Source organism: Eleutherodactylus coqui, chromosome 11 (genome assembly GCF_035609145.1).
Source record: "Eleutherodactylus coqui strain aEleCoq1 chromosome 11, aEleCoq1.hap1, whole genome shotgun sequence".
NCBI classification, from domain to species: Eukaryota; Metazoa; Chordata; class Amphibia; order Anura; family Eleutherodactylidae; genus Eleutherodactylus; species Eleutherodactylus coqui.
Window position 1 is genome coordinate 84322886 of NC_089847.1, and position 288358 is coordinate 84611243.

The 288358-nt window shown below is 44.1% G+C and overlaps 2 protein-coding genes across 9 annotated transcripts; both read left to right on the top strand.

Moving 5' to 3' along the window:
• Positions 1-15149: 15149 nt before the first annotated feature.
• On the top strand, positions 15150-44407 carry LOC136581734 (solute carrier family 22 member 6-B-like). The gene is made up of 10 exons (XM_066582358.1): positions 15150-15524; positions 25347-25450; positions 27387-27541; positions 29649-29817; positions 31408-31531; positions 35560-35678; positions 36125-36339; positions 38953-39061; positions 40135-40335; positions 44344-44407. Exons 1-10 carry the CDS (start codon positions 15150-15152, stop codon positions 44405-44407), a joined length of 1635 nt encoding a protein of 544 aa, XP_066438455.1.
• Positions 44408-83303: 38896 nt separating this feature from the next.
• CHRM1 (cholinergic receptor muscarinic 1) lies at positions 83304-234760 on the top strand. Of its 8 annotated transcripts, XM_066582866.1 has the most exons (5): positions 83331-83442; positions 105755-105811; positions 176323-176432; positions 231250-232890; positions 234302-234760. In XM_066582866.1, exon 4 carries the CDS (start codon positions 231321-231323, stop codon positions 232884-232886), a length of 1566 nt encoding a protein of 521 aa, XP_066438963.1. In that variant the 5' UTR covers positions 83331-83442; positions 105755-105811; positions 176323-176432; positions 231250-231320; the 3' UTR covers positions 232887-232890; positions 234302-234760. The 8 variants fall into 8 exon arrangements, with proteins under 8 accessions (XP_066438965.1, XP_066438963.1, XP_066438970.1 ...); XM_066582868.1 differs by lacking the exon at positions 105755-105811 and having other exon boundaries at positions 83304-83442; XM_066582870.1 differs by lacking the exons at positions 83331-83442; positions 105755-105811 and adding an exon at positions 118977-119027.
• Positions 234761-288358: the final 53598 nt, after the last annotated feature.

Sequence of the window (288358 nt, forward strand, 5' to 3'; positions counted from 1 at the left end):
CTTCAATCAAAATGTCTGTTCTGAAAGCCACCAGCTGCTCCTTTCCGTTTGGGCCCAGTTGTGCATACAGACATAAGATCAGGGCAAAAACGGGTATGTTTCTAAACACGGGACAAGCAGGGCCATACATTTTGGGGTGTAAGTTCTCATTTTCATGTGCATTATAGAAAAAATCCTGTCTTGAAAATGACTAGAGATGAGCGAACGTACTCGTCCGAGCTTGATACTCGTTCGAGTATTAGCGTGTTCGAGATGCTCGTTACTCGAGACGAGTACCACGCGATGTTCGAGTTACCCTCACTTTCATCTCTGAGACGTTAGCGCGCTTTTCTGGCCAATAGAAAGACAGGGAAGGCATTACAACTTCCCCCTGCGACGTTCAAGCCCTATACCACCCCCCTGCAGTGAGTGGCTGGCGAGATCAGGTGTCACCCGAGTATATAAATCGACCCCTCCCGCCGCTCGCCACAGATGCATTCTGACATAGTTCAGGGAAAGTGCTGTCTTGCTGGAGTTGCTATAGGGAGAGTGTTAGGAGTTATTTTAGGCTTCAAGAACCCCAACGGTCCTTCTTAGGGCCACATCTAACCGTGTGCAGTAGTGTGGAGGCTGCTTTTTGCAGTGTTGCACGTTTTTTTTTTTTTGTATATCGGCCGTGCAGAGCATTGCGTCTTGCAGTAATTTTACATTGTCCAGGGCCAGTAGTGGTGAGGCAGGGACAGAAGACATATTTAGTGTATATAGGCAGTGGGCCTTTCCAAAAACATTTGGGGAAAAAAATCTATTTGGGCTGCCTGTGACCGTCCTCAGTGTACTGGGTCTCTGCTGGGGGTAGTTGTCCTAATTCATACGCACCCAGCTAAGTGTTACAGCAGGCTTGCGCAAAATTCTTTCCTGGCTCTGCGTTGCCTGTTACATCACCGCTGTATTCCTGTTCACAGTGAAACAGTCTGCAGTAATTTTACATACTCCAGGGCCAGTAGTGGTGAGGCAGGGACAGAAGACATATTTAGTGTATATAGGCAGTGGGCCTTTCCAAAAACATTTGGGGAAAAAAATCTATTTGGGCTGCCTGTGACTGTCCTCAGTGTACTGGGTCTCTGCTGGGGGTAGTTGTCCTAATTCATACGCAGCCAGCTAAGTATTACAGCAGGCTTGCGCAAAATTCTTTCCTGGCTCTGCTGTGCGTTCCGTAATCGAAGTCAGCCTCCAACCACAGGCCAATAAGCGGCACATTTAATTACAGCGTTCTGTTTCTGCACTACTGGTAATACATCATGCTGAGGGGTAGGGGTAGGCCTAGAGGACGTGGACGCGGCCGAGGACGCGGAGGCCCAAGTCAGGGTGTGGGCACAGGCCGAGCTCCTGATCCAGGTGTATCGCAGCCGACTGCTGCGGTATTAGGAGAGAGGCACGTTTCTGGCGTCCCCACATTCATCTCACAAATAATGGGTCCACGCGGTAGACCTTTATTAGAAAATGAGCAGTGTGAGCAGGTCCTGTCGTGGATGGCAAAAAGTGCATCCAGCAATCTATCGACCACCCAGACTTCTGCGCCGTCCACTGCTGCAACTCTGAATCCTCTGGCTGCTGCTCCTCCTTCCTCCCAGCCTCCTCACTCCATTACAATGACACATTCTGAGGAGCAGGCAGACTCCCAGGAACAGTTCTCGGGCCCCTGCCCAGAATGGGCAGCAATGGTTCCGAATCCTCTCCCACTGGAGGAGTTTGTCGTGACCGATGCCCAACCTTTGGAAAGTTCCCGGGGTCCGGGGGATGAGGCTGGGGACTTCCGGCAACTGTCTCAAAAGCTTTCAGTGGGTGAGGAGGACGATGACGATGAGACACAATTGTCTATCAGTGAGGTAGTAGTAAGGGCAGTAAGTCCGAGGGAGGAGCGCACAGAGGATTCGGAGGAAGAGCAGCAGGACGATGAGGTGACTGACCCCACCTGGTTTGCTACGCCTACTGAGGACAGGTCTTCAGAGGGGGAGGCAAGGGCAGCAGCAGGGCAGGTTGGAAGAGGCAGTGCGGTGGCCAGGGGTAGAGGCAGGGCCAGACCGAAAAATCCACCAACTGTTTCCCAAAGCGCCCCCTCGCGCCATGCCACCCTGCAGAGGCCGAGGTGCTCAAAGGTCTGGCAGTTTTTCACTGAGAGTGCAGACGACCGACAAACAGTGGTGTGCAACCTGTGTCGTGCCAAGATCAGCCGGGGAGCCACCACCACCAGCCTCACCACCACCAGCATGCGCAGACATATGATGGCCAAGCACCCCACAACGTGGGACGAAGGCCGTTCACCGCCTCCGGTTTGCACCGCTGCCTCTCCCCCTGTGCCCCAACCTGCCACTGAGATCCAACCCCCCTCTCAGGACACAGGCACTACCGTCTGCTGGGCTGCACCCACACCCTCACCTCCGCTGTCCTCGGCCCCATCCACCAATGTCTGTCAGCGCACCGTCCAGCCGTCGCTAGCGCAAGTGTTGGAGCGCAAGCGCAAGTACGCCGCCACGCACCCACACGCTCAAGCGTTAAACGTGCACATAGCCAAATTTATCAGCCTGGAGATGCTGCCGTATAGGCTTGTGGAAACGGAGGCTTTCAAAGGTATGATGGCGGCGGCGGCCCCGCGCTACTCAGTTCCCAGTCGCCACTACTTTTCCCCATGTGCCGTCCCAGCCCTGCACGACCACGTCTCCCGCAACATTGTACGCGCCCTCACCAACGCGGTTACTGCCAAGGTCCACTTAACAACGGACACGTGGACAAGCACAGGCGGGCAGGGCCACTATATCTCCCTGACGGCACATTGGGTGAATTTAGTGGAGGCTGGGACAGAGTCAGACCCTGGGACCGCTCACGTCCTACCCACCCCCAGAATTGCGGGCCCCAGCTCGGTGGTGGTATCTGCGGCGGTGTATGCTTCCTCCACTAAACCACCCTCCTCCTCCGCAACCACTGTCTCGCAATCAAGATGTGTCAGCAGCACCACGTCGGCAGCAGTCGGTGTCGCGCGGCGTGGCAGCACAGCGGTGGGCAAGCATCAGCAGGCTGTGCTGAAACTACTCAGCTTAGGAGATAAGAGGCACAAGGGCCCAAGAACTGCTGCAGGGTCTGACAGAGCAGACCGACTGCTGGCTTGCGCCGCTGAGCCTCCAACCGGGCATGGTCGTGTGTGACAAAGGCCGTAACCCGGTGGCGGCTCTGCAGCTCGGCAGCCTCACGCACGTGCCATGCCTGGCCCACGTCTTTAATTTGGTGGTTCAGCGCTTTCTGAAAAGCTACCCACGCTTGTCATACCTGCTCGGAAAGGTGCGCCGGCTCTGCGCACATTTCCGCAAGTCCCACACGGACGCTGCCACCCTGCAACATCGGTTTAATCTGCCAGTGCACCGACTGCTGTGCGACGTGCCCACACGGTGGAACTCTACGCTCCACATGTTGGCCAGGCTCTATGAGCAGCGTAGAGCTATAGTGGAATACCAACTGCAACATGGGCGGCGCAGTGGGAGTCAGCCTCCTCAATTCTTTACAGAAGAGTGGGCCTGGTTGGCAGACATCTGCCAGGTCCTTGGAAACTTTGAGGAGTCTACCTAGATGGTGAGCGGGGATGCTGCAATCATTAGCGTCACCATTCCTCTGCTATGCCTCTTGAGAAGTTCCCTGCAAAGCATAAAGGCAGACGCTTTGCGCTCGGAAACAGAGTCGGGGGAAGACAGTATGTCGCTGGATAGTCAGAGCACCCTCCTGTCTATATCTCAGCGCGTTGAGGAGGAGTAGCATGAGGAGGATGAGGAGGAGGGGGAAGAGACAGCTTGGCCCACTGCTGAGGGTACCCATGCTGCTTGCCTGTCATCCTTTCAGCGTGTATGGCCTGAGGAGGAGGAGGATCCTGAAAGTGATCTTCCTAGTGAGGACAGCCATGTGTTGCGTACAGGTACCCTGGCACACATGGCGGACTTCATGTTAGGATGCCTTTCTTGTGACCCTCGCGTTACATGCATTCTGGCCACTACGGATTACTGGGTGTACACACTGCTCAACCCACGGTATAAGGAGAACCTTTCCACTCTCATACCCGAAGAGGAAAGGGGTTCGAGAGTGATGCTATACCACAGGACCCTGGTGGACAAGCTGATGGTAAAATTCCCATCCGACAGCGCTAGTGGCAGGAGGCACAGTTCCGAGGGCCAGGTAGCAGGGGAGGCGCGGAGATCAGGCAGCATGTACAGCACAGGCAGGGAAACACTCTCTAAGGCCTTTGACAGCTTTATGGCTCCCCAGCAAGACTGTGTCACCGCTCCCCAGTCAAGGCTGAGTCGGCGGGAGCACTGTAAAAGGATGGTGAGGGAGTACGTAGCCGATCGCACGACCGTCCTCCGTGACGCCTCTGCCCCCTACAACTACTGGGTGTCAAAGCTGGACACGTGGCCTGAACTTGCACTGTATGCCCTGGAGGTGCTTGCTTGTCCTGCGGCAAGCGTCTTGTCAGAGAGGGTGTTTAGTGCGGCTGGGGGAATCATCACAGATAAGCGTACCCGCCTGTCAACCGACAGTGCCGACAGGCTTACACTCATCAAGATGAACAAAGCCTGGATTTCCCCAGACTTCTCTTCTCCACCAGCGTACAGCAGCGATACCTAAGCAATACGTAGGCTGCACCCGCGGATGGAAGCATCGTTCTCTATCACCATCAAAAACGGGGACATTTTTGCTTCATCAATCTGCGTATAATATTCATCCTCCTCCTCCTGCTCCTCCTCCTGAAACCTGACGTAATCACGCCGAACGGGCAATTTTTCTTAGGCCCACAAGGCTCAGTCATATCATTTTTGTAAACAATTTTTATACGTTTCAATGCTCATTAAAGCGTTGAAACTTGCACCTGAACCAATTTTTATTTTAACTGGGCTGCCTCCAAGCCTAGTTACAAATTAAAGGGGTTGTCCCGCGGCGAAAGTGAAAAATTTTTTTTTTCACTTACCCCCGCATTCTGCCCTGTTAAAAAGAAAGCATGGGTTAGTTTTTAAAAAGCACATTGCGCTTACCTGCATCAGCGTTCTGCAGCTTCTTCTTTTCTTCTTGTGAAGATGGCACCGCTGGTCTTCTCCCACGGTGGACCGCAGGTCTTCTCCCACAGTGCACCATGGATTTTCTTCTCCTTCCTTGTGTTCCATTGCCGATTCCAGCCTCCTGATTGGCTGGAATCGGCACACGTGACGGGGCGGAGCTACGATGACGACGCGGTGACCAGCTCTCCGGCACGAGCGGCCCCATTCACCAGCCAGAAGACCGGACTGCGCAAGCGCGTCTAATCGGGTCGATTAGACGCTGAAATTAGGCGGCACCATGGCGACGGGGACGCTAGCAACGGAGCAGGCAAGTGAATAACTTCTGTATGGCTCATAATTAATGCACGATGTATATTACAAAGTGCATTAATATGGCCATACAGAAGTGTATAACCCCACTTGCTTTCGCGGGACAACCCCTTTAAGCCACAATAACCAAAGCGATTAATGGGTTTCACCTGCCCTCTTGGTTGGGCATGGGCAATTTTTCTGAGGTACATTAGTACTGTTGGTACACCAATTTTTTGGGGCCCTCGCCTACAGTGTAATCCAATTAATTTTTGGCCCACCTGCATTAAAGCTGACGTTACCTCAGCTGTGCTGGGCACTGCAATGGGATATATTTATGTACCGCCGGTGGGTTCCAGGGAGTCACCCATGCTGTGGGTGCACGCGGAATTCCCATTGTACCTGCCTGTGACTATTTATAAAAAAACGCGGTCTGACTGGGGCATGCAGACACCTTGACAGAATGAATAGTGTGTGGCACATAGGTTCCCCATTGCTATGCCCACGTGCGCAGCTCCTGATGGAGGTGGCACAGGATTATATTTCTCATTGCTTCTGTACAGCATTGTGGGCTATCGCCCCGCCCCTTTTAAAGAGGGTCGCTGCCTAGCCGTGCCAACCCTCTGCAGTGTGTGCCTGCGGTTCCTCCTCATGGCAGACGCACTCATAAATAGACATGAGGGTGGTGTGGCATGAGGGCAGCTGAAGGCTGCGCAGGGACACTTTGGTGTGCGCTGTGGACACTGCGTCGTGCGGGGGTGGGGGGTTAGGCAGCATGTAACCCAGGAGAAGTGGCAGCGGAGTGTCATGCAGGCAGTGATTGTGCTTTGTTGGAGGTAGTGTGGTGCTTAGCTAAGGTATGCATTGCTAATGAGGGCTTTTCAGAAGTAAAAGTTGTTGGGGGGGGGGCCCACTCTTGCCGCTATTGTGGCTTAATAGTGGGACCTGGGAACTTGAGATGCAGCCCAACATGTAGCCCCTTGCCTGCCCTATCCGTTGCTGTGTCGTTCCCATCGCTTTCTTGAATTGCCCAGATTTTCACAAATGGAAACCTTAGCGAGCATCGGCGATATACAAAAATGCTCGAGTCGCCCATTGACTTCAATTGGGTTCGTTACTCGAAACGAACCCTCGAGCATCGCGATAATTTCGTCCCGAGTAACGAGCACCCGAGCATTTTGGTGCTCGCTCATCTCTAAAAATGACATGTGAAATTTTATTTTTTGTCCTCTAAATTGCATTAACTCCTGAAAAAAAAACCTGTGGGGTGAAAATACTCCTGACCCCCCCCAGTGAAAACATTAAGGGGTGTGATTTTTAAAATGGGGTTGTTTGTGGGGATATCTATCATCATTCTGACACCTATGAGACTTTGCAATCTTGGCTTGGTGCAGGAAAACAAAGTGTTCCTCAAAATGTTAATAATAACCAATGTTAAATTTGTACGTCTCCTAAATAGTTAAAAAAAAACGAAAACTTTTCAAATGTGCGTCCAAAATAAAGTAAATATATATCTTATCAAAAATGTGTACAGTGTGTTTGCACATATTAGATATATTACAATTGAAAATGTGAAAAAATGACAATTTTTAAAAAATGTTCCCAATTTTGGCCTTTTTAATAATTATATACAAATTCTATTGGTCTATTTTTACCACCTAAATGAAGTACAACATGTGGCGAAAAAACAATGTCAGAATCACTGGGATATGCAAAACCTTTACAGAGTTATTCTATGTTAAAGTGACACTTGTCAGATTTGCAAAATTTGGCTTGGTCATTAAGGTGCAAACAAGCTTGGTCACTAAGGGGTTAATATAGCATTACTCCGTATAGGTATATATTTATGCATACGTCCCGATTAGAGATGAGCGAGCACCAAAATGCTCGGGTGCTCGTTACTCGAGACAAACTTTTCGTGATGCTCGAGGGTTCGTTTCGAGTAACGAACCCCATTGAAGTCAATGGGCGACCCGAGCATTTTTGTATATCGCCGATGCTCGCTAAGGTTTTCGTTTGTGAAAATCTGGGCAAATCAAGAAAGTGATGGGAACGACACAGAAACGGATAGGGCAGGCGAGGGGCTACATGTTGGGCTGCATCTCAAGTTCCCAGGTCCCACTATTAAGCCACCATACCGGCAAGAGTGGGCCCCCCCCCTCCCCCCAACAACTTTTACTTCTGAAAAGCCCTCATTAGCAATGCATACCTTAGCTAAGCACCACACTACCTCCAACAAAGCACAATCACTGCCTGCATGACACTCCTCTGCCACTTCTCCTGGGTTACATGCTGCCCAACACCCCCCCGCACGACCCAGTGTCCACAGCGCACACCAAAGTGTCCCTGCGCAGCCTTCAGCTGCCCTCATGCCACGCCACCCTCATGTCTATTTATAAGTGCGTCTGCCAGAGGAAAAGCAGGCACACACTGCAGAGGGTTGGCACGGCTAGGCAGCGACCCTCTTTAAAAGGGGCGGGGCGATAGTCCAAAATGCTGTACAGAAGCAATGAGAAATCCAATCCTGTGCCACCTCCATCTGGAGCTGGACACGTGGGCATAGCAATGGGGAACCTATCTGCCACACACTATTCATTCTGTCAAGGTGTCTGCATGCCCCAGTCAGACCGTGGTTTTTTATAAATAGTCACAGCAAGGTACAACTCCGCAATGGGAATTCCGTGTGCACCCACAGCATGGGTGGCTCCCTGGAACCCACCGGCTGTACATAAATGTATCCCATTGCAGTGCCCTGGACAGCAGAGCTAACGTCAGATGAAATGCAGGTGGGCTTCGGCCCACACTTCATGCCCCAGTCAGACTGGGGTTCTTTAGAAGTGGACACATGTAGTTACAACTCCGTGTGGACCCACAGCATGGGTGGCTCCCTGGAACCCACCGGCGGTACATAAAAATATCCCATTGCATTGCCCATCACAGCTGAGGTAATAATGTCATGTTTAATGCAGGTGGGCTTCGGCCCACACTGCATACCCCAGTCAGACTTGGGTTCTTTAGAAGTGGACACAGGTGCATTTACAACTCCCTGTGGACCCACAGCATGGGTGGGTGCCAGGAAGCCACTGGCGGTACATAAATATATCCCATTGCATTGCCCATCACAGCTGAGGTAATAATGTCATGTTTAATGCAGGTGGGCTTCGGCCCACACTACATGCCCCAGTCAGACTGGGGTTCTTTAGAAGTGGACACATGTAGTTACAACTCCGTGTGGACCCACAGCATGGGTGGCTCCCTGGAACCCACCGGCGGTACATAAAAATATCCCATTGCATTGCCCATCACAGCTGATGTAATAATGTCATGTTTAATGCAGGTGGGCTTCGGCCCACACTGCATGCCCCAGTCAGACTTGGGTTCTTTAGAAGTGGACACAGGTGCATTTACAACTCCCTGTGGACCCACAGCATGGGTGGTTGCCAGGAAGCCACCGGCGGTACATAAATATATCCCATTGCATTGCCCATCACAGCTGAGGTAATAATGTCATGTTTAATGCAGGTGGGCTTCGGCCCACACTACATGCCCCAGTCAGACTGGGGTTCTTTAGAAGTGGACACATGTAGTTACAACTCCGTGTGGACCCACAGCATGGGTGGCTCCCTGGAACCCACCGGCGGTACATAAAAATATCCCATTGCATTGCCCATCACAGCTGAGGTAATAATGTCATGTTTAATGCAGGTGGGCTTCGGCCCACACTGCATGCCCCAGTCAGACTGGGGTTCTTTAGAAGTGGACACAGGTGCATTTACAACTCCCTGTGGACCCACAGCATGGGTGGGTGCCAGGAAGCCACCGGCGGTACATAAATATATCCCATTGCATTGCCCATCACAGCTGAGGTAATAATGTCATGTTTAATGCAGGTGGGCTTCGGCCCACACTGCATGCCCCAGTCAGACTGGGGTTCTTTAGAAGTGGACACAGATGCATTTACAACTCCTTGTGGACCCACAGCATGGGTGGGTGCCAGGAAGCCACCGGCGGTACATAAATATATCCCATTGCATTGCCCATCACAGCTGAGGTAATAATGTCATGTTTAATGCAGGTGGGCTTCGGCCCACACTGCATGCCCCAGTCAGACTGGGGTTCTTTAGAAGTGGACACAGATGCATTTACAACTCCCTGTGGACCCACAGCATGGGTGGGTGCCAGGAAGCCACCGGCGGTACATAAATATATCTCATTGCATTGCCCATCACAGCTGAGGTAATAATGTCATGTTTAATGCAGGTGGGCTTCGGCCCACACGGCATGCCCCAGTCACACTGGGGTTCTTTAGAAGTGGACACAGATGCATTTACAACTCCCTGTGGACCCGCAGCATGGGTGGGTGCCAGGAAGCCACCGGCGGTACATAAATATATCCCATTGCATTGCCCATCACAGCTGAGGTAATAATGTCATGTTTAATGCAGGTGGGCTTCGGCCCACACTGCATGCCCCTGTCAGACTGGGGTTCTTTAGAAGTGGACACAGATGCATTTACAACTCCCTGTGGACCCACAGCATGGGTGGGTGCCAGGAAGCCACCGGCGGTACATAAATATATCCCATTGCATTGCCCATCACAGCTGAGGTAATAATGTCATGTTTAATGCAGGTGGGCTTCGGCCCACACTGCATGCCCCAGTCAGACAGGGATTCTTTAGAAGTGGACACAGATGCATTTACAACTCCCTGTGGACCCACAGCATGGGTGGGTGCCAGGAAGCCACCGACGGTACATAAAAATATCCCATTGCATTGCCCATCACAGCTAAGGTAATAATGTCAAGTTTAATGCAGGTGGGCTTCGGCCCACACTGCATGCCCCAGTCACACTGGGGTTCTTTAGAAGTGGACACAGATGCATTTACAACTCCCTGTGGACCCACAGCATGGGTGGGTGCCAGGAAGCCACTGGCGGTACATAAATATATCCCATTGCATTGCCCATCACAGCTGAGGTAATAATGTCATGTTTAATGCAGGTGGGCTTCGGCCCACACTGCATGCCCCAGTCAGACTGGGGTTCTTTAGAAGTGGACACAGATGCATTTACAACTCCCTGTGGACCCACAGCATGGGTGGCTCCCTGGAACCCACCGGCGGTACATAAAAATTTCCCATTGCATTGCCCATCACAGCTGATGTTACGTCAGCTGTAATGCAGGTGGGCAAACAATTCATTGGATTACACTGTAGGCGAGGGCCCACAAAAATTGATGTACCAACAGTACTAATGTACCTGAGAAAAATTGCCCATGCCCAACCGAGAGGGCAGGTGAAACCCATTAATCGCTTTGGTTAATGTGGCTTAATTGGTAACTAGGCCTGGAGGCAGCCCAGTTAAAATAAAAATTGGTTAAAGTGAAAGTTTCAACGCTTTAATGAGCATTGAAACGTATAAAAATTGTTTAGAAAAATTATATGACTGAGCCTTGTGGGCCTAAGAAAAATTGCCCGTTCGGCGTGATTACGTCAGGTTTCAGGAGGAGGAGCAGGAGGAGGAGGATGAATATTATACACAGATTGATGAAGCAAAAATGTCCCCGTTTTTGATGGTGATAGAGAACGATGCTTCCATCCGCGGGTGCAGCCTACGTATTGCTTAGGTATCGCTGCTGTACGCTGGTGGAGAAGAGAAGTCTGGGGAAATCCAGGCTTTGTTCATCTTGATGAGTGTAAGCCTGTCGGCACTGTCGGTTGACAGGTGGGTACGCTTATCCGTGATGATTCCCCCGGCCACACTAAACACCCTCTCTGACAAGACGCTAGCCGCAGGACAAGCAAGCACCTCCAGGGCATACAGCGCGAGTTCAGGCCACGTGTCCAGCTTCAACACCCAGTAGTTGTAGGGGGCAGAGGCGTCACCAAGGACGGTCGTGCGATCGGCTACGTACTCCCTCACCATCCTTTTACAGTGCTCCCGCCAACTCAGCCTTGACTGGGGACTGGTGACACACTCTTGCTGGGGAGCCATAAAGCTGTCAAAGGCCTTAGAGAGTGTTCCCCTGCCTGTGCTGTACATGCTGCCTGATCTCTGCGCCTCCTCTGCTACCTGGGCTGTGGAAATGCGCCTTCGGCCACTAGTGCTGTCGGATGGGAAGTTTAACATCAGTTTGTCCGCCAGCGCCCTGTGGTATAGCATCATTCTCGAACCCCTTTCCTCTTCGGGAATGAGAGTGGAAAGGCTCTCCTTATACCGTGGGTCGAGCAGTGTGTACACCCAGTAATCCGTAGTGGCCAGAATGCGGGTAACGCGAGGGTCACGAGAAAGGCATCCTAACATGAAGTCAGCCATGTGTGCCAGGGTACCTGTACGCAACACATGGCTGTCCTCACTAGGAAGATCACTTTCAGGATCCTCCTCCTTCTCCTCCTCTGGCCATACACGCTGAAAGGATGACAGGCAAGCAGCATGGGTACCCTCAGCAGTGGGCCAAGCTGTCTCTTCCCCCTCCTCCTCATGCTCCTCCTCCTCCTCTGGCCATACACACTGAAAGGATGACAGGCAAGCAGCATCTGTCCCCTCAGCAGTAGGCCAAGCTGTCTCTTCCCCCTCCTTCTCATGCTCCTCCCCCTCCTCCTCAACGCGCTGAGATATAGACATGAGGTTGCTCTGACTATCCAGCGACATACTGTCTTCCCCCGCCTCCGTTTCTGATTCCAAAGCGTCTGCCTTTATGCTTTGCAGGGAACTTCTCAAGAGGCATAGCAGAGGAATGGTGATGCTAATGATTGCAGCATCGCCGCTCACCATCTGGGTAGACTCCTCAAAGTTTCCAAGGACCTGACAGATGGCTGCCAACCAGGCCCACTCTTCTGTAAATAATTGAGGAGGCTGACTCCCAGTGCGCCGCCCATGTTGGAGTTGGTATTCCACTATAGCTCTATGCTGCTTATAGAGTCTGGCCAACATGCGGAGCGTAGAGTTCCACTGTGTGGGCACGTCGCACAGCAGTCGGTGCACTGGCAGATTAAACCGATATTGCAGTGTCCGCAGGGTGGCAGCGTGCGGGATTTGCGGAAATGTGCGCAGAGCTGGCGCACCTTTCCGAGCAGGTATGACAAGTGGGGGTAGCTTTTCAGAAAGCGCTGAACCACCAAATTAAAGACATGGGCCAGGCATGGCACGTGCGTGAGGCTGCCGAGCTGCAGAGCCGCCACCAGGTTACGGCCGTTGTCACACACGACCATGCCCGGTTGGAGGCTCAGCGGCACAAGCCAGCAGTCGGTCTGCTGTGTCACACCCTGCAGCAGTTCGTGGGCCGTGTGCCTCTTCTCTCCTAAGCTGAGTAGTTTCAGCACGGCCTGCTGATGCTTGCGCACCGCTGTGCTGCCACGCCGCGCGACACCGACTGCTGCCGACGTGGTGCTGCTGACACATCTTGATTGCGAGACATTGGTTGCGGAGGAGGAGGGTGGTTTAGTGGAGGAAGCATACACCGCCGCAGATACCACCACCGAGCTGGGGCCCGCAATTCTGGGGGTGGGTAGGACGTGAGCGGTTCCAGGGTCTGACTCTGTCCCAGCCTCCACTAAATTCACCCAATGTGCCGTCAGGGAGATATAGTGGCCCTGCCCGCCTGTGCTTGTCCACGTGTCTGTTGTTAAGTGGACCTTGGCAGTAACCGCGTTGGTGAGGGCGCGTACAATGTTGCGGGAGACGTGGTCGTGCAGGGCTGGGACAGCACATCGGGAAAAGTAGTGGCGACTGGGAACCGAGTAGCGCGGGGCCACCGCCGCCATCATGTTTTTGAAAACCTCCGTTTCCACAAGCCTATACGGCAGCATCTCTAGGCTGATCAATTTTGCAATGTGCACGTTTAACGCTTGAGCGTGCGGGTGCGTGGCGTCGTACTTGCGCTCAAACAGTGGCGCTAGTGATGTCTGGGCGCTATGCTGAGAGACATTGCTGGATGGGGCCGAGGACAGCGGAGGTGAGGGTGTGGGTGCAGGCCAGGAGACGGTACTGCCTGTGTCCTCAGAGGGGGGTTGGATCTCAGTGGCAGGTTGGGGCACAGGGGGAGAGGCAGTGGTGCAAACCGGAGGCGGTGAACGGGCATCGTCCCACCTTGTGGGGTACTTGGCCATCATATGCCTGCGCATGCTGGTGGTGGTGCCTCCCCAGCTGATCTTGGCGCGACAAAGGTTGCACACCACTGTTCGTCGGTCGTCAGGCGTCTCTGTGAAAAACTGCCACACCGTAGAGCACCTTGACCTCTGCAGGGTGGCATGGCGCAAGGGGGCGCTTTGGGAACCAGTTGGTGGATTATTCGGTCTGGCCCTGCCTCTACCCCTGGCCACCGCACTGGCTCGGCCTGTGCCCACACCCTGACTTGGGCCTCCGTGTCCTCGCCCGCGTCCACGTCCTATAGGCCTACCCCTACCCCTCAGCATGGTGTATTACCAGTAATGCAGAAACAGAACGCTGTAATTAAATGTGCCGCTTATTGGCCTGTGGTTGGAGGCTGAGTTCGCTTACGGAATGCCAGGAAATAATTTGGCGCAAGCCTGCTGTAACACTTAGCTGGCTGCGTAGGATTTTGTAGAACTACTACACCCAGCACACACGGACCCAGAACACTGAGCACAGTGACAGGCAGGCCAAATAGATTTTTTGCCCAATATTTTTTAGAAAAGCCCCACTGCGTATATTCAATCAATAATATATGTCTTCTGTCCCTGCCTCCACACTTCTGTCCCTGGAGTATTACTGCAGGGCGCAATGCTCTGCACGGCCGATATACCAAAGAAAAAAAAAATGTGCAACACTGCAAAAAGCAGCCTCCACACTACTGCACACGGTTAGATGTGGCCCTAAGAAGGACCGTTGGGGTTCTTGAAGCCTACAATAACTCCTAACGCTCTCCCTGCCTAAGCACTTCTGTCCCTGGAGTATTACTGCCGGGCGCAATGCTCTGCACGGCCGATATACCAAAAAAAAAAAAAAGTGCAACACTGCAAAAAGCAGACTCCACAGTACTGCACACGGTTAGATGTGGCCCTAAGAAGGACCATTGGGGTTCTTGAAGCCTACAATAACTCCTAACACTCTCCCTACAGCAGCTCCAACACGATAGCACTGTCCCTCAGCTATGTCACAACGCATCTGAGGCGAGCCGCGGGAGGGGACGATTTTTATACTCGGGTGACACCTGATCTCGCCAGCCACTCACTGCAGGGGGGTGGTATAGGGCTTGAATGTCGCAGGGGGAAGTTGTAATGCCTTCCCTGTCTTTCAATTGGCCAGAAAAGCGCGCTAACGTCTCAGAGATGAAAGTGAAAGTAACCCGAACATCGCGTGGTACTCGTTACGAGTAACGAGCATCTCGAACACGCTAATATTCGAACGAGTATCAAGCTCGGACGAGTACGTTCGCTCATCTCTAGTCCCGATATCATCTTTTCTTACTTAAAGTGTCACGTTTTGTACTGCACGCGTTCTGTATAAGGTACTCAGGCTAGTAAGTTAATAGTTTATTTGCATGGTTTTTAATGGAACTTGCCCTATTATAACTAGTGATCATTGCCCTTTATCCTTAATTCAGAGGAAATTTCTAATTTTCTCCACAAGTTAATGTCTCTATATATCAGTAAATGTTTAACACACAGTTAGTAGGTCAGGATTCTTCACGCCTACATTACGCTCTTATATAGTGCCGCAGTCTAGTTTCTCTGTGCCATCCACTAACATTGTAAATGGTCATGCTGTTTGCATCAAAGCTTCAATGTTCTTAGCTGCTTATGTGGAGATTAGAAACTGTGTGATCCATCATGGCATTTCAAGACATTTTGGAGAGAATAGGTGGCATGGGACGATTTCAAATCATACATGTCATTCTGCTGAATCTGCCAGTTTTCATGTTGGCTAGTCACAATCTGATGCAGAACTTCACCGCCGCTATTCCAAAGTATCGATGTAAACTTAATGAATCTCGGGAGGAAGGTAATTTTACCGGACTTTGGCTACATGCTCATATTCCATTGGAGCCTAATGGGAAACTCTCTAGCTGCCTAAGATATACGAGGCCTCATCTCAATTCACTTAATTATAGTGTTGCAAGCAATACTAGCGACTTAGAGACTGAGATGTGTGCTGATGGCTACATGTATGATGACAGCGAATTTTCTTCAACGATTATAAACCAGGTGAGAATTCTTTGTCATTGATCCTCTATATTTCAGCCTGCATCAATTCTTTACATTTTCCCTCCTAACCTTTGTTCAACGTTTTATCTTACAACAAGACCTACTTGTGATTTACCCTGTTTAGTGGCAGAAGGGGTGGAATAAGAGTAACCTGGCCCCCTCAGGTAATAATGTCTTGCTCAGTAGCCATGAAAGTAAGAGTGACTTATCACATTTGAGGTGCACGTATCACATTAAGAAGTGCTAGAAATGACTGGCTCAGCTGAGCATGCATGCTTTATCAATAGGGAGAGGGAAACAACCTGATGCTAAACACCTCTGGCGATGGCTTGTCTCCTGTGAAAACTAATGCTGAAATCCTACATGCTTGATGTCTCCTACCCCCACCCCCACCCCCACAACTACTAACAGGGAAGAGTAAGGAGGACCCCATACCCCATTAGATTGCTGACATGATTAGGCATGTATTAAGTGTATTTGGACACTTTAACCACTTAAGTGAGCTATTTTTTAGTTATTTATGGGTTAAAAAATGTCATTTTTTTTAGTAATTTAAAATCTATGACTCTTTCTGAACTTGGGAGTGTAATGTTTTTAAAAATATTTAGTATAGTTTAGGAGATATGATTGAATGGGATACAGGACGCGCTAGCAGTGATTTTTGGGGAAGGGCTTGAAATATAAGCCCTTCCCTGAAAATCATCCCTAGCTTTTGTAAAAAATGAAAAAAAAAATATGCTCACCTCTCCGTCACTGTCGGGGTCCGGCAGGTCTTGCTGCGTGTCATCCTGGCTCTGTACTGAAGATCTTTCAGCCGGCGGGGATTGGTAGAAACGTGCGAATGCACAAAAGCATACTCTCGCGTGAAAGAGCCCTAAATGAGTGATGGAATATTCCACCATAGAGTCACCTATCAGAAGGTAGGTACCTTACGAGTGAATATCTAACCTTTTAACAGGCCTTGCAACATGACTAGGGAAGTAAGCCAAAGCAGAATATGGATATTCTAGTTTGTTGCAAGGCCTGTTAAAGAGTTGGATATTTATCATCAGGTACCTACCTTCCAATAGGTGACTCTGTGGTGAAATATTCCTTCACTCATTTGCATGGCTTTTTACAGGGCAATGGCAATCCCTAAATCAATCATTCTCCTGTATATATCTCTTCATCTTTGTTTTCCATGCCAGTATCCATCCACAGTAGTACTTTGTAAGTTCACTGGATAAACTGATAATGGCACAGGACTGTTGAAAAACTACCCACACAGGTCAGATATAAAGCATTCAGGAGGTATGATGGTTAAAATGGAAGCAGGCTGCTACGTAAAGAACATTCTGGACATTTACATCTTCCAGAGTGCACTAGAATTATGATGACAGGCTAATGGCATTTTCCGGTACTTTAATATTAATGACCTATCCGTCAAATGTACAGAATGATGGAGCTGTGTCTGGTACACCATGAAGAGAGTGCAGCACTGGTCCGAGTGACATGGCTTCTTCAAACAGCTGATCCGTGGAGGTGCTGGGAGTCAGACCCTCCACTGATCTCATATTAATGGCCTATTTTAAGAAACAACTTATCATTGTACTTATGCATGCAATGCTGGATAAACTTTTGGCCAGGCCTTTTGGCAAAACAATTTGACAGACCTTTCCTTATTTTTAAAGGCTAAGAACAGGCTGCAAGTTATAGTTTAAAATAATGCAGATACAATATATTTCATAGTTATAAATGTAGCAAAAACACAGTACTAGACATAAACAACCATAAAAACCTACAAATAACACTGCAATGTAAAGTCTGATTAACCCCCTAGTGACGAAGCCTGTTTGAGCCTTAGTGACGGAGCCAAATTTTGGAAATCTGACATGCGTCGTTCAACGTAGCATAACTCCATAAAGGCTTACATATCCAAGTGATTCTGACATTGTTTTTTCACCACATGTTGTACTTCAATTAGGTAGTAAAAAAAAACCGATATAGTTTGTGTATATTTATTAAAAGTACCAATATTGGAAAAATTTTGAAAAAATTGTCATTTTTTCACATTTTCAACCGTAATATCTCAAATATGTTCAAACATACTGTACAAATTTTTTGATAAGATATATATTTCCATCTGTTTACTTTATTCTGAATGCACACTTGAAAAACTTTTTTTGTTTTTTTAACCATTTAGATGACGTACAAATTTAACATTACTTTTCAGCATTTTGAGGAGCACTTTGTTTTCCTGCACCAAGCCAAGTTTGCAAAGGCTCATGAGTGTCAGAATAATAGATACCCCCACAAATGACCCCATTTTAAAAACTACACCCCTTAATGTATTCACTGAGAGGGGGTCATGAGTATTTTGACCCCACCAGTTTTTTTCATTAATTTATTTTATTTTAGAGGAGAAAAAATAAAATGTCATATTTTTGCAAATATGTCATTTTAAAGACATATTTTTTTCCTATAGTGCCCATGAAAATGAGGATTTACGCCCCAAAATGGATACCCCTGTTTCTCCCGTGTTCAGAAACATACCCATTGTGGCAATAATCTTATGTCTGGATGCACAAAGGGGCTCAAAATGAAAGGAGTAGTCGGTGTCTTTCAGAACATAAATTTAGCTTGAAGGCGTTTTAGGCCCCATAGCACTTTTGTAGAGCTCTTGAGCGGCCAAAACCAAAGAGAACCCCCACAAATGACCCCATTTTTAAAACTAGACCCCTTAACGAATTTATCTAGGGGTGGACTGCCCATTTTGACCCCACAGTTTTTGAATGAATTTAAGCAAAGCAAAAGGAAAAAATTGTGATTTTCGTTTTTTTGTCAATTTTGTCATTTTAAAAACAGCTTTTTTTGTACAGCACACACATGAATAAAGCCTTGCACCCCAAAATGGATACCCCTGTTTCTCCCGTGTTCAGAGACATACCCATTGTGGCCCTAATCTTATGTCTGCATGCACAACGGGGCCCAAAATGAAAGGAGTAGTCGGTGGCTTTCAGAACAGAAATTTAGCATGAAGGTGATTTAGGCCCCATTGCCCACTTGTAGAGCCCTTGAACGGCGAAAACGACAGAGAACCCCCACAAATGACCCCATTTTGAAAACTAGACCCCCTAACGAATTTATCTAGGGGTGTACTGTGTATTTTTACACTACAATTTTTGAATAAATCTAAGCAAAGCAGTAGGAAAAAAATTACAATTTTGATTTTTTTGGCAGTTGTATCAATTTAAAACCTGTTTTTTTTGTACAGCACACATAGGAATGAAGATTTCACCCCAAAATGGATACCCCTGTTTTCCCGTGTTCAGAACCATACCCTTAGTGGCCCTAATCTACTTAAAGGACACATGGCTAGGCCTATAATGGAAGGAACACTCGTTGGATTTCAGGGTACAACGGAATAAATTCCAGGCCCCATTGCCCACTTATAGAGCCATTGAGCGTCCAAAATGATAAAAAACACCCACAAATGACCCCTTTTTAAAAACTAGACCCCTTAACAAATTCATCTAGGGGTGTACTGCTTATTTTGATCCCCCAGTATTTAAATAAACCTAAGCAAAGCAGAAGGAAAAAATTAAGATTTTCATTTTTTTGGCAATTTTGTCAATTTAAAAACAGTTTTTTTTGTACAGTGTACATAGGAATGAAGACGTTCACCCCAAAATGGATCTCCCCGTTTGTCCCGTGTTCAAAGACATACCCATTGTGGCCCTAATCTACTTACAGGACACATGGCAAGGCCTATAATGGAGGGAACACCAGTTGGATTGCAGGGTACAACTAAATAAATTCCAGGCCCCATTGCCCACTTGTACGTAATAAAAATTGACACCTTAAAAAATTTCCCCCCCCCCTGCCCCACGCGCCCTTTTTGGCGTTCCCCAAATCTTAGATAAAAGTAATAATGTGAACTGTGTGGTATTTCCGAAGACAGGGGTAATTACGGAGGCTGGTTGGGATGGGTACATGGGGCAATAAAACCGGGTATCCCCCCTCCTCTCATGCTTTTTGGGGGGTATTTCGTGACCTCAGTGGCGGGTATGGGGTGTAAAAAGTGGCGCTCTGTGAGTCTTCGTAAGCTTGCTGAGGTGCGGCGGTCTCACCCAGAATGCGCTCAACAAGCTGCTCCTGGAACTGCATGAAGGCGAACGTTCCCGGGGCTTCTTGTAAATTACAGATTACAGGTAGTGGTCTGAATAACGCCGGGCTCATGCAGCCGTAGGCGGAATCCGCTTGCGGAGGCCTGCAGCGGATCCCAGCTGTGAGCCCGGCTGTGACCCTGCGTACGGCCGCGTAATGTACTGCGCATAACTGCCTACTCACACAGGCGGTCATGCGCAGTATATTTTTTTTTGTTGTTTGTATTTCCCGCACTGTCGCTTAGCGATGACGCGGGTACCCGCAGCCCATATACAAGGTAGTTGCATATGGACTGCGGGTATATCCACGACCATGGAGCACAATGGGCTCTATGTTGCGGATATCCACGGTAAAATAGAACCTGCTGCGTTCTCTTTTCTGCGACTGGATTACGCAATTCCGACACGCTAATGTGAGCAGAATTGTGTAATCCAATGCGATTGATTTGCGTATTAGCGCGGATCAGATGCATGCGGAATCCGTAATTCCTGTCCGGTCATGTGAGACCGGCCAAAGGTAGATCGCTACCTTTTTATCACGTGACCGGTGATCGCTCAACAAGGTCACTGCTCCAGGCTCTCGGTGACCGTTGGTCGCTGGGAGTAGGGAGATTTTAAATTACCTGGGCTCCCCAACTTCTGCGCATGTATCCGGTGTTTTGCCAGCGGTCACATGTGCAGAATCAGGGAAAGTTCACGGAGGAGGATCGCGTCGGTGTGCAAATACGGAGGCCTCCAGTAAAAAGTTTCATCTCCTCTCACCGATCGCATTGGTGAGATGAACCTTCACCTTTTTTTACTTTTACGGGATCGCCATTATCCGTTGGATAACGGCGAACACGTGATCAGGAACCGCTCACCGCGGCCCCCCGTGAAATCTCCAGGCTCTCGGCTAAGTTTTGTAGCCAGGAGCAGGGAGATTTTAAATTACCACAGCTTTTGCGCATGCGCCTGCCATTTTGGATAAATCCGCGGGCCTTAGGTACATCATTTCATCCTCCCTCACAGATATGATCCGTGGGGGGAAATGCAACGCAAGCTTTTTAAACTTTTTTAAACTTTTTTTTTTACTTTTTACACTTTTTTTTTACTTTACATGATCACTGTCATCCATTGGATGACAGTGATCATGTCGCCAGTGACATCCCTCTGCTCCTGGCTACACATGGCAGCCAGGAGCAGAGGGATTTTAAGTTTCCAGGGGCTCGAGCCCCTCTGTGCACGCGCCTGATGATTGACATCGGGCATCCATGCGCAGACGGGTACTTCGAGTCCCGGGACATCGGGGAGGACAGAGGTGAGTATTTTCACCTCCCCTCATGGATCCGATCGACATATCAGGCCGTCCAGTTCCCCTGTCAGGGCAGGTCTCTTCTCTGTAGAGAAGAAGGATGGGACATTGAGGCCTTGTATGGATTATCGGCTTTGAATAAAATTACAGTGAAGAACCAGTGCTCCTTGCCCCTGATTCCTGATTTATTGAATCAGGTGGTAGGGGCCCACTGGTTTTCCAAATCTGACTTAATGGGGGCTTACAATTTAATTTGCATCCAAAAGGGAGATAAGTGGAAGACTGCATTTAACACCTTGTTCGGACATTTTGAATGTCTAGTCATGCCCTTTGGACTTTGTAATGTCCCCGCTGTGTTCCAGGGATTTATGAACGCGGTCTTCCACGACTTCCTGGGGGTATTTTTGGTCATATATCTCGATGACATTCTGGTGTACTCCCCAGACTGGGATTCACATGTGCGGCACCTGAGGCTGGTTCTGACCCATTTGCGTGAGTACCAACTTTTTGTCAAGTTGGAGAAATGCATTTTGGGTACTAAACAAGTGTCTTTCCTTGGCTATGTGATTTCATCCACAGAGATTCAAATGGAGTCTGATAAAGTGGCAGCAATCTCCCAATGGGTCAGACCAGTTAACCTGAAAGCTCTCCAGCGGTTTTAAGGTTTCGCAAATTTCTACCGTAAATTCATTAAGAATTATTCTGTTATTGCTCAACCCCTGACTGATCTTACCAAGAAGGGTGCCGACTTGGTAAGATGGTCGCCAGAGGCCCTAGAGGATTTTAGTCATCTCAAAAGGGCGTTTACTGCTGCCCCGTTGCTAGTACAGCCTGACGCACGGCGACCGTTCTTCATTGAGGTCGATGCGTCTGAGGTGGGGGCGGGAGCTGTATTGTCTCAGGAAGTCAGCGGGAGACCTGGGTATAGTCCGTGTGCATTCTTCGCGCGGAAGTTCAGTTCGGCGGAACGTAACTACGACGTGGATAATCGTGAGTTACTGGCGATTAAATGGTCTCTAGAAGAGTGGCGTCACCATCTTGAGGGGGTAAGGCATCCCATTACCATGTATACTGATCATAAAAAACTGGTATATCTCACCAATGCTAAGAGACTCACAGCTCATCAGGCCAGGTGGGCATTGTTTTTTTTCCAGGTTTAACCTCGTTATTACATAGATTCCAGGGGAAAAGAACGTGAAGGCAAACGCTCTCTCACGGAGTTTCAGTTCGCCGGAAAGTGAGACAGTCGCTCCCAAGAATATCTTGGCACCTGGGGTGGTGGTGGCAGCTGTAGAATCTGATCTCGTTCCTCATCTACAAAATTGTCAGCAGGACGCTCCCTCGGGGGTACCGGAGGGCAGATGGTTTGTGTCAGAGAAGAGTCTCACTCATCTGTTCTCGCAGGCCATCCAGGGGTTCAGGGGACTCTGGATCTTTGTACTAGACACTACTGGTGGCCAGTCATGTCTCGGGAGATCCGCAACTTTGTAAAGGGATGCTCTGTCTGTGCACGCAGTAAAAGTCGGCGTCCGGAGGGGCCTCTCGGACCGTTACCGGTGCCTTTTCGTCCGTGATTGCATTTATTGGTAGATTTATTACCGATCTACCTGAGTCTCAGAAGTTCACCACTATACTAGTTGTTGTAGACTGTTTCTCAAAAATGGCACATTTTGTGGCGTTAACGAAGCTACCTTCTGCGATAGAATTTTCCAAGATTTTTGTAAAAGAAATCATTCGTCTACATGGGGTTACCGAGAACATTGTATCTGATCGCGGTGTTCAGTTTATTGCGCAATTTTGGCGAGCCTTCTGTAGAAACCTGGGAACGTCGCTTTCCTTCTCGTCAGCATTCCACCCGCAGTCTAATGATCAGACTAAGCGGAAGAACCAGGATTTAGTGCAATATTTATGGTTGTTTGCTAGAGAAAAGGCTCATCAGTGGGCAGAATTCCTGCCGTTGGCAGAGTTTGCGCTAAACAACCGTACTTGTTCTTCCACTGGGGTATCTCCATTCCTTTGCGTATAAGGTCAGCATCCTCACTTCCTTACAGCTATTTCTACTCTGTCTGCCTGCCCAGCAGCTGATGTCACCACAGATGCGCTGCAGGGGGTATGGAAAGAAGTACAGAAGAACCTGAAAGCAACGGGGGCTCGTATGTAGTTGCGTATTGGGAGGAGTCTGTCAGTATCTGAACCTTACAGGATGCGACAGAAGGTATATTTGTCTTCTAGAAATCTCGAATTGAAGGTTCCGTCTTTAAAACTGGCGCCGCGTTACGTGGGTCCCTTTGTCATCACGCGTGTAGTAAATCCGCTTGCTTATGAACTTGATTTGCCAGGTTTTTCCATCTGCCTCAGTTCTGCTTAGTATTGTTCATGTTGGTTTTTACATTTGCCTTTTCTGTCGGTATTCTACCCTTTCCATTGGTCCCTAGTGAGAGTAGGGACCGCCACCCAGTTGTTCGCCTGGGGTTAGCCAGGAGTGGAGGCAAGTAGGCAGAGACAGGGGTTGTGGGTGAGATCTAGGGCACCCGGGCTGGCGTGTCAAGGGTAGAATACCGTAACAGATACCTCATAGTACCTTAAACTGCATGACGCAAACCAGTTGGGTAAATTAAGAATAGACTAAGAGAGGAGAGAAGAAAATATACGAACATGGAGAGAGGGCTTAATGGAGGTTGTAATAATAATAATAATCTTTATTTGTATAGCGCCAACTTATTCCACAGCGCAATATATTTATGTGCAATATCGAGTGCAGAGAGTGGTAGAGTGGCCTTAGTGCCCATAAGGTTAGTTAGTTGGTTTATGTTTATGAATATTTCATGGCGGCATGGGACAGTAACGGGAGTGACATGATATAAACTACGTCCACCTACCAGTCTGTATAGTCTAATGCAATGCACTTGTCCTAGTTGGCTTGATACAGTGATGGAGAATTGTATGACTATACAAGAAAGTGGAGATACTAAACAACAGGAAAAAAGACCTCCTGGCACTCCAGCAATATGGAAAAAGATAAATGATGACTTACTTCGTAGGGGTGCCTGATCCACGGCACCCCTTAATCCCAGAAGGTGTGTAGTAAATCAGATTGGGGAGATGTTTTCAAAATTTCCAGTAGATTTATTAAAATGTATACAACGCGTTTCGGCCTTCTACGAAGCCTTTATCAAGCCTTTATACAAGAAAGTGATACGGATTGTCACATGCCTTTCTTCGATATGCTGTGAAATGTCTATGGTTTTTGGTTATTGTAATTTGTACTTTGTACTATTAAAAAAACCTAATAAAAAGAGTTATAAAAAATAAAAAGAGGTCTAGGGGCACATGACAAAAGCATTGTTCTCAGGTACTCAGGAAGGACATATCAGAGCTTGAGCAGGTACAAAGGCGGGCAACTAAAGTAATAAATGGAATGGGCGAACTACAATACCCAGAGAGGCTATCAAAACTGGGATTATTTAGTTTAGAAAAAATACGGCTAATGGGTGATGTAATAACTATGCATAAATATATCAGGAGTCAATACAGAGATCTCTGCAATCATCTATTTATACCCAGGACTGTGACTAACAAGGAGACATTCTCTACATCTAGAGGAAAGAAGATTTCTACACCAACATAGAAGTGGGTTCTTTACTGTAAGGGCAGTGAGACTTTGCAACTCTCTGTCTGAGGATGTTGTCATGGCGAACTCACTAGAAGAGTACAAGAGGGGCCTGGATACCTTTCTTGAGCGATACAATATTATGTTATAATTGTGAATAACTTTAAGAGGGTTGTTGATCCGGGAATTATGCCGATTGCCAGATTGGAGTCAGAAAGGAATTCTTTGCCTCAAATGGGGAAAATTGGCTTCTACCTCATTGGTTTTTTTTTGCCTTCCTCTGGATCAACATTGGGGGGGGGGGGATAATAGGCTGAACTGGATGGACATATGTCTTTTTTCGGTCTTACATACTCTGTTACTATGTTAAAGTGTATTTTTAATTATCAAATTAATTACGTTTTCTTTTCATGGGCAGGCCAGGTCTCCCAGGGGCAATTCTTAAAAGCTACTTCAGACTTATAAAGGGTGTTCTGAGCAAAGACCCTAATAAGGCATATGGATGGATAGAGGTTGACTTTATGAATTAGAATGCATTTTGTAAATTCATGTGATTGGAAGTTATCAAAGTGAGTTATGCAAATCAGACATACCAAATTAGTTATCTCTGCTTATAATTTAGCCTATTAATAGCTCTGTAGAATACTGCTTTTGAGAAATACCATTCCTTACCAGTGAATAAAAGGAGAAACTGAAAGTGATGAGGGTCTTTCTAGGGAGAAAGGACAGAGCTGGAAGCAAAATTTCATGCCTTTACATCCTTCTATTTCTTACAGTGGGATTTGGTCTGTAGTCGGAAGAGACTGAGGCAGCTTGCTCAATCCATTTACATGGCAGGAGTGCTGGTTGGATCCATTATATTTGGGGGACTATCAGACAAGTAAGATTTACTTCACTAAAAGTTAATCCTTTGCTTTCCACTCGTTTGGTGCTACATGTCGCTTCAGCAATATATTTTAAAATAAATATTACTTTCTCTAAAATGGAAGATATTGCAGAAAATGAACTTTTAATGTGCAGTAGAAATAAGCTTTTTACATTTTTATATTACACATATTTTTTTTAAATTATTTTAATATGGCCCTTCTATGGGACTTTACTTCCGCCCTTGGATGATTGTAAGACTGGAGAGACAGTGTAGTTTCACACTGGAGCCGTTCTCAACATTATGATTATTTATTCATAAAATGCCCACATAATCAACCGAGCTATCAGGAAATACAAAAGTTCAAACCACATAAAAGATACTTTAGATAATATTTGTCTAGTAATCTGCAGCACAGAAAGCAGACAACTTGGAACTGGAAAATAGATGAAATAGTGACGTTTTCAATGTACACCAGTGGAACGTGAAATGTTAAAATTGTACTAGAAAAAAAAAAGATTTGTTTGGCTTTTAATCAGTTAGTTTTGGCATAAGGAAACAGGCTATTATGTGAGCCCTTATTTATGAATTACACCATTTGTAATAAGCATTTCCATCGGTGGTCAAGGTAGTGAAAATGCTTCCCTTCTGAGATTGTGGTCCTTCTGGCCTTCTTCTTTCTATGTATCTATAATCATGACTTTTTCCTCTGCTGAGACAAAATCAACAAGCAAATCTATTATAATAATGGCAATAAGCAGTGAGCAAGGGCCTCAATAGCAGTTACTCCTATTTTTTTTATCTTGTGTAAAAATATTTGTTGCGGAATTCAGTCCATTTTTAAGCGCTTAGTGATATAACTAATTTTAGCCTTAAGAACCAGTAAATCGTTTTCCCCTTTCTGTTTCGGCAGACAAAACATTTTAATTTTTTCGTCAATATAGCTGTATGACACCTTGTATTTTGCGGAGCATGTTTTATTATTCTTTAAGGGAACCAATTTCAGGCGCATATAATGTACTGAATAACTTTTTTGTTGCAGAACAACGGGAAAAATCAATTTAACCTTTTATTTAGCATTGATTTTAAGTCATTCACAATATGATAGGAATATTATGTTAACTCTATTTCACAGGTCATTACAATTACTACAAAACCAAATTTATATTAGTTTTATTACTACTTTTGCACAATATCAACATTTTTTGTTTTATAAGAATATTTTTTGTATGTCACAAATTCCAGGACCAGAGCATTTTTCCTTTTCTGTTGTGCAAAATGTGCGTGACCAACGTTCCATGCTACTGGAGCAGCTCCACGAAGGTCACTTCATCACCGAACACTGTGACAGCCCTGTCACAGTGTTCAGTGATGGTGGGACTCCCTGAGGGGACGAAAGAATTCCCTGCCATAGCTATGGCAGAGGATCGCAATGTTCTCCCATTGCTTTCAACGGGGATGGTGCTGCTGCCACCCCATTGAAAACAATGGGATGCAGGCAATCCCCGCAGTGGTTTTTAGGGAAGGGCTTGAAATATAAGCCCTTCCCTAAAAATAAGTTCTAGCTAAATGAAAAAAATAAGAATACATCACCTAGCATCGCTGTTGGGGCCCCTGCGCTTCTTCTCTCTGGCTCCCCAGAAGTGTTCTTCAGCATTTTCTTTTGGCTGGGGATTTAAAAATCCCCGCTTCCTGGAAACGCTGCCTCTGATTGGCTGAGTGCTGCTACCAATCAGAGGCAGCGCTCAGCCATTCATTGCTGTGATACCACATATAACAGGTGGACAGGTGTGGCACTGTTTTTGGAAGCAAGAAGCCATGTTTTTTCTAATCCTGGACAAACACTGTAATCCTAATTGACTGCTATGTGTGCAGCTGATCTTCTATATGATTCAAAATCTTGCAGCCTCAGAAACAACATAATTATTGCTATCCTCATTTGTTATCCAAGGTTTGGGCGCAGACCGTTGCATATTTGGTCACAGTTTCAGATGTTTGTGACTGGAATATGTGCATCTTTTGCTCCTAACTACATTGTGTACTGTGTCTTTCGTTTCCTGACCGGGACAGCTCTCTCTGGGATTATTCTGAATTCCTACTCTCTGAGCAAGTATAAAATCCAACATGCCAAGATTCAATAAATGGAAAAATAAATGAATTAATAATTCAATGAATTATGAATGGATGAAAAAAATGCTTATCAATTATAGCGTGCATGCCTTCAATTTCTAGCAAATGTTAAAAAAAATAAAATAAAAAAAAATATATATATATATGTATTGTGGCAAGGAGGTTTCTTGCCTGTGCTTCGCTGGCCTCTCCATCCAGGAAATGGCGCAACTCACGTGTAAGCAGGCTCCTGTAGACTTGACTTTCTTTGAAAAACTAGCACCTACCAGCATTTATTCCACAGCAAACAGCAACAAAACTTGTACAGCATACAACATAGTCCCTATATAATACTGGGTTCACAACCCACTAGGTCACGTCACCAACCCCACCTGGGGCATCTGGAGGGCGTCCTCCTCTGTCAGACTGGGTGACAGGCCCAAACAGATCCACACAGGATCTCGGGCTAGCAACCCTTTCAGCTCCAGTGAGCTATCACTTCTTCCCTTGGAGTGTGACAGATACTGGCTTTTATCTAATTCCTGCTAACCCCCCCACTCCCACAGTATGTGTAATATATATATATATATATATATATATATATATATATATATATATATATATATACACACACACTTCAGCTATACAACCCTGCTATTACATTCAAAGAGTTCATATAGGGAAGCATTTTATGAAATGGAGATTAGGAGGGGCGATAATCTTTGATATGATGTAGATGCTGTGTGGAATGTGCTGTTCGGAAGCATTAGGCTATGCTGCAAATTTTCTGCCTGAATGTACAAATGGAGAATCTACTACATTTAGGGCATGTTCACAGATAGTGGATTTGCTGTCAATTTTCCACAGTGGAAAATCCACACTAAATCCACACCAATTGGTGTGAATTTTAGGGTGGTTTCATACAGCCACATGCACAACTACGCTCGCCGATACGTAGCATAGTTGCATAAGAACTAGTTTTTTTATCCTTTTTGGGCTATTAAAACTCTGCACCATAGTGTAATATACTAGCATTAAAAATGTTGTTGCTTTACCACTGTAAATCATGTTTAAAGTGGCTGCCACTAGGGGTCTCCCTTTGAGCTTCTTTGCAATCCACTCTCTGTCGTTAGGTACAGAGCTTCCTTAGTAACAAGGAGACAAGGATGTTTTCATAGTAACAGGGGGAAGGGCTACATGAAAACAATGGGGTCTTCTTGCGTTTTTTTGTGGATATTAAAAACAATTAATATGTGTGCAAAGAAACGCAATACGCAGGGAATACACATAGTATTGCTCCGTATTTCTTGGACTGAAACTGAATACGCCTGTGTGAATGAGCCTTTAGGAGACCCTGGTCCAAAATATAGAAGGAATGCAAATCTTTCCATTATACTTCTGTATGGGCCACTTCTGGTTTTGGCCCACAAAATATGAAAAATACTCCAGTGTGAAGGAGCCCCTTGTCAGACTGTTCCTATCTGTAGACACTATGATTCCAATAATTCCTGATAATTCTATTATGTAATAGAGCTTCATTTTAGAGGAAGTTTATCAGTTGATTGTAATCCTTCTAAATCTTGATTGATGCCTGCACTGAAGACACCGTGCATTTCAAACACCCTGTGCCTGTATTGCAAAGAAAACGGCGCATGCACATGACATTATGTATGATAGGTATGGCCGCAGGAGAGTCACTATACATGAACCAAATCTACTGCAAAGTAGGCACAAAGCGAAATGCATGACGTTTCCAGTGTAGGCAGCTGGAGACCATCAATTAGGACTCAGAGGGGCATTTTTACACCAAAGAAGGGGAAGAAAGTCCGGACCATTGTTGAACATGAACTGCCCATTGGACGGTTATAGCTGACACTTGCATACCCTGTGGGAAATGGGGCAACTGAGATATTTACCTTAGGAGCATCTGATGATAAAAAAAAAACTAAAGGTACCATCAAGCTCATCTACATTTCACTCCTGCTACTACTTAAACCAACTGATAGACTTCCTTTAATGATATCATAGGAATTTCAGTATGTAATTGGCTTTGATCAATATCATTGTACATGATCCCAATGTTAACTGCATGCTCTCTCTATAGTTGTGGAATGGATTCCCACAGAGAATCGGGCTTTCACCAGTACAGCAAGTGGGTACTGTTACACAGTTGGTCAACTGGTGTTGGTGGGCTTGGCATTTCTAATTGATGACTGGCGTATGCTGCAGATGGCTGCTTCCCTTCCCTTCTTCATTTTCTTTCTATATTCATGGTAATGTATACATTTTCCAAATTTACACTTTTTCAAGTTTATGTTCACTGTGACAGCTCCAACAGGACTTATCAGCTTCACTGGAGTCCTGAATGCCAAGAATACTTAAAGGCCATACTTGCCAACAGTCTCAGTTTTGGCAGAACAATCCCACAAACCAAACGACAAAACAAGTGGGATTTATGCAAATTACAGCTAAAAGTAGGAGTTCTTGGAACATCCCAAAACATTCATAATCTTGTCATCTTTTCTGTTTTCAGTATTAGAAGGTATTTCTAGGAAGTGCAATTTCACTTGATAACACCCTTAATAATATGTCAGGCATTCCTCTCAGTTTGGTTAAGTTCACAGACTTAATTCCTTTTAGGGCCATTCTGTAGGTGTCTATTGATGATCTGGGGGACAATACAGAAAACAAGTCTAACACTAGGTGGCTTAGGTTTGGCCAGTCAGCTCTAGGCTTGATTTGCTCCATCAGCCAAGGAATGTGTAAATCATCCAGCCCAAATGTCAGCTCACTGGCTTTCGGTCACAGGGAGAAATTATGAAGCTGGCGCCAGGTCCCATCAAAGTATTCTCAGGTGGGTCAGTTGTGTTCTGATAGACACTCTGAGCAGCAATGGCCAATGGATCCTTTGCGAGCCTCAGGTCTTGAGCGTCCTCCCAAAATGCCGAAATTGAAATACACTACTGGTACCACTGTTACTATTGCTGTTAACCTGAACAATAACTTTATGAAAGAGACAATACCTCTTTTTAACAAAGACTTAAATTAGAACTAAATTAGCCATCTAGTGGCTAGATACCACACTCTTGTATGCGCAGAGGATTGCGCAACAGGCATGCTAGACATGGACACCCTCAAAAGGTAGTAGTGTTGTAGCCGTAGGTACTCATGGAATCATAAATCAGCATCCATGATCCAGTGACTGTTGCATCCCTTTGAGTAACATATAGGCGAGGCAGGCTGTGGCAGGAGTAGCCAACCAAACCCCCCTCAAGAGCACAACGGGATGGGCAAAAGCTGACAGCCACTTTGGTGCAAACAATCTGTGGTAGAACCTCAGGCATATTATTAGATGCCGCTCAGAATTGTCATGTCAATACTAGCAATAAAAGGAACTATTTGTTCAAGCACAAAAGTTTGTGTTATTTAAGCAGGAAGCCCCCTTACAGATCTATATACTTTGAGCATTTATGATCTTGATATGATTTGCCTACAGTAGGGCAATAACATTTGCAAACTATTTGCTAATCTGATTTAATACTACTAGTGAATAACTATACTTCTGAGGGTAATCCATGTTTTTTTTATTTCAGTTTGTTGCCACAGCCCAATATATATAGAGTTTGCAAGATATTTTTGTTGCATAACATAATTATGAATGACCTATTATAAGGATTGCATAGATTCTTTTCTACTTATTTAGGTATTTTAATTAAAGATATGCAATTTTACCATTAATATATTAGACACTAGGGTTTTCTCTATGTACTCATGTGATTTGTGTACAGAACTACTAGATAGTAACTTTTCATAATGCTGTTTAAGAGATTCTAATTGATTTTACTGATGTTTGTGGACCACAGGTGGCTCCCTGAGTCTAGCCGATGGCTTGTCCTAGGTGGGAGATATGAACAAGCAATCAAAGACCTGAAGAAAGTGGCGAGAATTAATAGGAAAATCGAAGAGGGGGACAAATTTACAGTGGAGGTAAACTGTCCGCATCAACTTGACATCCGTAGAAAAAATCTGCTTTTATAGTTTGAACATTTATAGAGTTTTGGAGATACAGATTTCCAGTACCAATTTAAGTGATACTATACTATTGCCTAGACTGAAACATTTTAAAACCAATATTTGAGATGCTGAACCTGTGTGCAGAACTGAGCAAAAGTCATAGATAACCCCAGGAGGAATAAAAAGAAGGAAATATTTATGAGATAATTAGACAAAAGCTGCTTGTAGAGCAGCTCTCTGTTCTGGTATATAGAGGGGTCCAAGGCATGGGACACCCTTCATGGCCTACATATTTCCCTAATAGAAGGTAAAGTTAGGAGAAAATGAAGCTCCATTCTTGTTTCAGACCTGAAATAATTCAGCTCAGAAGCACAGTAAGAAGACAACGTAGTGCTATAGGTCTAAAAGGATGAGCAGCTGTTAACATGCCATTAATGAGAAAATAATAATAATCTTTATCTGTATAGTGCAAACATATTCTCCAGTGCTTACAAAAACAGGGGGATACAGAAAGACAAAAGTAAAAAACTACAAAAACTACAGTTACGTGTAGTAATCAGTTGATGGAGACAGTAGGGGTGAGGGTCCTGCTCCAACGAGCCTACATACTACAAATAATGGGGTGATGCAGAAGGTAAAGGGGCTGGAGATGTGCCACGGTATGGTGAGGTGGACAGTGGGGGATGCTATACATATGGACAATGTTCAGACTTTAGCCTTGTGGTGGCTGAATTGGTATGACTGCAGGGGGCGGTTGATGGCGGCTAGCTGGGATTGCAGTCAATAGGACAGGAAGCATGTTATCAGGTGGAGTACAGAGGGGTTTGGTTTAGGAGATGTGGTAGGCCTCCCTGAAGAGGTGCGTTTTTAGGGCACACCTGAAGTTTTGTGAGTCATAGATTGCCAAGATATTTTGGGGTAGTGCATTCCAAAGGCCTGGTGCTGCTCTGGAGTAGTTTTGGAGGCGGGAAATGAGAGGTTTGAATTAAAGGGGCACTCTGTCTGATTTTATTTGCGGAGTGGAGGTCGCGGGCTGGGTGGTGGATTGAGATGAGGGAAGCAATGTAGGGTGGCATGGTGCTATGGAGAGCTTTATGGATGAGGGTGGTGAGGTTAAATTGAATTCTATATTTGACGGGCAGCCAGTGCAGTGACCGGAACAGGGCAGAGGTGTCCGAGTAGCGGCTGGACAGGAAAATGAGCCATCCGCATTCAGGATGGATAGAAGAGGGTAGAGTCTGGTGCGGGGGAGGCCAATCAGCAGTGAGTTGCAATAATCGAGCTGAGAGTGGATGAGGGCAACAGTGAGCGTTTTTAGCGTGTCCATGGTGAGAATAGGGCGGATTCATGCAATGTTCTTGAGGTGAAGTTGACATGTTTGGGCCAGAGATTGGAAAGGCAAATAGACAAAAAAATTGGCACTAGAATATCAAAATTAGGCATGTTGGATACAACGATGACAATGAAGACATATATATCAAAGAAGCTGCCAACCATTCTCAGAACAATGGACTGGCCTGCCAAACATTAACATCATTAAATGTTTGGGATTACTTAGATCCTGAAAACGCAGAAATATATCCAACTTCTAAGATGGAACTTTGCAAGAAACATGGAAAATGTCCCTTCAGATTTATGTGAAAAGCTAAAAGCCAAACTCCTAAAAAGGAGAGGAAGCTGAAAAAGACAAATGGAATTTGAATAATTAAAACAATTTGTTATATATTTAGAGGTTGAGACTTCTAGATAATTGCCTGTTAAAAAAATGTTTTTTTCTTCATGGGGCCCTATGTGTACAGCTTATATTGAGGTTTTTCTTCACCATGGCTGCCAACTTCAGTATAGTTCAGGATATGCAGAGTTCTGCATCTTTATCTCTGTCTTATTTCCCAACGTTGTGTTGTAAAAAGAGATTGCTTGTTTTTTAATGTGCTAAGATCACTTCCTGCACCGTGCTATCACAGTGAAGCTTTAAAGCTTATACACCAACATAGAAGGGGGTTCTTTACTGTAAGAGCAGTGAGACTATAGAACTCTCTACCTGAGTACGTGGTGATGGCAAATTCAATAAAATAGTTCAAGAGGGGCCTGGATTTCTCTCTTGAGTGATACAATATTATATGACTTCAGAAGAATCAGTGATCTAGGTATTATTTTGATTGCTAGATTGCGGTCAGGAAGAAATTTTTTCCCTTAAATGGAGAAAATTAGCTTCTACAGCATTGTTTTTTTTTTGCCTTTCTCTGGATCAACATTGGGGGTAATAGGCTGCACTGGATGGACTTATGTCTTTTTTCAGACTTACATACCATTTTACTAAGCTAAAATTTGCTGCATATATAATTAATTGTTATATATATATATATATATATATATATATATATATACACACTCACACGTACATATAGATAGATGGATAAATGTAGCAAACTTAACTTGACAATTACAGTGACCCTCTAATCCTGAACAAACAATGGCTGCATTGCTTCCTTGACTGCCTGATGCACATGGTGCATTAGAGTGGATTATTAGTCTAGGACACTGCATGCTACTTTGATTAAGATACCTCTGCGTGGCATAACTTTATGGTGTATAAGCGCCCAACATTGGTACGAGCTACTAATACTCCACTAGTTCAAGGGAATGGAGGTGGAGTGGGCTGGGGATCGTTCCGGCCTGCCTGACCCTATTTACATTAAACAGGATTTGCTTGTAGATTGGGCGACTCCTGTTTACACGGAGCAAGAAGACACTCAGCAGTCGTTCTGTTTTAGTGAGCTAAAACAGAACGATTAGTGACAACTGAGCGACTTCCCACTCTGTGCCCTGTCAGGGGCCGTGTGCATACAGGCCAACAGTCGCTCACTCATTATTTAGTCAACTATCAGTCTGTGTAGATGTACCTTTAGACTACCAATGCATACTATACTTATGGATAGTGCGCATCAGATAGTCAGTCCAGGACTGGAGGATCGCTTTAACGCAATAACAAAAAGTTCTGTGCCCCAATATTTTTGCCATTTCAATAGCTTTGCAATGGTTTTATTGCGTTACTATAACATAACTTATTGCAGCAAGTTATCACAGTCAAGTTTACCTTTGCTACATGTATATATGTATGTGTTCATTAGTTTTGCAGATAGGCAGATAGTTATAAAACTAATAAGCACATCTCTTTAGGACTTGAAGATCAGTAAACCGGTCAAGTAAACTTTATTTCAAAGTGCCCTTGGAGATGAGATATTGAGTCCGCTTGTTTGTTTATTTGCTGTTAGTTTTTTGCTTTTTAATAAAGAAGTCATATAAAAGTAGCTCAGTCCAATAAAGCTACTTCAGATTTAAAAATACACCTTAAGGCAGCATCTTTCTCACATTTTCACTTTCATTGCACACTATATCTAAAATTAACTTTTGTTTCCAGAAAACTTTAATCCTATTTTCAAGAGCTGGATGATAGAAAGAACCTCATACATTTTCTGTACCTTTCTTTTGTGTTGCTTTGTTGTACGGCCCTATTATTCCTAATTACACAGGACCACATTGCCTCTCAAGCTCCGAGCAGCGAATATTGCTTTTCTGCGCTGCATGATGATGTTCATGTGCGTAGCAGCTTTTTCATCTTAACCCTTTGCAATCCAATTTTGGATTCAGGGTTTCCTAGGGGGCTTTTTCTTTCTGCCATTATACAATGGCACCATCTGCTGGCTTGAGCCAGTACTGCGCTATGGGACATGCTGGAAAGGTCCCTCGACAACAGAGCGACTGGCAACATACAGTAAGAATACCCTGCTGGATGTCTTCCAACATCGGAGCTGTACAGCCTTTAATCAGAATGTTTTCAGACGTCAGACAGTGGATTGGAAAGGGCTAAACTTACCTTGCCATGAATGTGATATTAGAAACTGCCCTTCTGCTACTTTACCCAGACATGTCTTATGCCCTCCCTACTTAAAGTGATATTTAATCTATGATTTACTCCATGGACTCTTTGTTCCTTCTAGAAAATCAAATATGACATGAAAAGAGAAATAAACGCTACCAGCGGAAGTAATTATTCTGTGTTGGATCTGATAAAGACACCTGTGGTGCGTCGGATATCTTTTTGTTTATCATGTACCTGGTAAGTATGGAAATTAATTGTATCCTTAATAAGACGTATTATAATAGAAACTACTGCAAGGTTACTCATATACATAATATAGCTGCCATCCATTCGCTTGCTCAGCAGCGGTCTCACCCTTCACCTCCATACATATGCACACTCAGTCAAACATACATGTTGTCTCAATGGTAAAAGGGAAGAAAGCAGCAGACAGTGTGGCTTATCTCCCTGAGAACAAAAGAATTGGACAGTTGAAATCCAACTGTCCGATCCTTATCCCCCCTAAATTTGCAATTCTGGGTGTGAAGGGAAGCTATCACATGCGTCCGAATATCTGCTGGACTTACCAAATTGTCAAGTTCAGACTAACAAAATCTAGTGTATATGGCCAGCCTTGCATTGTGATATTTAAGATCCATCAGTCTTTCACATGTAATGGACATTTTCTTTGCTCTTACCTATAGGTTCTCTACCAGCTTTGCTTATTATGGTTTAGCCATGGACCTTCAGAAATTTGGGCTGAGCATCTATATTATTCAGGTTATCTTTGGAGTCGTTGATATCCCAGCAAAATTTATCTCTTACTTTGTGATGACATACATAGGACGTCGTGCTCTACAAGCTGGTAGTTCGATCCTAGCTGGGATTGCAATTTTAGTAAATATCTTTGTTCCTCAAGGTAATCTATTTTCATTTTCTTGATATTTCAGTTTATTAAATTACCTGTAGGGAGGAAGGCGTCTCACTGAGCCATCCACCGTCATCGGATCCCAGAGTGGAGAAAGTCATCCTTTTTCTATAAGTGGAAAGGGTTTTCGTCATTGCATGTATATTTTTCAACATTTACATATTGCGATATTGAGTGATTCTATTTGTTGGAAGGGCTTGTTATCTCCGCATTAAACATGAGTCTACATTATTATAACCTGCATGGCCACTTTATTAGAGGTATCCATCCAGTAACATGTTGGACCTAATTTGGCCACAGCGATTAGCAATGGTGTCCATCTACAGGTAATAGAGGACCCAATATGTCAAACCTTGCTACATCGATACTGACCCTGGTAAGCCTAGCACCGATGACCATGCCTCATTGAAAGTTATTTAGATTGCTTGATTTTCCCATCTTAATGTGAATAGCAACAGTAAGAACAGACCATGGAACAACAGATTGGTTTAAGATTGGGAAAGGAGTATGGAAGCGTTGTATACTCTCACCCTACCTATTCAACTTGTATGCAGAATACATCATGCGATGAGCGAGGCTTGATGAATCCAAGGCTGGAGGTAAAATCGCTGGAAGAATCATTAACAATCTTAGATATACAGATGATACAACTTTGATGGCAAGGAGGAGCTAAGGAGACTTATTACCAAGGTGAAAGAAGAAAGCGCAAAAGCTGGGTTGCAGTTAAACATTAAAAAAACCAAGATAGTGGCAACCAGATTGATTGACAACTGGCAAGTAGAGGGAAAAAACGTGGAGGCAGTGACGGACTTCATATTTATAGGCACAAAGATTACTGCAGACGCAGACTGCAGCCAGAAAATCAGAAGACGTTTACTTCTTGGAAGGAGAGCAATGACCAATCTCAATAAAATAGTCAAGAGCAGAGACATCACACTGACAACGAAGGTCCGCATAGTTAAAGCAATGGTATTCCCCATAGTAACCTATGGATGTCAGAGGTGCACCATAAGGAAGGCTAAGCAAAGGAAAATATACGCTTTTGAATTGTGGTGTTGGAGGAAAATTCTGAGAGTGCCTTGGACGGCAAGAAGATCAAACCAGTCCATACTCCAGGAAATAAAGCCAGACTGCTCACTAGAGGGAAGGATAGTAAAAGCAAAACTGAAGTACTTTGGCCACATAATGAGAAGACAGGATACCTTGGGGAAGATGCTGATATTGGGGAAAGTTGAAGGCAAAAAGAAGAGGAGCCGACTAAGGGCAAGATGGATGGATGATATCCTCCGGGTGATGGACTGGACCTTGGTGGAGTTGGAGGTGACAGAAGCCGACAGGAAGCTCTGGCATGGGCCGGTCCACGAGGTCACGAAGAGTTGGAAGCGACTGAATGAATAAACAACAACTATGTGAATTGCTGGTCAAGCTGATCAATGGAAATCTCACTCAAATGATTTTATGCTGCACTGCGTAGTCATGTGTCTAATTTTCATACAGGCAAGCCCAAAATACGAAAGGGGGTGTATCTCGAAGGCTTTGTTCACACTAGGCACATGAAAAGATTGCATCTAAATAGAACCAATGGTTTCCTATAGAACCGTTCAGATGACTGAATTTTCGTCGTGAGAATTCTTTGCACCAATCAATGATAGGACATGCGACTGTAAAGCTCGCTTCTAAGCTCCGTGGTGCAAGAAAAGCTAGGACCTGACCTACCTTTGGTGCGTGCTTTCCATTGACTCCTAGGGGAGCTGGATTACACGCACCTTGCTCGTGTGAACGGGCTAATTAAAATAGCCAGAATTCGCTGATTCACGCGATCTTTAGTGCAGTATAAGGCCTTACTCAGACGGGCGTTTTTTGCCGCGATTTGCGCATGCGTCCGGCGATTTTATAAAACCATTGCTTTGCAATGGTATCGGACACATGAGCGCTGAGCCAATCAGGAGGCAGGTCTGACTCACACCCCCTTCACACCCACTGCAGGCCGGCCGCTCTGAACTCCGGCTGCCGGGAGCAGGTAAGTATATATATATTTTTTATTTTAACACTTTTCTGGATGAATTGCAGGGAAGGGCTTATATATTTAAGCCCTTCCCGACAATTCATCCCACACTCGCCCGCAGCGCATTGCTTTCAATGGAGCGGGCTGTATTGCCGGCTCCATTGAATGCAATGCGCTGGACAGCTCCGGCCCGTTTCTAATGAAACGTGGCTAGGAGCAGATTTTCGGGCGATTTTCGGGCACCGGTCACGCGATTTGCGGATGGGCATCCGTCATGCGATCCGCAAATCGCGCGAAAAAACGCCCGTCTGACTAAGGCCTAACTGTGACCTTTTCACGTGCCTATAATTCGCGAAAACAGCTCTCGTGAACGAGGCCTAATAAAGTGGCCAATCATATATATTCAGTGGATTTCATACAAGCTGTGCTTTATCTATTGTTGTTAAACGTACCTGACTTGATTCAATACCAACTTTCCTCCCAACATAGTACTCATAGGGTTCATCTTTTAGTCTACTTTAGGATTTATTTAGGTAACTACTGGTACTTTATGTGTTTTTCTGGTCCAACTTTCTACTGAGGTGTTATCTTTTTTTCAGAGTCTCAGGCAGCGAGAGCGGCAATGGCTGTTTTTGGGAAAGGATGTCTAGCAGCATCTTTTAACTGCGTGTATCTATATTCTGGTGAACTGTACCCAACTGTCATCAGGTGAGCAAACAGCTAATGTAAGAAAGAGAAATTGAGAGATTTAACCCCTTAATGACGCAGCCCCTTTTTCTTTTTCCATTTTCGTTTTTTCCTCCCCCCTTCAAAAAAATCGTAACTCCTTTATTTATCCATCGACGTCGCTGTATGAGGGCTTGATTTATGGGGGACGAGTTGCATTTTTCAATAGTGCTACTTAAAGTACCATATAATGTACTGAAAAACTTTTAAAAAATTCCAAGTGGAGTAAAATGAAAAAAAAATGACATTTCGCCATCTTTTAGTGCGTCTTGTTTCTACGGCGCACAAACTGCAAGAAAAGTGACATGATAACTTTCAGTACGATTGATACGACACCAAACTTGTATAGGTTTTTTCTTACTATACTACTCTTTTTTTTTTCAAAGACATTTAATTTTTTTAAATTATTTTCTGCGGTCATTTAGTGCGCGCAATAACTTTTTTATTTTTCCGTCGACGTAGTTGAGCAAGGGCTCATTTTTTGTGGGATGTCCTGTAGTTTCCAATTTCGAGTACATACAACTTTTTGATCGCTTTTTATTGCATTTTTTCTGGGAGACAGGGTAACTAAAAAAGTGCATTTCTGGCGTTCTTTTTTTTTTTTTCGGACAACGTTCACCGTGCCGGAAAAATAATGCACTACTTTGATAGATCGGACTTTTATGGACGCGGTGATACCAAATACATATTTTTATTTTATAATTTAAATTTTTTATTAATAGATATGGCAAAAGGGGGGGGTTTAAACTTTTATAACTTTTTTTTTTACAATTAAAAAAACTTTATTGATTTTTTTTTTTTACTTTACTTTGAAGTCCCCCTGGGGGACTTTAACATGCGATGCTTTGATCGCTCCTGCAGTATGACGTAAGGCTACAGACTTACGTCATACTGCAATTTAACAGGCAGTCTATCAAGCCACCCCACGCAACCTCTCTTCATACATACTCGCCGCTCCCTGATGTACGTCATGGAGTGGGAAGGGGTTAATCTGTAAAAGCCAATCTAATCTACGATCCAATTTGGCTGGTGATTAATTATAACTCTTATTACAGGCAGTCTGGTATGGGACTAGGCACCATGATGGCTCGGCTTGGGGGAATAGTTGCTCCACTTGTTCAGATGACAGCTGAGTATTATATTCACCTACCACTCATTATTTATTGCCTATGTCCAATACTTTCTGGCATTGCTGTATGTTTTCTTCCAGAGACTCTTGCGGTACCTCTGCCTGAGACCATACAAGATGTAGAGAGGTCGGTATAATAGTACTCTGTTCTATCATATAAAGACTTTCTTTTATTTTCATGCAGATCCTTATTATCTTACTCATAGCATACTTGGTTGCTTTACATAAAGACGAATCCTTTTTGTAGAACCTTCAGTATTTTACATTTATCTTTTTATATTTTAATAATTCGAATTCCAAATTATTACCATATAAAACAAACTCAATATTTAACCCCTTAGTGACCAAGCTTTTTTTTTTTCATTTTTACATTTTCGTTTTTTCCTTTCCCCTTTTAAAAAATCATAACTCCTTTATTTATCCATCGACGTCGCTGTTTGAGGGCTTGTTTTTTGCGGGACGAGTTACATTTTTCAATGGTGCTATTTAATGTACCAAATAATGTACTGAAAGACTTTTTATAAATTCTAAGTAGAGAGAAATGAAAAAAAAAATCTTTTCAAAGATATTGAATTATTTTAAATTATTTTCTGCCGCCATCTTCTGCATGCAATAGCTTTTTTATTTTTCCATCGACATAGTTGTGCGAGGACTCATTTTTTGCAGAAATCCATCGTGCAGGGTAAATAATGCATTAATTTCATAGATCAGACTTTTACGAATGCAGCAATGCCAAATATGTATTTTTCTTTTATTATTTAGATTCTTTTATTATAAATATGGCAAAGTTGTTGTTTTTTTACTTTTATTACTTTTTTTAATAATTAAAAAAACTTTATTGATCTTATTTTTACTTTTTTTTTAGTCCCCTGAGGGGACAACAACTTGTGATGCCTTGATCGCTTCTGCAGTATGATGTAATGCCATAGCATGACATTATACTGCTATCGGGCAGGCAGTCAATCAAGCCACCCCACGAACATGGCTTGATGGGCGATGCTATGACCTCTGCACAGCTACCTACAATCTCATCATTTGGAAATTTAAATGCCGCTGTCAGAATTGACAGCGGAATTTAAAGGGCTAACAGTTTCAATGAGCTGCGCGGCTTATGAGAGCTGTTGCTGCCAGGTGTTGGCTGTAAGAAACAGCCTGCACACACGGTGTATGAACAGAGATTGCCCCATAATCTTTCTTCATACTTACCCTGATGCCGCAGGCCGTCAAAAGACGAATCGGCAGTTGTTAATGGGTTAAAAAGCATAAGCAACTTTGCTAATTATCTTAATTAATTCTGTATTGAGTCTGCAGCTACTATTCACCCCTATGCATTTCATTGGTTGCAAGCTGCAAACAAACCTTGTGCAGTCTAATCCAGCAGTCACACTCTATACGCCTTCTTACTAGCATACCATAACCTAATGTGTACATTAGCAAAAAAAATAGTATATAGAAGTATCATATATATTTTTTTTAGATGTCCCAAAATTAAATGCTCTGCCAGGTGACGTTTCTGCATTAAATCAGATCATTTATTAGGTCTATGATGTCAGAGATTTATACATGCAGAATGAAGGCAGTGAAATTGGGACATAACTGAAACATTTAATTGTGCTTAAAATTGTAGTACATGTTATGCTAAACTTACTGCTGCAGCAATAGAGGATCACAGGGTAGGGATGAAGAGTCTTCCTGCAGTCACATCCTTGCTCACATCTCTCAGGACATGACTCTGTACATTGATTATCATGTTAGAACCAATCCTGAAAGCCGTAGACATAAATGTAATTACTGTAAATGTGGGTTTTCTGCCTCCATCTTCTCTGTAGATGCTCTTGAAACTTTAACAGAACTCTCTGAATTGTATTATTTATTGACCATTCTTGTTATGTTTCTGAGCGTTTTCCAGCTTAATCTGTTTGTGGGACTCTCCGTCTTCTCTGTAGATGCTCTTGAAACTTTAACAGAACCTTTCTTAAGAAGTGTAATTTTTTATGTGACAATACTTTTTAATTAAGTCTAATGTTAGTATACAATCCCTTCACAGGATTATGGGTAACTTCACAAGAATGTAATCTGTGATATCTGTACACATCAGGGAGAGCTAGATGTTTTTGCACATATTATTCCCAATCATGTAAGGGTAGCAAGATCACTCCTATGTACAATGCCAAAGAGTTCTCAGAGTGCCACCACAAACAGAATGAGCTGGACAATGCTCAGAAACATACCCAGAATGGTCAATAAATAATACAATTCATAGAGTGCCTACATACAGATGTAGCAATTAGACACCTTGCAGTCATTGAGTCGACCATGAACTCCTCTGTGTACCAAAGTATTCTAGAGTCAAATGTGAGATCATGTATCTAAAAGCTAAAACTTGGCCAAAACTGGGTCATGCAGCAGGACAATGATCCCAAGCACACCAGCAAATCTACATCAGAATAGCTGAAAAAGAAAAGAATAAAGCTGTTGCAATGGCCCAGTCAAAGCTCAGACCTCAACCCAGTTGAGGTCTAAGCAGAGCTGTGCATGAATGAATGCTCAGAAACCTCAATGAACTAAAGCAATGTTGTAAAGAAGAGGGAGCCAAAATTTCTCCAGAATAATATGAGAGATTAATAAAGTCATACAAAAAAACAAATTATTTTAAGTTATTGCTGCTAAAGATGGTTCAATATGCTATTTATTCATGGAGTATACATAATTTTTTCACACACTGCTTCTGCATTTTGGCCTAGATTTTATTAAATGATGACATGTCATGTGATGTTGTTTATCTGAGGCCTAGTACAGCTAAAACAATCTAGTGAATGTCTCTGAATAGTACAAGCCAGTATGTTGAAAGGTGGTGTCTAGAATTAAGAAAACAAGTTGATTTTTTTCAAAAACTGCACTGCACCTCCTCATAGTTTTAGGGCTCTTTCCCATGAGTGGATATACAGCGACGACGTTTTTACGTTTTCACACCTGCTCCGTATAAGCACCTGAATGGGTGTTTTTCCGCAATCACGACCAACGTGTTCTCCGAAAGCAAAAAAGAAAGACCAGCAGCACAGCAATATCAACTCCCAATATAAGCGTAAAATGGAGAGCCTGAGGGGGTGCATGCTCCAGTGGACCCCGACTTCTCGGATCCATGTAAAACGGATTCTTTAAAAAGTATATAGCACCATAAAGTGCTTCCTTTTTTAAAATCTCCATAAAAAGGCAACGTTTTGGCCCAATATGAGCCTTTTTTAAGCCAGCGTTTTCTCATTCATTCACACGACCGTGAGTGTCGTTTTTAGTGAAAAAATATGCCGCACCCGGAATTCCTTCGCTCTGCCAAAAACCTCAGGATACCTTCCAATGCCATATTAGGGCACCTGTAAGTTTTTCGCAGCGTTGCAAAAATGCCTCTCCCTCCCTTCTCTTTCCCTGCTCCCATAGGAGTCTTTAGGACCCGCCAGTGTATATTGGGCAAAAGATAGTTCCAGAACTATCTTTTGGCTGAGCGTATATGCGGCAGCCATGTATATGTTCTATTTTTCATACTGCCGGCGTATTTACGTGCTATATATTCACCCGTGTAAAAGGCTGCATTGAAAACTAAAGCTTCACATGGGTATCGTATATGCGCCCGGGCGTGAAAACGCGGCATATATGCGCTCGTGGGAATGAAGCCTTCGTGTGATATTACAGTTCAGCGCTATTGAATCCAATTCAAACATGTCACTCCGTCCTTGCTGTTGCTTTCTATTTGCACAGTTGTAGAGTTTGTTCTGTTGGGCTCCCATAATCACTCACTTGTCTGCCCATCCAGAGTCCAGGAACTCTTTTTCTCTTTTTTTTTCCAATTTGGTACAGAAAAATAAAACTAATGTAAAAAGTATTGAGTTTTGCCATGCTGCGACACATTTTTGTAATTCTTCTCATATTCAAAGTTGGGAAAAACCAAAAAATTGTTTACCATAAAAAAATGTACTAGAATATCCAATTATATTATCTTTACAAAAACATGGCACTGTCAGCTGCAGCAAAACCATATGTATTAATATGTACGTTTTATTTTCTTTCAACGCAATAGTTTTCGTGACCATTTATATGTCTTGCTCTGGTGAATACATGCTAACATTTCTTTTCTTTACAGCCCTTCACATAGGAAGAAGGCTTCCAAGCACAGAGAAGAGATCTCATTAAAAGATGCAACTTAACGTCATAATATCAAAATCTTATTCTTTTTTCCATCAATTCTACAACTTCAAAAGCAATTACACAAGAAACTGAGAACTTAACAGAGTCCAATCCTCATTGCCCATGTGCTATAGTTAATTCTCGGTAGTATGAAACACTGCCAGTGGACATTATATTACACCGGAAGCGATTTCTGCATATTGCTTTATGTAGCATCTGGTTATTATCAGCAAAAAAGACTTTTTTCATAAACTGATTTTATATAATCAATCTTATTTTAAAAATCTGATTTTTTTTAAGGGCTTAGTCTCAAGGGCGCATCCGCGCCCATGTTACTGCAGGAAGAAGATGGCCGTACTTCAAGACGGATGTCTCTCTGCAGCACCGGGAGAGAGAACATGTGACCGGCTTCATTGCCGGTCATGTGTTCTTTCTTCAGCGCTACGGGGAGTCGTCCGTCTTGAAGTACGGCCGTCTTCTTCTTGCAGTAAGGGCTCAGTCACACATGTGACTAAGCCCTAACCTGTTGTTCCTTTTACTTACTGTTCAGACTATGTTGTGTAGCTGCAGTTAAAGCTGGCAGTAAGTTGCCAAAAGTATGCCATTCACAAATGCCTTGGTTACACAGACCAGAAAAATAAATAATCGCCTTGGAAAATCACTCCCAAATTGGCTTTTACAATATATGAATACTATTTTAAAGGGAAATCCAGGTGGTCTAGAGAGTAGAGATGAGCGAGCACCAAAATGCTCGGGTGCTCGTTACTCGGGACGAAATTTTCGCAATGCTCGAGGGTTCGTTTCGAACAACGAACCCCATTGAAGTCAATGGGCGACCCGAGCATTTTTGTATTTCGCCGATGCTCGCTAAGGTTTCCTTGTGTGAAAATCTGGGCAATTCAAGAAAGTGATGGGAACGACACAGCAACGGATAGGGCAGGCGAGGGGCTACATGTTGGGCTGCATCTCAAGTTCACAGGTCCCACTATTAAGCCACAATAGCGGCAAGAGTGGGCCCCCCCCCTCCCAAAAACTTTTACTTCTGAAAAGCCCTCATTAGCATGGCATACCTTAGCTAAGCACCACACTACCTCCAACAAAGCACAATCACTGCCTGCATGACACTCCACTGCCACTTCTCCTGTGTGACATGCTGCCCAACCGCCCCCCCTCCCCCCCACAGCGCACACCAAAGTGTCCCTGCGCAGCCTTCAGCTGCCCTAATGCCTCACCACCCTCATGTCTATTTAGAAGTGCGTCTGCCATGAGGAGGAACCGCAGGCACACACTGCAGAGGTTGGCACGGCTAGGCAGCGACCTTCTTTAAAAGGGGCGGGGCGATAGCCCACAATGCTGTACAGAAGCAATGAGAAATAGAATCCTGTGCCACCGCCATCAGGAGCTGCACACGTGGGCCTAGCAATGGGGAACCTATGTGTCACACACTATTCATTCTGTCAAGGTGTCTCTGCATGCCCCAGTCAGACTGGGGTTCTTTACAAGTGGACACAGATGCATTTATAATTCCCTGTGGACCCACAGCATGGGTGGGTGCCAGGAACCCACCGGCGGTACATAGAAATATCCCATTGCATTGCCCAACACAGCTGAGGTAGTAATGTCGTGCTTAATGCAGGTGGGCTTCGGCCCACACTGCATGCCCCAGTCTGACTGGGGTTCTTTTCAAGTGTACAGATGTAGTAAAAACTCCGTGTGCACCTACAGCATGGGTGGCTCCCTGGAACCCATCGGCGGTACATAGAAATATCCCATTGCATTGCCCAACACAGCTGAGGTAGTAATGTCGGGCTTAATGCAGGTGGGCTTCGGCCCACACTGCATGCCCCAGTCTGACTGGGGTTCTTTTCAAGTGTACAGATGTAGTAAAAACTCCGTGTGCACCTACAGCATGGGTGGCTCCCTGGAACCCACCGGCGGTACATAGAAATATCCCATTGCATTGCCCAACACAGCTGAGGTAGTAATGTCGTGCTTAATGCAGGTGGGCTAAAAATTTATTTGATTACACTGTAGGCGAGGGCCCACAAAAATTGCTGTATCAACAGTACTAATGTACCTGAAAAAAATTGGCCATGGCCAACCAAGAGGGCAGGTGAAACCCATTAATCGCTTTGGTTAATGTGGCTTAAGTGGTAACTAGGCCTGGAGGCAGCCCAGTTTAACGAAAAATTGGTTCAAGTTAAAGTTCCAACGCTTTTCAGAGCATTGAAACATCTAAAAATTGTTTAGAAAAATTATGAGTGAGCCTTGTGGCCCTAAGAAAAATTGCCCGTTCAGCGTGATTACGTGAGGTTTCAGGAGGAGGAGCAGGAGGAGGAGGAGGAATATTAGACACAGATTGATGAAGCAGAAATGTCCCCGTTTTGGATGGTGAGAGAGAACGTAGCTTCCATCCGCGGGTGCAGCCTACGTATTGCTTACGTATCGCTGCTGTCCGCTGGTGGAGAAGAGAAGTCTGGGGAAATCCAGGCTTTGTTCATCTTGATGAGTGTTAGCCTCTCGGCACTGTCGGTTGACAGGCGGGTACGCTTATCTGTGATGATTCCCCCAGCCGCACTAAACACCCTCTCCGACAAGACGCTAGCCGCAGGACAAGCAAGCACCTCCAGGGCATACAGCGCTAGTTCAGGCCACGTGTCCAGCTTCGACACCCAGTAGTTGTAGGGGGCAGAGGCGTCACCGAGGATGGTCGTGCGATCGGCTACGTACTCCCTCACCATCCTTTTACAGTGCTCCCGCCGACTCAGCCTTGACTGGGGAGCGGTGACACAGTCTTGCTGGGGAGCCATAAAGCTGGCCAGGCCCTTAAAGACTGTTGCACTGTCTGGGCTGTACATGCTGCTCGATCTACGCACCTCCCCTGCTACATGGCCCTCGGAACTGCGCCTTCTGCCACTAGCGCTGTCGGATGGGAATTTTACCATCAGCTTGTCCGCCAGGGTCCTGTGGTATAGCAACACTCTCGAACCCCTTTCCTCTTCGGGAATGAGACTGGGAAGGTTCTCCTTATAGCGTGGGTCGAGCAGTGTGTACACCCAGTAATCCGTAGTGGCCAGAATGCGTTGAATGCGAGGGTCACGAGAAAGGCATCCTAACATGAAGTCAGCCATGTGTGCCAGGGTACCTGTACGCAACACATGGCTGTCCGCACTAGGAAGATCACTTTCAGGATCCTCCTCCTCCTCCTCCTCCTCCTCCTCCTCCTCCTCAGGCCATACACGCTGAAATGATGACAGGCAAGCAGCATGGGTACCGTCAGCAGTGGGCCAAGCTGTCTCTTCCCCCTCCTCCTCATCCTCCTCCTCCTCCTCCTGAACGCGCTGAGATATAGACAGGAGGGTGCTCTGACTATCCAACGACATACTGTCTTCCCCCGGCTCTGTTTCCGAGCGCAAAGCGGCTGCCTTTATGGTTTGCAGGGAACTTCTCAAGATGCATAGCAGAGGAATGGTGACGCTAATGATTGCAGCATCGCCGCTCACCACCTGGGTAGACTGATCAAAGTTTCGAAGGACCTGGCAGATGTCTGCCAACCAGGCCCACTCTTCTGAAAAGAATTGAGGAGGCTGACTCCCACTGCGCCGCCCATGTTGGAGTTGGTATTCCACTATAGCTCTACGCTGCTCATAGAGCCTAGCCAACATGTGGAGCGTAGAGTTCCACCGTGTGGGCACGTCGCACAGCAGTCGGTGCACTGGCAGATTAAAGCGATGTTGCAGGGTGCGCAGGGTGGCAGCGTCCGTGTGGGACTTGCGGAAATGTGCGCAGAGCCGGCGCACCTTTACGAGCAGGTCTGACAAGCGTGGGTAGCTTTTCAGAAAGCGCTGAACCACCAAATTAAAGACGTGGGCCAGGCATGGCACGTGCGTGAGGCTGCCGAGCTGCAGAGCCGCCACCAGGTTACGGCCGTTGTCACACACGACCATGCCCGGTTGGAGGCTCAGCGGCGCAAGCCAACGGTCGGTCTGCTCTGTCAGACCCTGCAGCAGTTCGTGGGCCGTGTGCCTCCTATCTCCTAAGCTGAGTAGTTTCAGCACGGCCTGCTGACGCTTGCCCACCGCTGTGCTGCCACGCCTCGCGACACCGACTGCTGGCGACGTCCTGCTGCTTCTGACACATCTAGATTGCGAGACAGAGGTTGAGGAGGAGGAGGAGGGTGCTTTAGTGGAAGAAGCATACACCGCCGCAGATACCACCACCGAGCTGGGGCCCGCAATTCTGGGGGTGGGTAGGACGTGAGCGGTCCCAGGCTCTGACTCTGTCCCAGCCTCCACTAAATTCACCCAATGTGCCGTCAGGGAGATGTAGTGGCCCTGCCCGCCTGTGCTTGTCCACGTGTCCGTAGTTAAGTGGACCTTGCCACTAACCGCATTGGTGAGGGCGCGTACAATGTTGCGGGAGATGTGGTCGTGCAGGGCTGGGACGGCACATCGGGAAAAGTAGTGGCGACTGGGAACAGAGTAGCGCGGGGCCGCCGCTGCCATCATAGCTTTGAAGGACTCCGTTTCCACAACCCTATACGGCAGCATCTCAAGGCTGATAAATTTGGCTATGTGGACGGTTAACGATTGAGCGTGCGGGTGCGTGGTGGCGTACTTGCGCTCCAACACTTGCGCTAGCGACGGCTGGACTGTGCGGTGCGAGACATTTGTGGATGGGGCCGAGGACAGCGGAGGTGAGGCTGTGGGTGCAGGCCATGAGACGGTTGTGCCTGTGTCCTGAGAGGGAGGTTGGATCTCAGTGGCAGGTTGGGGCACAGGGGGAGAGGCAGCGGTGCAAACCGGAGGCGGTGAACGGCCTTCGTCCCACCTTGTGGGGTGCTTGGCCATCATATGTCTGCGCATGCTGGTGAGGCTGTTGGTGGTGGCTCCCCGGCTAATCTTGGCGCGACAAAGGTTGCACACCACTGTTCGTCGGTCGTCAGGCGTCTCTGTGAAAAACTGCCAGACCTTAGAGCACCTCGGCCTCTGCAGGGTGGCATGGCGCGAGGGTGTGCTTTGGGAAACACTTGGTGGATTATTCGGTCTGGCCCTGCCTCTACCCCTGGCCACCGCACTGCCTCTTGCAACCTGCCCTGCTGATGCCCTTGCCTCCCCCTCTGAAGACCTGTCCTGAGTAGGCGTTGCACACCAGGTGGGGTCAGTCACTTCATCGTCCTGCTGCTCTTCCTCCGAATCCTCTGTGCGCTGCTCCCTTGGACTTACTGCCCTTACTACTACCTCACTGCAAGACAACTGTGTCTCATCGTCATCGTCCTCCTCACCCACAGAAAGTTCTTGAGACAGTTGGCGGAAGTCCCCAGCCTCTTCCCCCGGACCCCGGGAACTTTCGAATGGTTGGGCATCAGTGACGATAAACTCCTCTGGTGGGAGAGGAACCACTGCTGCCCAATCTAAGCAGGGGCCCGAGAACAGTTCCTGGGAGTCTTCCCGCTCCTGAGCAGGTGTCATTGTAGTGGAGTGAGGAGGCTGGGAGGAAGGAGGAGCAGCAGACAGAGGATTCGGATTTGCAGCACTGGACGGCGCAGAACTGTGGGTGGATGATAGCTTGCTCGAAGCACTTTCTGCCATCCAGGACAGGACCTGCTCACACTGCTCATTTTCTAATAAAGGTCTCCCGCGTGGACCCATTAATTGGGCGATGAATGTGGGGACGCCAGAAACGTGCCTCTCTCCTAATCGCGCAGCAGTCGGCTGCGACACACCTGGATCAGGAGCTCGGCCTGTGCCCACACCCTCACTTGGCCCTCCGCGTCCTCGGCCACGTCCACGTCCACGTCCTCTAGGCTTACCCCTACCCCTCAGAATGCTGTATTACCAGTGATTTGATTTCCCAGGCAGGAAATAAATTGGCGCAAGCCTGCAGGCCAAATATAATGTTTTCGCTTTTTTGCAAAGGGAAGACCCCACTGCGTATATTCAATGAACAAGAAGTTTAATATCTGTGGTGTGGCCCTCAAAAAGTGTCACACAAGTATAGTGTAGCAGAGTTATTAACTCTAGCAGAGCAGGTATTTGCCAGTCAGGAAAGATTTTGGCGCTAGGCTGCAGTAAAGCGTAGCTGGTTGCGTCTGATTTTTGTACGTTGTACACGCAGCACACACGTACACGGAGACCTTAGGACTGACACAGGCAGGCCAAATATAATTTTTTTCCTTTTTAGCTTAGGGAAGACCCCACTGCGTATATTCAATGAACAAGAAGTTTAATATCTGTGGTGTGGCCATCAAAAAGTGTCACACAAGTATAGTGTAGCAGAGTTATTAACTCTAGCAGAGCAGGTATTTGCCAGTCAGGAAAGACAATAGCGCTAGGCTGCAGTAAAGCGTAGCTGGTTGCGTCTGATTTTTGTACGTTGTACACGCAGCACACACGTACACGCAGACCTTAGGACTGACACAGGCAGGCCAAATATAATTTTTTTCCTTTTTAGCTTAGGGAAGACCCCACTGCGTATATTCAATGAACAAGAAGTTTAATATCTGTGGTGTGGCCCTCAAAAAGTGTCACACAAGTATAGTGTAGCAGAGTTATTAACTCTAGCAGAGCAGGTATTTGCCAGTCAGGAAAGACAATGGCGCTAGGCTGCAGTAAAGCGTAGCTGGTTGCGTCTGATTTTTGTACGTTGTACACGCAGCACACACGTACACGGAGACCTTAGGACTGACACAGGCAGGCAAAATATAATTTTTTTCCTTTTTAGCTTAGGGAAGACCCCACTGCATATATTCAATGAACAAGAAGTTTAATATCTGTGGTGTGGCCCTCAAAAAGTGTCACACAAGTATAGTGTAGCAGAGTTATTAACTCTAGCAGAGCAGGTATTTGCCAGTCAGGAAAGACAATGGCGCTAGGCTGCAGTAAAGCGTAGCTGGTTGCGTCTGATTTTTGTACGTTGTACACGCAGCACACACGTACACGGAGACCTTAGGACTGACACAGGCAGGCAAAATATAATTTTTTTCCTTTTTAGCAAAGGGAAGACCCCACTGCGTGTATTCAATGAATAATAAATGTCTTCTGGCCCTGCCTACACAATTCTATCCCTGTAGTATTAATGCCGGGTGCAAAGAACCGCCGGAGCCGGAAGCCCGCAGAGCGGTAGGCGGGAGGCGGCATGAAAGGGTGAACGGGGAGGAGTGACGTCACCGGGCGCAGAGGATTCTGGGAGGGGGCGGGGCCTCCGTCGGGAGGCCCTATATAAGGGGGAGCAAGCACGGGAGAGGTCAGAGCGGCGAAAAGAAGAAGAGGAGAACAAGCAAAAGAGTGAAGTCAAGAGAGCGAAGACGACAGGGGAAGCACAGCGGAGTTTGGAGAGCGGAGAGCGGCGAAGCGGAGAACGAAGATAGGGAGGGCGGCAGCGGAGCGGCGAGCGGTGAAGAAGTCCGAAGGGCGCTGAAGTTGCAAGTGTCGGGTGAACGTGCGGAAGAAGGCTGAGCGCTGAAGGTACAGTCAGTAGCGGCGATCAGAAGGCGGCAAGCGACAAAAGGCAAGAGCGGCCAGGCTGGGCATTGATCCAACAGCGGAAGGAGTCCGGAGGAGGCGGAGCTACAGCGATTAACCGGAAGTCACTGAAGAAAGAAGTAAGCATCCGAAGATATCAGCAGCTGAAGGAATGGAGGCGGTTCTGGCACGAATTCGGGCGGCAGCGGAGGAAAGAGGTCTGGAATGGCTACTACAGCTCTCAAACCAAGGACTCAGCACAGGGGATGGATCAACTCCAAGGTCTGCCGACATGAGGAACGCTGCAACACAGGACATGACGGCAGGGAGCGTAGAGGCTTCAGGAGCAAGGCCGATGGAGGGAAGCAGGTTGGCAAAGGGTGCGGGGCCGGCGGCGGCAGCACCAGCGGGGCACACGAAAGAGCTTAGACCGCGGAGGGCCCGTGCACCAGAAAGGTTTAGCCCCGAGCACGGACCCTCGCGGGGCAAAAGGAGGCGGAGTGGCTCCCCGGCCCCCCCACATAGCACGCTTCCCCTGGCAACACCAACAGGCAGGGGAAGCAAGGCGGGGAGAACTCCCGCGAGGCAAAGGAGGACGGCAGGCAGCGCGGGGTCCCGTGCTGAGAGGGGGACGGGACCTACCGCTAGTCGGCAGGCAAAGAGCAGAAGGAGAGAAGGAGGCGGCGCTGCAGAGCAGGAACAACCCTGCAGCGAGTCAGGAGCACAGCGGCCCGGGACATCTACGGGTCTGACGGCAAGAAGAAAGGAGGCGTCTGCAGGGCCAGCAGAGCGGTCGCAGGGCAGCGGGGGTCAGGAAGAAGCTCGATCTGGAGGTCCGGCGGCTGGTGGGCCCACAGCTCCCACGCGGCCAGGTGAGTCACACTCCATGTACAGTATGTCTAGTAATATTAGTAATACTGAAAATGTGGATAATATGTATACGATGTTTAGTAATGTTAACCGTGCAGAAAATGTGGGGGATATGTATACCATGCCTAGTAATGTTAACCTTGCTGAAAATGTGGGGGATATGTTTACCATGTCTAGTAATGTTAATCGCGCTGAAAATGTGGGGGATATGTGCGGGATGCCCAGTAATGTTAATCGGGGGGTACTGGCTGGGAGCAATTTTGGTCAACGATCTGGGGGTAGGGCAGCTACACCAAGCGTGTGCAACGATGCATCGGCACTGCTTGGTATCATGGTAGAATGTTTGAGACGTCAGGGGGGGGTTGGTAACCCATCGCCTGTCACAGCATGGAACTCACCCTGCAGTGCGTCATCCAGCATAGAGGAAGGTCGGATGGGACCCCTTGCTGGGGGGACTGGGGCAGGACAGGCGGTAGGAAGCACACAAACCCCCCTTACAGTAGAGCGGGTAGCCACGGCGACATCATTTGTCGCCGGGGAAAACCTCCAGACGGGGGCAATAATGGGGGCTACAGAGGCAGGTGCAGCAGCAGGCGTCGCGGTGGCAGTACAGACAGAAAAAGATGGGGAGGGAGTAAGGTTAGACGACAAAGCGAAGGGCGAAGTATACGCCTGCTTTGAGGGACCTTTGGGGGCGCATCTCAAAAAAGAGGTGAGGGAGAAGATTTGGAAGGACGAATATGTTGAGATATTCTCCCTCCTCCCCTTGGAAAAATTTAATTTGGACAAGGGGAAGAGAACGGACTTTAAAAAAGAGGAGGAGGAGAAGAGGAGATGGCGCTTGATTCCCCAGACGTTTGCTAATTGGCTACAAGCGTTCGCCATTTTAGCCAGCGTGATAGGAGAAAAAGCACCGGAAAATTGTTCCGGCCTTTTTTGCTACATGGACTCAATTGGGGAGGCTTATAGGGTATACGGGGGGCAGACATGGCTACGCTACGATGAGCAATTTAGGCAGCGTAAGGCGGTGCGCCCATCTATCAGATGGGAGCACAAAGATATAGGCCTATGGTTGAGGGTAATGGCCCCCGCACGATTTGGACAGCCCTTTCAGGGAAGTGCCGGGTCATTCGGCCTGGCCACTAGTTCAGCAGGGGGCCAAGGCAGCACAGCGGGGGGGGGAGCAGGCTCGGGTACTGTTGGCAATACAATGAGGGACAGTGTAAGTTTGGGGCAACATGCAAATTTCGTCATGCCTGCTCCCATTGCAGTGCAGGCTCCCACGGAGCGGCACGGTGTTTTAAGAAAGGAAAGGGAAAAGGACCCGGCGGTTTTACGAAAAGGGACGACCCCGGTGATTTTGGAAGAGATGGTACCTCATCTAAGTAGGTACACTGATAGAGAGAAGGCGGAATTGCTGTTGAAGGGTTTTAGGGATGGGTTTCACATCCCAGCCCCGTTACATGCGGTCCCCTTTTCGTTAAAAAACTTGCGATCAGCGTTAGAGTATCCGGAGGTGGTGACGGAGAAGATAAGAAAGGAGGTTAGGTTGGGGCGCATGGCAGGGCCGTTTAAAGAACCGCCGGTGCCAGATTTCGTGGTGTCTCCTTTGGGGGTGGTCCCAAAGAAGGAGCCGAAAAAATTTCGGCTTATACACCACTTATCTTATCCAAAGGGCGCATCGGTGAACGACGGAATAGACCCGGAGCTTTGTTCGGTGGTGTATACCTCGTTCGATGCGGCATTGCAATGGATACGAAGGTACGGGAAGGGAGCATTGATGGCAAAGGCGGACGTAGAATCGGCTTTTCGCCTGCTCCCGGTTTCACAGGAAAGCGTGAGGTTGTTGGGGTGCTATTGGGAAGGGGATTATTTTGCGGATCGTTGTTTACCCATGGGATGTTCCATCTCGTGTGCATACTTCGAGGCGTTCAGTTCCTTTTTAGAATGGGTGGTGAAGGATACGGCCGCGGTGCAGTCGATCATTCATTACTTAGATGATTTTCTGTGTGTGGGACCTGGGGGATCGCCCGTGTGTGCGAGCCTGCTGGGTACTTTACAATGTGTGACAAGGCGGTTCGGGGTGCCGTTAGCTCCCGATAAGACGGAGGGGCCTACTACGTGTTTAAGCTTTCTGGGCATCACCATCGATTCAATTGAGATGGTCTGTCGGTTACCTAAGAATAAATTGGATGACTTACGGGAGGAGGTGCGCGCGGCGCTAGGAAGTAAGAAAATTACGCTAAGAGGGCTGCAGTCACTGTTAGGCAAACTGAACTTTGCCTGCAGGATTATGCCCATGGGTCGGGTGTTTTGTAGACGGTTGGCGTCAGCAACAGCGGGCATTCGGGCACCCCACCATTTCATTCGTTTGCTGGCCAGCCACAAGGCAGACCTGACGATATGGTCTACCTTCCTGGAAAAATATAATGGCAGGTCGGTAATCATGGGCGAGGTTAGTAACAATGTGGACTGGGAGCTATATACTGACGCGGCGGGCAGCGCTGGATTCGGGGCCTATTTCCAAGGGAAATGGTGCGCAGGGGAGTGGCCGGAGAAGTGGAGGCAGGAAGGCTTGATACGGAACTTAGTGCTACTGGAGTTATTTCCAATAGTGGTGGCCATCATGCTGTGGGGGGACCACTTTCGGGCCAAAAAAGTAAAATTTCACTGTGACAACTTGGGGGTGGTGCAAGTGATTAACACCCTTTCGGCATCATCCCCCCCGGTGGTAAACTTGCTGCGTCACTTAGTGCTCGAAGCATTGTCGCTAAACATGTGGATAGTGGCGGCTCATGTTCCCGGTGTTGACAATTCAATTGCGGATGCTCTCTCTCGGTTTCAGTGGGAGCGGTTCCGGACACTGGCGCCGGGGGCAGAGAGGAAAGGAAGAGAGTGCCCGGATCTAATTTGGAGCGTGGTAAGCGAGCAGTGAGGGGCCTGTTAGAGCGGTCATTGGCTCGGCGAACCAGGGTAGCGTATAGCGCAGCGTGGAACGAGTGGGAAGAATGGGTGAGAAAGGAGGGGGGCGCGGACTCAGAGGAAGACAGAGTAGGTATGCTGCTGAGTTGGTTGGGTAGAAGTGCGGAAGAGGGTAGGTCAGTGGCGCAAGTAAACCAATTTATAGCAGGGCTAGCATTTGGTTTCAAGTTAAGGGGAATGGGGGATGTGACTAAAAAGTTTTTAGTAACACAGGCGCTGAAGGGGTTCAGGAGAGGTAGGGAGAGTGTAGACACTAGGCGACCAGTTTCCTTTGACATATTAGAAAAATTGGGTAGAGCATTGGATACTGTGTGCGGAAGTGAATTTGAGAGGCGGTTGTTCAGGACGGCGTTTTCTCTGGCATTCTTTGGAGCATTCAGGATAAATGAATTGGTGTCTCCAAGCAAAAAGACCGGGGGGGGTTTGCAGGCGGAGGACGTAAGGTTAGTTGAAGGGAGGCTGGAGTTGCGGATCCGTCGGTCGAAGACGGATCAGCAAGGTCGGGGAAAGATTATTAAATTGGGCGAGGTGCCAGGGGCCCTCATGTGCCCTAAGAGGACATGGGAGCAGTATAGGGGAGGGTTAGAGTCTAGAACAGGCCCCCTGCTGTGCCATGAGAATGGCCAATTTTTATCTCGATTCCAATTTATAACTATATTTAAGCGGACACTGGAAACTGCAGGGTTTGATAAAGAACAGTTTGGGTCACATTCATTTAGGGTGGGAGCAGCGACAGAGGCATCAGTGAGAGGTATGGGGGTGGAAGCTATAAAAAGAATAGGTCGATGGGAGTCAAGACGTTTTGGATCCTATGTACGCCCTCACCTACTTTAAGGCTAAGGGTCAGGGTGAGGGTGGGGGGGGGGGGGAGTAAAAAAGTAGGAGCAACCGTTACTAAATTATGCCGGTAATTTTGTTTTACAGATGGGCATCCAGCGTTAGTGTGGATCTTAGGCCATTCTTATGTCTTCTGGGGGGCGGAGAGAGCGGGAGCACGGCCCAACGGCAGGCAATTACGGTTCCCTAAGAACGAAGCACGGATAAAGTGGATGGGCATTAGAGGCATGTCCTGGGGCGCGGTCTTGGAGGAGGTAGAAAGGAGGGTGATATGGGATAGAGCGCCGGACGTATTAGTCATTCATGCAGGGGGGAATGACCTGGGGAAGAGGAGATTTAGGGACCTATCGAGGGACATTCGGTATGACTTCCTTAGGTTACAGGAGTCATACCCGGGAATAGTCGTGGTTTGGTCGGAGCTAGTGCCGAGAAAAGTATGGAGGGGAGCGCGCTCAGAAAAGGGGCTGAACAGGGCGAGAGTAAAGCTAAATAAAGAAGTCTCTCGTTTTGTGGGTAAAAAAGGGGGCATAGCAGTGCGGCACATAGACCTGGAAAAAGGCACGGGCAACTATTGGAGGTCAGACGGCGTTCATCTGAACGACATATGGATGGACCTATGGATGGAAGGTTTACAAGAAGGCATCGAGCGAGCGCTGGCAGTGTGGAGGGCGGCGCAGGCTCAAGGGGGTCGAGCCTCGCTTGCGGTGGCGGGGGATGGAGAGGGACCCTTGGAGCCCGTATAGAAGGTAGTGGGGGGAATGATGGGGGCTACCTAGCCCCCCCCCCGTTCCTCTCCTTTTTAGAGTTTGGGACCTGTCGCCTCCAGGGTATAGGGCGGACCCCTGATAGGCGGTAGGAGAGGCTAGCCAGGCCTGGCTAGCCGGCCTCGGGGTCGGTAAAAGATGGCGGCCGGAGGTTAATGGGGAGTGTCGTTGGGCTCCCGAGTCTGCCGACCTGCGGCGGGAGGAAATAGTTAAAAAGTTCGTGGGGATAGCGTCGCCTGAGTCGGCCAAGTTGCGGCAGGTGACCGGGACAGCTATCTCCTTGTAGGGGTGAGGCGGCAGTAGGTGGCAGACACAGGGGTGGGGCTCCAAGGTCCTTTCCATGTACCGGGATATGGTCATCATTAAGGTTGATGTTGAAATAAGTTAAAAATTTATTTTATGTTGTTTGTGTTAATAAACGGCTGCTGTGGCCAAATTTATCCAACAGAAGGTGTCGGTGGTTTGTTCGACGAATGGTGGGTGGGGTAAAGGGGAGGTAACACGCAGCACACACGTACACGGAGACCTTAGGACTGACACAGGCAGGCAAAATATAATTTTTTTCCTTTTTAGCAAAGGGAAGACCCCACTGCGTGTATTCAATGAATAATAAATGTCTTCTGGCCCTGCCTACACAATTCTATCCCTGTAGTATTAATGCCGGGTGCAATGCTCTGCACAGCCGGTTTTGAGAAGAAAAAAAATATATGCAACACTGCTAACAGCAGCCTGGACAGTACTGCACACGGATAGAAGTGGCCCTAGAAAGGACCGTTGGGGTTCTTGAAGCCTACACTAACTCCTAACACTCTCCCTGCCTAACCCCCACTTCTGTCCCTATTGCAGGGCGCAATGCTCTGCAGATCCAATTTTGGACAAAAAAAATAAAAAATACTGTGCTAACACAGTACTGCACACTAGTAGATGTGGCCCTGAGAAGGGCCGTTGGGGTTCTTGAAACCTACACTGACTCCTAACGCTCTCCCTACAGCAGCACCAGCAGCAGCACTTTCCCTCAGCTAAGTCACAAGGCATGTGTGGCGAGCCGCGGGAGGGGCCGATTTTTATACTCAGGTGACATCTGATCGCCCCAGCCACTCACAGCAGGGGGGTGGTATAGGGCTTGAACGTCACAGGGGGAAGTTGTAATGCCTTTCCTGTCTTTCAATTAGCCAGAAAAGCGCGCTAACGTCTCAGAGAGGAAACTGAAAGTAACCGGAACACCGCGTGGTGCTCGTTACGAGTAACGAGCATCCCGAACACCCTAATATTCGCACGAATATCAAGCTCGGACGAGTACGTTCGCTCATCTCTACTAGAGAGTCGTCCAAAAGAATATGCCCATTATTTCTTAGGGGGCATTCATGTATAAAGATCCACAGTGGAAAAAAGAAAAAATCTTTGCGCTTGGTGGATCGGGAAAGAATCTGGCCGTTAGACTAATAAGTCATATTTTCAGTCATTTCTTAGGATAAAAAGGGGGGTGAATGCAGTACGCAACATGTTTCAGTGCTACAGTGCATCAAAAGATGTGTCGGCGTTGAGAAAGGCACACTGTAGTGCTGAAACGCGCCGCATACTGCATTACCCCCCTTTTTATCCTAATAAATGACTGTAAATATAAGTTATTAGTCCAACGGCCAGATTCTTTTCCGATCCACGGAGCACAGGGCTTTTTTTCTTTTTCTTACTTTGGCTCTTAAAGGAAAAGGTGATCTTGTGGGCTTGAATTTTGAAGTTGTGTTCCTGGCTGCAAAAGTCTACAGCAGTGTTGGCAACGGCAGTCGGTGTTCTGTTGGTAGACCCCAGAGCAAGGAATAGTAAGCAGATCTCACTTGTAGGCCACCAGGCAGTTTTCTCAATTCAACATAATAGTGGTAAAACTATTTGCCCTTAGTTTTTTCCTTTCGTTGTGCCCACCACCACCCATTTCTAGTGGAAGACTCACTAGCAAATCTTATAGAGGTTTGATCAGCAATAATAGATGATGTGGATCTCATGCACTCATTAACAGCTAATTTAAACTACAGTAGACCAGGACAGGGGAGCAGAGCAAGATCATCATGAAAAAAGCATGGCTGTAGAACAAGTGGAATAAACAATTGTATGTGATGTCACTATTATGTGGGCACTGAAGCATCTGATCAAAATGAAAAAACTTTGCAGAAGCCCCCTACTCTGTACCCCATATCTTTTTCTTAGACTACAGTGAGCTCAATAGAGTCTGAGAACATCTGTATCCAGTCTGCTCCATCTTGTGGCCGGAGTCAGCTGGCAGATTTTTTTTATTGCTTTTTTCATTCTTTTTTTAAAGTATACCTATAAAGTCTTTATCTATTTATCATCCACCCCTATCTTGTGAATACAATTATAAATAAAAAAATAGAGACAAAAAATGTATTGATGAATAGCTAAGCGCTGCCTGGAATTGACTGAGTGCTCAGCCAATCAGCACAGCCCTTTCAGGAGGCAGGGATTTTTCAAATCCCTGGCTGCTGAAAGAGCTGGACAGCAGTGCAGAGGAGCCAGCCAGAGGACACGTCTGAGCGATGGAGAGGGGAGTATATAATCTTTTTTTTTTCACCAGCTAGGGATGATTTTCAGGGAAGGGCTTTAATTTCAAGCCCTTCACCGAAAATCATGCTGTGGGGGTTGCCTAAAACCCACTGCTTTCAATGGTGCCAGCAGCAGCAGCGCCGACCCCATTGAAAGCAATGGGATAGCATACTGGACTTTTGCCACAGCTGTGGCAGAGGATTCCTTCATCCCCGTGGTCCCCACGGGAATGAAGGAAACTCCTACCACAGCTGTTATAGCTTTTGCAGAAGTCCGCAATATACTCCCTATGTTTTCAATGGGGCTAGCGCTGCTGCCGCAAGCCCCATTGAAAGCACTGAGCGATGTCACAGATTTCTTCTCTGCGATGCGAAGCTCTACTAAAAATTGCAGCAGGGAATTCTTTTTCCTTGCAGGGATGCGGCAAATGTTTTCTTCATCCCCGCAGGGACACAGCAGCGGCGGACAGGTAAGTATTTATTTATTTATTTATTTTTACACTAAAATTTTTGTTTTTAAGGGAAGAGCTTATATGTAAAGCTCTTCTCTGAAAAACAATTCAGGTGTGCTAGCAGACCATTGTCTTCAATGGAGCCGCCCGCAGCAGCAGCGGCTTTATTGAAGACAATGCGTGCATTCCCTATTGTGCACGCATGTCCTATCTTTACAGGCAGCACCTGTAAAACATGGACATGTGAACACACCACAGGGAATGCATTGTTTCTAATAGAAGTGTGTTTTTGTGCACGCGTATGTACGCACAAAAACATGCTTGTGTGAAGCCACCCTAAGATAACATAAAGCAAGTAATTTTTCTGGGGTGCCAGAATGAGATTACAAGACCACTTGAGGAGAAAGACTCCAGGGAGTTTCAGATAGAAAAGAACAACAAGGTAGGACTTGCAGACTTTTTACACTTGTAAGGGCTCAGACAGACAAGTGGATATTTGCCTGTTTTTCCACGTGGAAAAAAAAATGCGCTGTCCATCCAGCTACAAGTAACAAGTACATTAAGGCTTTGTTTAGATGAGCGTGTATTTGTGCATGCGTACGTGCGCAGAAAACCGCGAGTCAATGGACGTGCCAAAAAATGTGTGCACAAAGCTGCATGCCCATTGCTTTGCAATAAACAAGTTTACCAATATTTTGGCTAAAGGGTTGGAACGTCTGTCTTTTGGTGAGTACTGGACATATTTTTTCTATTGTTTGGATCCATTGCTTTAAATGGGGTCGCCGCGATTTTTGGGGAAAATATAAGCACTTCCCTGAAAATTATCCCTATCTTGTGTAAAAAAAAATAAATATATATATATATATATATATATATATATATATATATACTCACCTCTCCGCTGCTGTCGGGGCTCAGCGTGTCTAGTCGCTTGGCTTGCCGACACTGTACTGAATCTCTCTCAGCAGGTGGGGATTTAAAATCCCTGCCTCCTTAAAGGGCTGCGTCTGATCGCTTGAGTGCTTAGCCAATCACAGGCAGCACTCAGCCAATCACAGGCAGCGCTCAACCATTCATTGAATGACAGCTGAGCGCTGCCTGTGATTGCTCTGCCAATCAGATGCAGCCTTTTCAGGAGGTGGTAATTTTAAATCCCCACCTGGTGAAAGAGCTTCAGTATAGTGTCGATGAGCCAAGCGGCTAGATGTGCCAAGCCCAACAGCGGCAGAGTGGTGAGTGTATATATATGTATATATATATATATATATATATATTTTTTTTTTTTTTTATTTTTTTTTTTTTTACACAAGCTAGAGATCATTTTCAGAGAGTGGGCCAGCAACGGCTGAGCTGACGACATCAAAGTGAGGTAGACCATTGGGTTTGCAGAAAGGTTTTCATGGGTGGCTCTGTGGTCCCTCCCGACAGTGGTGCTAAGGGTGCTCTGCTGGCGGGATTGTGCAGTGGCCCAAAGAACGTACCGTGGTACGCTTAACAGGAAGGCCTGTTTTGTGATGCCAGTACACCAACTGAGGCCCTCAGGATGGAATGCCAATGGAATAATTGAGACGAGTCCAGTAGCTTGTGGTAGTAATCTGGGAGTATGCAGATTTACTAAACGGAAGTTTGTAACAGTTGAAAATACAGAATTCCAGATGCAGTACTTGGTAATGGTACAAGTACATATAGCAGTATACAATAGCTTGAACATGATGAAGATAATAGCAATATTGACTTGAATAACAATTTACTTCAACGCTCTCTTCTTTCCTTTCTCTGACACTGATTTGTAGGACAATTTCCCTACTAGTTACTCTAGCTGAAGGGATGACGGAATTTAACAAAGTGTAGATGAAGCAGAATGTAAGGTGGCCGCTGGCCTGGCTTTGCGTTCAGCAGGTAATGTTAGACTCATTATTTTAGTGGAAGACCGACCTCAGAATAAATTTTCCTCCTCTCTACTGTGGAACACCAAGGGAGCGGAATGAGACCTCGCTCAACCTCGGGAAGACTGTGAAAATACTGCCTTTTCTCTTGCATGAGCACCTCCTCTTTCTCCGACACGACCTCTCTCCTCCAATGCCTGACTACCACTGAACTCCCTCCTATAACTGCTCACCCTGTCTTCCTTATATCTCTTCTTACTATTCCCGCACTTTCTCTACTCCTCCCACTCTGCATAGGAACTAGTGTTGCTGTTTTCCTGCCCTTGTACTCTGCCCTAGTGAATTTGAAGCTGACTGTCAGCCAATAGGGCACCAGCTGACATCAAGGCTAAGCTTCTAGGCTTAGTGGAGAAAATGGGAGAAACAGGGTCTCTCCTATGGATGGCACATTCTATGTCCAAGGACAGCACGTAGACAGGTGTGACAGGACAGGTGTTGCTGTGAGTGTTCTGTAGGACCCGCTGGTCCACTACAGGCTTATGTTTAAAGCCCTTCCCTGAAAATCACTGCACTGGCAGCGGCCCCATTGAAAGCAATGGGAGAACATTGCAATCCTCTGCCACAGCGAATTTGCATGCCTGTAAAACACGGACATGTGAATACGCCATAGTATAACAATGATTCTAATAGACATGTGGTTTTGTGTGCACATACGTATGCGTAAATGTCAATAGGACTTTCAAATGTTAAAAATCCATCACACAAAAATCGCAAAGCACAAACGTGATTTTTTTGTGTGATGTGTTTTTAACATTAGACAGTCCTATTGACATTTGCATAAAAAAAACGCAGCAATATCGCAATCACAAGTGTGAAGGCCCCCTAATACAGTGCCTTACAGAGGCATCCTATAACTGCATATAATGTGTATAGCGTATGTTTCTAACACTATGCAGGACAGATCTCGGATGTCAGAGGCTGTTCTGCATATTTATAGTACAGTACAAAGAACAGCCTGTGACATTGAAGCTCTGTCCTACATAGTGTAATATAGATATGTATAACAGCCTGCAACATTGGAGCTCTGTCCTGCATAGTGTTAGAAACATGTGTCGGACCTCGTCCGACATCGGAGCTATGCAGGGGAATCTCCACGTTGGACACTGGATTGGAAAGGGTTAATACAGTTGTCTCATCTGAGGGCACCATCATGCACCATATGGAAATGTACTCCAGCTGCGAGGTGGAATAGATTTCTTGTATAATGTATTCCAGTTTCTGGCATACATTATACTAAATGTAATGGGCCATGTGTGGCCACACCCCCTAATCCCAGGCCCCACCCACTTGTTGGCACTAAAAAGTCACAATTTTTTATGCCAGAAAATCGGTGTACACGGCGAAATAAATATTCCATTCTGTTCTTACTGATCTTTCATGATGTGAGCGGTACACTGTTTTTTTTAGCCTAAGCCTAATGTTACCTTTAGCCTTGTTATTCTGAATAAACTGTGAATGAGTTGTACACAACGTAAAAAAAAATTAAAGCCTTGGAAAAGTTAAATTAGAGTGAAAAATCAAGAAGCAAAACATGAGAAGTGAAGACTTTTGACCCTTCAGTGCTGATTCATGGTGAGTCCTTAGAGACTGGTTAATTGTTAAGGTGTTAACAGAAGGAGGAAAAGGAAGTGCTGAGTGTGAAAACAAAATCGCATCTCATAACCTCTCATCTTAGTCATGCAGAGCATTACATACGATATCCTCTGCTCACCCTTCCCTTGGGCATTACATGGCCAGTCCTCTTTACTGTAGAGTATTACGTAGCATCTGCTCTTTACATGCATCACTTTTAATAGTTGCACCTTGGTCTCATTTAGCGCATTATCCAGATTTCCCTCTTTATATGCAGAACCTTACATGGCTTTCTCTCACCCTCATTCCCAGCATTACTTAACCTTTCTCTTTACATGCAGAGCTTCGCACGGCCTCTCCTCACCCTCATTCACAGCATTACAGAGCCTTTCCTCTAAACATGCTGCAGAGCGCTGCACATCCTCTCCTTACCTCATCCACATTACATAGCCGTTCCACTTCACATGCAGAGCTTTACAAAGCCTCCTCTTTTACACGTGAAGAAACATCTTTAATCGCATTCCTTATACAAACGATTGCCGGAACATATAGAGCATTGTGTATTGTATGAATGCTTATAATTCATAGACCTGCGAAGGATGTATTCTGCTGTCATGCAGTATTACACGGAGTTTTATGTAATTATTTTTAAAGTTTCTTTATGATATATATAATAATGATACCAGGGAATAATGATATTGTCTAAATAGTGAGCAGATATGATTTACACAATGTAATTCCTGGACTAGTTAGTAAAGATAGGTAAAGAAAAGAAGTACCCCACAGGGCAATGAAGCCCGCAGTACTACCAAACCAAAGGTTCTATTTCAATATTACATAATTAATATCACAATTTTTAACTATACGCTGATAGTCGGCAGCAGAGTATAATATGACTCTTGCTATCAATGCCCCAGTGCTGTCTTGCAGTTAGAGGTTTCCTAGTACCTAAAAATTCACCTCTGAATAGTTCATGAGTAGAGATGAGCGAGCACGCTCGAATACAGAAGTTACTTGAGCGAGCATTAGAGTTGAGCGAACGTACTCTGCCGAGCTTGATGCTCGTTCGAGTATTAGTGTACTCGATGGTGCTCGTTACTCGAACAAGCATCAAATTGTGTTCGACCCCGCCCCAGTTTTTGGCTCCTCCCCGCTGTGACGTGCCTCTTTTGGCCCCTGCCCGCCGCGACGCAGTGTGCGTCATTGGCAAATTTTTTGACTGGCAGGCAGGGGGAGAGAGAGAGAGAGAGAGAACATGAACCAAGAAAAAAAAAAAGCTCGGGACCCAGCGTCCCACATACAAAAATGCTCAAGTCTCCCATTGTAGTCAATGGGGTTCGTTACTCGAGTAGAGCTTTCAAATTTTACGAAACACTCTACTCGAGTAACGTGGACCCGAGCATTTGGGTGCTCACTCATCTCTAGCGAGCATCGCTCTTCTCGAGTGACTGCTTACTGGTCCGAGCGTGCTCGGGGGGCGGCGGGTGGCAGGGGGTAAGGGGGAGGAGAGTGAGAGATCTCTCTCTCCCCCCGCTACCTTCTGCCGCTACCCCGAGCACGCTCGGACCAGTTAGCAGTTACTTGAGAAGAGCGATGCTCGCTCGAGTAACTGCTGTATCCAAGCGTGCTCGCTCATCTTTATTCGGGAGATAACACAGAATTCGGTAGGAAAAAAGATTTGTTAGCACATGGGGCGACCAGTGCAAACTGATTTGGTGAGAGATGATAGGCAGCACTAAACAGGGGCAGCAAAGACGTAGGGGTCGTATCAAATATTGGCACAACAGTTAAGATACTCTGGATTTAAAGTAGTTGTACAGTTACCTGACAACATTCCCTGTTCAGGTCGAAGTGTGCTAAAATAATAAATGGAGCTATACTTACCCGTCATCAGCCCCCATGATCCTGGATCTCCTGGTGTTTTGTTGTGGAGGATGACATCACCAGATGTCACCTGATCACTGCTGTCAATCAGAGGCCACTGCATCATTGTTCTGAACTCCTGGCATCATGGTGCCCAGGATGTGATGCCAGGAGTTCAGAACAATGATGCTGCAGCTTCGGATTGGCTGCGCGGTCAGGTGACAGCTGGTGATGTCAACTTTCACAACAAATAGCAGGTGATAGGTGGGGCTGCAGCGCTGGCTGGAGGGGGGCTGTGGACAGGTAAGTACAGCTCCTTTTGTTATTTTAGCACTGTTGGACCTGAACAGAGAATGTTGTCCGGTAACCAGACAGCCCTTTTAATACAAAATCTGGAATTGTCTTAAAGAGTAGAGACTGTTGAAAACTATCATCTAAGTTCAGGGAAGATTTACAATTAGAACTAGAACCTGCAGAAGGGGAAAACAGTTGAAAACTACAGAATACAAATCATATGATGGCCAGAAATGGTGTTATTCCTCATATACATATATGGCAGCTCATTGTGAAAATTCGCCTGAAACGACAGTGACACTTTAATATGCTGTACATAGCACATGGTTGTCTGTGTGATATGCAAGCTTCAACACACAGGACTCATGCAGACTGAAAAACTGACTTTTTGAGAAAAGATAAACTCAAGTAAATCTCAGGTGGTCAGAATGAGATGACATGACCATCGGAGCAGAAGAATCTAGGAAGTTTCCGATAAAAAGGAATGACTAACCAAGGTAATACTAGCAGACTTATATACACTGGGGAAATAGCTACATAATGAATGAAAATAAAATTTCAACGGGGCGGCTCTTTAAACTTTGCTTACTCTGAGAAGCAGCAGTGTTTCAGAGTAAGGGCGCCCACCCACTGGTGATTTTTTTTTCTTTGCGTTTTGCGTTTTTTCTCAAGAGCAATTAGAATTGAATGTACTCCTGTCCACTGGCGTTTTTTTTTGCGGTGCGTTGCGATTTTTAACATAGGAACTGTCAGTTGCATATGTGTCCTTATTTTTCTCCTAATGCACCCATGAATGTCAATGGAAATTAATGGAAAAGGCGCGAAAAAGCCGCAAAAAACGCCACGAAAAACGCACGGAAAACGCGGCAAAAACGCGCCGAAAACACTGCGTTTTTCACGCACGAAAATCGCAAACGCCAGTGGGTGGGCGCCCTAAAACACAGTTCTTTTTAATGTGGGATCCATATTTTTTGCTCCTCACTAGAGATGAGCGAGCATACTCGCTAAGGGCAAAAGATTCGGGTGCCGGCGCGGGTGAGCGGTGAGTTGCGAGAGTGAGCAGGGGGAGCGAGGGAGAGAGAGATCTCCCCTCCGTTCCCCCCCCCCCCCCCCCGCGCTCTCTCCCGCCGCTCCCTGCCCCCCGCTGACACCCAAATCTTTTCTTCCGAGCGGGCAGGTACTCGCTAAGGACAATGCTCGCTCGAGTAATTGCCCTTAGCGAGTATGCTCGCTCATCTCTACTCCTCACAGTGCTGCATAAAACTACTGACATGTCCCTTTAAAACTTTAATATTGACACGACTTACCTTTGTAAACTCACAGTTTAATCCACAGACCCAGACTCTGCTGCAGTAATCTCTCAGATTGGTAGGACTATTACGTTTGTCATTCCTATTCAGTGATAGAGCAGAATACAATATTCTCCTTATTTATTAGGATATTATTGGAATAGGTCCAATAAATGAATATGGTTACTAAGTGGGAGGGAAGCAGCGCTAAAGATAGGAGATTTTCTTTAATGCGCTTTACAACTTCTAATGTAAGGCACGGGGACATGTAGGTAAACTTTCTCCAGCCTGCAGCTTAGGGACTCCAGCCTGTCTTACTTAGATACACGTTTTTACTTATTTATTTTACTTGTTTAATTTATTTTATGACTCAGTACAGAACAAAGAGACAGTGGTAATGCAGCTTTGTCTGCTAGCCATGACGGAATATATTGCCTCCTGCAACTTATTCCCAGTAACTCTGCATTTACAGTTCGGGATCAAGGTCTGTTCAGGTCCTTGGGCAAAATACTATATGTACTAGTATGCTCCACTTTACCACCCAGTGCCTGAACAATACTGCCATACCATGAAGAATAGTAACTAGAGATGAGCGAGCATACTCGCTAAGGGCAATTACTCGATCGAGCATTGCCCTTAGCGAGTACCTGCCCGCTCGGGAGCAAAGATTCGGCTGCCGGCGGGGGCGGGGAGCGGCGGGGGAGAGCGGGGAGCAATGGAGGGGAGATCTCTCTCTCCCCCCCACTCCCCCCTGCTCATGGCCGCAACTCACCTGTCACCCGTGCCGGCAGCCGAACCTTTTCTTCCGAGCGGGGAGATACTCGCTAAGGACAATGCTCGATCGAGTAATTGACCTTAGCGAGTATGCTCGCTCATCTCTAATAGTAACACCACATGGTGTTTAAAAAAACAATATTAGTGCTGCCCTACAGTAACATAATATGTAAGCCCGAAAAAAAGTCCATCGAGTTCAGCCTATTATCCTGCAATGTTGATCCAGAGGAAGACAAAAGACCTCATAAGCTAGAATCCAGTTTTTTAGAAAAAATAATAAATCTTTCGGACTCCAATCTGGCAATCAGAATAATCCCTGGATTAACAACTCTTTGGAAGTAATTAGTGAGTATCTAATATAAATAAGCCTACATGCTTTTCCTTGCACCCCACTTTGACCCCTTTGCTGTAACTTTGGTGTATGATGTTGGTGTCATTAGATGACACACGTGCTCACTGGTGCTGTAAAATCATCAAATGAGAGTTTAATACATTCAGGGACCTGTCAGGTGGGTTGACAGTTATAATGTTAAGTCTATGGGTAGCGCTGCTGTGCTTCAGGCGTGCACTGGAATGAGTGAAGCGTTGCTAAGCAACACAGCATACACTGCTAAGCTGCACCAAACACTGCCCAACCAAGAGCAATAGAGAGACAGAGAGAGAGAGAGCAATAGAGAGACCGAGTGAGAGAGCGATAGAGAGAGATAGTGAGAGAAGGAGCGATAGAGAGACAGAGTGAGAGAGCGATAGAGAAAGAGACAGTGAGAAAAAAAGCGATAGAAACACAGAGAGAAAGCAATAAAGAGACAGAGAGTGTTAGAGAGACAGACAGATAGAGAGAGCAATAGAGTAACAGACAGAATGAGAGCAATACAGAAACAGACAGAAAGAGCAATAGAGAAACTGAGGGAGAGTGATAGAGAAACACAGAGAGCAATAGAGAGACTGACAGAGAGAACGATAGAGTGGACTTTTGGAATAAAGATGCTATTTAATATACACCACCAGCGGTAAGAAAACTCATTCCTCTGTGCTGCCAGTTACTATTTATACTAGAGAGAACGATAGAGACTGAGATAGCACTAGAGTGACAGAGAAACAGACAGAAAGAGAGTGATAGAGAGACAGAGAAAGAGAGTGAGAGAGAGCATAGAGAGACAGAGCGATAGACAGGCAGAGAGAGTGATAGAAAGACAAATAGAGAGAGATATCAATCGAAAGACAGAGAGAAACAGAGAAAGAGCGATAGAAAGACAGAGAGAGTAATAGACAGAGAGAGAGCGATAGACAGACAGAACGAGAGTGATAGACAGAGAGAGCGATAGAGAGAGACAGACAGAGAGGGACAGACAAAGAGAGACAGAGAGAACAAAAGAGACAGACAGACAGAGTGATACCGAGAAAGAGAGAGATAGACAGACAGAAACAGAGAGAGAGAGAGACAATGAAAGACAAAGAAACAGATAGAGAGTGAGAGACAGACAGAGAGAAAGACAGAGAGAGAGAGACAGAAAGTCAGACAAACAGAGAGAGACCTGTAGGCTTTCTTATATTAGATATCACCTCCAAATACAAAGTGACACTCTAAATAATCACCTAACTAAGCAGATTTAGAAGTTCACAACCACCACCTCTGAAACATTTTATGTTCGCATAGCAAACATCGGGCCAAACTAGTAACATATAGTATTGTTATACTCAAGAAAGGCATCCAGGCAGAGCCGTAACTTGAAGCTCCTGGGCCCCAATGCAAAACCTGTAACAGGGCCCCCAACTACAATGCTTTATTCATAGTACTGGGCTCCCTATATGGAGAAGAGAAGCCTTATGGGCCCCCTAAGGCTCCTGGGCCCAGATGCAACTGCATCCCCTGCATTCCCTATAGTTATGCCAGTGCATCCAGGCTTCTCTTAAAGGGCTCCTGCACACTTGCGTTTTTGTTGTGCGTGTTTTTCACGCGATATCGCTGTGTTTTTTTCTCACGATTGTCAATGGGACTTTCTAATGTTAAAGATGCATCGCACAAAAATTGCAAAGCACAAACTTGTGATGAGTTTTTAACATTAGAAAGTCCCATTGCCAATCGCGTAAAAAAAAATGCAGCAATATTGCGTGAAAACAAATGTGCAAGAAAAACACAAGCGTGCAGGAGCCCAAACTCTTATAGAGTTTGCCACTACCGCATTCTCAGGCAGAGAGTTCCACAGTCTCACTGCTCTTACAGTAAAGAACCCCTTTTCTATGTTGGTGTAGAAACCTTCTTTCCTCTAGACGTAGTGGGCACCCCCTTGCTATAGTCACAGTTCGTGTTACAGTAATGGATCATGGGAGGGATCTCTGTATTGACACCTGACTAGAGATGAGGGAGCACCAAAATGCTCGGGTGCTCGTTACTCGAGACGAACTTTTCGCGATGCTCGAGGGTTCGTTTCGAATAACGAAGCCCATTGAAGTCAATGGGCGACCCGAGCATTTTTGTATATCGCCGATGCTCGCTAAGGTTTTCGTTTCTGAAAATCTGGGCAATTCAAGAAAGTGATGGGAACGACACAGCAACAGATAGGGCAGGCGAGGGGCTACATGTTGGGCTGCATCTCAAGTTCCCAGGTCCCACTATTAAGCCACAATAGCGGCAAGAGTGCCCCCCCCCCTCCCAACAATTTTTACTTCTGAAAAGCCCTCATTAGCAATGCATACCTTAGCTAAGCACCACACTACCTCCAACAAAGCACAATCACTGCCTGCATGACACTCCACTGCCACTTCTCCTGGGTAACATGCTGACCAACCCCCCCCCTCACGACCCAGTGTCCACAGCGCACACCAAACTGTCCCTGCCCAGCCTTCAGCTGCCCTCATGCCACGCCACACTCATGTCTATTTATAAGTGCGTCTGCCAGATGAACCGCAGGCACACACTGCAGAGGGTTGGCACGGCTAGGCAGCAACCCTCTTTAAAAGGGGCGGGGCGATAGTCCACAATGCTGTACATAAGCAATGAGAAATCCAATCCTGTGCCACCTCCATCTGGAGCTGCACACGTGGGCATAGCAATGGGGAACCTATGTGCCACACACTATTCATTCTGTCAAGGTGTCTGCATGCCCCAGTCAGACCGCGGTTTTTTATAAATAGTCACAGGCAGGTACAACTCCGCAATGGAAATTCCGTGTGCACCCACAGCATGGGTGGCTCCCTAGAACCCACCGGCTGTACATAAATGTATCCCATTGCAGTGCCCTGGACAGCAGAGCTAACGTCAGATTAAATGCAGGTGGGCTTCGGCCCACACTGCATGCCCCAGTCAGACTGGGGTTCTTTAGAAGTGGACAGATGCAGTTACAACTCCCTGTGGACCCACAGGATGGGTGGGTGCCAGGAAGCCACCGGCGGTACATAAATATATCCCATTGCATTGCCCATCACAGCTGAGGTAATAATGTCATGTTTAATGCAGGTGGGCTTCGGCCCACACTGCATGCCCCAGTCAGACTGGGGTTCTTTAGAAGTGGACAGATGCAGTTACAACTCCCTGTGGATCCACAGCATGGGTGGCTCCCTGGAACCCACCGGCGGTACATAAATATATCCCATTGCATTGCCCATCACAGCTGAGGTAATAATGTCATGTTTAATACAGGTGGGCTTTGGCCCACACTGCATGCCCCAGTCAGACTGGGGTTCTTTAGAAGTGGACAGATGCAGTTACAACTCCCTGTGGACCCACAGCATGGGTGGCTCCCTGGAACCCACCGGCGGTACATAAATATATCCCATTGCATTGCCCATCACAGCTGAGGTAATAATGTCATGTTTAATGCAGGTGGGCTTCGGCCCACACTGAATGCCCCAGTCAGACTGGGGTTCTTTAGAAGTGGACACATGCAGTTACAACTCCCTGTGGACTCACAGCATGGGTGGGTGCCAGGAAGCCACCGGCGGTACATAAATATATCCCATTGCATTGCCCATCACAGCTGAGGTAATAATGTCATGTTTAATGCAGGTGGGCTTCAGCCCACACTGCATGCCCCAGTCAGACCGGGGTTCTTTAGAAGTGGACACATGCAGTTACAACTCCCTGTGGACCCACAGCATGGGTGGGTGCCAGGAAGCCACCGGCGGTACATTAATATATCCCATTGCATTGCCCATCACAGCTGAGGTAATAATGTCATGTTTAATGCAGGTGGGCTTCGGCCCACACTGCATGCCCCAGTCAGACCGGGGTTCTTTAGAAGTGGACAGATGCATTTACAACTCCCTGTGGACCCACAGCATGGGTGGCTCCCTGGAACCCACCGGCGGTACATAAATATATCCCATTGCAGTGCCCAACACAGCTGATGTTACGTCAGCTGTAATGCAGGTGGGCCAAAAATTAATTGGATTACACTGTAGGCGAGGGCCCCCAAAAATTGGTGTACCAACAGTACTAATGTACCTGAGAAAAATTGCCCATGCCCAACCAAGAGGGCAGGTGAAACCCATTAATCGCTTTGGTTAATGTGGCTTAATTGGTAACTAGGCCTGGAGGCAGCCCAGTAAAAATAAAAATTGGTTGAGGTGAAAGTTTCAACGCTTTAATGAGCATTGAAACGTATAAAAATTGTTTAGAAAAATTATATGACTGAGCCTTGTGGGCCTAAGAAAAATTGCCCGTTCGGCGTGATTATGTGAGGTTTCAGGAGGAGGAGGAGGAATATTGTACACAGATTGATGAAGCAAAAAGGTCCCCATTTTGGATGGTGATAGAGAACGATGCTTCCATCCGCGGGTGCAGCCTACGTATTGTTTAGGTATCGCTGCTGTCCGCTGGTGGAGAAGAGAAGTCTGGGGAAATCCAGGCTTTGTTCATCTTGATGAGTGTAAGCCTGTCGGCACTCTCGGTTGACAGGTGGGTACGCTTATCCGTGATGATTCCCCCAGCCACACTAAACTGACAAGACGCTAGCCGCAGGACAAGCAAGCACCTCCAGGGCATACAGCGCGAGTTCAGGCCACGTGTCCAGCTTCGACACCCAGTAGTTGTAGGGGGCAGAGGCATCACCGAGGACGTTCGTGCGATCGGCTACGTACTCCCTCACCATCCTTTTACAGTGCTCCCGCCGACTCAGCCTTGACTGGGGAGCGGTGACACAGTCTTGCTGGGGAGCTAGAAAGCTGTCAAAGGCCTTAGAGAGTGTTCCCCTGCCTGTCCTGTACATGCTGCCTGATCTCTGTGCCTCCCCTGCTACCTGGCCCTCGGAACTGCGCCTTCGGCCACTAGCGCTGTCGGATGGGAATTTTACCATCAGTTTGTCCGCCAGGGTCCTGTGGTATAGCATCACTCTCGAACCCCTTTCCTCTTCGCGTATGAGAGTGGAAAGGTTCTCCTTATACCGTGTGTCGAGCAGTGTGTACACCCAGTAATCCGTAGTGGCCAGAATGCGTGTAACGCGAGGGTCACGAGAAAGGCATCCTAACATGAAGTCAGCCATGTGTGCCAGGGTACCTGTATGCAACACATGGCTGTCCTCACTAGGAAGATCACTTTCAGGATCCTCCTCCTCCTCTTCCTCAGGCCATACACGCTGAAAGGATGACAGGCAAGCAGCATGGGTACCCTCAGCAGTGGGCCAAGCTGTCTCTTCCCCCTCCTCCTCATCCTCCTCATGCTCCTCCTCCTCCTCAACGCGCTGAGATATAGACAGGAGGGTGCTCTGACTATCCAGCGACATACTGTCTTCCCCGCCTCTGTTTCCGAGCGCAAAGCTTCTGCCTTTATGCTTTGCAGGGAACTTCTCAAGAGGCATAGCAGAGGAATGGTGACGCTAATGATTGCAGCATCGCCGCTCACCATCTGGGTAGACTCCTCAAAGTTTACAAGGACCTGGCAGATGTCTGCCAACCAGGCCCACTCTTCTGTAAAGAATTGAGGAGGCTGACTCCCACTGCGCCGCCCATGTTGGAGTTGGTATTCCACTATAGCTCTATGCTGCTCATAGAGTCTGGCCAACATGTGGAGCGTAGAGTTCCACCGTGTGGGCACGTCGCACAGCAGTCGGTGCACTGGCAGATGAAACCGATGTTGCAGGGTGCGCAGGGTGGCAGCGTCCGTGTGGGACTTGCGGAAATGTGCGCAGAGCCGGCGCACCTTTCCGAGCAGGTCTGACAAGCGTGGGTAGCTTCTCAGAAAGCTCTGAACCAACAAATTAAAGACGTGGGCCAGGCATGGCACGTGCGTGAGGCTGCCGAGCTGCAGAGCCGCCACCAGGTTACGGCCGTTGTCACACACGACCATGCCCGGTTGGAGGCTCAGCGGCGCAAGCCAGCGGTCGGTCTGCTCTGTCAGACCCTGCAGCAGTTCGTGGGCCGTGTGCCTCTTCTCTCCTGCGCGACACCGACTGCTGGCGACGTGCTGCTGCTGACACATCTTGATTGCGAGACAGAGGTTGCGTTGGAGGAGGAGGGTGGTTTAGTGGAGGAAGCATACACCGCCGCAGATACCAGCATCGAGCTGGGGCCCGCAATTCTGGGGGTGGGTAGGACGTGAGCGGTCCCAAGCTCTGACTCGGTCCCAGCCTCCACTAAATTCACCCAATGTGCCGTCAGGGAGATATAGTGGCCCTGCCCGCCTGTGCTTGTCCACGTGTCCGTTATTAAGTGGACCTTGGCAGTAACCGCGTTGGTGAGGGCGCGTACAATGTTGCGGGAGACGTGGTCATGCAGGGCTGGGACGGCACATCGGGAAAAGTAGTGGCGACTGGGAACTGAGTAGCGCAGGGCCGCCGCCGCCATCATACCTTTGAAAGCCTCCGTTTCCACAACCCTATACGGCAGCATCTCACTTGCGCTAGCGACGGCTGGACGGTGCGCTGAAAGACATTGGTGGATGGGGCCGAGCACAGCGGAGGTGAGGGTGTCGGTGCAGGCCAGGAGACGGTAGTGCCTGTGTCCTGAGAGGGGGGTTGGATCTCAGTGGCAGGTTGGGGCACAGGGGGAGAGGCAGCGGTGCAAACCGGAGGCGGTGAATGGCCTTCGTCCCACCTTGTGGGGTGCTTGGCCATCATATGTCTGCGCATGCTGGTGGTGGTGAGGCTGGTGGTGGTGGCTCCCCGGCTGATCTTGGCGCGACAAAGGTTGCACACCACTGCTCGTCGGTCGTCTGCACTCTCAGTGAAAAACTGCCAGACCTTTGAGCACCTCGGCCTCTGCAGGGTGACATGGCGCGAGGGGGCGCTTTGGGAAACAGTTGGTGGATTATTCGGTCTGGTCCTGCCTCTACCCCTGGCCACCGCACTGCCTCTTCCAACCTGCCCTGCTGCTGCACTTGCCTCCCCTTCTGAAGACCTGTCCTCAGTAGGCGTAGCAAACCAGGTGGGGTCAGTCACCTCATTGTCCTGCTGCTCTTCCTCCGAATCCTCTGTGCGCTCCTCCCTCGGACTTACTCCAATTACTACTACCTGAGTGATAGACAGCTGTGTCTCATCGTCATCATCCTCCTCACCCACTGAAAGCTCTTGAGACAGTTGCCAGAAGTCCCCAGCCTCATCCCCCGGATCCCGGGAACTTTCCAAAGGTTGGGCATCGGTCACGACAAACTCCTCCGGTGGGAAAGGAACCATTGCTGGCCATTCTGGGCAGGGGCCCGGGAACAGTTCCTGGGAGTCTGCCTGCTCCTCAGAATGTGTCATTGTAATGGAGTGAGGAGGCTGGGAGGAAGGAGGAGCAGCAGCCAGAGGATTCAGAGTTGCAGCAGTGGACGGCGCAGAACTCTGGGTGGTCGATAGATTGCTGGATGCAGTTTCTGCCATCCACGACAGGACCTGCTCACACTGCTCATTTTCTAATAAAGGTCTACCGTGTGGACCCATTAATTGTGAGATGAATGTGGGGACGCCAGAAACGTGCCTCTCCCCTAATCCCGCAGCAGTCGGCTGCGATACACCTGGATCAGGAGCTCGGCCTGTGCCCACACCCTGACTTGGACCTCCACGTCCTCGGCCGCGTCCACGTCCTCTAGGCCTACCCCTACCCCTCAGCATGGTGTATTACCAGTAGTGCAGAAACAGAACGCTGTAATTAAATGTGCCGCTTATTGGCCTGTGGTTGGAGGCTGACTTCGCTTATGGAACACACAGCAGAGGCAGGAAAGAATTTTGCGCAAGCCTGCTGTAACACTTAGCTGGCTGCGTATGAATTAGGACAACTACCCCCAGCAGAGACCCAGTACACTTGTGGACAGGAATACAGCGGTGATGTAAGAGGCAACACAGAGGCAGGAAAGAATTTTGCGCGAGCCTGCTGTAACACTTAGCTGGCTGCGTATGAATTAGGACAACTACCCCCAGCAGAGACCCAGTACACTTGTGGACAGGAATACAGCGGTGATGTAAGAGGCAACACAGAGGCAGAAAAGAATTTTGCGCAAGCCTGCTGTAACACTTAGCTGGCTGCGTATGAATTAGGACAACTACCCCCAGCAGAGACCCAGTATACTTGTGGACAGGAATACAGCGGTGATGTAAGAGGCAACACAGAGGCAGGAAAGAATTTTGCACAAGCCTGCTGTAACACTTAGCTGGCTGCGTATGAATTAGGACAACTACCCCCAGCAGAGACCCAGTACACTTGTGGACAGGAATACAGCGGTGATGTAAGAGGCAACACAGAGGCAGGAAAGAATTTTGCGCAAGCCTGCTGTAACACTTAGCTGGCTGCGTATTAATTAGGACAACTACCCCCAGCAGAGACCCAGTACACTGAGGACGGTCACAGGCAGCCCAAATAGATTTTTTTTTCCCAAATGTTTTTGGAAAGGCCTACTGCCTATATACACTAAATATGTCTTCTGTCCCTGCCTCACCACTACTGGCCCTGGACAATGTAAAATTACTGCAGGACGCAATGCTCTGCACGGCCGATATACAAAAAAAAAAAAAAAGTGCAACACTGCAAAAAGCAGCCTCCACACTGCTGCACACAGTTAGATGTGGCCCTAAGAAGGACCGTTGGGGTTCTTGAAGCCTAAAATAACTCCTAACGCTCTCCCTATAGCAGCTCTGGCACCAGCAGCACTGTCCCTGAACTATGTCAGAATGCATCTGTGACGAGCCGCGGGAGGGGCCAATTTATATACTCGGGTGACACCTGATCTCGCCAGCCACTCACTGCAGGGGGGTGGTATAGGGCTTGAACGTCGCAGGGGGAAGTTGTAATGCCTTCCCTGTCTTTCTATTGGCCAGAAAAGCGCGCTAACGTCTCAGAGATGAAAGTGAAAGTAACTCGAACATCGCGTGGTACTCGTCTCGAGTAACGAGCATCTCGAACACGCTAATACTCGAACGAGTATCAAGCTCGGACGAGTACGTTGGCTCATCTCTACTGATAAGGCATTCTATTGAATGAAAACTGGAAATTAATTATATTGTGGTCACTATTTTCCAAGTGTCCTTCAACCTGCACCCTCATGATTCTGTGCAGTCTGTTGATTAATAGTATGTCCAGAATGTCACTCCCTCTAAAAAGTGTATGGTCCTTTAGGACCCTAACACACTGGTCTCTAAGAGGTTAAAAGCGCAGAAGAATGGGGAGTTTGTGAAGCTATAAAGGGTGGGGGAAACCTTTAGCAGCCCAGGGCATACAATAGCAGCAAGACAAAGCTGGAAAAAGTCTTCATGGCAGTCTAGACCTAGAAGAGAAGAGAAGAAACAATTAGAGAGTGACTGAATTTAATAGTATGATAACTGTGACTGTCTGATCAGAGCTACATTCTCTTATATAGTTTGAGGCATGAAAATAGTCTGTGGCCCATTTATATAGCCTGTATTAAATAAATCCCAGCATGTGTTTTAGAGTCCCATTGAAAACAATGGGCGATGAGTTCCAAGGAATGCAAAAAGATAGGATATGCCGCAATTATGTACTGTATATGACTTCATTCAAAAGAATGGGGTTCATATTCGTGCAAGATTTGTGCGTCTTGCAATGGACAAATTTTGCATGATTTTCTCGGCCGTGTGAAACCGGATGCAGGGTGCCTTCAAACTGGTGAGAAAATTGCACAAGATTTGTACGTTGTGAGACGCACAAATATTAAAAAAACATTCTTTTGAATTGGTTCATTCACATTAGCGATGTTTCCCTGTCTTCTGCTGTGGCTGTGACTACCGTCACGTGGATTCCCTTCATCCCCGCAGTGATGTGAGGCGGTTTTCACGTGTTGCATTCACATGGATGGCGAGAATGATATTGGGCCATGGTTCTGTTCCCTTATTGAATACTTTCAGTGGGAGGTTTTACCATATAATGTCATCTTGTGCTTACGTCCACAAAAAAGATACAGTTTTTGTTGTAGAAGCATTTCTGTCTGCCCGTACATTCACTTCACCAATGGTCATGTAAAAATGATAATATAATCTATTTCTTTATCAGAACTTGACAGTTTCCAGCAAACCGTGTATCCCATAACAAATCAATCATCACCACACGAATACAGATATATTTGACCATCTACTAAAAATGAATTGATTAGTATCCCATATATCTTAAAGCGGATTATCATAATTATCATAAAATCCATGACACGATTCCATGAGTGTGATAAATCAGGACGGTAAAACATATCCGGTAAAAGCTAATTGCTCATATAGTAGGAAAAATCACTATGGAAAAAGCTCAATAATCCTCAATGATATATTCATATGGAAGTATGAATGCCCCGTATAAGGTGAGCTGCTGATTTCTACTAATGCTAATGTGAGAGGACCCATTGAAATCACATAGGCGAGAGCGAGTCACAGCCAACATTTGGACTCAACTCTCATCACACAGCACATGGACATGCGAAGCGTTAAAGCTCCCAATGAAATCAATGAGTAATGCGTTTGTATTGTCAAACTGGGACATGAACACTCAGCAGAGCCTTACCGATACGTGGGCTGCAGAACTGCGAACTGGAACTCGGAAACAGTGGACATAACTGAGCAACAGACATAAAACACTGACTGACAAATGCTTAAACACTCACCAAGCATACCTGCACACATAGCCAAATGGAATTGCTATAATAAGCATGAGGAATTAGTTTGTGGATTGACCAAGTCACTGAAGCCGTGAGGCCATCTTCATGTTGCCTCGTGGTCTCTACTCTAACAAGACAACTAACCTGGATACCTGCCTGCAACCAGGCCGATCGCCCCGATAAGGGTGGACCTGCTTTGGATCCTCGGGACATAACTAGCCCTAGATGGTAAATGATCCACAGCAAGACCGTTCACACCAAATGCACTGAGAGCCACACCGATATGCAGGAGCATGACACTGTTTAGACTGAAGATAGTGAGCATTGCACAGATACCTCATGTCCAGTCATATACACAGAAGATATAGAAGACTGCACAAACATGATGGAACACAATACAGTTCACACTGAAGCCTGCACAGACAAGCAGGAACACAAGTCTATGCACACTGCAGGAGGGAAACCAGAAGACACTGGCAAAGAGCTGGTATATATACATAAGCACCAGCCATGTGAGATTGGCTGACTGGAGCAAACCACACCCAGCCAGCTCAATCATCCACACCTGTGGAGCCATGCTGCTAGAAAAACTGTGGTACAACAGATCCCAGCCAGCACAACCCTAATTGTACCTCTCCCTTATAGAGGGGCCTCTGGGAATACAGGTGCATAACACTACCTACCCCTTATGAGGGGCCTCTGGGGATACAGGTGCGTAACACTACCTCCCCCTTAAAGAGGTGCCTCTGGGGATACAGGTGCCTAAGACACCAGAGGCTCATGCACAGAAATACTGCGCAAATGCACACATGGAACACCAAGAGAGAGAGAAGAAGTAACACAAGCAGACATACACAGACTCCGCCTACCAACGGACAAATAGGACAAACAAACAAGAACTGGATGTTCAACAAGCAGTGGACGGGTGGATTTGACATAGGACGGAAAAACAGACACAAGCCAGACAGACAGAATGACGTGTAGGACTTATCCACATGGGCCTAATACAGATATTCATGTATAACAGACAAGGAGAGCGAACAGCACAAAGGCACAACACATACACAGAGATCTGTTGTCAAACTATTTCCTTTACTTTCTTTCCTTTGTATAACAGTTCAGCCTTCACCATCCTTCTTCTTGTAATCTTCTTTCCCTAACCTTCAATATATATAAACCTTCATTTATATCATTCTTCTCTTAATACCTTCCATTATTCTATATCCTTTTTCCTGTAATCTTCTTTCTATATCCTTCTTTATTTACTGTTACCTAAACCCAATCCTTTCTTCTCTGTTTTGTCTAGCCTTGTTTTAATCATTTTCTTGGGTAACATTTACATCTTGTCACTCCTACCTCAATACGTGTGCATTCTGTTACCTCCAGTTCACACAAGAACTCAGACAGGACATAGAAAACTGTGAACCCAACTCAAGGACAGACATAACACAGCACAGGGTAGGGAGCAAAAACATGCAAAATCCGACCTGAAACATGCACATTCTGTTCATTCCTCCAAACTGACACATGTATATACTGTTAAAAAACACTGGCAAACACGGACATGAAAACTGGGGAAAACAGGGACATGAACAAAGGGGCATACAGACATGAAAATCAGGGAGAAATCTAAACCTGTTGGATTTTAGCGTATCAAAAACTCATTTGTCTTAAAGAACCCATAGGAAACCATAGATGCAATTTTTTGATGCACCTAGTCTGCACCAAAATGATGCCAATGTAAATGAGGCCTTTTGGGCTCCCTATATGGAGAAGAGAGGCCTTATGGGCCCCCCAAGGCTCCTGGGTCTGGGTGCAAACGCATCCCCTATAGTTACTCCAGTGATTTGCAGTACTAGCTTAGCAGATGGGATTTAAGCAAGTCTCATCACACATCATACATTTTACTCCACATGGGCCCCCTGGTTCCAGTAAGACAGACCATGGAGTGTAATGGCTTTGTGCCTTCATGACTTTCTCGGTATTGACTTGCTGTACTAGCCTTACCCCATATGGGTATTTGCCAGGCACCATCCAGCATATTACCCTTCCCCTCCCCCTCTTACCTCCCCTCTACCCTTGTCTGCATACTGATTCCATTTTCTGCATATATTACTTATTGTTCAAAGGGAACCTATCATCTACCTGAAGCACCATGAACTAACTTAGGTCGGTTTCACACGGGCGATGAAATCACGCGAGAGTGAGTAAAAATGCAGAATTATGAAACCAATGATTTCCAATGGTTTCCTTAACATTTGCAATGTTTTCACTCATGTGATGTTGCATGAAAATAAATCGCGGCATGTTCTATTTTTCTGCGTTTTTTTAATCTCCCATGTTTCCCTATGAAGCCTCCTTTTATTCGCATCCCAAAGCACAAGCTTACGACTTTTGTGTGATGCATTTTTAACCCTGGCAAAATCGCACAAGAAAATCGCAAGTGACAGCAATGTTTTTGTGAGAAAAAACAGCACTGCCGCTCAAAAAATGTGGGGAAAAGTAGTGATTTTGCTGCGATTTTCTCACGGCGATAGTTTAAAAAACAATCTGTACTGCGCATGTCCAACAGCGAGCCGTGCGGACCATCCGCAGTACAGAGAAGCGAAAAAGAAAGCAAGTATGTGCGGACGCTGCAGCTGCCAGGGTTGGATTCCACTGCAGGATTCCGACCCGCCCGTGTGCGGGTGGCCTTAGGATGCTGTTAGGGGAGGTGGCAGGGAGTCAGGTGATTTATTTTTCAGGCAGATGACAGGTTCCCTTTAACTGATTTATACGTTGAGTCTGCCCAACTCCCTGGTAGTTTTGTTTAATCGATGGTTGCCTACCCTTTACAGGAATGTCAATTCAAACAGCTTATATCCTGTTGAATTTTTATTGTAGAACTCTTAGGCCGGCGTCACACAAGCGAATTTTTTTGCAGTTTTGTGCGTAGCAAAATCCCGCTCGCAAAGTACGGAGGATGGAACCCATTGATTTTTCATTCTCATTTCTTTTTTCTTTGAAGCATGTACGCTTTTCACAGACGCAAAAAAAATAGTTCCTGCTCTATGTTATGCGCACCAAAGAGTCCCACAGAGGTCTATAGGAAGTGAACAAATGCGCACATATGTATGTGTGGGAATGCGCAATATGTGATCATGACCACATAACGCGACAAAAAAAAAACAACATTGATTTAATTGACATTGTTTTCATTAGCGGTATTCTCGAGCATAAATACTACGTGCGAGAAAGATAAGGCCGGACCTATCTTCCTGCTTTCTTCTTACCTTCATGCACAACTACCCTCTGTAGCGGCGAGCATAGTTGCGCATATGCCTGTGTGAAGAAACCCTTAGGGCTATTATACACTTGCGTCTTTTTAGCGCCGTGTTCGCGCTGCCTTTTTTTTAACGTGATTGTCAATGGGACTTTCTAATGTTAAAAACGCATCGCAAGTTTGTGCTTTGTGATTTTTGTGCGATGCGTTTCTAACATTAGAAAGTCCCATTGACAATAGTGTTAAAAAAAAATAGAAGTTTTGGTGAGCCCTAAGTGTTCCTTTCCACTGGCGATAGCGATATGGCTAAGACAAAATCGCAAATGTTTAAATCGCATTGCAACATTGCAAAATTGCAAGCGATGCGAGAAATCTCGTTTCCCATTTAACTACATGGCCGAGAGAAACAAGCAGATCGCAGAAACAATCCCCCCGCAGCGCAGCCTGCTCTAAAACATCGTAAGTGGAAAGGCTCTCATTCACCAGCATGTGTTCCTCTTTCTTGCAAGTGCTCGCACTCTCGCATCGCGTGAAAATCGCACGATTTTCTCGCCAGTGGAAAGGAGCCCTTATTGTGAACACGCTCTTCCAATAAATATATTGTTTAACCATAAAAATGATATAGACAGATGATGCAAAACATACCAAATGTGTGTAGTCTACCTTCCTGCATGAATCTTCCTTGTAAGAACATAACCTTATGCTGCCTTTTGGGTTCACCTATTACAAAATATAACCCTAGAAATAAAATAAATAGAAATAAATATCCATGTTGATGTAATAATATGTTAGAGCCGTGAAAACATCTACAGTAACACAACACCTCTCATCACCGGGAAGCATCATCACCAACCTGATTGCGACTATTTTTCTTTTCTTATCCTTGCAGTTCTGCACGTGTCCACAAGAGGGCGAATAAGTCTCACGGCTAAGTGTAGTGCGAGTCTTGGAAAGTCGCAGTCACTGTATATAGGGCATGCAGCAGGAGCGCACATCACGATCCTATAGATCCAGGAACACGGAGCAGAAGCCTATAGATGCACAGCCATGCACTCAGCTAAAGCCATTGGAATACAAGCAGCAATGGGATTATAACTCTGGAGAACTCTGCCTCCATACTGCTGAAGGTGAGAGTCTGCTAACCTTTATCTTCAGGATAAAAGTGTTGTCTTTCTATTTCCTGGGACTTAGATTTTCTCATGCACACATATAATCTCATGTTTGCCACTTGTTATAAAGGACCTAGTATAATTGGAGGGGGGGGGGGGGTATTATCTATCATCTTTTTTAGTGTTGTAAAAAATTAGAAATTTTTTTTTTGTCTCCCCTAACCCTTATCAGAATGATATAGAAGAGAGAGGTAGTACCTTGTTATCATATGTTGGATCTTACAAGGTCTCCAGATAACTGTACATCTAAAACCTCTTTTTCCGAAGAGGCACCACCACCCCTGAGTTTCACTCCATAAAATGGTGTAGGACCCAACTGGCACTAATAACGCAGACCAAATATAGGAACACAATGTACAATTTTCTGGGACACATGCCGCCAACTACACGTTATTCTTTTTGTCATTAGAGATCTAATTAGATAATCACCACTAATGCTGAAAAAAATGGCGTATGTAAGTGTCAGACTAGACTTTTCATAGTTATTTAGTGTGTGTTACATGGTATCATGCAACATCTTAAGGAATACGCTACACAGAGCACCAACTAAAGCATCAATTTTTATCAAGTTCTCCAAGAGCAATGGCGTTGACCAGTGCCCCTTATTGTGCAGAGCTGTCGCTAAGGGGTCTATGGTGGGGCTTATGCCCTAAAGGTGCCAGAAGGGGCACTAATATGCCAGACTACCTTGGTCAGGATATTTAGATGCAGGGTTAGGGCAGCAAACGGAATCTTTGCCTCCTAGAAAAGCAACGATGTAGTGTAGTATGTGAGATCTTGTCATTCCAAGAAACCTCGCAGAGAGGTAACAACTCATAAGTGATGATACGGTTGACAAGTGTCCAGGTGAGCTGTGACGGTAACCCATACATCAGAGTGCCAGTGCCCATTATATTTAATACAGACTTAGGCGATGGCTACTGGAATACCAATTATTATTGGTTTTATACTCCCAGATACTTTCATAAGGGACAGTTTCTAATCTGGTAAAGTAATAAGAACGATGGGTGCTAGAAGGAAGGGCAGCGGAGCAGTGACAGATGGGTGTGGTAGGTCAATTCTCCCTCAAGTTGAAGAGGGTGCTTGAGGGGGACATGAAGATGCTGCGGCACAGCTGTGCCTAGTAGGGGGTGTGAGGGCAGATATAGCTTAAGATAGTACATGATTAGTAGGGTGGGAGCTAATCTATAATAGCGGCGAGGTCAGTGATTGAAAGAGGTGAGGGCACTGGATGAATGAATTGCTTTGGGCTGCATACAGGGGTGCGACGAATGCTGGTCAGTATATAGTACAAGTCATTGAAGAAATGATGAAAGATGAATGCAATATGACAATCCAAACATTCAAAGTGGCAGAGCTGAATTCTTCATTGCACAGTTTCCTTCTGCATTGTTAATACATGGTGATGGTAAGAAAACTTGGGCTCAGACAATTGAGTAGGTTTATCTGTCATTATATGTAATAAGATGTCAAAATCTCACATCGCACAGTGCCAAATGACAAACTGAGCTCTAGTGCATCTCACAAACTCAGCACTGCTACATTTGTATCATACCTGTCCTTTTAGGGAGGGACTTTGTTTCTATTTTACTTTGTTGGTTGGGTTGTTTATATTACCTGGTGCCACAGTAATAAACTTATTACGCACACATACATCTTTGAGAAACAAATATTGACTCGTGTATACATGCTGTTTAAAAGGCATCAAAGTCATTCGGGGAGTTGGAAATCATTCTTATTTGTAGAGAATGGATATTGTAGCTTATTTATAAAGAGAAATCCAACTGAAAAGTAGAGGTGTTGCTCATAGCAGCCAAAATTAATGGGCTGTAATTATAATTGATGACACTGCATATACTTTATATAGTCCTAGCTTGTATGACAACATCTTAAATGGAAAAAATAGGAATGATGTTCAGATTAGTGTCATGGTTCGGAAATGTAAATGGAGCTGAGCAAATTGAGTACATAGAATTCTGGTTGCAGCACAGCGAGCAGTGGAATGTTATGGGGCTACGTGAAAAAAGAGCGAGCGCAGCAATAGGAGTGAATCTGTACACAATTATGGCATGGAATGCAAGTTCATGAGTAGTAGAGGACATGCATAATATCAAGCTGTTCTAGGGTTTGTATGGAAGCGGAGAGAGGAAGCCAGGAAGACAGCAAGCAGATAATGTAGGCGACGTGGGGTCAGAGCAGGTGCACTAGTAAAGGCTGTGCCTCCAGCAGATTTTTTCCAGTTTGCAAATACAACATTTTTGCTTTCTACTTGCAGCCGTCCACCTGTTCATTTTCAATGAGAAGCCGAGAAAACCTCCATTTATAGATAAAACAAAATATTCCCATACATTGAAGCAGACCTAAAAGCAAGAGCCGTGGCAGCAATCACACACAGTTAGGCATAGGGTCCCTGGATGCAGATAAAAATACGCCCCCCTGAGCATGACTGAATATTGCATTATTCGCAGGTGGGAGACATAAAAATGCTGAAGAAAGAAATAATCTCATTTACAATGACGTGATACATAAACTGAGTAACTTATTGATGTGGTATTCATTGTTCTTCAAACGTAAGCAAACATATGAGAAGAGGCCAAGTGCTCTGCCTGCTCCGTATAATGACATTGCTATGGTATCGTTCGCTGTATATGATTGTGGGTAATTAATGAGGAGTCAGGATGTTGGGACATGAACACAACTTTCCAATGTGGTAATAAGGAATATTATCCAGCGCAGGAAATTTAATCTGGAATGACTCTACCCTTACCCTCTTAAATTGTGAATGATTGATATAGAGTGCTTGTCAAGGATAGAAAAGATATATAGGAAATATAACAATCTGAATATATACGGTATGCCTGCTACATATGTCAGAGTATCACAACCAAAATAATAGAAGAAGTACTTATAAGTGACTGTATCAGAAAAACATAGTTCTCATTTGTAAGAAAATGAATAAATCATCAATAAACAGCATAACCAATGATAAATCAAATTAAAGGGGTTATCACACAAAGGAACGTTAGCAAATTGGTGCCCCCAACCCCCCCACCCCCGGGTCTGAAGAACATGGCTTCAGTGCACACCGCTGCTCCATTTATTTAAATGGGACCACAAGAGATAGCTAGGGAAAATGCAGCCACCACTGTCTTTAATTCATGATGTGCCAAAACACAGATCTCAGGATCGGTGGGGGTCCCAGCAATTGAACCCCCGTCCCCACCCCTTCTCCATTAGCAAGAAATCCCCTATCTTGACGATAGGGAATAACTTGCTTTCATGAGACAGACAACCCATTCAGGGTCAAAATTTAATTAATCTGACCCCAGACCTCCAATTTAATCAGACCCCAAGACCATACTTCAAAATTAATTCAGACCTCATATCAGACTCCTAAATTATTTCAGACCTCTAAGTTAGCAGCATCTTTTCTATTCAGGGCCCTGCACACAGATCCTGAGGCCACACAATGTCCTAATGCTGCTTAAAGTCAGTAAGTAGTATGCCAGGCCCTTAAGGACATTATGTGGCAAGGAGGCCTGTGTTACCCTGGACTATGGGGCGTGGTTGCAACAGAGACTGCTGCGACCCATATACTTATGCTACTGTATAGTCTGGAATCTTAAACAGTTTGTGGAACTCCTGTTGGGCTCCTGTTGAATATGCTAATATATTACTCATTTACACACAAAGATAATCTTTCAAACCACTTAAAGATTAAAAGATTTTGCAATCTATTTGTATAAAGTGTTAATGGCATTAACACTTTATAATCTTCATCTGCATGCAAAAGGGCCTCCAGGAGCTGTTTGCAGAGCCCAGCATGTGTTTAATCACACAGCCATCTGTGCACACAGCTGCATTGTTCTCTTCGTGGCTGATGGCAATGTTACAATGTTATCTGCCGCCTCTAGTGGAGATAACAGCATGCAGTCTATTGAGAGATACTCTATCTCTTACTAGCTGAACAATGGATTTTAAGTTCACCTTAAAATCATCATTCAAGCAAAAACTGCATGATGCCAGCATTTACATGTAATGATTATCGCTCATTTTCAGTTGTTTGAACGAATTTTGAGTGATAATTGTTTCATGTAAATGGGCCTTTAGGCCTTGTTCCTTCTGATGTCATGACTTTTTGCCAAAGCTTATTGCAGGCGTAGGTTTTAATTTTCAGCGCATGTGTAGGCAAAAATGCGCATGCACTTCTTAATAAACTTGGCATATTTGACTCTAACGTACTGCTGTTTAAGGGTGCGTTCCCACGAACGTATATCGGCTCGGTTTTCACGCCGAGCCGATATACGTTGTCCTCGTGTGCAGAGGGGGGAGGCTGGAAGAGCCCAGGAGCAGGAACTGAGCTCCCGCCCCCTCTCTGCCTCCTCTCCGCCCCTCTGCACTATTTGCAATGAGAGGAGGCGGAACGGGGGCGGGGCTAATTTCCCCCCGCACTTAGCCCCGCCCCCGTTCCGCCTCCTCTCATTGCAAATAGTGCAGAGGGGCGGAGAGGAGGCAGAGAGGGGGCGGGAGCTCAGTTCCTGCTCCTAGGCTCTTCCAGCCTCCCCCCTCTGCACACGAGGACAACGTATATCGGCTCGGCGTGAAAGCCGAGCCGATATACGTTCGTGGGAACGCACCCTTAGACTGGTGTAGGATTTGCCTGTCTTGGTAAATTTCCCTACAGAGTACCTATGGAGCCGTTTTGTCTCCAAGCACCGCCCTAGAGGATCTGTTGTGTGCAAGTCACCATCGTGGAAGAACTAATGTTTTGGACCAGCTAGATAATTATAAAAAACATTTATAAATAAAGTTCTTGATAGAGTTCTAGACTTAAATCTCCAGTAATGGTACAAAGATTTGCAAACTAATACATCAACTGTAAATCATGAACATGGCAAATCAGCTCTCTCCACCTTTGCGGGGGCATAGGGTTTTTTAAATACCACCTACTGCCCTAACAACTTTTTACCACAGCAGAGCACAACGAGGCAGTGACACAATACTGTATGACACCATGTGCGGAAAGTTTAGCAGCATACTTGTGGTGCACTTAGATCAGTCATTATAAAAACACCAAACGCTGGCATAAGAAGACAGAAGTCTCAGAATGCAACCACATCTACCGTAGGGCCCCTCCCAAACTACAAAAGAGAAAGTAGCCACAGGTAATAACAAGCAATGTCAGTGCGCCAAATGTCTGCAGGACAGATTGATAACTTAAATGGTTGACTCTTGCAAACAACAAATAAAGCCTCATTAATGCCCCTTAGGTCTCTGTAGTCAAATATGCTCCCTTTTTGGACTAAGAACCTAAATATAAAGCCATGCAATTATTGTCTGTTTGTTAAAAAAATGTATGCGATGATTAAATGCATAATACCTTACCAAGCCCCTGCCGCCCCTGTGGCAATACTTCCTTGGTTCCCCGCTGGTCTGTGTTCATCCGGCTCCAATGATGTTGACATAACATGACCCACTGCAACCAATTAATGCCTACAGCAGTAACCTCAGCGGTATCAACATATCCCTTCTACAGTCAGTGATTGGCAGCAATGGTCACATATCAAGTCATTGCTGCAGGGTATTGGTCAGAGATCACCTGTTTGTAAAACTATTTATTGGGTTGGATAAACTCTCTAAATTCAAAAACATGAGGCTAGAGGCTATCCAGATTGATTCTAAAACCTGAATTGTTGGGATATGATTGCATTAGTATGATGTAACTTCAGGTAGGACATTAGGCTAGTTATTGCCTCTGATACCAATACCAGACTGCTAATAACCCTTCAATATTCTTAGGAGACAGTAGACCACTGCCTAAAGATACTTTATTGCAGGTCTACAGGTGTGATAGAAGAGTTCAGGTCTTTGACAATCTTGTGTGGTGCAGTGTTAGGGCAGCAGAAATGCAGTCCTAAACACTCACTCATGACCTGAAGGTTGCAGGTTCAATCCCCATATGGTTCAGGTAGTCAAGGTTGACTCATCCTTCTGAGGTTGGTAAAATGGGTACCTAGCTTTTGCTGGCGGGTAAAGGATGACTGGGGAAGGCAATGGCAAACCAAACCACAAAAACTGTCTGCCAAGAAAATGTCATGATGTCACCCTAGGAGTCAGTCATGACTCGGTGCTTGCACCAGGGGACTTTACCTTTACCTAACAATAGTGAGGTGGTGAGTTCTCCTTCAATGGAAGTGTTCAAACTGAGGCTGGACAAATATCTTTCTGGGATGGTTTAGTGAATCCTGCACTGAGCAGGGGGTTGGGCCCGATGACCCTGGAGGTCCCTTCCAACTCTACCATTCTATGATTCCATGTTGGTACCAGTTAGGCACCATAGCCTCCCATGTTAGATTGGTTTATTTCCTGCAGCTTGCACTACATGATTCAACTACTTTCTAAATACTAACCTATAAAATACATTGCAACAAGCTCATGTTTTTCCCATAGAAAACGTATCATGGTCTATATTACAAAGAGAAGGTATTTTTCATTGCATTCTAAATGAGTTTTCAAAATTGCCATTATTTTATAGTCATTGACCATGACGGATAATTTTTTACACCTAGGGGAAAATTATTGCTGGCACACCAGATAAGTGGTATGTCTGTCTCTCCCCCAGAGCAGCATATGTCAGATTCATTAATAGGGAGCAGACCTTTCGTAGGGGGAAAACTGCACTAAATCGGACATTTGTAAATGAGTAGCTCTTGGCGCAAAGTCCCAATTACTTTTTTCAAACACATTTTTATGTTCATTATATTTTTCAATTTCTGCCAGAGAGCTGGTATTCTGGATAAACCTGCCCAGTATATTTATTTTTTTCTGCTATTTTTTTATCTAATTGTATTTGTCTAATATATCTCCGTCTCACACTCTACATTCTTACCATAGCAAAGTCGTGGGTTTCTCTTAGACGTTGGCAGGAATTAATGAGTGCATGGATATAATGAGCACTGATTGGTCACATGGTGTTTGTTGGCATCACTGCAGCATCATTTTGTTGTCACTTGCTAATTAATTATGGGACACCCCCAGATTAAACACTGGCCTGTTATGCTCTGAGGCAAGGGAACAAATTGATAACCGGAATATGTTAAAATGGAATATGGCCAGTTTTTAACTATCAAAAAACTCCCTAGAAATCATGCTCATAGTCTACCTTGGAATATATTGCTCACCCTGCCCTCCCCTTCCTATATTCTGAGCATCAGAAAATGTGCAAAGATCAAATATCAAAGAGAAATAATAAAAGAGAGAGAGAGAATTACTCAGCCAAGTACAATATATGATATATTCTACCATACAGCAGAAAGGCAAGCTACCCTAATGTAATACAGTAAAATAAAATGCACATAAAATCCAGCTCCTGGTTCATTTCCAGGGTATCGGGCCCAGTGAATATTTACATACCGGGAGCTTTTATGAGCTTTAAACTGTGTGAGATGGTGATGGATCCAAAATAAGAAGCTACAAGATGGGTAGAAGTTAGGAAAGAGTTGTGGAGATGGTGAGGTGGATAGTAGGGCAGTAGGCAGTAGGTTAGTTTGTTGGAACCAATTAACTCTTCACCTGAAGAATTAGTCACACTCAGGTCTTTCATAGAACAATACTTCTTCCTCCAGTACAGTCTCTCTTTTCCTCTTCTGTCCAGTGTCCTACCTACATGTCTTACTTAACATACGTTCCAGTTACAGTCAGGCAGGGGCGTAACTATAGGGGATGCAGGGGGTGCCGTTGCACCCGGGCCCAGGAGCCTTAGGGGGGCCATAAAGCTTCTCTTCTCCATATATGGAGCCCAGTACTATGAATAAAGCATTATAGTTGGGGGCCCTATTACAGATTTTGCATTGGGGCCCACAGGCTTCAAGTTACGCCTCTGCAGTCAGGGGTGTTGAAGGTTGCAAATGTTCCAAGGACCAGTTATCCTAATCAGCATAGAAGTCTATAAATTGATTACATGCAACGTCACTTATTATGTATGTGAAACTAGAGGAAGTAAAGTAATGTTAGAAGTCACCAAAGAGCTCCATGCCATATAAACTCCAGGAAAGGCAGAATTGTTTTATACTAGTTACAGAACTTGAAGATGACTTTAATATTTGTAGTAATTTATAATAAGGGGTACATAATTCCTTAAGATACACAGCTCATCTTTTGCAGAACCTCTTTTTGAAGATGATGTGGAAGCTTCATGCTAGTCACTGACTAAATAACATTAATCACTTCTTTAAAATGTAGCTTGCAGCCCATGCAGTAAGAATGCCCCTTCGTGCAAGCCACACAGCAAGGAACCCCTTTTAGTGTCCACCACACGGTAAGGATGCCCCCTTGGTTCCCCCTCACGAAGGATAGCCCCTTAATGACTGTAGTGAATTCCCATTAGTACTTACCCCCACAAAGTATGATTCTTCCTTATTGCCACCACCACAATATGATACCCCTTTAGTGTGTCCACCACAGCATGGCTGCTGTGCTTAATTCCTACCAGTGATGCCTTCATACAGAAAAGATTCCCCTTTAGCGTCCCTTAACAGATGCCTAATTAGTGCCCCCAAGTGATACCTCTTCATAGTAGAGATTCCCCCATTGTGTGCCCACACAGAAAAAGTGCCTCCAGTGATTTGTCAGAGATCTTAGTCTGCATATCTCCTCCGTTCTGTGGTATCCATGGCTTGGTGTAGTCAAGTGAGATGACATCATTGTATCAAGCCTGCCTATTCCACGATGCCGCTGGCATTGGTAAAGGGATAAACGGGAGCATGGAGCTAATGGTTCCCTGCTTCACAACTGTATTCAACTATATTTGTTTCTTGAGGACACAGATACAGTTGAAATTGCAACATTTGTTATTCCTCCAGGGATAATGGGACAGGCACAGAAATCCAGAATTGCCCTGCTTGATCCAGAACAGTTTGTAGAGACATTCTGTTATATACACATACTGTACATGTGGAGCCCATTGACCCACATCATAGGCCTCTCACTAGCAAATCCAGAAACCTACTGAGGGGCAAACACCCCTGAAACAGCTGTCTGTGCATGGAATCTGGCTTGGCTTTCAATTCCTAGTGATTGTTACAAGGCTTGTAACAATAACTATAAAGAGTCTAACATTGATTTGAAGGAATGCTGCCTTCCAATAGGTGGCGCTGCGGAGGTATTGTTTCATATCCCTTATTTACTCTTTGGAACTACATGCTACATCATTCAAAATCATAAATAGTGCTCAAAGCAAGTCTGTATTCTTATCTACATAGATCACACAATCATCTCAGGGTCAAATTCTTGTCAACATTTATTTTCAAAGAAAAGACAGGGACAAAGGAAACCATTTCCAAAAATATGTGTTCTCTTCCTCCTTCTGCCAAATTGCAGTCCCTTTTTTGGGTGCACAAAAATGAACAGGAATATGGACCAGAAATACACACGAAGAAGCAATCCGGACATCACTAACTCTTCCTCCCATAGAAATTCTTTAACAGGACCAAGTTTCTTGTTAGACAACCTGCCTGTTGTATATACATGTAGGTAAAGGTAAAGTCCCCTGGTGCAAACATCAAGTCATGACAGACTGTTTTTGCGGGGTGATTTGCCATTGCCTTCCTCAGTCATCTTTTCCCGACCTCGGAAGGCTGAGTCAATCTTGAGCCGGCTACCAAGCAGGGATTGTACCCACAACCTTCAGGTCATGAGCAAGAGCTTAGGACTGCATTTCTGCTGCCTTAACACTCTGCACCACATTATATACATATGATTACTGTGCAATTGCTGTAGTATGTTATGTAGAAGTTTGATCATACAAATTAAATCAAACTAAACCAAAAATACCATCTGTCGATCAGAGTATCTGCAACACACTACAGAGCACTGCAAATATTTGACAGTGATATATATGATTTGGGTTGACCCCTTCCATCCTGAATTATTGTTGTACTTAAAAAGGATTATTCCCAACCATCCCTGTTTAATGTGCAGCTATAGTGTTGCCTCATATCTAAAAGAGTTCTTGTAGCATTTGTAAGAGGTGCAGTCACTGCGTGTTGTGAGAAATGAAGTAAGGATTAGTGCAGATTGTTGTACTGTTGAGTGGAGTTGTGCTGGCTTGGTTACAATGTGTCACTGCTGGGATTTGATTCCATAAACAACGTACGATACTGAACATACTTGACCCTATTTGCTGCTAAGGTACATATGAGTACTGCCAGTGCCTAGGAATGTAGGGGCATGCACCCACCCTGCCTAGGGAGAGAACAAGAAGAGAGCAGGATGCAGCGTTAACAGAAGCCTGAACTACAAGTCTTCGACAAATGAGAAGTCTTTGTATTAATAGAAGGTCATCTATACCAAAATATTTGCCTAGGGATGCAGACTAAAAGGTGAATTTATTAATCATCCTTCATTCAGTAGATTACTTTTATAAGATACCTTTATGGGGTTCATTTCATTTTGGATACTCCTGGTGCTACAGCTACCATTATAGGTATAAGACCTTGAATCTGTCTTTGTATTCACTAGTATACAGTCAGTTATACAGAATTAGGGGAAAAAAAGAATTATTTTGTTCAAAAATAGTGCCACACCTGTCTGCAGGTTATTTATGGTATTGCAGTTCATCCCCATTTACTTCCATAGAGCTGATTGCTTTACCAAACTCAACCTATGTACAGGTGTGGCACGTTTTCTGGACAAAATCAGCCATGATTCTCTAATCTTGTACAACTCCTTAAATATCCCTGCTGCAAATGTTTGTAGAGGAAGAGGTACAGAAGTTTATAATTTAGTTTGACTTTTCCTTAATTCTTGCATGTTAATTGAAAGCTGCCTTCTGTTGCCTCCTTGCTGCTATCACAATACAGAAGATGAAGTTTACAGCTAGAAAAAGTATACTTTGTTTTATTTTAGGGAAGACCAATTGAGTGTTGTTATAGAGTAGTGGCTGGGACACGGAAGCAGGTCTGACTCACCTTACAATGTCAGCCTAGCCCATATGACCACAGCATAAGCACGTGTGCCTTGTCATTTGGTGCCGGGTGCTGAAATGTTAACATCTATCTGCTTTGTAGGGTTTGATTGATAAGCAAAGAAATGGTTTCCCCTATTGGCCAATCAACTCTTATTGTAGTACATTCTGGCCACACCTCTCTGTGGGCACTGGTTATTCCTCTACATGGTGGAGTTCTGGTCTGGTCCTGTTCTTACTTATTACTTGGTGTAACATCTACTTCCTCGTACTGTTGAGTCTCTTGTTCACATCTATAAATTGTCACCACCTCTTCCATCGAGGACAGCCGAGCTAGCCCCCAGGTTCCATACATGGGGCTGCACTCGTCAAGGCGATCACTCCACTTTGAGGCAGGGTTTTCTCGTATTAGTATGTTAGGGTGAGATTTCCCCTTTCCCCTTGTTTAGTTTTATTATTAATCATTTTGTTCTCTGAGTTATAATTCGTGTGCATATCCGTCCTTTTGGACAACTATTACATCAGATCCGGATGAAGTAATTTTGGCTTCCGGCTTGGATGTATCACTTATCCTGTGACAGAAGATTGAGAATATGACAATGTTTTGAGTAATTTTGTTTACTGCGTTCTCTTTTGAAGTATTTAGCACATCTGTGAGCGTTTTATTCTATGGCATTGATTTGGACTGGATATACACATTAGATATATGTCATTTGAACACTGGTTTCAGCAGATCAGATTATAATCTAATGTGTATGGGCATCGCTGGATCAAGGTAGGAAGAAAACCATGGGCAAAAAAAAATAGTAAATAACTACTCCAAAGATATATAGTCTCATATAATGTATTCCTGAGAAGTGATATCCCCATCCCAGATACTGTGCATATCATATACATTTGATAATTGCCTGTAGATCTGCCAATCTAATATGTATAATGGTAAAAAAAAAACTATCCTCTGATGTCTGCTCTTGGGGGAATCAAGGATTGGCATGCTTTATTATACTGGCATCCACTTTTCTGCCTCTCCTTGTGGCAGTAAACATGAATATTGAATCACTGTGGTTTTTTTTAGTGCAAATATGGCATGTGAGCTCCATATTTAGAAAAGAAAAGAGATCCAGCACCTGTGTATTCCTGCTGGGAGTGTCTAAAAAGTTCTCAAGGACCTACTGTAGTTGTTGGAGTCCACCAGGTAGTTAGAGAAGTTTTCCAGGAGTTGATAAAACCCTACAAATCTGTGAAAAGTGGCAAACTTGTGAAATAAACATTTGTATTGTTTTTCACTTTTTTGCCCCACTGATCTTCCAATCGCCCACCACTTATTTTCATCTTGAAGTTTCTATTTAGGACCATCTTCGTATAGTTCCCAGATTGCCATGTGGCTCACCTAGTCAGCACAGTCATCAAATACATGGGCAGTCTTAAAGGCCTGCTCCTCTCAGTGCTTGCGTAGTACACCCTGTGCATATGTGTTGTGAGAAGCAACACTTGAACCTGCCCATCTACGTGACGTCAGGGCTGATACATGTACATTGGAGGGGAAATGAGTTGGACTATGTCACATTCTGGGTGTTTGAGTTCTCAGACACCATCAATTTTCTTGTTTCCCCAAAATGGATGGTATCTGTTGCTTAACAAGTAGTTTTTGATTATCCTTCCAAAGTTGCAGTAGCGTCTTGTACATAAATGTGACCTTTGTCTAGAATTACATTACCGTAGGAGGAAAGAATTAACACGGAAATCTTCACAATGTGTAATGTATGTTTTCTTGCCCCAAACCTTGTAATGTAGCTTCTGGAGCTCACAGACCTGTGTAGGAAGATTACAGTCATTCCTAATTTTGTATAGTATGATTCAGTGTTCAGGATCCTTGATTTCTAAAAGTACAAGTAGTAATTACTATACTGCATTCTAATACATTCTAGTCCTGCTCGAAGAGCTGCATGGCTCATTAGGTATATAAGCCATGTTCCATTATGAACTGCACATTATCAGGACAGGTGTTTAGTATCTGGAAGCAAGAACATTTCCAATTGCTTTCAGCAAGCAGAGATCTTTAAAATTTGCTTAATGATTCTTTGTATCTGCTTGTGACTTGCATATATCTGCCTGCGTCTATTAATGCATTAAATAATAAATCTTGCTATTGGTATAGCACCAACTTAATCCGCAGCGCTTTCAGGTATTTTTTTTTTCATTTATTACCCCCCGACCAAGCTGGGTACTCATTTTACATACCTTGGAAGAATGGAAGGCTGAGTCAACCTTTTGTCAGCTACTTGAACCATGTGGGGATTGAACTTGCAACCTTCAGGTTGTGGGTGAGGGCTTAGAACTACATTTCTACTGCCTTAACACTCTAGTTGTGTAAGGGGCTCTCCTAGTAGCCTCTTACTAAAAAGTTTCGGCAGTAACATATACAGATACATGATTATTTACACTGCTGATGTGTACAATTTTGTTAAGTATGCACTTTCGTTGAAAATCTAAAATAAAAAATATACAAAAAAAAAGCTTTCACCTAATCATACAATAACAATGATACTTTTATGGCAATGTAAATACACATGAAGTGTATATAAATGCAGCATTGTTAAAGGAGTTGTCTGAGTAGTTTATTTTTTGTAAAACCCTGTTCCCCATTATAATAACTAATGAGCATACACTCACCTCTCCCCACTCCCGCTATGTCCCGGGTCTCCCCTTTGACATCACGTTTACAGGCTGCCGCAGCTGTTTAGACTACGTCACAGGCTGCTGCAGCAAATAACAGAGCTCAGCGATTGATCACTGAGGTCTGTAATTGGCTGCAGCACCTGTGATGTTCTGTAAACAGGTGGGACTACAGCCTTTATACAAACAGCGGAGCAAAGGACCAAGCGGTGCAGAACTCAGCAGGGAGAGGTGAGTATATGCTGGTTAGTTATTATACTGTATGGGGAACGGGATTTTACAAAATAAAAAAACTACTCAGACAACTCCTCTAAGTGTTACATCTTCATTCCATAAAATGCTGCTATGTTAAGGATACTACACTTACAAGACAAATCGATTTTCAGCCTCGGCTTGAAAAGTGTATCTAAAAAAAACCCAGAAGAAATAAGATGCCCATTTTTTTTTAGGAAACTTCCCTTAGGGTCTACTTAATATGTCAAATAACATGGAAGCCTTCATTTTATTTTCTAACCAGATAGTCAGCAAATACCATGCATTTGAAAAAGTAATTTTCCCTCTGAATGCAGAATGGCTCAAGAGGAACATTCCAGCATTTTGTCAGAGTAATCTGTGAAGTGTTGTACATTTATATTAGAATTATATTGAAGAGGCTCAGCATCCAGCTCCCTTTTGTTCATAATGTGTACTTGTGTGCTGTATGAAAAGTCACTTACTGACATCTATGTGAAATCAACATGCAATGCACATTCATGATATATACTCTCTCTATTATATAAATATTGTTTTATGTATATATATATATATATATATATATTCATAATATAGATATATATATATATATTTGTTTTCACATATATATATATATATTTACTTTTTTATATATATATATATATATATGTGTGTGTGTGTGTATATATATATATATATATATATATATATATACACACACTCACACAGTAAATAGACCATACGACCATACCTCGTTTCTCTCATTTCTCCTATTTATTTATGCAACGTTAAATGCCTTTACCTGTCCATTGGGTATAAGACACTACCGCCGTTAATAGGTCAGAGCATACCCCCAGGGGCATCGGTGAAACACATAAGTGTCTGGAAGCTGCTGTGACAGAAAGCAGTGTTTGTCATGTAGTGCGTTCTGTCATTATATCTTTTGCTGGAAGCTCAGTCTCAGTCTGACATGGAGCCTAGGCTTGTACTAGGTTTCCATCCGAAACAGCTGATTTCCGTAAAAATTGCCATTGTGCTAGAGGAGGCAGCACATGGCTCCGAATATGTGACACTCAACTGTTCCTTAACATATTAATATGGACATCTACTACTTGTGTTGGCCTTTTATTCTTTAATACTATGTACATGAATGAACTGGTTATTAAAAATGATCCCTAATTTACTAGCCCATGTGAAGTAGCAGCATCTGTAGCAGCCATTCCTTCAAACTGACCAGTTATCTCCAATAGTCATGGCTGACAGCTTTAGATGTAATTAAACCCATGTCTTTTGATTTTGTATTGTCTTCCTCAGTACATAGATGTCTATTGATTAATTAAATAGGCTTTCTAGTATTTTAATATTGACAGCCTACACAGACACAGTGCCACACATACAATTGTGGCTGTACCTGGTACTGCAGCATACTCTAGCTCAATCCCATTGAAATATGTGTACGTATGCCGCACTGCTTATGTAAATAGTGTTAGCAGGTTAGAGGGTATTACATGTCCAAGTGGGTTACAGGACTGGTGCAATCTGGTCAGAGGCAGTTCCCTCTCGTTTTTCTTTAATTGCATCTGTGCAAAATGTTCCCATTTCAGAATGACGCACATAGAACTCATGGAGCCCCATAGCAAAACTCAGTATTGGGCCCCCCCAAAAGAAAACTATATAAGTGACAGAATATCTATAATGTGGCGAGTTTAGATACAGCAGCTCAGCTCTAGTATATCTCTAAGTAAAGCAGTCACTATATAATAGTCAAATACCAGCTTTTGACAGTGATAATAATTATAGTGCAGTTATCTCCAGTTGTCACAGGTGACCTCTTCTCTGATTGATGATGCCCATTTTAATTGTTGTTCTTTATCTGGGCCCAGACCGCCATGAAGATGTCTTCCAGCCACAACTCATCTCTGCACATTCTATTGCCACAACCTGCATTGAACCTCTCACTACCCCCAGAAAGGGGTCCTCTCTGCGGCCTCACAAAGTCCTGGGGTCCCCTCTGTGGTCACTGATCCCTTAGTTCCGTCCTTCTGCCCCCCTTTCCCTGAATACATGGCCAGCAGCACAGATCTGTCTTACATTCTTGTAGATTGGGACACTTCTTTTGGTCATTGCAGAGGTTGCTCTTCCCCATCCTTCCTGCTTTCAGTGGAGTACTGCCGAGAGACGGAAAAGGAGCAGAATCTGCACTGACTGAAAAAAAACATCCTGACGTGCTAGTACGTGAGACAGATCTGTGCAGCTACTAGCCAGATATTCAGGGAAAGGGGAAGGTGACTCAGTGGTGGGACAGAGAGCAAGGCTATTCGTCCCTGGGCCCCCTTATCCAACAGGCCCTATGGCAGTCATGTGGTCTGCCTAGATTGGCGGCACACCACTGAATGGACATGTGATGAATCGTAAGGATTTTTTAACTGTCCTGTACATCTTGTGAAGTGGGTTCATACTACCAATGTAGTATGTGAATGGTTTATATTTCACTGTGAGAAAATTTCAATACATTTTCATTGGTTTCAAAAAATCTTTAATGTGTACCTATCATTTCAAATGCCTTAAAAAAGTAAGCTGACATGTGTATATAAGGTATTGCATGACCTGTAACCTTCTTTTTTCACCAGCTACCTTCTGTAGGCTGCATCTCTTATTGTCAGATTTTGTTGAGCTGGTGGGTGTAGGCTAGCTGCTATAATGTCTCCTATACACAGCACAAACAGCGTTTCTATTGTCCTATCTCTATCACTCATACACAGAGAAGCAGCAGCAGTATGGCGGACACTATACAGCAGTACTGAGCAGTGTAGTTGCAAATTCTGTAGCTGTAAGACCGTAAAACACTATTAGCTACAGCATCATTTGCTTGTGTATCCCTGTTTCTCTCTCATTGCTTCGCCTCCCTCTTCCCCCCTCCCTTCTCCATTGATCTCTATAGACAGCATGTAATCTGATCTGTCAGTGAGCTATTCCCTCTTGTCCACCAAAAATGGGTCTGGCAATATTTCAGAGTGACTGAACATTGTAGGAAAGAGGAGTATGGACCCAGATAAGTGAAAAAAGAAAAGAAATTCACTAACTAACTATATTACAAAGTTTCTTATGCTCATCGCTACTACTGATTTATGCAGAGTTTGTTGAAACAACAGTAACCATTTAAGACTATAGAACAAAAGTTTCTGAAAATGATGGATCTCTGGGAAAAACGCTAAGAGAATGCAGATACAATACCTGCGACTGCTGTGTAGTAGTGAGGCCCTATCTAATGTTATAATTGGTCCATACATTAAAACATTATGATGGCTACAATTAGGTGTGAGATCAGCTTTGCAGGAGAGAGAACTTAGATTTTTTGGTTGTAGAAAAAACTACAAGTTCAAAAAGTACATCATGTCTATGTGACAGTGCAGAAGCCCCTTCAGGATCATGGTCTGATTCAGCTGAAAATGATGCAAGTCCAGGGATGTTTTCAAGAGAACTAAATGTTTATATTGTCAAATATGGTAGTCGTACATTATTAGACTGTTAGGATTGGAAGTGACATTTGGGTCTTACCACCATGCATCTTTTCAAGTGGCCAGTAAATTGTCGCTGTGTATTAAACTTTGTAAGCTAATTTTAAGATCCATGAAGCTGGAGCAGAAATTCAAATGTTTTATTCTAGTAAGGCGCACATACAGAACAACTAGGTGTACATACAGTATATTATGCAGCTTGCAAGCCTAAGAAGGGTAAATGTCTTTAAAACAGTATTAAATCTCCTCCCCACCCTGGAAATAAAATGCATTTGGATTCTAGAAATAGTCTTCATCCTCTGCAGCTAGAGGAAAGAAGGTTTCTACTCCGACACAGAAGGGGGTTCTTTACTGTAAGAGCAGTGCGACTGTGAAACTCTCTGCCTGAGGATGTGATGATGGGGAACTCACTAAAAGAGTTTAAGAGGGGCCTGGATGCCTTTTTTGAGCATTACAATATTACATGTTATAGTCGGAAATTACTTCAGAAATGTTGTTGATCCAGGTGGTATTCCTATTGCCAGAAGTAAGTTTTTTCCTTAAATGGGGAAAATTGGCTTCTACCTCATTGGGTTTTTTTGCCTTCCATTGGATTAACATGCCCCTCCTTTCTTCCCAGTGCTCTACTCCCTTATTTATATCTGGAGGCTCACTCTGAAATGCGTCACTGATGGTACTATTTTATTGTAATAAATAGGTCTCTGATTATATGTTCATGACCTTGACTATATTATGCGATGCTTTGGACTTCACGGGTTACATGTTTACACCGATCTAGCATAGGAGCCCCAGGCCCTGGTGCTCCCAGAAGAGATTGCAGTGGTCAAGTGCCATTCATGAATGCTACGTGACCACTTAAGTCAGTGATTGTCTGAACAGTCATGTAGAGTGAACGGCACGTGACTGCTGCAGCTTCTTCTGGGACCTGAACGATGAGGACCGGGATTCTTGAGCTGCATCAATGGATCAGACGATCAGGGAGGGTGGGGGCATTTAACTGTTACGTATTACTTATTTTTTTATGTTATATTCCCTGCCCAGAATTGTTTTATTTCATCAGAGTACTTATTTTTGAAACATAGTGTAAAAATAGGGTAAAATACTTAGAAACTTTAAATATACCCTGTGTCCCTGAAAATAAGGCTAAGGGCTTATTTAGACGACCATATATCGGCTCGGTTTTCACGCCGAGCCGATATATGGTGTCCTTGTCTGCAGGCGGGGGAGGATGGAAGAGCTCCTGCCCCTTCCCCGCCCCTTGCCACTATTTGCAATGGGAGGGGTGGGGTGTGGGCGGAGCTAAGCAATAGTACTTAGCCCCACCGCCATCTTGCCCCCTCCTATTGCAAATAGTGGAGAGGGGCAGAGAGGGAGCTCAGTTCCTGCTCCTGGCTCTTCCATCCTCCTCCCCCTGCAGACAAGGACACCATATATCGGCTCGGTGTGAAAACGAAGCCGATATACGGTTGTCTGAAATAGCCCTCAGCATGATTTTTCAGGGTTTTTAAGAATGCAGAATGATTTTTCAGGATTTTTGAGAATGCTTGAACTATAGGTCTTTCTCTAAAATTAAGCCCTAGTTACAGTTAATAAAAAAGTCAATTTAAATACTATCCAGGCAGCTATACATGTAAAAAAATAAAATCTCTTGGAGCAAAAATTCATATAAGACACTGTCTTATTTTAGGGGAAACAGGATATATTGTGCTGTATTTGTTCTTATTGTTTTAGTTTAATACTAAAATAATTTTAAAAAAGACTTGTATTTGATTGTGTTTTAGAATGAAAAAAAGTATTTGCTACAATATAACACGTATTATACTGGTCTTTCATAGCAAAGACAGCGCTGCAAAATCCGAGCACAGACACAGAGAGGTAGTGATATTTCACAGAAGTGCCTTTCTCTGTTTGTGGAATGGAGATTAATCTGTATATCCTATTTATACTATAGGATTTGCCTCCATTCTGTTTTATGCAAAAAATAATCCTCAATCCCAAACAGAAACACGACACATTAAATTACATGCTGGAAGCACTTATGGGATCAGCCCTTAACGAGGTCAGAATACTTCAGAGATTGTCGCCAATGACTTCCTGAGGGATACATTTATATTGCAGTGATATACAGATGGACCAGACCTTCCCCTCCTATACATAATGTTTTATGAAAATGTAATTCTGCTTGGCTGCATTGGTTACAGGGGAAAATTAAAAGCATTTGAAGTGTGAACAGAGCTCTTAACTCCTTCAGTATCCAGGAATAAAAAGGATTGTAGGGACATATTTGGGGAAGGGTTGCAGCCTGTGATGTCCTTTCGGAGACTGGTCCTTGTACATGGTAATCAACTTCCCCCGCAAACAGACATGCAGAGCCTGAGATCATGTGTAATTACATAGTAAGGAAACTACTCAAGAGAGTGCGGGGGAGGCTGCAGACACCTGCAGCAATATATGTAATGTATATAGTACATGTGTACATATGTATACTCATTGTCAAAAAAATGCAGCACGTAGAAGGAGTTGCCAGAATGGAATGAAACTTTCTCTGTGTGATTGTAATGTTGATATAAGTAGTGATTACATATCAGAGCAAAAGGATCATTTATTGCAAAACTGAACACTTGAAGGGAGACTCTAATTATCTGTTGTACCGCCTCTAGCTCGGATACAGTTGTGATACTGATGGGCATGGAGGCTCTAGTACCCTGTTGTTCCGCCTCTAGCTCGGATACAGTTGTGATACTGGCGGGCATGGAGGCTCTAGTACCCTGTTGTCCCACCTCTAGCTCGGATACAGTTGTGATACTGGCGGGCATGGAGGCTCTAGTACCCTGTTGTACCGCCTCTAGCTTCTATTCAAGATATGATACGGGTGGGCATGGAGGCTCTAGTACCCTGATGGGCCGCCTCTAGCTCGAATGCAAGATGTGATTAGGGCGGGAATGGAGGCTCTAGTACCCTGTTGTACTGCCTCTAGCCTGAATGCAAGATGTGATATGGGTGGACATGGAGGCTCTAGTACCCTGTAGTACCACCCCTAACTTGGATACAAAATGTGATGCGAACAGGTATAGAGCCTCTAGTACCCTGCTGTACTGCCTCCAGTTTGGATACAAGATGTGATATAGGCGGGCATGGAAGCTCTAGTACCCTGTTGTACCACCTCTAGCATGGATACAAGATGTTGTACTGCCTCTAGCTTGGAAGCAAGATGTGATTCAGGTAAGCATGGAAGCTCTAGTACCCTGTTGTACCACTTCTAGCTTAGATACAAGATGTGATATGGGTGAGCATGGACGCTCTAGTACCCTGTTGTACAACCTCTAGCTTGGATATAAGATGTGATATGGGTGGGGATGGATTCTCTAGTACCCTGATGGGCCACCTCTAGCTCGGATGCAAGATGTTATACAGGCTGGCATAGGGACTCTAGTACTCTGTTCTACCACCTCCAGCTGGGATACAGGATGTGACACAGGCGGGCATGGAGACATACAGGTTCCATATGATATCCAGCAGCATATTGGTCCACATTTGCTGTAACTGAGCCTTTAGATCGTGCAAACTTGTAGGCTGTCAAAGTTGTCATCCCAGATGATCCCATGCATGTTCTATTAGTGATACATCTGGCAACTGGACAGACCACAGATGTGTGACAATGCTGTGGAGACATTCCTGTGATACCCTTGCTGTGTGCTGGCGAGCATCATCCTGCTGGAAATTCCTCTTGCAAGCCCTACCATGAGATGTGGCTACAGGAGGTGCCCTACCATGAGATGTGGCTGCAGCGATACATGTGGCTGCAGGATGTCCTGAACATACCGCTGAGCTGTCATTGTCCCTCGTACCACTACTAGGGGTGACTGAATGTCATATGCAATGGGCCCCCCAGACCTTCACACCAGCAGTGGCGGCAGTGTGTCGCTCCACCTCAAAGGCAGGATTAAAAGATAGAAAACAAAGGCAGCACTCCCATAAGCTTATAGTCGACTGTAGGTTATTGGGACAACCAGCCCTGGTTACACAAACATCCCCCCCCCCCCCCACCTTGTTGATCCAGAGGAAGATAAAACCCCCAATGAGGCAAAAGCCAATTAGCCCATTCGGGGGAAAAATTCCTTCCTGACTCCATAATGGCAGTCAGAATAATCCCTGGTTCAACGCTTGATAGTTCCTACCTGACTGTAAGACCCGTATCAACAACCCGCTGGTCACCTAATGTCTATATCCTATAATATCATAGCGCTCTAGAAAGACATCTAGTCCCCTCTTAAACTACTCTATGGATTTTGCCATCACCACATCCTCAGGCACAGAGTTTCACAGTCTCACTGCTCTTATGGTGAAGAACCCCCTTCTATGTTGGTGATGAAACCTGCTTCCTTCTAGACGTAGAGGATGCCCTCTTGTTACCGCCACAGTCCTGAGTATAAACAGAGTTCCCACCTGTAGCAGTTCAGTTTTGTCGTTCATGACCCCACTTCAAATGGTGGCGACGGTTGGTGTCAAAGGCGGTACATGTAATGGGCACCGTGAGACCAAATGTCCTTCCGCCAAGCACCTGGAAATGGTTCTGACAGACATGGAGACCTGTTACAATGGTGCCACCTGTATCTGGATGGTGGACAACGAAACAGTTGGAGATGCTTGTGGTTGTTGGACAGTTGGATGATCCTTTCTAATTGTGGTCTGTCAAGGGTGTCCTGAGCCTTGCGTGCGCGCTCTCATGCATCCACTGGTCCCAACACCTCCTAATAATCTGGTCAGAACAGCCCAGGTGGTGGGCCATTCGTCGGTACAACAATCTAGTTTCTTGTATTCCAATTATGTGCTGCTTTTCAAGCTCTGTTAACCTGTCGAAATCTCTTTGATTGCATCGTAGAGGCGTCTAGTGGTCAACAAGCTCGTCACAAGCGGAAGAAGAGGTCACTACACACAGGTAGTCACTGAATACCTTTTTATATACCAATTATGGAACCACTTTTAGGGTCTCGAGTGGCAAGACACTTCATCTAATTACACTACAACTCTAGTCATTTGCATATCTGCCTGAGATGTAACTGCATGCCGAGTTTTGCAACAAAACTCCTTGTAGGGGCTGGATTTTTTTGACAAAGAATGTACATGTGTGATATAGGCCCAGGAAACACTTCTACCTCCACTGCTTTCTTTGGGAATTGACTGGGTTATAAATACATTTATTGTACGTGTGATCATAGTGTCATTTTTTAAAATAAAGTAGACTGGGTATGTCTATTTTTGAAAACAAGTTTCACAACTTTTCTCCCATAGAGTAACATCAAATGTAATTTCCATGTGCTGTACATAGACAATAGGAAAAAATTGCATCAAAAATTGCTTGCACGTCACGTCTACTTCTGCATGATACATTGCTGCAGGCTATCAAGAGTCATATGTGTGTAGCTCCAGCCTGAATCTGATGATGAGCAATAGCTCCAGTGATGCAAGGTCTAAGCATGTGAGAGGTTTCTTGAGCATCTGCAAAATTAGTGAGCATGCATCAAATCATATCATGTACAGTATGAAGCAAGGTTTCCAGACATCAAATAATTCATGGCTAAGGTGACACTAGCTTCTGGGAGGAGAACAAATGAAGTGGCTGATCCTGGAGTATGCACAATGTAATAGCTCGAAGGAAGTGAGAGTCCGTTACAGATTTCTTTTAAGAGGAGGCAGAAGATGTTTCTACATTCTCCAGTGCAGAGAATTAAGGGTTGCCCTGGTTCTTGGATATTTCACACTTTGACTGGCGTTTACTCTGCATAGCATGTGTTGTCTTAATATAAAATATTCATTTGCCTGTGTTGGCTTACAGATATGTATGTGTAAGTCATACATCACGTGATCATGTTCAGTGCGGTTACATAATTATGGCTTTATTATATATGCCTCCGAAATGAGATCATGATAATTCAATCTAGCTCAAAGCATCGAGAGACATGTGAACTGATAAACGGGGAAATGTTGTTAGTCGAGCATTTGAAGAAATTGTATCACTGTGAATAAGAAGGCTTTAGTAAAAGTCACTTTTAGGGATTATCAAGTGGATTGTGGTTATTCAATCACTCCTGTGCACAAGCAGGGGGATTCAGGTAAAAAATGATATATGAGGATTTTCTAATAATGCTATTTCCAGATAGACGGTTTTAAGGGGCTCCGAGGTGAAATGTCGCTTTAACTGGGCACCATCGTACTTTTTGGGAACCTTCTGGTTCACGCTTGTTGATAGATAGGCAGCATGTTACATTTTTGATTCCAGGTGGGCATGCCTGAAATGGATTTTAGTATGGTTGGCTTATTGATTGCCATTGTATACTTATGTTGGCCCTATTCATGTATTTTTTCTTTAACTCCCCAAAAGTTTTAATAAGGAGTATATGTTATCAAAAATGCAACTCTGAAGTATGTAATAGAAAATAAATTTAGATTTTTAGTTTTTCTCTTTTATTCTTTTTTTTTTTTAAACAATAACATTGTAGGCTTCATTTTAAAGCCCGAGCAAAGTAAAAAAGTTGTAGGCAACTTAAAGCCACCCTCCGGTCTTGGACAAACAAAAATTACTGCACGACTTCTCTGACTACATAATGCACACTGTGCATAGTATGCGTTGGGTAGTCTAAGACACTACATGCTGCTCTGACTGGCCAGTGATGCTCACATGGGTAGCACTGGCCAATCAAAGCAGCATGTAGTGTCTTAGACTAATGATGCCTAGTAATGTACAGTGTGCATCAATTAGTCAAAAAAGTGGTGCGGCCATTTTTGTTTGTCCAGGACCGGAGGGTTGGTGTGAGCAGTGCATGATGGGAGGACAGTGGAGGAAGCACTGCGCAGTATTGCTCATGTGCAGTTTAGAGTGCCGGAAGGTCCTGTCTGTCTGTTTCAGACGGCTGTCTCTGGCACTCTTGGTGAGGGGGAGGATGGGTAAGTTTCAGGAACGGTAAACTGTGCAGTGAGAAGGAGGATGGGTAAGTTTCAGGACCCGTGAACTGTGGGCAGAGCTATAGTGCTGGCCGGTAACCAAGCTCTATATATGCTAGAAGTTGTCGGTAACATTCTATTGTGGAAGTGATGCATGTAAACATAGCAGCAGGTCAACGGTTGCACGGGATGAAGAAGAGGGTCCAGAGTGGCAGATAAAGTACAGGTTGCCACTAGAGATGAGCGAGTATACTCGCTAAGGCTAACTACTCGAGTGAATAGTGCCTTAGTCGAGTATCTGCCCGCTCGTCTCTAAAGATTCGGCTGCCGACGGGGGGCGGGGAGCGGCAGGGGAGAGCAGGGAGGAACGGAGGGGAGATCCCTCTCTCCCCCCCACTCCTCCCTGCTCACCGCCGCAACTCACCTGTCACTCGCGCCAGCAGCCGAATCTTTAGAGATGAGCGGGCAGGTACTCAACTAAGGCACTATTCACTCGAGTAGTTAGCCTTAGCGAGTATGCTCGCTCATCTCTAGTTGCCACTACTTAACTGTACTTCCCAGATTTCAGCATTTTCAGAATTTCCATTTTGTGCCTGGAAAACCCCTTTAAGCTGCGTCAGTGAATTCTGCCTTTTTCAATGGGATATGCAAACAACCCTGATATGCAATTAATTTAGGAACAGTATGCTGTTCCATAATGACTTCTGTCTGTGAAGACAAGGGTTGGCTAGAATGGATTTTAACCCAACCTGATCTTTTCTTCTCTGAGCAGATAAGCAGTGGCAGCGATGTCTGGCAGCAGTTTATCTCCATCCTATTGAAATAGCATATATTCTGAGCTGAGAATAACTGGCATGTTTATGGTGGAATAGCTTTTGGCCGAACGTTTGGCTGACTGCTCTGTGTCTATGCTGACTGAAGCTGAATGATCAGTGGCCAATACCTTCTGACATGTCTCTACGCCTTGTCAGAAGATAGAAATTTTTTAGAAATTTGACTTTGAGCATTATGCATCAAACTGTCTCAAAGAAGAAGTTTTACATTACAAGTATTTTAGGCAAAGGCTGATGGAGCTCTTTTTCCTTCTCACATCAGACCCAATATTGAGTGCATATTGCTGTAAGGTGGCTCAGTCTTGAGTTCTTATAATTTAAGACAAGACACTCTATATAAGGAACCCATAGACTTTTTAGGGTGAAGAAAAAAACACCATAAAAATTGCAAGCATTTTTTGGTGATGCCTGGACTCTTTTACAAATCTTTTTTGGTGGTGTTTTTTATTTACACATGGTTCTTCTTTGCTGTTTTTCCTCCTATAGAGGGTGCCTATGGAAAAATTGCCAGAAAACCTCCATACCCAAAGCATGCTGCAATGTGCAAAAAACGTTATATCCCCAAACTTGCAGCAAAAGTAAGAACATAAAAAAAACACAAAAAAACATCATGTTTGTACAGCTTTTCATATTTTACTATTGACCTACAGTAAACATTTTCACGGCCGGCCGATATATGCTACAATCTGATGCGTAAAAACTCGTGAACGGGCGCACAAATCTAACATTTGTGTGCCCGTTCGGACGGCATGGACTCCAGCGCATATGCACCAAGGCCACCATGCCGTTGACCCTGCCCTCCACCTCGCCGACTCACCTCTGCTATCCTCCCCGCTTGCTGTTTGCAATGGGAAGGGGGTGGGGCGAGGACGGAGCTAAGCTCACGCCCCCTCCCCACCCTTTTTCTGCAGGCAGCAATGGGAGGAGGCGGGATGGGGCGGCACCTAGCTCAGCCCCCTCCCATTGCAATTAGCAGGAAGGGGGGAGAGAAGAGGAAGGGAGTTTAACAGTCACGTTGCTAAACTCCCTCCCACCTCCCTTCTCCAGCCGCTGTTATTGGCTCCCGTAGGAGCTCATGCAGCGGCCGACGTATTTTGGCCCAAACGATAGTTTCCGGACTATCTTTTGGGCCCAACGTAAAAACGCCCGGCGCTATATTGGCCGACCTGGTGCTTTTATATCACTGGAATACGGCCATGTGATCTGATGCATTGGAATCCAAAGCATCAGATCACAGTGTATATCAGCCGACTGTGAAAAAGGCAGGCTGATATACGCTCGTGGGAAAGAGCCCTAAAGGCTGGTTTCACACAGTCTAGAAACTTGCGTGAGATTTGTGCGTTGTGAAGCGCACAAATCTCGCATGAATATGAGCCCCATTCTTTTGAATGGAGACATATACATGAGCGATGTCGCTGCATGTCCTTTTTTTTGTGTGTTCTTTGCAACACGTCGCCCTTTACTCTCATTGGGACAGTAAAACGCAACATGCCGTGCGATGTGCACACGAGTGCAATACAAGGTCTCCCGCTGAAAACAATGGGAAACACTTGTCGATCCTCCAACGGGATATCATGCTCACCCATATGTCGGTAGCCTAATGGTACTTTTACACATGCTGACTATTGGCCGAAAGATCGCTAAAACAAGTAATTTTGACCAATAGTCATACCGAGTAAGACAGGATATTCAACAGGCTACTGAGTGAGAAATCACTCATTAGTCACTAGTCACTTCACTTCTGTGCATGGAAACTAAGCACATTTTCGCTCAGTGTGAACAGGCAGTCATTCATCTATGAACTGCCTGTTCACTGTGAATAGAGGAGGGCAGCTGCAAGACATCTCCAGTGTGTTCCCTTACCATTTACTGAATGACTATCACTCCTGTGTTAAAGACAAGGAGCGACAGTTGTCCCATGTAAAAGCACCCCAAGTTCTAGGGGTTTTGTAAAATAATGAACCGAGATAAGTATCTGGGCGCCACCAAATTAGGCTGAAAGAACTTGAAGCTCCTTCCTAGAATGTCAGCTACTTTTCCGGCAGACGCTCTATTTCACTGTATTCTTTCCTGTCTATTTATTGTTCTTTGTTGCGAAACCTTTTATACTCTCTATGATGTTGAAATAAAAATATTTATTATACGTATATTAGATATCTTCACATATATTGCACAGTGTTGAGGCTAAGAATGTGTATAGTGACATTTCCAGTGCTAACAATAGACAATAAATGTTCCCGTCTTGATATTGTTATTAATAGGAGGGTAATTAGTGTTATTATTCATAACAACAAACTCGCACATGTTTATATTTATCTACTCAAACAAAGCCTTAACTGTTGATGCGCTGACATGTATGGCTCTCCAGGGCAAGCATTTTATTAGACAGCAAGCTCTGCAGGACAAAAGGCGCTCTGATATTTCTGCATAGTGCTTTTAATTGACATTTGATTTTCCTCAATTGCATTCTGTTGACCCCTCAGCATTCATGTCCTTATTGGACCCTGTTCTTTAAAATTACTATATGTCGTATATGATGTGAAATACCCAAATTCGTCTTGGTCGTGCAATTAGGGTGCCATTTGAGCAATATGCCATGTATGTCCTTTTAGAACAGCTGCGTCACCTCTTTACAGCTGTTTTGAGTACTTGAAATAACCGTCTTTTGTAGAATTCTTAAAATACTTGTAATCATCCTGAATACGACCAAAGGGAACATCGGCATGGAGTTTGAATGTTCTATACAGGTTTGTGTGGATCTCCTACAGGTAGCTTAAAGTGAACCTGTCACCATCATCTTACCCCTAAAACTAACTTCACTGACCAGTATGGTATGAAAAATCAATCGCTTCTAATACCCTTTCTTTTCATAATAAACCCATATAACTCTACAATTCACTTCCAAAGTTATAGCTTAGCATATGCAAATAAGGAGGGAAGAGTCATCTGGCAAAGAAGGGTCACATTGATGTATGAGCTACCTGGCTAGCCTCACCCTCTTTTTCTGGATAGACGGGATTTAATGTATAATGGGGGATGAGAAAAGGGGGCGTGATTAGCTGGGCAGGTCATGAATTGACAGGACTCTTCTCTACTCTTTTGCATATGCTAAACTATAACTTTGGAACCTAATTGTCGAGGTACATGGGCTCATTAGGAAAAGGGAGGGCATTAGAAGTGATTGATTTTTCAACCCCATGCTGCTTAGGGCAGATTCCCATTTTATCAGTATGTCATCTACTTGATGCAGATTTAACTGGATTTCAAGTCTATGCAGATTCCTCATTCAAGTATTAGTGTATTATGTGGGCCACTACTGACGGTGGAAAAGTGGAGGAAATCTTAAGTAAATAAGTCACTTGCAAGCCATATCTCTTTATTTGACCCGTCTTTAAAATTTGTAAGCATCAGAAAAAGTGGCGGTGGGCTTCATAAACATAGCATGCTGCCCAAATGCCATTCTATTATGTTGAATTGCACTAAAAAACTGGCATTATTTTATTGGTAAGTATGGCCCAGTGTGCTTATATACTGCACTACTTCACTACTTAATACGTAAGTATCACTCACACTTAAGGTAATTATATTAGGCATCAGTCTATAGATGACAGTGAATTACCTATTAGATTTTTTACTTCACTCATCCACACCCAGGTGGTACCCATCAGCCCCATAATAGATGCTGTATCAGCTTCCATGTTCTTCTTATACTCTGTAACTTGAAGGGCTTGAATGACTTACCTCCAGTTTGATTGGTTATTTAACTTTCAATGACTTTGACCCCATTGTGTTAGAGCTAGTGATGTTAGATTCTTATAGGGGAGTTTCATAGGGGACTGATGCACACATATTGTTACATTAGTGTGGAATATGTAGTAGTAGTAATAAATGATAATAATTGTCATATTCTATATCTAGTTTCTTTGAAACTCCACCTTGTACATGGCACCTAATCTGCTAGGTTTCCACTTGATGACCTCAGTCTAGGAGGGGATAAGGAAAAGTAACATAATAGCCCTCGTACACTAGTGCTATCTGTGTACGCACAAGGTCATGCTTTCCTATGGTGCATCCCATGGGGATGAGTGCAGGAATAGCAGAGAGAACAAGAAGGGAAATTACTTGGAAATGCATGTTTCCTGCTGGTTTTAAACATGCACGCCACCTATGTATTCTGAATATAAATGGTAATATCCAATGCTGCCTCAATCTCTAGATTACATCATAGCCTCTTATATACAGCACAGTGGAACAATCGACAATACTTACAAGTTCGGACAGGAATAAAGTCCCAACCATACACTTACATACTCAGTTCTTCTACAACCTATTGAAGGAGGAAGTTGGTTCTATTCATGGACTGTAAAGTGGCATTAGATGCACTGGAAGAAGGGAGTTAATATTGTAAAAGAAAATGCATTTGGAAAGATGCAAATGCTTTTACCGCTAATGCCAGTGTATACCCTAAAACAGATATGTGTGTGCTGTATATGCAGGTGGACATACAGTTGCAAAAAATTAAGTGAACCGTTCATTCTTGTTTAGTGTTTTTCTAATAGTGGACACATGAACAGAGGTTTTTGCCGTTTATTGAGTCTTATGTAGATCTTTTACTGGTATAGTTGGGTTTTTCTCACCTCTTTTAGGATTGCCCATTGTGCTCTTGGAGTGATCATAACAAGGCGCTCATTTCTAGGGACTAGAGATGAGCGAGCATACTCGTCCGAGCTTGATACTCGTTCGAGTATTAGGGTGTTCGAGATGCTCGTTACTCGTAACGAGTACCACGCGGTGTTCGGGTTACTTTCATTTTCTTCCCTGAGACGTTAGCGCACTTTTCTGGCCAATAGAAAGACAGGGAAGGCATTACAACTTCCCCCTGCAACGTTCAAGCCCTATACCACCCCCCTGCAGTGAGTGGCTGGCGAGATTAGGTGTCACCCGAGTATTAAAATCTGCCGGCCCGCGGCTCGCCACAGATGCATTCTGACATTAGTTCAGGGAAAGTGATATCTTGGTGGAGCTGCTATAGGGAGAGTGTTAGGAGTATTTTAGGTTTCAAGAACCCCAATGGTCCTTCTTAAGGCCATAGAAATCGCAGATCGCACCTATGTGCGATCTGCGATTTCTGTTCTCTTCTCTATATGCGCTCAATGGGGCCGGCGGCAGCAGCGCCGACCCCATTGAGAACATATAGAAGACAAATCATTCTTCTCTGCCACAGCTGTAACAGCTGTGGCAGAGAAGAACGATGTTTGCCCATTGAATTCAATGGAGCCAGCAATACAGCAGGTTCCACTGAAAGCAATGGGCTGCCGGCGTGCCCGGGGATGAATTGTCGGGAAGGGCTTAAATATATAAGCCCTTCCCTGCAATTCATCCAGAAATGTGTTACAATAAAAATATAAAGCGGCGTATAAGGCGACGGGGCGTATAAGACGACCCCCCAACTGTCACCTTATACGCCGGCAATACAGTGGAGCAAAGAATAAAGATCATTACTCACTTCTTCTGACGTTCTGCGGCGCTGCTGCAGGCTGTCGCTCCCTCCTGGTTCCCGGCAGAGCATTGATTTCTCTACGAAGGGCTTTAAATCCCCGCCTCCAGAAACACACGTGCCTTCAGCCAATCACAGCCAATGACAATGATGTCATTGAATGGCTGTGATTGGCTGTGTTTCTGGAGGCGGGGATTTCAAGCCCTGCGTCCAGAAAGCAATGCTCTGCAGTGGACCAGGAGGGAGCGACAGCCTGCAGGAGCGGCGCAGAACGTCAGAAGAAGTGAGTAATGATTTTTATTCTTTGCTCCACTGTATTGCCGGCGTATAAGGTGACAGTTGGGGGGTCGTCTTATACGCCCTGTCGCCTTATACGCCGGTATATATTTTTATTGTAACACATTTCTGGATGAATTCCAGGGAAGGGCTTATATATTTAAGCCCTTCCCGACAATTCATCCTGCGATCGCCGGCAGCCCATTGCTTTCAGTGGAACCTGCTGTATTGCTGGCTCCATTGAATTCAATGGGCAAACATCGTTCTTCTCTGCCACAGCTGTTACAGCTATGGCAGAGGAGAACGATCTTTACGCTGACAGTGCGGGGGGGGGCCCACTCTTGCCGCTATTGTGGCTTAATAGTGGGACCTGTGAACTTGAGATGCAGCCCAACATGTAGCCCCTCGCCTGCCCTATCCGTTGCTGTGTCGTTCCCATCACTTTCTTGAATTGCCCAGATTTTCACAAACGAAAACCTTAGCGAGCATCGGCGATATACAAAAATGCTCGGGTCGCCCATTGACTTCAATGGGGTTCGTTACTCGAAACGAACCCTCGAGCATTGCGAAAATTTCGTCCCGAGTAACGAGCACCCGAGCATTTTGGTGCTCGCTCATCTCTACTAGGGACAGTAGCAGCAATTCAGAATGTTCTCCATTTGTAGATAAGTTTAACTGTACACATATATGCTTTTGTGGTGCTTTCCAGCTTCAGATGTCTGTATAAGACATCTCCTTAGGCTTTCTGAAAGCTGTTTGCATCAAGGCATGGTTCACTAATGAATCTCTCTAGCAAAGAATAGACTGGTCAGTGACCAGGCTTTGTATGTTTTTGCTTAATCGGCAAAGCACAAGTGAAGCCCACACTGTGAATGTTTACTTTGTCTGCCCAACAAATATGTGAACAGCACAACTGTTTGAATGTTGTGTATAGCTACGTGTGGCCCCTGTGGTTGCATAGTGCATTGGCCACCAACTTGTAGGAGGAGCGACCACCAGTGGATATAGGACAGAAGGGTATTGGGGGCAATAACAATCTCCAGATCTGTCCAACTGGAACCTAGTAAGACTGCAGTACACTTTTGTCACAATTTTTTTCCTCTGCATGGTGCTCGGCAGGTTCAGGTGCTGTATTTATGCCATGATCTTTGTTCTTGCATCATTTTTATTCATTGAGCTCTTCTGATGTGGGTATGCTTGTGGCTTTCTGCAAGCAGAATACAGGAAAACTTATATGTAATATTTTTTTATCACAGGTGGAGAACAGCAAAAAGAATTCTGCACAGGGTGCCATCTAAGGCTGTTCCTTTTTGTCTATAATTGTGACAAATCAATCAGATCACATTTTATTAGTAATCAATGCAGAAATTCAGGTAATGCCAAAGGGTTCACTAATAGAGATGAGCGAGCACGCTCGGATAAGGCAGTTACTCGAGCGAGCATCGCTCTTTTCGAGTAACTGCATTCTCGTCCGAGCAGGCTCGGGGGGGGGGGCAGCGGGGGTGAGCGCGGGGGAAGAGAGAGAGAGATCTCTCTCACTCTCCCCACCACTCCCACCTGCTTCCCCCACCAACCCCGAGCCTGCTCGGACGAGAATGCAGTTACTCGAGAAGAGCAATGCTCGCTTATCTCTATTCACTAACTTTTGCTTACTTTTTTCAACCAGTGCATGAGTCTTAAAGAGACTCTGTTAGCTACCTTGAGCCCTAGAAGTTAAATTTATGGGCTTAAAGTAGCCTACCTGTCAAGTCTGGGGATGTAAGTTTTATACTTATCTTCCCCACCATTTCCCCGATGTCAGTGCTAAGACTGGCTGCTGCAATGCATTGAGTGGTGTGCTAAGTAGTCCTTCCATTTTAAGTTAAAAATGTGAGGTTTACTTAGCGCTGACAACTAGGGAATAGTGGGGAAGGTAAGTCTAAAACTTACATCCTCGGATCCAGTGGGTCAGCTACTTTGAGTCTGTAAACCTAGTTTATAGGGCTCAAAGTAGATAACAGAGTGTCTTTAAGGGGTTTTCCAGCCAATGCCCATTCTCAGTACTGGGTACTGGGTCATAGTGGAAGACACTGCTCTGACTCCTGTAGTTAGACCATAGCCTGCAATTTACGAGCATCGGCTACTACAAGAGTATCCCGGCACTCACAGCCAGCGCTACCTGGAAAACCCCTTAAACATTGTATTTAAAATTTACAAACTCATATTTTTCCAATCATCATACACAGTGGAAAGGAACATGAGATAAAGAAAGAAGCCATCTGTTGAAATAATCCAGTAACGTAATTGATAACGTCAACATGATATAAATTCCTGGCGGGATGGCACATATAACCTGCGGCGTATTTATTACCGTTTACATTTCAGGTTTCCCAGAGACTGTTCCATTTGCCTTGTGATTTCATTTAATTGGTGTTTTTGCACGTAGTTCTGGATCACGTTTATATTTTCAGCTGTCTCAATTTATGTGGTATGTGGTAATGTTACCAAGGATGTTCGGAGAGTAATGATGTCACTTCTGCAAAATATGACACGTGGTGAGCAGTAATGGCACTTGTGTCACGTGATTCATTCCGACACCGAAATGTGAGGAACGTCTGCCTCTCAGGGAGCAGAAAAACGTATTTGCACATATTGGACGTCGAATAAAAGGAACTTCTTTTTAAATTGAGATGTTTGTTATGCTTTAATGATAAAAAATAAATATACTTAAATAGAAATGCTCTTTCACTAAACACAACTTTAAAGACAGAACACCTGAACTTAGAACTAACACACTTAGAACTAATTCTGTCTCCTAGAGGGACTTGGGTTAAGGACATAGTTGAGTTGTTTACATCTCTGTGTCCGTGTATGTGGATCTGAGGACAAGCTGTGTACATCCATTTCTCTGTACCAGCTCATCCTGATATCTACGTAGACGGATGCTGTTATTTACAGAAGCACAGCCATGTACTCCGGCCTGAGATTTGCACTTTGGGTCTGAATTGGTTACTCATGTTTTTCAGGTGATCAGTATGTGTATTGGAAAGGGACTAGCCCCAAGGGGTTAATGTTGTTATATGTACAGACAGGAGGGATGCACCAAATACTCCACTAAACTTGCTGCGTATGCCAACATTTGTATCTGTTTTTGGTGCAACAGAACTGAGCATGCTCACTGGGCTCTGTAATAGGAGGATGCTCTGATATGACAGACTGTGTAGTAGGCAGAATGAGGGTACATCGATAGACTGTCAGAGGAGGCCAGAAAACTATACTGAGTGCCAGACTGGAAGGAAGGCCTAGAGAATGGTTCCCTGAGCTGCTGGAGGAGGGAGAGAGACGGATCTTATAGCCCTGGGCTGGAGAAGGCCAACAGTACTGACAAGGAGAGTAAGAAACGAGCGGAGAGTAGTGTTTCCAACCCTCGAGAATTGCTTGGATTAGTAAAAGCGGAAACTCCCGTGTATCAAACCATAAGTGAGGCCGACCTCATAAAAGACGAGAGATGTGCACACCAATTTGGGGAAATGGTCAGCAGGTGTTCTGCAAGAACAGAACTGTTTTGTGGATATCAGACTGGGAGAAGTGACGTTCCATTGCGCAAGCTCCTTATTTCAGGAATGAGGAAATTAATAAGGAAGACTGTATACTGCGTTCCATAGTTTGTATTACCGCCAGAGCGAATTGCTTGTAGCCACGTGTTATTGCTATTGTTCAGAAAGGTATTAGTACGTTTTTGTAGACAGTACATTATGTTTAGAAAGGCAAGGGTAAAAGTTCAGTTGGTTACTCATTATATTCTACTGTTCACTGTTATTTCCATGTTCTTAAATAAATATTGTATACTTTCGTTACTCCATCTGCTGCATCATATCCCAAATCCTGCATTGTTACACCTCTACCCCGCTACATATTGCCCCTTTGATTCAGTTAGGCCATTTATGCCTTGGGAAAAGAGTTTGAAACTTAAGGAAGACCTGACACCACTTCTGAAATGTCTGTTTTAGTAAATATTTGTTTTCCCTACTAAATGGCAATTCTAGAGTATATTTTCTTACAACTGTGTGTTGTGCCATTATGTGTTAGGTTTCAATGCTTTAGGCCATAAATAGGAAATGTAAACGGGTCACAACTTGTTTATTCAGAGTATCTATCTCACCTCTATGTGCATATACTGAGGAGAATCTACCTCACCTCTATGTCTATATACTGAGGAGAATCTAACTGACCTCTGTGTGCATATACTGAGAACAATCTAACTGACCTCTTTGTGCATATACTGAGAACAATCTAACTGACCTCTGTGTGCATATACTGAAAGGCTTATGTAAAGTACATAAGAAAGTGGCCATGGACTGCAGGGATAGAGCGTGCCTGTAAGGCTAAGAAGGGGCTGCAACCTTCAGTCTGGGGATAAATTTGAATAAAATGGGGTGTTACCTTTAAGGGTAAAAAGTGAGGAGAGTGGGAGCGGTGGCACATTCTGCAGAGGGACATCAGTACATGCAGTCTGAGGAGAATCTAATGCTGCTCAATGTATATACATATTTTATTCCTCGTCCTCTTCCAGGTTTGGTGTCGTGGGGACCAGGTCTCCAGCAATACATGAGGAACCACTGAAGGACGTATGTCTTTTTTCTTTCTTTTACAACATACTTAAGCTGTAATTTTTTTCTCGAGTCCCAGAAAACCACTTAAAGGTTATTTCTCACGTAAAACATTTCCACTGTGGACTTTTCCATGAATTTGCTATGAATCTGTGTTACATAAAGATATTGCTGTGTATATCCACAGTGAAAATGTATGACATAAATTGATGTTCTGCTGTTTTAAAATCCGCATACCATGTCAATTTTTGCGCATATTTCTCATCTACAGCATATGTATGAGATTTGTTAGAATGTCATCCACTTTGCTGCTACTAAAATACACTGAAAATTTTCTGTATGCAAATCTGGATGGAAAATCCACAGCACACCCACTATACTATTAAATATGCACTTGAGGTTAATTGAATTTAATAGATATATTAATATGAAAGAGGTAAATGAGTCCCACATTAGCCTACATAGCTCAACTAAAAACAAGTGATCACCAGGGGCTAGAGATGTCAGACTTTCTTCTAAGAGGTTGCCCCTTTTGAGTTATTTGTATGCAAAGAGTTCAAGTGATGTTACTCTACTTTTTAAAGTTTCAGTAGCAGTCAGATTGTTAGCTAATTTCTAGTACTCCGCTTCTCACAATAAACTTTTCATTTCTGTAGACCATGAATTGGAAAATGTAGAAATAGCTGGAAGGGCAATAAATCTTTCATTATATGACTGTACCATCCAAGTGTCATAGGAATATATACACTGTGTAGGCTCTTCATCAAAGTTTGGATATTTCCTACCAGTTTAAAAATTTAGATACCTGGAGTTTTCGCTAGCATTAGGTCTAGATCACGTTTAGATCCACGCATATTCTTATCATACAATACATTTCCTTATATGCTCAATATTCCCAGGCCTGTCCTGTACTTTATCTACTAGCTTAGAGGTCTAAATGTGAATTACTCTCTTGTCTCTAATTTGTTCTAGGTTCTTACATATTCATTTATTTTCTAAGTGCGCATTTTTCTAGTTTGCAGTAAAAGTAGATGGACAAACAATATTTTGAAATAGATGTTAGGAGAGTGCTGGTCACTAAGGATGGAAGCTGTACATTTGCACATTACAATCAGCCCCTTATGGACACAATGGCCATATAGTCAGGTCAGAATGAGTATATAATTAAATTCACAACTCTTAAGGCCCATTTACACGATTATCGCTCAAAATTTGTTCAAACGACTGAAAATAAGTGGTAATTGTTATGTATAAACGCTGCCATCGTGCACTTTCCGTCTGAACAATGATTTTAAGGTAAACTTAAAATCCATCCTTCAGATGCAGAAAGATAATGTAGCTCACAACAGACCGCGTGCTGTGTTCTCCATGAGAGTTGGGAGATTACATTGCATTCTGCTGGGAGCCGCGTGAAGAAATGTAGCTAAGTGCACAGATGGACATGTGATTAGCCCACCAGAGGAAATTATAGGATCTCAATCTTTTATTATCTATATATAAAGGTGAAAGCCCTCACTGACTGACTCGCCACTAATTCTTTAACTTCCTGGTGTCGTACAAACTTGAAATTTGGCACAACCATTCATTAGATCCTAAATAGGAAAAGTTAAGGGGTCACAACTGGTCCCAATAAACCTCAGTTCAACACTGTTTATTAGTGTAAACATAAGTACAGACTTGGGATGGAAAGTAAAGGCCCATTTACAGGCAAAGATAATCTTTTAAATGATTACAAGTTTTAGTGATCTTTTTGCATAAAGTGTTAATGGCCAGTAATTGGCATTAACACTTTATCATGTTCATTTGCATGTAAAAAGGCAAATGAACTGAGGAGAATCTAACTGACCTCAATGTGTATATACTGAGGAACATATAATGCTCCTCTATGCCTATATACTAAGGCGAATCTAACTGACCTCTATGTGTATATCTTGAGGAGAATCTACCTCACCTCTATGTGTATATACTAAGGAGACTCTAACTGACCTCTGTGTGTATATACTGAGGAAAATCTATCTCACCTCTATGTGCAAATACTGAGAAGAATCTAACTGACCTTTTTTCCCATATACTGAGAATCTAACTGACCTCTATATGCATATACTGAGGAGAATCTACCTCACCGCTATGTGTATATACTCAGGAGAATATAACTGACCATTGTGTGCATATACTGAGGAGAATCCACCAAACCTCTATGTGTATATACTAAGGAGAATCTAACTGACCCCTAAGTGCATATACTGAGGAGAATCTAACTGACCTCTATATGCATATACTGAAAGGCTGTAAAGTACATAAGGAAGTGGCCATGGACTGCAGGGATGAAGCATACCTGTAAGGCTAAGAAGGGGTTGCAACCTCCAGTCTGGGGGGAAATTTGAATAAAAAGGGGTGTTACCTTTAAAGGTAAAAAGTGAGGAGAGTGGGAAGGGTGGCACATTCTGCAGAGGGAAATTGGTACATGCAGTCTGAGGAGAATCTAATTCTCCTCTATGTGTTTACATATTTTATTCCTCGGTTCCTCTGAAGTAACCATGACTTCATAACATTTTTTGTGTGCACAACAGGTAAACACCTGTACCAAATTATCTCGGGCGAAGCCAGGTATATTAGCTAGTGTCATTATAATATAATGGATTTTTTTTCTAATCAATCAAGTATCTCTCCTTTTTACTTTCTTTAATCATACATTTTGGACAAATATTATGTAATCTAATGTTATCTACCTGGCGTAACATATTTGTATTTATTTATAATAGTATTGTTTTCATACATGTCACATTTAATCCATTCCATATTCTTGTTCTTCCAATCAACTCTTCATGGCATCCAAAGAGTGTTGATTGGAAGAACAAAAAAAAATTATTTTTTCAAATTACCTGAAATTATTATTACTCATTCATCTGATATTCTCTCAGCTACTTTGCCCATGCCCATCTTCACCCCATTCCTTTTTTCTCCAACCTTTCTCTTATTCCAACATCCCCATCAGTCTTCTCCTTTTCCACACTTTTCCTCCGTTTATTCCCAAATTCATTCCGTTAACTCTGATATCCAGCACATAATCATACCGTTACCTTCTCCACTCCATGTGTAGTTCTACTATGCCACTAACCCTTTCTATCCCATCAGTGAAGTGCAGGTTGAGAAAAAATTGTGCACAAACAGCACTCACTTGTTGCCCCACAAGGGCGGGATCCAATGGTGCAGGTCCTCAAATTGGAACCCGGACTATGGTTCCTCAACCCACAGAGAAAATAAAGTATAGAAGCAGAACCAGGATGCAATAAAATGTTATTCCTCCATCTTAAAAAATAGCTGCAACGTTTCGACCAGTCTGTTACCGGTCTTTGTCAACTGCAACAATACATGGTATAAATAACACCCAACACAGACATCAACCGATGAATACATAGAACACACAACTGTGTACAATACCCTAATCACATGCAAAAATTTAAAACATCAAAGGTTTCACCTGGTATGTGCTCATCCGTCACCTCGTCCATATCCAATGGGTCCCGGTGTCTATCAACTCTCACCGCGCAAGCGAGGGGATTGCCAAGATCATGCGAAAGAATACAGTGTCACAATATTCCAGGGTATGACACCCCCAGTGGACATGCGCAAAGCCCGAAACAGCCAACATGGCCACCACGCATGCACAATATTGAAACTTGAGAATCCATTGCCCATTATATTAATAGGGTACTTTGTTGCTAATAACATCAAACACTTTCCTGAGGTAGTACTACTATCCCTCACCCCAAGTTCTCACTGCAGTCACTAAATTGTGATTACCCTGCCATAGGTGGTTTCTGGAATATTATTATGTTCTATCAAATACCATTATTGAGGCCCATCTGCAGTTGTTTTTCGCCCTAGACTCTGTTGGACACATAACTCATATCAGTCATGTCAGGTCAAGGGTTCTCTGTTTCTTCAACTTATTACAGTCACCAAATGTCTGGTATTTGAAACGGCAGCCATTATAATTAGCTTTTCAGCTGTATTTAAAAAAGGAGCATTTGACGGATATAAATTTTCTAAGACTATTCTGTAGAATTATAGCGTTGACAGCTATGATATACTGTAATGCAGTCAAAAGTTTCCTAAAAGTTAAATTCTCTTAGTAAAACTTGCTGTGGTGCAGTAAAGCTGTCAGCAGATTTAGAACTTATGAGTAATAGAGACATATTTAATGGGAATTTCAGTATACAGTTGCAATCACAATTATTCAACCCTATTGCAAATTGGGTTTATTTGCCAAATTTATAAATTTTCAGATGTTTGCAAAATAATTAAAATGAGAAAAACAATTTAAACAGCTTACTACAACTAATAGAACATTGGTTTCTCCAAATGGAAAACAACACGCCACTTTTAATGACTACTGCAGTCTTAGAATTATTCAACCCCTTCATGGCAAGCAGCTTTAATACTTATTAGAGTGCGATTTTGCTGTTATGACCTGCTTCAAACTTGATGCAAAGCCAGACTCCAACTTCTGACAGCATTTTAGCCCATTCCTCATTGGCAGTGGCCTCCAGTTCACTAATATTCTTGGGTTTGCATGTTGCAACTGCCTTAACCAAATCCCACTAAAGATTTTCTAAGGGGTTCTAGTCAATTGACTGTGACAGTCACTTAGGAATTTTCCAGAACTTCTGAAAACAAGCCTTGGCAGACTTTGAGGTATTTTTGGAATCATTGTCTTGTTGGAAGGGGCAATGACACCCAAGCTTCATCTAACTCACAAAATACACTACATTTTGTCTGAGCATTTCCTGATACTTGGTTGAATCCAGTTTGCCCTGCAAATTTCCACTGCCAGAGGAAGCAAAACAGCTCTGGAGTATCATCGAGTCACAACCATTAGAGATGAGCGAGCACCAAAATGCTCGGGTGCTCGTTACTCGGGACGAAATTATCGCGATGCTCGAGGGTTCGTTTCGAGTAACGAACCCCATTGAAGTCAATGGGCGACCCGAGCATTTTTGTATATCGCCGATGCTCGCTAAGGTTTTAATTTGTGAAAATCTGGGCAATTCAAGAAAGTGATGGGAACGACACAGCAACGGATAGGGCAGGTGAGGGGCTACATGTTGGGCTGCATCTCAAGTTCCCAGGTCCCACTATTAAGCCACAATAGCGGCAAGAGTGCCCCCCCCCCCTCCCAACAACTTTTACTTCTGAAAAGCCCTCATTAGCAATGCATACCTTAGCTAAGCACCACACTACCTCCAACAAAGCACAGTCACTGCCTGCATGACACTCCGCTGCCACTTCTCCTGGCTTACATGCTGCCCAACCCCCCCGCACGTCCTAGTGTCCACAGCGCACACCAAAGTGTCCCTGCGCAGCCTTCAGCTGCACTCATGCCACACCACCCTCATGTCTATTTATAAGTGCGTCTGCCATGAGGAGGAACCGCAGGCACACACTGCAGAGGGTTGGCATGGCTAGGCAGCGACCCTCTTTAAAAGGGGCGGGGCGATAGCCCACAATGCTGTACAGAAGCAATGAGAAATATAATCCTGTGCCACCGCCATCAGGAGCTGCACACGTGAGCATAGCAATGGGGAACCTATGTGCCACACACTATTCATTCTGTCAAGGTGTCTGCATGCCCCAGTCAGACCGCGGTTTTTTATAAATAGTCTCAGGCAGGTACAACTCCGCAATGGGAATTCCGTGTGCGCCCACAGCATGGGTGGCTCCCTGGAACCCACCGGCTGTACATAAATGTATCCCATTGCAGTGCCCATCACAGCTGAGGTAACGTCCGATTAAATGCAGGTGGGCTTTGGCCCACACTGCATGCCCCAGTATGACTGGGGTTCTTTAGAAGTGGACACATGCAGTTACAACTCCCTGTGGACCCACAGCATGGGTGGGTGCCAGGAAGCCACCGGCGGTACATAAATATATCCCATTGCATTGCCCATCACAGCTGATGTAACGTCAGCTTTAATGCAGGTGGGCAAAAAATTAATTGGATTACACTGTAGGCGAGGGCCACAAAAAATTGGTGTACCAACAGTACTAATGTACGTCAGAAAAATTGCCCATGCCCAACCAAGAGGGCAGGTGAAACCCATTAATCGCTTTGGTTAATGTGGCTTAATTGGTAACTAGGCCTGGAGGCAGCCCAGTTAAAATAAAAATTGGTTCAGGTGAAAGTTTCAATGCTTTAATGAGCATTGAAACGTATAAAAATTGTTTACAAAAATTATATGACTGAGCCTTGTGGGCCTAAGAAAAATTGCCCGTTCGGCGTGATTACGTCAGGTTTCAGGAGGAGGAGCAGGAGGATGAATAGAATACACAGATTGATGAAGCAAAAAGGTCCCTGTTTTTGATGGTGATAGAGAACGATGCTTCCATCCGCGGGTGCAGCCTACGTATTGCTTAGGTATCGCTGCTGTCCGCTGGTGGAGAAGAGAAGTCTGGGGAAATCCAGACTTTGTTCATCTTGATGAGTGTAAGCCTGTCGGCACTGTCGGTTGACAGGCGGGTACGCTTATCCGTGATGATTCCCCCAGCCGCACTAAACACCCTCTCTGACAAGACGCTAGCCGCAGGACAAGCAAGCACCTCCAGGGCATACAGCGCGAGTTCAGGCCACGTGTCCAGCTTCGACACCCAGTAGTTGTAGGGGGCAGAGGCGTCACCGAGGACGGTCGTGCGATCGGCTACGTACTCCCTCACCATCCTTTTACAGTGATCCCGCCAACTCAGCCTTGACTGGGGAGCGGTGACACAGTCTTGCTGGGGAGCCATAAAGCTGGCAAAGGCCTTGGAGAATGTTCCCCTGCCTGCGCTGTACATGCTGCCTGATCTCTGCGCCTCCCCTGCTACCTGGCCCTCGGAACTGCACCTTCTGCCACTAGTGCTGTCAGATGGGAATGTTACCATCAGTTTGTCCGCCAGGGTCCTGTGTTATAGCATCACTCTCGAACCCCTTTCCTCTTCGGGTATGAGAGTGGAAAGGTTCTCCTTATACCGTGGGTCGAGCAGTGTGTACACCCAGTAATCCGTAGTGGCCAGAATGCGTGTAACGCGAGGGTCTCGAGAAAGGCATCCTAACATGAAGTCAGCCATGTGTGCCAGGGTACCTGTACGCAACACATGGCTGTCCTCACTAGGAAGATCACTTTCAGGATCCTCCTCCTCCTCCGGCCATACACGCTGAAAGGATGACAGGCAAGCAGCATGGGTACCCTCTGCAGTGGGCCAAGCTGTCTCTTCCCCCTCCTCCTCATGCTCCTCCCCCTCCTCCTCAACGCGCTGAGATATAGACATGAGGGTGCTCTGACTATCCAGCGACATACTGTCTTCCCCCGCTTCTGTTTCCAAGCGCAAAGCGTCTGCCTTTATGCTTTGCAGGGAACTTCTCAAGAGGCATAGCAGAGAAATGGTGACGCTAATGATTGCAGCATCCCCGCTCACCATCTGGGTAGACTCCTCAAAGTTTCCAAGGACCTGGCAGATGTCTGCCAACCAGGCCCACTCTTCTGTAAAGAATTGAGGAGGCTGACTCCCACTACGCCGCCCATGTTGGAGTTGGTATTCCACTATAGCTCTACGCTGCTCATAGAGTCTGGCCAACATGTGGAGCGTAGAGTTCCACCGTGTGGGCACGTCGCACAGCAGTCGGTGCACTGGCAGATTAAACCGATGTTGCAGGGTCCGCAGGGTGGCAGCGTCCGTCTTGGACTTGCGGAAATGTGCGCTGACCCGGCGCACCTTTCCGAGCAGGTATGACAAGTGTGGGTAGCTTTTCAGAAAGCGCTGAACCACCAAATTAAAGACATGGGCCAGGCATGGCACGTGCGTGAGGCTGCCGAGCTGCAGAGCCGCCACCAGGTTACGGCCGTTGTCACACACGACCATGCCCGGTTGGAGGCTCAGCGGCGCAAACCAGCGATCGGTCTGCTCTGTCAGACCCTGCAGCAGTTCGTGGGCCGTGTGCCTCTTCTCTCCTAAGCTGAGTAGTTTCAGCACGGCCTGCTGACGCTTGCCCACCGCTGTGCTGCCACGCTGCGCGACACCGACTGCTGGCGACGTGCTGCTGCTGCTGACACATCTTGATTGCGAGACAGAGGTTGCATTGGAGGAGGAGGAGGAGGAGGAGGAGGGTGGTTTAGTGGAGGAAGCATACACCGCCGCAGATACCACCACCGAGCTGGGGCCCGCAATTCTGGGTGGGTAGGACGTGAGCGGTCCCAGTCTCTGACTCTGTCCCAGCCTCCACTAAATTCACCCAATGTGCCGTCAGGGAGATATAGTGGCCCTGCCCGCCTGTGCTTGTCCACGTGTCCGTTGTTAAGTGGACCTTGGCAGTAACCACGTTGGTGAGGGCGCGTACAATGTTGCGGGAGACGTGGTCGTGCAGGGCTGGGACGGCACATCGGGAAAAGTAGTGGCGACTGGGAACCGAGTAGCGCGGGGCCGCTACCGCCATCATGCTTTTGAAAGCCTCCGTTTCCACAAGCCTATACGGCAGCATCTCCAGGCTGATCAATTTGGCTATGTGCACGTTTAACGCTTGAGCGTGCGGGCGCGTGGCGGCGTACTTGCACTTGCGCTCAAACAGTTGCGCTAGTGACGTCTGAACGCTGCGCTGAGAGACATTGCTGGATGGGGCCGAGGACAGCGGAGGTGAGGGTGCGGGTGCAGGCCGGTAGGCACTCGTGCCTGTGTCCCCAGAGGGGGGTTGGATCTCAGTGGCAGGTTGGGGCACAGGGGGAGAGGCAGTGGTGCAAACCGGAGGCGGTGAACGGCCTTCGTCCCACCTTGTGGGGTGCTTGGCCATCATATGCCTGCGCATGCTGGTGGTGGTGGCTCCCCAGCTGATCTTGGCGCGACAAAGGTTGCACACCACTGTTCGTCGGTCATCAGGCGTCTCTGTGAAAAACTGCCACACCTTAGAGCACCTTGGCCTCTGCAGGGTGGCATGGCGCGAGGGGGCGCTTTGGGAAACAGTTGGTGGATTATTCGGTCTGGCCCTGCCTCTATCCCTGGCCACCGCACTGGCTCGGCCTGTACCCACACCCTGACTTGGGCCTCCGCGTCCTCGCCCGCGTCCTCTAGGCCTACCCCTACCCCTCAGCATGCTGTATTACCAGTAGTGCAGAAACAGAACGCTGTAATTAAATGTGCCGCTTATTGGCCTGTGGTTGGAGGCTGACTTCGCTTACGGAACGCACAGCAGAGCCAGGAAAGAATTTTGCACAAGCCTGCTGTAACACTTAGCTGGCTGCGTATGAATTAGGACAACTACCCCCAGCAGAGACCCTGTACACTGAGGACGGTCACAGGCAGCCCAAATAGATTTTTTTTCCCAAATGTTTTTGGAAAGGCCCACTGCCTATATACACTAAATATGTCTTCTGTCCCTGCCTCACCACTACTGGCCCTGGACAATGTAAAATTACTGCAGACTGTTTCACTGTGGACAGGAATACAGCGGTGATGTAACAGGCAACACAGAGGCAGGAAAGAATTTTGCGCAAGCCTGCTGTAACACTTAGCTGGCTGCGTATGAATTAGGACAACTTCCCCCAGCAGAGACCCTGTACACTGAGGACGGTCACAGGCAGCCCAAATAGATTTTTTTTCCCAAATGTTTTTGGAAAGGCCCACTGCCTATATACACTAAATATGTCTTCTGTCCCTGCCTCACCACTACTGGCCCTGGACAATGTAAAATTACTGCAGGACGCAATGCTCTGCACGGCCGATATACAAAAAAAAAAATGTGCAACACTGCAAAAAGCAGCCTCCACACTACTGCACACGGTTAGATGTGGCCCTAAGAAGGACCGTTGGGGTTCTTGAAGCCTAAAATAACTCCTAACGCTCTCCCTATAGCAGCTCCGGCACCAGCAGCACTTTCCCTGAACTATGTCAAAATGCATCTGTGGCGAGCCGCGGGAGGGGTCGATTTATATACTCGGGTGACACCTGATCTCGCCAGCCACTCACTGCAGGGGCGTGGTATAGGGCTTGAACGTCGCAGGGGGAAGTTGTAATGCCTTCCCTGTCTTTCTATTGGCCAGAAAAGCGCGCTAACGTCTCAGAGATGAAAGTGAAAGTAACTCGAACATCACGTGGTACTTGTCTCGAGTAACGAGCATCTCGAACACGCTAATACTTGAACGAGTATCAAGCTCGGACGAATACGTTCGCTCATCTCTAACAACCATGCTTCACTGTAAGCACAATGTTCTTTTCACCACTTCCTCCACTTTTGTTTTATCGCGCCACAGAACACAATCGCAAAACTTATGTGGCTTCTTTTTTATGGCTTTGAGCATATTGAAGTTGACTTTTCTTGTGCTTTCAGGTCAGTACAGGTTGTACATCTTGGAGTTTGTGCATGAAGACCTTTAGCATTTAGTTTGCACCTTACTGCAAGGAGATACAGATTAAATATTTGAAAAAACTTTCTGACAGTGAGGGTGATCAATGAGTGGAACAGGTTACCACGGGAGGTGGTGAGTTCTCCTTCAATAGAAGTCTTCAAATAGAGGCTGGACAAATATCTGTCTGGATGATTTAGTGAATCTTGCATTGAGTAGGGGGTTGGACCCGATGATCCTGGAGGTCCTTTCCAACTCTACCATTCTCTGATTCTATGCACAAAAGGTAATCTCAGTGTCCGCAGCCACCAAATCTTGCTGTAGGTCTTTTGCAGTTACTGAAGGGGTTTTCACCATCTGACTCCTCAGGAATCTTGTGGCAGCCAGTGATGCCTACCTCTTTCTGCCACATCTCAGTAGTACAGCCAGTGTTACTTTAACTTTGACTTTGCAAACCATGCATCCAACAGTATTTTTAGGAACATTCAGTGCCTTTGCTATCTTTTTGTATCCCTTTTCCTGTTTGTGCAAAACAATTATCTCTTAGCTTTTTGGATCACTCTTTTGACTCAACCAGTCCAGGTATTTGATGTATTTTATCTGAACTAAAGATTGAGAGTGAACACCCACTTGCGTTTTTTTAACGCTGCGATATCGCTGCTTTTTTTTAACACGATCGTCAATGGGACTTTCGAATGTTAAAAACGCATCGCAAGTTTGTGCTTTGCAATTTTTCTGCGATGCGTTTTTAACTTTAGAAAGTCCCATGGACAATCACATGAAAAAAAACGCAGTAATATCGCGTGAAAAAAATGCGCAAGAAAAGTGCAAGTGGGTGTTCACCCTAAGGAATAGAAAAAAATGAATTAAAGTTAATAAAGAAAATTAACATGAATAAAGAAATATATTTATAATACATAGTCCTTTGCAAAAGTTTCAGGTAGATGTGTAAAGCGTGCTGCAAAGTGAGAATGCCTTCAAAATAGAAGTGTTAATAGTTTACTTTTGTCAATTAACAAAATGTAAAGTGAGCGAGCAAAAGAGAAATCCCAATCAAATCAATATTTGTGTGACTGCCCTTTGCCTTTAAAACAGCATCAATTCTCCTAGGTACACTTGCACACAGTTTTTGAAGGAATTTGGCATTTCTGTCACTGAGCCAGTTACTTCCCCACTTAAACACATTCTCATCAGACCAAGCATTCGCATTTTATATACCAACCTTTTATGTAGCAGAGTACCAAACGCTTTGAAAAAATCAAGATACACAAGATCCAGTGACTCTTTCCGTCCAGTCTAGAAGTTAGACTTACTGGCCTGTAGTTTCCAGGTTCACTTTTTGCCCACTTTTTAAATATCAGTACCACATTGGCTATACTTTAATCAAGTGAAACAGACCCTGTTACTTCTTCTACCTGTGCCAACGATGACCTATTCCCTACTGACCCTTGTTCTCTTGCCCCCTGGCAAAGCCTACCCCTGGCCTATACGGAAGTGTGATCAACCTACCTGTAGTTTTTATCAGTCATTGCATCAACTTCCAGTCACTACTACTGTAAGCTGCACTGTAATACTGTACATATAATGTATAAGTAGTCTCTGGGCGAGGAGCTCCACTTGTAGCTAAGCAACTATAGAATGGCTTTAAGCCAAAAAAATCAGGAAACATACAGTTTGTTGAATACAAAAAGGGAAAATAAATCACACATGATGTCAGGTGTTTTAAACCAGTTTATCTGCAAAGGACTATAATGGAGTTAGACTCTAATACTTAACTTGAGATATGAAAAGTGGTTGTTTCCATTGTAGTTGGCATTTTTCTGATATCTACATCGCATGGTTTATCCTCTACTTAAAATCTCTCACACTTTAAAAACTGCTTCTTTCTGTGTGAGACATTTCCAGGACAATCCTACAGCGGCTCTTTTTCTCTAAGACGTTGTCATGAATTATGCACATTCTCACTTTCAATAAATCCCCTTATGATGGTTTCCATATAATTTCACCACGTTCATCCCATATTTAGCATGTTTCACACTAACACTATCTGCTTGCCTTCCAACTTTTCTACTTTCTTGTAAACTATATAGTTAATGAACTAAAGTGGCTAAAACATAGACAAGACAGAGCAGAGAATATTGTGTTTCATTGCCAGCAGTGATGTTGAAATGAATTATACGGCTATCAACCTTTCACACATCCACTTGTTGCTGATCCAGGAGAAACAAAGCAAATTAAGGTAGATTTTGCCTTAATATAGGAAAGTGCTTCAAACTTCAGAATGTTCTCTGGATGAACTTCTTCTGTTTTAGTTTATGGAGTCCTTCAAGTCTTGTTATCTCATTAAGCATTTCAACACAATCTGCTGTGTTGTCTACTAAAATCTCCCCTGATATTAAATTCCACTCTTTGTCATGAAGAACTTTCATTTGTGGCAGGTGACATCTCCTTCCCTTTAACCTCAAGATGTGACCTTCTCTCTTATGGGCATGTATGGTAATGACAAAGTCCTGGAATGTTCTTTGTATCGAACGTGAATATATTTATATAATGTTATCATATTCCCCTGTAGACTCTTTGTCCCTGAACAAATAAACTTAGCTTTTCCTCATAGAAACTCTTCCATCCCGTTTATTAATTTCGTTGTACCGCTCTGAACTCTTTCCAGTACCGTAAAGGCTTTTTTTGTTTGTTTTTCAATCAGAAACTCTACATCATGAATCACATCACGATCCTGGAAGCCAACCAAACATTTATTATTAAAGTGTTGTCCAGCATAACGGAATAATATGGAGCTACTCAAATGGAGAAATTGATTGATCTATTTGCAGTGTACTGCGTGATTCGATGTAAATTGACAAGTATCATTTCCGAAAAAAACTTTTTGTGTTGTCCAGCACTAACCTCCTTCAAGAGTCCCATAAATTTGTAATGGTCTATTAAAGATCCACATATTGTAAACATAATGCCAAGGCTTTCTAAGAGCAATAAAGTCCGTATCATCACATGGACAGCTTTAATATATCTTCATGAATATCACCATTCCAAAAAAGTATTGCATCACAGTGTAGATTTCTTCTATTGGTATTATTCATCTATTACTCTCATGTGATTGCATCTATTACTCAAAATCTGAGTTAATAGTCTAAGTGAAGGACAAATTAATGCTGTATTAGATTTCTAGTCACAGAAATTTCTACGTAGTGCCATAGAGGTTTCGAGATCACAGACTTCACCATTTTCACACATATTTATCAGATCATTCTAACAGGATTTCCCTTTAAATAATGTCTATTACCTATTTCCTCTCCATCTATGAATGCTATCCATAGATGGAGTAATAAAGACCAAGTTATCCATACCATTGTTTTTATTCTTAGCAGTTCCATGATCCCAAAATCACCTTTATTTTCACTTCATGCCCCAAATGCATATTAGGGTCAATGATGAGCAGTTCCAGGGACATAACTATTGGTAGTGCAGAGGGTGTGATCGCACCTGGGTTCTAGAGTTTTAAGAAGCCTGTAAGGTCTTTCTTCCCTATATGAATAGACCAGTACTATAATTAAGCGTTATAGTTGGGGGGCCCATTACAGGTTTTGTATTGGGTCCAACAACCTGAAGTTATACCTCTGAGCAGTTCAGTTGTTGGCCCACATCCAGGCTTGCCTCGCTTCCTTTTCCACTAACCCTGCCCATTTTCGATTGATTGACATCTCCCTCTCCCTTGACCTGGAGATCATGTGTTCCAGACTTGATACATGCTCCATTTTTCCAGGAAGGATGCATGTGTAGTAACTTGCCCTGCTGTCATCATTGGGTGCAATGAAATCAAACACATGCATTTCCTGGAAAGGCGGCACACACACAGTGTCTGGAACACAAGTCGTCTCCAGCTTAAGGGAGCTGGAGACATCAATCAATTGACAAAGGATTCGGTTAGCACAAGAGGTGCTGGTGGAAGCTCATACTAGTGCCTAGAACTGAACTACTCATTGGGCATCAAGAGTAAAAAAAAAATTAATTTCAAGCCCATAGAGCTCCTGAGAATAAAAGCAAAGGTATGGATAAGTTAGTCTTCATTCCTCCCATCTATGCATAGAATTCAGAGATGGGAGGAAAACGGGGGACGAACCTCCTATTCTTTACAAACAAATCACTAAACGACTCCTATTCCCTGGATATAGTCTTTCACATTGCAGCCAATGAATTTTAGCATGCTTTTGTGGAATTATTTTAATTGTGACACACTAAATGAGCTGCTTATTATAAATCCCCAATTAATGGAGGAGAAGGTTTAAATTTATGAGTCTAAAAAAGGGTTACAAGTATCATTGTTTAGAAAATATGTCCTATTATATCTGTCAAAGGGCAAATAAAGCGTTTTATACTTTTCCTGTTTTACTAGCTGAAAGTAATGAATGTTGTAAATAGTTTGGCTAAAAAATTGTTAATAAATGTAATTTATATAACATATACTTGATTACGTTCACACTATTTTCCATATCAATTAAGGGCATTATCCCGGACTTGGATATCGATGACTTGTTTCTAGGATAGGTAATCAACCCTAGGATAGGTAATCAATATCATATCGGTGGGGGGCAGATTCCCTGTATCCTCCAATCAGCTTTTTGAAGAGGCCGCAGCGCTCAGGAAAGTGCCATGGCCTCTACCTTGGTCTGTGACATCATGTTCATTAGTCCCATAGTCTTTTTGCTATTCAGTTTCATTCAAGTGAAAAGATTGAGCTGCAATACAAGCACTAATGCTATGCAATGTATGGCACTGTGCCTGGTATACAATGAAGAATCCGTAGTGCTTGCCTGAGCCTCTCTGCCCCATCAAACAGCTAATCGGCTAGGATGTTTGGTGTCAGTCCAGCTCTGATCTGATATAGATGACCTATCCTAAGGATAAGAACCATTTCAGCAACTCCATGTGTTGACTAGAATGGGAAGCAGACACAAAGCATATCTCTCACTCTGGAGTACCTGGCATGTATGGGCATTACTTTGCTGATTAATTTCAAGAGGAGCTATGCAATATCCTATTCCTCTGAGGAATTGCTACAGGAGAAATGGGTCCGCTTTTAGTCAATCCCAGTCCAAACATAAAGACTCCCAATATCAACAATTTTTGAAGTATAGCTTTGATATCCACTCATTGCCAGAAATACCAAGAACCTAAAAGGAGCTGTCGGAATGGAATGAAACTTTCTATGTGTGATTGTAACACTTGAAGGGAGGCTCTAGTACCCTGTTGGGCCGCCTCTAGCTTGGATGCAAGATGTGATACGGGCGGGCATTAAGACATACAGGTTCCGTATGGTATCCTGTGGCATGTCAGTCCACATTTGCTTTAACTGAGCCTCTAGATTGTGGAAACTCGTAGGCTGTCAAAGTTGGTGATCCAGATGGTCTCATACATGTTCTGTTAGTGATAAATCTGGCAACCGGGCAGGCCACGGAAGTGTGACAATGTTGTGGGGACATTCCTGTGACCCCCTATTGTGTGTGCAGCTGAGCATTATCCTGCTGGAAAATGCCTCTTGGAAGCCGCCATGAGAGGAAATACATGAGGCTGCAGGATGCTCTGAACATATCAATGAACTGTCATTGTCCCTCGTATCACTACTAGGGGTGACTGACTGCAATGGCCCCTCAAGACCATCACACAGCAGTAGGGGCAATTCGCCACTCCACAGCAAAGGCAGGATTGAGGCACTCACCCGCAAGTCTCCAGACATGAACATGGCCATCAACGGTGCCCAGACTAAACTTGGATTCATCCCTGAAGGCAACCCGGGTTCCATTCTGTAGCAGTCCAGTTTCATCGTTCACTACATGACTGCAAACGGAGATGATGGTTGGTGGATGTCAAAGGCAGAACACATAATGGGTGCCATGAGACCAAATGTCCTATAGCCAAGCACCTAGAAATTGTTCAGATAGACACAGGGGCCTGTAACGATAGTACCACCTATCTCTGAATGACGGACAATGAAAAGAGTTGGAGCTGCTCGTGCTTGTCGGACGATCAGGTGATTCTCTTTACTGGTAGTTTGTGGAGGGCGTCCTTTGCCTTCTTGCCTTGTGTGCGTGCCCTAATGCATCCACTATTCCTAACACCTCCTAACAGTCAGAGAGGTCCAGGGGGCAGGCAGTTCCTCAATACAACCATCCAGCTTCTTACATTCCAATGCGCCCCCTCTTAAACTCTGCTAACTGGGTGAAATCTCTTAAATTGCGTCATTGAGTCATGTCTAGTGGTCAACAAGCTCTACACAAGTGAAAAAAGAGGTCACTACACACAAGTAGCCTCTGGAAGACTTTTTATAGGCCAAGAGTGGAACCAATTTTAGGGCTTCAGGTGGCAAGACCATTCATTTAATCACACCCCAACGTTAATCGTTTACATATCTGCCTGAGATGTAAGTGCATGCCGGGTTTTGCAGCAAAGCGACAACTCCTTCTAGGGGCTTGATTTATTTGTTACAAAGTACATGCTAAAAAAATGAATTTAGGTTGACTGCACCTTTAAACAATCCCCTTTTAATTCACTGTGTCTGTCTAAATAACTAATTCACTGGGGCAAAGAAGTCTATTATCGGTATTTGGCCCTTCACAGTCTAGACAACTAATTAAAACTAAATTTTATTGATCTAAATTTAAAAAATATATATTATGGTTTTCAGACGGACACACGACTGACACGGTCCCCCCAGTCTATACTATAAACACAAATGATGGATGTTTTTTGGGGATAACATAAACACAAAGACAAACACACAAAATAAAAAGAAAGAGGATCTAATAGGTGGATGCACCCGCACTAAGGAGAGGGTAACAGATCAGGAACAGAAACAAACAAGCCCTATAATATATATAGACAAACTCTAATATGTTTCCTAAGGCCCTAAGGTTCTTTCAGGCTACAAAACATCCCATGTGAAAGAACACATTGGAAACCATGGGCTTCACATACATGCGTTTTGTAGTGATTATTTTGTAGCCCGTGTGAAAGAGGCCTACGACGAAATATACAGAAGGACCCAAAGCTCAATATAGTCCCTGTCAATCGAAAATGTCTATTCTCCAAGATAAAGGACAAAAATCTGTATATGTGAGTCTCATTTTGAAAAATAATATCTAGATAAAACAATATTTTCCTCTATTGCTCCTCAGTCTGTCTCAAATTGGAGAGAGTAATCCAAAATTCCTAATCGATAAATAGGTTTCATGGCTTTACAGGTTCAAGGAAGATTTATTAATGCACTGGTTCAATGCATTTTCCTGGAGGGTGCAGTTCATCAAGAACCTCATATATGTCTGCATTTACAAAAGCACTATGGCTGGGCTCTTCAGTAAGGTGTTAAAATAGAATATAGAACCATAATAGGACTAACAAATAGTTCCACCCATGCCTTTTAAGGCTAGAAACCCTGGCAAATAATGAGCCCTTAGCTTACAGTACTAAAGAAAGTGCAATGACCCTGCCTGAATAGTAGCACTAAAAAAGTTTTTGTTTAACCCATAGCCCAGGGGGCTAAAGAATCTAGCCAATATTAGGCTCCTAAAGCTAGCGTTACAAAGGAGGTGCAATAACTCTGCCTGCATGGCTAAGATAAGATAGAAAGTAACAAAAGTAGCATAACCAACAGCCCTAATGGTGGGCTGTTGGTGAGTCAACTTATACTGTGTCTGTATAATACTTAGAATAATACTTAACCTTCTAATCAGTTTACCCCTGGTAAACAAATGTTTAACAGTAAAGTAAACTGTCTTCCTTTAAGTTTAGCTTGCTATAAATATGTGACATTGCTCATCATTGTCACCCTGTATATCTTTATTGTGTAAATGTGGAATTGCATATTACAGATGTCAATGTTTACTATGACTATATTATACTTTGTGTTATTCTCTATTTGCTTTAAACATAAAAGTTAGTTCATTGACCGGTGCACACCCTTGGACTATAAAAAGTGTTAGAAGAATAGGGAAGCACATGAAAATGATCTCTTTATATCTATCTAAAATAGCAATGGAGAGATTGGATTAGTAAAATACCAAAAAAGACAGAAATTACCATCTAAGGACTGCTTATTCGGTTTCTTCCCACCATTGGAAATGTACCTTGGCTACTTTTAATGCCATTACAGGATCTGTTTGAGATTTTTGTTTGTTTCATTTTATTTTTTGCAAAGGCCTCATGAACACGTCGTTTAGTATCACAGACCTGCCCCCATATGGTGCCACATTCAGACAATGCATTTACACCTAGAAGCAGTGCTTCTAGAGGAGAATGCATCTGCAATATGGCACACATTGTTGTAGGCCACAATTGTTTTTGCATAAGAAAAATACATTAGGAAGCTTTATACTGTTATACTGACCAGTCAGCCTATTTAAACGATAGTCATTGGAGGTGATTTATCAATGAAATTTGGCATACAAAAGCTGCAAATTTTGCAACAAGCAGCACTTGCATAAAAAATTGTAACTTTTTTTATGACCCTCAATTTCATGATTAAGAAAAAAGGGGCGCAGCTTGTTTTGGAGACATGGCCGCCGTAGCTTAATAGATTTATGTATAATTAACGCCAGAAATCGGTGTAAATTATATATGAATCTGCTCCAGCTTATAGCTAGTGTAGATTTCTGTTTAGGGGCACAGACAGCCTGAGATGAGTCTTAATTTATGAAGAGATGTTTGCTGCATTGGAAATAAATCTCCCCCTTTATTCTTAAAGCGTATGTACACTTTCAGGTGACTTTTCAGAATATGCACTCATGATAACTGTACACATAAGAATTAGCATTATTTATGTTGCTTATGTGACCTTTATCTTGTATTTTTACAAGTTTTCCCCTCCACAGGCTCTATCTCTAATTTTAGGATTTTCCTAAGCTGGCAGGTGGAGACTAGCTGCTATGATGTCTTGCATGCACTGCACACAAAGTAGAGGAGATTCTGCTCCCCTAACTCTATTACTCACACACAGGTGCATCAGCAGTATGGATGACACTATATTGTACTGAGCAGTGCAATTGTGAATCCAGCACTAAAATGACATAAAACAACCTAAAAGCTGCAGCAACATTTCTATGTTAGTCTGTTTGATTCTGTTTTCTTTCAGCATCTTCTCCTCCTCCCTCCCATTTACTTTCAGAGACATAACAAGAAAAGACCCCCCACCCCACATTTTCTGTAATCCCATGTCTGCTAGAGATACATTTCATATGACAACAGGCAGTGGACAGCAAGTTAGAAGGACATGACACCCCTAGTGGTTAGTACTTCAGTGCAATTTTACAACACAAATTTTTTTTTACATAAGTAAAGTGATTTGCGCTTTTGCTAGTTACCACCTTGCTTATCACATATCATATATCACACGTTTGTTGAAAGGATAATGACCATTTGAAATACAATAAATAGGCAAAAAAGCGCTTTATAGCACAGGATCAACGAGTCACCAGCAAGGGATAGATATACAGCATTCACCTGTATGTGTTGCACTGATGGCACAACCCATGTGAAGACGATAATGCAGCTGCAGCCCCTCCAGTGGACACGGACAATTCAGCCTCAAATACACCGAGAGAAGAAGGAGGAAAAGAGGAGGATCACGGCGCTGCTGCACAAGATAACCACAGCGGATGCAGAAGGTTTCATTATTAGGATGACGCGTTTCAGTACCGGAATGGCACTTTCATCAGATCACTGTGCGGCAGCGCTGTGGTTTTTCTCTTTTCTCCTACTTTTTCTCTTTTCTCCTACTTTTTCTCTAATATGAAATACGAGGCAGTGTGTTTCATATGGAAGAAAAAGTCCACTTTTATGGACCTATACTACCTAAATACCTCCTATCCAATGCATGCTGCTATATCACATATCTAGTACAAATAACCAAATGATATATTAGTCAAAGCTAGTCCTATGCATATAAAGGTAGGACTGTATGAAGGTTAGAGTCAGCATTTTGTGAATACGAGCGGGATAAGTGTTCAAAACACATAATCATGGAATCTGGACTTTGTGTATGGCAACATGGTTGTACTTTTGATTGATTAAAGGATTGCTTTTCACAGTCAGATAATGCTGAATGATCTATTTGTTAAAACATATGTATGTAAACTTTTTAAAGGGGTTTCCCAGGAGTTAAAAACTGCCTCGTAAGGGCAGGAAATGGGGTTGAATAACAAACTATCCAGTACTCAGCTTGCAGCGATAAATGTTCTGCCACTCCATTCAGGTCCCTGCTGCTCCAGTCCTGGAAGCTCCTGCGGTGGTCATGGTCATTATTCATGTGACCACTGCAGCTCATCAACTGGCCCCAGTGATCATGTGACATACAGGCCAGTATAACTGTGGAGTCCAGTGATTGGTTGCTACATTGATCATGTGAATAATCAATGCATGTGACCGCAGCAGGATCGGTTGTGCTGGAACTGCAGGACATTTAACATGTCAGTACTGCATAGATTGCTATTTTGATTCATTCCCAGCCCTTAGAAAGTTTTAAAAGTCTCAGAAAGCCCCTTTATTTGCATTGCTATCGATATTGTCATCATTATATACAGGACATACCATTAATAATACGTTATTTGTGAATCTAAATGGCAAGTGGTTGACAACAAAGAGAGCCACAAATGAGGTAGCCTCCAGGATTTGGATTGTAAAAGAATTCCCAAACATAGCGTTGAAGGGTTATGTTTTTGTATATTAGTAATTAAAGACATATTTAACAACATTTGGATCCTAAATCGTGGGATGTTTCAAGCCACGCCCTTCCAAAACCCTTTAAATGTGCTCGCAAATTCCCCTTTTCAATGCAAGCAATGCCCTTTTGATATTAAGAAGTGCATCCCTACTAGCTATCACTTTTAGATTAGCTTTGCATCAACTGGTTTAGACCCCTTAGATAGGAGTCGAAAATGGCCAGGTCATTAAATTAGCTAAAGGTCTATATCAGAGAAAGCATGGCGAGCAGTTCACAGGGATATTGTAAGCAGAGGTCATTGTCACCTTCAAGGCTGACATGAAATCTGAAAGCGTTCTTAGGGACACAGTTCTGTGAAAGTAATAAAAGGGATCAGATATACAATAGGGACCTATATAATACATTGGCTTATGCATGTGATTGCTTTGAGAATTAATCTAGCAGAATTTAGTAGCAGAGATGAAGTCAATAATGAAAAGCATGAAAATAAAGTTGGAAACTAAATAGTAAAGTAATATTTTATTGCATTTATCATGAAAATTTAAATTCGGTCATATGGCAAAGATTGGAGAATCATGACGTTTTGGATTAAGGAAAACGCGGGGAATACAGTAAATTGCATTGTCATCAGGATTTTGTAGTGCTTTATTTGCACTAAACTTTAAATCCCTGTATATATTATTATATAGTGTATTGCAATTTATATGCATAGTATTGGTTCATCCAGATTGAAAATTGTCTACCACATCCACTCTTCAGATGTAGTATTGATAACTGTTTTTATCATAGCTGGTGTCTTGGGACTTCAGTGGGGCCAGTGTTCTGATATTGTGGTTTACAGCAACCATTTTTCTTCCGTCTGACCCATTATTTTAATATTTGTGTTTTATTGTACAGCACGTCCGGAAAGTCTTCAGACCCTTTCACGTTCTTACATTTTGTTTTTTGCCTTTCACTTCTCTTGATCATCTTTGAGGTGTTTCTACACCTTGACTGAAGCCCACATGTGGTAAATTCAGTTGATTGGAAATAATTTTAAAAGACACACCCCGGTCTAGATAAGGTCTCACAGCTCACAAATGTATATCAGAGCTAAAACCAGGCGAGGAAAGAACTGCTTGAAGAGCTCAGAGACAGGAGTGTGTAAAGGCACAGATCTGGAGAAGGCTACAAGATTATTTCTGCTGCACTGAAAGTTCCCAAGAGCGTAGTAGCCTCCATAATTCTTAACTGGAAGACGTTTTGAACAACTTGGACTCTTCCAAGAGCTGGACAACCCACCAAACTAAATAATCAGGGGATAAGAACCTTGGTAAGAGAGGTGACCAAGAACCCAATGGTCACTCTGGCTGAGCTCCAAGGATCCTGTGTGCAGATGGTTGAAACTTCCAGAAGGTCAGCCATCACTGCAACACTGCACTAATCTGGGCTTCATAGCAGAGTGGCCAGAAAGGAGCCTCTACTCAGTAAAAGAAACATGAAAGTTTGACTCTCAGACTGAGAAACAAGATTCTCTAGTCTGATGTAACCAAGATTGAACCTTTTTTTTAAGCATTATGTCTGGAGGAACCCAGGCACTGATCATCACCTGCCCAATATCATCCCTACAATGAAGCCTGGTGGCACCATGTTGTGGAGGTAATTTTCAGCAGCTGGGAAAGGGGGACCGTTTATGGGTGTTGGAAAGCTGAATGGAGCAAAGTACAGAGATATTCTTAATGAGAACCTGATCCAGAGTGCAAGGGACTTCAGACGGGGCAGAAGGTTCACCTTCCAACAAGACAATGATCCTGAGCACACAGCTAAGACAACACAGAAGTAGCTTAGGGACAACTCTGTGAATGTATTTGAGTGGCCCAGCCAGAGACCTGACTTGAACCCCATTGAACATCTCTGGAGAGACCTGAAAATGGCTGTCCACAGACAAAGCTTGAGAGGACCAAGCCTTGTGGCATCATACCCAAGAAGACTGAAAGCTGTAATTGCTGCCAAAGGTGCTTCGATAAAATACTGAGTGCAGGGTGTGAATACTTATGTCATTTACATTTTTTTTATTTTTAAAAAATTGCAAAGATTTCTAACATTCTTTTTTCACTTTGTCATTAAGGGATATTGAGGCAAAATGATGGGGAAAAACTTTTTTAAAAATTTGTACAAGGCCACAACATAACAAAATGTAAAAAAAAAGTTAAAGGATCTGAAGACTTTCTGGACGCACTGTATGTCCTTATTGATACATTATGGTCACGTCCACACCTATTAAATGTATACTTCTGTTACCCTGCACTTACTAGTATATTACTAGTGTGTATAAAATGTGGACTCCTCTTTCTCTTATAATCTGTGTCTCATATTATAGGAGTTTTCCCCTTCATGCCTGGTATTCTGGTATGTCCTGCACAGTCTCAGCTTGCTGTATGTCTTCACCAAATTTTCCCATGTGCAGACCCTTTATGATTGAAGTAGAGTCATATCGACGCCTTTTAATTCTTATTTATAAACCCCATCATGTTTTCAAGAATATAAAGTAGCATCAACTAATACTAAAGATAAAGTAAAGTATAAACTTGTTGCACAATACTTTGTTTTGTGTCGGGTAACTACCTGTTGTATCGGATCAGGAAAATTATACCCCATAGACAGTAACATACGCGATAAAATGTATCAACAGTATTTGCTGGTAGATGATTGGAGCAGGGGCGTAACTATAGGCTCAGGGGCCCTGATGCAAAAGGTGAGCTGGGGCCCCCCCTCTATCTGTATCTGTACCCGTACCCATACCTAAACCATGCTGCCCAGAGGCATAACTTGAAGCTTCTGGGCCCCAGTGCAAAACCTGTAACAGGGTCCTCAACTATAATGTTTAATTCATAGTACTGGGCTCCCTATATGGAGAAGAGAGGCCTTATGGGCCCCCTAAGGCTCCTGCAACCGCATCCCCTGCACCCTCTATAGTTACGCCCCTGGATTGGAGAATATAAAGTCCTCCAGAGAAAATGGGCAGATTTATAAATGTTTTTTTTTATATTGAGTGATATATTTGTAAAGCCTTTGCATCAAAAAGTACAACTCATTAATGAACGGTTGTCAACCTGTCATTGCTTTTAGCCTATGCCAGATTCATAAACAAAGGTGCGCACTGTTCATGTTCCTGGCGTGCGCTTCATATTGTTCTCAATAAAAGAAAATAAATAACAGTCTTGTAGATATGATAGCTTTCAATGGCTAAATAAAATACATTAAACAGCAAACTTTCCAAGCCAACTAGGTCTCTCCATTGGGCACGGTAGAGAGTGATACTAAATAAAATCTCTCCAAATTGCGTTTTTGTCCATGACATTCCTATTTGGGGCATTTTTGGCCTTTGAGGTGTTTTTTTCCGAATCGCAATATACTCTTTGTCTGACTTTTTAAGGGCATTTTCCACTTCCAAACCTCAACTTTAACAAAACTATGGACCCAAACCTGCAGCTTTCCATGTGACCTGGTTTTGGTGGTTTTATGCAATTTATTGCCAGTTAATGTAAACAAAAATGCCATTTGCATAATTGCACGGAAGGCTTCTTATAGATAATGACTGCAGAAAATACTTGTCAGAAATGTGTTTTTGCTGAGTTGTTTTTATTTTTAACAATAGCAATTCTCACCTCCACCGCTGTCACCCTTGGGTGCACCTGACCTTCTAGAATTGGCCAGCTTTACCTGCATATCTGATAACCTAATTTCTGTGGTTGTGACATTACACCCATCAGGTGTTTGTCGATGCTTTAGATAAAAATCTCATTAATCCTCAATTCTTGGAGATGATTGGCAATAAAAGCGGAAGAAATCCGTGTAAACACCTTTTCATTCGTAATATTGTCATAATGTGCGTGCATAGAAGGAAATAGGGCAAACATGGCAGGGACATCAGTAAAATGTTGTTTAACCCTGTAAAGTCCTCCAACACATTGCCTAACAGGCTGGCGGCATAGTGGTTAATGGGCATAAAGAGGAGGTAGGAGGGGATTTTGTGAGCAAACGGTGCTGTTTACCCTCAGCAAATACCAGGCCATTAAGTCTTCCCTTGTCTGTCACTCTGCTATCCCCGGGACAATGAGTCCCTGAGTGTCACTCAGCGACAAAAAGGGGACTGTCCCTGGTGAGAGCACTTTCCAAACCACCCAGCCATAGCTGTGGCTAGTAATTGCTTTAATCATAATTGCTTTTCATACAGATAACATGACAGTAGATAGGCAATGAATAGCAACAATCAGCTAGGCAACTTACCATAAGACGTACTGATCTCTAGGAAGCAAAGCTTCTTATGTGTAAGCACACCGTAGCGTTCCCAACCCTTCAAAACTTACAGTCCATTATTTAAAATGTGTCTTGCTTAGATTAGTACAGCATCAACCAAAAAAGTTGGGGAGATACCAGGTCCACCAGTGGTTTGTAAACCGTGCCATAATTAAAAATATTGCTTAAATTAAGGTGATCAGACTTCCTGATTTAGGCATGAAAGTCCCGCTTTGGGACCTGTGTCCCACTTTCCCCATGGACCCAGGCAGGACTGCCATTTTTCCCGCTTTCAGAATGTCTGTCCCGCTTTCTGGATGCGGGATTACCACTAAAGTGATTACCAGCCGGGATGTCGCTGCTCCCGGCTGGAAATCAGTCAGCGGCTCTGTGGCCAGATGCACACACTGACAGCAGTATGTGCATCCGGGATCTTCCTTCTCTGACCTCCCCTCCTTGGTTCCACAGGAGGAGAGGAGAAGGGAGACACATACACTTCCACCCGCAGCGGCACTGAGAAGATGAGGAGGAGGAGGAGGTGGTAAGTAAATCGATCTCAGGAGTGCTACTGTGGGGGTTACTAATAATACTGCGGCCGTTATAGGGGACACTATTAGTAACAGTGTCCCTTATATCAGCCCCAGTAGTAATAGTATTACCATTGGAGCTACTGTGGGGGTCACTATTACTACAGAAGCCACTGTGGGGTCACTATTACTACTGAAGCCACTGTGGTGGTCACTATTACTTTTGGAGCTACTGGGGGTTGACTTTTATTTCTGAGGCCAATATAGGGACACTATTACTACTGATGCCACTGTGGGGGTCATTATTACTATTGCGGCTGATATAAGGGACACTATTACTACTGAGGCCACTGTGGGGAACATTATGACTACAGCGGTCATTGTGGGGTCACTAATACTACTGAAGACACCTTGGGGGTCACTATTATTTTTGGAACTGCTGTGGGGGTCACTATTAGTACTAGGGCCCATATAGGAGTCACTATTACTACTGGGGACAATATAAGGGACACTATTACTACTGGGGCCACTGTGGGGGACACTATTACTACTGAGGTGACTGTGGGGTCACTATTACTACTGGGTCAACTGTGGGGGTCACTATTACTAGTGAGGCTGATATAGGGAACAGTATTACTACTGAGGCTGATATAGGGGACACTACTACTACTGAGGCCACTGTGGGGGTCATTTTTTCTTCTGAGACCACTGCACATAGCAGCATACCTCAGGCTGACTAAGGGTATGTTTACATGTGGGGGAAATGCTGCAGAATGTCTGCAGCAGAAATTTCCACGGCACATTCTTTAACATTTCTGCATCCCAAAACCAATTTGACTGGAAATCAGCTGCATACTCGCCACTTATTTAACACTATGTGATGCTCCCCCTCGCCTTCTCTGAAGAGCATACTGGCTTCCAGTTCCCAGCGCTACTGGTCAGGTGATACTGATCAGGTGAGACCACTACAGGCTGCTGGGAACCGGAAGTCTGGGAGTGCTGACAGCGGGAAACCATTGGATGAGGTGAGGGGGAGCATTGCATAGTATGAAATCAGCTGCGGGTATGAATTTTGACTGTTTTTTGGATTTGGAAATGCTGCGGAATTTGCTCTCTATCTTTTTTGAAACGGCCCTGTACTTTTTATAACAGCGGAGGTAAAATAATACGTTGTGATAAACCCTGCCCCTGGCCACACCACCCTGTCATTGTTTGACCCTGGGAAAATCTGGTCACCTTACAAAAATGCTAATTTAGTTGTTCTCCTGAACCCAGAATAACATTATAGGGATAAAAGCAATTAGTTGTGTTACTGAATCAGCTATTGGTACAGGCATACAAAGGCCTATTCTGCAGAAGAGATCAGCAAGTGATCCCTCCTGTTAAAACAGACTTCCAACCTGGCTTCACCAACAAGTGGGGGATGCCTTACAAGCACTGGAATCTGGATTGCTTCAGAGTGTTTCGTGACATACTATATGCGTAGCTAGAAAATCTCCAAAGAATGAGGAGCTGGATTTCCCACATAAAGAAAGTTTTCTCCTTTATTTCACTTGTGCTGTTTAAAATAGGATACAATCAGACGGAGTATGTTTTGAACCTCAAGCCGGTTCTTGTTCACCTTTTGACGATTCTTGCTAAAAATCAGATCAGGATGACCCGATATGACTTTGTAAAAAATGGCCCAGTTTTGCTCTTAATTATTTGTGTTTGGATATAATCACTGCTACAGAAGGAATTAGAGGGCAGTGGGGGATGGGGCAATGGTGAAACTGGAGCAGAAGGAGGATCAGGTGAATTGAGTATGACTTTGCAGATTGCTCACCATCTTTGTAACTCTTCTCTGAACTTGCTCCAGTCTGTTGATGTTTTTTTTAAAGTGGGGTGCCCAGAACTGGACACAGTATTCCAGATGAGGTCTGACTAAGGAAGAGTAGAGGGGGATAATTACCTCACGTGATCTAGACTCTATGCTTCTCTTAATACATCCTAGAATTGTTTTTGCCTTTTTGGCTGCTGCATCATATTGTTGACTCTTGTTCAATCTCTGATCTATTAGTATACCCAAGTCTGCTGCTGCTTAGCCCAATTCCTACCATTCTGTTTGTGCTTTTTTTTATTTTTCTTGCCCATATGTAGGAGTTTGCATTTCTCCTTGTTAAATACCATTCTGTTAGTAGCTGCCCACTGTTCAAGCTTTTCTAGAAATTTTTGAATACTCTCTCTCTCTTCCCTAGTGTTAGCTATCCCTCCTAGCTTTGTGTCATCAGCAAATTTGATCAGTTTCCCATCAATTCCCTCCTCCAGATCATTTATAGAAATGTTGAACAACACTGGGCCTAGGACAGAGCCTTGTGGTACCCCAGTATGGTATGAGATACTTTGTCAAATGCTTTACTAAAGTCAAGATATACTATATCCACCGCATTTCCCTGATCAACACAGTCAGTGATTTTGTCATAGAAGGAAATTAGATTCGTCTGGCATGACTTGTTTGCTACAAACCCATGCTGGCTCTGGATAATTACTCAATTTTTATCCAAGTACTTGCATACATGCTGTTTATTAATTTGTTCAAAGATCTTTCCTGGTATAGAAATCAGGCTCACAGGCCTGTAGTTTCCTGGATCCACCTTCTTCCCTTTTTTGAAGATAGGGACAATATTTGTCCTTTTTCAATCTTCTGGGACTTCTCCTGTTCTCCAGGAATTTTCAAAGATTATGGCGAGTGTGTTCAGCAATTACCTCCACTGCTTCCTTTAGTATCCTAGGATGTAATTCATCTGGACCTTGAGACTTAAATTCATTTAAGTTAGCTAAGTGTTCCCTTACCATCTCTTTGCTTATAGATAGTCTGCATTCTTTTAAATCCCAATAGCACAGGGACGATCCGTTGATGTTCCATCTACTTTCTGAGAGAAAACAGATACAAAATAGGAATTTAAAAGTTCAGCCTTCTCAACATCATTCTTAACCAATTCACCATTTTCATCTTGTAAGCATCCTATAGCATCTTTGACTTTTCTTTTGCTTTTGACATACCCCCAAAATCTTTTTTTATTGCTTTTGGCCTCTGTTGCCTCAATTCATTATTAGCTTTAGCTTTTCTGACACTTGCCCTACAGTTTGTGCAAACTGCATTATATTCTTCTTTAGATATTCCCCCCTCTTTCCATTTGTTAAACATATATTTTTTTCCTTTTTTAACAAGTGTGCAAGTTCTGCGTTCATCCATCCTGGTCTCTTTAAATGCTTCCCATTCTTCCTTCTTGTAGGGATTAAAATTATTATCTTGCTCCTCTTCTTCCTCATCCTGCATTTCTTCCTCTATACGTCTCCCATGGGTGGAGAAAGGTGTTGAAGGAGATGTCCCGCTTTCTTGCTCAAATCTACCCTCCCTGCGGTGTTGAGTAATGGCAGACTAGCCAGACAGTTGGAAGATTGGTATCCCTTCTTTCTCCTCCTGCTGTGACAACAGCACGTCATTGTCCCTGAGGCCCTCTGGCGTCTGTTCCAGCAGGCAAATAACAGGAATGGTCATTCTGATTAGTGCAGCATTACAACTGACGATTTTGGTCTCTTCTTCAAAGCAGATTAAAATGGCACAAACATCTTTGATCTGCAACTACCCAACAGGTATCAAATGACCGACCTCCATATAGAGCCTGCTAACTGCATACACCATCTAGCACTCCATGATTGTTCTTTGCTGCTGGCTTATCTTCTGCAATATATGAAATGTGGAATTCCACTATGTAGGTGTGTTACAGATGAGGAGGTTGGGTAGTCGCTGCACCACTGCCAGATGAGAGGTGGCTGGGTGTGAACGCCGAAAGTGCAAGCACAGTAGTGGATGTAAAGTGGATGTAGACCTGGGTAATTGTTTAGGAAGCGCTGCACTACTAGATTCATCACATGGGCCAGGCTATGTATGTGTATAAGATTTATGAGGCAAAGGGCTGCCAGCAGGTTGGCCCCATTGCAGCACCACCTTGCCATGCTTCAGATTGGGCGGGGTCAGCAACGTATCATAGTAACATAGTATGTTAGGCTGAATGAAGACAGTGTCCATCTAGTTCAGCCTGGGCCTGTAGAACTGTTGCAGTGTCCGAGGAGTGGGTCCACAGCCCAGGAGATAGTGGGTTACATTTGGGCCTTGACCCAGGGCTCTACCATCTCTCCAGGGCATAGCATGGGACCCATCCAAGTTACTCTCTCTCCCTCACAGTGTTTTGGGGTAACACTGGAATCTCCTGGGTGAAGTTGGCCCAGGGCAGGCTGGTGGAAACCTTGCAGCCTCTTCCATTCCGGACCACACAGAACAGATGGTGTCTGTGTGGCTCACTTGCAGTACTCCACAGAGTCCTTTCTTCTCTCTTGCAAGCCCAGACTGGAACTTTCTGACTTGCAGACTTGCATAGACTCCTGACTCAGACTGACTTGCAGAAACATATATACAAAGCACGATCACATGACAAACAACAAAATACATTTTCCAGATATCTCACATACCAGACACTTAACCCATTCGGTGCTGCAGCTATGCAATACACATCATATTGATGTAACATAGAAGACAATGACAACACATAGGCACAAAACAAATGCATACATACATTATGGAGGGGCCCGTAAACTCTAGGCCACTACACTGTCAACAATTCTTTGGCTGTGCGGCTGCACTCCCCTAGAGCTATGAGTTTTAGGCTGGCTGTCCATGGACGAGTTCTCATTGTAAGATCCACTGGCGATAAATCGCACGTGGAGCTCGCATGACACACTTTCCTTAGGAGAACTAGTGAAAGCGCAGCCCGACGTCCATGAGTGGAGAACTATAGCGATTCTCCGCTCGCGGGTTAAAAATCGCAGCATCCTGCGATTTGCCATGATTCTCTGGGGTGAGCTTATTTATTAGATAGGCTCATCATGGAGACCTGTCAGTGCTCCACCCTCCACCCCCACGGCGGAATATCGCTAGCGATATTTCGTCACTGCCGTGGACAGGCATCCTTAGGACAGCATGTTGGCATTTACCACGTGCAGCACTGTATGGAGACTGGGTTTAGTTATATATGGATATCTGTGCTGATGTGGAAGGTGTTGAAAGGTGGTATGAAGAGGTGGAGGAAGGAAACTAGGAGGAGGAGGGGGGTGTGATGGGGCAGACATGGATGAATGTCCTGAAGGTCTTGTGGGCACCATGAAACTTGGACCACCACTATCGGCTTCATGCCCCACCTGCAGGATACTGACTCAGTGTGCTGTTAAGGACATGTAATGGCCTTGGCCATGCTTGCTGAACTATCTGTCCATGATCAGGTGCACCTTACCACTGACAGCGTTCTGCAACCCCACGGATATGTTTATCACTCAGATGGTGATACAGGGTAGGAACAGTTGTTTGGGCAAGGTAATGTGACAGAACCACTTTTAAGAAATGGAAGTAAGTGGGTGCTATGGGTGGGTGCTGCATGAAGTGGCACTTTGGCCTACCCTCTACCACCATCAACACAACTACCAACACGTTCCTTTCTATATGTTTTTGTTCCTCTTACTTTTTTGGCTTAGTTTTTCATTTAGCTTTACTAAAGTTTTCAGCTAACTTTGTAGTTTTCAGAAAACCACTGGCAGCTGCATCATATATGCTAGTAATCTGTATCAGCCAGACTTGCGACTTTGAACACTGTCTGAGACCGCAAACACACACTATGCCTTTTTGCTGTTTCCTTGTATTTTTTTTTTTTAATCACAAAAAAACACCAGTAATTACTAGGCAGCAATCCCAGGGTGGCATATGTGAGAACAGAAGGCCACAGAGTTTATATTGTATGTTTTGAATTGTCCCTGTTTTGTGGAGCTTCAGTTACCTCCCGTCACCCAACAGGTAGCTGCAGCAAGTATGCTAGTATATCAGATCAGCCAAACCCACGGCTTTGAACAATGTGTGAATACTATGAATGTTTGTTGTTTCTCTGCTTGTTTCTTTTTAATTCACGAAATCTCATCAGTAATTCTAGGCAGCATGACATTGGCATTGCATAGTTCGATCCGTACGGTTTCCCAATAAGCATACCTGCTACCCCCATCCCCGACCAACTCCCCCCTTTTACACAGCCAATGATTGGGCAAAAACAGCTGACGAATATGCAGGAATAAAATTGCTCGCTCATTCGTTGCACATTTTGCTGTGTAAACACGGAGATGTGCAGCCGATGAGTAATAAGGGGATGAACGATTGTGTGAATATTCATCCCTATATTAGTAATTTCATTCCATGTTTGAATGGCAGTAAATGAGTACTGATTGACATACTACGTGAATTTCCTTTTCCCCAGTTTGGACATATAATTATATTCAGGGGTGTAACTAAAGGCTCAGGGGCCCTGGTGCAAAAGTTCATCTGCCCCCTTTCCCTCTATCTAAATCGTACTGCATATAGCTGCAAAACTAATTTACACGAACGATCTAGCCCCTTCGGTGTAAGCTTTCTAAACATGACTCATTTCCTGGACTACGTGAAAATTTGTTTGCAGCCCCCTAGGCTGTGTTCATGTTTTTTGTTGCATTTTTGAACACACAATTAAAATCACATAAAAAATGCATGTGGATTCAAACCAGAAGTTGCCAAACTTTTTTGCCCTGTAGACCACTTGCCGATTTTAGTGTTTTCCGTAGACCCCCTGTCTGCCTAAGGCGGGGTACACGCGGCTGGGTTATATTCCGCATGCGGGAGACCTCAGCAGAATCCTACCCTGTGCCCAGTCGGCATCCGCGAGTACCTGTCATTTCTTCTTCTTTTCTATACTGCAGATGGTCCGCACGGCTTGCCGTTGTTCGTGCACAGTACAGATTATTTTTAAAATCCCTGCTTTTCCCAATATTTGGATTTGGGAAGAAACAAATCAAACCTATTAAAACTCTTACATAAAATTACTACACAAATAATGCTGTTAATAGGAGGGACGAGCCTGAAGCTCTAATAGAAATTGTCAACTTGGCTTCAAAATAGTGAGGTATAGTCTCAAATCTCCACGTCCAGTGATTTGCAATCGATTTCTTTTTTTGTAAGAAGATGGCGACTGCGCTAAAACCGCTTTCCACGAGGTATGAAGGTGGAAAAGCTATCAAAAACTTTCTTGCTTTAGTCTATAATGCAGGATAAGCAACAGGTGCGCGCGTGATGCGTTGGTGCTGGTAGGAAAACTTCTAAAAACTTGCACATGAGCATGGCACACCACAAAGCAGATGGGTATAGTTCGCGCAAATCTTCTTGGGCTCTGGCGGATCACGTGAAAACGATGCGCAGTAAACTTTATAGGTAAATCAGCTACTGCGCAGGTCTGTTTTGTCTATCACCAGAGCCCAAGAAGATTTGCAGGAACTCTTCATAAAAATTTTTTATGGTATATCAAAGAGGTAAGTAATTTCTACGTCTATCCTAAGTGTTATGTACACAATCTGTGTGAGGTGTATTATGTCATGTACAGAAAGAACGCCTAAATGTCGATGATGCGAAAAGGATGTGAAAAAAACTGTTATGGAGTCGCAACACTCTAAGCTACTAGAAGATGTAGATCAAAGTCCAATGTGTGATGGTGAAAGCACTTCTTTTTTATTATTTTTTCAGAAATTAAAAACCAGCAATGGAATACGCGTTTCGGGGAAGAACCCCTTCGTCAGTTCGGCTGGATAGGACAACAGGATGCCTAGGGGTGACACGATTCCAAAGATGTATAGAATGTGTCGGAGGTCCTGTGTGCAGGAGGACAGGGGAGAAAAAAAAATTTCTCCCCTGTCCTCCTGCACACAGGACCTCCGACACATTCTATACATCTTTGGAATCGTGTCACCCCTAGGCATCCTGTTGTCCTATCCAGCCGAACTGACGAAGGGGTTCTTCCCCGAAACGCGTATTCCATTGCTGGTTTTTAATTTCTGAAAAAATAATAAAAAAGAAGTGCTTTCACCATCACACATTGGACTTTGATCTACATCTTCTAGTAGCTTAGAGTGTTGCGCCTCCATACCAGTTCTTTTCACATCCTTTTCGCTACACTTACGCCCACACTGGTGGAGCGTCATCTGGTTGGCAGCACCTCCACCATTCAAAATACTCAATCATTGAAAACTCTTTATACTCCATAAATATTCCACTACCCTCACTGGGTCTTGCTCCACCCTCCTTTTTCATTTCTTTTAGGCCTTAGTCAGACGGGCGTTTTTTGCCGCGATTTGCGGATCGCATGACGGATGCGCATCCGCAAATCGCGTGACCGGTGCGCGCAAGTCGCCCGCAAATCGCCCGAAAATCTGCTCCTAGCCGCGTTTCATTAGAAACGGGCCGGAGCTGTCCAGCGCATTGCATTCAATGGAGACGGCAATACAGCCGTCTCCATTGAAAGCAATGCGCTGCGGGCGAGCCCGGGATGAATTGTCGGTAAGGGCTTAAATATATAAGCCCTTCCCTGCAATCCATCCTAAAATGTGTTAAAATAAAAAAAAATTGCATTCTCACCTTCTGCCTGCAGCTCGGAGCGGCCGTCCTGCAGTGGGTGTGAAGGGGGTGTGAGTCAGACCTGCCCCCTGATTGGCTCAGCGCTGAGCCAATCAGAGGCATGCCTCACTCACACCCATTCATGAATTCATGAATGGATGTGAGTCAGACCTGCCCCTGATTGGCTCAGCGCTGAGAGGCAGCAGTCACTCACCCATTCATGAATTCATGAATGGGTGTGTGAGTGAAACCGGCCTCTGATTGGTCAGGCTGTGACCAATCAGAGGCAGATCATTCAGCAGGCGGGGATTTTAAAGCCCCGCCGGCTGAATAGTGCCGAGAAGCAGTTCAGGAGAACTGACAGCGGCCGCGGCTGGACTCCGGCTGCAGCGGAAAGGTGAGTATACAATTTTTTTTTTATTTTAACACATTTTAGCATGAATTGCAGGGAAGGGTTTATATATTTAACCCCTTCCCGACAATTCACCCCGCGCACGCCGGCAGCCCATTGCTTTCAATGGAGCGGCTGTATTGCCGCTCCATTGAATTCAATGGGCAAACATCGTTCTTCTCTGCCACAGCTGTTACAGCTGTGGCAGAGAAGAATGATTTGTCTTCTATATGTTCTCAATGGGGTCGGCGCTGCTGCCGCCGGCCCCATTGAGCGCATATACAGAAGCGAACAGGAATCGCAGATCGCAGATAGGTGCGATCTGCGATTTTTTGTTCTATAATTTTTCGGACGAGCGCATAAAAAGCGCTCATGTGTCCGATACCATTGCAAAGCAATGGTTTAAAAAAATCGCCGGACGCATGCGCATGCGCAAATCGCGGCAAAAAACGCCCGTCTGACTAAGCCCTCACTCACTTAAATGTCGATGATGACCTGCCTAAATGGACTCTGCTCACGTGGAACCCCATTTACATCTCGTGCACCCCCAATTTTCTTCCTTGCTAACATGGACTCCCAGCAAGTCAAAATCGACCCCTGGGGGTCCATATAGACCACTTTGGGAAACACTGATTTAAACAATGAAAAAAGTTTGGTACCGTGTTAGCCAGTAGAGCAAAATGCTATTGTTACCAGCAAGAGAAACCAAGATATGATACCTTTCAATGGCTAAGAAAAATACATGATGTTATAGCGAGCTTTTGGACTTACTCAGAGTGCTTTATCAAAGCATAATGGAGAGGCATGCATATTTATACACACATACTTATGACAAGGCACATACACGGATGTGAATAATTTGCGCTTAAAATAATAGTCACTGATAAGGAAGTGAAGGTTTTATGGTCCCTGAATTAGTGATTTAAACAATCCATGTTTTTTTTTTATAACATCCACTGTATACACTGATATTGACCATGCTGGTATAAGGACAGCTGCACCATTGGATCCTCTGGCCATAGAGTCCATCACAGATTCGTCTCAAAATACTGGAAGAAAAAGCGCTAGATGCAATGCTTTTACCTCTATCCAAAAGCCGGTCAGCTGAACATAAAGCGGATGGACCCCATTGTAGTCAAGAGACTGAGCAGTTCAGCCCCAGAGATTCCTCTTTCTTGCTCCCCAAACAGAGCAGAAAAGCAGAATCCCCAGTGCAGGTTTGAAACCATCTGGGCATCTCATAGAATGGTAGAGTTGGAAGGGACCTCCAGGGTCATCGGGTCCAACCCTCTGCCCAGTGCAGGATTTACTAAATCATCCCAGACAGATGTCTGTCCAGCCTTTGTCTGAACACTTCCACTGAAGGAGAACTCACCACCTCCTGTGGCAACCTGTTCCACTCATTGATCACCCTCACTGTCAGAAAGTTTTTTCTAATATCTATTTTGTATCTCCTCCCTTTCAGTTTCATCCCATTGCTTCTAGTCTTTCCTTGTGCAAATGAGAATATGGCTGATCCCTCTGCACTGTGACAGTCCTTCAGATATTTGTAGACAGCTATTAAAGGGGTTGTCTCATGCCAAAACTGGTTTTTTTTTATTCAATAGGCCCCCCGTTCGGCGCGAGACAAACCCAAGGGATGGGTTAAAAAAAAAAAAGTTTATTACTTACCCGAATCCCCGCGCTGCGGCGACTTCTTTGTTCCTTTACCAAGATGGCCGCCGGGATCTTCACCCACGATGCACCGCGGGTCTTCTCCCATGGTGCACCGTGGGCTCTGTGCGGTCCATTGCCGATTCCAGCCTCCTGATTGGCTGGAATCGGCACACGTGACGGGGCGGAGCTACGAGGACCAGCTCTCCGGCACGAGCGGCCCCATTCACCAGGGAGAAGACCGGACTGCGCAAGCGCGTCTAAAAACGCCAGAAGACAGCGAATTTAGACGGATCCATGGCGATGGGGACGCTAGCAACAGAGCAGGTAAGTGAATAACTTCTGTATGGCTCATAATTAATGCACAATGTATATTACAAAGTGCATTAATATGGCCATACAGAAGTGTATAACCCCACTTGATTTCACGAGACAACCCCTTTAAGGCTGGCTGTCCACGGGCGAGGAGTTATTGCGAGATCTGCTGTGATAAATTGCACGTGGAGCTTGCATGACATGCTTTACATAGGATACCTATGGAAAGCACAGACTACTGCACACAAGCAAAAAATCATAGCGATTTTCTGCTCGCAAGATTAAAATCACGGCATGCTGCAATTTGTCGCTATATACTCTGCGGTGAGCCTATCATTAATATAGGATTATTGAGGAGACCTTTTAGTGCTCCCCTCTCCTCCCCTGTGGCAGAATATCACTAGCGATATTCCATCGCAGCCGTGGACAGGCATCTTAAGTCTCCTCTCAGCCTTCTTTTTTCTAAGCTAAGCATTCCCAAATCCTTTAACTGTTCCTCATAGGACATGATTTGCAGGTCACTCACCAGCTTGGTAACTCTTCTCTGAATTTGCTCCAGTTTGTCTATGTCTTTTTTAAAGTGGGGTGCCCAGAACTGGACACCATATTCCAGATGAGGTCTGACTGTTTAGCAAGTGACTGCGATATCTCAGATCGATATTGCATTTGTAAACCAGCACTTTTTACTGCGATCGAGATGCATTTTGCAAGAAAAGCGCATCGCCTCACTGGACATGTGATTTTTACACGTTTTTCACATGCTTAAAAATCGCATAATGTTTCAATAGTAAAAATAGAAAAATCGTATAGCACCTGCATGAAACTGGCATTTAAATGCGAGTGCAGTGCGATCCAGATTTTGCAGCGTGTAATGTGTCCCCCAAGAAGGCATATGCTTGTTTGGGTGTAAAGCACAGCTCAGAAAAGTTACAGAAAACTTTTTGAGTCATTTGCACTCACTGTACCTAGATCACCATGGCAGTTCCTACTGACAGATATGGAAATTATCACACTTCTGACATTCCGAACAAGATCCATTCTATTTAATACAATTACACCGGAATTCTGATACAATTGCATTAGTAAATCTGCCAGTGTGTGCATTTTTAAACTGTACTAGACAGTAAATTGTGCATTACGTACATGTAAAATATACTTCAATACAATAAAGTGTGCTAAACTGCAAAGTCAATGTGTGATGTCATGAAAGAACTGGAATGGTTAATAACATCTTTGCGAAACAAGCCATCTCTTTCGGCTGGGAAACAGTAGCTGGGGAGGTCCCAGATTGTTAGAGAACACGGGGCGGAAGTGTGAGGCCAAGGGTGTAGGATATGGCATTACTCCAGAGACTGTGAATTTGTAGGACCCTGTGTTACAGTTTGTATATGACAGTGAAAATGAGTAGCAGCGATGTAGTAATGTGTGTTCAATGACAGTGACAAAGGGGGCACCGACAGCCTGTCACTGACCATTTATTATGTCTTTCCTGTAGTGCCAAGTTCGATTTTTAAAGGGACTGTGATACTGTGTCGTAACCCCCTTGTTATCCGTTGGGTGTAGTACCCTTGGCGCCCATGCTCTCTCCCCTCTTATTTTTTTGGCAGGCAGCATGCCCAGTGAGACGAGGGCTGATATTCCTCTCTGTGTGTGTGTGTGTATATATATGTATATATACGCTGATAAATGAGAACAGCGGCTTCTGTTTATTCTCAGTTCCCCAGGGCCTTCGAAGCTTTGGCAATCAGACACACAGAAGATCTTAACCCCTTCCTGCTGCAAATCCTAAGACACCCTTTCTGTTGCTTGATGTCACTTACTACACAACAAAAGCCAAGCGCAATTTGAGGTCATTTTATGACTTACGTAACTACAAAGACTTCTTTTAACTTCGGTTGTATAGTAATATTGTGAACTGTTCCAACAGTTGTAATTTGTACTAGCAGCGAGAAAGAGGAAACGTTTCTTCTTGTGCAAATATTAGTCATTAAGCCAACTTGTGTTTAAGCCTCAACGCATACAAAGTGAGATTTTAATTTTTCAAGAGTCTATAGTGTACCCCTGTGTTATAACTAATAGCATATGAAGATTGCATTGAGAACACAACTGTAGCTGTAGATCATACAGAGTTTATTCTATGATGTCACATTTCTATTAAGTAAATGAGACTAAAAAACAGACTGGCTTAAAGGGCATCAATACTATAGGCACTTTTTGACTACCATAGAAAGAAATTGCATGATGGGTAATTGCGTATTAAAAAACGCTCTAGAATTGCTGCTTCACATGCAAATTTCTAATATTTTAATCATAGAATCTCAACAAAGTTAACCATTCACTAATGCAGAAGAAGGTGCGTCTTACATTTCTGAGATTTCAAACCACTTGGCAGTCTGTCTTTGCCAATGGAATGGCAGACGTAGTTACTCCCCTTTAATAGCATAATAATAATGTGTCAACCATAGCGCAACATTATTTCTACCTAATTGAATAAAACCACTAACAATGTAACACAAAGTCAGAGCCTGGAGTGATCATACAGATCATTTTCAGTGTTTTGTATGTATCTCATATCAAGAAAATGACTCCACTGTAAGTAAGATGTATAATCTGTACAGTAAATGAAACCTAATGGCTAACGAGTGCTCAATGTAAGAGGCTCTACATTTATTTTCTGATTGCGAAGAATACCCGTCCTTGTACCGTTCTGTAAACACAACAAACGGGTTTGGCAAAGAAAAAATCTCCAGTCAATTTAAAGCCTTGATTTGTATCTCTTGTCAAGATGACTATTCTATTTAGCTTCATATTGAAGCTGACCTGACAATCAGCTGATCGCTAAGGATCTGGCTTCAGAAACCCACAGTGATCTGATCCTGCTAGGCATTTCCCCTCAAAAGCAAGGAATGCAGGATCACTGGCTGGCCAATTACATGACAGGTTGGGTCTTCCGGAGTGACATCCATTTTTGTTATAGTTATGAGTTTTAGTTATCAAAGGCATAAGAGAAGATGAGGGGGTGTCGGCGCGCAATGACAAGGGACCCAGGATAGTATGCAAAATTTATTCTGACGACGCATTTCGGTATCAGAACGGCACCTTCCTCAGGCCAGTTACAAAAAGCTTCACTAAATGCCGCGACTGATGTTATCTGGTCACATGATCACGGATAATGTTGGCTGCTGCACTTAGTGATGCTGTTTTGGAACTGTCCTGAGGAAGGTGTCGTTCTGGTTTTGGGGAAGCTTATGCTCATTTCTGATGGGCTCACAATCGGGTTGTGCCACCAGCACAACCCCTCCAGGTGACCTTACTAAACTTTCATGGCCTATCCACAGAATCTGTCATAAAGTCTGATAGAACATTAAATAGCCAGAAGGGTTCTCAATAAAGTCAGGAAGGAACCTTCTCTGAACAGTGTTGATTCAGGGATTATTCTGACTCACACTATGGTGTCGGGATGGAATGTTTTCCCCCAGGGTAGGGTAAATTGGCTTCTGCCTCATTGAGGTTTTTTGCCTTCCTCTGGATCAACATGGGGTGTGGGGAAGGGGAAACAGGCTGAACTGGATGGCCATTGTCTTTTTTCAGCTTAGCATACTATGTTACTATGTTAGGTGTGGGTCTCACTTCCGGGACATGTACCTATCTTCAGTTATGGCCCCTACTTCCCCCTACCTGGCTGGCTGTATACAGTGGCCAGGGATGGTCAGGAATTACAGAAATAGCCAAGCGCACTGGGCTACAGTGTTTTTGTAACTCCCAAAGAAATGGATGAGAGTTACAGAAACAGCATAGTACAGTGAACTACACTGTTTCTGTAGCTCCTGAGTTAGAGAAGTAATGTAATTCCCATTTACTCCTCTCGGATTTACAGAAATACAATGCATGGTGGTCATAATGTTTGCTTCCCTTAAAAAGATATAAAGATATTTTCTATTTTAGAGAGAATTAGTGCTTAAATCTAGTGTATGTGCATATGCAGATGGAGGCTCAGACTGGCCCACAAGAGAACAGGTGAATCCCCGATGGGCCCTGAGTAGGAGTGGGCCCCCGAGCCCTCCCAGCTATTACATATAGATTAGCTGACAGGTTGTATACTGCTTATATCTATAGTTTATGTATATATACTATATGGACGAAAGTATATGGACACTGCATGTTTTTTAGAAAAAGTGCTTTGTTATGCTATTTAGTAACGTGTCGGCCCTCTTTTTGGCGTGTCATACCCGGCGCTCCAGTTCGTCCCACAAGTGCTCGATCAGGTGAATGAACAGTTATTACAAAATGAGAAACTTTTTATTTTATCCATGCCCTTCCCAGCATACCGTTTGGCAAACTTGGTATTTGCCTATTTGCTGATTTTCAGCAGTATCTAAATACTTTTGTCCATATAGCATATCTATACATAGTTATTTGGTTGCCCCTTAGATGTTTTTTGAAACAAAGTAACCCCAATTTTGATATCCTCTATGGGTATTGTAGTCTGCCCATTCTGTTTATTACTCTAGTTGTCCCCACTGTATTCATAGTGCACAGCACATTAAAACATGGATATCTCCTTCATACCTGCATTTTCATGGAAACATAAGGTATGATCCAGCTTCTCTTCATAGGAGATCATTGCGTGAGATGCCATCTAGGTGCACTGACAGACCAGCCAGTATTCTCCCGTCCTACCTCCTGGGCTTTGCTTTCTTAATGTTGCCCCGACACCAAGATTTTTGCTACTGCCTACAACTTGGCACTGAGTGAGCATACATTAGTGGCTTCAAGAACTGAGAGGGGCCACAAGTTCGAGGCAAGAGCCGGGTAGCAGATGTGAGGACCTTTTGGGAGAAGGGGCGCCAAAGTCAGGCAGCAGGGTACTACTGAAAAAAATGTGCACCTCTCCTACTAGGTAATTCATTCATTTTTGGGCTTCTGTCATCCCTTCTCTCTCTATAGAGAATTATAACTCCCAGTTACAGACATCTGAAAATACAAGGAATAGAGATGAGCGAGCACCCAAATGCTCGGGTCCGCGTTATTCGAGTCGAGCTTTTCGTAAAATTTGAGAGTTCTACTCGAGTAACGAACCCCATTGACTACAATAGTAGACTCAAGCATTTTTGTGGTCACTATCTTTTCACATGCAGCAAGCATTTACAGGTAGCTGTACATTGGGCTCCCAGGATGATTTTTACTGGTGGGCTCTAACACCCCAGTCCGACTCTGTGCAGAGGTATATAGCTGCAAGTATGCACAGTACTGTAGCTTTACTGAAAAAGTTATCACTTTAGTTGTAGTTCTGATTATTCTCCAAGATACAAATAGTGCCAATTATAATAAACTGCATCATGTAAACCTTAGTTCTGTGAATATACAATCCATGCTCCTGTGAATCCGCACTGGTGTTCATCACTAATTCAGATACAAGGTCTATAAAATACCCACAGAAGGCCCGATCTAAAGACTTGATCTATACAATAGAGGGAACAGTAGAATTGAAATAATAATCCATTAACATTCAGCATGTACAGATCTCCGTTATTATAAACATAGGGTGAACTACATGCCAGTATGGGGCAGCGCTATACAGAGGCACATACGATTATACTATATGCTGAAGTGAATGTATATAAGGTGAGAAATGTGATTGGAATGAAGAAGATTGAGGAAAGCTGTGTGCATTCACACCATGTCGGGGGGGGGGGGGGGGGACATTTCTCCTTAACGAAAGCACCTAGAAGGTGAGTGAGGAGATTTATAAGGCCATGTTGCACCTCTGGGAAATATATGCAAATAAGAAAGATGGAACAATGCATATTGGAAGGCGTCATTCCTGCAAATCAATGTCAAACTCTTTTTACAAGTCTTTATAGCAATGATTGGCACGAATGCTGCCTTCCAATAGGTGGCGCTGCAGAAGTATTGTTCCATCTTCCTTATTTGCATATTTCCCAGAGGTGCAATATGGCCTTATAATCTCCTCACTCACCTTCTTGGTGCTCTGCTTAAGGAGAAATGATACCCTTCCCAACCCACATAATAGGTCTCTCTCACTAGCCAAGCCAGGATCCTACTGCACACTGATGAGGGAAAATCCCCCGAAACAGCTGTATGTGTATAGTTTTTGGGCTTGTGATCTTCAATTCCCAATCATTGTTATAAAGACTAGTATAAAAGGTCTGACATTGATTTGCAGGAATGCTGCCATCCAGTAGGTGACGCTGCAGGGGCATTGTTGTTCCATTTTCCTTATTTGCATGATACCCAGAAGAAAATGGCCTCATCACTTTGTAATGTATCTGTTCTCTTGTTCCTCACAAGAGCTTTTCATAGTTCAGGTTTTCTTTGGTATCAATGATAAGTACAGAAAAAAGTAGTGCACCCCTAAAAGTTTTTTTTCAGTGAGCTACAGTAATTGTGTACTCTATAGATGTTCAGATAAGTGGATAAACAAGTAAAGGTAACAAAGGTGCTGCCAGTCCAGGGAGACACCATAGCAAGAACATGTGAGCTTGATACTGTGTTCAGAGACCTATAGATAAGACAGTGGGATACAGCACAACCTTTTGTTATAAACAGTGGCATGCCGCCAATGTTGGCAGTCAATGCCACTGCTACGAGGCTTGTGGGACAGAGGGGCCAGAGACCAAACAATTCTGCCCCCTGTCCCACTGCTGACTAGCCAGGCCCTCCACAAAAGTCTGGCAAGCAGGCACAGCACCCGTCTGTCTGTAACTTACATTTCTGCTTGCTGGTGTGGACATTGCTTTCTTAGTCAGTGCAGGTTGCCACAGAGGGGGCACTGTAAGGTTCAGGGGTTAAAGAAAGGATGGGGAAAGTGTATGGAGACACCATGGCTGAAAGAAGTCTTTATCAAGAAAGAAGAGTAGCAGCAGATATGGTGCAAACAATTTAAAAGTCCATTTAATTCCTTCATGTTAAAATCAGCAGCGACGTTTCGACTTTGCCCGTCTTTACCAAGCTCTGCTGCCACTCTTCTTTCTTGATTACTGGGATTATCTACACAGAAGTATGGGTTCTGACTTCTGAGTGGCATTTGACAGAAGGATACAAGTGCCTCAGCAAGTGTTTTGCTTGAAATTGGTGTGCTGCTAGCTATGCAGATTGGAGATGTATGAAAGAAGTCTTTATGACAGTTTGAACCTGGAGAAAGAAGGAAAACAAAAACGGACATCTCCAATCAAAGAGGACATCACCTGTGAGCACTGGAGGTAACTGCACTGTAATCACTATCACTATGTAGAGCTGATATCTGACTATTATATGGTGACTACAGAGGTATACTAGAGCTGTGCTGCTGAATCTAAACCAATCAGATTATAAAGATACTGTTTCTAAAATTTTGTTTGGTGGGAGGGGCCCAGTTCTTAGTTTTGCTATGAGACCCCATGAGTCCGGTGTATACTCCTGATATAAATATAATTTCCCCCTTTCTCACCTTTCCTCGTCATCCCTCCATACCCTTCTAATCCTGCTTTGTACCCACTATTTATGTTTACTATAATAGTGCATTCTTCGGGGTATTTGAGGAAGAGGCATAAACCTTGAAACGTATCACACTCAATGGTCTTTCAGTAAAAGAGAAGTCGGGTTCACCCCTTGACTTACTGATTTTTCTTACACAAGAAAGGTTGCACCGTATCTCAGTGTCTTTTCGTCCTTGAAGAACTGGTATCAGTGACACCCGGTCTTGCATACACGGCACTAATGAAATCAATCGCAGGTTCATGTTTCATGGCCAAAATGGTGCCACAGCTGTCCACAGGTTTTGTTTGGTATTGCAGCTCATCTCTAGTCACTTCAAACGTGCTGGTGTTGTTTTTCGAAGAAGGTAGCCATGTTTTACTAACCCTGGACAACCCCTTTGATAATGGTCATAGGCATTACAGTTCTTGTCAGCTGCAGCCGAATCCACTAATGATTTATTGTCTGTCGTGACTGCCTTATAACTTCTCCATTATATTGAAATATCATGTCTGTTGGAGGAGTTGGGGCTGATAATTGCTATAGAATGTCTATATACACATAATCTTTACATGCCGTGCTCAATTCCCGGAAGCTTCTTTTACATTTAGCTGAAGTGTGGATTAGTCTGGAAGTTATTATACCTAAAATTATAATTCTGAGTATGATAATATTGAATTAGTCAAATTCAAAGGCAAAGAAATTCTTAAGAATTCTCACAACTGCTCTGCTCTATGATAATCCATTATCATTCCTTGGGACTATATTCACATATCCTGCATTCAGTAATAGGGAACCTTCAGACTCTATAATGAGTACATTTTGGGGTCACGGTTTGCTAAGTAACATTTTAAATGTATTTTGGACCATTACCTAAGAATAGACATTGCTGCCAGGTTAGCCCACACTCTTATGAAGCATACGACCTGCATTTTTGGACCCCTGCAGATGAGGGAGGAAAATTAGTGCTGGTCTTCAATGACAGGATATACATTTTGTATGCAATATATTATAATATCACTGTTGAAGCGGATTTCAGGTCTTATACTTGTTTGAATTATAACAGTATTCTAATCAAAACATTCAGTGCCTATCTTGGTCTGTAGTTAGGTCCGAGATGCAGGGGTTCAACTACTGTTCTCAGCTGTTTCTATCATTAACATAGACTTTAACCCTTTGCAATCCAATTTTCGATTCAGGGTTTCCTAGGGGGGTTTCTCTTTCTGCCATTATACAACAGCACCATCTGCTGGCTAGAGCCAGTACTGCGGTATGGGACATGCTGGACAGGCCCCCAACAACAGAGCAGCCAGTAATGTACAGTAAGAATACCCTGCCAGACGACTTCCGACATCAGAGATGTACAGCCTTCAATCAGAATGTCTTTAGACGTCAGACAGTGGATTGGAAAGGGTTAATGGATCGGCATTGCACATAATAGACTGATGCTCCATTCAGAATATTGTTCGTCATGGTTTTGCAGCTAAGAGGACCAGCGTCCCATTTAATAATGATGAGAAACAGTGGAGGTTCCAGTGGATAGGTGATAAATGTTTTAGGTTGGATAAACCAATCTAAGTCCAAAAATATAGTCCTTAAACCAAATAGTGTCGTCTACCAATAAGGTCTCATTAATAGCTCAGCACTGGACACATGCTAGAGAAAACTCTTAAGGCCCATTTACACGCAAAGATAATCTTTGAAGTGACTGAAAGATTTTGTGATATATTTACATAAAGTGTTCATGGCCATTAATAGCCATTAACACTTTGTCATCTTCATTTTCATGTAAAAGGGCCTCCAGGAGCTGTTTGCAGAGCCCAGTGTGTGATTAACGGACGGAGCCTGAAATGTGGTTTGACCAAACCTACATTTTTTTTCTTCAGTTTGCATGTTAGTATCATATCATGAAGCATATAGCATATACGTTGCATTGAAATAAAGCAAAGTGTCGATGAAGCTGCGCTATAAGCATCCTGTTATGAACAACCACCATTAAACCACAACACGTTCTTTACTGAAAATATGAAGTTATATGCTTCTACTATTTATCATGCAAAATTAAGCCAAAATGAAATTACCAGGATAGAAAATTCTGCGTTCTTGCTCCTCGGGCAAAAGCAATTTGACATACACATCTGTCTATTTGCCATTTACTCTGAATGGGATGAATTCTTCTGTGACATGTTTAAGGGTTTTATCATAGAAAACCTGACTGAAATCCTTCCTCAGCGTTTCATCTGGATTTAGTGCTGGTCTGGATGTGACCTTGCCAAGGAAAGGAATTTTCTTTTTGTGCTCTCCTGCGGAAAATTTCCAAATGTGGAAGATTTTGAATCATTGTCAGGATACAAGACCCAAAACACTAGAATAATGGAGCTGCTTTACATTCTGTTCAGCTGTTGTTTGGTATACTTTCAATTTACATAATAAGACAATAATGAAAAGGTTTTCATGACATAAAACAGTCACAAAGTCTCAAACCACAATTTGTTTTTTTCAAAATATGCTTCCAATTTATGGTTTAGGATTTTTGATTTGTGCTCCACGCAATCAAGTTTTTAAAATAGACTTCCCATTGTACTTTAGACATTGTATACTATAACATTGTAGACTGTGATTCCTGTAGACTTTCAACAATTACCGTTACTATACTTTTATTAGCATTTATTGTTACAGAAACAGCCATCCTTCTATTACAAGATGGCCATTCGAGTGAATGGCCATCATTTAATATTGTATTTCTGTAGGAGCAACAGTGGTGGATTAAGGGGACCATAGGCCTGGGGCTGTTCACACATCTTGCCACCCACCCCCGTAGAACATTCTTGGGGATCTGCTTCAGATTTAACCCCTTCAATCGTGCGGATCTGTATCAAAATCCATGCCACGATCTGCACCAAATGGAGTGAATTGTGGTGCAGATTTGCCATAGAGTTTTCTGCTGTGCAACATCCACAGCAAATCTGCCATGCATGTACTTGCCTCCCTCCCAAAAAATTATATATATTTCATAATGTGATCGTCTTAAGATACAGCAGCTCAATTGTAGTATAATTCTAAATAATAGTTACTATATAATGCACTGAAATACAGGCTCTACAAAGTACCAGAATATTGAGACGTAGCAGATATTGGTGTAGATTTTCCACAGCGGACAATCCACAACAAACTCCAAGTCCACACCAAATTCCCCATGACTATGCCAAAATCCACACAATTGTTCTGATCTCAAAATAAGTGTTGGGAGGGTCAGGGACTCATAGATGAGTCTTGAGCTTTCTCAATTATTTGCTACCTAGGGATGAAGAAATGTTGATTTTTATCACTGGAAGATTCATATTAACCCTAGTCTACAGTATGAGGTTTTAGGGAATAGATTGAAGTCAGTGGTTGAAGATTTCCCTGTCTGGCCATTGCTATGTGTGCTGCCAAGGTCATCAATAAACATTTTCAATGGCCGTGTCCCTCAGTAAAATGGTTTCTTCAGTAGGGCTACCTTTTTGAGAAAAATGTTATACATTTTATATAATCTATCACATAAAAAGGTCTCATAAATTCTTCTGATATTCTCTATGATATTACCCAGGGAAAGCCAATCATATGTGGCAGGACCAGCCTTAGTGAAGACAACGGCACTTAAATTGACAGTGAACATCACTTGATTACCTCACATTCAATCATGATGACATATTTTTTGGCCCAGGACACCGGCTGCTGTACGGCGTCTGTAGTTTAAGCCAAGTGTGTGAATAATAGAATTCACTTTTACAGACAGAGGTGGTCCATCCCTTTTATGTTCAGATTGAACCATTCTACATATAGGGGGCTTTTCAATTTGCTCCCGAATTTTCTGGTAAACATTTTCCCTTATATATTACCTCTAAGAAAAAAGTCAGACAACATTTTATTAAGTGATTAAGCTAGGAGTGAATGACATCTTATAAATATCAAAGTCTTCATATCAAAATTGTTTACAAGACCCAACAGTCACCCTACAAGTGAGCAATTCATCGCTCAGTGCCTTGTCGCCGGCCACTTGTACACAGGACAACTATTGGCCAAATTTGTAGTTTCCAGCAATCATATTGTTAATCCAGGAATTATTCTGACTGCCATTATGGAGTTGAGAAAAAAAATTTCCCCCAAAATGGGGTAAATTGGCTTCTACCTCATTGGGGTTTTTTGCCTTCCTCTGGATCAACCATGAAAGGGGATGTGGAAACAGATTGAACTGGAATCACATTTGTCTTTTTTCAGCCTAGCATACTATGTTACTACTATATTGCAAAGGTACCTGTAACCACTTATCTGATCAAAATCTTGTACCTTTTTATCACAGGCTGCATTCAAGATGCCCAATAACCTTTGCTTCTTGATGTCACAAGATTTAAACAAACTCACATTCTGTCAAATTTAAAGGGGTTATAGAGATTGTTAGGTGCTCTGTTCAGACACAATCTTCTGCTTCTGTGCCTGGCAAACATGGGCGTCGTCCCATTCTCTCTGTTCTCTGAGCTTTTATTCAGTCTCTTCCAGCACTCTTAGGGTTAATAGCTTCTGGCCTCCTGTTCAGCTGATACTCCTTTTCTAATCACCACCCTATATAGCAGTCCTGGACCTTTCAGACCTTGCTGCAGTGTTGATGAGAGTTTGTTCCATTCACTTCATATTCAGCCGCTACTTCGGCAGTTACCTTGCTACCTTGCTGTCTGCTTATGTTCTGTGTTCTTCGTTTGTGTACTCTGTGGTCTATTGTTCCCATTGTCCACTACTCTGTTTATCCTTGTCAGCTTGTTCCTCCTTTGTTTCTGTACTCCCCAGTGTTGTTCTACCTTTGTCCTATTGGTGTTCTGGCCCACCAGGGTAAGTCAGCGCCTAGAGGAAGACCGTGGGGTCGTCCTTATCTGGATGAGTGCTCCACTTATAGGCAGGGGTCTCCCTCTCCTGGTTATCAGATCAGGGCAAGATACCTTCCCTAGTTTCCATCCATATACGGGGCTGTTCATCTGGTATCTTACCTCCCATGCTGGGATAGACTGTCAGCCGTGCTGGATCGGATCTTCACCTACCCGGTAGGTTGACACAGTGGTTCCACATCCACAGTCCTTACAGAGATAAAGAAATCTTTCGGTGAGGGCAGAAAATATTCTAAAAGTTATTGCAGAGCTTTTGTCTGCCTTCACTAAGCCACTTTCAGCTCTCGAAAACTTGCGAAACCAGTATGGAGAGTCGCAAATATTGCACAAAAGCATTGATAAATCCTCCCCAAAGTTTTGAACAGAGTCTATGAAAAACGAGACCAGAAGTTTAAGGGCTCTTGCACACAGGTGGAATTATTCTACCAGGGGGCAGCGGAATTTGCCGCTGCAGAAATCTGCATCAAGCTCTGCATGGCTAAATGTGGATTTTGATACAGAACTGCAGGCAGATTTAAGCCATTTTCAATGGTGCATGAAAATCTGCACGTTAACCATGCAGATTGTACTGCAGAGCATTCCGCAGGACTGCAATTTCCACTGTGTCCTGGTGGAATAATTCCGCCCATGTGAAAGCACCTTAATATTTCCGCTATGTTTAAACTCCATCTAATTAATGTGAAGAGCATTAAACAAGTTGATGAATTGTATTTTAATGATTCTTACCCATATGTAATGTATAGTGCAAATGTTGGGAGAGATTTATCAGTAGTTTTGTATGGCACATAGATATATTAAAATGTACATACAGCACAGTGCATTTGCCACAACTTGCTCGGCAACTTGTGGCTATTGTACATATACATACACATCTTAAATAAATTTGGTGCATTCTACAACTTATTTTAGCCATTCCCCTTCTTCTAGAGATATTTCAAAGGCATTGCACCATTTGTTGCCTTTTGTTATACAATTTGCACCAAATCCTGGCGTTTTACTGAGCGTCTAAAGAAGGGGTGTTAAAACTGGCAAGATGTAAAATGCAAATACTACTTTACAGCGGCAAAATGTAAAATGCAAATACTATTTTACAAATGCCCCCCCTTTAATGCTTCTGCATCTTTCCAATGTATTCTGTGTTCTTCTCAAGCCTGAGTGGAGATAAATACATGCAAAGATGCAAATAAGGCACACTCCGCTACACATATTCTCATGATTTGGGGCACACATTTCACACTGGTGTTTCTAAAGACGCATGGGTTCTCCTGGCAGGACAAGCACGGATTTGGTTTTGAGTAGGAAGTTTCTGTAGATGACTTTAACATGCAAATCTCAAAAAACTTAACAAGACGAGGATGTATGTTGAAAGATTGTCGACACGCCACATATGCTGGAACAAAGCAAGCAGTGCGTGGGCTGAATTAGGTGGCCTGAAAAAGCTTTATCACATCGCTGTATCTATTGCCTGACTACAATGAGGATTGTTTTAAGTGGAAAAATATTGATAAACAGTCATATGAAACAATGTAGTTCTTTATCTACTACAGCAAGAAAGGCCGTTATTATGTTTAGATCCAAATAGAAAAACACCTTCACAAGGTCTGAGCAAAGAATCAAACATATGTGAATTAGAGCTAAAAATTCTGCAGCTAGAAGAGACAAATGAAGGAAAACGAAGATATGGAAAATACGGGCGACTTTCTGTCCAGGCATATTTAATAGGACTTGTGGAAGGAGCTTTCTTATTAATCTGCAGGTTCTCACAGATCAGGATATAAGAGAAGGCTTAGAATAAAATTAGCACCACAATGAAGGAAAATTCATGCAATGTATAGGCAGCTGAAGAAATGATATTTGCATGAAATTATACATCGGTGAGTGCGGTATTTTTGGAATGAATTTTAATGCTAGGGAAGTTCTTGGGCTATGTGAAGAGATCTATATGGGGCGATGTATTATTTGACTGTGGAGAGCTTGGTTGAGTCAACAATCTGCTAATAGCGTAGAACAGCTCTGCCCAATTAGAAAGCCGTCGCATTATGCATACTTATTTATTATTGTTATCACAGTGCACACAATTTTACACAGCAGTGAACACAGAATTCTTTTTCAATAGTTTTGACCCCAAGGCTAAATTAGCTCGCCATGCATATCGACAGCAAGCTACGCTAACTATTCCTGCTGCTGCTTTCCACATTAGCCAAGGTCGCCCTCACACACTGTACCTAGCACTGACTCATATCTCATGTATAATGAAGATTATCTCCCAACGGTCATTATATATTCCAGCCCATTGGACACTTTATTTCCACACAGAAAAAGCTGTCACACCTCAGAAGTGTCTAATTTCTATCTTGTACCAGTGGAACACATTTGTCTTTGCTCCTAACACAATGAAAGCACTCAGCTGCTGTTAGTACCTTTCTAATTTCAACTCTCACCCTTGGTCTCAACTAATGGAAACTTGTCCAAATCAGCAATTTGCTCTCCTACACTGTAGCTAAATTGTGACTTCAGTCTCGTCTATAGATGTATAGATGCTGTTCGGAGATAAGGACATTCCACCGATCCATTCAGATTTTCTCACCGCAGCACTGTGGCCAAGTTACTGTCAAATGCAACTTGACGGTATGGAAGCATCATGACGGCTGGTATGTGAGAACATAATCTACTATGGGAAGCTGCCTAGTCGTAGACAGGTGTGGTCACAGTTGTGGTCTAGCTGTGGCATTATCCATAAGGAAGGTCTTTATGCTTACCTAGTTCTATTTGGCTACATGACAGTTTTAGTCTTATTTTATTAGAAAGTAGAAATAGCTAGTATTATATTTAAGCAAAGTAGGTTTGATTCTGTTGAAATTTGGGTGCTAGATTCGGCAGAAATGTGGGCGTCAATATTGCTGCCTAAGGCTGGTTTCACATCTGCATCGGAACCACCGGCTGGAGGTTCCATCGCAGATCCGGCATGCATCGCTTTTTCTTTCATCCAAGAGACAGGCAGCTGGTTGAAAAGTGGACAAACCCCATTATAATTAATGGGATCTTTCTATTGCTGTTCGGCCACAGGGGTTCCCCTTTCCTGCTCCCTGAACTTAATAGAAAAAGCAGAATCCCTAGCGCAGATGTGAAACCAGCCTAAGATGTTCTTTTCTTTATGAATATGGACATCTGTTTAAAGCTTTACAATGCATCTCTTCATTTGTAATATATACCATGGAGTCCCTGTTGTTTTCTTGCATATATTCACTGGCCATCCTACATTTTAACAAGTTAGTCATTGGTAGTAAGCTGTTTCAGGCCATCTACTGTAGAGAACGTATAGCTATTGCTGCACAGCCAGCTCTCTTATTTGCCTGATTCCTGTTGTGGGATACTGTTGTGATTGCTGTAAGCAATATGGCAGCCAGAGGATAGTTGAATAAGTAGGCTAGACAGGTCTTGGGCTGGCCATACACATTACATATCAGTTAGCCATCTCGCCCAACCTATTCATATATATACATGCTCAGCTGAGCATGCTTGTGTTCTGAATGTGGAGAGGGGAGTAAAGGCCCATTCATACCTGCAATAGTGCATTAGTGATCTATTTGATCTGTCTAGGAGCAGAGAGAATTGACATAAAATAAAAATTTTCTTTTTTCCCCATTGGTTTCAATGGGTTTCAGCAAGAAATGGAAAGCTTTTGGTTTTCTTCCATTCCATTATTTTCAGCTTTTTTTATGAAAAAGGTTTGGTACTGTGCCAGCCAGTAAAGCATAATGTGGTTGTTCTCAGTAAGAGAAACCACATAATCTTGTAGATATGATACCTTTCAATAGCTAACAAAATGCATGATGTTATAGCAAGCTTTCAAACCTACCTAGGGCTTCCTCAGGCTTAATAAAACAGATCTGGATGGGGTATATATATATATATATATATATATATATATATATATATATATATATATATATATATATATGAAAAGGCACAGTCATTGCGTGATTAATTTGCACTTAAAGCAATACCAGAGAAGATGAGCAGAGGAGTAAATACTTAATTAGTCCGCTGATAAGGGATTTTATGGTCTCTAAATTGGCGTTAGTGGGTCGCCAGGCCAGTGTGTTATTTCTTCTTCAGATTTCTCATATTCTCCACTGATGCAAAAAGCCCCCTCCAAGATTAACTCTATACTTGAGCGTATCAAAAAGGGTCATAAATCTGTACTCCCAAATTCTTCTGTGACACTGCGACTTGAAGTTGCCTTTCAGTATGATAACTGTCAGCTGTTATATGTTGTGTCTGTGACTTGAAAAATGCTTTGCCACAGGTAATTCTGTCTTTTTCTCTAAGTGTGTGGCTATGAGATCTCATCCTCGCTTTAGGTTTTTGTCCTGTGTTCCCGATATAAAGCCCCCCAACAGGACATTTACTGCACATGATCAGGTCACAACATCAGATGTGGAACATGTGAATGTCCCCAGGATCTTATAGTCCTGCTGTGTGTTGGGGATCCGTATCCTGTCCGCAGTCAGCATATGTGAGCAGGTCTTACAGCTCCTTATATTACAGGGATAAATTCCTTTCTGTGTGTCAGATGGCAATGCACTCCTAATTATAAGGTTCCTCAAATTTGGGGGTTGCCCGGGAATAAAGTTTTCAGATGGTCCTCCGTGTGGTCTTCCTATGATGGAGTTTCTCTACGGAACAAATAGCACTTCAGATTGTGCTATTAATTCCAGTAATAAAATGGAAACATAATAGAATGGAAGCAAACCTGAAAGCTTTCCATTACTTTAAAAACCCAATTACCTCAATGGGGTAGGGGTTGATCCCGTTTTAATTCTGCTTCTCTCCTCCAAAAACGGAACAGAGATAAGGAAACCAAATGTAGGTGTGAATGAGCCCTAATGTCCCATTTAAACAGGAGGACAGTCGTCTAAACGCCTGCACGAGCTCTGACGTCACCGCTATGTTGTTAGCGCTCGTGCAGAAGATTTAGACAGGCGCTTCTTGCTGAGCGCTTAACATTCTGAGTACTGAGTGGAGAACATTTACACTTAGCGAGAAGTCAGCAATCCAGCGATGATAGAGCATGACAGCTGTGGATTTAGACAATTTTGGCACAAATTTGTTCATTTGCACACATTTTTCACAATAATTGACCAGTGTAAATGGCCTTTAAGCTGCTGCCAGACTCTTCTAGTGGGTGCTTATCTCCCTGAGAATAAAAGAATGGGACAAGTTGAAATCCAACTGTCTAATCTTTATTTCCCCAACTGCTGCTATCTGGGAAGAGTCGGGAGGCTCCTATATACATTAAATGGTCAGCTTGTCACTCCAAAATTAGCAGGTTTGGCCAGTATACATCTAATGTGTGCGACCAACTTTAGGAGCAAATAGAAAAGCAGAAGAGTAGGGTTTTTTTTGGTAGGGAGGGTAACCCTTCTTTGCACTACCAAACAGGGGCGTAACTATAGAGGATGCAGGGGATGCGGTTGCACCCGGGCCCAGGAGCCTTAGGGGGCGCATAAGGCCTATCTTCTCCATATAGGGAACCCAGTACTATGAGTAAAGCATTATAGTTGGGGGCCCTGTTACAAGTTTTGCATCAGGGCCCGGGAGCTTCAAGTTACGCCTCTGCTACCAAAGGTTTCTTTTAAAGATGCCATGAACCAGGTTAGGCACATTACTGAAACAGTGGAAGATAACTTGTGAACACTTAGTGGAAGTGTGATATAAAAGCCAAGCCTTCTTTGTATAACAACACAATTCGAGGCACAGTGATTGACAGTTTGTGCAGACAATGTTGCCTCTTTTTAGACACGTTCTCATAGAAGAAACATCAATATTCATCTGTAATTAGAACAGCTCCAAACCTTCCTCCAAAATTATATGGAAAATCAACACTTCATTGTTACAAATCATAAACACAACTAAAAAAAAACATAAAAACCATTTCCTACCACTGAGTCTCATAAAAGACATTACAAAAATACAACTATAATGAAGTTATTCTCCCAACTAGACTAGAACAAACATGAATACGTTTGTTTTCTACAACATTTTCAGATATGCTTTAAATATCTAATAACCCCAGTGAGTAAACACAAGACTTCACATTCGGAAAAGGAACTGAGTTTCTGCTTACTTAAAAGATGCACCAGAGACGCTGCGCCAATACACTGTGTATGATCAAAGATATTTCATATGTACCACATCTCATACCCAGATGGATGTTACATTATGCAACCATAATGTCAAAGGCATGCATGTATCATCAAGGGAACACTACTAGACAGATATCTTGTTTTGATAAATTCCTATAGTCTTTTTCCCAGAATTAATTGTTTATGTTTGCCAGTTCAGATAAAGTTAAATAGGTGATTAGTATTAGGATATCTGAGTTTTCAGAAAAAAACATTTTGCAATATCATGAACTCTGCATGCAGATTTTAAAGACACATAAAAACAACCCTGTTAACATATCAGCATATACGGGATCTTAGAAAATATGACTTTGAAGATCAATGTATTACATAGTTAATGTTAACTATTTATTTGAATACCGAATATCCCCGAAAAAAAGACCTGCCCCGATAATAAGCCCTACCCTGATTTTCAGGGGTCTGTGAAATATAAGCCCTCTCCTGAAAATAAGCCCTAGCTGCGCTAGGTAAAAAAAAAAACATACTCACCTCGCAGCCAGAATCTGTGTCCCCCGCTATGGTCTCCCCGGGGGGTGCGGCAGGCTGCTCTGCAATCCTCCCCGCTGTCATCTCTCTCTGGTAAACGGGCTAAGAATTCCCTGGCCTCCAGCAAGTTATGGCTCGATCATTCACAGCCATTCAGTGAATGACATCACTGAATTGCTGTGATTGGTTCATTGAGCGCCGGCTGTGATTGGCCAGCGCTCTATACAATCACAGCACTTACTTACTGGAGGCAGGGGAATTCAAAGCCCCATTTACCAGAGAGAGATGACAGCGGGGAAGATTACAGAGCAGCCTGCCACACCAGACGGGAGACCATCGCTTGAAACGCAGACACCTCCTGCGAGGCGAGTATATGCCCCACCCTTTCCCCCCAAAAATAAAACACTGTGCCTTTTTTGGGGGGAATTTTTATATAAGACAGTGTCTTATTTTTAAGGAAACATGGTAGCAGCAGTGGCAAGAACTGTATGACCAGCTGAAGCCTCCTGATGATCAGCTATTATCTCCAGGGACTTGAGGAGCAGGATCTTTATCAATCAACTGATCACAAGAACTGCTATCTTTATGGAAGGGTTTGTCTTCATGACACAACCCATTTAATAACTATAAGAAATATAACGTAAGAAATAAAGAGACCAGGTTTCACTGTGTTTAGTAATAAATATTACACATTCCATATCATTATGAGCTGGAGGTATTGTGGTTTAACCTTTCAACAGAATGAAAACTGTTTCCACAGTTATCCCCATCTTGAAAAGCAGTGGTACCGTATATAGGATATGCCATTACTTTACAATTGGTGGTGGTTCAATCTCTTGGATCCCAAGAGAATAAAGGGGCACAGCCTTGATGTAGTGCTGCCTCTCCATCACTCTGCATCGTGGTCCCCTGCCATCCATTGTGCAGGGAACTGTAATGCCGTCCCATTCAAGTGAATAGATCTGCCTGCAACTAACTGTACAACCAGGTGGTTATGAAAACCTAGAAGGGTATGCATTATTACACCAGTGCTGTGGCTCCTTCATTCTCAGGATCGGTGGGGTTTCCAAAGGTTGGGCCGCCACCGATCATAATATTCTGCAAAATGTAGTCTTAAACTCCTGGTTTCTTACTGACTTATGTTAATGCTATATGAATATTAAATGGGTTTTCTCATGAAGACAAACCCTTGCATAAAGAGAGTCTGTCCTGTGACCAGCTGATTGCTACAGGTCCACTTCCTCAGCCCCTGGAGACAACTGACCTTCAAGGGGATCCAGAGGTGAGATCCTAACGATATGCCACATTGTAAAATGAGAATACCCCTTTAAGATCACCTCTAACTTGGACACACTGTTGATACCATATATTCCTCTTACCCTGAGAATGGCTGCAAAAATATACAGATATGCATCAGTTTTAATTATAAAGATCCTTAGTAAGACTGTAATATGTATCTAAATCAGTTTATCCCACTTGTAATCCACCAGATCAAGCAGGCTATGTTCCAGGAATCCCATAAGAATGTGTCTTCCCAGCTGGGTTTAAACTGTTACCTTGTAACGTCTTTCTGGCATCCTTCAAGTGCAAGGAAAATAAGGTAAAATACGACTAATTTTTTTTTCTCATTATTTCTTATATATTTGGGGATTATAGTAAATACAGGTGGGATCTACTGAAATCTCAATTTACTGCAGTAAGAATTTCAGTGGGGTTCAGATATATAAGATTTCATTGAACAGAATAGATCCATGACTTACAAGTGGGTTGTGTGGCATATAAAAATATCCAGTGTATGTTATTTACTGGTAGACGGCACCATTTTATATTAATGTTGTTTAAGACTCCCTGTCAGAAATAATTGAATGTCTAGAATGATTGTATTACCTTAGATCAAGTACAACCAAACCTGACAGAGAGAAACAGACCTGTCTCCTTCTATGGAGAGCGAACAGAAAAGATTATTTACGACCTCAAAAAAACAAAAATGTATGATGTCATCTGCATCAAAGGATGTGGTCTGTGCAGTAATCTAATTCATATCTGATACAAAGTCTTGGTGATGCTATGTAGCTTCACATGTGGTCACTTACATGTGGCTTCTTAGCTGCTGCCGATACTTTACCCCATATGCAATAATTGGGGACAAGACATATTGTATATCTTCTATAACCCCTCTAATAAGGTTCCTTTCTAAAACGGTTTAATAGCTTAGTTAATGGCATAGATAATGATGGGACTGGATTCTTGCATCCGCATAACATTTATTTAAAGAGTAAAACTGCTGATTTACAGAGAATTGCAATTATTTCTATGAAGTTTATTGCAAAAGTAACATTTATGACATCGAATTCCTAGAAACAACCACAAGGATGTATGTATAGTGGGGAAATTACAAGCTAAACAGAAGCACATATCTCTCTAATGGCCAGAAGCATATTCCTGGTGGCAAATACCTTTTTACAGTAAGTCAAACATATTGGGTGCTGTATAGCAGAAACTTACAAAACAGATCTTACAGATTCATTTCATGGCGTCATTCTTAAGTAAAACCTGCATCTAGACCGGATTCTGTCACTTCTATAGATACATGTATGAGATTTTTCTCAGGCTGAAATATTCTTATTTTACACTGTACACCATAGCTGTAATTGACCCTCTTATGGAAGGATAAATCCTATTTTGACCCAAATCGCTTTGCCCTGGGTGCTCCTTAAATGTCCCTCTTCTGCAACTGATTGATTTGCCTTAATAAGTCTGCATTACCAGAGAAACCACATGCCAGGGTTTTTGGTGTCGCTCCTCTCATCCCTTTTAAATGTCCCAGACACAGAGGAGATAAATGCCCTGTTTCCCTGAAAATAAGACAGTGTCTTATATTAATTTTTGCTCCCAAAGATGTGCTAGGTCTTATTTTCAGGGATGTCTTATTTTTCCATGAAGAAGAATTCACATTTATTGTTGAACAAAAAAAATGAACATTTATTATATACTGTACAGTAGTTGTCATCACAAACCAGCATAACCAGACAAACTGTGAATCCTATCAAGAGTTTGTTGTTACTACCATTATTTCCATGTACACATTGTCTGGAGACTGTAACGATCACCGCCTAAAGAATCAAAGTGACACACTGGTTGCCTGGCACACACAGGGCCACAAAAAATAATGGCTCCCACACACTGTCTTGAGACTGTAATGATCACCCACAGCAGCTCCTGGACCACTTGTACAGCAGGGACGGTATTGCAGCTTCTGGCGACCAAGGGGAGCTCATCACAGCAGACTTACACAGCAGGGACAGAGCTAGGTCTTACTTTCGATGGAGGGGGGGCTTATATTTATTACTTCTGCAGACCCTCTACTAGGTCTTATTTTCAGGGGATGTGTTATTTTTGGGGAAACACAATATGTAGTATAAAAGGAGTACTGGGTCTGATGCATTTGTATAGGCACTGCTGTAGCATCAACTACTGTGTAGACTTATGACTATGTTAAGAACATTGCTATGTGGTTGCACTATAGTATAGGTAAGTCTACCTGTTGGGCACATGGTATGGATTATTTCATGTGAATATAATTTCTGTGTTGGCATTACTGATTGACTTATACCAGTGTGACCCAATATCAAAAAAGGTGGCACTAATGTGGGTATTAGTTGTTAAGTGCACTTCAATCATTCATATTCAATAAAGAAAGCAATATTGTCTTGAAATTATAACTAGGGTTGGTTTTGGAGATTAGATCAAGAGATTGGGGTAGTGCAGGGTGGACTTACAGTTTGCATGGATAGATATCTGGTCATCACTGCTAGAGCTTTACAAAAACCATCCTGTTTATGGTCACTAAGGTCGGTTTCACACATAGTATTCTTTCAAGAAACGTTTTTTCTGGTGTTTTTTTTTTTTGCATCCAGATCTTCACTGTAGGTCAAAAGGGAGTTATGAAACACATTACAAACGGTGCTTTTTGTGGTGCTCTCCTCACTTAATTCTTTTTTTAGTTCAGTATCATTTTTGCAAACCACATTGTGCCCTGGGTATGACTTTTTTCAGATGTTTTTCCACAAACTTTTCTGTATGGAAAAAAAACACCTGGAAAATGTACAAAAAAATCCACTCAAAAATGCTTATAAAAAACACATGAAATTCATACCGTTTTTTCAAGCCTCAAAAGGCTATATGTGCTGGAAGCTTTACTGTTCATTTTATGTCATGGTTTATGGCTATTTGACTTTTACAAGTTTATAAACTTAGCTAATCAGTGGCTATCATAACGTCTGGCTCAAGAATTGCTGAAGAATTCAAAAACTTTCCTAGTTTCTCTTCTTTCTGTCTACACTCTACAGTAATGCATGACCAATAAAATGCACTCTGTAATTAGAAATTAGGGGTAGCCATGGATATTTTGAAATTCTTCAGAGAGGTAAGTGATGACTTCCTTAAATAGAGTGACATGACCACTTCTGTTCACTACAAAATCCTCTAAGCATGAGGACACAGCTATGAGTATTGACTACAGTTTAGCTGTATGATAGTCTAAGCATCAATGGAAGTATGAAGTACTCCTAAACAGACCTGTCTATCAGAGGCTCGCTCTACCACTTTTCCCTCTCATGCTTTACACTGCAGTTCGGTACATATACCTTGGCTGCTGTATATATACATAAGCCCAGTACAAGCTCAGCAGGAAGTCAGTGCAAGAAAAGCAGCTTTTCATTATAGGAAGCATAGAAAGATTCTAAACCACAAGGAAATAGCAGAGAGAAAAAGATTATTGTTGCGGTGCACCAGCCACAATCAGGAGGTGGAGCCAGGATGACATCACAACGTCAGCCCCGGTCCACATTAACGCACCTTTGGTGGATGCCCCCTGCCATTTGGCGCCAAGCGCTGATGAGTGCCTACTTGCTGTCACTGCAGAAGTTCCCTTAAGATTTTTCTGTTTGGAATCCCTCTGTGTTTTTAGTTACTACAGAAATTGCCTTAGGTGTTGTCTGTCAGGAATCCCTCAGCGTGTAAAGGTGCCTTCTTCTCTTCCCTGCTACAATATCTTCTATCGGGTATGGGCTAAATAGCCGATAGGGAAATGTTTCCGTGGTATTACAATATTGGTGCCCAGTAGCCTCCCTGGCACATAAGTGGACCAGTGTTATTCATGACACAAGTTCAGGGTCTGTTATGTTTCTGCTGCTCTCTCTATAAAGTTGTCTATCATGTTACATCAGAGACTAAGATGTTGTCACCTTGCTGTCACATGGGGACTGTGCTGCCTACGCAATTCTTCAGTCATTGAAGTGTATATTTTTATACAAAATAACGAAGCATTTAGATGTGGATGAGCGGATTATAGCACAGAAGAACTTTTTCATCAGTTTTTCTTGAAGGAACTGAACTGAATTTCATGTAAGAAATCAAGAGCTCCTTTTCACAGCTCTGCTATCAGTGTATGCATGAAAAAGTGCTCTAGATCTACATACCAACGTGCCCGTATGCTACCATTATCCAATCCCAAAAGAATAGAAATTTTGCAAAGGTTTGGCCAGTGTAAATCGGTGTACATTTTTTCTAACTGTATTGTAAAGTGTAGTCAAATATTGTATGTTTTTTAACCCCTTAATACCAAACACTGTTTGCACCTTAACGACCAACTAATTTTTCTGTTTTTTTTTTCCTCATCAGATTTCTAAAGATGTACTTTTGTAATTTTTTGTCAAGATAGCCATATGAGGGCTTGTTTTTTGTGAGACAAGTTGTATTTTTTAATAATACTATATAGCACATGGTATAATTTTTATAATTTTTTTTTAGGGGGATTGGGAAAAAAATAAATGTTGATGTCTTTTGGATTTCATTTTTCCAGCGTTCAGCATGCAGAATAAACAATGTACTCACATTATTTCCTGGGTCAGCATGATTCCGGCGATACCAAGTTTATAGAGTTTTTTTGTATTTTGCTATTTTTGTACACTAAAACCACAAAAAATTGCTATTCTGTTGATCAATTCCAAGAGTCATATCTTTTTTATTTTTCCAATAACAGAGTTCTATAAGGCCTTGTTTTTTGGAAGATGAGCTCTAGTCTTCATTTATCCCATTTTTAGGAACATGTAATATTTTGATAACTATTTATTCTACTTTTTCTGGAGGCAAGATTAACAAAATCTGACATTTTTGCATTTTTTAACACGATGGTGCGGAATAAATAATATGTTCAGTTAATTCAACGGGTCAGTAGGATTATGTCGCTCCAAATTTATACAGCTTTGGGTTTTTTTGCAACATTTTCACACTTTAAAAAGAAAAAAAGAAAAAGTAATTTTTCCAGTCGCCACATTGAAAGCGCACTAACATTTTTTTGGCAAACAGTGCTGGGTGAGGGGTTTTCTTTGAACAAAAAGTCATGTGCATCATCTAACTCATAGGGTGCAAGCCATGAAAAAAATATGAAAGAATACGGCTAAAATAGCTTTTTTTGCATATCTCGCCTCACAAAAAAACAGATTAGAAAATGGTAGTAGCACTTACCATGGCTATTTTAGCCGTATTTTTTAATATTTTTTTTCATGGCTTGCACCCTATGGATTAGATAATGCACTGAATTTTTTAGGTAGGTCATTACAAATGCAATGATACTAAATTTGTGGTGATTTTTTTTTACATATTATTTTTCGTATTTTTTACTAGTGGACTAAACTTTAGTTATATAAAATTTATATAATACACTACTAGAGATGAGCGAGCATACTTGGTAAGGCGATTTACTTGAGAGAGCATCGCCTTTTTCGAGTAATTGCTGGCTCGTCCCTGAAGATTCAGGGGGGCGGCGGGGGTGAGCGGGGGAGATCTCTCTCTCTCTCCCAGCAATTACTCGAAAAAGGTGATGCTCTCTCGAGTAAATCGCCTTACCGAGTATGCTCGCTCATCTCTATACACTACAATAATTCAGTATTATATTGCCTGTGAGGCTCCGCCAGAGTCTGACTCTCATAGGCCACCACAGATAGCAGACCCAGTGGCTGTCTTTAAGCCTCCGGGTGCCATAGCAATCCATCAGAATCCCGTGATCACATTAAAGGAGTTCAGTGGGTTACAGATGGAGCTTCTACCCTCTATCAGCCTTCTACATGCCGCGTTTGTATTGACCCATTGTTACAGCTAGAGCCAGGATATCATTAGACGGCCAGGCCCCGCTACTCTGTGCCAGGCTTCTGATGTAGTGCCATAAAAGGCGTATGTATCAGAATAAGGCCCGTGAACAGCCGCAGTAAAAAGGTGTATAAGGGGTTGTTAATGGGTTAATATACCTGGGTCCATGGAAGAAATATATAAGTGGTATAAGTTTTATTACAATGAAAATCAAGATGTATGGAACTACAGTATATAGTTACAGTTGTATATGCCTGGGCATATATTTGGCTGCGTTCTTCAGCGTTGTGTGATTTGAGCCTAAATTCCAGGACAGATAGCAATAAAGCTATTGAAATGTATCCGTCTGAAAAGGGTTACAAAACTCTGGGATGCCATCAAACCATGGAGTCAATAGGGGGAATTTTTTTATGCAATTTGTATCAGTTTTTTACATTAAAAAAGTATGCCTATTTTGCTAAACAATTTGCAACTTTTATAGCACTTTTACCACTTTTCAAAAACGATTACTGGAAGGCGAAGAAGATGGGTTTACTATAATTGACACCAGAAATTATAGTGAAATCTATACCAGCGCAGAGCTGACATAGATTTTATTTTCTGGTGCACAGATAGCCAAAGATGTGCCAAATAAATTAAGAGCCTCTTAATAATTACGGGAGAACAGGTTCACTTTCAAGGTTTTGGATGTGTATGACACTAATGATGATATTCTCTACATAATATTGAGCTGTATTAACACAACCACCAAATTGCAACAGACGGCTTCTGGTATACATGGACCCACAGGTGATAGAATCATAGAAGGCCACCTATATATCTCAAAGTGCAGAGATGTTTTGCCAGATTGCCATGGAACCCCTCAAGATCATTGGGCCCTGGCATCTACCCAGGTTTGCCTAGTGTTGACATTGGCCCTGGCAATGAAAATGTTGTTATGTAGGCCAACCCCTCTACTGTGAATACTAATCACTATACTGTCCTATGAAGTCTGCAGTGTTCATTTTTTAATTTAGAGTTTTAATTTTTCTTGCTGTTCTGTAATAGCAGTGACTTCCAAGCATAACTGTTACTTAGTAAAGGCATTCTCATCATGACTAATTTTCTAATTACTACAACGATGCTAGTCACAGGACATATAGCAGCACTGTGTATAATTCTTCATTTACTGTTCTATGCATTATAATTCTGCACGACTAGCGACGAGCTGATATTCCAGCAATTTTATAACATTTACTTTCCCTCAGCACAATTAAACAGTGGGGTTGGAAGAAAGATTTACTCGCTTCTGTAATATGAGCAAAACAATCTTACAGTGGAAAGACCTTTATTAAATCAAGATTAGTGTAGCAAAAATGTCTGGTTTACTTGAAGCTGCATGAGATAAATCTTGGGTGGGATATCTTCTTAGAGATCTTGTAAATATACTTGAAAGTTTTTTAGTAACAGTGTGACGTTAAAAAGTTCTTGTAGAATATTACCAGTCCATCAAGAATTGGGCACTGCGGGCGTAGAGCCTTAGTAATAATATCCTGCACGCCACAACAATGCACAAAGTAGATCTGTGTACTTCAAAAGTTACCCAGTCCTAAGCTGTACATTCATGTGACGTTTGTTTTTTCTGGTCCCTATCCAGTTCTTACAAGTGTGAAAGTGGAACCTGGCTGTGAACAGAACACAGGTTTCTCCTCTGACTCCGGGAACATTACACCCAACGTAATGTTATGGAGAGCTCACAGTATGACATACACTGATAGTGCCCTCATGTAGGCACCTAACCATACGTATAAATAAGTATAGAAGTATGGCCATTGTTAGATATTACAGGTTCCAGTAGGGAAAACTATTACTTTACACTAAGAAAGGCTCATTTTGACATTTCTCTGTATAAACAATGGAAGGGTGATGATATGGAGAGAGACTAGAACAGTTCCCTGCCCAAGATCTAAATGTCATCAGACCCATGGTAAGGAAAGGCTGTAAACAAAAAGAGAATACATTTCGAAGAATTTCTGGGGGTCCAAGTATGGCAAAACAAGATTCAGGGTACGATGCAGCAGATGAAGTAACCAAATTATACAATATTTATTTAAGACCAAGTAAATAACTGTAGACAATAAAGTAGTAATGAGTGTGCAATGGAACTTTTAACTTTCTAAACACAATGTGCTATGATAATGTCATAATACCCATAATACCATTCTAAGCAATAGCACTATCACGTGGCTATGAGCAATACAACTTGACAGATACACAAATTATAGCATGCAGTATATAGTTTTTCTTTAAGTATAGGGGTTTAACATATATAACCTATTGTCTTCTGTCCTCTTATTATTTTCCTCAATCCTGAAATAAAGAGCTTGAACAGCAAAAAGTTGTACCTCCAAGTCCAATATCTATAACACAGTACTATTGCCGAAGCTGGGCTCCTGGCTAATTATCTCTATTGGTGTGCAAATCCAAAGCTCTGCTGAGGTTGGCCTAACTTACGGTTTGACATGTGGGAGTTGCAGCTTCTAACGGCACAAGCGATCCTGCAGCATTGTCGAGGGTTGTGAGCACTACTGCCTGCTCCTTTCTCTGTCTCCTCATTATTGCTGATTGGCCCTCTACAGGTCAGGGCCATTATGATCCTTCTCTCTCCTTCCTGTGAGAGCTCAGGCAGCAGCTCTCCAAGCCATCTCTCATAGTCTCTGGTTTCTCTCACAGTCTCTGCGTGCCCCCTCTCTGTCTACTATGATGCAAAAATTGTCCTTTATATCAGAACATCATTCAAGTAGCTATTCCGCGTGAGTATGCACAGTGCCATTGCACCAAAATTTGGTGCAAATTTTGGTGCACATAACGATATTGACACAATTTCTGTGCATCTCTCCAATATGCCTCAAGGGCAGCATTAACCCCTTTGGGTGAGTCTCTTATAACGTTATCTGAGATCGGAAAAAATTGTGGCAGAGATGGAAGATGGTACAAAATAACAAACCACTGCCTGTCAATGACAGCCTGCATTGCTTAAATGATGTTACTAATACAGACCTGCAAGGAACAGCAGAGTGTCAGTGCTGGAATGGCAGGGAATTCAACTGATAAGTAAAGCTTATGTTAATATTTTTTACTATCATCCACGTTTGACTCCATTTTTTCCAATCGCAGACAACCCTTTCAAAGTGGCTGTTCATAAAACTAAGTTATCACAGTTTATGGGAAAAGTAGCTGGGACAACAGGAGCATGAAGTCTCCCTAAATGAATGGAGTGATGCTTGCACATGCACTCGATTATCTCCGACAGTCCCACTTTAATGAATTTCATGAGATGACCCCTTTAAGGCTGAATTCACATTTGACATTTTTGATGCAGCTTTCTGAGCCAAAGCTCAATAGAAAGGGGAGATATAAATCCAGACTAACATCAACTACTTACGTACATTTGAGGAGCAGTATTCTGCTCCTTATTTAGAAATATCAATTACTTTGGCCATTTTTATGTTCTCCTTGTGCTTGCGTGGGTTTTCTTTCACACTCTAAAAATATACTAGTAGGCTAGGCTAACTGGTTTCCGAATAAATTGACCGTAGTGGATATTGCAGGATGATTGCCTATATGACACCCACGGACTTCCCTAGTTTAAGACTCTCCACATAACAACAACAGGAATTTCTATGCTGCGCTTTGAGTCTATTGTGCACGAAAAAGCACATCAGAAGCACTTATAATTTAAATTAAGATCAACTTTAATTAACATCATTGTGCAACATTCGTTACACAGAGACAGGTCCAGGCTGACATGATGATGTCAGCCCGGCCCATATAACAGGAGTTCTGCAAGATGTGCCCTATCATGTGGTGTCAGACACTGACCAGATCATATCTATCTGGTAGTATGAGTTATGATTGATCTATGTGGAGGTGTTGTCCCCAGCCAGCAAATCAGCCACTGTTATAGTATATATATACCAACCCCTCCTCTCAGGATACACCAGTTATTCCTTTCTTGGTGATGTTCTGCTCTAGTCCACATATTCCTGATGTCATCCTACATTCAGGCAAGTCCCTCTGTTCATATATCTGCTTCCTATACTGTGGTGTCTATTGTTATTTTCATCTGTCAATTGTTTTTCCCCTTTCCCATATAGGGGCAGTTTAGGAAGCCCTCAGATTCCGGAAGTGGGGCTGCCCTCAGAATTTTTTTCCGGTATTAGTTCATTAGGGAGAAAATTCTTTTTCCCCCCATGTTTAGTTTCATATTGGTTGATTTGTTCTCCTAGTTTTTTCTAGAGTGAACATCTGTTCTGTTGGACAACTATTGCTTCTGATCCAGACGGGGAGTTTTGGCATGTGGCTCAGATGTAACAAGTAGAGCAAAGAATGGCTTGGCCAGACTGAATCACGTTTTTCATAAACCTGAGTCCCACTAAACATAAAACACTTAAGAAGAGTAGGCCCACCCGAGAGTTCCCAACTAAGCAGAATGATATTTTATTCTTAGATTACTATGATGTCAGACTATATGTTCAGAACTGAGAAAGTCTCACTTATCACTCCTAAAGTGTGTAAATATATTTTAATGATCACCCTTTTAGCACCAAATGATACAGATGTCCATTAGTCTTTTAACTTTGGCCTTGATTTGGCCCACAGACTGTCTAAGCATAGCTTAAAGAACAGTATTTATGACAGTAAATATGGTTATTCCTCGTCAGGTTACTTATAACACCATTCTTTGTCCATACACTAGGGTGCAGCTATAGGACAGGTTATAGGGCATATGCCCCAGGTGTTGGGGGGCACCAACAAGCCAATCCATGTTGGATAGGATTTGGGTGCAGGGCTAAATAATATCTGTCCAGTTATTTCTGTCCAGAGCTTGGATTAATAAAATGTTACATGCTGAAAGTACAAAGAAGGATAAAAGAACAGACTGTGAGAGTGCTTGAGCATTCTTATATGTAGTCACTTCTAATTACATTGTTTAGCAGAACCTATGTTCAGACACACTTGGTTATCATGCACAGTATGGTTTTCGTGCCTTTATTGACAGCTTGTTTTTAGAGCCATAACTGTATTTGTTTTTCACACAACTTCAACAGAGGCGGGATATGTGGGAATGCCATAGAGTATGAACAAGCTTTTCTCTGCCCATTCCATAGAACTGAAGAACAGATTAGGTTTCCCATATTCACTTAGTAGTCAAATGTATTTCCAGTCATTTCAATATGTGTTCCCTGTTTTATCCTTACTAATGTGAAGATTATTGTACTGTTTGTGTACTGGCTTATACTATTTACTGCAAAGAAAAGTACAATAACATAGGAATGTTTGACATTTAATTAACGGGGTGTATATTGCAAGAAAAAGAATAGATTTTCTCAGTAACCAGGCTTTGTGTACCTTTATTTAATAGGCAACGCACATGTGAAACCCACACTGCCAGCCTAATCTCCTGAACGGAAACACCTATTACCAATTAGCACTTGTAGAAGTCATTAGCACACTGATTAACTCACATTTTCTTCGCATTGTGGGCATTTACTCAATGTGCTCAATTAGGGTGAAGTCACACGAACGTATATCAGCTCAGTTTTCACGCCGAGCCGATATACGTTGTCCTAGTGTGCAGAGGGGGGAGGATGGAAGAGCCAAGTGCAGGAACTGAGCTCCCGCCCCCCTCTCTGCCTCCTCTCCGCCCCTCTGCACTATTTGCAATGGGGAGAGGTGGGACGGGGGCGGGGCTAATTTGAAGAACTTAGCCCCGCCCCACCTCTTCCCATTACAAATAGTGCAGAGGGGCGGAGAGGGGGCCGGGAGCTCAGTTCCTGCTCCGGGCTCTTCCATCCTCCCCCCCCCCCCCTGCACACGAGGACAACGTATATCGGCTCGGCGTAAAAACCGAGCCGATATACGTTTGTGTGACTTCACCCTAAAAGACATGAACACTACAACCATTTGTGTATTATCCATTTAGTTAGATTATGTTTGTCTATAGTTGGGACTTAGAAAACAATTAGACCACTATTTTACTAATAAACAATATAGTAATTCACTTTTTCTTGCAACTGTATGAGCTGTTAAACCTTTCAAGTGACTAAAGGGCAATGAAAAATCTCATATGTACCATACGTTCATTATGTTACTAAGACGTAGGGGACAAATTTAAGGGAGTATGACTACAGTGTTGGTTTATAGTCTGTAACCATGGAGACATGGTTCCTTATAAATGTTGTAGAAACAAAAAGAGATTTTTAATCAAGATTGTTTCCAAAGTTGCTTTCCTTTTTCATTTTAGATACATTCAAACAGATTTTCAGACCATGTTAAATGTTACAATAAATATTACTTTGTGAACCTCATTTGCCTTTTAGGACTATAAGTGTTTAATGTTCTAACAGCAATAGGAAAAAACGATATCAGGAAAATACTACATTATGGGTGACCTTTTTTTATCTGGAAAATATTTCCCCATTTAGTGAAATTCATGTAAGGTTTAAGGTTAGTTTCAAACACAGTAGGTTGCCTTCAGAAATGGTGAATTCCTTCTCAGTATATCACTTGCACTGCATGGCACAGAAGCATACAGTCTATTGACGGGCTCAACCTCTACATCTATATTATGACCTGCCTGCACTTGTACAGTAAATATGCTGTATATACAAGCTATTACTTGTACAGTGCTTGTATATACCTGTTAAGCACAGGCAGGGGACACTATGGATGCAGAAGTCATATAATACATCACAAGTCCATCAATGAGCCGCAACTGCTTAAATTCCCTTCCCTACACAGCGCAGGTTACAGATTAGGTGGAATTTTCTGAAAAGAAATTAGGGTAAGTGATATAACTTTTAAGGTTAGGGTATATAACTTTCATATTTAGCAAATGGCGAACCCCTTTAATGATTCACTGTGCCATGCATGGGTGCCCTGTCTATGAGGCAAGTTATACACTCTGCCTCAGGCGGCGCCTCTTGCAAACCGCAGAGGAAGGGGGGCCAGTTTTTCAAGAGCCACTGCCTGCATTAAGCTTCGACTGTTGGGCAACACTGCTGCCCGAGATCCTCTATGTCAGGATTTGAAGAGCTTTGTATCCGCATCTTTAAGATGCGGATACAATTGACAGCGGCAGCTCAGATGCCGGAAGCCATGCTCGGCTCCCTGCTCCACCACCTTGCGCGTTCTATGTGATGCAGATGGCACGATGATGTCATTATGTCGCCTGTGTCGTTCCATAGGATGTCAGCCAGAAGAGTCTAGGTGGTGGACAGAAGGCACTGTGGGGGGTGGGGTGACATTATGGTTGCTAATACTAAAGGGGACAGTATGGCTATTACTAAAGGGGACATTATGGTTATTACTACTACAGGGGACAATATAGCTAATACTAAAAGAGACATTATGGCTACTACAGGGGACGATATGGCTATTACTACTACAGGGGATAGTATGGCTAATGCTAAGGGGACTTATGGAAACTACAAGGGACAGTATGGCTATTACTAAAGGAGTCATTACGGCTATTACTACAGGGGATTTTATGGGGACGTTATGGCTATTACTACTACAAGGGGACGTTATGACTATTACTACAGGGGATTTTATGGCTATTACTAAAGAAGACTTTATGGCTGTTGCTCCAGGCAGCGTTGTGGCTATTGTGTGGCGCAGAGTGCTAAGGTAGCAGAAATGCAGTAAGTACTCTCGCTTACGACCTAAAGGTTGCACGTTCAATCCCCGCTTGGTTCAGGTAGCTGGCTCAAGGTCGACTCAACCTTCCATCCTTCTGAGGTCAGTAAAATGAGTGCCCAGCTTGGTGGGGGTAATAAATTGCTTGAAAGTGCTGCAGAATAAGTTGGCACTATACAAAAATAACAAGATTTATTTGTATTTATTACTACTACAGGGGGTCATTATAGCTATTACTACAGGGGGACATTATGGCTATTACTACAGGGACAGTATGGCTATTACTAAAGTGGACATTATGGTTATTAGTACTACAGGGGGGCATTATGGCTTTTACTACAAGGGACAGTATGTCTGTTAATAAAGTGTACATTGTGGCAACTTATTACTACAGGAGACATTATGGCTATTTATTACTAAAGGGGACAGTACTGCTATTTATTATTACAAGAGATATTACAGCTATTTATTTTTTACAGGGGCATTGTGGCTATTTGTTACTACAGGGATATTGTGGCTATTTATTACTACTGGGATATTGTGGCTATTTATTACCACAGGGAACAGTATGGTTATTATTACCACAGGGTTACAGTATGGCTTCTTATTACTACAAGGGGACATTGTGCCTATCTATTGCTGTAGATTTATTAGAAATAGATTAGATACATGATTTCCTGTGAATCAATCTCACATTTGTGGATGAGATGTAAGCAAGCAAATAGTATCCTCAAGCATGCTCCTTCTCCAATTAAAATGGAAGCTTTGCTTACTAATGCATGCAATACTGGTAAATTGTTGAATGGTCGCTCAATGTGGATGAGTAGTATTACTCACCTGCCACTTTAATTGTGCCATCTTTCTCACCCGAGTCACTAGCAGTGATTTATATGATTGCTTTGCACAGTAGTACTTTGCAATTTCTCTCAGCAGTCTCCATCTGTTGAAAATAATCTCCTTATTATTATTATCCCGACGCTCTGTAATACGATGAGTTTATAAGATTGTTATCTTTGTGACTCGGTCATAGCATGTGGCTACAGAGAGCAGAAACCAAGCTCTCTGTACACATCAGTATGCACCTGTTATGTATGTGGCCTTTATATAGCTGTAGGTATTCTTAACTGAATTAAAATGTACAGATATGTCATAGTAAAGGTAACAAGGATACATTCAATTGAATGTAGCAGAGCTGCAATGCCAGACATTGACAAGAGTGGTGCTGTTTCTGGGAGAACGGAATCGTGTTTTTCTAATCCTATAAAAAATGCTCTCCTCATAGCCAAATGTATGTACATTGATTCTGAGTGATCTGCCTGAAAGCAGATAGTTTTCTTATGTCATGTTTTGTGGTAAAAAAAAATTACATTTGCAACACATTGTGCCATCTTAGTCCTTTTCATGAACCAACTCGTCCACCCCTAAAATAATATCCATATGGGATGCAAAAATTCCAGATTCTCCATGTGGCTTCATACAGCTTGTTAAATATTATATTCTGACTGCCTGTTGTCACCACTAGAGGGAGATAACTGTAGACAGATTTATGCAGCTACTGAAAACCTAATACACACACAACTTTAATAACCAGGTTTCAGGCAAATGCTTAAAGAGTAACTAAGCTTTTAACCACCTATATGGCATAATAACGTTAAAAGTTTTGATCAGTGGGTGTTTGCATGCTAAGACCCCACTGATTATTACTGCAAAGGAACAGAAAAGCTCAGCTAAGATATGTGCCTCTTAGGTTAGAATTGGTAAGATGTTTACAGACATACAGACTTTCTATTGAGTCTTTACACTGCTCCAGAGAAATCCGGAAAGAGCCAGTCAGACTCAGTACTCAGATGAAAGCTTCTGACCAATTCGTTTTAGTGATTGGTGGAAACTCTTCACCCAGACCCCACTGATCAAAACTTCTGACATGTCAGAATCTTGTTGAAGGTTTAGTTGTAATTTAAAAGGAATTTCATAATGTATACATAATACTACAAATGATTTGCTAAAAAAGAAATATAACATTAACCCCTTCCTGATGTGTGCTGTACATCTACGGCACATGTCCGTTGTCTGTGCATAAAGCGGGCTCGATAGCAGAACATGGTACATACATGCTGGGTGCCAGCCATCTTTAATAGCTCATCGTCAGCAGCTGCAATCCATGTTCAAGTTGATTGTGGCTTTAAAGGGGTTGTCCAGGGTCAGAAAAACATGGCTGCTTTCTTCCAAACACAGTGCCACCTTATGGGTTGTATCTGTTTTGCAGCTCAGCTTCCATTCATTACAGTGGAGTCAAATTTCAATACACCACACAACCCTATGGACAAGAGTGGCACTATGTTTGGATGAAAGCAGACATGTTTTTCTAACACTGAACAACCCCTTTAAATTACACTGTTAATTCTGACAGCGGCATTTAAACACCCAAATTAGTGTTCGGGGATCCCAACCCCCCCCCCCCCCCCCTCCCTATCCCAGTGCGAATGAGGGGTACCATTTAGTTGTCACACATAGAAAGTTTCATTCGATTCTGACAATTCCTAGGTGGGGGCTTCATTTTTTTTTTTTTTACAGTGAGTGTATATTTAGAGTCCCTGATAGTATGTAACCTCTGCTGAAAACTTAAAGGAGATGTCCCGCGCCGAAACGGGTTTTTTTTTTTTTTAAACCCCCCCCCCGTTCGGCGCGAGACAACCCCGATGCAGGGGTTAAAAAAACCACCCGCACAGCGCTTACCTGAATCCCGGCGGTCCGGCGTCTTCATACTCACCTGCTGAAGATGGCCGCCGGGATCCTCTGTCTTCATGGACCGCAGGGCTTCTGTGCGGTCCATTGCCGATTCCAGCCTCCTGATTGGCTGGAATCGGCACGTGACGGGGCGGAGCTACACGGAGCTACACGGAGCCCCATAGAGAAGAGGAGAAGACCCGGACTGCGCAAGCGCGGCTAATTTGGCCATCGGAGGGCGAAAATTAGTCGGCACCATGGAGACGAGGACGCCAGCAACGGAGCAGGTAAGTATAAAACTTTTTATAACTGCTGTATGGCTCATAATTAATGCACAATGTACATTACAAAGTGCATTATTATGGCCATACAGAAGTGTATAGACCCACTTGCTGCCTCGGGACATCTCCTTTAAAGAATGCTAAGATATCTGTGTGAGAGTAATTCCTTATATAGCTCCTAGTACTCTTATCCCTCATTCCAATTAATAAGACTGCTCTATAGCCAACTGCCCTCCCAACATGTATGAACCATTTCTCATATAATAAGCTTGGTTTTTCTATATTTGCACATGAGCTCGGTTTATTTACAGGAATATTTCAACATTTCCGTGTCACACACAATGAATTATTTGGAAGGTGGCTAGTGGAGAGCACCACAATGCCAAAAATGCTCTGCTCCACTGCTCAGTAATATTCTTCATCTCTGCTGGTGGCTTCACAATTTTTCTAAATACAGAACTCGGCTAATTCCATATAAAGGAAGTCGTGTTACAACACATTAATGACATCATTCTTTTTATATAGAAAACTTGCAGGCATCGATTGTAAACTCTAATTGCAGTAAAAAAAAAAGGTGTATTGCACCAAAGTACCCAGCCTGGAATATAAACACTGAAATTGTGCAATCTGACTAACTGCAAAATTATCGCTCAAGTGGAAAGTTTTCAGGCCAAACCTGGAACCGGGCTTCCTGTCCTGGCTAATCTTGCATGAACAATATTAAATTCTGGCAACCTGTAATACATTAATAAAAGCCATTTCATTATCTTGGTCGGGTGGTTGGTGCCATTTCACTCTTCACTTGAGGTAGCAGAATGGTCATATTAACAATCAAGGCCACACATAATGTATCCGTCAGTCATTAAAATCCTACCATACAAATAACAAATGAATTGAAAAAAGTTCTTGAACGTATCTAATTTCCATTAATTGTAATGGCGAATACGTGATAAGGCAATGAAACCGGCACTTAATGCATACGCCAGGTACAAATATTCTCCTCACTACTAAAGGACTTGTCAGACTCCGAGGCTTCCTGAGCTTATTGGGAGCTTATTTCTGTTTGCACTTTCTGCCTGGTGTAATGTGTTTACTTAGCATTTGTGCAGTACATTCTGGTGCGGATGTGCAGGAACTGGTGGATTGTCTTTGTATCCCAAATCCTGTCCTCACTGATTTTGCAACAACAATAAATGGTTCTCTTGTTATTTTCGTTATGTAATCCAGCACCCTTCACACACCGACCACAGTATTCATCACCTAATATTATAATGTTACATATTGTGAGAGCCCTGACTGATATACTGTATGACTGCTACGGGGTTAACCCTAGGCAGTTTTTAAAGATTAACCCTTTCCAATCCACTGTCTGACCTCTAAAGACATTATGATTTAAGGCTGTACAGCTCCGATGTTGCAAGACGTCCGTCAGGTTCTCTTACTGTATATTGCCAGCCTCTCTGCTGTTGGAGCCTATCCAACGTGTCACCTCACCCAGTACAGAATATAGTGCCATTGTATAACGGCAGAAAAAGAGTAAGCCCCCTAGGAAAACCAGGATATAAATTGGATTGGAAAGGGTTAAGGCATTATGTATTTGGACAACTGGAGAGTGGAGTCCCTACAACAAGCCAGGGGTCAGAAACTGTTGCATAGTGGATCACCTTGAAGTTTGTAAGATGTAGTTGAAAGTGCATAGCAAGAACATAGAACCAGAGATAAGAAGTAGTTTTCAATGTTATTGACTTCTGGAAGCTTCTTCAGAGAGACTCTGTCATCTGCAAGCAATGACCATAAACCCGTTAGAGACTGCAATACACCTTTTTACTGACCTCACTAATCGGCTTTAAACCTGCACATACATCTTTTTAAGGCGGTGGCTTGGCTGAATACTGACAGCCAGGCTCCTGCTCTAACAACTAGTAGTGGAGAAAGCCGGCAGTTTAACCCTTACATGCCACAATCAATAGCAGCTGCAGTATGTAAGCAGATGACAAAAGAAAAGGGCTCTTTCTGTCGCCCATCAGCACCCTGCAATGTGATCACAAGGTACCAGTGTATTGCCATGGCAGCCAGAAGCCTGACAAAGGTCTCCTTCTCTGCCATGTAACTAAACCTATTAGGCCCCTGTAGACCTAGCCACCAAAGGACACGATGGCTGATACTGTCAAAGGTGATAATGGTATGCATATCAAATAACTGAAAGAAGCAGTGCAAAACCGAAAAAATATGGAGGGAGCTCAAATTTAGGCCTCGGTCAGACGGGCGTTTTTTCGCGCGATTTGCGCATGCGTCCGGCGATTTTATAAAACCATTGCTTTGCAATGGTATCGGACACATGAGCGCTTTTTATGCACTCGTCCGATAAATTATAGAACAGAAATCGCAGATCGCACCTATCTGCGATCTGCAATTCCTGTTCTCTTCTCTATATGCGCTCAATGGGGCCGGCGGCAGCTGCGCCGACCCCATTGAGAACATATAGTAGACAAATCATTCTCCTCTGCCACAGCTGTAACAGCTGTGGCAGAGAAGAATGATGTTTGCCCATTGAATTCAATGGAGCCGGCAATACAGCCGGCTCCATTGAAAGCAATGGGCTGCCGGCGATCGCACGATGAATTTTTTCGGGAAGGGCTTAAAAATATAAGCCCTTCCCTGAAATTCATCCAGAAATGTGTAAAAATAAAAAAAATATATATACTCACCTGGTCCCAGCAGACGGAGTTGAGCCGCGGCCGGCTGGCAGTTCTCCTGAACTGCTCTGAGTAGTATTCAGCAGCCGGGGATTTAAAATCCCCGCCTGCTGAATGAGCTGCCTCTGATTGGTCACAGCCTCACCAATCAGAGGCAGCTTCCACTTACCCATTCATGAATTCATGAATGGGTGAGTGAGTGCTGCCTCTGATTGGCTCAGCGCAGGGACCAATCAGGGGCAGCTCAAATTTTTAAAAAGCAACATGTAGTAGATGTTACCACATTCATAATGACACAGACAATATTTTGTTATTTATCTCGCATGGTGAATGTCATAAAAATAATTTTAAAAATTAACACCAGAATTGTTATTTTTTTGTCTTTGTTTGCCTCAAACTAGTACCAATAAAAACTACAACTCTTCCCATAAAAACAAGTCATTGTTATTTCCACTGGTCGTGGCCATTGGTGTCCTTTACCCTGTTGGCGGACATGGCCAGCACCATGCCCTTCATGTGGTATGTGACAGGTGTTGTCAGTATCCCGGTCCCCATAGGTTGCACATGCACTGGCGGTCTGTCTCTTAAAGAGCCACCATATGCACCCACCTTTCCAATCTCCAGCCAATTCAGCCAAGTTTTTGACTATTGGAGGCACTCCCAGGCTAGTAGGTGCCAGAGTAAGCAGTCTCCATACTGTGTGAAAGTGAAAGTTTGTTTCTGTCTGATCTGTTTTTTTATCTGTGCTCGAACCATCCAGCTTTCATGGCCTCTCCAATCCTGACTTTGGCCAATTACTTGAAGCCTTCCTTGCCTGCTGCCTGCCATGACCTTCAGCCTGTTCTATACTGTAAATGTATTCTGACTGCCCTGACTCCGACTCTCTTCTATGACTATGTCCCTGTCTACACTCTCAGGTAGCACATCACAGTAGGTCTGTGTCAGTTGCGTTAGCAGACTATTTATGGGATAACAGTCTGGGATCCCCACAGCCAAGACTAGATTTGGGAAAACCAAGAAACCCCAGATGTAACCCTAAGGCAAATCGGTTTTGTAGCACAGTGATCCACATCCACTGCTGTTACAGTCTTTTTTATATGCATCCTTCTATACAATTGTTAAAACATTCAGGTAAGAAATGCATTTGTAGTCACTTTCCATTCTGATCCATAGGAGTTACATAAGTGAGCACATGCAGCTGTTCCCCTATCTCCCATAGACTTTAATAGCGGGTAACCGTGCTTGTGCCACCACCTGCCAGGAAAACAGACCAGGCATTACCTTACTTGAGATTGGTGGAGGTTTCAGCAGCCATTCCCTGCTGTTCAAACCTTTCTAATAAATTCTAAGACTAAGTGGAGCCCCTTTACTTGGATTTTCTACTTGGAGCATTGCATCATTTTTCAAGTAAATTAAAACAAGCCCTAGATTCAGTGTAAACACATGCAAGATTTATGTGAGCATTAAACAAACACAAGGAGAAGAGCAATCATTAATTTTTTTCTTTATTTTTTTCTTTTTTAATCTAAGCAAAATAAAGGGGTCACTTCATCCGTGGATTATCCCTACCCCGTACTGTAGGCTGCCTATGAGAAGAGGCCGTCTCCCTATATTTTATAGCATCTGTCAGGGGTTTTACATGCAATCAACTGCGGAAATGTGAAATTATTAATATAATAGACAAATGGACTCTGGTTATAATTATAATAGAAAGGGCAAATCAAAGTGAACTCTAAGATCTTTTCTTGATTCAGCCAGGTTTGAGAATCACTTTTGGTGAATTTAACTCCTTGCCAAATCTAAAAGCTGGCAAAAATGGTGAAACAATCTGCTCATCTTTTGTGATGTGCTAATTGCTAATTTATCCATCCCTTTTTCTTATTTTCCTTCCTGCATTGCTTTTACAATGCTATAAACTGAGTTGACATTTGCAATATTTGGAACATTCTTGGTTCCAGCTATGATGAACAATCAAGCACATAAGATATGTGGAAGCCATTATACATTAGAAACCTTGGTTGGTTTAGAGTATGGTCATTTGCCCACTTTGCCAATTCTTATGAACAATGGTTCTGAAGATTGGTGGTATACAAATGTCTCATGAATTATGAGAACATGGGTCAGGAAAAGTATTGTTTCTTCTTAAGGAGAGGAGACTTATAAGGCCATCCATATGTAAATGGGAAGATGGAACAATACCTCTGTAGCACCACCTACTGCAAGGCAGCATTCCTGCAAGTCAACATCAGACTTTTTTAGACAAGCCTTATAACAATGACTAGGAATTGTTTGCCAAAGCCAGAATACCATACACATACAGCTGTTTCGGGGTGATTGCCCTTCATCAGTGTGCAGTAGGTTTCTCAATTGGCTAGTGAGAGACCTATAGACGTGGGTCAGGAAGATTATCGTTTCTCCTTAAGGAAAGCAGCTAGAAGGTGTGTGTGGAGGCTTATAAGGCCATCCATGCTCTTTTAGGAAATATGCAGATGACAAGATGGAACAATACCTCTGCAGACTTTTTTTGGATAAGCCTTATAAAGTAATTGGGAATTCGAAGCCAAGCCAGAATACCATACACAGACAGCTGTTTCTGGGTTTTTGCCCCAGTCATTGTTATAAGGCTTGTCTAAAACGTCTGACATTGACTTCCAGGAATGCTGCCTTCCAATAGGTGGCACTGCAGAAGTATTGTTCCAGCTTCTCATTTGCTTATGAGAACATGTCACAAAAGACAAATTGCTGTTTCATATTTGCAGCATATATCTATTATAGCATGTTTTATATACTTTTATGCATATATCTCAATGATTGTATTTTCAAAAGTTTATATTCTGAAGTACAAGGAGTATCTGAGACTTATTTAGAATGAAAGAGCCCCTCAATGGATTGACACTGGTTTTCTTAGTTCATGTCATGCCATGCTAAATTTTATTCTGTATGTCCTCATTTTCAATTGGAGTTCCAGAGAAAAAAGCCTTAGGCCTCAACAAAATCCGCAAGTTTTTAGCATTGTACTGACTGTCATGGGAATCTGCACCGTAGTTCATACAGCACTGGTTTTTCCGCACACATATTTTGAAATCCATACTATGGAAAAAGGAATTGCCATGTGAATTCTTGGTGTAGTTTCAGTGTAAAATCCATGCAGAAACTGCAAATGGTGGCCACATGCAGATTTGCCCCCTTGATTCGAGCTGAAATCGGGTGCATAACGCCAAGTCTGAGCCATATATTGGGATCCACATCAGAAAAATCCAATCTGCATCTTACATATTCATAGCCGTGTCAACGTGCCCTTATGTTTCTTACTTGTGTATTCTGTTTGTCACAACCTTACGTGGAAGTGACCAATGTTGTGAGTACAGTGCAGTGACCAATAAGGCCGGGTTCTTACCACCATATTGGAACTGCGTATTATGAGGACTCTGTACGCCCGTATAATACGTGGTAGCTCACAGGCAATCAATTACATTGCCTTACACAGTTCCACTCACATTAGTGTGTCAGAATTGTGTAATTCACAAGTGCAAAATAGAATGAAGAATGTTCTATTTTGCAACATATATACACGAGATAGAGCCCATTGTTCTCTATTGTCGAGTATATACCTGCAGCCCATACATCGCGTCATTGTTAAGCGATGACGCGGGAAATATAAACAAAAAAATACTGACGTACTGCACATGTCCGCCAGCGTGAGTATGCGGTCAGGCACAGTACAATTTCGCCACCATACGCAGGGTCATGGCTGGGTTCACAGATGCTGTGGGAGCCCCATGGCGTTTTATGCTTACAGACGTGTGAGCCCATCCTTAGGTGTGTTACTCAACTGTGCCCTGTCCAATATGGCACTGAGGATTAAGAGACCCAGATGTCTTGATTGGTGGGCAAGCTGACATTAGTTAGCCTCAACACAAATAAGTGGATGCACCTCATTGCTTACATAGACCTCTTACAACACTATATCAAGAGTTAGTTTTTCCTATCACGTCAGTTGGAGTGGTAATAGTAGTCGGAGTCAGTCAATCAGTGGGAGGCTTGCTAAGAAGAGTGTGACATAAAAACCTAAGAGGGTTAGCTGGTGCTGGAGCCATCGTCGGATGTATGGCCTTTCTATGTGTACCTTCCCTTCCCAAGAGTGGTGCTGCAGAGTGAGCCATGTAACAGGCTATGACTGAGAAGTTGGTCTTCAACAGTTGCAAGGCCAAATTAGTCAGGACTGGGAACAGATATTCTGTTGCATTGAATATAGCTGAAATATTGAGACTGACCCTAAGTGACCGAAGCAAGCAACTGACTCCAGTGTTGGCCAATTTAGTTTAGTAAAATGTTTTGAAGAGACCTGCCTTATCTTGTTCCTGACTAACTAGAAAGTGCACGCCCTTCACTGTCCATCGGAACGTCCCATAAGGCACAAGTATATAAAATGGGAAATGCCTATAATGAGTTGATAAAACAGGCAGAGTGTCCACTATAATCCCAAAATTTGAATTTAGAATTGTTTAAAGCCCCTTCCATAATCCTTTATAAAATGATGTCCAGGCGGCTCTAAAATAGAGGAGCCATGTGAATCAGAAGTTCTCCAAACAGTGTCACTTATGGGAAAAGAGCTGCCGTCTGACAGGACTGTCCTTCTGAAGGAGTGCTGCCCCTGGTGAGCAGTGGGGTCCTAATGGTTGGACTGAAATATAATATCAGTCGTTAAAGAGAAATAGATATCCAGTGTCCATAGGCAGTAAATTAATTGGTTATTATAGTGCCCATAAGATTCAGCAAGACACAAAACAGCTGACTCTTATGCGTTTCGGGCCGATACAGCCCTTGGTTATATCATGATTAAACATAACAGTAATCACTTACATGCTTCATGCCAATAAAGCCCTCAGTCATATCATGACAGCCGATGCTTCCACGCTTCAAGCAGATATGGCCCTTAGTCATAGCATGGCTAAAAGCCATATTGGCCTGAAACATATACGTAACAGCTGTTTTGTGTCCTGCTGGATCTTATGGGAACTATGATATTGCTGTGATTTTACGGCCTATGGACGTGTTTTCTTTCTATTGTTTGCATGTCCTGTTTTTACTATTCATCAATCTTTAGAAGTACAAAACCCAAAGTTTTAACAATTTGACTGTTCAATGACGCGGGGAACCTTAAAATCTGAAATACATATCCCACGACAATATTTTTTGTGTATACAAATAGCTGCTAGTAATGTACCAGCAGCATCATAAAAACGATAGAAATGTCTAATGTAATAATAATTCATACCATCAACTCTTGTAACATAATGTAGGTGAATATGAAGAGAAGACAGTGATAACTATAGTCTTATCTGCTTAGGTAATAATTAGAGATGAGCGAACGTACTCGTCCGAGCTTGATGCTCGGGCGAATATTAGGGTGTTCGGGATGTTCGTTATTCGTAACGAACACCACACGATGTTCGGATGTTCGGGTTACTTTAACTTTCTTCCCTGAGAAATCATTTCTATATGCGCTCAATGGGGCCGGCGGCAGCAGCGCCAACCCCATTGAGAACATATAGAAGACAAATCCTTCTTCTCTGCCACAGCTGTAACAGCTGTGACAGAGAAGAACGATGTTTGCCCATTGAATTCAATGGAACCGGCAATACAGCCGACTCCACTGAATGCAATGGGCTGCCGGCGATCGCGGGATGAATTGTCGGAAAGGGGTTAAATATATAAGCCCTTTCCTGCAATTCATCCAGAAATGTGTAAAAATAAAAAAAATATATATACTCACCTGGTGCCGACAGACGGAGTTCAGCGCGGCAGGCTGCAGTTCTCCTGAACTGCTCTGAACAGCTGTGAGTAGTATTCAGCAGCCGGGGATTTAAAATCCCCGCTTGCTGAATAAGATGCCTCTGAATGGTCACAGCCTGACCAATCAGAGGCCAGCCCTCACTCACACCCATTCATTCATGAATGGGTGTGAGTGAGGGCTGGCCTCTGATTGGTCAGGCTGTGACCATTCAGAGGCATCTTATTCAGCAGGCGGGGATTTTAAATCCCCGGCTGCTGAATACTACTCACAGCTGTTCAGAGCAGTTCAGGAGAACTGCAGCCTGCCGCGCTGAACTCCGTCTGTCGGCACCAGGTGAGTATATATATATTTTTTATTTTTACACATTTCTGGATGAATTGCAGGAAAGGGCTTATATATTTAACCCCTTTCCGACAATTCATCCCGCGATCGCCGGCAGCCCATTGCATTCAGTGGAGTCGGCTGTATTGACGGCTCCATTGAATTCAATGGGCTAACATCGTTCTTCTCTGCCACAGCTGTTACAGCTGTGGCAGAGGAGAACTTGCTGTGTCGTTCCCATCATTTTCTTGAATTGCCAAGATTTTCACACATGAAAACCTTAGCGAGCATCGGCGAAATACAAAAATGTTCCGGTCGCCCATTGACTTCAATGGGGTTCGTTATTCGAAACGAACACCCGAACATCGCGGGAAGTTCGTTTCGAATAACGCGAACCCGAACATTTTGGTGTTCGCTCATCTTTAGTAATAATACATTGTATCCTCTTCAATGACCAAAGAAGGACCTTATAGACTTTATAGAACCCACTTCTACAGTTTATGGCTTAGTATATAAAGTTGCACACATCAAAAAGCATTAGTAATAATGCACAGGGCCAAAGAACTGGATTTCGTTACTATGGTCAGACAACGCCGGCACACACAGCCTGCCTCGGTAGAATGGTGCTGTCATTGGAAGTGTTAGCAGTAAGGCAGAGGAGAGGCCTCGGGCAGGGTTACCGGGAGACTATGATATCTGTTCTATGATATGACTATTCTGCTTCCACTACTACAACATTTTTATGGAGGAGTCTGGAACGGGCTGTTGGGATACATTTTCTAGTAATAAACTGAACTGTAGTTTTACACCTTATAAAAATAAACATTTTATGGACTTTTAAAGAAATAAAATTATTGTGTAAATCTGGGTTAAAATATTATGATTTACAGTATAAGCTCACTGGCGTTTCCTTCTAATTAAACACGTAGTGTGATAAACAAACACACTGACATATTTATATTAAAAAGGGACTATGTTTTACTAGATGTCATGTGGCCACAGTTATTGTACGTCATCCACCACCACCCAACTTCTGTGCAAAACTTTAACTCCACTCCATATCCTTCTCTTACCACGCTCACAGTCATCCGGGAAGCTGTGATATTGTGAGATGTTTGATAGGGCCGGTCACTGTAGAGAGGAGCGTGGATTAGTGGCTGCTGTCACCCTTGCACCCAAAGGCCTCTCTAATACATAAGAAGACACTAGTATCATAAATGGCGCATGGTACTGTAAATGAGGGACTGTGTTTTAGATTTTGCATTGGGTCCCTAACATTTGAGTTATACCTTTCTGCCGGCCGGTGTGTAGAAAGTAAGGTTGTTTCTTTTCCTAACCAAATTGTGGTTCTGAAGGGGTAAGGGGAGTCTGTTAGTAGAAATGCCTGATAAATGCCCTGAGGGTGGTGCCAGGCTTGGCAAGTGCTCTGGGTCTAGTTGTAAAATGTCGCCCAGCTCTTGCCCCTTGGTCTTGATCGATGGGGCAGCCTTAGACGACAGCATTCTAAGCTCCATTGAAATTTAGCACATGTGGTTTTTGGGCATGCACGGTATTCACCCTGCTGTGGAGCTTACAGTGGCATTGCCAGAGGCTGAATCATCAATCAATGCCAAGAGGAAGCGCTGGATGGCATCTACCAGCGGGACTCAGTGTACTTGCCAGGCCTTGGGACTGCCCTTGAGGCACTTGTGAAGTCATTTGCAAATCACAATGAACTTCATTTTCTCTGCAATCAAGAAACTATGTAGTAACAAAAAGGTATGTGTCTGCACAGAGGCATAGCTAAAGCCTAGTGGGCCCTGATGCAAAAGCTCAGCATGGGGGCCCTCCCACAACTTTTCTCAGGATTGTTGGGTCTCTTAAGAAGCCCATCAATGCAACATTTAACAGGCAGGGGCATTGCTAGAGTCTTAAAAGATTAGACAGAAGCTAAATGTAGGGGACCATAATGCAAAATTTGTAACAGGGCCCCCCAACCATTCATGTGCTATTTACAATACTGGTGATTTTGTATATGATAGAGGGGCCTCCGGGCCCCATAAGGCTACAGGGCCCGGTGGCGACTGCTACCTCTGCACCCCCTATAGCTATGCCCCATGCCCCTGTGTCCGCATGTCTATAAGTGCCCTACCAAGTGCTATGAGACATTTAATAGAGATGTTTCTATTGACAAACTCAGTTTAAGAAGGCAAAGATGTTCTGTCCCTGTCCTTGAGGACTCCAACAAACAACTTACAATATATGAGGGATGCTGGGATTTACTTCATTTAAACCTAAATTTTCAGGTTTTGAGTTGAGTTAGGTGTAAAATGGTTAAGGAGGTCGGTTTCCTAGTACCCTAGTGGTATTTTGGCTGGTACCCATAATGCTTCCCTACTATTCTAAACGATGCAGACTCGTAAAACAGATTCTGCCAGTGCTGACTTTATAAGGACGTCACTGTTCACATAGCGTAGTTCATAAACAGCGCTGCTGAAGGGTGGGTCTCGGAGGCTTCGCTGAACTTTCTATTACTTCATCATTCATTTCTCAATGTGTATAAATACACCCACCATGTCACCAGCTACTCCATATAACCCCTCCCGATTACTAAAAAGCTCAGTTTACTTATGACTCAAAAGTTAGGCAGGTCTTCGGATGAACTAATTGTATTTTACATCCCATACCAAATTATTAATAGAGATTGGATCCCATATAATAAAACTGTGAGTGTCTTCAACGGATCAGTAATTCTGCGTCAGCTATATTGCTCTACTACATGAGATCAATAATTAGTTAAATCACTTGATTTGAAATACGGTATTTCGCTGATCTCATTGCTTCTTACTATACTACCAGGCAGCTCTTAATGTATGACCACTTTACGTATCAGTAGGAGTTAAATGGAATTGATTCGTTTAATTGAACATGTCTCTGTGGGATAATTTAGCGTTAACATGTTGGCAATTATAGCTTTATGATATATGGGCTAAGCTGACTTACAGTTCCCTCTTCAAAGGCAGCATATCGGTCAGAAGGTCACAGAAACACGTTCTGTTCCCATTACATGAAATAGCACTGTGGTGTATGGGAAGGAGAAAGGATTTTGAGACAATGAGCTGATAGCATCATGGGCCTGGAGAAGTATACATGCTTTTACTGAAAAACTATAAATCAGACCGCCCCTTTAAGGTTTTGTATACACCTCCATCGAAGGCTCTGTTCGTAGCAGACCTAGCACAAAATACCTGACTATATAGCGCATTATGCTATATTATCCAGGAAAATGCAGCATGACAGAGGTCCGACAGACCCCATCATAGTCAATGGAATCCATCGGGCAGCATGATGGAGGACCGATCGACCCCATTATAGTCAATAGAGTACATTGGATACCATTCATATCCATTTAAGGACGGACCATCCATGGCTGTTCCTATGACGGAACAGGAAAACTGAATGCCTGACTGCTAATGTGAATTAAGCCTTAGGCCGTCTCACACAGACGGGTTGGATTCCGCATACGGGAGCTCGCAGCGGGATCTGTCCCTGTCTTTCGCTGGTGTCCGCGCGTACTTTTCAATACCTGTATTACAGATGGCTGCGGTGAGCCACTGTCGGACATTCACAGGACAGATTTTTAAAATAAATCTCTGTTTTTCCGGCGCCGTTGCTAGTCAGAAGGCTTCCATTGACTTTAATGGAACCTGCCTTGCGGAATCCGCACTAAAATTGTACATGCTGTGATCTCTCTCTCTTCATGTGAGCGGACATGCGAATGTTCTATTTTTTGAATGATTGCAGAATACAGCAGATCATCCGTGCGGGTGACATCGGGGATTCTGCAATTCATGCCCGTCGTGTAAGACCAGCCTGAGGTGAGAGGGAAGGGGGAAAGCCGCCTGATAAGTGGAGAAAGATGCATTCTTCTCCAATCAGACATATATCAGAGTTTCTAATGATTGCCTATGCTATTGATTTATACAAACCTTGTTGAAAGTTCAATGACCATATAAAGGTCAAGTATATGTTATACATTAGTATGTATCAGTGTAAGTTGTGTACTGAAGATAGTATCTCCAGGCGTAATGCCATATTCCTTAGAGCAATGACACCCAACTGGCAGTCCAGGGCCCTCATGTGCCTGTGGTGCTGCCCCCCAGTGATAAGCAAATTCAAGTAATAGTGGTGCCTGTGTGCTCCTCAAACTAATAGTGGCCCTTCTGTGCCCTCACAAAGTAAAAATGTGTTTACACTATGTAATAGTGGTCCCACTGCCGCCCCATATAGTGATAGTGGTTCATCTGAGCCTCTCAATGTAATAATAGTCTCTTTGTGCCCCAATAAAGTAATAAAGCCCCTTCTGTGCTCCCAAAAAGTAATAATGGTATCCATGTGCTCCTCTCAAAAAATAACACGACAGGCACCGTGATCAATGTTCCCTCTAAGGCCGGATTCACATGTGTGTATTTGGCATGCGCAATTTGGTGGTGCAAAAAAATATGCAGCATGCGCATTTTGAACTTATGAAACTATTGGTCATTTCAGTGGCTGAGAGTATCAGTGTGTGTTTTTGCGCCTGCAAATGTACAGTAAAATATGCTGATGAACATGCTAATATGCAACGCCCATTTCCGTAAAAACACGCCACAAAGGCGCACGCAAATGCACTTACGCTTGTGTGAAACGACCTAAGTCTTTGTAGCTGGTCAGCAGAGCAGTTGGAGACCTAGACACTGACCCCTCTTAACCAGACCATCAAAAACAGGGGCAAATAAATAATTATTGCTGTACAGTGCTAGATTACCCATAAATGGCTAGGGTAGATAACGTTTGTAGTAACATCCCTGGGGTCTAGGGCAGAGAAGGGGTTAATGTCTGCAATTCTGGTGATCTAGGGAAGTAAAGGGGCTAATGTCTCTGCAGTCAGTGATTGTTGATTCCAAAACAATGTTCATCTTTGCTTCCCAGCACTGGCGTAACTATAGGGGATGCAGGGGATGCGGGTGCACCCGGGCCCAGGAGCCTTAGGGGGCCCATAAGGCCTCTCTTCTCCATATAGGGAGCCCAGTACTATGAATAAAACATTATAGTTGGGGGCCCCGTTACAGGTTTTGCATTGGGGCTCAGGAGCTTCAAGTTACACCTCTGGTTCCCAGGTTTAGAGCAGAATAGAATTGTGACTAGAATGCTGCCATTTGTATAGAGGGAGGTCTATGGGAGGTGCACAAATACACAATACACTGCGCAAGTCCATGGAAAAAAGAAGACGTTTAACCTTTATTAGGCCAAATAGTCTTTTAAATCAGAGCTGTAGTGTGTCACATGCTCATATAAACATGCATGCGTGCATAGAAAAAGTACAGGACTATGCGCAGACAATCACGCAAATCTACCTCGTTCGCTGCACAAATGCATTGCGTGGAAGCGAGCGTATTTGCGCACACAGTTTTCTTGGGCCATTCAATGTAATCTGCAGATACAGTACGAAGCACTTGCACCAACATTTTCAGTCACTTTCATAGTAATTCAGGAAGAGTGTAATTGTGTTAAGAGTTCCACTTTCACATTCTTATGGATGCTTGAAAAGTCATTAGAGCTAACCTCACAGCTGGAGACATCCAGGAAAGCTGCTGAGAGCGGCAGGAAAGTGCAGGCAAGGCCGAAGAATTACTGAAGTACAGAGGCTCAATATAGTCTAAAAGCAGAAATATCCTTTTAGGGCGGCTTCAGATGGGCGTTCATGCATGCGCATGTGCGGGTGCAAAATATGCATGCGCATTGTGCAGAGAATTAAACCCGTTGTTTTCAATGGGTTCATTCTTACCGTTCTTTTTTGTGAACGCATTTTGTTCACGCGACAAAAAAAGGTAAATGCTCTGTTTTTGTGCACATTTTGGCACCAAAGGTCCCCATAGAGGTCTATGAGGGTGCACAAATACACATATATGTAGGCATGGGTTTGTGCAAATCACTGTGCATACCCGTGAGCACCTAATTTGGCTTAATAGCCATTTAGCCATTTAAATCATTGCAAGGGTGATTCCCCTGTCCATGACAGTATTTGCACAAACACGTGCGTAAAAAAACTCTCCTTCAGAGCTCTTTAAGACGACCAAATATGTTTTTATGTTGCCGTACAGTTGTGTCCCCTTTTTTGTGCCTCCCCTACCTGTGGATTTTCTGCAAACGAACTATTTGAATTTGTTGTAAATTTTGACCCTGCATTGAAGTCAATAGGGAAAATGCAGAACAAATTTGCATCCAATCCATGGCAGAAATTGACATACTGAGAATGCTGTTAAATAGCACTGGAGGTACAAGGGGCTTTTTTAGGGATGGACGCCCTAGGCAATTGCCCAGTTTGCCTCCCCTAATGCCGGCCCTGAAACCAGGATAAATGTAGAAAGAGAGCAATTGGTTTCATAACAGTCAGCTTAAGGGATTATATAACTAGTAACTGAATCAGAGAGGAGTATCTTATTATAAATGTTAATGGCAGGGCTGTCTAGGCTTAAAACTTGTGAGTCATGGAACAGAGGCAATATTGCATGTGATATAATTAAGTGGCTACCAGTAGCAAGTCAGACTCCTAGTATCACTATACTGCATGGTGTGGGAAAATTAAATGGGTTATCCATCCTTCAACAATTGATGGTCTATCCTCAGGATAGACCATCAATATCTCATCGGTGGGGGTCCGCTGCATGGAATCCTTGCCAGTCAGCTGATTTAAGAGCCCAGGGTGCTGATGTGAGCTCTGTGTTTGTACTGTGTCTGTACTCAGAATGCTGTATTATACATAACGGCCAAAAGTATAACATAGCTCGCCACTGTTTCCCTATGATATAAACAGCCACAGCGCACCCATATGAGTAGAAGTCAGAATGCCTCCATGACAGTGCCTCATAAAATTGTCAGCAGCAGTACCCTTTAATATTGCCAGCCATAGTGCCCGCAAAACACTGCACCTCAGTGCCCGACAACGGTATTACTCATAGTGTCCCAATAACACTTAAAGCCACATTGCTCTCATAACACAGATAGCCATAGTGCAGACCCTCTGTTACTGTGAGATCCACCATTCCTATGATTTTTTTATAAAGTTTAGTTGTAAAAGTTCTATGTAAGTGCAGTATATTATGTATTTACAGCATTTTAGTGAGATGGCAAACATCCTGTGCTTTTGTGTATTGCAGTATAGATACTTAAATGACATTGAATCCACTATTGTAATAAATCATATCTGCAGTGGATATATCAGTAATAAAATACTGCGGATGTATAAATGTGACTCATAAAGGTTTGTCATATTGAAATGTAGAATAACCAAGGTTAAAGAAAAGTAAAGTACACAATGTTAAGGTGAGTTTCTGAATATGAAAAACATTTCAGTAAAAGCTTTAGAATGATTGTGAATATATGGTGTATAAACCTTGGATAAAGTTTGTATGAATATACAGTTTAAGGGGTTTTATTACGTTTTTCTAGTTTCTGGATTGAATTGATGAATAAAGTGTCCTTAAAAAACCTTTAAAGGGGTATTCTAGCCCCAAAAAATCACCTACCATATCCACTCCATGCTGCTGGGGAAGAGTCCCTGTTCTAGTAATACGGATGGACCCCCACCAATCTAACATTAATCAGGCTGAACTAAATGGACAGACTGAACTAGATGGACATTGTCTTCATTCAGCCTAACATACTATGTAATCAGCTATCTAGTGATTAGGTCATCATAAATGTTCTTGGCTGGCACAAGATTAGCCTGGGTATATGAGCATATGAGTAAATGTAAGGAATACAGAGTACAGCTATGAAAAGAGAGCAATAGAAATGCTATTTGTCCATAAAGGTGTCAACTACTACAGTACATGGAGGGGTTAATGGCGTATGATGGAGAAACATGTGCATTGTACAAAATATAATTTTCTTTTCCCGCTGAGAAAATGAAAAAGTGCCAAAAAAGCACCGCTATAAAACAAACATGCCTATTATGTCAGTAACAAAAGTAGCCAGGGTGGCAAGACTCTCAATAGTCCATAGTTGAACTCCGTGGCTTAGAAATACATAGTAGGCGCCTCTAGGGATAAACACCTATTCAAACAGGCACAGAAACTTCTAGCTTGGCACTTCCCAGGAAATATTGCTCTATAAATGGGCACAGTGACAAAGAGCCTGGCACCTTCCTTTGTATATTAGCATGGAAAGGCAACAATTTCTAAGATTTTACTGCTGGATTGACTGGTCAATTGAGCACTCACAAAACATCTGTGTATAGCCAGAGGAGATCTATAGGAAGCCTAGAAATACCATTAAGAGACTGTAGAAATAGGGAAGATTTCAGCTATTATAAATATTAACCTGTTTGCTACTATATGACCTTCTTTTCCTGCAACTATTTGGAGTGCAGGGAGGAAAAAAACTATGTAGATGAGAAGATCATAGACTGCAAGGAGACTTGTCACTTCCGTAGGTCCCCCTATTACAAAGTTATATAGAAAGTTGTGACGTTTCTGCCCAATGTCCATATACTTTAAATATTTTCCTCCGCATAGTATCGGCACTCTTTACAATTTGGTAAACTTGTGTTTTGCATGGGTGACCCCAGACATTGGAGCTGATATATATATATCCTCATATGCTAGCTTCTGTGTTTTGCATGTTTAGTCCCTTTAGGTCCAATGGGGAAATCTGCATTACTGGAAGCAGCACGTAATTGCCTTTGCAATTGCAGTTTCACACTGAGGGCTACTTCAGAGAAGCGTATTTGTTTTTGCGCATGCCGCAGTGCAACGTATTTGGGCTATGTACGAGGCTTTTTTGTGCCCTTATCCATACATGTTAATGTATTCTTTGTGCACACAGAGCATGTTTATTTGCACATAGCAGACAAACATGCCCTAGGTACTGGTGCATTATGTCTCCACCCGGAAGTATGGGTGGAGACATAGTGATTGACTGTATCTGCCCTGTTAACGCCCCCAAGCTCCTGATTGGCTAGAGCTGTGGTTTGCCGTGGCTGGAGGAGCTGGGCAAGTAGGAGCAGCAGTGGCAGTGGCGGGACTAACGGACCCGGCTTCAGGAGCTGGCCGAGAGGCAGCATGAGCTGCCGCAGCGGGACTGATGGAGGTGCATGCTGGAGTTGCCCAACCTGGAGCAGCCGCCTCCAGAGATGCAAGCATGAATCGGAGCCGCGCCATGGAAAGAGCTGTTGGCGGTGGCGGCAGTGCCAGCTGGGGATGGGAGCGCAGAGTGAGAGCACTGTTGGCGGCAGTGACAGCATGGGATGGGAGTGGACATGCAAGCACAGCTGCATCACAGGGAGCCCAGCAAGGACAGTGTCAGCGGAGCTGTGGTTAGAGTGCTGTCGGTGGCGGCAGTGGCAGCGGGGGTGGAGATGTGAGCGTGGCGGCATGATAGGTAGGCCAGTGAGGGCAGTGATAGGGGGGGACGGGAGATGTGAAGCCACCTGTGACCTGTGTCAGCTGTCAGGGGGATGGCCGGTACATTTGTGTCCAGGAAGGTGCATGTGCGGCAGCCAATCTGCAGCTGTGGCTATCACTAACCCATGTTCCGGTGGAGACATATGACACCAGTACCCATGCCCTGATATAAATGGCTATTTAGCCTAATGAGTTCCAGATGTGTTTTGTTTTGCACAGCATTGCACAGTGTATTGCACATTTGCACACCTACTATAGACTTCTATCGGGAGCCATGGGGTACACAAGAATAGAGCAGGTCCTATTTTTTTGCAAGAAAAGGGGAGCGAACCCAGCTTGCAATAAAAATGCTATCCTTCAAGCTTGTGGACACAGACGCTTTCCAAAACATGAAGCTCCATGCTAACCCACAGTATCAGATGCCCAGCTGCCATTTCTTTGACCAAAAAGCTGTCTATACCCTGCACCACCATGTGAGTAATAACGTGTCCCTGGTATTGCAAAAAGATATTAGTGTCAGGATGCACCTGACTACAAACATGTGGTCCAACAAGCATGGCCAGTGGTGTTACATAACCTTAACAGCACACTGGGTCAATGTCCAGCAGGTGGGGCATGAAGCTAAAAGTGATGGTCCATGTTTCATGGTACCCTAGGACTTGCGGGACATCTATCCTTGTCTGTTCCCTCCTCCTCCTTCTCTTTCTACACCTCTTTGTACCAACTTTCAACATCCTACATATCGGCGCAGATATCCATATGTAACAAAACTCATCCTCTATACAGCGCTGCTTGTGGTAAACACGAATATGCCGTCCTAAAACTCATATGTCTAGTGGAGACACATGGCCGAAGAGATGTTGACAGCTCTACAGGTCTAGGCTAACATGTGGGTGACCCCGCACAATCTGAAGCCAGGCAAGGTCGTCTGTGACAATAGGGCCAACCTGCTGGCATGGCTTCCCTCGGAAATCTCAAACACATACCTTGCCTGGCCCATGTGATGAACCTGATAGTGCAGTACTTATTAAACAATTACCCAGGTCTACATCCACTACTGGAAAAGGCCAGGAAACCATGCTCACACCTTCAGTATTCACACCCAGCTGACTCTTGTCTGGCGGAGGTGCAGCAACAGTTCGGACTACCACCCAACGGCATCATTTGTGACATGCCTACAAAGCGGAATTCCACATTGCATGTTTTGCAGAGGCTAAGCCAGAAACAGAGAGCAATCATGGAGATGGTGTATGCTGTTAGAAGTGTCTGTATGGAGATCTGTCACTTAACGCCTGTGGAGTGGCTGCAAATTAAGGATGTTTGGACTGTTTTAGGTCGTGATGATGCACCAATCAATATTAAGATCCCTGTTGTCTACCTGCTGGAACAGACACTGCAGGGCCTCAGGGACAATGATGTGTTGTTGTCACAGAAGGAGGAGGAAAGGACACCAATCTCCCAACTGTCTAGCCAGTCCGGCATTACTCAAATAACAGGGAGGGTAGCTTAACTGCCCTGCTGTCAATGTGCTATCAAAAAGTGTGTTTAGCACATCTGAGGGTATGATAAAGGACAGACGCATTCGCTTGTCCACAAACATTGTGGATCGCCTGACATTTATAGATATATGAACCAGGCATGGATTTCACCATGGCAGATTACACTGATTAGTTAGCATGCTGGCAATTTTTATTATATACGACTAAGCATAGATTTATATCAAAGACCACACTGTACCCTCAAGGTGTTGCTGCTGCTGCTTTCCTTCTTCTGCTATTTCCTTCTTCTGCTAATTCTTCTGCTATTTTTCCTCCTGCTACTCCCACCCCAAATGAAAAGTATGTCAGTATGGCAATAAAGTGCTATAGCTATCATATTTCCACGGGAGGTACATTCTGCCCTCAAAGTGCTGTTACTGCTGGCGGTGCTGTTAATGCTGCTGCTGCTCTCTTTATCCTGCTTCCGCCATGTTTCTTCCTCCTCATTCCTCTAAGATGAAAATTTTTTAAAGCTCAAGAAACAGCTGTAGCTCTACAGCTTTTCCTTGGAGAAGGCCCGTGCTTGACTGTTCTATTCATCTGGTAGAATTTGTCCTTTGCCAAATGTATGGCATTGCTTTTAAAACAAACACCATGCCTGCTGTCTCCCTTGGTGTAATTTGTGGTAGCCCTACTGCTTTTCCTTGAAGAAGGAAGAGTAGGAGCCTCATGCTTGGGGGTTCTGTTCATCTGGTAGAATTTGTCCTTTGAAAATGTATGACATTGCTTTTAAAACAAGCAGCGCGCCTGCTGTCTTGCGTAGCAAACTTTTTGGTAACTCTACAGCTGTTCCTTGGAGCAGGCCCGTGCTTAAGTATTGTGTTCACTTGGTAGAATTTCTCCTTGTAAAATTGATGACATTATTTTTAAAACAAGCACTACACCTGCTGTCTGACTTGGCATAATTTTTGATCAAGGAGACCCTATGTGGACCTTCTTCTGTTCTCAGTGACACCACAGTGCTACAAGTGACGCTCTATACCACTGTACACTATTTTTACCAATTTGTTGCCCAGATGTGTAGCTATATTCTCATGCAATTTGGGAGGCTTTGGCTGCATTGGGGACCTTCTGGAGAGCCAAACTATGAGGAGTAAAATCTTTTTTTTTTATAGTATGGACACATGATGGGAATTCTATATATCGACCCAAAACAAGAATGGTTTCTTCAGTCGACTATATTTGCTCGTGCTTTTGCACACGTTAAATATACCTATGCAATGTGCAGAGAATAAAACCTATTGATGTCAATGGGTTCGTTCTCATGGGTGTTTTTGTACTGAGGCATTCACCCTAAGGGCGAAAACACATTGCTGAAGGCACAACTACACTTGGCAGTACAGAGCATAGCTGCGCCTGAACAAGGGAGATTTCTTCTTCCTCCACGGCAGTTCAAATTCAGCGCCAGACGCAGGAGTTTAAAAAAAAGAGTCAAGAAGATAGCGGCTGCCCAATGCTTTCTCGACCATGGTATTCACAGCCGATAAATCTCAGCAGTGAAAACAAAGCCACTGAACTCCTATTGAGATCAGTGGTTTCATTTTGTCCCTTTATACAGCCATGATTATCACGGCTGTATAAGGGAAGAAAAACACATCCATGTGTTTAAGCCTTAAGGCTTTGAGATTAGAAAGATTAAATTCTAATGCATATGTTTATGTACTAAACCTTTATATAGTGCGTGCAATCATCTTTTCATCATATGCCTATTCTACACATTTTTATTCCCACTCTTTATGTTTCTTCTGGGAGTTATTAGTGGTTCTCATTATAATCAGTTGTTTTATTTCTCATAAAAAGATTATTTCCTCCCAAAACTTAAAATTGTGTGCGAAGTTAGTTGTGAAAGTATTGAATTATATTTTATGCAGTAGTGCCGTGTGCATAGCAAGCAATACGTGGATAAAAGATGCATTGTAGTCATATTTTACTAACAGGGTCTCAGCCGCTGAGCATGCAGCTTTGTCATAATAACCTTTTGTAATGTTTTATTAAGATGGAAGCATTACACATGCTGTGGACTTTGAATTGTTGACTGTGAGGGGGGGGGGGGGGTGCCACCGTATAAAACCTCTTGCATTGTAACAATAAAACAGTAGAGCTTGGAAACATCACTTAAGTGCTTCTCATTGTCACTTCTCCAATGCATCGATAAATAATTAGGTATTCCTGATTGGATGCACCGATAAGTAATTAGGCATTCTTGATTGATAAGGCTACAATACCCTTTGAATATCAACAAAATTAAGTGATTACTTTAACATTAGTAGAATGTAAAAAAAAACCACTACTCAGTTACTTTGTTCATTTCTCATGAGCTGATCCCTTGTTAAGGGACCTTGAAAACCTAGCAACCATTAGAGAAACATTTGCGTTGGAATGATTCTTTCATTATACATACAGGTATATTGGTACAGATTAGGTGAGGTCCTTTATATCAGAGAAGCCAGTGAAAGGGATGGGCACTGACAATTACATTTTTCTATGACTATGGAGGTGACTGTCCCTGTTTTCCTCCTTTCTGCAGTCAGTAGAAATCTTCTCAAAGCTTTCACCCTGCTTCCTAGAAATCCAGTGTCAGTGCTCCGTTACTCACGGCTTCTGTTGCCTCCTAAGGAATAATCACAAGGAATACAGATTCCTAGGAAGCAAAAAGGTAGCTTTGTGAGAAATTTCACAGACTGCAATAGTGGAATGGGACCAATGACCAGCAGAAACTAAGGATTAACATCCAAATAAGGTACATAGGTATTGGAATACATAGTAACATAGTATGCAAGGCTGAAAAAAGACAAATGTCCATCCAGTTTAGTCTGTTTCCCCACCCCCATCCTTGTTGATCCAGAGGAAGACAAAAAACAATGAGGCAGAAGTCAATTTACGCCATTTGGTGGAAAAAATTCCTTCCCGACTCCATAATAACAGTCAGAATAATTCCTAGATCAACATTTGAAAGTTCCTACCTCACTTCAAGACCTGGATCAACAACCCTTTCGGTTATTTAATTTCTATATCTCGCAATGTCCTAGCATTTTAAAAAGACATCTAATCCCCTCGTAAACTTCTCTATCGATTTTACCATCACCACATCCTCAGGCAGAGAGTTCCACAGTCTCACTGCTCTTACAGTAAAGAACCCCCTTCTGTGTTAGTGATGCTTTCCTCTAGACATAGCAGATGCCCTCTTGTTACCCTCGTCCTGGGTATAAACAGATCATGGGAGATCTTGTATTGTCCCCTCATGCATTTATACATAGTTATTTGGTTGCCCCTTAACAGTCTTTTTTCCAGGGTGAATAACCCTAATTTTGATAGCCTTTCCAGGGTATTCCAGTCCTCTCATTACACTTTTTAATTTAGTTGCTCTTCTTTGAACCCCCTAAAGCACTGTAACATCTTTCCTGATCACTGGTGTCCAGAACACAGTATTCCCAGTGCCTTATATAGTGGAAGAATAATGTTCTCCATAAGTTTCTCTATTCACACCATGTCTGACCATTCTGGAAGAATGGATTTCCCAAAATATCCCTCAGACTAAAATCTTAAAATGTATAGGCCTGTATTAGCATATGGAGTCCATGTGCTCCTATGTTAAAAAAGATGGCAGTTAGCCTCTGAATAGAGAACTATAGACGTTTTTTTTAAAAAAACATTGAAGGTACGTTCCTCCAGGATGTAAATGCTGTAAAATTTCTGCAGCTGAAAATTCCACAGCATTTACGTATCCAAAACACAGTCAAAATCCACACCATTGGTGCAGATAGTGACTCGAAATCAGCTACGTATCTGCAGCTAATTTAAAAAGATATAGCGCTCCTCCTCACCTCCAAAGTTTTTTGCGCTGTCAGCGCATGCTGGAAGCCTATAGTAAATGCCACGCCACTGGCTAGGTGATGACACTTTCGCGTTACCTGAGCATCAGCATGGCGCTCACTACAGGCCGCCGGGTGTCGGGATGCGCTGACAGCGCACTTACTTTGGAGGTGAGGAGGAGCGCTATATCTTTTGAAATTAGCTGCAGATACGTAGCTGATTTCGAGTCAATATCTGCACCAATGGTGTGGATTTTGACTGTGTTTTGGATGTGGAAATACTATGGAATTTGCAGCTACATAATTTCGGCGCATTGCTGCCCTGTGGGAACGTTCCCTAAGGGTATGGCCTAGTTTTATGTTTAAGGATGTAACAAGTTTTTTGCTTTTTTTTTTAATCCATACTTTTTAAAAGTCGTAATGTTTTTGTTGTTGCATTGACATAATCATATGAGGGCTTGTTCTTTGGGGGGTCAAGCTATAGTTTTTATTGGTACAATTTTGAGTGTATAAAATGTACTGTCAAGCGGTCAAAATATATTTTTTTGAGGAGACAAATTGAAAAAAACACAGCAATTCTGCCTTTGGTTCCCTTTTGTTAATTGAATTAATTTAAAAGTAAACAAACCCTCTAAGTAGGACCTTGGCTCTTTCCCCTTTGTAATTTTAAAGACTGCACAGTAATGAAAAGAAAGGCTTTAGTGGGGGGGGGGTAACTACCCTCCTAAACTGACCCTCCCTTTGTTAACCCCTTAGATGTCCTGGTCAGCATTGACTGCAGCATCTAAAGGGTTAAAGTGCTAGTATCAGTTCCTGAGCCTTCACAGCTTTGTAATACCAATGTTGAAAATTCACCGTAGAAAAAGACCACATAGTCCAAGGCAGCTTGTCATCATTTATTGTTAATTTTCCAACAAAGTCTGCAAGAAGTTTGTTCCAAGCACTTACTGTTCTTGCAATAAAAAAATATTTTCGGCTCATCTCCCCTCCAACTAATCTCAGATTGTGCCCTCTTGTTCTAGAGTTTAGCTTCCTTATAACATTTCTTCTCTAAACTTATATATACCTGCAAATAAGAAAGATGGAAAAATACCTCTACAGCGCCATCTATTGGATGGCAGCATTCCTTCAAATCAAAGTGACTTTATAACCAGTCTTATAAATGATTGAGAATGGGAAACTAAGCCAGAAAACCATGCACAGACAGCTTTTTCGGGGTGATTGCCCCTCATCAGTGTGCAGCAGGCTTCTGGTTAGTCTATGATGTGCGTCAGAAGTGGTGTTGTGTCTCCTTAAGGAGAGCACCCAAGAAGTGTGGAGACACCTAGGGGGTGAGTGGGTCAGGGGATGGTATAGTTTATCCCCAAGGAGAGCACCCAAAAGGGGTATGGTGACACCTAAAAGACAAGTAGGGAGACTTATAAGGCCCTGCTAGCTCCTCTGGTATATTTATGCAAATAAGAAAGATGGAAAAATACCTCCACAGCACCATCTATTGGATGGCAGCATTCCTTCAAATCAAAGTGACTTTATAACAAGTCTTATCAATGATTGGGAATAGGAAACCAAGCCAGAAAACCATGCACAGACAGACTGTTTTGGGGTGCAACAGGCTTATGACTTAGTCTGTAAGAGGCCTATGATCTGGGTCAGAAGTGGTGTCGTGTCTCCTTAAGGAGAGCACCCAAAAAGTGTGTGGAGATACCTAGGGGGTGAGTGGGTCAGGAAATGGTATAGTCTATCCCCATGGAGAGCACCCAAAAGGGGTGTGGGGCTGTCGAGGTATTTTTACATCTTTCTTATTTGCATAAGTTTCCCAGAGGAGCTAGCATGGCCTTATACATCTACTTACTCATCTTTTAGGTGTCCCCACACCCCTCTTCGGTGCTCTGCTTGGGAATAGACTATACCATCCCCTGACCCACTCACCCTCTAGGTGCAATGAGCCACGGAATGTACTGTAATACGGGTAGCAGGAAAGCCTGTTTTGTCACGGTGACACCAGTACTCCCACTGAACACTCGGAGTGGAATGACGATGCAATAAATGAGGCCAGACTTGCTTCTGTATGTGTATCTCCTACCCCCCACCCCCACCCCCCCAACACGACAGTTTATCAGTGTCTTAGTGTGGGTGAGGTATCCATAACTGAGCCAAGTATTTCCGATGTGGTCTCACCAGACCTCTTTACAGTGGGATCAAAATAATATGGTGCAAGGTGGGAAGGGGTTATTCAGTTAAAAAAAGGTATGCTAATGTATATTAATATACCCTTCTGACATAATGTCAGGTGAGTGAGGCCCTATGGATACGTTTTGTGTATGTTGTGTGTTGAAATTCAACTGCTTGTTCCTTATCTCCCATGATATTCGACATTGTGAGGCCCCCATACAAATGAGATGATTGTCAGGCCTGCTGAAATCGACCAATTCAGCCAATATACATCTAAAGTATATGGCTTAAGGTGTGCATGACCTATATTTGAAATAGGAGGTAGATTTTTCCTTTGTGCCATAGTCACTAGAGTCATCCCTAGTTTGGCAGTTCCTAGGCAGCTTTTTCAAAAATTCAGGAAGTTTTCAGGAAAGAAAAACGAAAATGGGGACCACTAATATCTCCAATGTTGACTTCCATGATTTTTTTGAGAAAAATAAGTATTATATTGACCCAGTGTATTGTTGGAGAGACCTTTGAAATATATTGCACACATGTTGAGCACTGACTACATGGAGACCATGTAACACTGTAATGCTACTTATGTGACAATGTTTATACTATACAAGTTATTATGTTTTTGCTGGGCATGCCGTATTTGGAATTATGCGTCAGATAAAGTATTTATATTTCTTTTGTTTTGTCCCTCCGAGGAGGCGTTCACAGCAGCCAAGTTATTTCACTTTTCTTTGTTTAATTGAAATTTTTGGCAATCACCATTTTTGAAATACTTTGGGCATACTTGTGCCATATTTTTATTCTGATGCTCATAACATTATGTTTAACTTGTACATCTGCATAAACATTCCGATAGCAAGGACTTGTCAGAAGCGTAATAAGTATCATGATGCCATGTTTCCCCCAAAATAAGACACTGCCTTATATTAATTTTTGCCCCAAAAGAGGCACAGTGTCTTATTTTCAGGGAAAGGTGGTCTTATACTAACCTAGCCCACAGTGTCGGAGTCCCTCGCGATGGGCCATCACCATAAAGAGAGTGCTATGTCAACGCTGAGGACACGGCAGCCTGCCGCAGCGCCGAACGGCAGCGCGAGGGACTCAGACGCTGCTGGCGAGGTGAGTATTGCTGTTTTTCTTTTCATGTAGTGTAGGGCTTATTATCAGGGTAGGGCTTATGTTCGGGGAAACATTGTAGCTGTAGAATATTCTTTTTTATTGAAAGAAAATTCTTAAATCTAAGGGTCCTTTTACACAAGATGATTTTCAGAAACTTAAGAGCTTGATAGTTGTCCCAGCCATTATCGCTCCTGTGTTCAGACTGGAGGTGGAATGGGCTGGAGATCACCGCCCACCTCCATTAACAGTAAACAGGCAGTCATTAATAGATGTGTCAAGGTAGGGGGCAGGCGACAATGGAACCAGAATATGACACGAACACCAGGCTTACAAAAATATATTTTTTTATTACAACATTTGAACTTGGAGAATGAGATAGCAATAGAAGTGTTTATTAACAGCTAAGTGATATATAGTTGATACAGAAACATTAGACAACCTAACTGACTGTAACTAAAGCTGGGCACAACTCTAATGAGTGCAGTGGCCAAGACGTAGAATGGGCCGTTGAAGGTGAGACCACGAGGTTCTTAAAGTGGTTGTCATGGGTGGCTCTGTTATCTCTTCCCTGCAATGGTAGAAAACGTGGCCGTCTCAGTCACATGCAATGTAAAATAGAACAGTCAAATGATAAATGATGATAATAAGTCCTAAATGGTGTTGTCACGTGACGCTAGTACCTCTGTTCTAGCAAACAGATATTCGTTGTTAAATAAGTCCACAAACTGGAAGTACACTTTTTCTCTTTACTCACTGAATCCAACTTTGATTTCTCCAAAAACAGCACAAGATAACAGTTGTTAGACACAAAACTCCTGACAGCATTCTTCTCTACTCTCTAGATGTCCTCCATCCCAGTTATCTTGAGGTAGGATCCCCAGGAGTATTTTTCCTGACACAGTGGGGCAACACACAACTCCAGCCTCTTTTCCTTGCATCTAGTTTTCTCCTCGTGACTTGTCATAGCAGGGGTTGTTACTCTGTGTGTCGGTTCCCAGAAAGAAGATTATCTCATGGAAAATGAGGTAGGCCCATTACTCTGCATAGACAGAAGCAAAAAAAAGCTTCAGCCTCCCGCTGACACGTCCTCCTCCACCGACTACATCTCTGCAACTCCTCCCCTCACTCTACACTAGACTCCAGTTCCCAACTACTTCTAAACTTCCACAATGCAACACACAATCGACAAGTTAAGCGAGACAGGACTGCCACAACAAAGCTTATTAGCACTACACAGACCACAAACCAACACAGATACACACATGTACATAAAAGACAGCTTACACATAGCGAACATACAACTACCCTAAAGACACCCCAGCTCTGGGCCACTACATGTGCACAAAATCTTATAACAATTTTTCATAACTCGCAAATATCAGTAATACACTATAACTATAAAACAAGCAATATTACCAATGAAGGTATAAATCCAGTAATGGCGAATTTCCACATAGCCTGGAAGTAACTCAAGTGTTGTCCAATAACTTGTCCACAACTTGTGGAAAAATACCTCTAAAGCAATGGTTTTATAAGTTCCTGACTCAAGTCTGGTCATATTTCTGTATTCCTCTGGTGTTTGTTCGAGATTACATATTTTAACTGGTAGGCCTGCTTATAAGTCTCTACCCACATGCAAACGTTGGGTTTTTACATAGGACCCACCTCACTAACGTATCTCCAGCATGTTTGGTCTGGTAGATGAAGCTGCTTTGGATGTCTGTTGGGGATAGCCATAGTCCTAACAGCTTTGCTCTCTGAGTGATGTTGGATTCGACAAGCTGTGGGAATGTACTTCTCCCTTTAGAACAATCTACGCCACAGTCTCTCTGGCTGCAGCTTTTATCGATCTGTAGTAGGTCTTTGGTGTCCTTCAGCCTCCCAATGTTGGCGATAATGTCCAAGCTGCGATAATCAGCATTCTCAGTTACAAGCTTCCTCTTTTCTCAGGTCACTGATCCTCACTAACAGGCACAGAATCTCCAGAATGCGTCTACCATGACTCTCTCAGACATTTCCTCACTCCTTTTGCAGCTCTCTCCCTTTGTGTTGCAGTCTCTCGAGACTGAGAGCCACTGGAATTACTCTCCAGCTTGCAGCTCTCTCACTCACTGGGGGCCTGACTCTTTTCTGCCCCTGTGTCACAGCTCCTACAGATCCCTTCGTATTGACCCCCAAAAGATTAGCAAATGAATGTTTGTACGGGTGCGTAAATGTACGCAAATGCGTTTGCATCTGCAAGGCTCACCCTTACAGATGAACAACTGCCTGTTTATACAGGCCAATCAAAGAACGAACAAATTATTGTTAATGTACGACCCTCCACACTATAAATTTATGTTCTTCACTCAGTGGGTGTTCACGTGCCCCCGAACTGGTGAAACACCCAAAGCAGGCTGTTACTAACACCCATGGTTTGGGTGCCATTATTTACATAATTTACAAAATTCTACCTTAAATGTAAATTGGAATTAAAGACAAAAGATTTCAAAATTGAAAAAAATTAAATCTACTAAATTGGTCAAAAACATACAAAAAAAATAAAGCAAACAAATATATATCTGCTAAAATTAGTACAATATCTATGTACATATTTTACATACTGTATTTGAAAATATGAAAAAAAATTACAATTTTTAAACACTTTCCTCAATTTTGGTATATTTTAATAGCTATATGCAAATCGTTCACTTTTAAAACCTTAATAAACTACAATATACTTGGATGATTAAAACCTTTACAGAGTTATTCTGTGTTAAAGTGAAACATACCAGATTTCCAAAATTTGGCCTGGTTATTAGGGCTTCTTTCCCATGAGCTTATATCGGCCACCCTTTCACGGTTGGCCAATATACGCTACCATCTGTGGAGTTAAAGCTCCTAAAAGGGCGCACAAATCTAACGTTTGTGAGCCCTGGCGCATATACACCGAGGCTGCCATACCGTCGCCCCTTTCCCCTCCCTCCCTCCCTCCCTCCCGCAGGCTAACCTCTGTTCTCCTCCCCACTCGCTCTTTGCAATGGGAGGGGGCGGGACGAGGGCAGAGCTAAGCACAGCCCCGTTCCACCGCCTCCCATTGCTGGCTGCGGACAAAGAGCGGGGAGGGGGCTAAACTCCCTCCCACCTCCAGCAGATGTCATGGGCTCCTATAGATATAACACATTGAGCCCACTGAGTGATTTCTGACAGATGACACCTAAGGCGCCTTCTGCAATGACAAGAAGAAGGCACTCATCGGCACCCAACGACAGGGCGCATGGGGACCAGGGCTGATATCATGATTCCACCCCAGCTCCACTCCCTAAGTGTGGCAGGAACACCACAACAGACCTCCATAAGGGCTTATTTAGAGGGGTCCAGTTGTGAGACGTACAAAACTCGCGAACTAAAAATTGCATGTACACGTGAGTTATATCTGCAAATGCAATACAATTTTTTCAATTTTCCTATTGAAAAAAACTTGATTTTCATGCGCATGAAAATCGCATGTTTAGCAATGGCGTCGCATAGAAAATCATAATTTTACAACTTGGTTCAAGTTTCGTGGGATGATATTGCGCTCGCCCGCGTAAATACAGCCTAATAGAATGTTTTAAAATGGGTTTTGTAAACTAGACAGCTCCTTATGTAACCGCAGTGCAAATAATTTGCTTCAGCCTTGTTACGATCATGTATAGTATTTCTGTATTTCCTACATCTTTTTTACAACAATAACACCTCAGTTTTGTTAAAAAAAATTGTATTGTACTGTTCTGGCCTTAAATTATGGAAGAGCCATTAAGATGCTAGGGTAGCTGTTGCATGGCCGAGTGATCTCAGAGAGCGCTGATAAGCGTGTTAAGTCGCTGCTTAGCATATAGCGTCTGCAAAGAACAAAGTTATTACACAGTGCAGCTGAGCGAAGGCTGATACAAACTGAAATCTTCATTAATAAGTTATAGATAGAGTTGGTGTGGTAAGAGAAATGGATTAACCCTTGTGGTGTAGACAAGAGAGTCCATGATCTGAGGGATGGAACGTATGGACTTTATTGGCCTCACCTATGTAATATGCATCCCAGAAAACAGCAATGACCAATCTGAGGAATATTTGATGGTCAGTTGCTTCTTTATAACAGGTGACAGGGGCATAATGGGTAAGAGGTACGCCAGTGTCTTCATCAGCGATAGGCACAGAGGAGCTGGGCACGTTCCTCCCACTGCTGGGTGACACTAGCACTGTCCCTTTCCCCGTGTTTGTAGCTCTTATTGAAGCTGACATGGGTTGTCATGTAATACAAGATACGCTCTGGCAGAATTGTGTCATTGTGTGAAACAGAGCGTCACTTAACCCTTCTCTTGTAAAGTTTACTTAACCCTTTAGTTAATATCCCTTGCCAGGATGTCCGTGTCTGGAAGAAGGGCATTAGTTCGCACTATGTTGGACTCACATTGTTTCAGCCCACCCAAGCTGGCACCCAGATCATGTGTTACAGAAGACCATCTTACCAAATGATGTGTCTGCAGGATGCCACTTAACCCATTGTGAGCTGCAGTTTAATGTTAGTCAGCTAGTAATTAACCCTTGCACTGCATAGTATAGTTTAACACCTACAAAGACACCAGACTACAACATATCAGCTTTAAAACATTGACCCTATTTCCTTGACGATGATGGATGAATAATTTAACCAGCCAGGACTCTCATAGGTTTTACAGCTCATACAGGAATAGTTTTATGAAACACAAACGCGTTTTTTTGATCTCTACTGAGTAGTTATGTATTGGAACATTTCCATACTGTTTCTATTTTAATTCTTCGAATAGTTTGTCCTAAAAAAAATAATTGATGTCTTTATGGTCAAATCTTCATTGTCTTCATGTATGGATGCAGGTCAAGGAATTTCTGAGTTATATACAGATTTCGGGTTTGTGAGAAGGGTGTTTTCATATGATATTCATGGTTACTTGATGCTATAAAAAAAAATCTTGTTATTTGTATAGCGCTAACTTATTCCGCAGTAACTTATTTACTAGCCCCCACCAAGCTGGATATTCATTTTACTGACCTCAGAAGGATAGAAGGCTGAGTCTACCTTGAGCCTGCTACCTGAACCACGTGAGGATTGAACTCGCAACCTTCAGGTCGTAAGTGAGAGTTTAGGACTGCATTTCTGCTGCCTTAGCGCTCTGTTTTCTGCTGCATACTTGCCACACAGATCTGATTTTAAAATATCTCATCTTAGAGGGAACTTGTCAGGTTAGAAATGCAGTCCAATCTGCGGATGACATGGTATAGAGCTGGATGTGCTGAGCAGATTGATGTACGTATTTGTAGGAAAAGATTCAGTAGAGCTAGTAATTAATGGACGTGACCCTCTACTCTGAGGAGTCCAGTGGGCGGTCCTACTTAGCGATTGACAGTCTTCCCTGTATGAGTCTACATATCAATAAGTTATTCTTCCCTGCTCTTTTTATTATTATTAATGTTGCCACAATGAGAGATTATAGAGTTTATGACTACTGATTATCTTATTATACTGCTGTGATGTGTGACTTTGATGAATGCTGTGCTGTTTCTTTTAATGTGCAGCCCCTTTTATTGTAATGGAGGGCAATGGCACGTGACATGGTAAACTAGGCATGTGCTAGTAGGTATGCCATTGTGCTAACGACAGCCTTGGACCAGTAGCTTCCCCTGCAGAGCACGATGACGTCAAAGTCCAGTAAGGAGTGAGTAGAAGAAAGCCGTTTTGTTGTGATGTTCCCGTATGTGATGTATTTTGATCTCGAGAAGATTATTCAACCAGTGACCAATATTGTAGTCCTCATTGCTACATAGTGTCGAGCCATCAATTAGGGAGGATATATCCCCAATACTAAAACGGAATACTGACTATCGCCCAGCTCAGCTCTCACTGACCCAACTGTTGATAGAGACCAGACTTTACACATAGAGGATTAGCTGTGGATCAGTAAGTAGGACCACCCACTGGACTCCTCAGATCATAATGAGCAGAGGATCAAATATAAATTACTACTTCTACTGAATCTGTCCCCACAAATGTGTACATCAAGCTGCTGAGTTTCTCCTGCTTTATACCAAGCTGCGCTTAGATTGGATTGCATTTTCAATGTGACAAGCATATTTTAAGTAGAAGAATATGTATGTCAGCGCCTCTTACTCAAAGAGATGGGATAAATGCAGTGAGTATTAGTTTGTACACACCTGGTGCTCAGTGGAATTCTCAAGACCGAGAATCCACTGGCACCCGATATCCACGAAGGCTTTTCAACCACCCTGGGTTCCTAATCCAGATAACTGGAGAGACATCCTCGAGATACAGCCCACTCCTGCGGCTGTATAATCAACGCATAGAGTACAGATAATGGAAAAATCCCCGTGCTCCGGAACCCCTTGGGATCAATAGTAGACTCTCCGGTCCGTGGTAATACTTTTATTCTACGACGCGTTTCGGCAATACAAATTTTGCTCTTCTCAAGCATATGACAAACGTTTGTCATATGCTTGAGAAGGGCGAAATTTGTATTGCCGAAACGCGTTGCATAATAAAAGTATTACCACAGACCGGACAGTCTACTGTTGATCCCAAGGGGTTCCGGAGCACGGGGATTTTTCCATTATCTGTACTCTAAGCATCTTTTAAGGGAAGTTCTTAAATGACAGGCCTTGTAATAGGTCAAGCTGTTGCTTTCGCAGGCTAAGGAGAAAACAACTATAAAGCCGCCTTCACACAGGGCAGGATCCACTGTGGAATCTCTGCTGGCGGAATCATTGCAGAAATTCTGCAGAGTTTTCAGTACGAGCCAAATAGAGGGGACTTTTAAAAAAAAACCTTTAAGCCTCATGTCCACAGGCGGATCGAATTTGTGGGAGCCTACAGCGGAGTCTGACCCTGCCCGTGACCTAGGACCCTGCTCGTGACCTAAGACCCTAGACACCCATGTATCCCTGTGGGCAGCTTGATTTGCGGATCCTTTACGCGGGTGCCTCGTGTAGATTCCGCTAATCAAACCCACCCGTCGACATTGGGCCTTAGGTCCTATTCACACGGGCATATATTGGCTGGGTTTTCACTCCCCGGCCGATATACGCTGCCCCTCTGATGCATTAGTTTACAATACATTAGTGCACAGGGGCGTATCTCTGCAGTGTAAAAGCGCCTAGTCGGGCGCTTTAACGTCGGCAACAGCAGCTGCATTGACTTCTATGGGAGACAATGACAGCTGCAAGAAAACGGAGATGCTGCTGTTTGCAATGGGAGGGGCGCCCCGTCCCACTCCTCCCATTGAAAACAGTAGAGAGGGGTAGGAGCTCAGCACTCTAGCAGAGAGCCGGCGAGGGTAGCGTATATTGGCAGGCCGTTTTCACTGCCGGACAATATATGCTCGTATGAATAAGCCTTTACATAGCGCCGATATTTTCCAGTTTTTATAAAAATTCTAATTCTACAGCAAGTCTATTTATTCTGTGCAACTGCGCTGCAGAATTTAACCCTCCTAATACAAGGATTGAATTCTGGAACTGTTCTGTGAGCGAAAACATTGCCAAATCCATAGTGTTTAGGTACAGATTTGGTCAGTGCAGAATTTTTGCGGAATTGCAGCGGGTATTCCGTTGCGGAATGTCTGCAGTGATTCCACCACATGAGGTCGGCCTAACAGTTACAATCTTGGAGATGCAGCAAAGGCTCCTGGCGTAATAAGGGTTAATCATGCGGCCACATAGGGGTTGAGTGATGCAATGCTTTATAGATTTGAGTGTTGTAGTTACAGGCGGCTTGCGTGCCTGTCTTGTGTACACCTGTCTCGTATCACTGTTTGCCCCAAGATCACCTGTTTACCCACAGACTTGAAGGGGGAGGACGGGGAGTGGAGAATTAGCAGGAGCTTTGCAGTGCACTTCATAACCCCTTCCTTGCTAGGATCCCATAGAGGTGTCACCTTAACTAACTTGAAGAGGAGGAGTTGTTCCGTCAAGGTACTGAGATACTGGGGAAGTGAGTTACCTTTATGTACAGCAACAGATGGCCTTGACAGAAAAGAATAATCACTGCAATTGCCACATCATCCCTTTAAAGTGTGATTATGAAAGCGGCTTCACTATGACTGTACAGGAAATATTCTGCATATTTCTAGATCAGCCAGAGGAGCCCTATAATGTATATCAAGGGAGATGATATGGAGATACAAAACAAGTCTGTCCATGTAGCTGCTGCCCTGCCTAATCCATGCAGATAGAAGACAGACATATGGGCCTCACCCCATGATCCATGGAAATACTATGGTATGCCCGGATAATGCTGGGAAGCCTTTTATAATATATAACTAGACTTTAGTCAGGGAATGGCTTATTATTCCTGGTCTGCGGAAACTAAGTAGTAGACCCTGCTGTGCCATTCATCGCTTTCAGCAGGGAGGTTTTCTATTTTCAATGGCTTCTGCTGGCATAAACCAGTGAGACCAGTGCAAAAACCTTAATAGCTATGGGAAAGTAAGGTCTGTGGTTTTTATTTGCGCCTTCCATAAAAGTTTGGCCTAAGGTGTCTGGCGCTTTATAAATTGTCTTCCTTTTCCTTTAAGCATATATCGCGTTGCTCTATCACGTATCTAAAAAGACCTTGGTAACATTTCTCCATTGCATCTCAATTAGGGTCTATAGAAAGAGAGTCAATGCAGATAGATAGAATCACATGCCACTTCGATGGGCTGCAATACTAAATACGGTCATGGACAAGACCGCTGCTTTTTCTGAAGGCCCTTTTTTCTGATCTTAGACAACTTCTTTCATTCTCAGTGGTTGGGGTTACTTGGACAATGTATGAAGGTAAATAGATAAACTTTTGCTTTCAGTATAGTCTGATTTTCTGGTAATTAGCTAGTTATATCCATTTAGGAGCTATCTCTATTTTCGTTTTACATTGTTGCACTTTTAAAGTGTACAGTTTATTATAAAGTATGGGCAAATGCTTCTTTGTAATCTTAATTGCTCTGCTGACAGCAAACAGAGATCTTGAAAATTGGAAGGAAGTGACTGATAAAACGTATTGGGAGCTTGCATAACTTTTGCAGAAAGATCATTTGATTTTATGTTAACCAGTAATACTCCTCTGTTATGTTGGAAATGTCCTTTCTTCAGGCTGCATAGACTAGAGCAGGGAGGGCTGAGTAGATTGATATGTAGCTTTCTGGGATTGATCTACACTTGTGCTCATTCTGGCTATAGGAGACTCAGGCTGCTTCACATCTGCGTCGGGGATTCTGCTAGCTGCTCTGTTCGGGGAGCACGAAAAGGGAATCCTCGCAGCCGAACAGTTCCATCTCTGGATGGAACTAAACAGCACCAGGTGGACCCCGTTGACTATAATGGGGTCCACCCACTTTCCGCCCAGCTGCCCAGCGAAAGAAGAAGCGCCGCATGCATTACAAGGAAGGTTGTCCATTACTGAGTAGGACCGCCTACTGGACTCCTAAACTGGGAAGGAGCAGTGGATTAGATCAGTAAATTATACGTTTTAAATGTGACAGGTTCCTTTTAAAGGGCTTGTCTCACAACAGATCTTAGCCATCAGGCTGGATGCACTCAGCCTTATTTGCATACCTTTTTGTACACGCAAAATTTGCTTGGGCAATACGCCGAGAATAGAGCCCATTGATCTCAATGGGTTCGTTCATATGTACATATTTCGCGTGCGCATTTGGTCGTGCAAAAAATACGCAACATGCTCTATTTTCTTGCAAATTCATGCAGGGAAAGAGAACATATTGAACTCATTACACCTATTGGTGATTCCAATGGCTGAGAGCATTTTTGTGTGTTGCTTTGCGCACACGAAAAAGTAGAGTAAAAAGCACACTTTCACGTGAGAATATGCAGCGCCCATTCCACAGAAGTGCAGCACAAATATGTGCATAAATATGCATATGTTCGAGTGAATTCGGCATCATGCAGACACACGAGCCGCAGATCAGTTCTGAAATGAATGAAGCGGGTGGCCATGCATGCGCACCATAGCTCTATTTAATGGGGCCTGAGGAAATAGGCAAGTTGAATATCTCCTGCAGCACCATTGAAGTAAATAGAGGGCTGGTACACATGTACGGCCACACACTGCATTGACTTTTGGACTGAACCACGGCTAGGACGTTTGCATGGTAGGCACAACCTGTTGCGAGGCAACCCATTTAAGCTTTATTTACATAAAACCCCACCACATTGATATCCATAGGATATGCCATAAATGTCTTATTACTGGGGGTCAATGGGATGAGAAAGGGTCTCTAATGTGGAGCCAAAAGGCGGTGACAACAGATAAAGAGTTGTGCATCTCTTTCGTTGCCTCAGCCTCATTTTGGTATTGTATTTGTCCAGTAATTGAACAACCACCAATCAGACATTTATTCTATATACTATGGGTTATAATATAAGTATATCTGGTATGAAAACCATCTGAGAAGAGAACAATAGTATATCATTGTTTCACTATTATAGATTGCATGCTCCTTGGGACAGTATTATAAGACATTGAGGTTTGTTGAGTGTTAGTGGTGTCTGCCTTGCGAAGGATCCAGTACCAAGGACTATGATACATCTGTGTATCATAGGGTCTGTTTAGATCTGCCGATTTCTCGTTGGAATGGGTGAGCGATGTCAGAGTTCGCTTGGGCAGCCTATTTATACAGGCAGATATATGGTTGGCTCGGTCAAACGAGAAATTATTTGGTCGTTCTCCTTCACTGTGGAAGAGAAGGACTGAGCAGTCGGTATTTAAATCAAACGATTAGTGAACGAGCCAATGATGATTTTTATGTCTGTATGAAATAAATGAACGAAAAATGATAATCGCGTTTGAATGATAATTATTCCGTGTAAAAGGGCCTTTAGACTGTAGGGGATGTAGCTATATAAAAATCCATCAATAATAACAATGTTGCCAGTGTAGCGAGATTCACATAACTATCTAGAATATAAATAGAGCAGAGGCCAGAAACGTGTTGCTGGATATCAGGACAATTAGGTCAAATTACTCGTAGGTAAAGTAATGAAGTAATTAAAATAACTTGATGTAATGAGTTACAGGGATGGAGCACTACGTAGACGGAGGAGAAGGAGTGCAGGTGTAGGTAGAGGAGCTGCTACAGAAGAGGAGCTGGAGTTTTGGTAACATATGGTTTATTCTAAAAATCTTTCCCTCTCTGTAATCTCTTTCTTTCACTTCCTCCTTTTAATCATTTTACTTTTGTGAAATCTAAACCTGTCCAACCACTTCTCTCTCCTTTACTTTAAGTAACCCAGGAGGGGGGAGGGCGGGGGTCCGTCCTTCACTAACACAACTTTTATTCCTCCAGCCATCAACAACAGAAATCAGAAATCCGGCTTTGTTTAGTTACAGATTAGAGACACAGGTGGAGACGGCGGAGGAACTAGAAATAGAAGAATAAAAAAGACATTTAGGATTAGAAAATGAGGAGGTATGACAGACAGAGCTCCAGGTGAACCCACGCCACCTCAGTGTAGTGTCAGGTGCAGCCGGCGGTAGTAGCAACGTGCTGCAACCTTCTATACCATTCCTGTAACTGTGCTAGCCTGTTGACAGTAGAAGACTTCTAGTCACTTCTGTACTGTATTGTTCCAAAAACTTTTTATATTGGCAATGATTGCCCTTCTGTCATTGATTCTTATTTTCTCTTGTACTTGCAGGTTACAGTGGATAAAGGGTTAACATACTTTGGTTATAGGGGACCGTACCCCTGCTTCCCTCCAAATCTTTCATGCTAGCCCTGCATCAGAATGCTGGGCAAGAATCGATGACCGACTGGCTTCTAACCATGAACAATTCTACTATTGATCCGTTGACCCCTAATGCTACACAGCATCCATACCCTGACCCCTTTGGAGGCCATGCTCTGTGGGAGGTGGTGCTCATTGCCCTCACGACAGGAATCCTTTCTCTCATTACCGTAGTGGGAAACATTTTGGTTCTCTTGGCCTTCAAAGTCAACAGTGACCTGAAAACTGTCAACAACTACTTCTTACTCAGCTTAGCGTGCGCGGATGTCGTCATCGGGGCATTGTCAATGAACTTGTACACAACCTACATTATAATGGGACGTTGGGCACTTGGCAGTATTTCCTGTGACCTGTGGCTGGCACTAGATTATGTCACAAGTAACGCTTCTGTGATGAACCTGCTGATTATAAGCTTCGACCGCTATTTTTCAATTACCCGTCCGTTGACATATAGGGCTAAGAGAACACCAAGAAGAGCAGCTATTATGATTGGACTGGCATGGATTATATCATTTATATTATGGGCACCTGCTATATTGTGCTGGCAGTATATTGTTGGTGAAAGAACAGTAGAACCTGACGCATGCTACATCCAGTTTTTGTCACAGCCTATTATTACATTTGGCACTGCCATTGCTGCCTTTTACTTGCCAGTAACTATCATGATTATACTGTACTGGAGGATCTACAGAGAAACGGAGAACAGAAGCAGAGAACTGGCTTGCTTGCAAGGCTCAGAGACCGACAACATTGTCCGACCCTTGGGGAGTGTCCGAAGTGGTAGCAGCAGTGGGATGGGAGAAGCGGTAAGATTGTCCAGACCACATATAGCAGTGCCAAGGGTCAGGAAAGCATGCTGTTTTCCAGGTAAACTTGCGACCAGCCCATCACTCAGAAGCTATCCTCAACACAGAAGTAACGGGAGCTGGAATACTATGGAAGACGCCGCTTCTGCAGACTCCCTCTCGTCTTCTTCTGATGGAGATGACCATCCATATGAGATGAAAAGCATCTGCTCAGCCGTCATACGACTACCGATGGTCAGCACTGTGGTCGCCACACCTCCAGCCTCTCATGGGTCCAATGACACCCTTGGGCAAGGGAATTTAGAGAATGAAGCCAATGGAGGAAAGCGTGAGGCATCTAGGAAATCATCCCGAACCCAGGCCACAGCTCTGCCATCAACAGTTATTAAAGCTAAAGTGGAAAAAACCCGTCATGGAAAGAGGAAAAGCAATTCCCTCATCAAGGAAAAGAAAGCTGCAAGGACATTAAGTGCTATATTGCTTGCTTTTATTTTGACGTGGACTCCTTACAATATCATGGTGCTAGTGTCCACATTCTGTAAGGACTGTATTCCAAAAACATTGTGGGAGCTGGGTTACTGGCTATGCTATGTTAACAGTACTGTCAACCCCATGTGTTATGCACTCTGCAACCGCTCATTCAGGCGTACTTTTAAAATGCTTCTACTTTGTCGATGGGACAAGCGGAAATGGAGGACACATAGGCACACAGCAGCTTTCTTCAGGACCCCCTCACAGTGAATGGGTGGGTAACAAGATTAACATAATTGTTTATTTTCATGTTATGAGTTTATTTGAGCATGCAAATTGTCCATCACCAGTAATTTATATCTTAAGGTTTTCAAAGAATACTAAGATCCCATATCATACTGTAATACTGAGAGCTCATTCCTCCCTTTCAGGTAATTCTTCCTATCTTCTAGTCTAAATGTAGAAAGAATGCAATACAATGGAACAGAATGCTCTCAGTGTTACTGGTATTATGTGCAGAGCACATGTGGGGGCGGGACAGGAAGTCTGTGCAGATTATCTTCAGCCAGTAGCTGCAGAGCAGGAAGTGATGTCAGAGAAAGGATCAGCATTTTGGTAACTCCTCCTATATAGCTCATTAATATACAGTAGTTATTGCCTGTAGCGTTAAAGGGGTTGTTTTGGATTTCAGGCATTTTTTCTATCTATGACTTATCCTTAGGATAGGTCATAAATGATCAACAGGGGTCCGCTGCTTGGAATTCCCATTGATCAGTTTATTCTGGGCACCGCTGTCAGTAAAGACAGCACAGGAAGCAGATTGCACCATTAGTACTGCAGTGACCCAGGTTGGTAGTACAGGAGAAGCTCTAATGGAGATCAATAGGAGCTGTGCCTGCACTACCAAACTGGGCCACTGCGGTACAGGTGGCACAATATGCTTCTTCCGCTGTCCATACTGACAGTGGTACCTGGACTCAGCTGATCAGTGGGGATCCCAATCAGTTGACCCCTGCTGATTATCCTGAGGATAGGTCATTGTAGAAGAATTATTAGAGGTAGGGGGTACTGCAACCTCCTTCAATGCCCCCTAGTTTGTGTGGTCATCTCTCATGAATCAGTTCTAGGGCCCATTCATTCTAGACACTTATGGAGTCACAACCACAGAAACCCCCTATAATTTCCTTCCTAATGTCTAGCATTGAGCATGGCTCGAACATCATCAAGCTGATTTTATTTGTCAGCCTTACAATATAAGGGCCTATGTATACGGTATAGCCACATGGGCAATGCACAGACTTTGAATGTCAGTAAATGGAGTCACTACAGCTCCATATAATGGTGCCTCTACGAGGCTATATATTCTACCCAATAAGACATGTTTCTTGGATAGAGTTCCTACATAATTTGGTATGTGTTAGGATATGCCACAATCTTCTCATTCATATACAGAATCGGAGGCACATGGTGGTACAATTTGGGCACATACCAGTATATGGACTCTGTGTTATGAAACTGTATAATTGTGATCTGTAATACAGCCATGTTTATAGACCGCAAAGCACAATGTTACATAGAAAACACCTTCATACGCTGCTTCACAAAGTATCATGGAGTTAGAGAATATACAGTACAACAGGTATGTCTTAAGCTCTTACCCTAATCATGTATTTTTTCGCCCTCAGGACACAACTTATCCTGTCAGACACAAGTTCTGCAAAAAGGACCTAAGACAACATGGAGTCCCTTGCATGTGTGGCTAAGTGGGACTGCAAAGAACACGCTATCCCTGTGATGAAAATAGGGACGGAGAAGGAAAACAACAATGGAGTAACCCCTTTAACAGGGACTCGATAACTGATCCATTTGAACTTTTCCTAGATGACGTCTGACTGTCTTGGGCTTTAACACGTCTTGTACATGTTATTCTGACCTATGGGAAGGAGGGGGATTTAGGGAAGGCCGGTCTATATGTTCCAGGGGTAATATTCCATTTTCATACTTATGGGATATCCCTGCTGTGCCAAACCAAACAAAAAGGCAGGCCAAAGAACATGGTAAGGTTTTCTATTGTTTACAAACAGAGTTTTACGGGGAAGGGCTGTATATTTATTCTGATTTCAAGTAAATAAAAAATGGATATTACAAAAAGTGCCCGTTATGGCCTGCGCCATTTCTTCTGCCTTCATTCGTTCATGGTGACTTGGAGCTCCTATGGTTGTAATTTGAAGTCATGGATCCCTTTGTCATAGTGGAGTCCTCAGCTAATTGTTTCTTCACTTCTTGCAGAGTTAGGGCTCTCATCCAGACGGCCATGATATAGCCACATTTTACCATCTGTATTATGGCTGCAAGACGTAAACAGATCACTGTAGATCACTTATAGTCATCTAAGTTCGGTTTACTTAGAGAATGAAGGGGACATAAAATGGACAATAATATAGTACTGCATTACAGTTTTCTAAATAAGGTCTTACATGTAACTTATAGTCAAAGTTAGTTTCTTCACGGTTCTGGTTTTCTCTGGTAAAAAAAAATCAACTGTTTCAGACTGATGGAAATCCATTTGGTCACTTAGAAAATACATAAGGCATAGTAGAAGTGTCTATGTGTCAACTCTGCAATGGTTATTGTAAAAGTTACCGAAAGTTTGATTAGGTATGTAACCCGGATAAGCCTACTAAGGTAAGAAGTGGCACACCCGTATGAGAGCCAACATGGGCCATAGGAATTAGTGATACAAATGTCTATGCTTATGGTATCTATTTATGGATTTCACTTGGGCTCAACTCATGGAATAACTAATTATTTAATTACTATAACACAGCAGTGATGCCTCAAGCTACAATGTTTTCAACATACAATGGTCTTCCCGGTATATGACACAAAAATGTCTTCAGATCAGACTCTTTGTATTAATTAAATTGCTTTATATTTATTTATCACCAAGTCCCAAAATGATCCAATTTACTAGAAGATGACCCGTGTTTTAATATATAAGATATGAATGTAATGTACTCTACTTTCTAACGGCAGATTTTAGATATCAAGTACTATTTTCTCTTATTTAGTTGTATATCTGTGATTTTAACAGAGCATTTTCTATATCAAGTGATTACATAGTAGTTAAACTGGTGGCGGGTCACACCGCACATGCCTGAGGAAGGGGACGTCCCCTGGAAATATTGGTGCTACTACTGGTGTACAACTGCGCTATATTTCCAGCCTCCAAGCTCATCTTCATGTGGACTTTTAATAAAGTCGATCATTTTGGCACTTGGATGATTATATCCGATGATGAGATAAATATATATAAGGCTAATTTCACACGGGCGAATGTGATGTTGGGCTGTTAAACTCGGCCCGATATTGCACTCCGGAATGTGTGATTTCCCCATGGATGTGAGGCGTTTTTTTGTCAAAAGCGCTTCCCATCACTTCATGGCACATTGAAAACATTGAAAACAATGAGCGATGCATTTCAAGGGAATAGATAGGACATGCTATGGGTTTTTTTTCCTGCACTCCAATGCAGAAAAAAAATTGCTCATGTATATGTCTCCATTCAAATGAATGGGGTTCATGCCAGATATTGGTGCAATATTTGTGCGTCTCTCAATACACAAACCTTGCAAGGTTTACTGGGTCGTGTGAAAGTGGCCTGAAGCAATCTGATAAGTACAAAGTGTTTGCTGTTTATGTCTAATGCTTCCCCAAAAATAAGACCAACCCTGAAAATAAGCCCTACCCTGATTTTTCGTGATTATCGTGGAGGCTTGAAATATTAGTCCTATCCCGAAAATAAGCCCTAGCTGCATTACATTAAAAAAAAGAAATACATTACCTAGGAGGTACGATCCAGGTCCCTCCCTCCAGGTGCTTTATGGAGCTCCGACGCGCTTTTTGCAGTCCCCAGCCGCCCACAGAATATTACTTCCAAGAAGGATTGGTTCTCAAGCTCTGCTCAGCTAATCAATGCAGCGCTCTATGAACCAATGCGATGGCTGTGATTGGTTCATTGAGCGCTGCATTGATTGGCTGAGCAGCAGTCGAGGAACCAATCACAGCCACCTCGTTGGGTAGGCGGGCTTTATGAATTAGTCAATCAATGCTGCTGCTCAGTGCGTCGGAGCTCCGGAGAGACGTGGAAGGGACCTGAGCTAAGCCTGCTAGGTAAGTATAATAAGACATCTCCCAAAACTAAGATCTAGTGCCTCTTTTGGGGCAAAAATTAATATAAGACAGGGTCATATTTTCGGGAAATACTGTAGTTTTATATCCTACATGGAATGTAAAGGAAGTGCCAAAAGAAGTGGAGCTATTCACAGAGGACGGAATATTCTGTAAGAGTGTTGCGGAATAATCAGCACCAAAATCCACACTGCTAACATGTATCTTGCTGCAGAAACAAAAATTTAGATATGTGGATATTGGTGTGGAATTCCAAGATGGCATATTCCATAACACTGTTGCGGAATACTCTGCCCCTTGTGAAAGCACCCTAAGACGTCCAATTTGGTGTGGCTATATGTGTCAGATAGTAAAAAAATAAATATTATTTCCAAGGTGCTGCAAGCCCAGAGTACGCCACCATTATACAAGGAGTGTGTCAGTATAATCAAAAGAGAACGCAGGAAAACTGGGCAACTGGGCAAAAAGCCCTTTTCACAAATGGCATTTGAGACCAGGAATATACTCTTTACGGGGCAACAGAACCAGCACATATGACGTGTTTCGGGGACAGAGCCCCTTCCTCAGAATGGATGGATGGAATGTTACCTTGGGGTTCTATGAGCTGCACAAAGAAATGTTCATTGTTCTGTGGCCGTCATCTGAGTGCAACTTGCACAATAATCTCCGACTTTTTGACAACCGTAAACTACTCCCCTATATGTTTTGTAAAACTTATTGTAAGATACAAAAGAGCTCTTAAACTGCGGATTACTGCACTACTAACAGGAACATCAAATATGTAAAGGACAAAGTAAAAGCATTTCAAATAAATATGTGATGCCTTATCGGCCAACAATACTAGGACGCACTCGACCATGTTATGGAGTATATAGCTTAATTCATCATGAAGGCTTCTATCATCACAACAGTGTAGTTACCAGGCAGCTCAAAAACAAAGGATCAGCAGTAGAATGAGAGGAACTAAAGTCCTTGTCAGACAAGTATAATTACAATTGTCTTTTGGATCCCTCTGATGTTGGTATAACATGAGGTATGAGAGGCAATGTACACAAGACAGGGATCTAACTAAATAGACTTAAATGCTTATTAAAATTTGCAGCAATATTACTTTGCTACAGACATAATCCACAGGAATCTGCACAAAATTGAATGATAAAAAGCAGTTGCGAGATAGGCATACCGTGAGCTTACTATGGTTATCAGTAAAAACGGATTTACCTTACCTTAATAGCATCCTAATTGTTACATGGTAGATGCATCTAAAATTAAAAATTAAGCTACTTTGCAATAAGTTTTGATTAAAAATCTTCCATTATTTTGTGTCTGCAGCTCCTATGCAGACCTATGTGTTGCTGTGGTAACAGACAGGATACTCTGTGCAGTCTGATTGGCAGTACAGGGTGAAGGGGAAGCAGTGTGACTGCAAGATCAAACTACACAGGACTTGCTTGCCTGTTATACATTTGAGAATTAAGAATGATTGCAAAGGTGGATTGAGCCTTTAATGGATATAGCCAACTTTGGATAGCTTTAATCTACATAAAATGTGTAATTTGTAAAAACATTGTGTTACTTTGTACTAATCCTATATTGCAGAGAAGTTTATAGTTCACAGTTGTATTCATAATTCTGATGGTTGTCATTGGACTTGATCAGCTACCTGCACGCACCTTTAACAGGCGGGCTGAGCTCCTAGACTGCGGTGGAATATTTGCTTCTCGCCTGCATCAGAGAATTGTACAGTACCCGCTGAATATATTACACTTCTAAGATTGCAAATCACCCAAAACAGCTGTCTACACAAATTGAGCCAGCAGGAAATATTAGGAGGTTTCAGCTCTGAAGACAGCAGAATTGTGAATGCAACTCTGGACTTTAAGGTTGGGTTCACACAGACTGGATTTTCATGCAAAATTTCTGTGCGGCAAATCCACCTTCGTCTCTTAACCCTGGGATTGGACAGCCATGTGGACGAGATTTAGCAAAAATCTCGCCCACATGGGGCAGCCAATCCGTCGTGGCAAAGCCGGGCAGAAGCGGCGATGCGGCGCAAAATTGACAACCGCATCATGTCAATTCTTCTTTTTTCCTGTTGCAGCCTCACTCCTCTCTATGGGGAGAGAAAGCCGCAATAGAATGCCAGTGGCTGAACCGCTCCAAAAATTACTGCGAAATGCAATGGGTTTTGAAGCTGTGGCTCTCCCGTGGAAATCTTGCGGCTTTTCGGTTCGGCCAAGCCGCGTGATTTCCGTCCCTTGGGAACCCAGCCTTAAAGGGTTGTACCAAGATTGCAAGTTATTCCCTTTTCCTAGGATAGAACATAACTTGCTGATTGTGGGGGTTTAGCTGCTGAGACTCACGCCAATCTCCAGAATGGGATTCCCGTGTCCTGTTCTGCCTGCCACTACCTTGGGTCGCTTCTCCCCCTGCAGTGACATCAGCATGAAGGGAATGCTGGCTAAGTATGCGTGATCAGCGCTTCATTCGTTTCACTGAGACTAGTGGAAATACCTGAACAGGTGTTATGCGCAGCCCCATTGAAAGTGAATGAAGTGCTAGTGCACTTGCACAACCAGTCCATTATACAGTCACCTCCTCATTGCAGGGGGTGCAGTAACACCACAGTGAGCAGCAGGGGGGACATGGGACCCCCCTTCATCTAAAGATCAGCGAGGGTCTCAGCGGTAAGATTCCCACCGATCAGCAAGTTATCATCTATCCTGCGGCTAGGGGATAACTTGCAGTCTTGGTACATCCCCTTTAAAACAGATTATATCTCAGAATCAGTGCAAGATAAGTCATATAATTACTTGCAAAGTTAAATTACTGACAAAGTTCAAGTCCTCATTTGTGCTGTCAGAAATATCATAGTTGTCAGCAGCAGATCCCCTCATGTGAACAGGATGAAAGTTTATGGGGAACACATGATCATATTGTCCATTCGTCTTTGATACAATCTGAATTGTCCTGTGCAAAAGCCGTTTAAACAAGCGTTTATCTTGTTGATTGGCGCATGTCATCCAGCTCCTCATATTGAGTCATGTAAAGCCAGCCATGCTCAACATTTTATGTAGATTAATCCAATATGAAACGATATTTGAAGGAGGATAAAGCAAATCTGCAAGACAGAATCCACCGCCCCATTCATGTCAGGTCTGTCTAGCTATTATGCCAAGCAACATAAAAAATATTGTGTTTGCATAATAGCCGAAAAGAAAGAATATAGCAGATTCATAGTGACGACTCTCCTGTATTCTTGAGCCCCAACACTCATCTCAACTCCTCCTATTCCCATACTAATAATTGCCAGCTAATGTGTACAGGTAAATACGACAGCAGCCATCATCAATCATGAGACGCTGCATTCTTTTTTCATGTCTATTATCCATACGGCACAATGTTTTTTTATGCTGTTGGGTATCGTAGCCATACTAATATGCTGCCCTTATAGTGCAACATATGTTCATGACAGATCTGCTTTGGGTAATTCACATGTAGAGCAAATGGTGAAGACTTTCTGCACTAGAAAATCTGTGCCAAACTCTGCATCACCTTGTCAAAATCCACATAAAGATCCACACCGGTGGGCGGATGTTGGTGCAGTTTTGGATGCAGATCTGCGGCAAATTTTACCATTTCAAATGACAAGGGGAAGTCTGCATCAAAATTTGCGCATGGTTTTTGACTCAGTTTTGATGCACATTTTGGTGCAAATTTTTGACTGCGGAAAATCCACACCAGTTCGGCTATGTGTGAATGTACCCTAAAAAGAGCACTTTGCCCAAATATGTTTACCCAGGAATGTGTTTAGCATCTATGTTTAAACTTTCCTTTTAAAGTAGTTTTCAATTTCCAGTATTCAGGAACACGATGCTTAGTGGTGGGGCGCCATTTTTTTTTTTTTTCAAATCAAATTTTTTATTAGGTTTTAAGGTATACAAGTAAACAATGAACCATGTGCCAGGACAGCGGGTCATACAGCAGGTACTCTAGACTGGAACAAGTATCAAAGAAAAATTGGAAGATGACCCTTCCAGGTAAAGCAAATCAAGCTTGACATGGCTATACTGGACAGAACAGATGACACACACTGACAGAGGGGAGAGGGGGGGTGGGGAAGGGGGGGTGTGAGGGGAAGGGGAGAAGGATAGGGTACGCTGAGAGAATGTCAAGAGCGAGGGGAAAAGGGGGTCCCTGAGACGGCATACCCCCCAGCCTCAGAAGCCTCTCCCAATCCCACGGACATCGTGGACGTGTCCCGTTGGTCCTCCTCCAGATCTCTAAGGCAGTATGGTAGTACGAATATCATGCCATGGGCCCCATACCTCTAGGAATTTTTCGTGAGAGCCCTTAGACCAACTGGATAATTCCTCCAGATTATAGGTCTGATCCATTCTGTCCTTCCATTGACTTGGGAGAGGGGGGGATTTTTGTAACCACAAGAGAGGGATAAGCGCTTTGGCAGCATCAATTGCGTGGGCTAGCAATTTTTGCCTTAGAGGGTTAAAGCTGCTCGAGGGCTTCCACAGGAACAACACCTCTGGGGTGAGTGTGAAGTTAGGAGCTATTTTTCCAAGAGATTCTGTTATCCTTTGCCAGAAGATGTTCAGGGTAGGGCAACTCCACCAGATATGTAAAAAGGTGCCTGTGTCCCCTTCACATCTCCAGCATTTACTGCAGGTTGAGAGTTTATGGTCTGAGAGCCACTGTGGGGTTCTGTACCATCTAGTTAAAATATTATAGTGAGCTTCTTGTGTGATGATGCAGGAGGAAAGCCCATATGCGAACCTTAAGATTAGTTGGATATCGTGAGCTGACAGAGTGATGTGAAGCTCTTTCTCCCAAGAAAAGAGGAACGCAGGCTTAGCGTCTAGCAAGGGTGGGAAACAGAGCTTACGGATGGATGCGATTCTCCTGCCGGTCGGCCTATTTTCTCTCACTGCTCTCTCGAAGGCCGTTAGGGGTCTAGTGGAAGTGAATGTCTTAGTGAAATCTCTAATCACTCCCTCCACTTGTGCTTGTTGGAGAAAGGTCAGTGGCTGGCCAGGCAATAGAGTACCCACTATCTCTTTAGGGTTCAAATGGCTCAGGGTCTGGAGCTCACTGAGAGGTATGTTCCTAAATTTCGTCCAGAGCTTATTCGTGCGTGGGTCTGATGGTAATCCCAAGGTAAGCAGCTCAAGGGGGTGATTGGAGAGGGTGTTGGAGCCAGTATCTCCCCCCGCAAGACCCAAGCCTCGCAGGGTCCCTTTAGTAGGGGGTTGAATTTTCTATTTCTATATGTGGCTCTCCTGGGGAACCACAGAGCCCCCATTGATGAAGTTCCATACATTTCATTGGTCAGCTGATACAGGAAGGGGTCTACTGAAGGTGAAGTCAGTCTCAGCCAGTAACTAATGTGGGACGCTATATAAAAGTCGTGAATTTTGGGCATTCCAATTGCCCCCTCTTCTCTCCTTCTCAACATCAAGCTGTAAGCCAATCTGGGACTCTTTTGTCTCCAGATAAACATCGTGCGAAGGATGTTGAAGAAACTGGATGTTAATTGAATCGGAAGGGATCTGATGTGGTATAGAATTATTGGGAATATGTAGGATTTTATTAAATTTTTTCTCCCAAACCAGGAAATGTAAGGGAAGTCATAATTCTGTAATAGAGTTTTTATTTTGGCGATCAGTGGGGGGAAGTTCGCTGCGCATAGGTCGCCTACCTTCCTAGTCAGCTTCACCCCCAGGAAATCTATCGCAGTGTTGGACCAGGAGAACGGGGACCCAGACATCAAGCTCCCACAGCGAGCTTCCGGGATAGAGACATTCAGGACTGTTGATTTGTTGAAATTAATTTTAAAAGTCGAGAGAGACCCGAAGTGCTCCAGACATGCAATAAGTTTGGGAAGACCCCTCTCGGGGTTAGTGACCAAAAAGATAATGTCGTCTGCAAAAGCAGTCGCAGAAAGGACGCGACCCCCGGCAGCCAGTCCCCGAATCTCCTGATCCAGCCTGACACACTGAAGAAGGGGTTCCAGGGCCAATATAAACAGGGTGTGAGACAAGGGGCAGCACTGGCGCGTGCCATTTTTTATTTCGAAGGGGGGAGACAAGGTGTTGTTTATTTTTAGCCTGGCATAAGGCTCCTCATATAGGGAGAAGATGGCCTCGACGAAGGGGGGAGGGAAGTTGAAGTGAAGTAGGACAGATCTCATGTAAAGCCAATCGACTCTGTCAAAAGCCTTTTCGGCATCGGTACTTACTAGGGCTAGTGGAATTCCTTTTGTATGCGCGTAGTGCATTGCGTGCAAAGCACGCATACAATTATCCCTCCCCTCCCTTCCCTTCACGAAGCCCGCCTGCTCCCTATCCACCAGGATCGGAATGTGTGTTTCCATGTGTTTGGCAAGTAGTTTTGCCCATAATTTAGCATCGGGATTTATTAAAGAGATGGGCCTGTAGCTACCGCACATCTCCGGGTCTTTGTTCTCTTTTTGTATTAAGGTAATATGAGCCTCTTGGGCCTGTTTTGGGAGAGTGCCGCCTTTCAGGAGAATGTTAAACATTTCCGTCAGACGCGATACCAGTATGGTGCGGAAAGATTTATAATATATAAGAGGAAGGCCGTCCGGGCCTGGGCTCCTACCCGGGGGGGAGGAGTCCAGGACCCCGTCGACCTCCGCCTCCGTCACTGGGGCCAAGAGTACGTTGGCTGACTCCGTCTCCAATCTGGGGAGGTGAAGCCTTTTTAAGAAGTCAATTATCTGACTACTGACTTTTTTAATATCGTCCTGATCTTTCTGTGGACGTAGATTATATAGTTGGGCGTAGAAGTGTTCAAACTCCGCTGCGATGTCGGAGGTGGACGTGGCCCTCGCACCTGTGTGCGTTTTTATTGCGTTAATCTGATTCTTGGTGTTGGCTTTCTTGATCATTGCTGATATATATTTGCTGCCCCTGTTACCTTGGGCGAAAACTAAATGCTTAAGGTGGAGACATCTTTTATTGAATCTCGACTCTAAGCATAGTTTCAATTCCTTTCTAAGAGTGGTCAGTTTGGTTAACTTTTCTTTGCTGAGTGAGAGTTTAGTGGTATATTCCAGGTTAGCGATTCGCTTCAGTAAATCGTCTATGCCTTTTTGTTTTTGTTTTTTTTTTCTTGGAGCCGAGGGCTATTAGAAGGCCTCTGATGAACGCTTTGTGCGTTTCCCACACTAGAGTAGCTGATTGGTCTCCTCCCATATTGAACTCAAAGAATTCGCCTAATTGTTTAGAAAGCAAGGCCTTGTCTTCCACCGAGTCTAAAAGGGAGGCATTCAACCGCCATCTCCACTCCCGAGGGGCGTTACATAGGGGTTTTAGGTCCACATGCAGTGGAGCATGGTCAGAAATAATAGTGGGGGCGATGGATGAGTCTACCAGAAGATGTAGGAGTTTGGAGGCAATAAAGATATAGTCCAGCCTCTGGAAAGAAGAGTGGACATGTGAAAAGTAAGTGTAATCTTTGACGGAGGGTGAACACTGGCGCCATGCGTCGACCAGTCCCATTTCAGAGAGAGATCGCTGCAGTCGCCTCAGCTTAATTTGGGATATTTGGGAGCGACCCACTGACGAATCCAGCAGAGGATTTAATGTGAGGTTCAGATCCCCGCCCAATATGATGGGGCCCTCCGCGAACTACCTTAGAGTCTCCAATTGCCCGACCAGCCACGAAACCTGTCCAGAATTTGGTGTGTATAAATTGGCCAAAGTGATCTTAACGTTATTAATACGCCCTTTTAGAAATATGACCCTACCTTCCCCGTCAGAGTGCTGCGCATCGCAAATAAAAGAAATGGACCCGTGGAACAGGATAGAGACCCCCTTGGAAGCCGATGTTGGATGGGGGGTTGTGGAAGCCCTGCGAGAACTGTTTGCCCGGCAAGGCTAAGCACTTACCCCTCTTGTAGTGGGTTTCTTGTAGGAAGGCGATTTTAGTGCCGTATTTTCGGAGAAGCTGAGCTACATTATGTCGTTTGAAGGGAGAGTTGACTCCTCTCACGTTGAAGGAGGATATACAAAGTCCGCAGCTGGCCGTGGAGGTGGAGGCATAGTATACTGCAAAATGTCCTAGAGGAGGGAAAATCTGATATGTCAGTGATACTGTACGCGCTTTATGAAGTGTTAGGGATGAAGTAGGTGGACGGGAAAATGAACAAACACCAGGAAGAGGAGAAAGACACAAAAGGGAGGGGTAACACAGCAACAGAGAGATAAACTTGTTATGTAAAAGACAATTAGTCAGAAGACAGTCAGTAGGGGTGGTGTGCAAGGCGGTATAGCCCACATAAAGTGGGAAACTGGTACGCGAGCGAAACCAGGCAGAGATACCGAGTTGCACGAAGCCTGCCCTGACAGACGCCATGGAGGACCCTGTTAAAAGCAGAATGCAACAGTAAAGAAAATATGGCATAGTTGAGTCAGAGAAGAAGAACAAGGATAATAAACAGTAAATTAAGGATTAAACTGTGAGTCCACTGAAGATCCCCCAGTAAGTCGGCAGGGGCCTCGGCATGGCAGCGCCGGGGTATATTCCAAGACTGACCGCTACCGAAAAGTGGATCCTCTCGCGGTCAAAACATGCTGGCGCCACAAGTCCCTCAACTCCACTCTGGGAACCCAGTTAGAGAACGGCCAGATCAGCAGGTGTGTAGTAAGGAAAGTCATTCGCCTGCTGGGGTGGTGTCTCGACTTTTCTTTTTCTTGCTCCTTGGTGACTTTGCGGAGCTTGCAGTGTTCCATTCCACCGAGGATGGAAGCTTTGGCAGGTCGGGCAGTTCCGGAAGTGGGAGCCAGCACGGTAGGTCTACCGGCTCTATCTCCAGAAACTGCCAGCACGCCTGCAGGTCACCCAGGTCACGTATGTTGAGCCTGCGACCTTTATGTGAGATGCCCAGGCCAAAAGGAAACAGCCAGGCATATTTGATTCCTCTTTCCTTAAGCACGTCCAGGAGCGGCCGGAGGAGTCGGCACTTAGCCAGAGTGGTAGGTGCGAGGTCCTGGAAGATCTGCAGGGGGGTCTCCGAGTATTTTAAGTCTCTTTGATTTCTAGCGGCCCTTAAAACGGCGAACGCATCCTGGAAGGACAGCAATTTGCAAATCACATCCCTTGGTGGTTCTGTGTTCGCTGGGAGAGGTCTGAGCGCCCTATGGATCCGTTCGATCGTAATGGGAGCGGCTCTTTCAGCGCCGAGCAGGAGAGAGAAAATTTCCTTAGCCACTTTAGGGAGGCAGTTCGCGGCCCACGATTCCGGCAGCCCTTTGATGTGAATGTTGCATCTCCTATTTCTATTTTCTAAGTCCTCCTGCATCAAAAGGGCTCTATAAAGATGATTATGTTGCTCCTGCAGGATTCGCGCCATTTCAGTGGCGTGGGTAGTTATGGCGTTAGATGAAGTCTCCAAGTCCTCCACCCGCCGTCCCAAGTGCCTAATGTCCTCCTTAATCTCCCCCAACTCTGTCATTATGGGGTGCAGGGCTTTCATAATAAGGTCTTTCATAAATCCTCTTGAGACAGCTTCACCATCCTCGCTGTCTGAGATAGCCCCCTCCTCCCCCTCCTTACTGTGAGCTGTGGCCGAGTTCTGTGCCGTCGCCATCTTAGCAGGGAACAGCGGTGAGCGGGAACTCTTCTCCTTCAGATATCTCTGCATATCCGCTTGTCCTCTGCTCGCCCGCGGGGTCCCTGAGTGTTCTGAGCCCTTCTCCTTCCCGACTCTTCTCATTTTGAAGCTGCAGATAGCCGCTGGGGTCCTCTATTGGTGTCTAGCCGACGGAGCTCTGCTCTCACACGGCCATTCAGTGCAGCGGTCAGGCTCCGGTGGGGCGCCATATTTAAAGCCAGTCTCTGGCAATACAGGAATTCTGCCATCACCAGGAGAATCCAATTCCTATCACTACCATGAGTGGTGCAAAGGAAGATCCAAATACTTATTGCAAATTTATGACATAGAATTGTCCTTTCAGTTCACTCTAAATTATGGAGATAAAAAAGTCTTACTTCCTCAGTTGGACAAAAAATTGATGTAATAGAAGAATCAGTCCTTCCTACTTAAATTGGTGGTTTGGGACAGGAAAACAAAGTGTACGAGGAGCGTAACTATAGGGGATGCAGGGGATGCGGTTGCACCCGGGCCCAGGAGCTTTGGGGGGCCCATAATGCCTCCCTTCTCCATATAGGGAGCCTAGTATTATGAATAAAGCAATATAGTTGGGGGCCCTGTTACAGGTTTTGCATTAGAGCCCATGAGCTTCAAGTTACGCCTCTGAAGTGTACTATGAGAATTGAGGAAGAAAAATGTTTGTTCCAAAAGGTCTCTCCAAAATCAATCACTTACATGGAAAAGCAGATGAGCTATAATTGTTTATTAAATGGTGCAGTAGGGTAACTTACTACCACTGGTGGCATCATTGCATCTTGGTTCTAACTTCCTTTCCTGTCCCAATTTTGGAAACTTGATGTCAGTCAAAGGAATTCTGCTTTGGACTACCAAGTAGACAACTCAGAGGTTCAGTATCAAGGATATGCAACAAGCATTATTATTAGAGATGAGCGAACATACTCGTCCGAGCTTGATACTCGTTCAAGTATTAGCGTGTTCGAGATGCTCGTTACTCATGACGAGTACCACGCGATGTTCGAGTTACTTTCACTTTCATCTCTGAGACGTTAGCGCGCTTTTCTAGCCAATAGAAAGACAGGGAAGGCATTACAACTTCCCCCTGCGACGTTCAAGCCCTATACCACCCCCCTGCAGTGAGTGGCTGGCGAGATCAGGTGTCACCCGAGTATATAAATCGGCCCCTCCCGCGGCTCGCCACAAATGCATTCTGACAGAGATCAGGGAAAGTGCTGCTGATGCCGGAGCTGCTATAGGGAGAGCGTTAGGAGTGATTTTAGGCTTCAAGAACCTCAACGGTCCTTCTTAGGGCCACATCTGACCGTGTGCAGTACTGTTGAGGCTGCTTTTTGCAGTGTTGCACATTTATTATTTTTTTTTTTTTGTATATCGGGCGTGCAGAGCATTACGTCCACAGTCTGCAGTCATTGTACAGGGTATAGGGCCAGTACTGGTGAGGCAGGGAAAGAGATATTCAGGCTATATAGGCAGTGGGCTTTTTCCGAAAAATTGGGGAAAAATACTATATTTGGGCTGCCTGTGACCGTCTTCAGTTTACTGCGTGTCTGCTGGGGGTAGTACTCCTAATTAATACGCAGCTAAGCGTTACAGCAGGCTTGCGCAAAATTGTTTCCTGGATCTGCTGTCTCTGTTACATCATCGCCATCATCCTGCCAGAGGGAAACAGTATACATAATATTATACGCTGCCTACAGTATCTATCTGCTGGGGGTAGTAGTCCTAATTAATACGCAGCTAAGCGTTACAGCAGGCTTGCGCAAAATTGTTTCCTGGATCTGCTGTCTCTGTTACATCAGCGCCGTCATCCCGCCAGAGGGAAACAGTATACATAATATTATACGCTGCCTACAGTATCTATCTGCTGGGGGTAGTAGTCCTAATTAATACGCAGCTAAGCGTTACAGCAGGCTTGCACAAAATTGTTTCCTGGATCTGCAGTGCGTTCCGTAAGCGAAGTCAGCCTCCAACCACAGGCCAATAAGCGGCACATTTAATTACAGCGTTCTGTTTCTGCACTACTGGTAATACAGCATGCTGAGGGGTAGGGGTAGGCCTAGAGGATGTGGACGCGGGCGAGGACGCGGAGGCCCAAGTCAGGGTGTGGGCACAGGCCGAGCTCCTGATCCAGGTGTATCGCAGCCGACTGCTGCGGGATTAGGAGAGAGGCACGTTTCTGGCGTCCCCACATTCATCTCACAATTAATGGGTCCACGCGGTAGACCTTTATTAGAAAATGAGCAGTGTGAGCAGGTCCTGTCGTGGATGGCAGAAAGTGCATCCAGCAATCTATCGACCACCCAGAATTCTGCGCCGTCCACTGCTGCAACTCTGAATCCTCTGGCTGCTGCTCCTCCTTCCACCCAGCCTCCTCACTCCATTACAATGACACATTCTGAGGAGCAGGCAGACTCCCAGGAACTGTTCTCGGGCCCCTGCCCAGAATGGGCAGCAATGGTTCCGAATCCTCTCCCACTAGAGGAGTTTGTCGTGACCGATGCCCAACCTTTGGAAAGTTCCCAGGGTCCGGGGGATGAGGCTGGGGACTTCCGGCAACTGTCTCAAGAGCTTTCAGTGGGTGAGGAGGACGATGACGATGAGACACAGTTGTCTATCACTCAGGTAGTAGTAATTGGAGTAAGTCCGAGGGAGGAGCGCACAGAGGATTCGGAGGAAGAGCAGCAGGACGATGAGGTGACTGACCCCACCTGGTTTGCTACGCCTACTGAGGACAGGTCTTCAGAGGGGGAGGCAAGTGCAGCAGCAGGGCAGGTTGGAAGAGGCAGTGCGGTGGCCAGGGGTAGAGGCAGGGCCAGACCGAATAATCCACCAACTGTTTCCCAAAGCGTCCCCTCGCGCCATGCCACCCTGCAGAGGCCGAGGTGCTCAAAGGTCTGGCAGTTTTTCACTGAGAGTGCAGACGACCGACGAACAGTGGTGTGCAACCTTTGTCGCGCCAAGATCAGCCAGGGAGCCACCACCACCAGCATGCGCAGACATATGATGGCCAAGCACCCCACAAGGTGGGACGAAGGCCGTTCACTGCCTCCGGTTTGCACCACTGCCTCTCCCCCTGTGCCCCAACCTGCCACTGAGATCCAACCCCCCTCTCAGGACACAGGCACTACCGTCTCCTGGCCTGCACCCACACCCTCACCTCCGCTGTGCTCGGCCCCATCCACCAATGTCTCTCAGCGCACCGTCCAGCCGTCGCTAGCGCAAGTGTTGGAGCGCAAGCGAAAGTACGCCGCCATGCACCCGCACGCTCAAGCGTTAAACGTGCACATAGCCAAATTTATCAGTCTGGAGATGCTGCCGTATAGGTTTTGGAAACGGAGGCTTTCAAAGGTATGATGGCGGCCGCGGCCCCGCGCTACTCAGTTCCCAGTCGCCACTACTTTTCCCGATGTGCCGTCCCAGCCCTGCACGACCACGTCTCCCGCAACATTGTACGCGCCCTCACCAACGCGGTTACTGCCAAGGTCCACTTAACAACGGACACGTGGACAAGCACGGGCGGGCAGAGCCACTATATCTCCCTGACGGCACATTGGGTGAATTTAGTGGAGGCTGGGACAGAGTCAGAGCCTGGGACCGCTCACGTCCTACCCACCCCCAGAATTGCGGGCCCCAGCTCGGTGGTGGTATCTGCGGCGGTGTATGCTTCCTCCACTAAACCACCCTCCTCCTCCTCCTCCTCCTCCTCCTCCTACGCAACCTCTGTCTCGCAATCAAGATGTGTCAGCAGCAGCACGTCGCCAGCAGTCAGTGTCGCGCGTCGTGGCAGCACAGCGGTGGGCAAGCGTCAGCAGGCCGTGCTGAAACTACTCAGCTTAGAAGAGAAGAGGCACATGGCCCACGAACTGCTGCAGGGTCTGACAGAGCAGACCGACCGCTGGCTTGTGCCGCTGAGCCTCCAATCGGGCATGGTCGTGTGTGACAACGGCTGTAACCTGGTGGCGGCTCTGCAGCTCAGCAGCCTCACACACGTGCCATGCCTGGCCCACGTCTTTAATTTGGTGGTTCAGCGCTTTCTGAAAAGCTACCCACGCTTGTCAGACCTGCTCAGAAAGGTGCGCCGGCTCTGCGCACATTTCCGCAAGTCCCACACGGACGCTGCCACCCTGCGCACCCTGCGCACCCTGCAACATCGGTTTCATCTGCCAGTGCACCGACTGCTGTGCGACATGCCCACACGGTGGAACTCTACGCTCCACATGTTGGCCAGGCTCTATGAGCAGCGTAGAGCTATAGTGGAATACCAACTCCAACATGGGCGGCACAGTGGAAGTCAGCCTCCTCAATTCTTTACAGAAGAGTGGGCGTGGTTGGCAGACATCTGCCAGGTCCTTGGAAACTTTGAGGAGTCTACCCAGATGGTGAGCGGCGATGCTGCAATCATTAGCGTCACCATTACTCTGCTATGCCTCTTGAGAAGTTCCCTGCAAAGCATAAAGGCAGACTCTTTGCGCTCGGAAACAGAGGCGGGGGAAGACAGTATGTCGCTGGATAGTCAGAGCCCCCTCCTGTCTATATCTCAGCGCGTTGAGGAGGAGGAGGAGGAGCATGAGGAGGATGAGGAGGAGGGGGAAGAGACAGCTTGGCCCACTGCTGAGGGTACCAATGCTGCTTGCCTGTCATCCTTTCAGCGTGTATGGCCTGAGGAGGAGGAGGAGGAGGATCCTGAAAGTGATCTTCCTAGTGAGGACAGCCATGTGTTGCGTACAGGTACCCTGGCACACATGGCTGACTTCATGTTAGGATGCCTTTCTCGTGACCCTCGCGTTACACGCATTCTGGCCACTACGGATTACTGGGTGTACACACTGCTCGACCCACGGTATAAGGAGAACCTTTCCACTCTCATACCCGAAGAGGAAAGGGGTTCGAGAGTGATGCTATACCACAGGACCCTGGCGGACAAACTGATGGTAAAATTCCCATCCAACAGCGCTAGTGGCCGAAGGCGCAGTTCCGAGGGTCAGGTAGCAGGGGAGGCGCAGAGATCAGGCAGCATGTACAGCACAGGCAGGGGAACACTCTCTAAGGCCTTTGACAGCTTTATGGCTCCCCAGCAAGACTGTGTAACCACTCCCCAGTCAAGGCTGAGTCGGCGGGAGCACTGTAAAAGGATGGTGAGGGAGTACGTAGCCGATCGCACGACCGTCCTCCGTGACGCCTCTGCCCCCTAGAACTACTGGGTGTCGAAGCTGGACACGTGGCCTGAACTCGCGCTGTATGCCCTGGAGGTGCTTGCTTGTCCTGCGGCTAGCGTCTTGTCAGAGAGGGTGTTTAGTGCGGCTGGGGGAATCATCACAGATAAGCATACCCGCCTGTCAACCGACAGTGCCAACAGGCTTACACTCATCAAGATGAACAAAGCCTGGATTTCCCCAGACTTCTCTTCTCCACCAGCGGACAGCAGCGATACCTAAACAATACGTAGGCTGCACCCGCGGATGGAAGCATTGTTCTCTATCACCATCAAAAACGTGGACCTTTTAGCTTCATCAATCTGTGTATAATATTCATCCTCCTCCTCCTGCTCCTCCTCCTGAAACCTGACGTAATCACACCAAACGGGCAATTTTTCTTAGGCCCACAAGGCTCAGTCATATAATTTTTGTAAACAATTTTTATACGTTTCAATGCTCATTAAAGCGTTGAAACTTGCACCTGAACCAATTTTTATTTTAACTGGGCTGCCTCCAGGCCTAGTTACAAATTAAGCCACATTAACCAAAGCGATTAATGGGTTTCACCTGCCCTCTTGGTTGGGCATGAGCAAATTTTCTGAGGTACATTAGTACTGTTGGTACACCAATTTTTTGGGGCCCTCGCTTACAGTGTAATCCAATTAATTTTTTGCCCACCTGCATTAAAGCTGACGTTACATCAGCTGTGCTTGGCACTGCAATGGGATATATTTATGTACCGCCGGTGGCTTCCTGGCACCCACCCATGCTGTCGATCCACACGGAGTTGTAACTGCATGTGTCCACTTCTAAAGAACCCCAGTCTGACTGGGGCATGCAGTGTGGGCCGAAGCCCACCTGCATTAAACATGACATTACCTCAGCTGTGATGGGCAATGCAATGGGATATATTTATGTACCGCCGGTGGCTTCCTGGCACCCACCCATGCTGTCGGTCCACAGGGACTTCACAATAAGGAGTTGTATCTGCCTGTGTCTATGAATTAAAAACCCCGGTCAGGTTGGGGCATGCAGTGTGGGCCGAAACTCACCTGCATTTAATCTGACGTTAGCTCTGCTCTCCAGGGCACTGCAATGGGATACATTTATGTACAGCCGGTGGGTTCCAGGGAGCCACCCATGCTGTGGGTGCACACGGAATTCCCATTGCAGAGTTGTACCTGCCTGTGACTATTTATAAAAAACCGCGGTCTGACTGGGGCATGCAGACACCTTGACAGAATGAATAGTGTGTGGCACATAGGTTCCCCATTGCTATGCCCACGTGTGTAGCTCCTGATGGCGGTGGCACAGGATTATATTTCTCATGGCTTCTGTACAGCATTGTGGGCTATCGCCCCGCCCCTTTTAAAGAGGGTCGCTGCCTAGCCATGCCAACCCTCTGCAGTGTGTGCCTGCGGTTCCTCCTCATGGCAGACGCACCTATAAATAGACATGAGTGTGGCGTGGCATGAGGGCAGCTGAAGGCTGCGCAGGGACAATTTGGTGTGCTCTGTGGACACTGCGTCGTGCGGGGGGGGGGTGGGCAGCATGTAACCCAGGAGAAGTGGCAGCGGAGTGTCATGCAGGCAGTGATTGTGCTTTGTTGGAGGTAGTGTGGTGCTTAGCTAAGGTATGCATTGCTAATGAGGGCTTTTCAGAAGTAAAAGTTGTTGGGAGGGGGGGTCCCACTCTTGCCGCTATTGTGGCTTAATAGTGGGACCTGGGAACTTGAGATGCAGCCCAACATGTAGCCCCTTGCCTGCCCTTTCCGTTGCTGTGTCGTTCACATCACTTTCTTGAATTGCCCAGATTTTCACAAATGGAAACCTTAGCGAGCATCGGCGATATACAAAAATGCTCGGGTCGCCCATTGACTTCAATGGGGTTCGTTACTCGAAACAAACCCTCGAGCATCGCGAAAATTTCGTCCTGAGTAACGAGCACCCGAGCATTTTGGTGCTCGCTCATCTCTAATTATTATATAATTGCAGGTTGTTTTTGGATGCAGATGCATTGAACCAAAAGAGTAAAGAATCTGAGTTTATAGGCTATGGACAACTGTGAGTCACTTTTATCACTGCAATGGCGGTATTATGGGCAACTGATGACTTTTAGAATTGGTTTTAATTCAGAATTCTGCACAGTTTATCCTACAGCTTGCACCTATTACCATATATAGCAAGCTGCTCAATTCAGTTCTCTGTTCATTCTGTCAGACAATGTCTCTGATGGCTCCGTCTCCAGCCCCTCCTGTGTACTCCTGAACAATCATCAAAGCTCAATTCTGATCAAATCCATCTTGATCACCCTGCACGCTGCAGGAGAGAAATGATGCAAAATGTTTTTTAATGAAAATCAAGTGCAAAAATAATTCTTAGCCAGCAATACAGCCAATGCAAAAAAAAATGCTCAAAGATGTCATTAAAGGGGTTGTCCCGCGAAAACAAGTGGGGTTAAGCACTTCTGTATGGCCATATTAATGCACTTTGTAATATACATCGTGCATTAAATATGAGTCATACAGAAGTTATTCACTTACCTTCCCTGCGCTGGCGTCCCCGTCTCCATGGCTCCGTCTAATTTCAGCGTCTAATCGCCCGATTAGACGTGCTTGCGCAGAAGGGTCTTCTCCCGTCTGGTCGGTCCGGGCACGAGCTGTGTTCTGGCTCCGCCCCCTTCGCGTCATCGCGTAGCTCCGCCCCATCACGTGTGCCGATTCCAGCCAATTAGGAGGCTGGAATCGACAATGGACCGCACAGAGCCCATGGTGCACCATGGGAGAAGACCCGCAGTGCACCATGGGAGAAAACCGCGGTGCATCATTGGGAAAGGACCAGCGGCCATCTTTAAAAGAAGAAAAGAAGATGCGCGAACTGGGAAGGAGGTAAGCGATTTTTTTTTTTTTTAAATTACAAACGGTATTGATTTTAACGGGGCAGAATGCGGGGGTAGGTTGAAAAAAAAATTGCATTTCGCCGCGGGACAACCCCTTTAAGCCTTTAAAAAAATTAATTGTACAATATATGATCATGCTTATTTTTTAAGAAGATTGGCAAAAAAGTCATGTCTGCCAAACATAAAAAATTTGGACCAACTTAGCCTTTTCTGTTGTTTCCTAATTCATGTTTGTCAGTCATTATTCAGGGGTGTGACTAGCGGGCCTGGCCTATTTTTTCGCCACATATTGTACTTCATTTAGGTGGTAAAAGCAGACCAATAGAATTTGTGTATATTTATTAAAAACACCAAAATTGGGAAAATTTTCATTTTCAACTGCAAAATCTCAAATATGTGCAAACATACTGTACACATTTTTGAGGAGAAATGTATTTCCATCTGTCTACTTTATTCTGGAAGCACATTGGAAAAACTTTAGTTTTTTTTTTAACCATTTAGGAGACGTAGAAATTTACCATTTTTTTATTAACATTTTGAGGAACACTGTGTTTTCCTACACCAAGCCAAGATTGCAAAGGCTCGTAGGTGTCAGAATGATAGATAACCCCACAAATGACCACATTTTAAAAAGTACACATTTGAATGTATACACTGAGGGGTGTCCTGGGTATTGTGACCCCACAGTTTCTTTTCAGGAATTCATACAATTCAGAGGAGCAAAAATAACATTTCCTATTTTTGCAAATATGTCATGTTAAAGACAGGATTTTTTTTCTATAATGCACATGTGAATGAAGACTTGCACACCAAAATGGATACCCCTGTTTGTCCTGTGTTCAGAAACATATCCGTTGTGGCCCTTAAAGCCCATTAAAACAGGATGTAAAAAGTCAATGGGGTGGTCACTAAGGGGATAATGCAGCAAAACATAATCAAGTTGCCATTTCAGTTGTGAAGAGAAGACTTCTATCTGCAGGTTTGACAGGTTGATAATCAGCAAGACAGCCACTGCTAAGATTGCAAGATAAAGCAGTGGACTATTGAAGAGTAGAAGGACTGATTAATCAAAATTTGACATCTTTGGTACATTGCACAGGGTTTTTGTACACAGTCAAGTAGGTGAAAGGATGGTTCCTGAGTATGGGAGACAACTGTCAAACACGTAGGAGGAAGTGTGATAGTTTGATGCTAGCTTGCTGGATCTACAATTGGCAGCTTGCACACGATGACTGGTATGTTGCACAAAAAGGGGTGCCACAGTATTTTGACATGCCATACAATACCCTGTGGTGTACACCTAGTTGGTCAGGGGTTCATATTACAGCAAGACAATGATTCAAAACATAACTCTAAGTTATATCAGAAATACTTAAGAAGACAAGAAGAAGTCAGCAAGCTCCAAAGAATAGAATGGCCTGCACACTCTCTAGACTTAAACCCCATTGAGCTTGTTTGGGATGAAGTGCTCATAAGTGTGAAAGCAAAACAACCTACAAGTGCAGCATATTTATAGGAACATCTGTAGCAATGTTGGAAAGAAATTTTTGAACAATATCTGCACGCAGTAGTAGAAAGAATGCCTCGATTGTGTAAAGCTGTTATATCAGCTAGAAGGGGCTACTTTGAAGAGTCAAAAATCTAGATTAATTTGCTGGAACAAAGTTAATCCATCAGTTGTATTCATCTAGTTTATTTGTTCTGTACTTTCATTTCAAAGTACATTTGAGAAATTAAACTGTGTAAAGATCAATACAAACTGAAAAAATTGGGGTGTTCTAAAACTTTTGATTGGTAAAGTACCACGTATGAACATGGCCTAAGAGATCCAGCAATGCAGCGGAAAGTTATAGATGTAACGTAGCCAGCAGCCATGAAAAGAAGAGGGGCCCCAAACTGAAAATTTACACCAGGGCAGTGGCGTAGGAAGGTGGGTGCGGCAGGTGCAGGCCGCCCCGGGTGCTATTAGTAAGGGGATGACAGCTCAGCGAATCATCTGTGGTCCTGGCACGCAACAACTTGGCAGCTCGGCGCTGCAGGGAGCAGCGGCAGCTGGAGGAGCTTCTACCGGAGCTGCACGCTATAGAGCTGCTGCAGGAGAACCAGCGCCTGCGGGCCTCTCTCTGAGTGCTCTCTACCCAGGGCCATGTGTAACTGACTGGCCGCAAAGGAGCTTCCCCATACAGCCCAGGCTGTCCCTCACAGAGCCTGCACTGTCCCCTAACGCCGGTTAATCCTGCCCCGGCGGTCCTGACATGAGGGAACACACAGATCTGCAGAGCCGGACAGCTTCCAGGACCTGTGAATATGTCACGTCATGTGATCACCTGTGTGGGAGGAGTCAGGGATCACATGACCAGGTGGACCAGGGGGGAGATCAGTGGATACTGGACTCTTGTGTGTGTATTGTGTGTTGTATGTTGGAGCTGTGAGAGTCAGGATGGATGGAGTGGAGCAGTGAAGGTCAGGTTGGATGGAGTGGAGCTGTGATGGTCAGGATGGATGGAGTGGAGCTGTGAGGGTCAGGATGGATGGAGTGGAGTTGTGTGTGTGATGTCTGGGGATCAGGATAAATGTAGCAGAGCTGCGTGTGTGATGTGTGTGGATCAGGATGGATGTAGCAAAGCTGTGTGTGTGATGTGTGGGGATCAGGATGGATGTAGCGGAGCTGTATGTGTGATGTCTGGGAATCAGGATGGATGTAGCGGAGCTGTGTGTGTGATGTCTGGGAATCAGGATTGATGTAACGAAGCTGTGTATGTAATGTCTGTGGATCAGGATGGATGTCCAGCCGGCTATGCAGTGACAGTGACGGGACCCGAGGATGAGAGTGGAGGAGCAGTACATGCGGTACAACAATGTATGAACCATGTACTGCATGTAATCGTGTATGTTTAGGTGGTATAAGTTATACCAGCTGTACATATAATTATGTACAGGACATATCCAGGTTACATTAGCATCACTATATACAGGGGGATGTATATCTTCTATATATAGTGATATGGAGCATGCTGATATAACCTAGGTATTTCCTGTATATAATTATATATGTACAACTTGTATAAGTTATACATCTCCTGTATATAGTGATATGGAGCATGCTGGTATAACCTGGTATATCACTATATACAGCAGTTGTACATACATAATAATATACAGGAGATACCATGGTTAGGGCTCCTTCACAAGGGCGAGTGCGATATATGAATCATGTGAAACCAGTGGATGTGAGGAGTTTTCATGTGAAAGTAGCCTCGCATCACTGCAAGGATGGAGGGTATCCACACCGTGGCTGTCACAGCCGCAGCAGAGGATTGCGAGCTTAGCTGCAAGCTAGCAGGGAAACAGTAAGCATCATACAAATAGCGAATTTTTCACTTGCGTTTTTTGGGTCAGTGTCTATTTTTTGGCTTTTTTTAATGCTTTTGCTTAGACTTCTCCATGAATAATGGCAGAAAAAAAATCATGCTAAACATAAGTAAACAAATAGTTACCACCCAAAAGACACTTGTAAAAAACTCTTGTGTCAGTTAAAAAAATGTTGACATTTTTTAAATCCATTTTTTGGGGGGGTGAACAAAAAAAATCACCAAAAAATTGATGATTCAGGGAAGCCTTAAAGGGAATGTATCATCTGTATTCTTTTCACTAGGGGAAACCAGATAGTGAAACATATTCCATTTTTCCCTATTTTTATTTTCTGATCATAGAGTTTCTTTATATTCTATTTTCTGTACACGACTGCAGGGCGGCCATGTTGTCTTTACTGCAGCTCACAGCATTTAGGGAGATGCTTTACTCCAGAACTCATGGGCCTTTCACACAGTGGACAGAAGCTGACCTATTCCAGCATGCACTGTGACCTGTGCATGGAGGGGGAGGAGGTAAGCTGTGACTATCACTTTAGCCTTAAGATTCTTGTTAACGTTATGTGTTTCAGTAGCATCATGTGAGAGGAGTCTTTCAAAACTAAAATTAATCAAGAACTCTTAGGTCCATGATGAGTCAGGTTCAGCTCTCTGGCTTAGCCATTTTGTCAACTGAAAACAAAGTAATGAAAGTAATTGATTTGGATGATGCAAATTCAAAATTTGCAGACAACAAAGTCAGGAAACAAAGGATTTAAGTGTTTATGCCCACAATGTTAAGTAAATAAACCAGAAAATTACACTTGCAACTGTAAGTACCTTGTCTTTCCTTCTTTTAATAATTTCAAAATTGGGGAGGGGGGAAAGGTGACAAAAAAAATTTCTGCATCAAGCACTACCTGAGCTTGCTACGCCACTGCACCAGGGTCAATGAGCCTTTAGCTATACCCCTTATAGTAGAGCCACAGAGTAGCATGGTTACGGTAGAGCCAAGAACCATGCAGAGATACTGTTTGGTGCAGTTTCAAATTTATTATCAAATGACTGCATAATTTTGTAGGCAAACAGTAGCTTTACTTGAAAAAACGTGCAGCGAATAATAATCAATTTACAGACTGTGCAAACTGAGCTGTTCAGTGCACTTTTCAGCTGCATCACGACTCCCCAGAAGCCACGTTGTGGGTTCTTATCCTCAGATGTCCAGAACTGGACTCTACAATGGAGAAACAAATAATTGAAAAAAGCTATGTTACATTAATTCATTAATTGGTCGGGGTGAGTGGGCACCAAACCCTATCTTTGCCCTGCGTGCAGTGTAACCTAGCTATACCTCTGCATTATTCCAAATGATGTTATTCATAGCATAACATCACTTCTTATTCCTCTGCAGATTTACATCTATATACATTGAACAGCAAGATCTTCTCAGCTTAGGCGGCAAGTATGACATACATGGTACATTATATGGTACAAAGTGACTCTGATCTTCAGTCTTCAAACTGATAATTCTGCTTAAAAATTGTTACCATGTGGAATAATCGCAATAGAGACAAATCATATATAGTTCACTCATGTGGTGTAATGCAAATAGAGGAAGTGAACCTGGAAGACATAGTAACAAGAACTGCTGTAACATTCCAAGATACTCTAGGACAATGGTGGCGAACCTATAGCACGCATGCCAGTGGTGGCACGCAGAGCCCTCCCTGCTGGCACGCACCGATGTCATCCACTCACCACTTTAGTGAATACCGGCAGGGGTGCTGCGGCTCCCCTGCAGGTATCCACTCAGCGGCGCTGATCCTGGCACATACTGTGAAGTCAGTGTGCAGCCGGGATCCTCCTCACCCCCACCCCCCCTGCCTTCCCCTGACATCTCCTACTTGGTTCCACGAGAGCAGGGGGAGGAGGCATCCAGCAGCACACTGATGGCACAGTGTGCACCTGGGATCAGCGCTAAGCAGAGGAGCAGCAGCTCTTCGACGAGGTGGAGGGGGTAAGTATATGGGTATCAGGGCGGGTCAGTATTCCTACTTGGGTCCACTGTGGGGGTCAGTATTCTTACTGGGGGGTGGGGGGCAGTATTCCTACTGAGGGCTGCTGTGGGGGTCAGTATTCCTACTGAGGGCTGCTGTGGGAGTCAGTATTCTTACTGGGGTCCACTGTGGAGGTCACTATTCCTACTGGGGGCCACTGTGGGAGTGACTGTTACTGCTGCGGCTGCTATACTGGTGACTATTACTGCTGTGGCCACCGTGGGGGTGATTATTACTGCTGAGGCCACAGTGGGGGTCACTATTACTGCTGGGGCCACCATGGAGGTCACTATTACTGCTGGGGGTGCTGTGGGGGTCACTATTACTGCTGGGGCCGCCATGTGGGGGTCACTATTACTGCTAGGGCCACCGTCTGGGGGTCACTATTTCTGCTGGGGCAACCATGGGGGGGTCATTATTACTTCTAGGACCAACATGTGGGGGGGTCACTATTACTGCTGGGGCCACCGTGTGGGGGTCACTACTACTGCTGGGGCCACCGTATGGGGGTCACTATTACTGCTGGGGACACCGTGGGGGTCATTTACCACTGGGGCTACTCTAGAGGTCACTATTACTACTGAGGCCACTTTTGGGGATACTATCACTGCTGAGGTCACTATGGGGGTCCCTATTACTACTGAGGGGGTCACTATTACTGCAGGGGGCTGCTGTGGGGGTCACTATTACTGCTGAGGCCACTATGGGGGGTCACTATAACTGCTGGGGTATGTTTACATGTGGCGGAAATGCTGCAGAATGTCCTCAGCGGAAATTTTCCGTACCAAATTCTGCAGCATTTCCACTTCCAAAAAGCAGTCAAAATCTGCACCCTGTCTATTTTGAAACAACCCTGTCCTTTTTAGAATGACGGAAGTAAAATCATTCATCGTGATAAGCCCCGCCCCCTGATGTGTTGGCACTTTGCAATAAATAAGTGGGTTTTGGGTTGCAGTTTGGGCACTCAGTCTCTAAAAGGTTCACCATCACTGCTCTAGGACATCCAAATCTGGTATTAAAACCCCCTAAACTAGGGAGGCTAGTCCTGAACTGGCACACCCCAACAAGTTTGCAAAGTTAACAGATGAGGGGGATGCCATTACAGAGTTAGCAATGTTACAGCACGACGTGCTTTCTAACCACCAGGGAGATGACTGCTCCATTAAGAAGAGGAAGGGGAGCGCAGGGCAGGCTAGATAGGTTCTCAATTATTAGGAAACAGACAGGGCAATCTGTCACAAAGACCGGGATTGTCGAAAAGTGTGTTGCCTTCCTGGCGCTTGAGTTCGACACATCGCAGATCTGGTTGACAGATTACTGGGAGGGGCTGGTGAGGATCCAGCGGTCATGGTACACATGGGCACCAGTGACAGAGTCAGAGGTCAATGGAGGACCCTTAAAAATGATTTCAGAGATCTAGGATCTAAGCTCAGGGTAAGGTCCTCCAAGGTAGTTTTCTCAGAAATACTACTTGTACCACGAGCCACACCAGGAAGGGTGGGTGACATTAGGGAGCTAAACTAGTGGCTCCAGAGTTGGTGTAAGCAGGAAGGGTTTGGGTTGCTGAAGAACTAGGCTGATTTTGCTGTCGGCTACTGGCTCTTACGTAGAAATGGGCTGCATCTCAATGGGGAGAGTGCAGCTGTGCTGGGGAAGAAGATGACTAGAAGGTGGGAGGAGTGTTTAAACTAGACACTGGGGGGAGGGCAACAAGAGAAAAAGAGAGAAAGACAGTGTAGATAGAGTTCTGGGATTAACGAATGGAAATAGGGGTCAAGCTGGGGGAAGGGGTTAGTACAGTTAGAACTAATACAGCAGCTAATAGGGTCATAAGTAGCATAGTAAATACAAACAATAACCACAACCGTATAAACTGGCAACAAATGCAATAAGTCTATTCAGTAAAGTGGGTAAGCTTGAAGCGAGAATGTCTGAAGAAAGCTACGATATAGTAGGAATAACAGAAGCGTGGCTTGATGATAAATAATAATCTTTATTTTTATAGCTGCAAAATTTTCCGCAGCAACTGAGCTGTAAATTTACAGGGTTACAACGTATCCAGAAGAAAGAGTATGTCTGTATGTCAAATCCTACTTAATGCCGAGGCTACAAGAAGATATAGGTGTAGGAGATAAAGACGTGGAATCTCCATAAGTGGAAATACAGGGAGGAAAGACCAATAAAATCCTTATAGGTGTTTTCTATGGGCCACGAAAAATAACAGAAGAAACTGAAAACTTATTAATAAGACAAATAGAAGAGGTGTCAAACCACAATGAAGTAATTAAAATGGGAGACTTTAATTATCTGGATATAATATAGGAAGATGAAACCTGCGTATCAGACAAGGGCGATAGATAAGTTCTTGAGAACAATTAAAGACAACTACCTTACCCAACTTGTACAGGAGCCAACTAGAGAGAGGGACTTTCTGGTCTTATTATTAACCAACAAACCGGACAGAATCACAGGGGTGCAGGTTGAGGGATACTTGGGAAATAGTGACTACAATATAATAAATTTCCAGTTATCATTCAGTAGGAAGCCTTATCAGAGAGCGACAAAAAACTAAACTTTAGTAAAGGAAAATTTGATGAGCACAGAATTACTCTTGGTAACATTAAATGGAACAATGTCTTCAAAAATAACAGTGCAGTTGACAAAAGGGAAAAGTTTAAAAACATCCTAAATACCTCATGTGAGCAGTTCTTACTAGAGATGAGCGAACGTACTCGTCCGAGCTTGATGCTCGGGCGAATATTAGCGTGTTCGGGATGCTCGTTACTCGTAACGAGTACCACGCGATGTTCGGGTTACTTTCAGTTTCCTCTCTGAGACGTTAGCGCGCTTTTCTGGCCAATTGAAAGACAGGGAAGGCATTACAACTTCCCCCTGTGATGTTCCAGCCCTATACCACCCCCCTGCTGTGAGTGGCTGGGGAGATCAGATGTCACCCGAGTATAAAAGTCGGCCCCTCCCACGGCTCGCCTCAGATGCCTTGTGAGATAGCTGAGGGACAGTGCTGCTGGTGCAGGAGCTGCTGTAGGGAGAGCGTTAGGAGTTAGTGTAGGCTTCAAGAACCCCAACGGTCCTTCTTAGGGCCACATCTAACAGTGTGCAGTAGTGTGGAGGCTGCTGTTAGCAGTGTTGCACTTTTTTTTTTTTTTCCAAATCGGCCGTGCAGAGCATTGCGCCCTGCAGTAATACTACAGGGACAGAAGTGGTGGTTAGGCAGGGAGAGTGTTAGGAGTTAGTGTAGGCTTCAAGAACCCCAACGGTCCTTCTTAGGGCCACCTCTAACAGTGTGCAGTAGTGTGGAGGCTGCAGTTAGCAGTGTTGCACATTTTTTTTTTTTCCAAATCGGCCGTGCAGAGCATTGCGCCCTGCAGTAATACTACAGGGACAGAATTGTGTAGGCAGGGCCAGAAGACATATTTTATTGATTGAATATACGCAGTGGGCCTTTCCTTGAAAAAAAAAGGGCAACTACTTTTCTATTTGGCCTACCTCTGACAGTCCTGAGCGTTCTGGGTACGTGTGTGCTGGGTGGAGAACGTAAACAAAAATCATACGCAGCCAGCTAAGTTTAACAGCAGGCTTGCACCAATTTATTTCCTGCCTGGGAAATCACCGCTCTGCTGTAGTTAATAACTCTGCAACACTGCAGTTCTGTGACACATTTGCAGGGCCAGAAGACATATTTTATTGATTGAATATACGCAGTGGGCCTTTCCTTGAAAAAAAGGGAAAAATTTCTATTTGGCCTGCAGGCTTGCGCCAATTTATTTCCTGCCTGGGAAATCACCGCTCTGCTGTAGTTAATAACTCTGCAACACTGCAGTTCTGTGACACATTTACAGGGCCACCACAACACATTTATTATTGATTGAATATACGCAGTGGGCCTTTCCTAAAAAAAAAAGGGCAACTACTATTCTATTTGGCCTGCCTCTGACAGTCCTGAGCGTTCTGGGTACGTGTGTGCTGGGTGGAGAACGTAAACAAAAATCATACGCAGCCAGCTAAGTTTAACAGCAGGCTTGCGCCAATTTATTTCCTGCCTGGGAAATCACCGCTCTGCTGTAGTTAATAACTCTGCAACACTGCAGTTCTGTGACACATTTGCAGGGCCAGAAGACATATTTTATTGATTGAATATACGCAGTGGGCCTTTCCTTGAAAAAAAAGGGAAAACATTCTATTTGGCCTGCAGGCTTGCGCCAATTTATTTCCTGCCTGGGAAATCACCGCTCTGCTGTAGTTAATAACTCTGCAACACTGCAGTTCTGTGACACATTTGCAGGGCCACCACAACACATTTATTATTGATTGAATATACGCAGTGGGCCTTTCCTTGAAAAAAAAAGGGCAACTACTATTCTATTTGGCCTGCCTCTGACAGTCCTGAGCGTTCTGGGTACGTGTGTGCTGAATGGAGAACGTTAACAAAAATCATACGCAGCCAGCTAAGTTTAACAGCAGGCTTGCACCAATTTATTTCCTGCCTGGGAAATCACCGCTCTGCTGTAGTTAATAACTCTGCAACACTGCAGTTCTGTGACACATTTGCAGGGCCAGAAGACATATTTTATTGATTGAATATACGCAGTGGGCCTTTCCTTGAAAAAAAAGGGAAAAATTTCTATTTGGCCTGCAGGCTTGCGCCAATTTATTTCCTGCCTGGGAAATCACCGCTCTGCTGTAGTTAATAACTCTGCAACACTGCAGTTCTGTGACACATTTGCAGGGCCAGAAGACATATTTTATTGATTGAATATACGCAGTGGGCCTTTCCTTGAAAAAAAAGGGAAAAATTTCTATTTGGCCTGCAGGCTTGCGCCAATTTATTTCCTGCCTGGGAAATCACCGCTCTGCTGTAGTTAATAACTCTGCAACACTGCAGTTCTGTGACACATTTGCAGGGCCACCACAACACATTTATTATTGATTGAATATACGCAGTGGGCCTTTCCTTTAAAAAAAAAAGGGCAACTACTATTCTATTTGGCCTGCCTCTGACAGTCCTGAGCGTTCTGGGTACGTGTGTGCTGGGTGGAGAACGTAAACAAAAATCATACGCAGCCAGCTAAGTTTAACAGCAGGCTTGCGCCAATTTATTTCCTGCCTGGGAAATCACCGCTCTGCTGTAGTTAATAACTCTGCAACACTGCAGTTCTGTGACACATTTGCAGGGCCAGAAGACATATTTTATTGATTGAATATACGCAGTGGGCCTTTCCTTGAAAAAAAAGGGAAAACATTCTATTTGGCCTGCAGGCTTGCGCCAATTTATTTCCTGCCTGGGAAATCACCGCTCTGCTGTAGTTAATAACTCTGCAACACTGCAGTTCTGTGACACATTTGCAGGGCCAGAAGACATATTTTATTGATTGAATATACGCAGTGGGCCTTTCCTTGAAAAAAAAGGGAAAAATTTCTATTTGGCCTGCAGGCTTGCGCCAATTTATTTCCTGCCTGGGAAATCACCGCTCTGCTGTAGTTAATAACTCTGCAACACTGCAGTTCTGTGACACATTTGCAGGGCCACCACAACACATTTATTATTGATTGAATATACGCAGTGGGCCTTTCCTTGAAAAAAAAGGGAAAAATTTCTATTTGGCCTGCAGGCTTGCGCCAATTTATTTCCTGCCTGGGAAATCACCGCTCTGCTGTAGTTAATAACTCTGCAACACTGCAGTTCTGTGACACATTTGCAGGGCCAGAAGACATATTTTATTGATTGAATATACACAGTGGGCCTTTCCTTGAAAAAAAAGGGAAAAATTTCTATTTGGTCTGCAGGCTTGCGCCAATTTATTTCCTGCCTGGAAATCACCGCACTGCTGTAGTTAATAACTCTGCAACACTGCAGTTCTGTGACACATTTGCAGGACCAGAAGACATATTTTATTGATTGAATATACGCAGTGGGCCTTTCCTTGAAAAAAAAGGGAAAAATTTCTATTTGGCCTGCAGGCTTACGCCAATTTATTTCCTGCCTGGGAAATCACCGCTCTGCTGTAGTTAATAACTCTGCAACACTGCAGTTCTGTGACACACTGCAGGGCCACAACACATTTATTATTGATTGAATATACGCAGTGGGCCTTTCCTTTAAAAAAAAAGGGCAACTACTGTTCTATTTGGCCTGCCTCTGACAGTCCTGAGCGTTCTGGGTACGTGTGTGCTGGGTGGAGAACGTAAACAAAAATCATATGCAGCCAGCTAAGTTTAACAGCAGGCTTGCGCCAATTTATTTCCTGCCTGGGAAATCAAATCACTGGTAATACAGCATGCTGAGGGGTAGGGGTAGGCCTAGAGGACGTGGACGCGGCCAAGGACGCGGAGGGCCAAGTGAGGGTGTGGGCACAGGCCGAACTCCTGATCCAGGTGTATCGTAGCCGACTGCTGCGCGATTAGGAGAGAGGCACGTTTCTGGCGTCCCCACATTCATCGCACAATTAATGGGTCCACGCGGGAGACCTTTATTAGAAAATGAGCAGTGTGAGCAGGTCCTGTCGTGGATGGCAGAAAGTGCTTCGAGCAACCTATCGTCCACCCACAGTTCTGCGCCGTCCACTGCTGCAAATCCGAATCCTCTGTCTGCTGCTCCTCCTTCCTCCCAGCCTCCTCACTCCACTACAATGACACATGCTCAGGAGCGGGAAGACTCCCAGGAACTGTTCTCGGGCCCCTGCTCAGATTGGGCAGCAGTGGTTCCTCTCCCACCAGAGGAGTTTATCGTCACTGATGCCAACCATCGGAAAGTTCCCGGGGTCCGGGGGATGAGGCTGGGGACTTCCGGCAACTGTCTCAAGACCTTTCAGTGGGTGAGGAGGACGATGACGATGAGACACAGTTGTCTATCGGTGAGGTAGTAGTAAGGGCAGTAAGTCCGAGGGAGGAGTGCACAGAGGATTCTGAGGAAGAGCAGCAGGACGATGAGGTGACTGACCCCACCTTGTTTGCAACGCCTACTCAGGACAGGTCTTCAGAGGGGGACGCAAGGGCAGCAGCAGGGCAGGTTGCAAGAGGCAGTGCGGTGGCCAGGGGTAGAGGCAGGGCCAGACCGAATAATCCACCAACTGTTTCCCAAAGCGCACCCTCACGCCATGCCACCCTGCAGAGGCCAAGGTGCTCAAAGGTCTGGCAGTTTTTCACAGAGACGCCTGACGACCGACGAACAGTGGTGTGCAACCTTTGTCGCGCCAAGATAAGCCGGGGAGCCACCACCAACAGCCTCACCACCACCAGCATGCGCAGACATATGATGGCCAAGCACCCCACAAGGTGGGACGAAGGCCGTTCACCGCCTCCGGTTTGCACCGCTGCCTCTCCCCCTGTGCCCCAACCTGCCACTGAGATCCAACCCCCCTCTGAGGACACAGGCAGTACCGTCTCCTGGCCTGCACCCACACCCTCACCTCCGCTGTCCTCGGCCCAATCCAGCAATGTCTCGCACCGCACCGTCCAGCCGTCGCTAGCGCAAGTGTTTGAGCGCAAGCGCAAATACGCCGCCACGCACCCGCACGCTCAAGCGTTAACCGTCTACATAGCCAAATTTATCAGCCTTGAGATGCTGCTGTATAGGGTTGTGGAAACGGAGTCCTTCAAAAGTATGATGGCGGCGGCGGCCCCGCGCTACTCAGTTCCCAGTCGCCACTACTTTTCCCGATGTGCCGTCCCAGCCCTGCATGACCACGTCTCCCGCAACATTGTACGCGCCCTCACCAACGCGGTTACTGCCAAGGTCCACTTAACAACGGACACGTGGACAAGCACAGGCGGGCAGGGCCACTACATCTCCCTGACGGCACATTGGGTGAATTTAGTGGAGGCTGGGACAGAGTCAGAGCCTGGGACCGCTCACGTCCTACCCACCCCCAGAATTGCGGGCCCCAGCTCGGTGGTGGTATCTGCGGCGGTGTATGCTTCCTCCACTAAAGCACCCTCCTCCTCCTTCTCCTCCAACGCAACCTCTGTCTCGCAATCAAGATGTGTCAGCAGCAGCAGCATGTCGCCAGCAGTCGGTGTCGCGCGGCGTGGCAGCACAGCGGTGGGCAAGCGTCAGCAGGCCGTGCTGAAACTACTCAGCTTAGGAGATAAGAGGCACACGGCCCACGAACTGCTGCAGGGTCTGACAGAGCAAACCGACCGCTGGCTTGCGCCGCTGAGCCTCCAACCGGCCATGGTCGTGTGTGACAACGGCCATAACCTGGTGGCGGCTCTGCAGCTCGGCAGCCTCACGCATGTGCCATGCCTGGCCCACGTCTTTAATTTGGTGGTTCAGCGCTTTCTGAAAAGCTACCCACGCTTGTCAGACCTGCTCGTAAAGGTGCGCCGGCTCTGCGCACATTTCCGCAAGTCCCACACGGACGCTGCCACCCTGCGGACCCTGCAACATCGGTTTAATCTGCCAGTGCACCGACTGCTGTGCGACGTGCCCACACGGTGGAACTCTACGCTCCACATGTTGGCCAGGCTCTATGAGCAGCGTAGAGTCATAGTGGAATACCAACTCCAACATGGGCGGCGCAGTGGGAGTCAGCCTCCTCAATTATTTTCAGAAGAGTGGGCCTGGTTGGCAGACATCTGCCAGGTCCTTCGAAACTTTGAGCAGTCTACCCAGGTGGTGAGCGGCGATGCTGCAATCATTAGGCATCACCATTCCTCTGCTATGCATCTTGAGAAGTTCCCTGCAAAGCATAAAGGCAGACGCTTTGCGCTCGGAAACAGAGCCGGGGGAAGACAGTATGTCGCTGGATAGTCAGAGCACCCTCCTGTCTATATCTTAGCGCGTTGGTGAGGAGGAGGAGGAGCATGAGGAGGATGAGGAGGAGGGGGAAGAGACAGCTTGGCCCACTGCTGACGGTACCCATGCTGCTTGCCTGTCATCCTTTCAGCGTGTATGGCCTGAGGAGGAGGAGGAGGAGGAGGAGGATCCTGAAAGTGATCTTCCTAGTGAAGACAGCCATGTGTTGCGTACAGGTACCCTGGCACACATGGCTGACTTCATGTTAGGATGCCTTTCTCGTGACCCTCGCGTTACACGCATTCTGGCCACTACGGATTACTGGGTGTACACACTGCTCGACCCACGGTATAAGGAGAACCTTTCCACTCTCATTCCCGAAGAGGAAAGGGGTTCGAGAGTGTTGCTATACCACAGGACCCTGGCGGACAAGCTGATGGTAAAATTCCCATCCGACAGCGCTAGTGGCAGAAGGCGCAGTTCCGAGGGCCAGGTAGCAGGGGAGGTGCGGAGATCGAGCAGCATGTACAGCACAGGCAGTGCAACAGTCTTTAAGGCCCTGGACAGCTTTATGGCTCTCCAGCAAGACTGTGTCACCGCTCCCCAGTCAAGGCTGAGTCGGCGGGAGCACTGTAAAAGGATGGTGAGGGAGTACGTAGCCGATCGCACGACCGTCCTCCGTGATGCCTCTGCCACCTACAACTACTGGGTGTCGAAGCTGGACACGTGGCCTGAACTAGCGCTGTATGCCCTGGAGGTGCTTGCTTGTCCTGCGGCTAGCGTCTTGTCGGAGAGGGTGTTTAGTGCGGCTGGGGGAATCATCACAGATAAGCGTACCCGCCTGTCAACCGACAGTGCCAACAGGCTAACACTCATCAAGATGAATAAAGCCTGGATTTCCCCAGACTTCTCTTCTCCACCAGCGGACAGCAGCGATACCTAAGCAATACGTAGGCTGCACCCGCGGATAGAAGCATCGTTCTCTCTCACCATCCAAAACGGGGACATTTCTGCTTCATCAATCTGTGTATAATATTCCTCCTCCTCCTCCTGCTCCTCCTCCTGAAACCTCACGTAATCACGCCGAACGGGCAATTTTTCTTAGGGCCACAAGGCTCACTCATATAATTTTTCTAAACAATTTTTATACGTTTCAATGCTCTTAAAAGCGTTGAAACTTTAACTTGAACCAATTTTTCGTTAAACTGGGCTGCCTCCAGGCCTAGTTACCACTTAAGCCACATTAACCAAAGCAATTAATGGGTTTCACCTGCCCTCTTGGTTGGGCATGGGCAATTTTTCTGAGGTACATTACTACTGTTGGTACACCAATTTTTTTGGGCCCTCACCTACAGTGTAATCATAGTAATTTCTATGTTCTTCGCCTGCACTCATGGTACAGAAAGGTGTGTGGGGTTGGCCTACACTTTAGCTGCATAAATGTAACTGGGGCCTTGTCTATACTGCAGCTACTGAAATGTGAAAGAGACTGTTATCTCCCTAAACTGCTGCAATGGGAATGTTACTGGGGCCTGTCTTGAGTGCTACTATTACTGAAATGGAACTAAGACTGCGCTCCCCCTATACTGCTGCTAGTGATATGTTAGTGGGCCTGTCCCTAATGGTACCGCTGAAATGTTAATAATTCTGGGCTCTGCCTATACCGCTGCTAATGGTATGTCACTGGGGTGTGGAAACAGAGGCTTCACAAAGACATGATGGCGGCGAGGCCATTTCCCACCAACGCTGTTACTGTTAAGGTGCATATAACCACGGACACGTGTAGAGGACACATAGTGCCTCCAAAACATCCCCCTCCTCCTCCAACAATGAAAACATACTTGGCAAATACCTTTGCATTGGTCCGTCTGGTGGCAGTCCAAGAATTTCACCTTTAACGACACAAGAGAGCACCACCACCATCCCCCCGCCACGGCCCACTTAATCCTGGCCACATTCCGAAAACCAACTACATAAAACCGCGCTACCAGGTCCGCAGTCACCACCACATTACCACCAACGAGGTTACTGTTAAGGTACATATTACCAGTCTGACTGGGGCATGCAGTGTGGGCCGAAGCCCACCTGTATTAAGCACGACATTACTACCTCAGCTGTGTTGGGCAATGCAATGGGATATATTTATGTACCGCCGGTGGCTTCCTGGCACCCACCCATGCTGTGGGTCCACAGGGAATTATAAATGCATCTGTTTCCACTTCTAAAGAACCCCAGTCAGACTGGGGCATGCAGTGTGGGCCGAAGCCCACCTGCATTAAGCACAACATTACTACCTCAGCTGTGTTGGGCAATGCAATGGGATATTTTTATGTACCGCCGGTGGGTTCCAGGGAGCCACCCATGCTGTAGGTGCACACGGAGTTTAACCTACATCTGTCCACTTGTAAAGAACCCCAGTCAGACTGGGGCATGCAGTGTGGGCCGAAGCCCACCTGCATTAAACATGACATTACTACCTCAGCTGTGATGGGCACTGCAATGGGATATTTTTATGTACCGCCGGTGGGTTCCAGGGAGCCACCCATGCTGTCGGTCCACAGGGACTTCACAATAGGGAGTTGTACCTGCCTGTGACTATGAATTAAAAAGCCCGGTCTGACTGGGGCATGCAGACACCTTGACAGAATGAATAGTGTGTGGCACATAGGTTCCCCATTGCTATGCCCACGTGTACAGCTCCTGATGGCGGTGGCACAGGATTATATTTCTCATTGCTTCTGTACAGTATTGTGGGCTATCGCCCCGCCCCTTTTAAAGAGGGTCGCTGCCTAGCCGTGCCAACCCTCTGCAGTGTGTGCCTGCGGTTCCTCCTCATGGCAGACGCACTTATAAATAGACATGAGGGTGGCGTGGCATGAGGGCAGCTGAAGGCTGGGCAGGGACAGTTTGGTGTGCGCTGTGGACACTGGGTCGTGCGGGGGGGTTGGTCAGCATGTAACCCAGGAGAAGGGGCAGCGGAGTGTCATGCAGGCAGTGATTGTGCTTTGTTGGAGGTAGTGTGGTGCTTAGCTAAGGTATGCATTGCTATTGCTAATGAGGGCTTTTCAGAAGTAAAAGTTGTTGGGAGGGGGGGGGCACTCTTGCCGCTATTGTGGCTTAATAGTGGGACCTGTGAACTTGAGATGCAGCCCAACATGTAGCCCCTCGCCTGCCCTATCCGTTGCTGTGTCGTTCCCATCACTTTCTTGAATTGCCCAGATTTTCACACATGAAAACCTTAGCGAGCATCGGCGAAATACAAAAATGCTCGGGTCGCCCATTGACTTCAATGGGGTTCGTTACTCGAAACGAACCCTCGAGCATCGCGATAATTTCGTCCCGAGTAACGAGCACCCGAGCATTTTGGTGCTCGCTCATCTCTAGTTCTTACCCTTCAAAAATAGAACTATGAATAGAAGAAAACCAATGTGGCTCAACAAGACTGTAAAGGGGGCAATCAGTGAAAAAAAAGAAAGCATTTAAATGACTAAAACAAGAAGGCAGCGAAAAAGCGCTAAAAACATACAGTGAAAAAAACTAAATATGTAAGGAAAAGATAAAAACTGCAAAGGAGTAAGCAGAGAGACTGATTGCCAAAGAGATCAAAAATTACCCTAAACTATTATTCAGTTACATAAACAGTAAAAAGATTTGCACTGAAAGTACTGGTCCTTTAACAAATAATGAAGGAGAAATCCTAGAAGATGATGGGAAAGGCGAATCTAATAAATAGTTTTTTCTTAAGTATATTCACAAGAGAAAAATAAATGTCACACGAGATGCAGAGAAATAAAACGAACCCACCACTAAATATCACCTGCCTAACGCAGGAGAAAGTGCAGAGTCGGCTAAAAAAGAATAAAATTGACAAATCATTGGGCCAGATGGAATACACCCAAGGGTTCTAAGGGAACTAAGTGATGTGATAGACAGACCGCTTTTTCTTGTATTTAGGGACTCTATTGAGACCGGGATTGTACCTCTTGATTGGCGCAGTGCCAGTGTGGTTCCAATATACAAAAAGGGGTAAATAAAAGTGCCTGGTAACTACAGGCCAGTAAGCCTCACTTAAATAATTGCAAAGTTATTCGAGGGGTTTTTGAGAGATGCATCCTGGAATACCTCAAGAAAAACAACGGTATAACGCCTCATCAGCATGGGTTCAGAAGGGGATGATCATGTCAAACCAACTTGATCAGTTTCTACAATGAAGTAAGTTCTAGGCTGGACCTGGGAGAGTCTGTTCATGTTGTATATCTGGATTTTGCTAAAGCAGGTGACACCATGCCACATAATAGGTTAATATGTAAAATGAGACAGCTTGGTGTAGTTGGGTAAAGAACTGGCTCAGAGATAGAAAGCAGAGGGTGGTAATAAATGGTTCATACTCTGATTGGACCACCATCACTAGTGGAGTGCCACAGGGTTCAGTATTAGGCCTCATTCTGTTCAATGTATTTATCAATGACGTGATAGAGGGACTGCACAGTAAAATCCCTGCAGGTTTTACCACTGTGGAGCCGTCGGTAAGCCGGCCTATCACCATGTATGGCAGTGATATTGTACAATGCATGACAGCATATGTTACGCACGCTGTCATGTGCAGTCTTTCTGTTTTTAATTTTTGCTTAAATTTCCTGCACTGTCACTTTGCAATGGTGCACTTATACGCCATCCATAAACACAGTATTTGCATTTGGGCGGCATTGATTACGCACCCATCGAGAACAATGGTCTCTCTCGCGTGTAATACGCGCCAAAATAGAACATGCTGCGTTCTTTTTTTGCGCTCACGTATAATGGAATTCTTACACGCAAATGTGACCGTACCAGCATAAGGCAATGTATTTGATTGCCTGTGAATTGCCACATATTCCACGCGCATACACCGTGCACGTAATGTGCGGTAATCTTACGCTCGTGTGAGCCTGGTCCTACTGTGGGCGGTTCATGCCATACAGGAATAAAAGGGTTAGAAAGAGGAGAAAACCAATGTGGCTCAACAAAGAAGTAGAGGGGGAAAATAAGCAACGAAAATTACTGGCTGGTAAGTCTTACTCCTGTTGTAAGTAAAATGCTTCAAAGGAAATAGCTGTATAACTGCATATCTGCATGGGTTTATGATGGATGGTTCCTGTCATACTAATTTGACAAGCCTCTGTGAGGAGGTAAGTTCTAGATGCAATCAGAGAGAGTCATTGAATGTCATATTTCCAAAGCGTTTGATACTGTATCACATAAAACAGTGTTTCTCAACTCCAGTCCTCAGGACCCCCCAACAGGTCAGGTTTTCAGGATTTCCTCAGTATTGCACAGGTGATGTAATTATTGTCAGTGCCTCAGACATTGCCACAGGTGTTCTTACTATAGGAGATCCTGAAAACATGACCTGTTGGGGGGTCCTGAGGACTGGAGTTGAGAAACACTGACATAAAAGGTTGGTATATAAAATGAGAAACGAACATGAAGCGATACAATTTGGATGAATTAGAAATCAGAGTCAGAATCGGTGGCAGAAATGTCAACAACCTCTGATATGCAGATAACACCATCCTGCTTGCGGAAGTGAAAGGGACCTGGAATACCTTATCCAACGAGTGCAAAAGGAAAGCGATCGCATGGGACTGTATCTCAACAAGAAGAAAACGAGAGTCACGACCACGGTGGGCAACGGTACAGTGAACATAAAAATTAACAAAGAAGAAGTCGAGATGGTCCAAGATTTCATCTTCCTTGGATCCAAAATCAATTGCAACGGGCAATTTGGCCCCGAGATCAAGAGACGGATTACACTTGGTAGAAATGCAATGCCAGGAATGGAAAAGATCTGGAAAAGCAAGGATATGAACATTGCAACAAAAACCAGACTGGTCAATGCAATTGTCTTTCCCATAATGACGTATGGTTGTGAAAGTTGGACGCTCAGGAAAACAGACAGAAGGAAAATTGATGCGTTTGAACCATGGTGCTGGAGGAGAATGCTGCAGGTACCTTGGACGGCCATGACAACGAACAAGGTAGTGTTAGATCGTGTCAAACCGAAAATATCACTAGAGGGCAAAATCATCAAACAGCGGCTCGTTTTTTTTGGCCATGTGATGCGCCCTAACTCACTGGAAACAGTACTGATGATAGGCAAGGTCAGTGGAAAGAGAAGATCAGGACAACAAAGAACAAGATGGATAGATACAATCAAGGCCACCATGAATATGTCAATCACCGAACTGAAAGAAGCGATGAAAGAGAAATGCATGGAGAGCATTGATCCACAGAGTGACCGAATATGATAATCATCATCATCATATAAAATGAGGATGCTTGGTCTGGATGAGAATGTGTGTAAGTAGGTAACTAACTGGCTCAGTGATAGAAAGTAGAGGGTGCTTATAAATGGTACATACTCTGATTGGGTCACCATTACTAGTGGGGGACCACAGGGGGCAGTATTTGGTTCTTTTTAATATAATAATTAATCACCTGGTAGAAGGATTGCACAATAAAATATCAATATCTGCAGATGATGCAAAGTTATGTAAAGCAAGTAATACAAGAGAGGAGAGCATATATTTGCAAATGGATCTGGATAAGTTGAGGGCTTGGGCAGAAAACTGGCAAATGTGGTTTAGCATTGATAAATGTAAGGTTATACACATGGGCAGAGTAAATCCATGTCACCATTACACTAAATGGGAAACCACTGGGTAACACTGACATGGAAAAGGACTTGGAGATTTTAATTAACTGTAAGCTTAACTGGAGCAACCAGTGTTAGGCAGCGGCCAAGGCAAATAAGATCATGGGGGGCATCAAAAGAGGTCATGGGGCACATGACGAGAACATTGTTTTTCCTCTTTACCAGTCACTGGTCAGACCACACATAAAACAGTTTTAGGCCCCATACTCCAGAAGGACATATCAGAGCTTGAGTGGGTTCAAAGACGGGCAACTAAAGTAATAAATGGAACGGGTGGACTACAATACCCAGAGAGGTTATCAAAATTATTTAGTTTAGAAAAAAGACGGCTGAGGGGCGACCCAATAACTATTTATAAATGTATCGGGGGACAATACAGAGATTTCTCCTATCATCTAATTATACCCAGGACTGTGACTGTAACAAGAGGGCATCCTCTACATCTAGAGGAAAGAAGGTTTCTACACTAACATAGAAGGGAGTTCTTTACTGTAAGAGCATTGAGACTATGGAACTCTCTGTCTGAGCATAGACATCTCTCTGTTGCTGGACAGACATGCATCGGGGATGATTTAGTGAATCCTGCTTTGAGCAAGTGGTTGGTCCTGATGACCCTGGAGGTCCCTTCCAACTCTATGATTCTAGGATGTGGTGAGGGCGAATTCAATAAAATAGTATAAGAGGGGCCTGGACGCCTTTCTTGAGTGTAACAATACTACATGTTATAGCCACTGATTATTTCAGAAGAGTTGTTGATCAAGTATTATTCTGATTGCCAGATTGGAGTCAGGAAGGAACCTTTTTGCCTGAAATGGGGAAAGTTGGCTTTTACCTTATTGGTTTTTTTTGCCTTCCTCTTGATTACCCTTGGGGGGGGGGGGTTATAGGCTGAACTGGATGGACATATGTCTTTTTTCAGCCTAGCATAGTATGTTACTATGTAACAGTATAAATACATGAATATGAACACAATATATATGCACGTTCACATAAATGAGTAACACGGTTCTCTGCAGTTTCTGTCCAAGAGGACTCGATACCAGTTGTTCACACAGACCACACAACGTTACGAGAAAGGTAACCATACATTTCATTGATACATTCATTGGTGATTCATTTGTTGACAACAACAGAATGACAATTTTTGCATGCTGGGAATACAGAAATTAGTCAATGTCAGAAGTGACAAAGGTGTATATATAAATTTTCACATTCTCCTATTCTAATATTAAGCCTTCTCGAGGGCCTTAGTTACATACACACAAACGCACTCAAACATGCACAGATCCGTGAGCAAACACTCAGTCCCTTGTCCCGTGTGAAAACTCTGTTTCCTGACACCACCTCCTCCTGCCTTCTGTTTGCAAAGTGAATCAGAAAGCCTACCAATGCTTATGATTAAGGCAACAATGGTGTCACTTCTGGTAAATTGTTTATTTCTAGGAGTGTGACTGCACTGACCTATCTGGCAAAGAGGAAGCTTATATTACTTTGGATCTGGTAGAATGGGAAACAGTGCAAGTGATTTAGAAGTGCAAATCCTCCAATTTTAGTTTGTATGATTGTTTGGGTTTTTTTTCATCTTTTTTTGATAAAAAGTCCCGTGTATAGTAGTGTCGTTTTATGTCACTATAGAGTAACCTAATATGCAAGGCTGAAAAAGACTTGTGTCCATCCAGTTCAGCTTGTTATCCTGTAGTGTTGATCCAGAGAAAGGCAAAAAACATCAATGAAGTAGAAGCTAATTTTCCTCATTTAAGGGGAAAAAAATACCTTCCTGACTTCAGTTTGGCAATCAGAATAATTCCTAGTTCACCGACCCTTCTGAAGTAATCAGTGACTATAACATGTAATATTGTTACACTGAAGAAAGTTGTCCATTACCACATCCTCAGGCAGAGTGTTTCATAGTCTCACTGCTCTTACAGAAAAGAACCCCCTTCTATGTCGGTGTAGAAATCTTCTTTCCTCCAGACCAGGGGTGTCAAAATAATTTTTACTGAGGGCCACATCAGCCTTATGGTTGCCTACAAAGGGGCGATTCTAATTGTATAGTAAGGGTTGTTTACATGAGCGTATGTGCAATGGCATGAAAAATATGTGGCATGACCGATTTTGGTTCAGATTACGCACCACAATAAGCCATTGAAGTTAATGGGTGGGTATTTGCACACCATTTTATTGAGCCTATCTATGTTCTTTTTGTGAATTTTCTAAAATGCAGTGTATTTGCACACATACAATCATACCAGTGTGACCAAAAAATGTGGGCGTTAGCAATTTTTGGTCACGCAAATACACAGAGTATTTTTATGACCAAAATGTGCTTATGCCTGTGTGAACAAGCCCTAGCAGTGATCCCTATAGTGGTCGCAGTAGTAACAGTAAAAAAAAGGAAGGTAAGGACAGCGCTCCACCCACTGGACACTGCCTCGAATAGATGTAAATGTAAATCGAACTTACCCGGTGTGGGTGGGAAAGCTCCCAATGAGTGAGCCCCCCACACAACACCTCCAGGTCCTAGTAAACGTACAATGAATCCAGTTGGGAATCCAAATCCTCGTTTCACCATCCCCTGAGTAAACAGGGAGGAGCTAGCCAAAGCTCGTTGTATCCCTAATAATAGGGCTCGACTATTGAAGAATAGTAGATGATGTATAAAAAAAGAAAAAATGGGGGCTCGGAGTTTTGAAAAAGTCGCGTTTATCACAACGAAACGCGTTGCATACGTTATGTTATTAAAGGATCTTATATTTGATCTTCATTGAATTTGGTTTGGACCCATTTCGTGGAGTGCCGAGCCCCCATTTTTTCTTTTTTTATACATCATCAACTATTCTGCAGTAGTAACAGTGACCAACATGGTGGCCCTAGTAGTAATAATGACCCCCATAGTTTCCACAGTAGTAATAGTGACCCCCATAGTGGCCACAGTAGTAATAGTGTCACCCATAATGGCCACAGTAGTAACAGTGACCCCCATAGTGGTACCAGTAGTAACAGTGTCCCCTATATTGGCACCAGTAGAATTAGTAGGCCCAATAGTAGTCCCAGGGATGCCGCCTGGCAGAGGTCAATAGAAACCCCTGCATTGGCCTTTAGCCTGGCAGCATCCCAACAGACTTTATACACACCCCACCTGCAACTGCAGTCCGTCAGCAGCCGCTGCTGAGTCTATGACCGCCAACTTCTCACCACAGACTCTGCACTGCACTACCAGACCACAGCTGCAGGCCGGGCGAGTAGAATTCCTTTAAAGGTGTTATCCAGGCTGCGCCCGCCGGGTTACATCGGTATAGGACTCTGACCCCTGTGCCTCATATTGTTGTCCTTCAGAATAACTACATTTGCATTAATCACAGGGGATGATTCAATAATAACGTTTTGGGAAAAAGCTGTCCTGGTCACCAGGACACCAAGAATACAGCTCATATTTGGAGCTGCTAACTCCTAAAGGGGTTGGCCAGTTGTAAACTACTGATGACCTATCCTTAAGATAGGCCTTCAATAGTAGATCAGTGTGGGCCTGCCAACCAGAATCTCCATCGATTAACTGTTCTCTTGGCCAATGCCCTCGTGCTCTGAGTTGATTTCTGCAGGAAGCAAGACGTTTAGTTCCTAGTGCAGCTTGGCTTGGCATTGCAGGCATTGAAATGAATGGGAACTTGGCCTGCAATACCAAGCCTGACCACTGCAGTTCAGTGCAGGAGTGCATCAGGCAAGAGAACAGCTGATTGGTCTGTCCCAAAGTGTTTCCTGTGGCAAGGGTCACATATATTTTTTTAAAGAAAAATTCAATGAAACTGATCTTCTGATATATCATAGATATGATCCGCAAGAAGATTACATAAAGTGAAGGCAGCGCAGTGGTTAGCACAGTTGCCCTGTAATACTAGGGTCCTGGGTTCAAATCTGGTCATGGGTAATATCTGCATGGAGTTTGCATGTTCTCATCATCTTTCACCATGATTTCCTCCCATACTCCAAAAACTAATGAATTTAGCTTGTGAGCCCCCACAGGGAACAGTGATGATAAAATCTGTGTACAGCACTGCAGAATATGTATGTGCTATATAATTGAGTAAAATAAATAAACCGATGGTCTTTGTAAAAAAAAAATCGCAGCCTGTTCTGGCCGTTTTTTTTAGACATCAGTTAATGGGTGTGCAAAAAAAACACAGAACACACAGACAACATTGCTAAGCAATGGATGACACATGGAACCGAAAAAAAACCCAACATACTCAATGCATATGGATTAGAATTGGTCCATTTTGCATGGATCAAAATTGGACATGCTTGTCTAAATAAGGGCTTAGTCACACAGACGCCGATGCGGTGATGAAACTTGGGATATAAACATAAGAAATGCTTTATTAGTTATACCTTTTTACATTTATTCTTTATGACGGAGGGTACTACAGGTCTCACAAGGCCGGAGCCATGCTGGCAATTAGTTTGAACACTGTCGTTCGTAAGGCGAGATATTCTCTGTCTGGATGTAATCTCGTACTGTAGAGAGAGCGCACATAATATGTGGCTCTGGCCGGCCCCTGTCCGCGTGTCATCCTGGACTTGGGCACTGTGCTAAGGCTGCCTGCAGTGAACTGCAGGAGGGACAACCGGGGAGCTACCGATAGGCAAGGCTTAACCTGGTCTGTAGCAGACATGAAGAGCGAGGAGTCCAGAGATTCCCTGTGTGAGTACTCTTTCCAAATGGAGGGTACCACAGGATAATCTCTAGCTGGGTGTACAACAAGATCTTTAGTCTTTTATCTAGACAATGACATAAGCAACTATTTGTGAATTAATTAAAGGGGCACTCCAGCAAAAACAATATTGTCATCCCTTGCCCTGTCACCTGATTGCCTGTCACACTCTTTAGGTCTCCTATGTATAGTATATTTCAGTCACGTCCATGCACTGCAGACACCTGTCTGATGCTTATCAGCCACCATCTTAATGCTGAAACTCACATCAATCCCAGCATGCATCAGCACAGCATTACGTAAGCAGCAAAAGACAGTACCATTCCTTCTGCAGGGAAAACACTGCCATTGCCTTCTATATTAACCTAAATAAGCTACAGATCATAATTATACAGTCAGGAAGATGAGCTGTGATCTCCTCTATTATAACTGTGTGACAGGAGATGTGCAATCATCAGTAATAACTGTGACAGGAGTGTCTGTGTCTACCCTCTAAGCAGTTTCTGTGGTAGAGTACATGTAATAGCATCATACAGCCTGAGAAACCGACTATAAACTGAACACATAACCCTCAAGTAGATCTGAGCAGGTCAGAACTGATATCACATGACTACTTGAGAAGAAGGAAGCCAGGAGTTTCAGGCACAAAGGAGTAACTAGCTAAGGTAAGACTAGCTCACTTATATATACTGGGAGTGGTAGTGGTGGGGTAACTACATGATAAATGGAAAAGAAATCTCACCCGAGTGGCCTTTTAAATATATACTAAAATATATTGAAAATTTGCACAAATGCTTCACCACCAATATTTTGGAAAAAACATTCTAAATGACATCTGAGCTTGTTTTCCTTAATCGAGATGAAACTCATTATGTATTTAATTACTCATCTTCATTCCCCACTTAATAAATGCTACAAAGGCAGTAATTGCTAGACGCTGGAAAGAGTCAGACATCACCACAATTCCAGAATGGCTGGAAGAGATACATATCATAAACATATATGAAAACATAAGACTGGCTTCACTTTACGTTTTATGAAATCAGATCTAGTTCCATTCTGCAAGGGGATGGAAAGCAGGACTGAGCCATAAGGGAGAATATGTAAGCACGGAAGTCTCGCTTTCACATATTCTTCCCTATGGTGCCCTCCAGGTTCCATCCTGGTTTTCGTCCCCATGCAGTTGTATTTTCCTACTGACCTACAGCTAACATCTTGCCTCGGGAGTGTTTCTGGAAATGACGCTGCAAACAACGTGGTGTTCGTACGGGTGGTTTTACAGTTTCTGTGGCAGTTTCTTCATGCAGGTTTTTGAGTCAAAGCCAGAAGTTGATTCAAAATGAATAATAAATACAAAGGAAGGACTTAGGCTTCTCCTTTTTGCTGGATCCACTTTTGGCTTTGGCTTCATAGACTGCAGTGGTGCATTTCCAAAAAGCGTTGTGTGTAAAGCTACCCTCAGGAAGCTGCCAACTTAAAATGTGTCAAGCATCTAATACACAACCTGCAGACTCAAATATGCTTAAAGGGACATTACCATCTGCTTTGGTTCTTGTGCAGAAAAAAGTACAAACTAATCTCCTCTCCTTCTCTTTTACAACCCATCATTCTCAACCCTTCCTTCTTCACTGGTCTCCAGCCGCAGGACTTTCAATGGTGGTCATAAGCAGGACTCAGTACATGAGCTTTGCAACACTATAAAATTATCCCATTTCATATGTTACGACAAGAGCATCAAATCCCCCTCAGAGCAGGGGCGTAACTTTAGAGGATGCAGGGGATGCGGTTGTACCCGGGCCCAGGAGCCTTAAGGGGCCCATAAGGCCTCTTTTCTCCATATAGGGAGCCCAGTACTATGAATAAAGCAACATAGCTGGGGGTCCTGTTACAGGTTTCACATCGGGGCCCAGGAGCTTCAAGTTACGCCTCTGCCTCAGAGAGTTATGTTTTATGCAAATCCACAATTTCCTATACCCCTCCACTTACATTCCAGGTTACTTCCTTTGAAGTTGCCTGGCATAATGCTTCAAGAGGAAAGGGACTATATTCGCACTCTATAGTCAACTGAGATCTACAGCATACTTTTGCTTGACTAATGTATGATTGGCTCTTGGCAACAAATGTTTGAAATGTTTGATAGAACCAGCACAATTTTGTTTCTCTAACAATGTAAAAGGAGATCTCCTACAAGGTTCTCACAAAGGGGTACCTCACCTCCACAAGACTTGCAAAATTTTTCCCCTTAAAGCTCCTGTTTCCAAAACTGTGGAGAAAAGGACAGTTTTATTCATTTATGGTGGTCTTGCCCTACTGCCCAATTCTAAGAATGGAACGGCTCATCAACTCTAAACTACAATGGTATTTTAGGCCCCCTGTCCACGGGCGTTGCGGTATCTCAGGGCGAATCTCAGCTGCGGGAGCCGCCGCCCGGGAGCAGAAGCCGGAGCCAGCAGACGGTTCTCTGCATGTCAGTCTATCTGACAGATAGGCTAACTGCGGAGAATCGGGGCAATTCGCAGCATGCTGCGAATTGCCGGCCGCGAGCGGAGAATCGCAATGATTTTCCGCTCATGGACACGGGGCCGGTGCTTTCCCACAATTTGCCCTACTAAATGCTGACATAGGAGGGACTCCAAAGTAAGCTCTGCATATTATCAGCTGCCAAGTGGGTAATAGCTATCAGCTGCAAATCTCCCAGCACACTGTTCCCTAAAATGTTAGCTAAAATTCAAGAAATTCAGCATTTTAAAAGACTTATAAAGTTTTTAGAAGATAGACTTCCCAAATTTAAAACCATATGGTCTTTATGGACCTCTAGTTAGAATTATTACCACAGTTTTGACCTAGTGTGTAATAGAATTTGTCAGCTACTTTGAGCCCTATGAACTAAGCTTATGGGCTTAAAGTAGCTGACCCTGAGTCCAGGAATGTAAATTTTAGAGCTTATTCACACGAGCATATATCAGACGCGTTTTCACGGCCAGCCGATATATATGCGACCATCTGATGTATTGGATTCCAATGCATCAGTTCAGATGGCCGATTTTCCTTTACGTAAAAACAGCCGCCCCCAAAAGATAGCGCATATGGTGTGCATTCCGGACATCCTTTATACACTGGCTGGAAAAGATAGTTCTGGAACTATCTTCCGGACAGAATATGGCGTCCGATCCTTCCCGGAAAAGGGAGGTGGGAGGGAGTTTAGCAGAGGCTCTGCTAAACTCCCTTTCCCTCTCCGACCTCTTGCTTGCTGCCAGCAACGGGAGAGGGTGGGACAGGGCGGCAGATTAGCACACTAGCTCCTGCCCCATCCCGCCCCCTCCCATTGCTGGCAGACAGCAAGGAGCGGAATGGGGGCAGGAGTTTAACATACTACCTCCCGCCCCATCCTGCCCCCAACCTTGCCGACAGCTGGCAAAGGGGCAGAGAGCTAAACTCACTCCCCCCACCCAACGGTTTTCCGGGTGCAGCCATACTCGCCGCACCCGGGCCCTCTGAACCCGTGAAGGAGCCCATTATACTTATCTTTCCCACTGTTTCCCTACATCTTGTTACTCTCTATATATAACACTGTCTAAGAGCCATAGAAGCCCTGTATAAAGGTGCTTTTACACGGAACAATAATCGTTCAGATTCTCCATGGATCGCTCAGTGTAAACACATGCACCGAGTGAATGACGTATGAGAAGTCTTTCACTTCTCGTTCACCATGCACAAAACTAAACAATGTATCGTTTTATCTAAACAGGCAGTCGTTCAGTAATAAATGACTGCCTGCGTACCGTGAATGGAGGCTGGCGGCCCAGAACGATCCCCGACCCGCTCTGCCTCCATTCATTAGTGATGATCATTCCTGTGTAAAAGTACTGGAACGATTCGCTAGGACGGCTGTGGGACATCTGTTGCCCGACAGATTGTCCCATTTAAAAGTACCCTGACACTGAGAGTGCTATACAGGGCTTTTATGCTGCGTAGACAGTGTTGGGCTTGGGTTGGGCTCATGCCAAACTGAACATTTTTGCAAAATTTGACCCCAAACTGGGTTCTATTATTTTGGTTTTCTCCAAACTATTACCGGGTTAATGCTGTCCAAACCGCATCACATAGATTCACAGGTGTCTTCCTATATGCAACCAAGGAGAGGACGGTGGGGTCCTGTCCCCATGACTCCAGGCTATGCTGTGAACCAATCTTCAAGGCATGCTTACTCTGAAATGCTGCAGTATATCAGAGAAAGGCTTCACGTCCATGGCCGGGTCGGGTTCCGTATGCGGGAGTCCGCAGTGGAATCCAACCCTGCCCACGGCTGAGGACAGTGCTTACCTGTCCGGGTCTTCACTGCAGATGTGTGCAGAAGCGTCGGCTGGTACGCCACTGCACATGCATAGTAGAACTTTTAAAAAAAAATCTCCTGCTTTTTAGCGGAATCAATTGCAGATGGGCTGCGGTTCAGACTGCTTCCATTGTCTTTAATGGAAGCCATCTATGCGGGGACCAGATGGAACATGCTGCGATTTGTCTTCCAGACCTAAATGTCTGCAAAACAAATCTGCATGCTTTAATTCAGCTGCGGGCACCAAAGTCTTCCTATAGGCAGCTTGAACTGCGGATTGTCCGCAATTCAAATTTGCCTGCAAACATTGGCCCTAAAAAGTACATCCCTGCAACATACGTTCCTGTCTCAGGTTCGTGCTGTCCGGGGCTCAGACATGATGAACCTGGTAGCAGGTTTCCTTTTAACTTTGGGGTCTTTGTGATACAAGGGCATTATTTTTAGAGGCATTTTGAGTGTGTGACATGGAGGTGTGGTCTCTACAGAGGTGCAGGGCATATGAACTAAAAATTTAGGTCCATCTGTGAATTTTGATTCAGTTGTCCAGAAAAAAATTGCTGAGGAAGTTGGCAACCCCGGCGCTAAGTAGTCTTCCCATTCCACACATACAGTAGAATGACTGAGTCTCTCAAATAGGTAACCCATATCTCCCTATGACTTTTGGAAATCTTAAAGCTATACCTGTTGTTTTTGGTTAATTTACCTGATATGTTTCTATGTCATTTTACAGTTCAATAATCAAAGGGACATTCTCTGCTCTCGACTGTAATGAGTGTTTCAGATCAATAACTTACAGTCCCTATATATTACTATGAATAAAAGGATAGTGTCAGCCAGAGGTGTAACTTGAAGCTCCTGGGTCCCAATGCAGAATCTGTAACAAGGCCCTCAACTATAATGCTTTACTCATAGTACTGGGCGACCTATATGGTGAGGAGAGGCCTTATGGGCCCCCTAAGGCTCCTGTGCTTGGGTGCATCCGCATCCCCTATAGTTACGCCCCTGGTGTCGGGTTATACTGTGGTATCTCATGTCTATAATGCTTTCAGTAGGGTCTACTTACTTATTCTCTGACCAGTATTTCCATTTTCTCTTTTTCATAATTTGATTTCCATACAACCGTATCATTATGCCCCTCCCGTTCTCTTCTCCCTTTTTATCTTTTCTATCCCATTTTCCACCTTGCTTTTTTACATTTATACTAGTTCAGTGTAGCCTATTATGTCCCAGGTTGCGGGAATAAAAGAGTACTAATTAACTTACAGAAGGAGACGAACTGGCTGTTCTTCACATAACTCCTATAAAAAGTGAATAAGAGTTACAGAAACAACCCGGGACAGCAAGGTACTCTGTTTTCTTAATTCCTCGGTTGTAGAAATAGTATAGCTCACTTTCTTACACTAGTTCCTTAACTCCCATTCCTATGGGAGTTATGGAAACAGCATAGAACAGCTATTTCGGCTTTTTCCATAATTCTAGCCACTGGTGGCTGCAGAGGTAAATCATGATCAGGCTCAAGGACCCCCGTTCTGAAGATAGAAGCGGACCCCAGAGGTAGGACCTGCATCCATCAAACATTTATGGTATATTCTGTGGATTTCTCATAAATGTCCGATGTGGAAATATACTTTACGCCAAATTCACTCGGGTGTAGTTGAGCATGCAAAATTTGCACGTGCAGTACGCAGTGAATAGAACCCATTGATTTCAATGTGACGGTTCTGGAATTGCTACCTTGCTGATAATCTGTTACCTGCCCCATCTCAAGCTAAGTTCTACGCTTGTTTTCATTTCTAGTTTTGTTTTTCTTGTGTTTTTCCTTTCCCACATAGGGTCAACTAGGGGCCAAAGTATGTGGTCAGGGTTGTCCTTATCAGGGTGATCGCCCTGCATTCAGACAGGGCCCTTTCCTGTGTTTCCCATATTTTGGTTCTATCCCTGTTTTGTTATTTGTTCATTTGCATTTGTGGCAGATCTGCAGGTGACAGATCCAGCGCATCCTGGTTGGACGTAACAATTCCCATGTGTGTATTTTTCCTGTGCATTTCAGTAGCAAAAAAAAACATAGCATGTTCTACTATCCTGTACATTTGTGCACTAAAAGGCTCCTTAGAAGTCAATAGGGATGCACAAATGTGCGTACAATACGCAAGGAGATATGTGAGACACTGCGTAATTGCACAGGAAAAATTAAACTGGAATTAATTAGACTAATTTGCCATTTCAATCAATGCATTTTTTTCCACGTGCAAATGCACATGACTTGCGCAAAGAAAAAGTGCCGTAAAATACACCAATGTACAATGTAAAAAAGCATTGTTTTTTCCGCAAACACACAGTGCTTATGTGTGCGCAAAACTGCATACGCTTGAGTGAATCTGGCCGTAATCCTATTGTGGTCACATCCAGTTTAGTAATCGGATGCATGGAATAGACTTCATTTCACAAAATATGATACACATATTTCTTGATAAGACCGATTCCTTGTAGCCATTTCTTAACCCAGATATGAACTGTAGAAATATTAGTGTATGGCATCCATTGCAACCCAAGTAAAGACAATTTATCTTTCTCGAGAAGAATAATGAATTTCTGCTTTGCTACAACGATTACAAAAGTTTCTCTAATATCCAATTAGCATTTAAACATGATTAATTAAAGATCAGTTCAAAGAACTTGCTATTGTGACACTGAAGGAATGGCTAGAATACTAATAAAAATGATATACTGAACAGGAACATAATTGTGGTGCATTTAACATTATGTGAGTATTGACAGGCATTTCTTTGCCAGGATCCTGACACTGAGGAGTCCCATGTAGGATTAGGCCATGTTCACACAATGCAGATTTTAAGAATTGGGTATTAGCAATGCAGAATTTGCTGTAGATTTGTACTTCACAATACAACAGTAGAAATTCAGATTGACAGACTGTAGATTAAACTTCAAGGAGATTTTCTATTCCTAATCCCTCATTCAGGTAAGCACCACTGTCAGTTCACTGGCCAGTAACTGGTCAGTTGTGATGCTTATTGCCATTTTTCATGAATGGAAGCACATCTCATTCAATTGTAGTAAGGCCTTATTCACGATCGTCGTTTTCACGCTCCAATAGCATTGCAAAAAAATTGTGTGAACGGGTGATTTCCACCTACTAAAAGGCCCATTTTCACAAAAGGCAATCTTTTAAACAATTGAAAGATTGACAGTTTTAGTGGTCGTTTTGCATAAAGTGTTAATGGACATTAGTGTCCTTTATCAGCTTCATTTGCGTGTAAAGGGGCCTCTGGGAGCTGTTTGCAGAGCATAGCATGTGGTCTGAGCTCTGCATATAGCTCCTTTGTTCTTGCACGGGCTGTCGGCAGAATACAATGTAATCTCCGACTCCAGTGCAGAACACAGCGTGCGGTCCCTGTTATCTCTCTCCGGCTAAACAATGGATTTTAAGCTCACGTTAAAATCATCATTCAGCTGAAGAGTGAACAATGGCATCAGTTACATGCAACGATTATCTCTCATAGGCCCTTGTTTGAACGAATTTTGAGCGGTCGTTGTGTGTTAATGGGCCTTAAGTCTCGAGTTAAATTAGCAGTGAAATAGGCCGTTCATGCAATCGGAGCTGCGTGGTGCGTGTTATCCCTCTCCCATAGGAGTCTATGGACACTCCTGCGCATCATGCACCAAAGATAGGTCAGGTCCTATCTTTTCTCGCAGCACAGACCTTAGATGCGGGCTTTGCAGTTGCATGTTCTATCTTTGTTAGATGTGAGTATTTTGTGCATCCAAAATTCTTTCATCTGAACGCTTCTATAGGAAACCATTGGTTCTATTAGACGCGAACTTTTCACACGCCGATAATGCGCTAAAACCATGTTTGTGTGAACAAGCCCTAA

Coding starts and splice junctions, on each gene's coding strand:
- LOC136581734 (XM_066582358.1), top strand. CDS start 15,150: ATGGCATTTCAAGACATTTTGGAGAGAATAGGTGGCATGGGACGATTT. Junction 25,451..27,386: donor TTTGGGGGACTATCAGACAA/GTAAGATTTACT, acceptor TTGTTATCCAAG/GTTTGGGCGCAGACCGTTGC. Junction 35,679..36,124: donor TTTTGTTTATCATGTACCTG/GTAAGTATGGAA, acceptor TCTTACCTATAG/GTTCTCTACCAGCTTTGCTT.
- CHRM1 (XM_066582868.1), top strand. CDS start 231,321: ATGCTAGCCCTGCATCAGAATGCTGGGCAAGAATCGATGACCGACTGG.